The sequence below is a fragment of the Cnephaeus nilssonii genome, assembly GCF_951640355.1.
Source record: "Cnephaeus nilssonii genome assembly, chromosome: 11".
NCBI lineage: Eukaryota > Metazoa > Chordata > Mammalia > Chiroptera > Vespertilionidae > Cnephaeus > Cnephaeus nilssonii.
Window position 1 is genome coordinate 17,495,032 of NC_137082.1, and position 276,416 is coordinate 17,771,447.

Here is a 276,416-nt window from a genome sequence, read left to right on the forward strand (position 1 = left end):
ATCATACACAAATGAGAAGACAGACAAAGTAGCAGTCATAGAATTCAGGAGTGAGTTGCAGCCATACCCGCAGTCTGGCATATTAGTTAAAACCAGGACACAGGCTGAGTCTGACATTTTACAATAAGGACACTGTGCAGCCCCATGGGGTGCTGTTTTTTATGGTTTCTTGTTAGTAGGAGAAGAGATTCCCTCTACTGAGACTTTACAGCAAATTTCCTATTTCTAGAAGCCTCAAAAGTGAAGCACAAGATAATGAATGCAATTCTTATTTATGTAAGAGGCAGAGAGCATGAGATGCTTCCACAAGAGAAGTTCAGCAAGGGCTGCCCTGCTCCAGCCACCAGAACCCATAATCAGAACTAAGAAGGGAAGAAAAGGCACCAGGAAATGTTGAAATTGTGGACTGTCCAGGAGTAATTTATTTGGTTCTTTGGAATGAATGAACTCACCACCCTCTGCGTCCCAACCTACCTTACTCTCTGCCTCTCCCCGGCCCCACCACACACACGCACCAACCAGAGAACATAACACAACATTGACCCTCGTCTCTTTGAAAAAGATGCTAATAATGATACCCAATGGTTCTCTGGATGTCCAAGATCATGTGCTGAGAACATTGTCTTGGAAAAGGAAACAATAAAATTTCCTGTAGATGAAAAACTCAAGTCGGGGTCCTGAAGTCAGATTCCAGCCCAAACAAGGTTTGCGTTTTGGCTGGTGTGTAGGTGGAAATCCTCATCTAGTTCTGCAACAGACGGGGAGTCGGGGAGGAAGCTTGAGGAATGGGTGGGGACAACAGAGCACAGCTTATTAACAGAGGGAGCTGGCAATGATTTCAAATTATTATCTCCCAAAAGAGAAAATAAAATAAAATTATTATCTCCTGAATTGATAAGAATTTCATCAAGGCCATTAATTAGCTGCTAACCATATGCCTCTTGTCTTTGAATGTGCCTCCTAATTTAACATGAAAATGATGACTAAATTACTGGTCCTGGAACTAAACTTCCATTTTATTCATAGTCGCCTCTCCCATTCATAGGACATTGAGGGATGTGAAGAAACTTGTCTTGGACCAATGATGAGATAACTCTGTCCACAGTCCATTCACCCACACGAGGAAAAGACAGAATAATTAGGGAAGCTACATCTATAAATTTGGAGAGATTTTTCTAGTTTAAATCAAACAATACTTTGAAGACGTCCCTAAATTTTTCATCTGTGACTATATAGGTCAACAAAAGTGAGGAGTTGAACTCAAAAGACCTAGCCAGGGTTAATAAGAAACATTTATTTCTTTACTGTAATAAAGGTTTTTAGATGTATATAACATGTGTTAATATATTGCCCTCTATCCAAAGTCATATTTTGATACTGAAATATTATTTAAAATTGCATTGTTTCTTTCCACAACATCCAGAAAGTGCTTATAAAACCAGGTGCCTACAAGAAGACAAAGCAGTTGGACGCCTCATACTACCCATGGAAGTGCAAAATGATTCAGGGCTCATGTTTTGTGGGGGATAAAGAGCGTATGGCTCACAATTGACACTACAGCACTGGGGAAGCTCATGTTTCTATCAGGCAGGGTTCTGAGCTGCAGACAACAGAATCCACTCTTAACTAGTTTAAGTAGAAAAGGTTCATTCCACTAGGTATCTCACAAAATTCCCAGTCATAGGAACTAAGCCTGAAGGGGGTTGGGGGGTGCTACATGCCCAAGAGTAATGCAGCCAGGAGATATGTCCAACTTCCTCACAGGAATGCTCTATCAGAACCCCACTGCGGCCACCACCCACAGCCTATGACTTCAGAAGATGGGACAGTAGAAGGTCCCATGCTGCCCCAGAAAAAGCATGTACCTCTGACACAACGTGCAGCTTCCACATGGCCACCCACACAACTCCCATAGAGCCCCATCACCTTACCTGGTTCACTTCTGCCTCTCCTGCCTCACGTGGGCGTCTGCCTGGTGGAAGTCAATCCAGTGTGGCTCCCAGGCTGCACAGGAGTTTTAAAATGTTACTTTTATCTTTCCAGACTCGATTGAGCCCCTATGTGGCAGCTACCATAGTATATTTTGGGAGTGAGAGCAGGTTGAGTCCAGTGGATTTGGGTGAAGGATCCGGCAGGAAACTGGAAATGGTCAATACCAAAGACTGAGACGACAGACTCTTTGGGAACACTTGCATTTAAGAAGTTAGGTCCAGCGGGACAAAAGTTCATCTAAGAATACATTTTCATGAATGAAGGGAAAAAGGGTTTTTAATGATTGTTTTAATTCTTGGGGGTGGGGGGCGGGCGCGGGGAAGCAGAGGCATTGAGATAGAATGATTTGTCCATACATAAGTCACTGTCAGGTGTGTCCCCTCCACCCCCATTTCAAAGAAGTTCCCACAGGAAGTGGTTAGAAATCAGTAGACAACTGACATTTTTGCCTACCTAGCACCTCTCCCTCTTTCTGCACATTTCTTCTGGAATACTATTCCATCCCCACTCCACGTGGCCCAATCCATCAAGGTGCCCCCACTACCCACTTGCGCACTGGGAACATGCTCCAAATCAGCTCCCCAAGGGAACTGAATCATGAGACACACACACACACACACACACACACACACACACACACACACACACACACACATGCATCAACTGGAACCGAGTCATTCCAGTGGTTAGTTCCTTACAAAGGGTGTCCAGCAATTCCTGCTTCAGAGATGCCTTTTCCTATCACTTTTGAGGTCTCATTGTAAAATGCTTCCATCAAGTCTGAGCTTTTTGTTGCCCTTCTAATATATGACTGTTCTGTTTAAGTTAACTAGAGTCTGTTTCTGTTGTTGGCCACCAAAGATCACTAGCTGATATGCAAGTGCTATCACAGAGAGGCTTACTTTGTCCTATTAGGGGCATGGCTTGGTCAATCCTTGTTCACCAGATCACGGGGTGTGGTAGATCATTATAATAACGGCCCCAGTGAGAACATTCCCCTTTGCAATGGGATATTGCTGTCCCTGCCTTCAAAGCTCCATCCATGGAGTCTATTTCTGCACTTCCCTGGAATCCGGGCTGGCTTTCCGACTTATTTTGACCAATAGAATATGGTGGATGTGATGCTGTGTGGTTTCATGAGTTTAGGCTTGCAGCTTCCACCTTCACCTTCTTGGACCCTGAGACTGCCATCCTGGGCTGGCCTACAGGCAGGTTAGCGGCCACTGGAGAAGAACCAAGGTGTCTCATCAACCTCCAGACATGAGAGTGGGGGCATCTTGGGTTCTTCAACCCCAGGCTAGTCATCAGATGATCACCACCACATGTGTGATCCCAAGCAAGACTCCCAAAATTACTGCCCAGATTTCTGATCCATAAAATTGTGAGAAATAATAAGTGATTATTATTTTAAGCCATTAAGGCTTTGTGTGGGGTTTTGTGCTTTTAAAAAATAGTTTATTTTTGTACATTTTAAAATTGCAGTTTTGTGACACATAAGAAAAATATTTTTCTAATATCAAAATACACATCTCTTTGGTACAGGAACATACCATATGTATTATCTTTAACTTTAAATAATTAATCAAGAACTATGACCTAATGTGCTAAACAAAACTATTCTTTCACTATTCATTTGTCCCCTTTCATAGGCCCATAGTGGAGCTTTTGAATATAGTTCTATACACATCTCCATATCTACAAAGAATTAAGATGCCATATCAAAAGATGTCCAGAATTAAATAGTAGAAAATTAGTTGGCTTGACACAAACCAGAGAGAGGTTGGAGAAATATAAGATGCAAGACAAGGAAAAAAAGAATAGTATCAATAAGGTCAAATAATATGAAAACAATCCCATCATATAAATTTGATACATTAAAAACAAAGTAACTTCTTTAGAATTATTATATATAGAATTTAGAATTGTTACTTACAAAGCTCCAAAAGTAGTAGTGCAGAGCCATAACTGTGATAAGGCACTTCAAAGGGAGAAGTCAAATATACAACGACATCTAATGCAAGAAGCATTTTCTGTAGAATCAGTTAACCTTCTAAATAAATAGGGGGAAATATGCATTCTTTCCAGACATGCTTTCATTTTCTGAAAAGCCTTTTTAAAAAGTGCCATAGAAAGGCAAAACATATTTATCATCTGTTTTAAGAAGCTTTCATCAGTTAAAGTTCAAATCTCCATTTTAAAAATAAGGATGTTTCCCTTCAAGTCAATGAGGTTGACTCAAATATTTTTTAGAGAAACAATTTTAACCTTCATGCTAAAAACGGGAAGAAAAAATAGATTTAAATTATGTTGTCAACTATTCTATCTAATGAACTTTTAGTGATTGTGCAACACTGTTTTAGGTGCTGGGAATATGGAAGTAGATAGGTATAATGGTTGGTTGGTTGGTTTTAGGGAACTTAGCCTAATGGAACACGATCTAACATTGCTAACCTGCAAGTTATTTTCTGTGGTCTATAAAATGAAGCTCAACTTCAAACTCTGCCATGCTTGGCATCTTCTTGCAAATTAAATAGAATGATGTTCTACCTAGTTTGCTACTGGTAACTCCGTGATATTATTATCTACTGCTAAAATTAACTTTCAAAAAAGATTCTATGAAAGTTTAGACAGGAAGTATTTAAGATAAACAAATACTGGCCAGCATCAAAAAATAACATCAGGCCTGGCCCGTGTGGCTCAGTGATTGAGCGTCGACCTATGAACCAGGAGGTCAGGATTCGATTATCTGGCCAGGGCACATGCCTGGGTTGTGAGCTCATCTCCAGTGGGGGGCATGCAGGAAGCAGCCGATCGATGATTCTCTCTCATCATTGATGTTTCTATCTCTCCCTCTCCCTTTCTCTCTGAAATCAATAGAAAAGAAAAACATTTTAAAAAAATAACATCAGTATTCTGCTTTCACAAAAAGAAAAAGAAAAACAAGAAGATTTTCATTTTGAGTACACAGAACTACTGGAGATTATCCAATACATAGGGCACATGTGCAAATATCATAAGTGAAGAAGTATGAGTTATTCCACAGTTAAAACAGTAGTCGGGCTTCAAAGAATCATAGCCTTCTTTCAGGAGGCCCCAACCATGTTTTAAGAAAACATGCATGTTCTGTACTTATAAAGGCAAACTCTTCCTCTTAAGCTGATACTGCAGGTGTAGCTTCAAGAAATTTGGTTAATGAAAGTGCTGGGTCTCCGATCTGCAGCTGCACTTTCTCCAGCGGGTCCACCATTTGACCACTGCTGCTGCTTGGAAGTGGCCAGTACAAACTCTGTGGGACGCTGGGGGAAGAGGCCTCTGAAGTCGAGGGAGGCAGCAGAGCTGGGAAGAAACCCTGACGTCCTCAGGGTCTGCCAGGGAGAACGAGCCACTAGGTTTTCAGTGGGTTTTTTCCAATGCAATAGACAACTGATCAATAAGAGAGGACAGGACCCTGCAACCACTGAAGCTCTGGCACGATAACAGGAACATCATGTGGGGCTGGGCGTGGGAGTGTGCATGGAAGGAAGACTCATGGTGACATGGACTCCAGCTGCAAGAAGCAGTCCATTTCCTTCTGGCATCTGCCACTGAAATAGGAGCACCCCTGAGCTCCTGCCTCAGCCTGGGGGGCAGCAGAGCAGAAACCAGAGGCCTTGGCAATACTGGGAAGCATAAGGCTTGAATTCCAGTCCTGTCTCTGCAGCTGCCTGGGTTGGAGAAGCCACTTAACCTCCCCAATTCCAGTTTCCTCATCCACAAAATGGGCACGATAATATACTGTCTGCCTACTTCACAAGTTTGTGAGTGTGAATGAGATAATGAGTGCACAAGCTCTAAATACACTTACGGGCCCACTTGCTCTAGCCAGCTAGGCATGCAACATCCAGAAACCACTGGGTCCTAATTAATTCTTAGAGTGTTAGTCGCCCTGGGGACAATAGCCAACCACACCATTAGAGGTCTTCTGTTAATGTGTGGGAGGCCAATTCCATCTCTTGGAGATGATCCATGGCAAAATCACGACATTGTTGATATATATTTATAACCAGACTCCTCCCTTCCAATGTCTGAAAATTGTTTAATGTCCATGTTGGTCTCACAGTCAACCTTGAAATTTCTTCCTATTTCTCCCAAAACCAGGAGCAATGCTCTAGCCTATTGTTCATGAGATATTACTAAGGGTCACAAAATCTCTTCACTTAATTGCTAGCTGTGGCCTCTGTTATTTTAATTCCTCTCTCTCCACCCCCTCTATGACCTCTTGCTAGCTATTGACAGATATTTTCCTTTTCAATCCATTCTAAGATCTCTTCAGCTTCCTTTGAATATTGTCTTTTCCTGCTCCTGGCCTCATGGTTTCATTAACCTGATGGTAGCCCGAACTCCTTTAAGAACCAGCAAATGACCATACCATATTCACATCTTTGTCCTTCCTTCTCAGCTTTTCTTTCTGCCCTACCCCAACAGGATGTAGGGTACAAGCATCTAAAATTTTCAAAGTATTCTGATGTGGTATCCAGCTTGAGCACCTCTAGCTCACAGATCCCTTTCAGTGAGGCTGGGTACACACCAGATGTTTCGGCAGCCATATCACATTTGCAGCTTATTTGCAGCTTGAGGTGTGCTAAACCCCAAGTTCATTTTTGAAGAAACCCCTCTTTACCTAGGTCCTGTCTTGCTTAAATTTTGCACGTTTTGTTTTACCCAAATAATCTTGTTTAACTGGATTGTATTGAAAGTGGTCTCTAGATCCTGGCATCACTCAGGGCTCTCTTGCCTTTCCACTTTACAAATCAGTCCACTTGATCAGCGTGACTTTAACCAAGACATTGATGAATGAGCTGTCTGGAGCACAGACCTGTGGCATTCCCCTAGCAAATTCCTGTGCAGAATTTATCTTCCACAAGCCTCCTGGCAGCATGCCTATCCTCTATAATTTCTCAAACTTTAACAACAGCTCATAAGGTCAAAAAAGCATCTTTATTTCTGGCATACCCTGTAATGGCATCTTAGGTCCCCCCGCCTATCCTTTACATATTCCTGGTCTTCATAAATTTTTCTAGACACTGTTCTTCTGGAGAACAGGAATTGAATGGTTCTGCCTCTTCTAGAGCCAGATGGCCTCATTCAAACCCTGGTTCCTTCCCTTAATAGCTGTATACCCTTGAACAAGAGACCTAATGGCTCTGTGTCTCAGTGGCTCCTCTGTGAAATGGGGATTCTAACAGTACTTTCCTCAGAGGGCTATTTTAAGTATTAAATGCATAAGTACATGAGAACTGCTTAGAACAGCACTATGGAGGTATCACACATCAGCAGCATCACCATTGTTATCATCATCATCACTGTCAATCATTACCGTCATCACCACCAAATTGTTGTTGATGTCACTGTTACTATTATTTCACAATTATCTCTCCAAGCAGTGGAGCTACCTCCTGCTTGTACTTTTTATGTGTGGGGAGGGGGAGGAGGTGTGAATATATTTTAATTTTAACTCTTTCTTCTATTCTAATATATGCACATAATGCTATAAATTTCCCTCTAAGCACTGCTTTTACTTCCTCCCATAAATTTTAATAAGCTGCATGTTTATTTTCACTTAGTTCAAAATATTTTAAAATTCCTATCAAGACTTTGTTGATCCATGAATTATTTAAAAGTGTGTTGTTTCCTCTCTAATTATTTGAGAGATTTCCCAAGTATTATTATTATTGATTCCTAGTTTAATTCCACTGTGGTCTGAGAACTAACTTTATACAATTGCTAGTCTTTTAAATTTGTTAAGGTGTGTTTCATGAGGCAGAATGTGGTCTATCTTGGTAAATGTTCCATGTGAGCTTGAGAAAACTGTGTATTCTGCTTTTGGTAGATGGAGTGTTCAGTAAATGTCAATTAGATCAAGTTGATTAATAGTGCTATTCAGGTCAACTTTATCCTTATTGATTTTCTGCCTGCTTGACCTATCAATTACTGACTGGGAGACGTTGAAGTCTCCAGCTACTATAGTGGATTTGTCTGTTTCTCTTTTTAGCTCTATCAGTTTTGCCTCATTTTGATGATCTGTTGTTACATGCATCTAATGTTATGTATTCTTAGAGAACTGACACATTTATCATTATACAGTGGCCCTCTTTATCCATATAATTCTCCTTGTTCTGATGTCTGCTTTGTTTGAAATTAATATAGCCACTTTGGCTTTCTTTGGATTAATGTTAGCAAGGTTCATCTTTCTCTATCCCTTGACTTTTAACTCTTCAGAATATTTATATTTAAAGCAGATTCCTTGTAGAAAACATGTAGTAATCTCCCTAGATTTTTAAACTAATCTAAGTCCACCTTCAAATAACACTATACCACTTCACATGTAGTTAAAGTAATATACGGTACAACAAAATATTTTCAATTCCTCCCTCCCAAGCCTTATGAATTACTGACATTCATTTCACTTATCCATGTGCTACAATCACCAAATGCATGGTTACTATTACTACTATTATCTCTTAGAGACCTGGACAGAGTCTTTATATTTGTTTCTAATGCCAGAAGTCCTATTTTAGAGAGGATGGTGAGGCGTAAACTCCCTCAAATAGCAAATTATTCCTAATCCTCTGAAAAGCATGCCTTAAACATCTTAAGAGCACTTAGGATGTAAAGCACTTTGCTGGGCTCCCTGGGCCATCAGATAATCACAGAACTCTGACCCCCACATCTTACAGAAAGGAAACTGGCCCATGATGGGGAAGTGTTTGCTAATGGGCTGTTCTGGAGAAAAAGGAAGCTACAGAAAGGCAGCCTGCTCTTAGACGGAGTCCTGTACTAAAGGATAAAAATGTAATGAGAAAGGACATTATTATTCCAACAAAAATAAAATAAGGACAGTAACTTGCAGAAAAGAGCAATAAACTAACTGAGGAGACAGTGAGTTTGTGGAACTGTGTTCCTTATGATCAAATCAATGAAATATCACATTCTCTATCTACCAGTTGGCGCCCATCCAGTGAGGATGCAGCTTGATAGAGAAGATGCCTTCCTGAGGACCACCAACCATGTAGCAATCTATGCAGTGTCCACCCCAGAAGGTGTCTTTATTTGGCCTAGGTTTTGCGTCTCTTTGCAGAAGAGCTTGGTCTCCTGTAAAGTAAACCACGAAAGGCAAGATTAAACGTAGCCTCGTACCCAGTGTTATCAGACAGAGTTCTGTTTAAAGTACTGGCCTGCAGTCTGCCAAGAAAAGCTATGCATGGTACGCTTCTTCTCTCCCACCCTCATTCAAACAATATTTCAATGAACAATACACAGAAAGCTTTATAAACAAGCAGAAAGAAGAGTTGGAGATGTTTGGAGGGGTGTAAAGACTGAGATTTTTCTATTATGCAAGTAAAAATATACCTCAAATCCAATTTAGCCATTGGTCCCACAGGAAGAGTTAGAAATGACCTTCAGAAAGCTAGTGAAGGGGCATGAGGGAGGGAAGAAATTAGCTGTCTGTTTAATGCAGCTGTGGATGTCATGGGCTATCGCCTGGAACTTTCATTTTTTTCTTTATTACCTTGCCCAGTGGTTAGATCTGATGCTCTTGAGGCCGTCATTAGCGTGCACACTGCTGCTTCTCTGTTCCTAGGTGTTGAAAGTGACCTTCAGGATGATGGAAAACCTTCCTTCAATCCAATGTTATGAAAGTAGCAAACATTTTCCAACATTTATCATGTTCCCTGCATGCTGTGAGGGAGGACATTTTTTTAATTAATTAAAATTTTAAAAAATCTCCCCACACATAAGAAGACTCAGAACTTCTGCTCAAACACCATTAGCTCCCAACATCACCATCCACTTCTGAATGGTGTTGTTAGAAAGCTTTACCTTCTATCAAGCCAGCATCTATGTTGTTGTAGTTGTTTTTTGGTGGGTGGGGGAGGTAGGGGTTGAAATTAACTTTATTATCAGTGATTGTCAGCTTTCAACCAGCAGCAATTACCCATCTGGAGTTTCAAGGGTGGACTTGCCCCCTACTCAGTGCTGTCTTCTTCAAGAGTACACATTGTCTTGTCCTTCCTGTTGACTGTCTGACCCTTAGCTGAGCGGGAAGGAGGACTACAGGATCTAACGAGGGTGGAGGAAGCAGCAGCAGGCTAGCAGGAATGAGAACTCAGCCATAATTCAGCAGAGGGGAGAGACCATCACTCTGTTTTCTTCTTGTATCAGTGAGAGCTTTGTCAAGATACTGGTGCCTTCAGCTCCTGCCCGGGGACTCTAAGAGCACCCACAGCACTGGGTCAGTGACAGATAGGGCCTGAAAACAGTAAGAAAAGCTGAGGAGATAGCTCAGGAGGCGGAACAGCCCCAAAGGGGAGAGGACACTGCCCCCAATGCTAGGCGGAACCTGTGAGTGTGGCCTTATTTGAAAAGGGGGTCTTTGCAGATATAATCAGGTTAAGAATCTCAAGATGTGATCATCCTGTATTTAGGGTGGGCCCTATATCCAATGACAGGTGTCATAAGAAAAGACAGGGGGAGATTTGTAACAGACACAAGGGAGGCCATGTGAAGATGGAGGCAGAGATTGAAGTGATGTGGTCACAAGCCAAGGAACACCAGGAGCCACCAGAAGCTGGGAGAGGCAAGGATCCTCCCTAGAGCCTTGGTAGGGAGCACAGCCCTGCAACACCATGATTTTGGACTGATCAAGCCAGCATCTATATTAATCAACGTATACGTAGTGCTCCTAGTTTTGTTCCTGACCCAGTGTCTTGTCCATGTCTTTCAACTATTCAGAGTTTGGTGTTTTTCCCCTTCAGCTCTTCTTCCTTTCTGGTTTTCAGATCCTTCCACAAGTTGACACATGGCACTACTCACACTCCAATTTGTCTGAGCCCCTTTGAAATGAGATCCAGGAACTAGACTCTGGGCTATGAGAGACTTTATCATATTACCACCATCCGAACGTCAAGCACATTAGCTCTTCTCTCTATGTCATCTTCATTACCCATTACCACAAGGACAGGCTGCAGCTGTGAACAGCATTAATTGGTGTTGATAAAGTGTAGTGGCAGGGAAATGTATGACAAGTCTGTTCAGCAATTCTACAACCTTACAGCTGAGTTTTTTCAAAACTGTAGATTCAAGTAACTTGAAGGTGAATTCACTCTGTAAAAGCCTCGATAACTGAAACAGAAGAGCTGTCCATAGAGCTGGAAGAGCTGGCCGGGGTTTGCATCTGGGATGTAATGATTTCAAATCCAGATTTAAACTATCATGAATTATCCTGGACCATCTGTATCAATTCAGAATAAAGCAATCTGCCAAACCCCTTTCCAACTCCATATTCTAAGTACTTGAATGTTCATTAGAGATGTGATTTGAGCTTATTTTTTCCCCACATTTTCTGTGTTTTTATTTGAAGTAGACAATTGGATCAGACTACAGGGACACAGATTTGTTGTTATAAAGGTTACAGAGTTTCCGCATTATAACAACGTCAAGAAGGTCTCTTCTATAGTCAGGCAAAGATTATTTCAAGAAAGGATAACTGTTTAATATAATCATTAATATATTATAAATATATATTACTATTGACATCAAATAATGTCTAAAAATTATCACTATAGCTGTGGCACTAGCAGATTAAAATGAACTGAGAAACTCTTTGGCAGAAGGCGGTTCTGTCTTCATATAACTGTGGAGATACTGGCTTGGATATATGGACAACGAAGCAATTCCAGGAGAAAGGGCATCTGTATGGTCTAACACGCTGAGGCCTTCCTCCGGCCTCCCAAAGGCGGATAAACCAGATATGGCAGCCACGCTTGGCCTCAGTCATCTGGCCTTTCTGAAACTGGATTTCTTTCCCACATACACTCCCCTTTCCTGCCATCTCATGCCCAAGTAAAATGTCATCAACTACAAGTTGCCATAGACAAGCTCTCACTGTGGAACCAGAGGCCTATGTGGGCCACTACGGGAAGGCCTTGTATAAAAGGGTTATTTGAAAAAATAACCTGTTGAGGTTTATCGTTTTATTATTTATTTTTAGAAAAAAGAGAAAATTTACAAGATGCAAAGGTCTCACACAATACATTATCATTGGTGACAATTCTCTTTACACCTTAACACAGGCCCTGGCTTGGCCAGTGTTGGGAAGAACATGGACAGCATGAATGCATTTGAGACCCATGGTGGACAAGCAGAAATGAACCACAGTGTGAAAGGAGAACTCGATGACAAATGATGTTGAGCCAACTTGTTCCAAAAGTAAGCCAAGACATCATAGGAGCTAACAAAACCTTCTTGTGAGGGAGGTGCAGGTGTATGCCCTGCAGTGCACAATCCCTGCGCGGGCAGCATGCACTTCCTCCCTTCGACCACAGCAACAACAGAAAACAGTAATGTTCCTTTGGTGTGTGTTTCTTTTGCAGGGCTCTTCAGGTTCCCAATTTCTTATTTCTGTCTTCCTTTTCACAATTCAGTTCCAAATTCTTAAAGCAGTATAGGTGCTTAGCATCTTTCATGGACTTTTCAGGATCCAGTTCTGCCAATGATAACGCACTAAAAAGAACAAAATAAGACACATAACTCAGAAAGGTCCCAATACTTGCCTTCAAATCCTATTAAAAGTACTACTAAGCATAATAAAAGAACTGAAGATATCCTTTTTTCAAGTTCATACAATGAAAATAGCATGACAGGTTTCACTTTACTGTGAAACATCTGCCATGTTGTCATGTATAAATTCAAATGCCTTCTCACCAGAGTTTCAACTTATTAGAACTTCATTCTTAGAGTTCAAAAAGATACCAAACCAAATATCTGGGAATTAAACAACACACTTCTAAGTAGCCTCTGTAGCAAAGAGAAGTCACAAGGCAAATTAGAAAGCATTTTAAAGTGAATGAAAATGAAAATATAACACAGCAAAATTGAGATACTCACCTAAGGCAGTGCTTGGAGGGAAATTCATAGCATTAAATGTTTATACCTCGGTTCTCAAACTTAATTCATTCTGGAAGGCTGTTCAAGAAGCGATTTGTTCAAAAACCGATTCATTTTTTCCCCATTAGAAATAATGTAAATTGAATTAATCCATACTACTGGTAGATTCCCCAAATGATTCCCTGTTTTAACCTTTCTTATAGATAGTACATGTCTAATATACTGTTTAATCTATAAATAAACACTTCTTTTCTTAAATTTATTGAACCACCCCCTACTAGCCTTACACCAATCACTTTTAGCACTCAGTCCAGGGAGTATTTCAGATTAATATGCAGCATCTTCACTTGTTCATATATCATTGCCTCCAAAATGCTGTCACTGGCTAACTGCTTTTTGTTTATCCAAATCAACAACAGTTTTTCTACCTCTTCATTAGGCTGTGACCATTATTTCTTTCACACCCTTAGCAACATTAGTACTCTTGATGGCCTCTTTATGTTTTAAAATTGAACTAATGGTTGATTTTGCCAGCAACAAAAGCATTCTCTCTTTTTTGTTGTTGTTGCCTGAGAGACTGCAGTTTGGTTTGACAACCAAGACATTTTTTCTGTGAACAACTTGGTGGAGAACCAAATTGTTGGAGATGGGAGAAACAAGGTTTGACTGCATTAGGAAAAAAGAAAGCTGTCAAGCCAATAATCTGAGTTTCTACCTTAAGGAACTAAAAGAATAAAAGCAAAGTAAACTGAGAACAAGCAGAAGTAGGGGAATAATAAAGACAACAAAAGCAAATGAAATTTCAAACATAAAAACAAAAGAGAAAATAAAAAGATCAATAAAATCGAACAACCTCTTGCCAGACTTACCAAGAAAAAAGAAGACACACATTACAAAGTTCAGGAATCAAAGAGGCAACATCAGTACAGATTTTATAGATGTTTAAAGGATAAAAAGGATGTATCTCAAACAACTTTATGTCCACAAATTAGAAAACATAGATAAAATGGACACATTCCTTGAAAAAAAATACAAAGCCTCATTTCCAAGTCCTTTTAACAATTAGGGAGGCAGAGAGGTGCCAGACTAAAGCATGGGGACAGGGAATAAACTAATCACTTGTTCTTGGGATATTTTCAATACTTCCATGCCTGAGGTATGGAAGGTTCTTTGGTATAAAATATCCAAGTGTCCTGAGTTTCCCTCTGCAATTCTGAGGTTACAAAAAAAAAAAAAAAAAAAAAAAAAACCAGCTGGTCTTGCCAAGATTTGTGAGGCAGGTGTTTGTCACCCAAGAGTTCAACTAAATCCCAAACCTAACAGAGCAGTTTCTATTCCCTCATATCTAAATCCTAAGAAACCTGAAACACCAATCAGAAAGAATATACGCACCGCTATGCTCAAAGCAGCACAATTTACAATAGCTAAGATCTGGAAACAGCGCAAGTGCCCATCAGTAGATGAGTGGATAAAAAAGCTGTGGAATACTACCCAGCTATAAAAAAAAAAAAAAAGGATCTCTTACCCTTTGAGACGGCATGGAGAGACCTAGAAAGTATTATGCTAAACAAAATTAGTCAATCAGAGAAAGACAAGTATCACATGATCTCACTCATATGTAGAATCTAATGAACAAAATAAACTGATGAACAAAATAGATCCAGAGACATGGAACAGATTGATGAATCTTAGAAGGCAGGGGTGGGTAGGTGGGGAGTGATTAACTGCGGAACTTATATGCATATGTGCATAACCCATAGACACAGACAATAGTGTGGTGAAGGCCTGGAAGGGGCGGGGGGCAGGGTGGAAAGGGTCATTGGGAACAAAAGGGGGGACATTTGTAATACTTTCAACAATAAAGATAAATTTAAAAATAAATAAATAAAAAGTAGATCATCCTGTCAAAAATAAAAATAAATTCTAATTGAATGAACTTCAGTAAAAGCAAAAGATTCTGATAATGGGGTTGCAGGTGATGGTGCCATGTCTGTGAAAATGCTTCCGACTGCACTCAACACAGGACACATTCTTAAGAAATTAATTATGAGCAGATGCCTCAATGGAATTAACAGCCTTCTAGTCTGAGTCCAGCCTGATACTGAGGTCCATGGGCACACACAAGAGAGGCTAACTGCGACTGCAGCTAGTCCATGTTCTTTGGTTCTGTCTGAACCCACACAAGGGACTAAAATGTCCCCCAAGGCCTGCTCTCACGCTCTGAAACCCACCCCTCAAAGTCCTGCATTACTTCCTAAGAGATGTCTAGAAGACCACCAGGGGGTAGAAAAGATACAACGTAATTCCTGGAAACCATCTTACATCCATTTTTAAGTCAAAAAAAGCAAACCACTTTTTCCTATATTTTAATCAAGATGCAAATACAAACCTAAGAACCTAAGGCCTATTATTACCTCTCTCCTCACCTGCAATACTAATAACTGAAATCCTGAAATCGATTCTGACACTGACCTTTGGAGAACTCCATCCTCTTGGTATAAATTAAAACTTGTGTTTTTTAACTCAAAATGAGCTTTGGAATCCTGCTTAGATTAAATATTCTACATGTTTTAATGCTTTGGGATAATCAATGTATGCTTCAAGTGTTTGATGTGCAGGTGGAAAAATAAGGTTTTACTATAGGAGAATAAATGATCTAAAAAATGTTCATGATATTCCATTACATTGTAAAAGCAGGTAACATTAAATAAACATTATGCCAATGGACACAGACAATAGGGGGATAAGGGCATGAATGGCAGAGGGGTTTGGGGGGGGTAATGAGGGAATAAGGACACAGATGTAATACCTTAATCAATAAAGAAATTAAAAAAATAAACAGTATGCTGCTAACTTTGAAAAGAGATATAGAATTAGCTGCTTAGAGAAAATGTTATAAAGGCATTATGTTAATAATTGTTATCTTAGTATAATGAGATGGCAGATGACTTTCATTTTCTTCTTTGAGCATTCTGGCATTTTTAAAATTTTCTATCATAAATGAGCAATATTTTGTAATAAAAATAGCTTTTAAAAGAAAATTTGTAAGAGAAAGGTGATTTAGGAATTCTAATTCCCTCCTAAAGAATCAAAGAATTGGAAGGAATTCTGAGAGACTTCAGCCAAGGCATTCTCAAGCTTTTAGGTAAACCATTCAGGCATGGAAACTTTATAAAGCATTTAACCTGGGCTTTACCACTAAATATGTCTTCAGAACTAACTGTGCTACCTCATGGGCAGACCTAATCATGATGTCAACATTAATATTATGAGTGATTAGTTTCCAAACTACATTCAAGAGCCTTTTGGCCAGCAATAGACACTGTTGCACCTGAAAGCCACAGCCCCATGATACATGGATTGGTCAGTAGATGGCTTTGATTTCCAACCTCACTTTTCTTTTTTCTTTATTGATTAAGGTATTACATGTGTGTCCTTATCCCCCCATTGTCCCTCCACCTCTCCCCCACTCATGCCCTCACCCCCCTGGTATGTATGTCCATCAGTTAGGCTTATATGCATGCATACAAATCCTTTGGTTGATCTCTCCCTCTTACCCTACCTTCCCTCTGAGGTTTGATGGTCTGATCGATGCTTCTCTGTCTCTGGATCTGTTTTTGTTCATCAGTTTATGTTGTTCATTATATTCCATAAATGAGTGAGATCATGTGATATTTATCTTTCTCTGACTGGCTTATTTCACTTAGCATAATGCTCTCCAGTTCCATCCATGCTCCAACCTCACTTTTAACAAAGGTTCCTTCTCATTTTCTTAAACATAACTATAAAAAACCTAGGGGCCAGGGTGCTGGCTGTCAACTGGAAGCATGAACTGGGAGGTGGGAGTGAGCTACATGTGAGGTCCACTTGCTAAATGAGAAGTTCAAGCTGATACACATGATTCTCTTGAAAAATGGACCACTGACACAAAATCTGGAAACCCCAAAAAACAGGTAATCTGAGAGGCTGATGTCTATTTCCAAATGCTTTTTTTTTTTTCATGTTCCTGTGATCCAGGTGAGCTATATGAGGGCTAGACATGGCCTGCAGGTTGGGGGCACCTGACAGGCAGTAGTTAAAAAGTGTCTGATAACTTAACAGCACAACTTTCTAGCCTTTCAAAAGAAGCTGCTGGAGTGGTTCTTTTTACTGCCTGGAAACACCAGGAACCATGGGGAATGGTCCGAACCAGGAGCGAGGAATCCCTCAACAGTTTGTTGAAATACTGAGTCTCTCAAAGATGCTGACTTCCAGTGGATCTGCTTCTGCTTCAGGCCCTTAGAGCAACCAGAAGATGTACTAGTAAGTGCTGGAGTTAGGGTACACACACACCACAGACCTGCTCTCCCAACCACTGTCCAAAGGCCCAAGCTTTTACTTACTTCAGGTCCTGGTTGGGGATCGAATCTGAATTTATTTACCTAGAAAAGGAAGGCTACTCTATGAAAAATGTGAAAGCTACTGGGAATTCAATGTTATCAATGAAGGATTCACTTGAGCCTTCTACATTGTTAGAGATTCCAGTGAGCTCTCCACTGAATTGTCAAAATAGAGAATCTCTTCCTTTGCTTGAGTGCTGATGGTGCCGCCTGGGGATGAGAACATGGGGACAGAGATTCAATTTCCTAATTAGTAAAGTAAAGCTTGGAGATTTAAAATGGCTGCTGCAAAGACATGCTCCCAGGAACAAACTGGAATTACAACTAAAATACAAAAAAACTTCCTGAATAATCAATGGAAGACTCACTGGAGAGAATCCTGGTACCCGAGGACCGAAAGTGGAGACTACATAGACACTAGTAGACGGGGCAGAGGTGCAAAAGGGCTGGCCAGGCTCCCACAAACAGCAAATGAGGTTCCAGAGAGATATCTCAGCCATGGTGGGGGTGCCACTGAGAACTCTGGGATCTAATCCCAAAGCTGGGCTCCCCAGCAGAGAGCACCACAACTGAGAAGGGTACCCACATGGCATCTGGCTGTGAAAAGCAGCAGGGTTGCAGTCTGCAGGGGAGCCACGGCTGGAAATTCAGGCACCCTCTTAAAGGACCAAAGCACAAAATTTCCTGTGGAGCCACCCACCCTGTGCTCCAGCAGAGGGAGGGCAGAGTGGACTAGAGCTGTGTGAGCAGAAGCCAGGGTTGGGGTCAGGGGGTCAGAAGGCAGACACCCCAAGTTTCCTGGGCTGAGTCATTCCCTCACCCAGCGGAGGACATCTTTCCCACACAGACATTTGCCTTGCTTGGCGGGAAGACAGTTGACCCACCCTATTGGAAAACACCTTGCCCTGAGGCCACTTAAAAGACTAAAAATCACAATTAGCCTCCAGGCAGAAGCTGCCCAACTGAACTTTTTAAAATGATAGAATTGTTCTATATCAGTGTTATCCAATATGGCCACGACTAGCCATATGTGGCTATTAAGCACCTGAAATGTGGCTATTTTGACTGAGGAAATAAAGTTAAATTTAATCAATTTTAATTAGTTAACATTTTTAAAGAAAAAAAAATCTGTTTATTTTATTTTTCCCCCAATAAGCATATATATATATATATATATATATATATATATATATACACACACACACACACACACACACACACACACATACACATACACATACACACACACACACATACTGAGTGGCCAAATTATTATGATCTCTGAAAGCATAATAATCTGGCCACTCAGTGTGTGTGTGTGTGTGTGTGTGTGTATTTATATAATAAAAGCATAATATGCAAATCTACCAAACAGCAGAATGACCTCCGGATGTCCATGCTATGTCACAAACTGGCGCCAGGCCAGCCAAGGCGGGTGCGATGTGATTGGTTGGGGGGCCCGGCCACAGTCCTGCGTTCATCCCACAGAGGGAGGCCCAGACCATCCTCTGCAGGGTGATCCATGGGGGGGGAGGGGAGGGGGCGTGCTCTGGGGATGTGTGGCGGTGGACATGGGCAGCACCAGGCCAAGGCGGGTGCAGACAGGGGGCTAAGGCCTACCTTGCACAAATTTCGTGTATCATGCCTCTAGTGTGAATGTGTGTGTGTGTATATATATATATATACTAGAGGCCCGATGCATGAAGATTCATGCAAGAATGGGCCTACCTTCCCCTGGCTGCCGGCACCGCCTTGGCTCTGGCTGGAGCTGCCTTTTCACTCCGGCCAGAGCCGCTGCCTTTCTGCCTTTCCGCCTTTCCGCCTTTCCACCTTTCCACGCTGCCCATAGGTCCGGAGCAGCTGGGGCGGTGCAGAACGCCTGCATTGTCGCCATGACGACGACGCAAGCGTCCCGCCCTGCCCCCGGCCGCTCGGGGCTTGCGTATGCAAATTAACCCGCCATCTTTGTTGGGTTAATTTGCATATTCACTCCTGATTGGCTGGTGGGCGTCACGAAGGTACAGTCAATTTGCATCTTACTCTTTTATTAGTGTAGATATATATATATATATATATATATATATATATATATATATATATATATGTGTGTGTGTGTATATATGTGTATATTACACATACACACACACACACACACACACACACACACACACACACACTAGAGGTCTGGTGCATGAATTCGCGCATGGGTGGGGTCCGGCCAGCCTGGCCAGGGGGAGGGGACATGGGCAGTTGGCTGGCCTGCCTGCTGGTCGAACTCCTGGTCGAGGGGACAATTTGCATATTAGCCTTTTATTATATAGGATATACACTGAGTGGCCAGATTATTATGTGTTCAGAGGTCATAATAATCTGGACACTCAGTGTATATTATATAACAATATATATAGCTATTACAACATTATTGACTATATTCCCTATGCTATACTTTACATCCCTGTGACTATTTTGTAACTATCAATCTGTACTTCTTAATCCCTTCACCTTTTTTACACAGCTCCCCAACCCTCCTCCCATCTGGCAACCATCAGTCTGTTCTCTGTATCTGAGCCTGTTTCAATTTTGTTTGTTTGTTTATTTTGTACTTTCAATTCCACAAACTAGTGAAATCATATGGTATTTCTCTTTCTCTGACTGACGTACTTCACTCGGCATAATACTCTCTAGGTCCATCCATGCTGTCAAAATGGTAGTATTTCTTTCTTTTTAAGGCCGAGTAATATTCCATTGTCTATATATAACACATCTAGTTTAGCCATTGTCTTTTGATTAATCCATTTATATTTAAAGTAATTATTGATAGGTATGTAGTTATTACCATTTCATTACTTGTTTTTCGATTATTTTTGTAGTTCTTCTCTGTTCCTTTCTTATTCTCTTGCTGTCTTTTCTTATATGTTGATGACTCTCCTCTAGTGTGCTGTTTCAATTCGTTTCTCTTTATTCCTTGTAGAGCTCTTGTAGATTTTTTTGTTTGTTACCATGTGCTTCATACATACCAAGCTATGTTTATAGCAGTGTATTTTAAATTGATGATCTTAAGTTTGAACATATTCTATAATTACTACCATTTTTTCTCACCCCCTCCATGTGTTTTTGTCATTATTTTTTACTTCTTGTGTGTGTGTGTGTGTGTGTGTGTGTGTGTGTGTGTGTATCCCTTAGTCTACTGTTGTAATTACACATGACCTTCCTACTTTTCCCTATTAACCTTTATACTAGCTACTAGTAGCCCATTTGCAGGAAGAATCCTGCAAATGGCCACTGCGGCCGCATGCGCTGCCGCTGCCGCCGCCATTGCAGCTGCCACGCCTGCACCCGCGCGCCGCTGCCACCCGCCCCGCTCTGCCCCGCCCCACCCCGCCCGGGCTTTCCCTCTGGCAGCCACCTTGCTTTCCACTTTTCCTCCCTCTTCCTTCTAAGTTGTCTTCAGTCTTCACTCCTCCCTCCCTCAGCGTATGCAAATTAACTGCCATCTTTGTTGGGTAATTTGCATACTCGCCCTGATTGGCTGGTGGGCGTGGCTTGGGCATAGCGAAGGTGTGGTCAATTTGCATATTACTATTTTATTAGATAGGATAGTTTTGGTTGATCCACTGCTTTTATTACATGTTTGTCTTTGTTAATGAGAATTTTTTCTTTGTGATATTTTCTTACTCATATTTTTTTATTTTTCTTCTCCTTCTCCTTCTTCTTAAAGAAGTCCCTTTAACATTTCTTATAATACTGGTTTAGTGGTGATGAACTCCTTTTAGCTTTCTCTTATTGGGGAAGTTCCTTATCTGTACTTAGATTCTAAATGCTAGCCTTCTGGATAGACTAATCTTGATTGTAGGTCCTTCCTTTTCATCACTTTGAATATTTTGTGCCAATCCCTTCTGGCCTGCAAAGTTTCTGATAAGAAATCGGCTGACAGTCTTCTTTTTCTTTTTTTTTTCCCAATATCTTTTATTGATTTTTTACAAAGAGGAAGGGAGAGGGATAGAGAGCTAGAAACATCAATGAGAGAGAAACATCGATCAGCTGCCTCCTGCACACCCCCCACCGGAGATGTGCCCGCAACCAAGGTACATGCCCCCGACCGGAATCGAACCCGGGACCCCTCAATCCACAGACCAATGCTCTATCCACTGAGCCAAACCGGTTTCTGCTCGGCTGACAGTCTTATGGGAGTTCCCTTGTAGGTAACTTACTGATTTTCTCTTGCTGCTTTTAAGATCCTCTTTGTCTTTAACCTTTGGCATTTTAATTATGGTGTGAGCCCCTTTGGGCTCCTCTTTTCTGGGACTCTTTGCACTTCCTAAACTTGTATGTGTATTTCCTTTGCCAGGTTAGGGGATTCTTAAGTCATTATTTCTACAAATAGATTTTCAATCCCTTACTTTCTCTCTTTTCCTTCTGGTACCCCTATAATGTGAATGTTGATCCCTTAAACTATGCTCATTTTTTTAAAACTGTTTCTTTCTGCTATTCTGATTGGTTCTTTCCCACTTATCTCCAGATAAGAAGAGAGAGAATGGGGCATAAAATAATATTTGAAGAAATATTGCTTAAAGTTTCCCAAATGTACTGAAAACATACATCTACAGATTCCAGAAACTCAGAAAACTCAAAACAATCATCAGAATGAGACTTAGATATTATACAGATGTTGAAATTATCAGGCAAAGAAAAAGTAACTATAGTTAATATGTTAAAAGCTCGAATGGGGAAAGTAGACAATATGTAAGAACAAATGAGTAATGTAATAAGAGAAATGGAAATTCCAAGAAAGAATTAAAAGGAAATGCTAGAAATAAAAAGAGCACTGTAATAGAAATGAAGAATGCTTTGGTGGACACCATCAAGGGATGAATCAATGGGCTTGAAGAGAGGTCAATACAAACTTTCCAAACTGAAAAGCAGAGAGAAAAGAATGGGGGGAGGGGGAGAGAAAAGGAACAGATCATCAAAACCTGTAGGGCAACTGCAACCGGTTTAATATACACATAACTAGAATACCAGGAGGAGAAGGAAGAGAACACAGAGAAGAAATATTTCAAGTAATAATGGCCAAGAACATTCAAAAATTAATAACAGAAGACATCAAGGAAGCTTAGAGAACACTAAGCAGGAACCATACCTAGGTAAATCATATACAAGCTACAAAAAAATGAAGAGGAAGAAGAGGAGGAAGAGGAGGTGGAGGAAAAAGGAGGAGGAGGAGGAGGAAGAGGAGAAATCTTGAAAGAAGCCTGGGGTTGGTCTGAGAGGAGGAAGGCAGGAAGGTGCTCACATGGGACAGAAATGAACCTACCTTACCTATAGAGGATCAAGGATCAGAATTACAGAGGATTTCTCAGAAGAAACTATGCAAGCAAGATAACAGAATAAAATATTTAAAATTCTGAAAGAAAAAAACCAATGATCTAGAATTCTATACCATCAAATTTATCTTTCAAAAGTGAAGGAAAAATAAAGACTTTCTTAGATCTGCACCATGAGAAATACTAAAAGAAGGCCTTCAGGCAGAAGGAACACAATACAGGTCCGAAACTTGGATTCACATAATGAAAGGAAGAGCGTTAGAGAAGAAATTAAAGTAAAATATGATCTATTTTTATCTATAATTCATCTAAGAATATTAATAAATTAATAATAGTAACAATGTATTGGTTTATATAGCATCAGTGAAATGAATGACAATGGTGTCAAGGGATGAGAGGCAGGATGTGGGAAATGCTTATATAAGGTACCTGTAATACATGTGGTAGTATAATTTGAAGGTAGACTTAGGTTAGTTTAAAATGCGTATTGCCAACTCTATGGCAATCACTAACAAAACTGTTTTGAGTAAAAAAACAACAAAAACACCACCTCAGAGGCACAGCTAGTTTCATACCATGAAATACCCACACATGGATGGGGCACAAGTATGAAAGTTAACACAGGGAGGCAAAGTGAAGGTCTAGGAATGAAAGAGATTCTACCTTCTACAGGGTGGGGAAAGTGAAAAGTGATGGAATTTCCTTTTAACAGAACACTCAACACACACACACACACACACACACACACACACACACACACACACACGTTAACACACACAAACTGCTCTAGCTTATTGAAAAGAAATGTGCTCAGCTAAGACATGTCTTACTATTCAGATAAAGGTCAAGTTGAAAAAGCAAACAGATGGCAGCTTCCAAAACAATTTCCTTGTTTGTTCTCAAGTGTGTTGACATTTGAGGACAGAAATGTGAAGCGCTGCTCAGGAGTATGGTCCTCTCACACCCTAATGACAGCAGTTAAGTAAATACTCAAAATAAGCATTACCTGCAATCAAAAATAGAAACCACATTCTTTCAGTGAAAAGTTGCCCAGTACCTTTAGCTGTGGGCCAGAAAGGGGAAAAACTGAGTTGCAGCCTCATAGAAAACCTTGAATCCTCCCAGTGATGTGAGGGAGCATGAAAAGAATGAGACAGAGGACAAAATTAGAGGTTAATTATAGCAGTTCCATGTCCATTTAATAAATAAGAACCAACATTTGTAGTGTGACAGAGAACTGTTGACACCCTGGGTATGTCCTCTGAACCATTCAGGTTTTTGTCTCATTTTCAAGAAAAACATGCCCAAGGTCATACATAAGTTTCTCATTGCATTTTCTTTTGCCTTTTCTTTCTCTTTCATGCTTTGGAAACTCAGAGCTGCTCCCCTTAGGACCTGTGAGGCTCCCCCTAGGGCTCTTTCTGTTTTTAAAGAGAAGCAAATGAAAACTACAGCTCCCTTCTTTGAGGTTGGGGCGGGGGGGGGGGGGGGGGAGGGGGGGCGCGAGGAGGCTGCTGTTTTTCTGTGGAACACAGCAAATACCAAGGTCACTTTCTGTTTGTCACTACATATTTACTAGTAATTCAGCTCTTAGAGAAATCAACATTGAGTGGTTTTGTGGGTCTATTGGGATGACAAATTTTATCAGAGGAGCAACCAAAGCCCATGGGCAACATAAACCCCAGAAATATAATTGGAGTAAAAGCTGTCCTTTAGTTTAACCACCTTCAGGGTCTACAATCTGGGAACATGACTAAAATCCCTGAAGTGGAGGTAGCACAGCTCCCCACTGGTCCTCAACTGGCTGTAGGTGTCTCAGAGGCAGCCAGCATGAAGGCTCAGAAGTCTCTGCCGCGCCTGGATGTTAGCACCAGCCACCAATTGCTGCCCAATCTCTGGCTTGAATAATTGCAAGTGAACACCTAACTGTCAATAAATGAATGATTTTCCTCCTGAAATTAGTCAAAAACTCTATCCGTACTACATAATTGTACACACACACACACAAAAAAAAAATGTGGCTCCTGCATTTCCATGGGCCCATTCAAACTTCCTCACAAGCCTCCATCTGCTGAGTAGCAGCTGGGTAAATCTTGAATGCAGAGTCACACTGTCTTATCTTGGTGTTAAAACAGCTGAGTCCTCAGTGGCCTCTGAGGTCAGGTGGCTGGTGTGAATGAGCCACCTGGGCCCTGGTGCACACCAGTGAGGGCACTCTGTTGCTCACCGGCCAAAGTCCCTCCCTGGCTGACTTGGCCATACCTCAGCTCTCACTAGCACTACAGAACTCTTATGTCGCATCTAGGAAGCCAGAAGGAGATGATTTCTAAGATCTGCAGGGACTGTCCGTACTGTTAAGAGATGAGGTCATGACCCCTCTGCCCTCCTGGTTGAAGCTGTTCCCTTATAACCTCTAGGGCAGGCTCATATCACCTCTTCTACCAAGACCCATGGTCAGCCCAATGGACACCCACACAGCTCTCTTCTTCACCCTTCCCATGGTAGGCGACACCTTACATTAACTCCTTCCATGTCCTGATGCTTAATTGTCTGGTTGGCCCATCTACTCGGCTGCAGCACGTTCGTGGAGACCTGGACCCATTCTGCATAGCAGTCTCCTTCCAGAATTCCCACCAAAGACCAGAACATAGGCCCACGTGGCTTCTGCTTTTACATCAACTTAACTCCCACCCCAAGAATTATGGCTTGCAGTAGGGAACCAGAACATCAAGTGTGGCCTCTGCTGTCCCTCCTTCTGTCCCCTTCTCTCTCCCACCTACTCTTCTAACCTGAGGGCTTTCCTTCACCTCCCTTCCTGCCGGCAAGGGCTTCTCCCTACATCATTCCTTTTGACTCATCTTCTCCCCACATCTTCCCCAGGGCCATAATGATAATATATATGGCTGCAGTGAACTTGATTTACAGGGAAAAGGAAGGAAAACACATCTGTCTACTCTTCAAAACACTGTATCCCTTGAGTTTGCTTCTCCCAATGATGTGTTCTCTCTCTGGCTAGTTCTTTTTGGGTGTTTTGATGGTACAATAGTACAATTTACCCCAGGTTCTATGCTACCCAATCTTTACTATTTTGAAAATAAATACAATTAAAGATTTAAATTTTTTTCATAAACTTTAGAGAAGCAAAAAATAGATACCTACAAGTCTATGAGAAATTTTGCCTCTTAAACTTGGGAGATGTTAGAAAGAAATGTCCACTTTCACCTCTTGCCCTTCTTTCTCTGTGCTCGGTTTTCTTATTGTGAATGTGTCTTCTGGGAAATGCTGTGGCACGCAGTTACTGTACTTCTTCAATGCATGGAGCCCTCACATGTTTTTCATGCCCATAGAAATAGCTAAATGACTTCCAGGCTGCCCAGTGGCCACAGGATACCGATGTCTATGGTACACTCTCTACTGGAATTATTCTGAAGCCAAATTCTTACACATATGGAAAGCTATGTGTTACACTAATTTTTTAAAAATTCTATACTCCTCAATAAATAAAAGATTTTTAAAGTATTGATCAGATGTAGTTAAAGCAAAAACTCAACATATTAAATTTATAAAATATATTAGCAAGTTGATAAACACAATCAAGAAAGAAATCAACTAAAACTAGAAAGACACATGAAAAAAAAATGAAACTAGACCACTCTCTTACACCATATGTAAAAATAAACTCAAAATGAATTAAACACTTAAATATAAGACCTGAACCATAAAATTCATGGAAGAAAACACAGACAGTAACCTCTTTGACATTAGTCTTAGCAATATTTTTTTAATATACTTTTCTTTGTTTCAGAGAGGAAGGCAGCAGGAGAGAGAGATAGAAACATCAATGAAGAGAGAGAATCATTGATCGGCTGCCTCCTGCATGCCCCCACCAGGGCTAGAGCCCACAATCCAGGCATGTGCCCTGACTGGGAATCGAACTGTGACCACCTGGTTCATAGGTTGACACTCAACCACTGAACCACGCCAGCCGGGTGGTCTTAGCAATATTTTTTTAGATATGTCTCCTCAAGCAAAGGTAACAATAACCAAAATAAACAAATGGACTACATCAAACTAAAAAGCTTTTGCACAGCAGAGAAAATGATCAACAAGACAAAAAGGCAACCTACTAAATGGGAGGACATATTTTCAAATGATATATCCAACAATGAGCTAATAACCAAAATATATAAAGGACTTATACAACTCAGTATCAAAAAATAAGCAATCCAATTAAAAAATGGGTAGAGGACTGAATAGACACTTCTCCAACAAGGACATACAGATGGCCAATAGACACATGAAAAGATTCACAACATCATTAATCATCAGGGAAATGCAAATCAAAACCACAATGAGATATCACCTCAGACTTGTCAGAATGGCTATTATCAAAAAGTCAACAGATAGTAAGTGTTGGCGAGGATGTGGAGAAAAGGGGGACCTTCATGCACTGTTGGCAGGATTGTAACTTGGTGTTGTCACTATGGAAAATAGGATGAAGATTCCTCAAAAAAATAAAAAAATAGAGCAACCTAGGTGTCCATCAATAGATAAAGAAGATGTGGTACATGTATACAATGGAATATTACTCAGCCACAAAAAGAATAAAATCTTGCCATTTGCAACAACATGGATGGGTCCAGAGAATATTATGCTTCGTGAAACAAGTTGGACAGAGAAAGACAAATACTATATGCTTTTACTTATATGTGGAATCTAAAAAACCAAACAAATGAACAAAGCAGAAATGGACTCATGGATACAGAGAACAACTGATGGTTGCCAGAGAGGTGTAGGTGAAGTGAATGGGCAAAAAGGGTGAAGGGAAGTAAGAGGTGGAAATTTCCAATTATAAAATAAATAAATCACAGGAATGTAATGTACAGCATAAGGAATATAGTCAGTAATATTGTAATAATTTTGTATGGTGACAAATGGTTACTAGGCTTCTTGTGGTGATCACTTTGTAAGGCATATAAATGTCAAATCATGCTGTACAACTGAAACTAATGTAATATTGATTTCAACTATAATTTTTAAATCAATAAATTTAAAATAATAAATAAAAATATAAGCTATATAAAATCAAATATTTTTTAAAGGAAAGGAATCAGCCCAGCCGGTGTGGCTCAGTGGTTGAGCATTGACCTACGAACCAGGAGGTCCCAGGTTTGATTCCAGGTCAGGGCACATGCCCAGGTTGCAGGCTCGATCCCCAGTAGGGGGCATGAAGGAGGAGACGATCTCTGATTCTCTCTCATCATTGATGTTTCTATCTCTCACACCCTCTCTGAAATCAATTAAAAAAAATAAATAATTAATGAAAATGAATAAAGGAATCAACTAGGTGGCATTCGAATTTTTAAAGCTATTTTAAAAATACAAAGTTTGAAGGAACATTTGAATCTGTGTGTGTCTCTCCTCGTGTGTGTGTGTGTGTGTGTGTGTGTGTGTGTGTGTGTGTGTGTGTGTGTGTGTTTAGGTAGATAAACTGGGTTTGATTATTGGAAGATGAGTATTTATATGTTTGTTTCTTTAAGTTCATCATGGGAGTCTAAAATTTTTTTTTTTACTTGTTGTAAGGTCCCAGCTCACTAGGGAAGGGGCTATAATTTATGATCTTTACACTGAAGGTGAAAGACCTGGTGCTATGCCTAAGAGAGTAAAAAAGCATGAAGGCTGGGCAGCTGGCCTCAGCCCAAGAAGGACACTCAGAAGGGAGTTTTCTCCTGAACCAAGGAACTACCCACTATGAAAATCTGGCCTAATAGATAGCTCCCCTGGCATCATATTAGCCAGTCCTTTATCCTTCATTCGGGGAGGAGAAGCAGGTGCTGGATGTTCTCTCCAACATGCTCCCCAAAGGGGAGGGGAAGTGTGAGAAGCAGTTCCAGAAAAACTCCCCTCCGATCCTTCCCCTCCCACCCCAGCCTGCTGGACTATCCATGAACTGACAACCCATTCTTTCTGAGCTCTCCATTCTGTTCCTGTGGTTGTTTATGTTTGCAAGCTGGTTCTATTGTACCCAATTATCACTATGGGTTCTGTAATATACCTCAGTGTCTGGTGGTATGTGTCCTAAAGGACATTTCATAGATAGACTCTAACTTCTCCCCTTCCTAAGGGAAAGAGATGGCAGAAAAACACCTTGTGAATGTTCTCTCTCACAATCTGGCATCTTCAGGACAAACCTGTATGCTGACTTGGTTTGAGGCACAGCCTATAAGCTGAAGGCTCCAAAATGTATGTCCAGACCTTGATCCCCTCTTGGTTTCTGCAACTGCCTCCACACTGGCCTATCTGCCTCCAGCCTCACTCCCCAAGGCTGCTTAGAGTGACCTTTCAAAACTTGGTATCTGCACATGTCACCTGTACACTTCAAACCTTAGCACCAAAAGATGAAACCCAAATTTCTGAGTTGAACAACAGACCTCTGTGACCCAGAACCCTGCTCTCTAACTTCAGAGGAGCTCCCTAGACAACCCCCACCACTTGTACCCAACACTCAGCCATTCTTCATTACCTCTGTTCTAAAATTCATCTGTCCTTGTCCCTCCCTCCCAACGTTTGCACCTGCTACTTCCCTTGGCTTACGCAGCTCTCTACTCTCATCCCTCATTTCCCCATTTCTACATTCCAGTCCCAGAGTTCTCCCCTCCATGGAGCCTCCCGACTCCCCTCTCTACCCCACCCCACATCCCACCACCACCACAATGCACCATGCTGCAGTGTAATTACTTCTGTGATTCTCCCTGGACTTGAGAACTCGGGAAAGAAAGAGGCTCTCGATAAAGTGTTCACTGGGGAATGAACTTAAGCAAAGGACCAGCAGATGGCTGGATAAATTTTTAGAGGCCTCTGATCTTCAAACAGGGAAGTAGAGTTCATGCCAAATCACTGTGTGGACTGAGACGCATTCCTGGGCATGGAAGTGATGAGAATAAACACCTGTTTTAGTAAAAGTAAACTAGCAATGCCATGCGGGATGGAGTGGAGGATGGCGCAACATTGGGCTGGAAATTATAGGAGGAGGCTGCTGCATATGACAATGGAAGAATGGAAAAGCTGCCAAGAGCAAGAATGGAAAAGAGGAGCCAATGTTGAGAGCTCGTGTGAAGCTCTAGCTGCTGGATCTGCGAACATTCTAGAAATGATAATAGTAGCAGCAGTTGTCAACTGTCATAGGCAACTGAGGAAGGTGACACACACACAACTTCCTCGGTGAACACCCCAGGCCATGGGTACCTGACAATCCTGCATTTCGATTTTTATCTCCATCCTCAAAGCCAGTGGATTTAAGAGAGCTATAGTTAAATGTCCATGAAATGAATTTGACCTCGAGTCATTCTGTTCTCTATTCATTGTTGTTTGTCCAAAATGTGGTAGGATGGTGGCCTGCTGGGAGGAGACCCTCCTACCTGAGCTCCATCCGGCAGCCTATGGTTCCCGCTCAGAGGACACGTCTCCCTCGGCCCCACTGCTGGCACTGCGGTCTTCTTTGCGAGGAGCGTTTCGTTCTTTGCTTGATTCAGAAGGCCCTTTGGCTCTGGTCTTTTCTTTCCTCTGCTGTTGTTTTTCAAGCTTTGACAGCTGATTATCAAAAGTAAAAAAAAAAAAAATTATTTTACAGATGTAAACATATGCCTAAATATCCAAAACACCAATTACTGCACAAACAGCAACCACTGAAAATACTTTTATCGGATAACCTGGTGACCACAGAGGTTCCCATGTACCAAATTATACACAAAATGTTTATCAGTCAGGTACCTGCATCATTAACACAGATTAGCCATACATGTGATCTCTCTCAGACTTCCCCTATAACTCAACTTGTCATGAGAAAAGTCAACCAACAGGCTTCTTTGGCAGCTGAGTAGAGCCCTACAAATGGAAAGACTCTTAGTCGTATTTTTTTCTTTGATGTTGCTATAGTTTTTTCTTACCAAGTTGTCTTCCATTTACTGTTTTTTAAAGAGTGATCAAAACACTCCACTATTTTCTAAAGATAAGAGAGAGGCTATGAATAAAGTACATTATTCAGACATCGTTTTTGTTCTTCGAGACTGCACTTAACTTGTCCACAGCCAAAACTCCACGTGCTCCTACCAGGCTGGTGGTGGCTACACAGGGACACTGGCCACAGGAACCCTCTCAGATGTCCTCCAGACCATCTGGGGACATGCCTGAAACATCCAATCCCAAAGGATCCTGAGTCTACTTCTCCCCTGGATATCTCCCCAAACTGTCCAAAGAAACCACAGACTAGATGATCAAAAGAAACTTAGATCATCTGACAGTCTGAGCAACAGCACAGCCACTCCAGAAAGGCCTGCTGAGACACGTGCCGAGAAGACTGGCCAAGTTTTGATCCGTGGGATTTTCTTGGACCAAAAAAGTCATCTGTAACAGTCCAAGGGACAGCAACACCCAGTTCCATCTGCCTCCCAGACCACGACTGCAAACGTTTTCTGGTTCACATGGAAAGGAGGAAACAATACAGGACAGGCTTTTCTCAACTGGTTCCTGCTCCTTCTCCAAAGATGAAGAAAAGTCACTGTGAGCAAACCACCAGATCATCTCTATATTACAGACAGACTTTGAGCTAAATCATTAGGTAGATCAACAATCAGAAGCTCTCAATTTGGTCCATAAAACCAATTTTATGGATAGCTGACTTAGAATGTTATCTTTCCCATTCCTAGTTTACCTGAAAGGCTGGGTACTAAACAACTAGGTTGGTTAACATGCTAACTAGATTTTGTGAATGAAGACATCACTTCACCTTTGACCCACTGACTCTCCTCCCAGGTAACTCCCCTAGATAAATTCACACTCATGTGGGCAGGAAAGGCTCATAGGAATGTACACTGCAGTGTGTCTGTATTAGCAAAAAACTAGAAATAACCCAAATGTCCACTGACAGGAGGATAGGTAAATATAATGTGGTGCAGTCACAAGAAGCAATAGTGTAAAGCAGTTCTACATGTGTCAGAATAGGTAAGTCTTTAAAAACTTAAAAACATGTTATGAACTAAATTAAATTTCAGAAAGCTGTATAAAGCAGGATTCCATTTACACAAAACAACACTATGTATTCTAATGGGCTCATGAAGATCCAGTATGGACTGAAGAATACAAACCAACTTCAGTACATTAGTTAACTTTGGAGAGAAAGAGAAGAGAATGGGATCATAGTGATCACATCCAAGCTGTGCACAGAGGCTTTTGCATAACAATATATATGGGCTTCAACTGTTAACTTGCACTTCTATAAAAACACAACCAGATCTAGGACAGGGCTGCTGACCAGAGCCACTACATGAAGTGCTTGCTATTGGCACTTGGACCACTGATGATAAAATACTCGTGCCAGGATGTAAACCAACACACAGCTTCCTTCCTCGATAAAAACTTGCTATGGAAAATGTATCAGCTACCGGACTGTGTGCTTAGTGGTGTGGCTCATTTCATTCTAGTGAAAGCTCTTGTCTCGCCACAGCCTGGTAACAAACAGTTCATGTGCAGTCACTTCAAGCAGGAAAGACCTGGAGCAAGGACGACAGACCGTTAGCCATTTTAAAAACCAGAGTAATGGTTGTACAGAATTCCTGGCTATGTTGTTCCCTATACTATTTCTTTTCCCTGGATGATTATTTTTCTTGATACTATTCTACCACAGGTTAGGGAGGAATTTCTTGCAGCTAAGATGACAGCCTTCCTTCCTTGTTTCCCTTTTGATGTTAAAATGCTCTTTCTTTTATGAAATGACTAGAGGCCCAGTGCACAAAATTCATGCATGGGTAGGGTGCCTAAGCCTGGCCGATTTGTGGGGCGACAGGCGGGGCGATCAGGAGGGGGTCCCCACTGGCACCCACCTTAGCTGGCCTGAGGCCTGTGGGCTGGGGGCAACTCCTGCGTTGAGCTGCCCCCAGCCCACATCATTAGAGACCAGTCGTTCCACCATTCAGTCAATTTGCATATTAGGCTTTTATTATATAGGATGAGGATAGTAGATGGGAGTCTCTCTTTCTCTCTTGCAAAATGATCCTGGACTGCACAATGTGTATGTACTTAACATTGTTCAACTGTAAAACTTAAAAATGATTATTAGGAGGGGAAACCAAGATGGCAGCATAGGTAAACACCTAAACTGCTGCTTCGCACAACAATTTCAAAACTACAACTAAAAGACAAAACGGACATCATCCAGAACCACAGGAAGGCTGGCTGAGTGGAAATTCTAAAACTAGAAGGAAAGAGAAAAGCACACTGAGACTCACAGGAGCTGCGGAAGGCAGAGGTACAGAGGCGCGCACGTGGAGAGGGCTGGCAACTTAGTATGTGGCTGGCTTTCTCAATAGGGAGAGAGACAAAAGCTCCCAACTGCTCTGAACTCCAGTCCCAGGCAAGACTCTGGGGACCCAGACTCATACGAGGAGAAACTGGACTGTCTGGCAGCGGGCGAAACTCAAGGGCGGCATTCTCTCAGAGGTGCTTGCACCAATTACCGCAGGACAATGAGACCCCAGGGCCTCTTAGGGCAGGGCTGACGGGAAGCCATTGGTGTCTGCTCTGCCCTGAGACTCCGCCCCATCCAAGCTGTGCACAGAGGCTTTTGCATATGAATGGACTGGTCCTCTGAATTCTAAACTTACCTAACAAACTGCAGCTGAGTCAGTGAGACCCAGAACATCCAAAAGAAGGCCCAAGGCCCTGCAGCCGTTTGCATTGCTTCACAGCGGGCCTCATCTAGGCACCTCCAAAACCCAAACAAAGAAGAGAAATCTGCAGATCTCTCCGTAGCACCTGCTGGGTGGCCTCAGGCAGAGGCTAAATTAGCACCTCCTTGGAGATCCAAGAGCCAGTGTACCCAGAGGTCAGAGTGGGACCATCCAGATTACAACTCCTCAGATCCATAAGGGACACACTCAAGGGGCAGACTCAGTGAGCACCAAAGCCCCACTGGTGCAAGTCTTGTCTCATAAGGGTGTCTCCAGCACAGAAGTTCTCCCATCATAGACACAGCTGATCCTCACAGCCAATTGGCCTGGAGGTCAATTTCTCCCAGTGATACCAACAACAATCAAGACTTAACTACAATAAGACTGTGCACACAGCCCACAAAGGGGTGCACCAAGAGTGTCCACCTCAGGTAACTGGGGAGGCTGAGCCACTGGGCCCTATAGGACACCTAGCACACAAAGCCACTCTATCAACTCAGGGAAGTGGCCAAAATGTGGAGACAAAGAAACAGGTCACAAATGAAAGAAATGGAGGAAAGCAAACAACTAGATATAGAGTTCAAAACCACGGTTATAAGGTTTTTCAAGAATTTTCTAGAAAAGGCCGATAAATTTAGCGAGACCCTTGAGGATATGAAAAAGGACCAACTAGAAATTAAGCATACACTGACTTAAATTGAAAATAATATACAGAGATCCAACAGCAGACTAGAGGATCACAAGAATCAAGTCAAAGATTTGAAATACAAACAAGCAAAAAACACCCACCGGAAAAGCAAAAAGAAAAAAGAATCCAAAAATATGAAGATAGTGTAAGTTGCCTCTGGGACAACTTCAAGTGTACCAACATCAGAATTATGGGGGTGCCAGAAGAAGAGAGAGAGCAAGATATTGAAAACCTATTTGAAGAAATAAAGACAGAAAACTTCCCCCACCTGGTGAAAGAAATAGACTTACAAGTCCAGGAAGCACACAGAACCCCAAACAAGAGGAATCCAAAGGGGACCACACCAAGACACATCATAATTAAAATGCCAAGAGCAAAAGACAAAGAGAGAATATTAAAAGCAGCAAAAGAAAAACAGTTAGTTACCTACAAGAGAGTACCCATACGATTGTCAGCTGATTTCTCAACAGAAACTATGCAGGCCAGATGGGAGTGGCAAGAAATATTCAAAGTGATGAATAGCAAGAACCTACAACCAAGATTACTCTACCCAGCAAAGCTATCATTCAGAATTGAAGGGCATATAAAGAGCTTCACAGATAAGAAAAAGCTAAAGGAGTTCATCACCACCAAACCAGTATTATATGAAATGCTGAAAGGTATTCTTTAAGAAGAGGAAGAAGAAGAAAAAGGTAAAGATAAAAATTATGAACAACAAATACATATCTATCAACAAGTGAATCTAAAAATCAAGTGAATAAAAAAATCTGAAAAACAGAATAAACTGGTGAATATAATAGAATCAGGGGCATAGAAAGGGAGTGGACTGACAATTCTCGGGGGAAAAGGTGTGTGGGGAGTGCGGGAAGAGACTGGACAAAAATCACACACCTATGGATGAGGACAGTGGGGGGGGCGGGGGGGTAAGGGCAGAGGGTGGGGTGGGAACCGGGTAGAGGGGAGCTATGGGGGTAAAAAAAGAGGAACAATTGTAATAATCTGAACAATAAAGATTTATTAAAAAATTAAATAAAAATAAATGATTATTAGGGCCCAGCCAGTGTTGCTCAGTGGTTGAGCGTTGACCTATGAATCAGGATATCTCGGTTAGATTCCAGTCAGGGCACATGCCTAGATTGCAGGCTCAATCCCTAGTAAAAAAGCATGCAAGAGGCAGCCAATCAATGATTCTCTCTCATCATTGATGTTTCTATCTCTCCCTCTCCCTTCATCTCTGAAATCAATAAAAATATATTTTTAAATAAATAAATAAATGATTATTCGGATGGTAAATTTTATGTTATGTGCTTTTTACATAAAATAAAAATTTCATTTAAAATTTTAATTAAGATATAATTGACATGTAACATTAGTTTCAGGTATACAAAATAATGATTCAGTATTTGTATCACAGTTGACCTTTGGACAATGCAGGGATTAGGGGCCCTGACACCCACATACACACCCTCACTGTGCAATCAAAAATCCATGTACAACTTGACTCCCCAAAATTTAATTACTAATAGCCTTACTGATAACATAAACCAGCAATTAACACATATTTTGTATGTAATGTGTATTATATACTATATTCTTACAATAAAGTATGCTAGAGAAAAGAAAATGTTATGAAAAAATCATAAGGAAGAGAACATACATTTATAGTATGTATTGAAAAAAAATCTACATATGTTTGACCAATGCAGTTCAAACCTGTGTTGTTCAGGGGTCAACTGTTTTGTGAAATGATCACCACAATAAGTCTAGTTAACATCCAGCACCCAAAAAAAATGTTTTAATGATCTTGGAAAACATGAAATTGGCAAGCCATGCTCGACCCTTCCATTTCTTTTTCTTTTTTTTTTTTTTAATTCCTAGTTCATGAAATCCAAACATCTGGAAATCAATGTTCTGCAGTGAACTGTGATACACTGCCTTCTGTCGCCAGCAGTTTACATTTACATCAGTGTCTGTATACGTGTTTATACATGTGTTTATTATGTGTGTTTGTAGCTACAGATTTTGCATATATATACACAATATATATAATCATAAATGTACCCAAGTTAGACACTGAAAAAGCATGATTTTTCTTTTTAAAATGTTTTGTTTCCCTCTTTAGAGTAAATATAGAAAATGTAAATATAACCAGCGATATAACCAAACCAAGCCTCCCCTCACTGCTAAGAGTCAACCTCATGCAAAGGTCTGTTTGTGTTTCAACCTGTTAGTCACTTTCTACTCTTTAATGTTGTTGAGAAGCCAGATCCTGGGGGGGTGATGGGGAACACTTCCCAATCATAGCCAGTTCCTCAGCCCTCCCAGCGCCCCTCTGATTCCACACTGACTCAGAGGCGCCAGGAAAGCCACTTTGACCTTCCACCCCATCCTGGACCATGCTTGTAAATCAGGTGCGATAATTATTTAAGCAACAGGCACAACCCAAGTTTCTGTAAAAGTGTAATGTTGATCCTCTTACAGTCTTTTTTTTAAAATATATTTTATTGATTTTTTACAGAGAGGAAGGGAGAGAGATAGAGAGTTAGAAACATCGATGAGAGAGAAACATCGATCAGCCGCCTCCTGCACTTCCCCCACTGGGGATGTGCCCGCAACCAAGGTACGTGCCCCTGACCAGAACCAAACCCGGGACCCTTCAGTCCGCAGGCCGACGCTCTATCCACTGAGCCAAACTGGTTTCGGCCTATTACAGTCTTTATCTTAAAGCAATCCTAAACACATATGGCTCCATGCCTCAAAGTAAAGTTATCTATGAGAACACTGTGAACCCACCTAATAAACTTAAGCCTTTTCTCAGAAAACTGAACTCCAATGCACCCACAATGTGGAATTTACATCTCAAGGCAAGAAAGCAGTTGATTTTTTTTTTAAGAAACAAATAGAAAAGAAAAAATAAGAGAAAGGAAAGAAATTGGTAGTGCATATAGAATCATGTATAATGTCAGCAGCTTTCAAATGAGCAGCTAGCGGAATGTCAAGGAGAACAGAAACCACAGCAGGCCCTGAGAACACGTGGTCTACAGGCACTGAAGTGGGGTACCTTTGGTTTCTTGTTTGCCTGTTTTTTTATTAGATGATGAGAGTGTCCAAACCATACTGGCTCTAGTGCCTCAGAGAGAAATCCAACCTTTCGAGGCAGCTCTGGGCACACAGAAACTGCCGCAAACAGGTCACCATCTTATAGCCAGCCGGCACCTCTCATGGTGGATCTCAGAAAAGGGGGACCAAAGCAGGGGAGACTGAGATATCTAGAGCCAAACTGTCCCAACTCGTGATTAAATCCACTGAGAAAAGACGGGATTTTCATTGTAATTAAGATATTCCTGCTCTAATTGTATAACAGAAGGATAAACTCGTTGATTACAGGGTTTGGAGTTTCAGTCTTTGCACTTTGAGATGTAAAGTGCAAAACAAAAACAAAACCCCAAATATCTCACTATTATTTGTTTTAAATGACTTTAGCTTAACACTTTGGAGCTTAATTTTTTGGGTTTGAGTTGATCACTAAAACAACACCCACTGAGAATGTTAGTACAAACTTTAGATAAAAGCTTTAAGAGACCAAAAAAAAAAAAAGAATAAACTAGTTGAACATGGATATTACAATGTTTTACCACAGGGCCTACAAACTTAAATGCCTGGAAGAACCAAGCAGGTAGCAAAATGAGTCAAGTAACTAAGTATGAGACAATAGGGCATAGTGGAGACTGTGGCCACACAGAAGAGAACAGACTCCACCTTAGGGCATTCACATTTTATTTTTTAACAAGTATCAAATGTAATGTCCATGGGATAGATATGGGTCACCTGTTATGGACGCTGCACTTCCACCATGTGATCCTGCTTGCTCCTAACAACCCAATCACAGGTATGTTATCATCAACGTCCCCTGGAGAAGCCACCGCCAGCTGCCTGCACCACACATACAGTACTCCTCCACACTCCTTCCTCCCTCCCTGCTGGCACAGCAGCCTTCCACTTCAGACATGGCAGTGCCTGGCCCTGCTACCACCCGGACATGTGAGAGAAATCACAGCCAACAGGGCCTGAGGGGCTGCAGGGAGGCTTCAGGGAAAGGCATCCTCCCTTCTAAATACAGGTGCAAGGAGACAGGAGAAAATGGAGCTTTGGAATGATGGCAGGCCACACTGTCAGAACGAGGAGGGGACGTCCAGGGTACACAGACGTCCAGGACCACAGTGAGGGAATCAGTTGTCCTACCGGGGGAGGTTACATCAAGCTCCATACTGTGTAAGTCACACTCAGGTAGGTTTGCCCAAAGCAAAATATAACATGCCCACTGAAATGAATGAGAAAATGGATGTTCTGCAGGTTATAGGACTTATTTAAGGATTTTCAGCATATGAGTGGCTGAGATGGGACCAAACTCCAGGCCTCTAGACACCAAACTCCATATTCTTCCCAAGGAGCCACAGGCCCTCTCTTGTTTAACCTAGGAACTTCATTTAACAGATCTTTATTGAGCACCAGCTACAAGGCATGCCCTATTCTAGATTCTAGGGAGGCAGAGGGGAACCAGGCAGAGGCCTGGCTTCCTGGAGCTGACCGTCTACCAGGTGAATAACTGGATGTCCCCACTTAAGACGAGCCAGGCCCTGTTCTAAGCATCTGGCAGGTCTGAAGGCACTATTTTAAGCCCATTTTAAAGTAGAGAAAGCTGGGGATGCTGGCAACCCCGCCAGTCTACCTGCAGCTTACAGTCGGCCAAGCTGTCGTTCTTCTTGGCACCTGTCTTCATTGGTAGAAATGTGCAGGGAGGGATCTCAGGGCCATCTCTATTTGTCTAATTTAAAGAAAAACCGGCCCTAGCACAGTTCAGCTCCTTGGTGATTTAACCACAAGCTTCTGCAGGACCTCAGTTCGCCTATCTGTTTTGCCCTGATCGCTGAAGAAGTAGCATGGATCAAATACAACAATCATTCGGCTTTAATCAACTGGGAACAAGGCGACACAAGGAAGTGCGGTAGGGAAGCCACAAAATAAACACGGGCCTAGAGACAGACTTCTAGAGTGCCTGGTACTTGTCCTGTGTGGCCTGTGAATGGCAGTGGAAGAGGCACACCTGAGTAAGGGAGAGGAGGCTGGCCCCAAGCTCAACCACTGACTCAGGGCAGTCACGGAACAGGGCATAGCCCAGCTGCTAGCATCAGGGGAAAGTGCAGCCCAGCAGACAGGGCAGGGACTCCCAGAGCCCAGCCACAGAACAGGGGGCAGCCAAAGAAAGCAATCAGCATCAGAGCATGGCGGCGAGCAGCGCAGGGTGGCCAGAGAGTGGTGGGCCTCAAGAAGGGGGTGAGCCCTAGCTGGTTTGGCTCAGTGGATAGAGCGTCGACCTGCGGACTCAAAGGTCCGGGTTCAATTCCAGTCAAGGGCACATGCCCGGGTTTCGGGCTCAGTCCCCAGTGGGGGGGAGGGGGTGCAGGAGGCAGCCAATCAATGATTCTCTTTCATCATTGATGTTTCTATCTCTCTCCCTCTCCCTTCCTCTCTGAAATCAATTTTAAAAAAATTTTTTTTAAAAGAAGGGGGTGAGCCCCAGGTTCAGGGAGGTTGAGGTATACCTAAGCAGGTGAGGGAGGGCAAAGGACACTGGGGCTGAGGATGGGATGGGAGTCAAGGTCTGATGGAGGGCTAAGAAGGCATGCAAATTCCAGAGATCAGCATCATCCTCTGTGTATTCACTCTTCACTGTCAGCACATTAAAGCGGGAGTATAAGGAAGTGCAGGTCATCTGATCAGAAACAGACAGACAGATGACTGAAGACAGGAAAGTCAAGGGCTGCACAAGGAGCCTGAAGAGCAAAGGCCAAGGTGAGGGTGGGACCACTGAGGAAAAGCCGGAAAGAGCAAAGGTGAATTATGGTCAGGGTGCACCATCGGCAGTAACTGGAGTTGCCCCATCTCGGGGTGGCAGGTGAGTCAGGGTACTACTGGTGGTCACAGTCACCAAACACTTGGAGGACAGACCAGACAAGGCACAGCATGCTGCACAGAAGGCTGGGGAGTCTGGGAACACATTTTTCACAAGTTCCCCATCAGTAAGAGAGCCACAGTGGTGTGGCTTGCACAGTGTAGCACACACAGAGCACTGGACGAATGAGTGCAGAAATTAATGAATAGGACCTGATTTGTTTGAAGAATGACCAGGTGATGGCCCTGGAAGAAGGGAAGTACCAAATTTTGCTTATGTCAGCTATGTGACTATACAGCACTTCACCAGCATTTGAGAGTAGGAGACAGCACGGGGCCCACACAGCAGTGTGCACCACAGGTGAGTCCATTCTCTCAGGAGAGAGAAAAGCAAAGACTCCTTTACTCCGCCCTGCCTCCACCTCTCTTCAATAAATGACAGGCTGCCACCTCCCAGGCTGACTGCCCAGGGCACTGCGAACAGACTGCAGCATGTGCCCATGCTCTGAGACGTGTGAAATACCAAGTAAACAGGGAATCGTTCTTACCTGTCCTGTTCTTTCACACCCAAAACAGCACCTCTGAAGCATTTTTCACACCGCAGGATGGCCCGGTGTGACAAGGACATCAAACAAAGTGAGTAACTTCAGGCTTCCATGGACACTAATGAGCTGCAAGGAACACCTTGACAAGTAAATGTGAGCACTCAGTGGACAGCCAGACTCCAGGACAGCCAGACTCCAGGCCTCCCAAAGATGCCACTTGCTCCAGGAGAAGCTCAGGCAGGTGGGCTGCCCTGCAGCTGGTGACACCCGCCCAGGCTGGGAGGGTTTACACAGAGCTTCAGAGACGATCTGCGTCTGCTGTCGCCAACACCCCTGCCTGGCTCCCGGGAGCATCATCCTACCCGGCTGTTAGGCACTAGATACAGTCTTGAAGGGGCTCTAGAAAACCGATTTCTTTGCAAAACAGGTGCCCAGGACTCCTGATAGAAGGGGCCCGCAGAATGAGACGGTGCCTGAAAATGGCTTCCAACAGGATTTGGGGAACTGACGGTGAGAAGTTACAGCTTCTCTCTGATGTCTTCATATTTCCTCAGAACTCCATGAACACCATTGCAGATCTCACTCTTCCTCTTTTTTGAGCCTACTGTTGACCAAAAAAAAAGAGCGCCTCCTTCCTCAACGGCCCATGGGCATAACCTGAAATGTTCATTTTAGCTCTTTAAAGCCTGTCTTCACACTTGGGAAATAAATGGCCCCTTACATTCTGACAATCTGTCACCTTTGGCATTCCAAGAAGTCAAGGGCAGACATTCTTGTTATTCTCCTCAGATTGCTTCTGAGTGCAGTGGAGGTGCGGTCAGTTGAGAGAGAGCACGCCCAAGGCCACATCCAGCAGCAACCAGGCTGGGAAGAGTGCCAGGTCTCTGAACTCCTTGCCAAGTGCCCGGGTGACCTGGCCTCCTTTCGGAGCCAATGCTCACCTGGACAGGGGCTTCTGGGGTGGGCAACGGGTCCAGGGCAGCAAACCCTATCTCTACTCTTGCTAGGGCCATGCCAGGCACAGCCCTGCCTTTGAGTAATTTTAATACTGAATGCTTCCTGCCAGACTGTTCTGTCCTGCATATGAGCAAAACCTAATTAGAGAGTGAAGAAAATAACAAAAGAAAAACTCAAACCTCGTGAAGTCAGTTGCTATGATTTTTATAGACCATAGTGTAGATGGAAAAGTTCTGTTCCAACCAACCCCTTGCAAAGATTCCAAGAAAGCCTCATGGTGCAAGTCATAAAGATCAAATGTCTCCTCTGCAATTACGCTTTAAAATGCTGCAAGGTGCTATTACTCTGAGGGTGCTGGCCCACACCTGCGGCCCTGCTGATGTCAGGAGGCACAACTGGACAATCACAGGAAGCTGCCAAGGAAGGACATGCCAACCCGGTTCCCTTCCACAAAATGCCCCAAACCTATTAGCCCGTTAACTCATGTCAATAGCTTTCAAACTCCCATCAGTGCTCACTGTCTTTCCTATCAACTCCCACCACCAGTACAAAATGTCCTGACTGTCAAATCACTTAAACTGCCCTGTGGGATCATTCCCTCACCCTGCAGCTATTTGATATCTGAAATGAACTGATATTTGTCTTGTTGAATAACTTAAAATTTCAAGGCAATGTAAAGCTTGCTGTAGAATACATCTATAATAATAAAAGCGTAATATGCTAATTAGACTGGATGTCCTTCCGGATGTCCTTCTTTCTGGACAAAGCCACAGTGGGTAGGGGCTGCGGCAGAGGCGGCAGAGGCTCCCGGCTGTCATGGCGGCGGGCAGGGACCGGGGCCAAGGCCCTTGCACGAATTTCGTGCATCGGGCCTCTAGTACATACATAATTGATCAGCAATGAACCTCCTGATTACTGGGCTTCCCTGTGCCTCAGGGGTGCACTCTGCTAGACCCCATCAACAGGGAGGTAACCGTCAGCACTATCCTGCAGATAATAAACCCCAAAGGCACCAGCCCAGCACCTAGAGCAGCCAGCTACCCTTCCATCATGGACTGGGACACCACCAAGAGTGGTTTCTTTAGGGAATGACAGAGGCTTACACTCAAACTCTAGAAGAGGACACCTCCACCTGCTGGCCCAATGCCCATGTGTCAACTTCGTAGAGACTCGTTTTGCCTTCAAAACCAGGACATCCCTTGAGCTATTGGAAACCTGTGGGTCGATGACCCTTTGTTTCTCCCTGTATCTTTCTGCTACTTACAAGCCAGAGTGGCAGAGGGTGCAAAGGGGAAAGAAGAGAAGACAAATTCCAATCAGCAAATGCTATTGGCAAAAATTTGAGACAACAGAAATATGAATCTTCTGTGGAGTTTTAGATAATCAATAGAAAACTACTTCCATAGTTATCTCTAGTTGGCTAAGCTATTTTTTTTATTCTTCAGTCGAGGATATGTTTATTGATTTTAGAGAGAGAGGAAGAGGGAGAGAGAAACATCAATGTGAGAGAGAAACATCGATTGGTTACCTCTTGTACGTGCCCCAACCAGGGACCAAACCCGCAATCAGGGTATGTGTCCTGACAGAAATGAGCCTGAGACCTTCCAGTGTACAGGATGACGCTCCAAACACACTGGCCAGGGCTGGCTAAGCCATATTTTAAAAAGCAATTATAATTTGTATTGGGGCAGTTTGTTTTATTGAATTGTAAATTGATATAATTTCATAGTATATGATAATTCTGAAAGCTTTTTATAAATGTACTTGTGTAATGGAAAACCTGATAGAACATTCAAAGCGAATGTTTCCGTACACACCACAGAGTCTGCCATTATGTCAATTGTCACATTGTGTTATTTTTAAATCAACTTGCTGCTTAATAAGAACATTATGAAGCAAAGTGCACACATGGTACCTAATTTTCATACATTATTAACTCTGCTTGAGGTTTTTGTGGGGATTTTTTTAAAAATCAAGCAAGCAGGCATCTGTTCCCATCTGAAATCATGCAAGCTAATTTTATTTTCTAATTCCCCATTGTTTACGAAAACCCTCTTAGGCGTGCAAAAATAACTGGGGTGGGAGTGGGGTGTTCAGTTGCCTTTCCCATTTTTCTTGCTTAGCTAAGTCTCCTTTGGTCTACACCAGGCGTCCTCAAACTACGGCCCGCGGGCCACATGCGGGTGTTTTTGCCGTTTTGTTTTTTTACTTCAAAATAAGCTATGTGCATAGGAATTTGTTCATAGTTTTTTTTTAAATATAGTCCGGCCCTCTGAGGGACAGTGAACTGGCCCCCTGTTTAAAAAGTCTGAGGACCCCTGGTCTACACACTGCACAGCACATGCTGGCACAGCTCCAGCCTTCAGGCCCCAGAGGGAGTTTTAGGCCATGGAAGGTCATGCTGAGGGGTCTGAGGTCAGCTCGCATGTGTGTTTATCTGTCAGTGCAGCTGCCCTAAAATTTCCCAGGTTAGCCCCCTGCAGCAGATGCTGTCAGAGCCTGATGTGTCCCCCAGCCCAGAAGTCACCTGCAGTGTCAGTGGACAACAGCTGACAAGCCCAAGACTTCTGAGCTGGAGCCTGAAAACCCCACCAGGCTCTGGGAGGGTGCTGGGCCTGAGGCAGGGCCGGCCAGAAGTTATCAGGAAGTTACTGCCTCTAGAAGTGATCTCAGTCACTGAAAAATGACAGTTCTGGGGTTCAAACTCCCAGCCTCCTCACCTTCATTGGGCCAACTCTGGGACATGTGCTATACAGTCCCCCAGAGGATCCCCAGGGATCATCAACCCACACTTTGCAGGCTTTTGCCCTTCCTGTCTCACCTCTACCCCTCACTGTGCTTCCTGAGAAGACCTCCTAAAATAACTACCTACAGCTAAATTATGTTACTTTGAGGGAACCAAAACCAGAAGCATTTTAATGATTTGAAGTAAGCCATGTTTTGTTAGTTTTTGTTTTTGTTTTTTATTGTTTAAAATATTACGTATGTCTCCTTTTTCTCCCATCGATCCCTCCCTGGCCACTCCCATCCCCCAGGACAAGCCCCCACAGCTGCAGTGTCTATGTCCATTGGCTATGCTAATACCAGGGTCCCTCAGCCTGGCCTGTGGGGATCAGGCTGAACTGTCAGTCCAACATCCCCCAAAGGGTCCCAGAGTGCGAGAGGGCACTCTGCAAGGGTGCTGTCACTTGGCAGTTCCTGTGTTGATCGTCTGCCCCCTGGTGGTCACTGCGCGTCATAGCTAATGGATGGTCAGACAGTCGGACAGTCGGATAGTTGCTTAGGCTTTTATATATAGACTAGAGGCCTGGTGCACGAAATTTGTGCATGGGAGGTGGGTGGTCCCTCAGCCCGGCCTGCACCCTCTTCAATCTGGGACCCCTCGGACATCTCTCTTCCAATCCGGGACTGCTGGCTCTCTGGTTTCGGGATGCATCACCCGAGAACCACCTCTGCCAAGTCACTGCAGCTTGGCAGCTCCTGTGTTGAGAATCTGCCTCTTGGTGGTCAGTGCGCATCATAGTTATCGGTCGTTCAGACATTTAGCATATTAGCCTTTTATATATATATATAGATTCTGTGAAAACTAGTCACTTCTATCCATGGCAAACTACCATTCTAGTAGCCAGGATTTTTGTTATGTTGCACTCCATTTTCTAACCCTATTGGAAAGCAAGGTATTGACTGAATTTCTCACATTTCCCAACTTTTCATCACACCTATGGCCTGGGCTTTTTCTCTGATGGGGGCTAATTCCAAAATTTCAAGATTTACAGGAGCGAAGTAATCATTTCCCCTCCACTAACAAAGAAGCAATGGCCCATGGCATTTGAAAGGCCAGAGACTAGCCTTCTTCCACTCCACACACCAAGTAAACTGCTTCTCCTCTCCTCCATGCCTGTGTGCATTTATTGCTCCATAGGCCCTAAGCTATCTGAAGACAGAAATAACAAGCAACTATCTAGTCAACAGCTACGTTAGACTTAAGTCAACATCTATCACACTGCTGGCACATGTGTGGTTAATAATGGTGATGTGAACTGTAGCAAAGTTTAAGGAGATACTAAAACATTTCAGTTTTGGTATTCCAATGCATAATTGGTAACAGAAAACTGTTCATGGGCATTTTAAACTAATAGTGTTCTTTAAATGATTCAAAATGTTCCTTCAATTTGCAAGTCTTAAAAAGGAGGGGTGGGGTTCTTTTCTCTGCCCCCCTTGGTCTATATGCTGTACAAGTGCCAATAAGCACATTTGAACACTGAAGAATTATTGTGCAAAACCACGATAATCCAGAAAATAAAGGAAGACCTGGGACTCAGAAAAACAGTGGACATGACCTGGAAGAGAAATCAAGGCTAGGCTTAGGCAAGATGCTTGGCAGCCAGGGGAGCAACCCGTCCACAAAGGGGCCTGGTGAGACCCTAGATGCTGGGCTCCCACAAAAATGCCTCTAGAGAGAATGCCTAAGACACACAGGTTTGGGAGCAAGAGGTATAAATACAATACTTTCAGCAAGATTTCAAGAAGAAAAGAAAGACAAGTACACATTCCCAGGAAAGCAAAAGGCTGAACAACAAAAACAAAAACAAGCATAGGATACAACTTGGCTTGTGGTAACTAACAGTTATAGAGTCACAACAATATAAATAATTTTTATTGATTCAATTAAAATAATGATGTCATAATACTGGAAACATGGAGGGGTTTGGGGAGTGAATAGTGCTAAGACCCCATCTATAGTAGCATGAAATAAATAATGTCAGAATTGAATACATCAAGAAATAGTAAATATTTATTATTTAGGCGTAGAAAAGGAAGTACACAAAGAAATAGCTTTAAAAATGTCAAAGGTGCTTGTTTGTGGGGGAAAGGACAGGAACAGGGAAAAACAGGCAGAAGGAGTTCTTTCACATGACAAGCCTTTAGATATTATATAACTTTAATTGTGTAGTTACTTTAATAAATAATCTAACATTTGTTTTAAGAAAGAAACCATACAGTAAATGTAGTTAGTAACAGATCCAATACTACAGAAAAAAATTAATGATTCAGAAAAATCAGCTCATGCAATTTTTCTAATACTTGAAGTAAAAGACAATAAGTAAAAAGGGCAGAGACTTAGAAGTCACCTGTAGAACAGGAATTGCAATATATATATCAAAGCAGATAGAGAAAAGGCAATAAGCAAAGACATTATTCAGGAGGACATCGCATGGATAACCAAAAGGCTCAAGGATATCCTGGAAGGGCCAACCACCAGGAAAATTTAAGAAAAGAAGTCCACACAGAGGGCACCATCTTCTCTTCCATCCCACTAAACGCCAGCAGAGAACAAGGACACAGTCCCACGCTGCCCAGCTGTGTGTTGGATGAATGAATGAGTGACGACAGACAGAAGGGCAGACAGAAGGAAGGAAGGAAGAAAGCCAACCAACCACCAGGACGATACTGCCATCTGAAAGTGAAAGATAGAGACTCCAACAGTCCATATCAACCAGGACATTCTCAAAAATGCAAGTATTCAGAAAGAATTGTGGCCATTCCCATCCTTAAAAATAAATGTGTAAATAAATTACTCATAGAACTCCAGCCTCTTGAGAGAATAATAAAGGAAATTATGCTAAGTAATGTACGCAATAAAATGAGTTATACAAGTTCCAAAACTAATTGGTGAGTAAGAAAATACAAAATGCAAACAAGATTATTAAACAAACTTATTGAGATCAAATCCAGATTCACAAACAAAGTGAAGAAATGCAAATGCCTAATAAGCTTATGAAAGAAGAGTTCAACTTCATTAGCAATTAAATTGATGCAAACATAAATAATGATATAATTCATGATTCATCAAGTTGACATGGATTAAACAAAGATAATAGTTTTGCAAGGATTTGAGGAAAGAATCATTATATGTTGGTAATGAAGGGTGTACCTACTAAATTTGGACTTTGGGGACACAATTAGGCAATGCACATTTCAAAGCACTAAATATATATATATATATTTTACATCCCCAATTTTACCTTTTGGAATTGATCTTGTGGAAAATAAATGGCTTAGTGCACAAGGATACATGCAAAGAATGTTCATAGCATTGGCTTTTACAATAGTAAAAACCGTGCGGCAATCTAACTGTACATAAAAAGGGATTTCTTTATGAGACATCCTGGATAAATTGATTTATCATTTGAGTTGTTGCTATGGAAAATTTATGGATGCAGTAATCAAAAACTAGAATTCCCATTTCTTCACCGTTAAAAAGAGAAGGCGTTCTCTCTCTCTCTCTCTCTCTCTCTCTCTCTCTCTCTCTCGAACGGGGGTCGCCACTGGTGGTCCAAAGGTTGGCGACCGCTGCTCTAGAGCACACCCGAGGCTTCTTTCTTCAGGTGTGCATCTTTGGTTTTTCCTCCTAAGCTCTAAGGTTCCTCACGAGACTTGAAAACAGGAGAGCAGCAAGCAAACCCCTGAAACTTGTCTCCAAGGGCCCTTCTTCTGCCTCTATTGCTTGTTCCTCAGCCCACACAGCCCAGCTGTCTCACTTGTTCGGTCTCTGTGCTTTTCTAAAAGGCCAAGGCAGATTCTTCTCTTCAAGTATACTTTCACTTTGCTTGCTAAATAAACTTCCCCTTGCACTAGGGGGGGAAAAAAGAGGAAATTTTGGGGAACAGTATAAATTCAGCTCTGAGGGCCTGTCTGGTAGTGGAGGATGCTGAAACATCACAGCACAAACAGCAAGGCCGAGCCTAACAGAAAGAAGTGCGGTGCAGCCCAGCCGGCGTGGCTCAGTGGTTGAGTGTCGACTATGAACCAGGAGGTCACAGTTCGATTCCTCCTCGGGGCACATGCCTGGGTTGTGGGCTCGATCCCCAGTGTAAGGCATGCAGGAGACAGCAGATCAACGATTTTCTCTCATCATTAATGTTTCTATCTCTCCTTTTTCCTTCCTCTTTGAAATTAATAAAGATTTTTTTTAAGTGAGGTGCAGAAAGATAGCATTTGACAAGGCCCTCAAACAAGGAAGCCAGACACTGCTGCTTGGTGACACACATGAGCTAGGAGCCACTTTGAGAGAGAGGAACGAGATGATCAACACAGAAGGCAGGACAGTGGTGGTCTCGGGGCTGGTGGGGCAGGGGTTGCTTGTGAAGACAGGAAACAGGAAGCCTCTGGGACAGCTGATGCTCTAATCTAAATTGAGAGGCACATCCTTGGGCATTCATCTTATCGTTATGCTTTTTATATATATACTAGAGGTCCGGTGCATGAATTCATGCACAGGTGGGGTCCCTTGGCCTGGCTGGCAATCAGGCCAATCGGGGCCATCTCGCCCAGTCCCGATTGGGGCTGATGAAGGCCAGCCAGCCGGGGAGGGGCTGTGGGAGGGCTCCAGAGCATGTCCGGCCCATCTTGCCCAGTCCCAACCAGCTGGACCCCAGCAGCAAGCTAACCTACCAGTCAGAGAGTCTGCCCCCTGGTGGTCAGTGTGCGTCATAGCAATTGTTCGAGCGGTCGACCAAACGGTCAGACACTTAACATATTAGGCTTTTATATATATATAGACTAGAGGCCCAGTGCACGACATTCATGCACTGGGGAGGGAGGGGGGTCCCTCACCCCAGCCTGCACCCTCTCACAGTCCAAGACCCCTCAGGCAATGTCCACCTGCTGCAAAGGCAGGAGAGGCTCCCACCACCACCACTGTGCTCGCGAGCCATGAGCCCAGCTTCTGGCTGAGCAGCACTCCCCCCGTTAGAGCGCACTGACCACCAGGGGGCAGCTCCTGCATTGAGCATCTGCTCCCTAGTGGTCAGTGCATATCATAGCGACTGGTTGTTCCACCTTTCGGGCAATTTGCATATTAGGATTTTATTATATAGGACTAGGGGCCCAGTGCAAGAATTCGTGTACCTTAAAAGGAACTGTGGGCTACGAGGCTGCGGTAGGCACAGGGGTGGATCTCGGCCCATCCTACGTGACCCCGCCTGGCCCCTCCCACCACGCCCCCCAGTCCCCTGTCTGCTGGCAGCCCTGCTCCCGCTGCCACTGCTCCCACACACTGACAGTGCCAGCCCCGCTCACACCTGCTGACGGTGTGGAGTGACTGGGGCCAGGGCCAGTAGCAGGTGCAAGGGGGGCCAGCACTGTCAGTGGGTGCGAGCAGCGGCTGCTGCCCCAATTGCCCCTCAGGAGCAGGGGGAGGTGGAGAAGCCCTCAGGGGTGATCAGGGCCAGCAGCCGCCACTCGCACCCGCTGATGGCACCGAGTGATCAGGATCGGCACCAGGCACTGGCAGCAGGTACAAGCAGTGGCCCTGGTGCCGGCTGCGAATGCAAGCAGGGCCGGCACTGGCAGTGGGTGCAAGCAGCGGCTCCGGCACCAGCAGTGGGTGTGAGCACCGGGCTGGACCGCAGTGAGTGGGACCAAAGAATTTTCAGTAACCACCAGAGGCTCGCCCCAATGACAGCAACCAGTGCCCAGCCTTGGTCTGGCAGCCCCGCTCACCTATTCCACCATCCCACCGCGGCCAACGCCCGCCATGTGCCACACGCGCCCCCTGGTGGTCAGCGCACATCATAGCAACCAATTGTTTGGTTGTTCGGTTGTTCAGTTGTTCCGGTTGTTACGCCATTCAGTCTATTTGCATATTAGCCTTTTATTATATAGGATGTGTGCTGCAGAATTCTTCAGCTATCAAATATTATACAATAAAATATTCTCAAAACACGTGAGTGATGACACTTCATTTTCAGTCATACCTTTGCCCAAACAGCTCCAACAATCTGACTTGCCTCCAAACAGAAATCTGAAGAGAACAAAAGTCTACTATTGATTACAAACTTACAGTTCTCAAGTATGCAGCCTGTCAGAGAAGAGAAAGTGCTCTTCAATAGTGTTATTATGACACGTGTGTGAATTTCATAGAAACCTCAGTTCTGAGTGCCCTTGTTTAATCTCAGGATCCATATGTACATAACCCACTGGGAGCCAGAGATATAGCAGGCAACTTTATTAGAAATATAATGTTAGTTATTATTGCCACTTATCTCTAAAAAGAAATGTTAGCACACCACCACAAAACTCTCATGAATTCCATTTCTGTGGGAGAAAATGTATTCATAAAAACATCAGCTTTTTGGTACAAACAAAAGCTGCTCTAACCCACTCCAAGATATCTTTATCATCAGCCCAATTCATTTTCAGAATGCCATCAGGAATTATCTCCTGACACAAGGTTTGCTCACAATGAAATTCAAGGATAGATGCAATGCTCACAGCCATCTTACTATTTTGATTCTCCTGCTTCAACTGTACCTGAGGGTATAGTTTAGGTGCTTTTCCTAACATGTCAGCCCTGCTCTGAGCTATGAGAAAAACCTGTCACATCCTAAACAGGTTTGCTATCAAGTTTCTTATGCAAATAAGGCCTCCAAAACAGTTGACATCATAAGGCCAAATCACTTGGATATTCTGCTTCCCTCTACTTTCCAGATTCCCACATCCAGACACCAAAACAGAGGGGCTGAGCAGCAACAACTTGTTTGGAAATGGGGCTGGTCTCTAGCTGTTCCAAGATGCTCCAAGCATGTCCTGGGAGCTGGTTGGAAAGGCAGACTCTCAGGCCCACTGGACCTGCAGGATCAGAATCTTCACTGAAACAAACCCCTCCCAAGGGGTTCATGTGCACCTTAACCTTTGAGAAGCACTGGACTAGATGGCTCACTGTAAACTGAGGACACAGAGGGAGCACGGTTCTCCATTACACTGCAGCAAGTGGCTTTGGAGAGGGGCTGATGAAGGGTTGTTGGGAGAGGAACTCCCATCCCACAGCCATGCCATGCTGCTGTCACAGACCAAGAAGCCAACTCATTGTGACTGTCTTCCATCTTCCCACCCGCCAGTGGAACCGTTAGCCAGCTCATCCCACCAGCCTGGCCTCAGGGCCCTCCTGGTGCCCTGATGGGTTTCTACAGTCCAGCAAGTGGTCTAAGCAGACAGGGAGGCTGAGGGGCCAAGAGAGAGTTGTCACACTCCAAGTCAAGGAGGGGCCAAATACGAACCCCTCTGGCTGGGCCTCTACTCATGGTCTCCCTACACACACACACACACACACACACACAACAATAGTCCAAGCTCTTGCTCTCTTTCCTACAGTTCCCTTTCGGTAAACACCCCTCTTCTACATTAACCCACCACTTGCCCTACCTTCGGCCACCTCTCCCATATGGATACTGTTCCTCCGACAGCCCCCAGTGCAGGACTTTCACTCCACCATGCCCTCCTGCACACCACCCAAAATGAGCCTGCCTCCTCCTATTTCCCTCCCTCCGTTGTCCCAAGCCATATCACCCCACTGAGGAAAGTCTTTTTGGCGTTCATAGCCTGGGTCCACACAACCTTCTAACCCCCTTCTCTGGCTTCCACAGAGCCCCTATCACAGTCTCTGTCCCAGGCCTTGCTGTCACCCTGAGCAACACTGTTTCCAATCAGGTCCTATCCCTCCAAGTTCTTGGGCCTCTTCACTTCAGCACCATCCCCACCTCCCAGAAGTGCTCACCTTCAGAAAAGTTAGAACCCAATATTCCACTCTCTTAGCCATCAGCTGCCACTCTTTGGTTCTCTCAAGCTCTCCATTTCAACGCTCACTCACTCCTGGCCTCCTCCTCCAGCCAGCCACACTGCCCATGGGAAACCTCTCTTTGACCACTGTGGCTAACTTCTGGCCATTTTCAAAAAAAGCAAAATCTCCATGGAAAGGAGATTCTAGACCCTTCACACTACTGTCAAGGGTAGTTCCATTTTATCTGGGCTCTGCATGGGATTTTGGCTAAAACACAAGATTCCACACCTTAAGAAGTCTGAAAAAAATTTTACAGAAATTATTATAACTACCCACAATACTCCTAGCCCCTTCTTGTACCCTTCAATCTATCCTGCCCTCAGCCCAAGTGATGTAGTCAAAATGCTATTTAATGGCCTATAAGCATCACTCCTTAGCAGCATTATTAATAATAAGCAAAAAGTGGAAACACAAATTTCCATCAACTGATGAATGGATAAATTAAATGTGGTATAGCCTTACAATGGAATAGTATTTGGAAAAGAAAAACCATAGTGAAATACTGACACATCCTACAACGTGGATGAACACTGAAGACATTATGCTAGGTGAAAGAAGCCAGACACAAAGGTCACACACCGCATGATTCCATCCGTCTGAAGTGTCCAAAACAGGCAAATGTATTGAGATGGAAAAGAGATCAGCTGTTGCCTGGAGCTGGGGAAGGTGTGGGAATGCGGAGTGATAGATAAGGGTGAAGGGCTTCTTTCTACCGTGCTGGAGATGTTCTAAAATCCACTGTGGTGATGGCTGCACAACTCAGAATACACTAAAAGTCACTGAGTTGTACCCTGTAGGTGGGTAAAGTGTATGGTATGTGAATGATATCTCAATGAAACTGTTTAAAAAATAAAGTCACTCCCCATTTAGAGCTCAAGAGCTTCCCATTTCCTAGAAGACCAAGCCAACAGTCCTCTGCAGGTTACAGAAACGTCTCCATGAACTGGCCTCAGACTGCTTCACTGGTTTTATTTCCCGCCTACCCTCACCTTGCCTCTTGTGCTGTAGGAATTCCAGACTATGCCCACCCCACTCCACCATCCTGTTCCTGCCCAGGTCTACTAGTACATTCAAGCTTGGACTCTCCTGTCACCCCATCCTCATCATCTTCAAAGTTTCAGCTCCAGCATCCTGGTTTTCTCTCAGAGCTGAGCTGAGGGCTCCTCTTTCCAGGTTCTCAGCTGCACCCGCACCCCAAGAGCTCAGGGAGCAACCACAGTCTGGCGCGTAGTTCCAGAGCTCACTCTTAGGAGCTTCTACCTCGGGCTCTGACCAGGACTACATACACGAGTCCTGGGCCCTATACTCCACCTTGCCACCACACACCTGTGACGGACCACACCATCACTCTGCTCATTACCACCGCCACAGGCCCCAGCACACAGGACTCCACGCACTATCCTCACCGGATGGCCAAGGCCACCAGAAATGCAAAGATGGTCACTCTTCCGCCTCAGTCTCCAGCATTTCATTTCCTTTTCTGGGAAAGATGAAGTCAACTTCAAGTCCCTTCTGGCTCCCACTGCAATTAACATCTCAGGAAAACATTTTGTTCCCATCTCCTTTGTCTGTACTGGGAGCAAAAGTTCTACAAATGGCGTTAGTTACCACCTAAAAGGTCATCTGTCCCCCATGAAAGAGGACAGGAGGAAGAAAGAGAAGATGGAAAAGCCCCTGAAACTAAACCTGGATCTTCTCAGAGGTCAAAGGAGTGATTGTACTGAGCCTAACTTCCTGACAACAAAGAGCAGAGTTCCCCGTCATTCCAACTCACCTACCTCTGAAACATCTCCAAGATGGAACCTCTTACATACAGAAGGCCGAGAGACATATGAAAACATGCTCAAAGTCATCCGAGAGACGCAAATCAAAACAACAATGAGGTACCACTTCACACCTGTCAGAATGGCTATCATCAACAAATTAACAAATGACAAGTGCTGGCGAGGATGTGGAGAAAAAGGAACCCTCGTGCACTGCTGGTAGGAACGCAGACTGGTGCAGCCATTGTGGAAAACAGTATGGAGTCTCCTCAAAAAGTTAAAAATGGAACTCCCATTTGACCCAGTAATCCCACTTCTAGGAATATATCCCAAGAAACCGGAAACACCAATCAGAAAGGATATATGCAACTCTATGTTCATAGCAGCACAATTTACAATAGCTAAGATTTGGAAACAGCCTAAGTGCCCATCAGCAGATGAGTGGATTAGAAAACTGTGGTACACCTACACAATGGAATACTACACTGCTGTAAAAAAGAAGGAATTCTTACCATTTGCAACAGCATGGATGGAATTGGAGAGTATTATGCTAAGCGAAATAAGCCAGTTGGAGAAAGATAAATATCACATGATCTCACTCATATATGGGATATAATGATCAACATAAACTGATGAACAAAAATAGATCCAGAGACAAATGGCGGGGGATGGGGGGAGAAGGGTGTTAGAGATCAACCAAAGGATTTGTATGCATGCATATTAGCATAACCAATGGACACAGACACTGGGGCAGTGGGGGCATGCCCTCAGGGGTGGGAGTGGTGGGAGGGGGAAAAAGGAGACATATGTAATACTTCAAACAATAAAAAAATTTAAAAGAATATATAAAATATAATTTTTTTTAAAAAAGATGGAACCTCTTCAGCGTCCATGCACAAGGCATCTACATTTTGGTGACAGCAGCTGACTTTTAAACTGATGATTAACTGACTGAACTAATGTCAGCAACCTGGTAAGGAAAAAAAACCTGGATTGGCAACCTCCTGCCCCTGCGTCACTGCTGCATTTATGGTGGCAGAGTGATTGAACCATGCAATTTCATGATGAGAATTAACGTAAATATGGGGCTGACAAATAAATTGCATGATTTTCAATTATTAAATCAAGACTGAGAACATTTCTGGACTAATACATGAAGAGTGAGTTTGACAAATGATGAATAGAAAATGCCTCCACTGCCACTAAAAGGGTCAGACTGGCAAGATAAATGTCTATATTTCAGGTTCAATCAATTATTTATAGACCATCTATGCCAGAGGCCTTCCCACTCCACTCCTGTAGATTCAGAAATATCCCTGAACCTCTGAAGACCCCGAACAAGTGAACTTGAGGACACTCCAATGTTTTGGCACAAATCTAAAACAAAATAATCCAGATGGTGGGAGCAGCGCACACAGCTGCTAGTCTTTAGAACCAACCCCAGCACCCATCTGCCTGGGAACAGCCAGAGAATAGAGCGAAGGGAGGGGGGACTCCAGCACTGCTCAGCATCTGCCTCTGACCACCTCGAAAGGTCTGTCTGAATTTTAAGGGATAAAATGCCACAGCAGACACAGACCAGGATGCGGGAATGAAAGAAAACGCTGAAAACATGATGGAAGTTGCTTGCTTAGGTATCAGCTGAAACACAGTTAAAACAAGGGGGTCGGGTCTGAGGAAACACTAGTGTGCTACGGTATGAGGATAACATTGACTGTTGCCACTAGAGAGAGATGTGAGTCATCTGGAAACCAAGTGTGCTTGGAATTGGGCCCCAAGAGCAAGCCAATCAGGAAACACCTTAAAGAGTTCAAAGTGAAACTGGCATGGCATCTTACTCAAGATGACTAGAACAACTTGCAAAGAGAATGTCATCAAAAACTGGGAAGCAGTCCAAGTGTCCATCAGTAGATGAGTGGATAAAAAAGCTGTGGTACATTTACATAGTAGAATACTACTCTGCCGTAAAAAGGAAGAAAAGTTTACCCTTTGCAACAGCATGGATGGACCTGGAGATCATTATACTAAGTGAAATAAGATAGTGAGAGAAAGATAAGTACCATATGATTTCACTCACATGTGAATTTTAATGAACAAACTGATATACCAAGCAAAATAGAGACAGACTCATAGATGGAGAGCAGGCAGACAGCTTCCTGGAGAAAAGAAAGGAGGCCTTTTGCTCCACCTACTCATCTCTAAGCAGAAACCATCTGAATGAAGTCAGGATGCTTGAAGCTGGACCATCCTATAGCTGCCTCCTATTTGGGCTAGAAGTGTGCATAGGGAAGAAAAATGTGCACCCGTCTGCCGGCCTCTCTCCCCACCTCCTTCCCTTGCTTCTCCCCCAGAGGAAGGATTCTGACTGACCAGAATTCCAGGCCATTGCTGGGCCCCGTTTCCTAGCAGGAAGAGTCACTGGGCATTAAAAAGTCACACACATGCACAGGCCTCTGTTCCTCTCATCCACTTCCTTTCCCTATGGGTGGGTGCTCAAGGCTGATCTTCCCCATTACAACATAAACCTTTTATTGACATAAGCCAACTTGTGTAGACCAAGAACCTCAACAGCCTGATGTTACCTTCCACATAGTAACTGCTCTACCTGTGCTAATATGGATAATACGGGATATGCTTAACCCTCCATGAACACTTGCAACCACTGTTTCATCACTTCCCATCTTGGCTACTTTGCTGCTGCCATCTTGTCCTCATTCTTGGGATTCTCCACGCTGTACCTAAAAATGGAATTTATACCCTTGTGTGTGCTTAATGTTTGTAATCAAGAGCTCATACAAAAACAGAAAAACTCCACTCTGTTTATTAAGGCAAGGAAGAACATGGCTCTATGTACAACAGAAACTCAGCACACCTAGTGCATTTTGTGAACTACGATGCTGCTCTCAGAGGTATCACTGCTGGCACCCGCAGTGGGAGACCCACCCCTGTCCTGCCCACCAACTCCACCCCACCTTCTCCCTTGTTAGCAGAACTACTGAATGTACCATCCTTCGACCAGCCAGGTCCTTCACAGGGCCCCACTTTAACCCATCATGGTGTGTGCACACCATGTATGTTGCCAGGTACTGAGACTGAGACAAAAGTATGCAATACAGTTCTGGCCATGAACACAAGGGGAAGTTTGCTAGAGGCTTCTGGGGAGGTCGTAAAAGAGGACATGAGCTGGGGGCATGTTATCCTAACCCTAACCCTAGTACACTGCTGGTGGGAATGCAGACTGGTGTAGGCACTGTGGAAAACAGTATGGAATTTCCTTCAAAAAATTAAAAGAAGGTGAAGAGAGTAACCAAAGTGCACATACACGCAGCCCGTGGACAGAGACAACAGAGTGGTGGCAGGGGCTGCATGAAGGTGGGCAAAGGGAGGAGAGCATAAGGAGACGTCTATAATAGTGCAAACAATAAAAAAATTTTAATTTAATTTTTAATGTATTTTTTAAAGTCTTTGCTGATTATATTTTGTTTAAGCTCTAAGTTTTCTATGGGGATAGACAGAAAGATTAAAGGAAAAAGAACTTTTACTATCACAAAAGAAGATAAACTGGTTTTATTACAGAAGATAAATTCTTTTACCTAAATCCAAATGAATAAAACCTTAAGTTGGTCTGTTGCATTATTTTTAAAAGACTGAAAAATCTCCTTTCAAAACACCTTTCAGACGTAAGAAAGCCCCAAATGTCTCTGACAGGTTAGATCCACGCCTTGGAGGAATCAGAAAGCAGACCTAGTTGTGTCACCCTGAGAGTCCGGCCTCTGCATGGAGGACCCAGGAGGATGTCACGCTGCTCCAACCAGTCGGACTCCACATGTCAGAATCCAGACGCATTTGCAATTCAAGTGCTTTCCTTAGTCTTTTTTTGAAATACATTTTTAATGATTTCAGAGAGGAAGGGAGAGGGAGAAAGAGATAGAAACATCAATGATAAGAGAGAATCATTGACCGGCTGCCTCCTGCATGCCCCCTCATTGGGAATCAAGCCCCCAACCCGGGCATGTGCCCTGACCGGAATTGAACTGTGACTGACCTCCTGGTTCAGAGGGAGATGCTCAATCACTGAGCCATGACAGCTGGGCGCCCTCCTCAGTCTTAAAATGTTATTTCTCCTTGCTGGGAAGTGGAGAATCATTATAACCTTTTCTTTTTAAGGAAGGAATCCAAATGCTTCTGGGATATCAAAGAGTTCAAATCCTTAACCAACATTTAGATGAACTGAGTAAAAAGAACCACATGGATTACATTTGCTCAAAATAGCACGTGGCTTTAAAAATGAATGGAAAAGGTGTCATAGAAATGTGCTGGGTTTTATTGAATGCCAAAAGCCTAAAGTAGTTTGAAAATTCTAGTAAACCAGGATTATGGCAGTGTTGGCCTTTCTTTAGCAGAAACTTTTAAAGTATTGTAGGTAGGTAGGTCCAACCTCAAATTACTCAAATTGTGGGTCAAACGTGACATAAACTATACCAAACAATAGTCAGTGCCAATGACAGACTCCAAATACACCTGGGATATCTGTGTACCAGCGATTTAACACCGAAGTCCTCCAAGAAAAAGCAGAACCTCCACTGTTCCCACAGAACAGAAAGCCTATGAATTAGAACCTGATACACTAATCTTTAAAACTTTGGGAAACTTTTCAGAGTCCAAAGAATTTGTAACTAGAGGATGAAGCAAAAACAGCTTTGCCAACTTGATTAGCCATCACTTTACAGATTCTATCCACAGACAATCCCAGATTCTCATTTTAAACAATAAGTTTCAACCTCTTCTTCCACCACAATAGAAGCTCCAGAATGTCTGCTTTACTTGGTGACTTGGTTTGGTTTAGCCTTTTCTTCTGACGTTTCTCAGCTATAGCCCAGCGCAGGGCCAGGCACAGTGGTGGGAACACCACAGGAGAGGCACCCTGGGAAGAGGCACACCAGAGAGAAGGAAAATGCGCAGAGCAGCCCCCCAGCGTCTGCGGTGGTGGGAAGGCCAGCTCAGCATGCGCTGTGGCCAAGCAGGGCCCAGGGAAAGGAGCAGTCCGGGCGGTGGGAGCGGCATTCTCCCACAAGGAGGTTCCCTGGGTTTGAGCCCAGGGACAGGCTTTGCTGCCTTCACACTCCAGGGGGGAATGGAGAAGGGGAGAGAAAGGTGTGTGGCAGGACTCAGGTAATACACAGGACCCAAGGCCAACACCCACTATCAGAGCTGAGCAATGGCAGATATGGTGAAGGCAGAGCCCTAGTTGGCCCACCCTAGGGTCCAAGTCAGGACTGGCCTTCAGGCTCTGACTGAGCATGAAACTGGGGACAGTAAGACCTGCAGAGGCTGGGATCTAGGATGGGCCTGGGTACTGGAACCAGAGGTATCTTGTTAAAAGCCCCAGACAATAGACATTGGTATATATCACTCCCAGGGATTTGGCCGAATGGCCAGGAGTATCAGCAGCCCAGTCCCTCTTTGAGGCACTGAAGGTACTGCCTGTTTAAACAAATCTTCTAATTGAAGTAAGAAACAAGTTTGTTCTGAGGGAAAATTTTTAAAACTTTTCCAGGACTTAGGTATTAATTCAAATTAATACTCTCAACTGCTCTCAGCTGTGCAAGACAATGAGAGAAGGGGTCTGAGTTCTTCTAAAGAGCACCCTCACTGGGCCCAACCTAGAGGATGGCCAGTAACCGGCTGCCTCCAGCTTAGTTAATGCAGCACTAAAGGAAGCAGAACCGATTAAACCCATCACCCAGGATCTGCTCTTAATCAGCCCATTTATATGCCAGGAATCACTGAATTAACTAAGGGGGAAAAAACATTTTTCCTAATTAGTCTACTTGTGAATAGTACAGGCAAGGAGAAGTTCTAAAATTAGGTCCAACCAGAAGAGAACTTTAAAGTAAAAATCATTATCCCTGCAGCAAGAAGTGATGGCACAGAATATGGAGATTCATGCCAATGAGAACAGCTTCAACATGAGTCACACAGTGATGCATTAGAACATGAGGCCTAATGACATGGTATCTCAGGTTAAAGGTGAATATATAAATAAACCCACAGCTTAGAAATGGGAAAATCGAAAAGATTATTTGGTCCAAAAATACACATCTAGTACAGATTTCTGATTTCACAGGCTAGGAAACTGGAACCAAAGAGGTTAAGTTATTTGACACAAAAACTCTCTATGCTCACCTGCTAGCCCCCTTTCGCATCCTTTCTTTCATTTGAGTCTTACAATGATCTGGGAGGGCAGGTAGGACTCACCATGATCTCATTTGATAGACGGGTAAACTGAAGTTGAGAGAGCTCCTCACCGTCCCAGTTTCACAATTCTAGGTAGAGTAGAGGTTTGAGGTCAAGGTCCCTTGGTCTAGACCAGGACTCTAGATGAGAACCCAGACCATGATGAGGTCTTGACAGATCACCCACATCAAGACAATGAAAACATCCAATAATGACCCAAACTATAAATAACCATGGCAGGTCCAGAAGGGGATGCAACCAAGGAAGACAGAACCTGCCCTGAGGAAGACAAGGATTCCATGGTCTTAGGTAGAGCCCGTAAGAATGGGTTATAGCCCATATTAGCAAGATAATATCTCAGTCTAGAGAAAGAGCATGTTCAGTGGACCAGAGATAAGTGAAAGTAAAAAACTGTCCGGAGATGACACAATGCTTGAACTGAGGAGTAAGGAGAGCTGGGGTCAGATGCTGAAGACGAAGACCCCCCAAATCCTTAGTCCTGCTCCAAGAACCTGTCTAGTCTGTCTGGACTAGAAACACCAGGGCAGCTCAACCAACCACCCTTGTGGCCACTGTGACCCATTCCCCAGATCTTAAACACAGAGTGCAATGTTCCCAAAGGCAGTGTGACATGCTGCTGGGCTAATTCATCCAAGAAAACTGGAGAGTTGAGTCCTCACCCACACATAGGGACCCTGGGAAGACTTCGACAAGAGGATGTTTCTGAAGGAGAAAGAAGGCTTTGGGGGAAAATGGCTGTCTAGAATTTTTGTATTGTCAGTAGGAACTTACAAAGTCAGACACTTCACGAAACAGCTCTCAAAATGCCAAGAAGACAAGCACTAGGAAGAAAGACCATTTGGAAGAAGCTCACAAAAAGGCATCTTTCAAAGAGTGACCTCTGTAAAGGATGCCCTGTGTGCCAGCCTCGGCAGGAGGCCACCAAGGGGCAGCAAAGGCTGCAATGAGCTCTGAGAACAGCTCCCCTGCAGCCAAGGCCCAAGGAATACAAGAAACACTGGGGAAATGGAAATCCTGGGGCGGGGAGGGAAAGGGAACGCATTAAAATGGTAATCCCATTACAGGGAGATCTAGTGACAGTTAAACCACGAGAGCGCTGCCAGACCCCTCTGCTGAAATTGGTACCTTATGTGGTGTGGCGAGGAGGGAGGTCTGTACGGGAAGGAACTTCAGATGGACTGAAGAAAGAAAAGACTCCAGCATCAGCACAGCTATTGGTGAAATGGGTTCCATGTGAGTCAGTGGAAGATCTTGGCCTCTTTAAACTAAGAGAGAGAGAGTCACAGTAGACACATATCGAAAAAGCCTGCAGATCTCGAATGTGTGCATTTGAGGGCTTTCTTTCCATTGAGTACCTCTGCAGATGCAGTGAATGCTCTGCTGCTTTATCAAAAAGTCTATATGAGAGGAGAATGGCCTTATTTTAGGGTGTTTATCTCAATTGTTAAGGTTTAGTTTTATGTGATATCTCAGGTCAAGTTCCAATTTCACGGTGAATAAAAGCCACCTGAAACACAGACTGAGGGAGACTGTTAGAGCAGCAGAACAGTCTTGCTCACATCTGATCGTAGGTGAGAATCACTACTTCAACCTTACTCTATCACATGTACTGTACACACACACACACACACACACACACACACACACACACACACAGTAATTCTCAATATGATATCCCCTTGGCATCCTTTGGCAAAAAAAAAAAAAAGTGAATATTCCCAACAACAATTATTTGGTGATGTTCTATGGGCTTATTTCTGTGCTAATCACTATGAAAGGCACAAAAAGTATAAACAAGACCCCTGGCTCAAGAAGTTTACAAAGACAAGCCTTAATCGCTGTAAAACAAAGATGGAACACTGAAGGATGGCACACTTCTGACTGCCACCATTTCTAAGTACTCTAGAAAGGAAAGTCCCATGCACATGGGAGTCAGTGAAGAATGGTTTGTGGAAGAAGTAAGACAAGCTGGTTCTTAAAGAAGGTCTGGACCTAAGTAAGCAACACGAAGAAGAAAAAACTTCAAGGCAACCCAGATACCACCCTTGGTCTAAAGAGAGGACTGTGAGCCAGAACAGCCCATAGGAGAAAAAAGGTTATACTGAATCAAGATTTTAAAAAGCAACACTTCTGTCCTGAGACTTCTGTTTCTGTCCAAGATGGAACACAAGGAACCAGATTTACCCTTCCAACTCAAACCAAAAAAGAAAAGACAAATATAAAAAAGTTTTCAAACCCTAGCCGGCTTGGCTCAGTGGATAGAGCATCAGCCTGCGGACTGAGAGGTCCCAGGTTCGATTCTGGCCAAGGGCACATGCCTGGGTTGTGGGCTCGATCCCCAGTGGGTGGCGTGCAGGAGGCAGCCGATGATTCTCTCTCATCATTGATGTTTCTGTCTCTCTCTCCTTCTCCCTCCCTCTAGGAAATCAATAAAGAAATATAAAAAAAAGTAAAAAGTTTTCAAGACACTAGACATAAAGCAACAAAGACTAGTGATCTCTGAGACAGGAAACCAACAAGGTGAGACTTCCGCAGCCCCTGCTGACCATCTTGAGAGAGTTTCCAGGACTCAGTATAGACAGGGGAACTGAGGCAGAGCTGGGAGGACCCCTGGGTGGATAAGATGAAATTGGGAGTCCTGGATGCCAAGGCAGCTAAAGTGCTCAGGACAGAATCCTGGAGAGGAAAGCGATACACATCGTGCCTGAGGGTGAGGAAACTACTCAAGGAGGGAAAGAGCCACTCGAAAGGATTAGAAGTTACAGTGCCTGGTGCTGGTGCAGGGCTGGGAGCAGTGCCTGCTCCCACCAGCCAGAATGTAGAACCTCGTAATCCAAGGCGCAGTGGGTAGGGTGCTCAGAAAGGGAACAATAAGCCCTAGACTGAACAATGCTCTGGCCTCCGTAAATCATAAAAGCAAGACCCATAAGAATCAAACTGATTCCAAGTAACTTAATTAAAATCTCAAGAATATTTATAGGAATACAAAAATAGCCAGTATCCAACTAGGTAAAAACTGTTTGAAATCTCTCCAACCTTCTTAACCCACAAATGGCCAAAGGAGAAAACACAGGCTGGTACTCTGAACTAACCCAGCACAGGAAGACCCGGCTTCAGTGGTACTGTCGTCTATGGCCAGAGGCACATCCATATGCAATCCGATCTGTAACATCCACCACCTCCATAAGGGCTATTGTTTCAAAAATAGTGCCATGAATTTTTTTCCACAGCGTTCTAAGCTACAGGCTAGTCTTAAGTATTCAGTTGTTTCTAGGGATGAAACAATTTAAAATAACTGAGGTACTAATTTTTCCTTTATGCTTTTATAAAGCTTATCTTATTAGATAAAACTGTAGGTCATGGGATATAATTTTATTAGAAATGCCAATCTTATAAAAATAAACTGACTGATTATTAAAGATATGAGTGAGATTTATAAATCTTTTTAGTAATTTTAAATAAGCAGCTTATTTTGTATGTGAATCCTTAAAAAAAATAAACATTGTCACTGTTTATCTTCAAACTGTCCATAAAAAAAGTTCTCAGAATATTTTAATAAGGTTGTGAAAGTATAATGCCATTCATTTTGTCAAAAGCTCTATTTTTTGTAAAAGAACCTTGATATAGATTTACTTTATAAAACTAAATTTATATAGTTTTGCACAGCTGGTGTGGCTCAGTGGTTGAGCATTGACCCATGCACCAAAAGATCACTGGTTCAATTCCAGGTCAGGACACATGCCTGGGACTGCAGGCTCAATCCATGGAAGGGGGCGTGCAGGAGGCAGCCATTCAGTGTTGATGTTTCTCTCTCACTGATGTTCCTATCTCTCCCTCTCCCTTCCTCTCTCCCTAAAATCAATAAAATATTTAATTAAATTTATATTGTTTTAATAGAAAATTTTCTATTTTATTATTCCTACTAGTAGCCCAGTGCACGAAATTCGTGCATGGGGGTGGGGGTTGTTCTTCAGCCTGGACTGTACCCTCTCCAATCTGGGACCCCTTGAAGGATGTCCTATTGCCGGTTTATAGGGATACGGCCTAAACCAGCAGTCGGACATCCCTCTCGCAATCTGGGACTGCTGGCTCCTAACCGCTCACCTGCCTGCCTGCCTGTCTGATTGCCCCTAACTCCTCTGCCTGCCAGCCTGCTCACCCCCAAATGCCCCCACTCCCGCCAGCCTGCTCACCCCCAACTACCCCCCGTGCCAGTGTGCTCGCCCCCAACTGCCTCCCCTGCCAGCCTGCTCACCCCCAACTTCCCCCCCTGCCGGTCTGCTCGCCCCCACCTTCCCTCCCCCCACTGGCCTGCTTGCCCCCAACTGCCCCCCTGCTGGCCTGCTCACTCCGAACTTCCCCCCTGCTATCCTGATCACCTCCAACTGACCCCCACTGATGGCCTGCTCACCCCCAACAGGCCCCCCTGCTGGTCTGCTTACCCCGAACGGCCCTGCCCCCACCAGCCTGATCACCCACAACTGCTGTCCCATCCTGGCCTGATCACCCACAACTGCTCTCCCCTCTTGGTCTCTAACCACCTCTACCTCAGCCCCGCCACTATGGTTTTGTCCAGAAGAACGTCCGGAAGGTCTCTTAGAAGGTCTCCCAGTCTAATTAGCATATTACCCTTTTATTAGTATAGATAGAGGTCTGATGCACGGGTGGAGGCCAGCTTGTTTGCCCTGAAGGGTGTCCCAGATCAGGATGGGGGTCCCCACTGGGGTGCCTGGCCAGCCTGGGTGAGGGGCTGATGGCTGTTTGCAGGCTGGCCACGCCCCCGGCGACCCAAGCTCCCAGCCCCTCCTTTTTTTCTTTTTTCCAGTACCTCCTTGAGCGGAGGCCAGGGCTGGCTGGAAGCAGGTATCTGGGATTTATTTATCTTCTATAATTAAAACTTTGTAGCCTTGAGCGGAGGCCAGGGCCAGCCAGGGCGGGTGGGAAGCTTGGCTTCCTCCATTGCCGGAGGCAACCCAAGCCTCCTGCTCGCTCCAGCTCCGTGGCTGCTGCCATCTTTGTTGGGGTTAATTTGCATACTCGCTCTGATTGGTTGGTGGGCATAGCGGAGGTACGGTCAATTTGCATGTTTCTATTTTATTATATAGGATTATATATTTCTATAATAAATATTATTTCTATTGTAATTATTTTCTTTTATTTCTATTATAGGTAGAATATAAGACATGGTACCTGATTTCTCAGTTCTATACAAATTTCTGATTTTAGGATGAATAACCCAAACTGATATTCTTAAAGAGGGTGACCATATGTTGTGCAGTACCAGGACAATCAAAGTTTACAGCTGCACTCTCAGAAGTGCCCCAAGTTTGGACAATATACCACAGGGTTGCTCTATTCATAATGGAAGTGAGCACACTGTATTTCAAAAGTGATCAAACCCTCAAATACATGCAGAATAAGTGATTTACCCTAATATATCCTAGCATCAAAAATAAGACTAAGCCCAGCTGGCATGGCTTAGTGGTTGAGCATTGACCTATGAACCAAGAGTTAACCGTTCCATTCCCCATCAGGGCATAAGCGTGGGTTTCAGTCTCGATCCCCAAAAGGGGGTGTGCGGGTGCAAGCCTATCAATGATTCTCTTTCATCATTGATGTTTCTACCTCTCTCTTCCTCTCTGAAATCAGTAAAAGTATATTTTTTTAAAAAAATAAGATTAGGACGAAGGCTCAAAGTTTCCCAGTTGCCCACTTCTATATGATTTCCTATGGATTTTAAAAAAACAACACACACACACAGTCACAGATGCTCACAAATGAAAATGTCCCACCCCTTCCCAGCCTAGTGTAAGGTGGCTTATTAAGTCTTTACCAGCTGCTTCCATTCCCTTTGTTCAACTGTAAAGTTCTCCAGAGAAACTTTTAAGATTTTTATACCAAGTATTATAAATTATACTACATGTACATTTAATTTATAAGAATTCAACTACTGGGCACTCAGAAATAAAGAGATGATGATTCCCATTGGCCTGGATATTCTGCCTACCAGTGCCCTTGGTAAGCTTCTGCCACAGGCAATGGAGAGGGGAGCGCTGTCCAACCATCTGGGGAGACCTGTGGATACAACCCGCAGGTCTCAGGCATAGCCATGACCTGAGACTTCAGGATCCAGATAGATGGGCTGAGGCTCCTTCAACACTTCCCAAGAAGAAACAGAAGAAGGGATGGAGAGTCACAGAGAAAAAATAACCACAGGAGAGTGGAATGATAACTTGTTTATCCAAACACGAGGATGACAAGGAAGAAGAAGAACGGTGGCTCACAAGAGTCGCCATCAATGACCTTTTATGGATTTCCTCATGCACACTGGGACACAGAACAAAGATTTATATAAATATGGACCTTACTGTCTGTGCAAAACCACAGGCTCCTCAAGGGATTTTTCTGGATCATTGGGGCCATATCCAATTTCCACCTTACATGATGACTTTGGAAACTGACCCATGCTCAGAGGAGAGTTGGCCACTACTTTGCATCCCCACATTTACCACCAAGGTCATGTGAAATCAAGGGACTCAAAACTAATGCCTGCAGATCAGGAAGGTACAGCTGATGCGAAGAGTCCAAGTGTGAGAAGTGCCACCTGCAAAGGAGGCAGCTGAGACGTAGAGGCAACAACTGCCGCCATCATTCTATGTAGGCCCAGAATGGCCAGATTCTTGGATTTAGAGAGAAAAGTAAAAAACTGAACTTTTAAAAATGATGCTCCCTGTTTGTAAGTTTTGTTCTCTAATATTCAGGTCACCATGCTTATTCAGTTAATATGACTGTACTGCCCATGGTCAATGAGCTAACGGGGATTTTATTTTTTATGTACATTTCTTTTCAAAATGCCTTATTCTGTAACAAAGGCTGGGAAATAATATACTCTGCACATTGCTAAGTCTTCTTTGCAACGTGTGTGAAGACCAAGAGTGAACCAGTGGTCTAACAGAAAGTCCTTTCTTCCTAGGGGCGGCCAGCCGGATGGCTGCAGAGTTTCCATAGAGAAGGGCCTTTGCAGTGGCAATTCGGCTAGGGAGCAAGAGCAGGGGAGGACCCTTGTTTTGAAGCTGTATCTGCACTGCAAACCCATCCCTCTGACTTACGTCATACATGTATTTTGAGCAGCTTACAGGACTGGTGGAGACCTAAGGAGGTGGGGCTCACTACCCCACAGCCGCTCTAGTGCACCACAGGGGCAGGTGAGGGGACAGCATCTTGCTCAAAGCGAGGGCAACAGACTACTGTGTGCCCCAAACTGTCTGTGAAGTCTGTGAGGAGGGTAAGTACGCATAGACCCACAGGTTGAGAACCGCTGCTGTAGAGCCTAAGACCATCGGAAAACACAGATATTTACATTACGATTCATAACAGTAGTAAAATTACAGTTATGAAGTAGCAACGAAAATAATTTTATGGTTGGGGTCACCACAAGATGAGGAACTGTATTTATTAAAGGGTCGCAGCATTAGAAAGGTTGAGAACCACTGGACTAGAGTCATCTGAACTCTGAGTCTCTCTCATGAAGATATTAACTGCATAAAGGAGATAAACATCAGGAGAAATATGGCAAGCTACACAGGAACAACAAAATGTCCAGGAGGCCGCCCCAGAGCAGGTACTTTCTACCCACATTGCCCTCAGGACTCGGCTCACACTGCAGTGTAGCCCCTTCAGTACGCTGGCTCTCCTGGCCCGTGGTGGGGCACACCTGATGGATATGATGCCAACATTCAAAAGTGCTTCACCTTGGGAATCCTGAAACACTCAATTAAAATATGTAAATGTACCACTAAAGAGATTAAAAAGAACTCAATTACAAAGGCAGCACTTCCTTTCAGAGGCTTAAATACCAGGACAGGGCTAATTACAGAGCACTGAGTCACACTGCTTCCTTGGGTATAATTCACACAAAATGTTTTTCTACCTTGAAATGCACTCCACTTGTTCTGCCTCAGAGAGCAGGAGTAAAAGGTCATTTTGTGTTATTTTTTCCTGAGATTAGCTATTAGTCTAGCTCCTTGCAGGCAACTTCCTACATTATTGTCGAAGCATCAAATCTCATTTTTTAAAGGTAGTGGGTCCTCTCCCTGTAAAGAAGGCTCAACACTCCTTTTCCAAAGTCAACCACGACACCCTCAACTGCCCAAACCCAGGAGCAATCCCACCCATTTGGCCAGTTACCAATTTGATTGGAAATCAAAGCAAGAAGATTCTATTCCAAAAGACATTACCATAAGGAGAAAATCTAAAGCAGTAACAAGGGATTTTTATCTTCGATTTTTTTTTTTTATTTTTTTTTTGCCTTCTAATTGCAATTATGCTCTTCATAAAGAGATCCGTCCAGGTACTAAAGAGGTGAAACACCCCCAAATAAACCTCAGTGCAGGAGGACAAATCTGCTCCCATAAACAAAGAATGTGGCTGGCAATTGCTTCCTCTACAAGCACAATTGCCAAGTATTAACCCTTGACCTAGGGAAAGAGTTCCAAACTCTATGGTTGGTAATGACCCTATTATTTCCCCACTCAGAGTCAACAACTGTTAAATCTCTAGCATCAAACCACAACTGAGAGCAGCTCACTTAGCGTTTATCCTCTAGAAAAAAGAGAATCAGGAAAGCCACACACATTAAGCCAGTCCCCTTTTCCAGTCCGGTCTCAGCTAAAGGCTTAATCAGTCATGGCTCCATCGGCACAGACTATCAAGGAGACAACAGGGTGCATGAGAAGGGTTCCAATGGCTCAAACACCAGCAAATGAGCAGGACACAGGCTCAACACCAGGACACACACTCAAATACCAGCAAATGGACTTAGAATACTAGTACACTGGGCTACAGAAACAAACTTCCATTTTTAGAACATATTTAAGATTCTAATAATGCTTCTGTCCTTTGGCATGTTGTCACTTACAGCTCCATGCTACATTCTTTTAAGTTCTTTTTAAGGAATATAAAGGAGCTCAGTGTCACTATCTTCTCCAGGAAGGAAAAGTACACCTAAGGCAGACATACACGTTTGTAGCCAGGTGAAGGAAGGTGGGGCTTATCAAGTTCCCTTGTCTTCAATTCAGTCATTCTCACACAAAACAGATCTCCTAGCACACGGCGCCCACCATGATTAAGCTAAATCACTTCTGTCCACTTCCTCCTTCCCACTGAGACATCTGCTTGAGCTCATTAGCATGTTATGAAAGTATTCAGATTCTTTGGATCCTTTGGGAAAGACTGAAACTCTCACCTTTCACTACAAGCTGTCATGATCCGGCTCACCCATTCTCATGCATATTCCCCAGTTAAATAGCACTCAGAATAAGTGTATTATTACTGGTGATAGTTAATTTCCTCCAATATCACTGGTTAGTTACTGGTGGTTCCACAAGGCCTTGAGTACACTTCCTCTGTCTGGGTGCTAACTCTGACCCAAAATCTGACATTCTACTGGCTCCTGAATGTCTTATGACATATTCTAAAGAGCCAGCACTACCTCACATGCCCACAGCCCAGTAAAAGACTTCTGAATGTGACATCAGACCCTTACCACTGCTCCATAAGACAGATACTAAAACCCCACTATTAAAAAGGAAGAAAATAAGGCTCAGAGAGGGCAATGCACACTAACCACAAGGCAAGCATTAGGCTAAATTTCTTTGCACTAATCATCCTTCTCTTTTGTAAAATAAGCTGCTTAGTTACCTTTCTTCCCTGCCAAGGAGAGAGTGGGACAATATCCCCAGTGTCACCCGTGTCCTCTGAGAGTGGCGGGCACAGAGGTGCTGACCTGTATTACATGGGAATTTCTGGTTGAGCTTCTTGCACCTTGTTCCTCACCAACATGGTAGCTCTGTGAGTGCCCAGCTTTGTCTTTCTTATTCCTCACAGTGTCCCTGTGGTCAGAACAGGGCCTGAAAAGGAGAAGATACTGAGCAATATCGGTTGACTGGATAAACAAAGCTCCAAAAATGCCTACCACAGCACTGTCCAACATAACTTCCTGTGGCTACTGAGCACTTGAAATGTGGCTAAGTGGAACTAAGAAGAATGTTTCATTTTGTTTAATTTTCATGAATTTAAATTTCCATGGCTACCTGGAAATTGGTTGGTAACTTCCCTGTTGGTCAGCATAGGCGTAACCTGTCCTAATTTCTAACACAAGACCATGCCTGGGCTGATGACTCCCCAGACCTCTGCTCCAGGCATTACTCCTGCACAACTCCTCCACCTCCAGGTGGGAACCACTCTGGCACTGAATACAGGGTGGGTGTTATGGTTGCTAATTTCAAGGTGCTTAGCTAAAAAGTAAGAGGGAAAACTAAATGAATAAAATAAGCATGATTCATGCTGAAGGTTACTTTTCTTCATTGATATGTGACTCATGAGAACAATGCCCCTTCCTTCCTACCTACCACCAACCATCACCAGAAAGAGTAATAAAAGGTCAAGAGAAAAGCAAACAATAATTTAGTTACCAAATGCACGAGTTATCAAAAAAAAAATGAGTCATGATTACTCAGGTGCCAATTAAAAGCAGAAAATATAAATATTTCCAGAAAATGTCCAAATGTACAAGCAACATACATCACATTAAAAGAGTTCAATGTAGGAGTTATTTTCAGAATTTGGTTAATGCATGTGCAGCTCTATCCTGTTAGGCAGGAAGACAGTCAGGGGTGGGGGGGGTTTTGTTTGTTTGCTTTTTAAATATATTTTTATTGATTTCAGAGAGGAAGAGAGAGATAGAAACATCAATGATGTGAGGGAATCATTGATTGGCTTCCTCCTGTACGTTGGACCGAGCCTGCAACCCAGGCATGTGCCCTTGACCAGAATTGAACCTGGGACCCTTGAGTCCACAGGCCGACGCTCTATCCACTGAGCCAAACTGGCTAGGGCTCAGGGGTGGTTTTATAAAAGTATACATAACTTCTAGGCCTATGGTGCCAATTGCTAATTGCTCTTCTAGGAATGCAATTGGGCCCCTCCGGATTCCAACCTGGCCAACCCTGTCTCCAGCATACCCCTTTGATTTTTTGTTTTTTTTTGTTTTTTGTTTTTTTTTACAGAGAGGAAGGGAGAGGGATAGAGAGTCGGAAACATCGATGCGAGAGAAACATCGATCAGCTGCCTCCCGCACACCCCCCACTGGGGATGCGCCCGCAACCAAGGTACATGCCCTTGACCGGAATCGAACCCGGGACCTTTCAGTCCACAGGCCGACGCTCTATCCATTGAGCCAAACCGACCAGGGCCCCCTTTGAGCTATGAACTCAGAGACAACCAGATCAATGGTTGGCAGACTATGTGACCTCTTCTCTATATGACCCCTTCCACCAGTGGGGGTTTTTTCTAGTCCTGGCAAAACCAGTTGACTCTGTGATAAAGGCAGGGGAGAGGACCTCTTCGTCTTCTAATAGCCTGCCCCAAATGAAAGACACTTCCACTTGGAAATGGCCAAAGGAAGCAAGGATACAAAGAGTCTTTCCTCTAAGAAGTTAGAAACCAGAGGCTTTGCTCTAAGAAGTTAGAAACTATTTCATTATCTCCATCACTTACAAAGCATATAATCTGCAAACATTAAAGTCCTATCTTAGGTATCATGTTAATATTGAATTACACATGAAAGAGGGAAATCTCCATCCAATCCTTGCATTGGCCAGTATGTACACTAACTGAAGAATAAACTGTGGAGAAGAGCACAGTTTGGGTATAGCTCACACATCTTTATTATACAGTAAGCACTCAATAAAAGAATACTCTTTTATACATTCATCACTACACTTAAGTTGTAAGCAAAGTGGTCTCCTGCCTCTATTCATAGCACTAATATCAAAAGGTGAGCTGGCTCAACGTTTCAGGTGTGAGATCCTCCAAGCGATAGGGGCCAAGGAGTAATCCACCCCAGGTGCAGCAATAAGGTGGGGTGCTGTATAGCCCTACCCTGTCCAATACAGTAACCTCTGGCTACGTGCAGCTATTGAAATTTAAACTTAACACAATGAAATTTAAGTTCCACAATCATGCTAGCCACAATGAAAGTATTCATTAGTCACAAGCAGCAAGTGGCTAAGGTATTACATGGTGCAGACATAGAATACTTCCAACATTGCCGAAAATTCTACTGGACAGTGCTGGTCTAGATAGTTTTAAAACAATAATAAAACTGACTAAAAGTCATTTTGGTTTCTATTGTCAACAAACATCGGCAATGCTAAACAATATTAGTTATAAAATACTCTCCCAATTACCTCTGTCCAAGTAAATCTGCCTAGTGATAGAGGATAACTCTAATCCACAAGCAAACTAAAATCTCAGTTGCATTACTGCTCAAATAAATGCTAAAAATAAAAAAAGACATGCCCGGCCAGTACGGCTCAGTGGTTGAGTGTGGACCCATGAAGGAGATCACGGTTCTATTCCCGATCAGGGCATATGCCCAGGTTATGGGCTGGATCCCCAGTGTGAAGTGTGCAGGAGGCAGCTGATCAATGATTCTCTCTCATCATTGATGTTTCTATCTTTCCCTCTCCTTTTCTCTCTCTGAAATCAATAAAAAACTTATTTTGTTAAAAAAGACTAATGTGTATTCCACTCTCTTTTTCTGTCCCAAACAGATCTACTCTAAAGAAAGTCTACAGCTGATTCTATGAAAATCTGGAGATAAAACTGGTAAAAATATTTAAATTACCAAACTGTATAACCTCCAAAAATTACACATAACACATATACAAGGGAAGTGTCAGGGCAAATAACACACAACAAACCATTTTTCTTCTACCAAATGTATCTGTTCATAGCAGAGAAAAGGCAACTCGGCCCTCAGGGTCTCATTCCACAGGAGAATGCAGTTCCCAAACTCAGGCCTAAAATAGAACCCAACTTCTTTCTTCTAGACAAGACTGGAACTAACTGGACCATGGAGAGCTGTTCCGCTATTACAGTCCATCCATGCATTAAACATTAAAGTGGCTACAGTCTCTTTCCTAGCAGAATATTAAAAATGCACACAATGTTTCTAATTTCAAGTCCCATAATGGTCTGTAATGCTTTCGGAGAGCTCTGAATTTTTTATTTTCATTCAGTCATCCCCTCCTGGCTGGTGCTGGCTCCAACTGCTATGTGTTATGCCTCCTCCCTTCCACACCCCCAGTCAAGGGCAAATAAGGGCCAGATTTCTGAGCTCTCGAACACATGCTCTGCTGGCATTTCCTCCCAGGTACATGTGTTACCCAATTAAGCGCCACTTCCCTAAGAAGGAGATCTTTGCTCAGGTAATTTCTGTGAATGCATCACAGGAAAGACCAAACACTAGAAAAACAGACAACAAAAATAACATTTAGCTACCTATAGGTGCTCCTCAACTCACAATGGGGTTGCATAAGTTGAAAATATCGTAACTAGAAAACACATTTAATGCCAAACATCATAGCTTTACCTAACCTATCTTAAACGTGCTCAGAACACCGACATTAGCCCACAGTTAGAAAAAATCATCAAACACAATGAATACACTGTAGATCATAGGTAGTTTTACCCTCCTGATCGTGTAGCTGACCAGAAGCTGCATCTAGATGTCGCTTCCTGACATGACCAGAGAGTATCCTACCACTATCATTAGACAGGGAAAAATCAAAATTCGCTTTCCCACCATTGTAAAGTTGAAAAATCCTAAGTCAAACCATTGTAAGTCAGGGGCCACCTATTATAGTCAAGTAGATTGTTCCAGACAGGGAACCTTCCACATGCTTAAAGGGTAAATGTTTATGACTCAAAATATATATAACTTTGTCTAAGTTCAGCACATCATAAGAAGGCAGGGTTCTTTGGAAAGGATAATAATGCTGGGGAAAACAGAAGGCAGCAGGAAAAAAGAAAGACCAAATATGAACTAGCTTGACTCCATAAAGAAAAGCCATAGGCATGAGTCTACAGGAGCTGAGCAGAGCTGTGGAGAACAGGACATTGTGGACATCACTCATTCATAGGGTTGCCAGGAGTCAGAGTGGACTCAATTGCACATAACACATACAAATACTATGATACATTTTCCAGCCATTATATAAGAATACCCCCGAGTTACCCTGTTCTGTCTTTCCTCAGAGCCTTTGCACATGCAGCTCCTGCTCCCTGGAATGTTCTTCCCACACCACTTCACCTCATTGTCACTCCTCATTCTTTAGCTCAACTTCACTTCCTCAGGGAAGCTTTCCTGATACCCCAGATGAGTCCAGGTTCCCCTGATCCATATTCTCATGACACCTTCTATGTACGTGTCTTGGTACTTATTACAGTTTATAATTAATACTTATTCATAGGATTAGTTGGAGAATGTCTGCCTACCCCCACAAGTCTGAACAATCAGTGAGAAGTGGCTCCGTGTCAGCTCTGTTCATCATTATACTCCCAATGCTCAGTACTGTGCGTGGTTTAGCGGGTAATCAATAATATACAATGGATAAACAAATTGATTACTAAATGAAAAAAACATCTTTTGACAATCATGGAAATATGTTCTTGTACTGAGATGTAGCTTCAAATATAGATAGCTGGGTGCATGGGTTCTACTAATGCAAAAAAGCAAAGAGGTATTCTGTTTTGCTCTCTTTGAAACCAGACTCTGGTATCAGTTGTTCTTTTGGGAAATGACCTACTGCCTAAATGTAGAAATCACTCACTGAACAACCTCAGAGGTGGACTACGATGACATGATGAGGCAGAAGTCCAAACAGCCTTCTGCAAACAAGTTTTCTCAAATTCTAGAAAACTGCCTTCTTCATTATTGTCATAGGACTGTGGACCCATAATCCAAAACACTGCATTCATGTATTACAAATCTAATGCATCTCCTCTTTCTCTTATATTTCACTAGCTCTGGCCTGGGCTACCAGAGTTGGGAAGCACTTGCTCCTTTACCAGAAGATAATTCTACAATCTACATCCCTTTTATTTCTAAAGCAGTTCCGATTTGGGGCTTTACATCCCTTGGCCCTGCTTCCCCTCACCTCCTTCCTACCAGCATTACCACCCTTACACCCTACTTGCAGGCCACAAGTTTCTTTGGCTATTTCTAAAATTCAGCCAGCACTGCCCCTTTCTGGGACCCATGCTGGGCATGCCCTCCACCTGGAATGTCTTTCCAAGACTCTGCAGGACTCCTCCCTCCCTCGGGTCTTGGTGCAAATGGCTTCTCTAAAAATTCCTACCAGGAATTCGCTGTCCTTCCCTGACTTACTTCCACCATCACATTCCTCATCATCTGACACATTTGACTATTCTGGTATTGTTTCTCAGAGCTCCACACACCCAACACACCAGAATGCAAGATACATGTGTATCTTTTTTTGTTCACTGCTATATCCCAAGTGTCTAGAAAGTGCCTGGCATGAAAAAGATGCTGAATAAATATTTGTAAAACTGAGTGAGTATGCATTGTGGTGACTCAACCTCTCATGAAATCTCTTCCACAAGACTTTCTGCTCTAACCTGGTCTCTGAGTAGGCCCAAGAAGCAGCCAATTGCAAGGAAGAACATGCTGTAGAAAAGACAAGATTTCAATTAATAAGAAAAAGAGGAAAAAATGGCAAATAACAGGCACAGCAATTTGTACACACACAAAATTCAGATAGCTATTAAATGTATTTATAAAGAGTCAGCCTTACTTTTAAGAAAAGATACGTAAATTACAGATAGAACACTTTTATCTACTAAATTAACAAAGATTGTAAAAGCATATACAATTTGGCAAGAACACAACTGCTGTGAGCAAGGAACTGAAAACCTATTTGACAAAATAATGATGGAAAACTTCCCTAACCTGGTGAAGGAAATAGACATACAAGTCCAGGAAGCAAAGAGAGTCCCAAAACAGGATGAACCCAAAGAGGCCCACACAAACATTCATCATAATTAAAATCCAAAGGTTAAAGACAATCTTTAAAGAGAATCTTAAAAATTATGAGAGAAAAGCTATTAATTACCTACATAAGACTGTTAGTTACCCATAAGATTGTCAGCTGATTTCTCAACAGAAATTTTGCAGGTCAGAAGGAATTGGCAGAAAATATTCAAAGTGATGAAAAGCAAGGACCTACAACCAAGATTACTCTACCCAGCAAAGCTATCATTTAGAACCCAAAAACAGATAAGAAGCTTCCCAGGCAAGAAAAAAACTAAAGGAGTTCATCACCACCAAACCAGTATTATAAGAAATGGTAAAGGGTCTTCTTTTAGAAGACAAAGAAAATTTAAAAATGAAAAATATGAATAATAAAATGGCAATAAGTACATATTTACCAACAATTACTTTGAATGCAAATGGATTAAATGCTCCAATCAAAAGACATACAGTGGCTGAATGGATAACAAAATAAGACCCTTACATATGCTGTCTATAAGAGACTCACTTCAGATCAAAAGACATACACAGACTGAAGTAAAGGGATGGAAAAAATATTTTGTGAAAATATAAACAAAAAAAAAGAAAAAGCTGCGGTAGCAAAACTTACACTAGGTAAAACAGACTTTAAAACAAAGGTGATAGCAAAAGACAAAGAAGAACCCAGAAATCCACTTCTGAGTATTTATCTGAAGAAACCCAAAACTCCAAATCGAAAAGACATTTACAACCACATGTTCACTTCAACATTATTTACAACTAGAGGCCCGGTGCACAAAATTCTTGCACGGGTAGGTTCCCTAGGCCTGGCCAGCGATCAGGGCCGATCAGGGCCTTCCTTCCCCCCAGCTGCCAGCTGCAGCCTCCCTTCCCCAGCTGTCGGCTGCCAGCCAGGGCCTTCCTTCATTCCACACCGCCCCCTGGTGGTCATCGCACATCCTAGCAAGCGGTCGAACTCCCAGGTGGTCAAACTCCAGAGGGGACAATTTGCATATTAGCCTTTTATTATATAGGATAGCCAAGATATGGAAGTAACCTAAGTGCCCATCAGTAGATTAATGGATCAGAAGATGTGGTGCATATATACTATGGAATATGACTTAGCCGTATAAAAGAATGAGCCCTGGCCAGTTTGGCGTAGATAGAGTGTCGGCTTATGGACTAAAGGGTTCCAGGTTCGATTTCGGTCAAGGGCACATAACTCAGTTGCAGGCTCCTTCCTGGCCCGGGCCCTGGTAGGGACTCATGCAGAAGGTAACCAATCGATGTGTCTCTCTCACATCAATATTTCTCTGTCTTTTTCTCTCTATTCCATTCTCACTAAAAAGCAATGAAACAATATCCTCAGGTGAGGATTAAAAAAAAGACTGAAATCTTGTTATCTGCAACAACATGGATGGACCTAAACGGTATTGTAATGAGTGAAATAAGTCCCCCCAAAAAAAGATAAATGCCAGATGATTTCATGTGGAACTTAAAAAAACAAAATAAATGAACAAGCAGAACAGAAAGAGACTCATAGATACAGAGAAGATTTTGACAGTTACCAGATGGGCGGGGGGTAGAGGGAAATGAGTGTAAAAGGTGCAGGGATTAAATACAAATTGGTAGTTACAGAATAGTCATGGGAATATAAAGTATAGCATAGAGAATATAGTCAATAATATAAAATAACTATATATAGTACTAGATTTATCAGTGTGGTCACTTCGTAAGTCATATAAATGTCTAATCATAGGATTATACATCTGGAACTAATACAATGTACATCAACTGTAATTGGAAAATAAAAATTATTTTTTTATTTAAAAAAATAGAATTCTATGAAGCAAAAAAGAATTAAAATTTATTTCATTTTAATTTATTATTTCTCTTATACTGTTTCTTTCTTTATGGAGATGCAGGTTTCTTACCTATATCGTTTTACTTCTGCCCAAAGAACTTCTTTTAACATTTCTTGCAAGATATGTCTGCTGGTGATGAATTCTCTTGTTTTTATTTATCTGAGAAAGTATTTCTCCTTCATTTTTGAAGGGTAATTTCACTGAATATATAATTCTAAATTGGTGGGTTTTTCTTTCAAAACCTGAAATATTTTCTTCTCTCTCCTTCCTTGCATGGTTTCTAACAAGTTGCCCACTCTAATTCTCATCATTGTTCCTTTCTAATGATGATTTGTTGCCATATTGAAAACCTCCCGGTAAAACACCTTCATCCAAAAACAAGACACTCTTTAAAGACCCCATAAAATTTCCAATGAGATAAACCTGAATGATACATGCAATCCAGGCAAATTAATGTGGCTCAAGTAGATGATATCTTGTTATTAAAGTGTCTGTGAAGGGCCTCACCTGATATTTGCATTGTAATGCTTAAAATAATTCCACATCTTGCAAGCCAGCCAGACTGCAAATAAATCTGATCTGATTTCTCATAAGATGCCCCAAATTGACAGGCAGCTCAGCATGCCCAGCTGGTGTTTGACCTAGAGGTAATAAACTCCCATCTTCCCAGGCAGGAGGCTCCTGCACAAGGGAACATCCACTTCTGACATTCATAGTGTTATAACATGGCCCGTTCCAAAGTGTGGATAATTAAGCCCCTGGTGTCGCTATCTCCAGAGTGTGGTCCAGATTAGAATACAAGCCACCCACTCCTGCTGTGTCGGTTCCTGACAGGCCCTGTGGCCAAGGTCTCAGTGTCTCAGCCCAAGGGGAGATAGCAAAGCAACCACTCAGCTGTTTTTCACAAGGTGACCTTGAGCAAGTAGGGAGCACATACTTAGGGAGTCAAAGTACAAAGTGAATCCAGTTCAGAATGGAAGCTGAATTAAACTTTAGTAATGTCATCTTAAATTATTCCCTGCATTAGTGAGGTTACCTATATATCACAGGGACAAATTTTCAACACTATAAAAGTCTTTCTTTTTGTTCCTTATTCCTAAAGCCACCATAGACAGGCTTCCGTTTTGAATGTGTATCAATAGTTTATTTGGCTCACAGTTTTTAACCAGTCTTCCCACAATGCTGACAAATAATCAGCTGTCAGAAGTAAGCATTCTCTATTCTTTATCCCAGTGGGTCTTTTGTAAGGCCTGGTAAGTGATTCGTGGTCCTGAGGACAGAGCCACACACCCTCTAAGTCTAGAAGATACAGCATCTGCTTGAGCGCTGGGGTTTTAGCAAGCGAACAGAAGAGTTTGTAGGGCTGTTTTGTGCCTGCTTGTTAATGCATGTCTCTTTCATAAATCCTGTACAGCAGAATTAGGTCTCACACTTACTTGTTCCATCACATCTGGCAGGAAGGTTGTGGCAGCATTAATTAACCCTCACCCACCTCAAACATTCTGGTGGTGATTGTTACCTAACCAAAAAGAATCCAAGAGTCGTCACAGCCAGGTTAGTAGGTCTGTTCCCAACAGCAGTTTATCTATTTTTCCTCCTGTCAGACATGTCAGTGTTACATATAAATCAGACCAGAGGATAATTATTTAAAACATCATTTTTAATATCTATCCTTCAAAAACAAATACCTCAAATTCCAGACTCCTTAGAAAAGTAAAGACAGCAGTGGAAAATTATAATGACTACCACAGTTGGAATATATGTCATGAAGATCCCCAGACTATATTCAGGAGAAAACAAGGTTAGGGTGAGTCACTTTCATGTGCTTTATAGCAGAATCTGTTCCAAACCTTGAATAAAGAAGCACCTTATGCTTTCTGGTGATTGCCCACAGCACTAACCATAAGTATCATCTCCATAGCAACTGTTGTCAGGCCAACAGGCCTTTTCAGATGCAATCAAAGAAAATGTAAATCAAGAAATGCTTTCACAACTCAAAAGTATGGTCTCAGGAAAACTAGAGATAAGGCCCTGGCTCACTCAGGGACTTGGAGAAGGATGTGGCTCTTTATGGATTTAACTGTGATAGCAGATTTGATATTTCTTTAGTAGTCAAAGGGTACTCAGGACATAAAGTCTGGGATCTGGGCAGCTTTTCCTCCCACTCCTCATAAGCCATCCTATGGATGACAAGGCCAAACATGGAGAAAAGAGCTCTCATAACAGCCCAGGGACAGGACGGCAAGGAGAAGCCTGTGTCTGGGACAGTTTCCTGATTCCAAGTCCAAAATATATTGAAAAGAAATAAAATCAATTATCTATAGGCACTGGAGTGAGCAGGGGAGAGAAGGGGTGATGCAGGTGAAGGGGATGGGGTGGTGACATGGGGCAGGACAGAGACAGGCATGGGAGGTAGAGACAGAAAATGAATACGAGACCAAAGATATAATATGTTATCTTCCTGGAGGGTAAACAGTTCAGCTGGACAACTTCAACTCAACATCAAGCATTCAGATAAAATGCATATTAGATCAGAAAGGTTTCGTTATGATATGCTTTTCAGATCTCTTCTTTCAGAAAAATATCACAATTACAATATGGCCTCGCCTGTATTCAAATTTCAAAATATAAATTCATTGAAGTTATTATAATGAGTTTTCAGAAAATGACAAGTATCAGAACTCGAAAGATAGTATATCTCCAGTGAGATGTGGGGAAAGTCAGCAGTGGGTTAACCTAGAAATAACAATTTCCAAAGAAATAACAATTTCCCGACAGTGAAATTGAATTAACAGCCCATCCCTCCTAGAAACCTCTTAAAAGCAGCTCTATTTCCTCCCATCAGGTGACCCAGGCGTGGTGCACCCGGAGAGATGGCTCTAAGGCTCTCAAGGCCCCCTTCAGCCCAGGCTGCCGACATCAGAGGCCCACACCCAGCAGTTTCACTTCCCTCTCTCCTGTGCTATCCCGGCTGGCCCCGCCAGCATTGAGAGCGCCTTTAGGTTTCAAATTCTTTTCTAAGCCTTTCTTTTATATTTCCACTCATATATCATCTCCAAAATCTCGAGAAAACCTGCCTTTACCGTTTGTTCCACAGAGACCAGCGCTTCCAGGAGGCGTGTTGTAGAAGCAGGCCCTTCTCCTTCACCAGCACATTTTAAGATCACATCTGTGTGTCCAGTAAGGAGAAGCAACTCCATTTCTCAGACTTTGGTAGAGGAGGTGCTCCTGAATTTTGCCTTTTTTTTTTTTTTTTGAAGATGTATTTGGAGAAAAATTTGGTAAAGACAAGCAAATAGAGGAAAATAAGAGGGAGTTTGGGGGCTAGTTCTCACGGGACTCGGCCTCCTAGTTCTCTGCCCTTCTCATCCGTAAAATCAACACAGGCCTCCTTGGAGACAAGGTGACAACGTACCAAAACAGTACCTGGAAGGTTCTGCACACATGGGAAAGTGAAAAGGTGTTCTTTAAGCAGCGTTTGCTGCACACCTAAGGCACAGGCACCGAAGGCTGGCCTCCTGAGAAGCATGCCCTGGGCAGGTTTCCACCGCAGGAGACAGCACTGGGTGCACAGCTGAGGCCTGTCAGCCAGTTTCAACCACCTTCCCCACCCCCTGTGCCCAGTCTTCTTAAATGACAGAAAACAGCTCCAAGAAGAAAAACAACAGTAAAATAAGCTAGGAACAACTCTTCACTTGAAATGATCCCTAGGTAAATCCGAACCACACAGAGAAACATGGATTCTTCAGTAACAGGTCCAAAACTCAGGCTCCAGCTCACAAAAGAATGCAACATGTTATCACCCCCCAATGGAAAAAGGTCTGTGTTTTCTTTAGGTGTATAGAAACAGCATACTGAAACCTCAGCCATTTAAATGTGCCTGGGCTGTTGCGGGTTGTAAAGCTCTTGAGTCCAAGCAAAGAAAACAAAACCACAAATGAGAAAATATTTACTTGCTCATAAAGTTCACACGTAAGAGAAATTTTTCAGCTGCACATTATTTATGATGGTGATTAGCTACTTTGTCACCTGAATAAAATAATGTCGATGAAATGCATGTTTCTTTTCCTTTTTTGGAGAGAGGAAAGGCAGTCAGTAAGAATAAAAACAAGAGTCATGTCTGGCAAGTAGGAGCTAGGAGTTGAGTAAAATGGTAGTTCTCTTCTCCTTCCCACTCCTGCCCTTTTGGGGCCTGAGACAGAATTATTCCAAGGGCCAAAAAGTAGCTGTCAGTACACACAAGCATCAGACACTAGGCTGGGCTCCAAAGGTCTGTCCATCACTGAGCCCTCGGCTAACCAGCGCAGAAGCTGAGAACAGATATGACCAAAATGCCATCCTAATAACCATCGGCAGCCCACAAAGGTCGTGGCCGCCTTCAGTGCTCTGAAGATAAACTGATCTTGCCGGGGACGAGTACCCCAGTGCTTCTACTCTCTGCCCCTGTCTGTTCTGCGGCTCGGCAGGACCTTCAGTTTTGGGGTGGGCAGAAACGAGGGCTGAAACACAAAACAGTCCATTTTCTAATTTACTGCCTGCAGCACAGGTGGAGAAAACAGCTTCTTGCAGGGGAGGCTGCTTGGGTTTCTGCTTGAATTGGCTGGCAGGTCATTCCACGTGGCCAGGCTACTCCCCACCTCCTCCCACTACCTCCATGCAATTTCCACAGGCAATTAGGAGTTAACTGACTTTTCATTAAGTGAGGCATACTCCAGATAAACAAACTTTCTATCTTTTTCTATCTTTTAATCTATCAAGTTAGCAGACTCACATTGATGTGCTCAGCCCTTGGGAAGGGTCACCTGCAAACTCTGCCACGTGAAGATTAACTCTAAAGGCATCAAGGAGAGGCGGCTCCTGATAAAAAGAATCAAAACCCTGAACGAATCTGTGTTCATTGCCCCAGAAGTTACAGGTCTGGGGATGTATGCCCAGAAATGACCCAGGCTACAGAGCAAGATTTAGGACACAATGCACTTCACCATAGCACTGCTCCTAAGAGGAAAAGCTGGGACGTCACTTAAATGTACAATAGTGAGTAGCTAAATAAACTATGATACATCTTATGGCAGAATAGTAGGCTCCCATTAAAAGTGAGGTTGAAGCCCTAGCTGGTTTTGCTCAGTGGATAGAACTGCAGACTGAAGGGCCACAGGTTCGATTCCAGTCAAGGGCACATGCCCAGGTTGCGGGCTCAATCCCCAGTAGAGGGTGTGCATTGATGTTTCTATCTCACTCTCCCTCTCCCTTCCTCTCTGAAATCAATAAAAATATTTTTTTAAACTGAGATTGAAAAATATTATTTAATGATATGCAAAAATGTCCATGATGTTTTAATTGGAAAAATAAGGTTACAAAACAGTACAGTATGGTCCCATTTTATAAATACATACATACTAGAGGCCCAATGCATGAAATTCATGCAAGAGTAGGCCTTCCTTCCCCTGGCTGCCAGCACCAGCTTCCCTCTGGCACCCAGGACCCGGGCTTCCCTTCGGCCACCAGCAGGCACCCAGGACCTGGGATTCCCTTGCAGCCCCGGCTTTGTCCGGAAGGTTGTCCGGTCTAATTAGCATATTACACTTTTATTACTATAGAATATATAGAGGGATGTATCTGCTCTATAGAGGCACAAAGAAAAAAAGCACTACATAGAAAGAAGAAAAAAAGCACTTTGGTACCATGCAAGTTAGAATTAAAGGTGATTTTATTTTCTTCTTTGTAAAAGCAAGATTGTTATCACTGATATAAAAAGAGAAATGTTTGAATACTTCCACCACACACTCAGCAAGAATAAAGCTTTTCTCTGTTGTGTCTAGGCAGCCACCTCTGCAAACTTCCCAGAATACGGCTCATTCAATAAGTACCTGTACTCAGTAAGCATCTTGTTCATCTTTATGCTAATGATGAGATGGCAGGAGGGATTTTACCAATTGGAAAGTGTGTTTGGGATGGTGTGGCAATCCCCCGTGAGTCCCGTCTCCTGGTGTCAGTGACCTTGTGTAGTCACAATGGCTAGGGCTGACCTGTGTAGCTGACAGGATGCTGCAGAAATGACAGCATTTGATTTCAGAGGCTGTGTCTCTGGGGGAAACTAGCTGTCATGTTGTGAGGACATCTGAGTGACCCTGTGCAACGCCATGTGGCAAGAACCCGAGGCCCCCTGCCAACAGCCACACCAGCTGGCCAGCCTCCTGGGAGCCACAGAGGAAGCAGGCCCCCCGACCGTCCTGCTAACACGGTGACTGTAACCCCTGGCCAAAACCACCCAGCTAGACAGTCCAAATTTCTGACCCACAGAAACTGTATGAAACAAATGTTTGTTGTTGTGCTGAGCCACTGAGTTTGCAGGCAATTTGCTACACAGCACTCAATAACTAACACACATGGTCTGACTTACAGACGACCCACGAGATCCACACAGAATTCACTGTGCAGCGGCTGGGCTGGGGTCTTCAGCAGCACAGCTCCAGGCAGTGAGCAGGTCTCTGACAGGCACACACGCTGCTCTGCCCGAGCTCCCCTGGGAGCAGAGGCAGGCGCACATGTCTGTCAGCAGGGTCCATGGCTCCTGCAGGGACAGCTGGGAGGCCAACTAACTTCTGGGTGAACACTCTCATTGGGGCCGTCAAGGAGGGGCCCAACTCCCTCAGAAGAGAAAGCATCTGACCTTGTCAATAGAGAGCACTCTAAAGCAATCTGGGGTTCACAAGATCACTATGGGACCCCAAATTGTAGGCAAACCCACAGAATGAACAACTGTCCATAAAGTAACACTTGAAATTGTGCACACAGTCCTACAATCGCACTTTATGCTTATTTGGACTTTTTGATATTTGCTCCTGAGGTCCTCTTCAAGTAAAATTATTTTTAACTCTCAATATTATGACTACTAGAGGCCCGGTGCATGAAAATTCATGCACTAGAGGGGAGGGTCCCTCAGCCCGGCCTGCCCCCTCTCACAGTCCGGGAGCCCTCAGGGGCGGGAGGCGAACCAGCGATCAGGGGAAGGCGATGCCCCCATCACACCTCTGATGCTGCCACTGCTGGCAGCGCAAGCCTCAGCCAGCCCTGGTTACCTGAGCCTCGGCCAGCCCTGGGAGGCTGGGCAGCCGCCATCCAAGGCTTGCCTGCACCTCAGGCCTGCCCTGGGCGGCTGGGCAGCCGCCATCCAAGGCTTACCTGCACCTCAGGCCGGCCCTGGGCAGCTCGGGGGCTGAGGGGACTGGGGGACTCTGGAGGCAGGTGTGCAGAGCAGCCGGACCCACCTGGGGGCAGGCCCGGCCATGCTGCATGCCTGCCACCCCAGCAGGACTGAGGGCGCCACCATCTTTGAAGGCATGGCAGTCAATTAGCATATTCCCTCCTTATTGGCTGTGGGCACTGCCATCTTTGTGAGGGTGTGATGGTCAATTAGCATATTCCCTCTTTATTAGATAGTATTTTAAGTTATTTGGGTTATCCCCCTCTTTTGTAACTGCTATAAGCAGTTTTAATATAAACAGCATTTTTTTTCCATTCCCTACACTACCCCTTCCTTTTTTTTTTAAATCATAAACTTTTGGTAGTGATCTCAAGGTTATCAGTTGCTTTAAACACACACACACACACACACAAAAAAAAAACACCTGAAAATCAAGACAACCCAGGCATTCAAGTCAAAAATATTATTATTGCTCAGAATGTTTCTATTGCAATAGTTTCCATGTATATTTATATCATCAAATCAAGTTAGTAAACTGGAAAAATATCATCAAAGTAGGAGAGAAGTACCTTTGGTATAAATCTACATGGAAAAAAAACTAGAAATTTAGCAATACAAGTACAGGAAAACTGAAAATCGAGAAATTTAATTTGGTACTATAAGAAGAGAAATTAGGCATTTTCGCCCTTTAAAAGTGATTCTGAAATGGTTGATATCAGAATAGAATAAATACAATAAAAAATTTAATTGTGAATTCTAAACAGAAAGATATCTCAATGTAGGGTTTATTTCATTTTGAATACATTTTTAATGGAGAAAACATAATTAGATAAATATTGCCAGGGTGGGTTAGCTGTTCACTTTGCTGAAAAATACTCTAGTCCCACTCAGCTACCAAACTAGTTCTATAATCACTGGAAGACTTTTGTGCTTATTTCCCCAGGAATAAACTAGAAATACCATTTCTCCTATCCTGTAACAGTGAGGTTTTTAGATGTGACATATACTTTAAAGCAGGGGTCCTCAAACTTTTTAAACAGGGGGCCAGTTCACTGTCCCTCAGACCATTGGAGGGCCGGACTATAGTTTTAAAAAAACTATGAACAAATTCCTATGCACACTGCACATATCTTATTTTGAAGTAAAAAAACAAAACGGCAAAAACACCCACATGTGGCCCGTGGGCCGTAGTTTGAGGACGCCTGCTTTAAAGAGTTAAAGCTCTTTTGAAGATGATGAGTGATGTTATTTCAAAGAAAATGCACTTTTATTTTTTTAATCAACTGGGATAGACATTATAAAGGTCAAGAATCATAAACTTAATAAATAATTTAAATTTTAAAAAATCATAAACTTGACAGGAATAATTTTCATCACTCTAGACCTTTCTCTTTATGTTATATAACAGTAGGAACCTGCTAAGGATTGAGTTCCTTCCATCCCTTCCCAATATCATACTGTTATAATATTAATTATTTTAAAAACATTGTTATGAAGTAGCAATTTAGGAAGTAAAAATAAATAATGATCACACAAAAGAAATTATTCATAGATACTTCTACCATGTGCTCTGATTTGTAGCATTTTTCACACCAGAAAAGATTTAACATTTTATTAACTGTAAGGTGCTTAAGTGGGTAAAAAATAAAAATAAATAAATAAATAAAAGATTGATCAATTGGTCTCAAATTGTTTAAGACATCACATGAAAATGAAAGTCACATGACCCAAGAAAACCACAGTATTTCAATTAGGACTTAAATATACTAGACAGATTAAACAGCTTGGCTATCAATTAACACTCACAGATAATAATAGCACCATGGAAACAGGTGGCATTCCACCAATAAGCTACTCCCTATATACAAATGACATCTGGTCACTTGTAAACTCTTTTGCCAATTCATTAATTAGACAGTTACTGAGTGTTTGCTCTGCACCAAATGAGCATCATGCTTAGCGCTTGCAATAATGAGAATGTTCCGCAAAACCCAGCTGAACGAAAGAACATACTAACTTACTTAGGAGGCTCAGTTGGTTGGAGCATCATCCCATACAACAAAGGATTGAGGGTTCGATGTCCAGCCGGGGCGTACTAGAGGCAACTAATAGATGTTTCTCTTTCACATCGATGTGTCTCTCTCTTTCTCTCTCTCTCTCTCTCTCTCTCTCTCTCTCTCTCTAAAAATCAATAAAAACACATCCTCAGGTGAGGATTTTTAAAAAAGATGTCTACACCTAGGAAGCCTTATTGTGAGCTCAGCAGCATCTCTCTGCCTTACTGTAACACACATTTTCTGTACAGTCCTAATGGCACAGCCCCAAACCTGATAAAGTATCAATCAACCAGAAGGAAATTTGCTAGACTACAGGGTTCATCATGACCACTTGCACTGACAATGTTAATTGATTTATTAAGTGTCTGCTTTAAGTTTAACCAAGGAGTTCCCCCTTCTAGCCAAATTTTTTAAAAGGCAGAGACAACGATTTAAATAGTATAAAAGAATAAAAAGGCCTTAAAATAATCCTTTTATCCTTAGAGACTTTCTCTGAAACTAAAATTCTTCAAAATACTGTTATAATATTAATTATTTTACAAACATTGTTATGAAGTAGCAATTTAGGAAGTATATCTTGGCCCAAACATGGAAGAAAGAAATGTTTGAGAGTTGATATTGATAAGCTTTTCTATCATTGCCCACATTCTAAGAACCAAAAATAATCACTGGACTATTAAGCCATGGCATATGAACCATGCTCATGTCCAAGTTTGAGGTCAGTTCACTACTGGAAAAGGTATCAAAGTTGCAAAGACCTTAACTGATTCATAAGCTCTGTCTAAACAGGTTGACAATTTTCTTTTTAATCTTGTTTACCTTAAAACAAGGGTAACTTGGCTTTTGCATTCTTAAAAGGCATCTTTGGAGGTGGTCTGACATTTGGTTTGCTATTGAACGTCCTGCTGACTGTAAACGGGGAGCTTTCTGCATGCTGCCCCTAGATTTTCAAGTTTATGAGGCCTCCCTCAACCTCTTCACCCCGTACAGCTCGCCCAGCAGCCTCGTTACCCCTCCCGAGGACGGGTCGGGAAAGGGCTCAGGGGCTGCTCTGCTCCCATGGCCCACAGTTCTTTTTTAAAAAACATGTAGATATAAATGTCCTGTAAATCATCAGAAATTAAATAAACAAATACACTCATGCCAAAATACTCCTTTTAAAACATCTGCTCTAACAACCAATTAAAGTGATGACAGAGCCTATAAAAAGTAAAACAGATGACTGTATCGGTACTGTTTTTAATGCCTCATGCAATAAATAGCATAGGAATAAGTTTTCCAGCTTACTCTGGCTTCAGCCTCCTGGTTAAGAAGTCAAAGCTTTAAAAGTAGCATAAGTCAGAGTGCAATTGGCCAAAAACATTAAGCTCTTCTGTGCTGACGGAGATGGAATAAAGGCCTTGAGAGATAATGAAAATAAGGCCCTTCACAGGGGAGTTCTATTCATTCATTCATCACAAGGATCAATGAAAACCTCTGCATGACCCCAGATTCTTTGCAACTGCAGTGTTTTAAACATTTTTGTCATTGACATGTTCTCAATTAAATAAGCCACTAAAGCAAGAGAACAAAATGTAAACTGTAATGAGACGACCATGGTCTCAGAATAAAATAAATATCAGAGCGTGAGGAAGGAGCCCCTCAGTCTAAGAATGCCTTGTGAAGGCGCGGCTTCTCCCCTCCTGCCTTGCTTCATTCTAGTAAGCAACAGAGGCCCAGATGTTCTGCAGATCCCCTCCTGTTTCTAAGGATGCTGACTAAGGAGCGGCACCGCCACTCGCAGTTCCCATTTCCGTGAGGCTGTCAGCCACAGCCAACCAAGAATCTGCGGAGTAGGCCCACATCATATAGGTGAGAAGAGATGATGCAAAACAGTTCATTGTGCATGCCCTCAGAATTCCATGCTTACATTTTGTACTAATCCTATCTAATAATAGACAAATATGCAAATTGACCATACCTTCAACACACCCACAAGCCATGCCCACAAGCCACACCCACCATCCTATCAGAGCGAGTATGCAAATTAACCCAAACCAAGATGGCTACAGCCACAGAGAGCAAGGTTTCCTAGGTAACAGAGGAAGCCAAGCTTTCTGCCTGCCCTTGCCAGGCCTAAGCCTCCACTCAAGCTACAAAGTTTCAATTATAGAAGGTAAACAAATTCAAACAAATGGCGGCAGAATGGAGCTTGAGAGAGCAGGCCAGGGTTGCCGCCGGCAACAGGGGAAGCAAAGCTTTCCGCACACCCTGGCGGGCTCACCCACTTAAGGCAACAAAGTTTCAATTATAACCCCAACACAAATGGCTGCCAGCCTGGAGAGAGCCCCAGGCTTGGCTCTGCTCCAGGCTACAAAGTTTCAATTGTAGAAGGAAAATAAATTCCAGATACCAGGGCCTCCGCTTGGGTTGCCAGGGGGCGTGGCCAGCCTGCAAACCACCACAGGCCCCTCGCTCAGGCCGCCCCACACCCCAGGGGAACCCCCACCTGATCCAGGACGCCCTTCAGGGCAAACCAGCTGGCCCCCACCCCTGCACCAGGCCTCTATCCTATCTAATAAAAGAGTAATATGCAGATTGATCATCACTGCAACACACAATATAGCTGCCCCCATGTGGTCAAAGATCCTGCCCCCATGTGGACACAAGATGGCCACCACAAGATGGCCAGCAGGAGAGGGCAGTTGGGAGGCACCCGGCCTGCAAGGGAGGGCAGTTGAGAGGGACCAAGCCTGCAAGGAAGGGCAGTTGGAGGTGATCAACCCTGCAGGAGAGGGCAGTTAGGGGTGACCAGGCCGGCAGAGGAGGGAAGTTGGGGGCAAACAGGCTGGCAGCAGAGTGGTTAGGGGGTGATCAGGCTGGCAGGAAGAAGCGGTTAGGGGCAATCAGGAAGGCAGGCAGGCAAGCAGTTGGGAGCCAGCAGTCCTGGATTGTGAGAGGGATGTCTGACTGCCCGTTTAGGGATCCGACTGCCCACCGGGATCAGGCCTAAACGGGCAGTCGGACATCCCTCGAGGGGTCCCATATTGGAGAGGGTACAGGCTGGGCTGAGGGACAAACCCCCTCCATGCACGAATTTCGTGCACTGGGCCTCTAGTAGATTATGATTATGCCAGTGTTTTCGCTGGCCTGTTATACAGCAACCTTAGGAAGTTTCATTCCACTGGCTTCTTTGTTTCACTTGTTGGCTCTGAGTGAACCTCTCATGAACCAATGCAGGACAAGATTGGAGGATGAAGAGCAAGAAGGTTGGCAAAAATGGAATACCATGTTCTCATACAGCGACATGAAGCTTCTTTACCTTCTTTAGAACTCTCATCAAAAGCAAGTATTTGTCCACTGCCTACTCTGTGCACTGTGATGGGTGTTGTGGGGGAATTTTTTTTAAATATATTTTATTGATTTTTTTCAGAGAGGAAGAGAGAGGGATAGAGAGTTAGAAACATCGATGAGAGAGAAACATCGATCAGCTGCCTCCTGCACACGCCCTACTGGGGATGCGCCAGCAACCAAGGCACATGCCCCTGACCGGAATCGAACCTGGGACCCTTGAGTCCGCAGGCCGACGCTCTATCCACTGAGCCAAACCGGTTCCGGCATGTGGGGGAATTTTTAAGTTCTGATTCTCCCTTAAAGAGTTTACAATTTGGCCCTAACCAGTTTGGCTCAGTGGATAGAGCGTTGGCCTTCGGACTAAAAAAAAAAAAAGGTCCCAGGTTCGATTCCAGTCAAGAGCATGTACCTTGGTTTCGGGTACATCCCCAATGGGGAGTATGCAGGAGGCAGCTGGTCGATGTTTCTCTCTCATCGATGTTTCTAACTCTCTATCCCTCACCCTTCCTCTCTGTAAAAAATCAATAAAATTTATTTTTTTAAAAAGAGATTACCATTTAGCTCGGCTGGCATGGCGCAGTAACTGAGTGTTGACCTATGAACCAGGAGGTCACAGTTTGATTCCTGGTCAGGGCACATGCCCCAGTTGTGGGCTCAATCCCCAGTGTGGGGTGTGCAGGAGGCAGCCAATCAATGATTCTCTTATGATCTCTCTCTCTCTCTCTCTCTCTCTCTCTCTCTCTCTTACTTCCTCCCTAAAATCAATAACAATATTTTTTAAAGTGTTTACAATTTAATTGTAGAAAAGGGATGAGCTCTAGAGAAGTGAGATGGAAATTACTGAATTACATTTCAAGACAATGAGAATGCTAACAAATTACACGTGGCAGTACACAAACAGACAGCCATGCCTGCTGCTCAAATGCAAAAGTGGGGACACACTCCTGCTGGGAAGGAAAGAGGTGCACTGATGTGCAGCCACAGAGGTGAAAAGGATTTGAGCACAGCCTTGGAAAAGAAAACAAGTGCGTGCTTTCACTGACGATTCCTGCAGGGACAGAGGGGAGACAGGCCTGAGACAGGGGCCTGTGCTGGGCTGAAGTCTGATCTTAACCCTAAGGGAAGTGGAGCCAGCAAAGACTTCAGGAGGAGCTGCAAAGATTAAAGGGTTTGAGAAATATTAAGCAAACCCTGGTATGCAAGACACAGTACAGAAACCCTTGGCATGCAGCCCCATCGGGGGCTATTAGAGTAATTCCAATTTGAGTTCAGCACTGATATAAGAAATGGAAATTCTGGGTCATCCGTACCTAACACGGAAAGGCTGGGGTAAGGGGTGAGTGAGGCAAGACAGCAAAGCACTGACAGCAGGCCCAGCACAGCGAGAGCTCCACCAACGTTGGCACCTAATGTGGCTTCAATTCTTACCAAGACATTGACAAACAGGCCCTGGCTACAGGTGAGAGACAGGAGACCAAGGAAGAGGGGCCGGTCCCCAGAGCCCGAGCCAATGACAGATCCTGAACGTGACAGGGGAAAGAGGAAATGCTGGCACTGACTTACTGTACTTTCAGGCAGAGCTATCTGGCCTGAGGGAGAGGGCAGCACCAAGGACAGATCTCGACCAGAGTGAGACGACCTGCCTACAAATGCCCAACTCATCAGAAGTAGCTCCAGAGACACGCCTTCCCACCACCACCTACAGAGACAGCTCTAAGCCCTCTATCACCTACCTCCCCATCACCCAGTCCCAAGTCACACAGCAGCTCCTTTTGGTATTCTATTGTGTTTGGGATATAATTTTATGTCTACAAAAGGGTCCCCTGCTAATAAAGTTTGAAAACAAGTGCTCTAGGAGTATCCCTCGCTGACTGTTAGAGGATGGAGCTGAGCCATCCCGGGTGAGCTGTGCCTCTCAAAGACACTGCCTGGTCTACAGGGAGACTCCCTGCCTCTGAGATGCTCCTTAGCCAAAACTCAGGGAAACACATTTCTGAAAATAAGGAGCCACAGCTGCAAAAATGTTCAATTTGATAACATTAAAGCTGAAAAGGAAACCTTCTGGTGACCTCATACTCAACTATAAAAAGGAAAAGCAGAAAAATCTGGAAAAGGGCAAATAAAGCTATTTCAGTTTCCTCATAAAAAAACAAAAATAAAAAAAAACCGTGAGCAGTTCAGAAAAGATTGTGGTCTGTGTAAAAATGAGAATTCCGTAGCTCATTTCACTCAGCAATTCCACTGTGGCTCCAGACACAGAAGGGCAGCGACCCAGAGAGTCACATCTCAGGAGATTTGCTGCAGGGCTCCATTTCTATGCCACTGACCACTGACCATCAGAGCGGTGGCTGCCATGAGCTCTCTGTTGGGCCACAGTCAGGACAGGGCTTTGCCAACAAGTGTGGGTCAAGTTGACTTTACCTGACAAGGGGGGACCACTAATGGTGCCACTGTCCCAGTGCCCAGCCCTGGCTTCCTCGCCTCTAAACAATGCAGATTTGGCTGTCATTCTTTGGGGCTTTTGCTTTCACTCCAAAATTCTCACCAAAAATATAACTGCCTGCTCTTTTTTAGAGCTGTTAAGAACTGACCTCACTGTTTACCATCTATGTATTTAATACACTGGCATCCCATAAACAGAAATTCAAGAAAATTCAAAACTCAAAGCAGCTTGGCAAAACATATCCTACAGTCAGTCAGGTAGCACTCAGCACTTACACCTATAGCAGTATTCCGAAATGTGTTTTTAAGTTTTAAAACATAAATTCAAAAATAGATAATAAAAACTTGTACTACAGACATCTGGTATCTTAAAAAATATAAGCACATGGACAAACATATGTTGTTCTCTTCAACAGGATACAAGAACCAAACACAGACATTTGTAACACCTTCAGGAAGCTATGTTAAAAGCAATGCTTTTTATTTTCTTAGGGAAAAAAAGTTGGCAGCCTCAGACCAAATGTATTAACTGTACACATGTGCAGATATTTTAATGAATTGCCCTGGACATCTTTGTACCTGTAAGCATTTCTTATTTGGGATGTACAAAGAATTCCAGGTGGAGATAGGTATTTATCCACGCCCCACGTATCCAACAAGGGCTTTCTGAGGGCCCAAGACTGTGCCAGGTGCCACAGGCGAAGCAGCCAAGAAAGATCCTTCCAGAAGCAGAGGCACGGGCAGCCCCATCCTGGTAGGGAAAGAATTGGGCACTCAGATCAAAGGGCACCAGAGCCCTGGGAGTGCTGGAGGCTTTCTGTGGAGACCTGGCAGGAGTCAGACCCCAGAGCTCAAGAAAATTAATTTAGATAAGCAATGGCAAGTGAAGTGACTGGCATTGTTAACAAGGAAGACAGGGTTCAGTTTAGGTAAGGTCAATGGATCCATGTCACAATTGCTGAGGATTACCTGAACATGTGGCAGGACAAAGAATGAATGCCCTCATTCAACTGACAAACGTTTAATAAATCACCTACTATGTGCCAGGCACATCCTTTCAAAAGAACTGATAAGAAGGCAACTATCAGCAAGGCATAGCCACATCCAATTCACCAAGCTCCAAAACCTCCTCTCTGCCTGGCCATCAGCCGTCCTTCCGCCCTGGTAAGGCTTGTTGGGGCCATGGGAGAGCAGAGTCTCTTACCTAAGGGAGCTGAGCCCTCTGTAAACTCCGAGGTCTCTGGCCATTTCCTAGAACACCTGTGCTGATGAGAAGCAGGCCCTGATTTGATGGGTATCAGCTGCTGAGAGCAAGACACCCAAGGTGATCTTGCTGCAGACCTGTTGCTTTAACAAAATGCAACACATCTGATGGGCTAGGTGCACCGCATGGAAACAAGAGGTCTGGCTTTCTTTTAAAAGGACAATTATAGGATCTCTCTGGCATTCCCACCACCCCAGCCATCCTTCCTTTCCATATCCACTTAATTAGCATTCTCTCACACCTGCTAGAAGTTGGGGAGCTTAAGCAATGACAAGTGCCTCACAGTGCCAAGTTCAGGCAGAATCCACAGGCCTATTGCTACGTTAGCCGTTAGCCACCTGGGGCTGCTTAAAAGAGCGTCCTTCTTCCCAGCCCCTCCCACAATCCACACTTGGAAATTCAGCACAAATCTCGTTTCCTTCAACTCTGGGTTTCATTTATAGGGGTTGGAAACGAATGTACTTTTTGGCTCATGTAATGAAAAGAATCCTTTGATTAAACACACACCCCAAAAAATTTTTCATTTTTTGAGGCAAACAAAACTATTTTCCATGTTGTTTTAAAAGAAAATTAAGAAGACAAAGTACAATCACTGAAGTATATCAAACTCTGCTAAAGGATGACAGAAAGTGGGAAGAAAACTGTAACAAGAAGATAGTGGAATCAAACTAAAAATCAAATGAAAGAGGAAATAAACCAATTTTTCTTAAAGAAGAATTCCAAAGAATTAGGGTTGCCAGATTTAACAAATTACAGGACAACCAGTTAAATTTGAAGTTCTGATATCTCAAAGGACAGACTTACATTAAAAAGTTTTCATTGCTTATCTGAAAATCAAAGAGATCTGGGTGTCCTACAAGCCTACAAATAATGCATGTAGATACTTCTACCTCCAGGAGATTGAACTTAATCTTCGCTGAACCCCTTCCAGGGCTGTGCTTAGGGATTCACTTCCAAGAACAGAGTGAGGAAAAGGAAAAACAGTAACTCTGTGTGGAGAGACCTGCTCAACACAACATTAACCAGGTGATCAAGGTGCCCATCACCGAGAAGTCACATGGGTGTCAAATATCCCCTGAGATGATGAGAAAGAAAGGACACTTCACCTCTGCGTGCTCTTTCTAAAAAGTCATAACCCACTCTAGCCAGTTTGGCACAGTGGATAGAGCGTTGGCCTGCAGACTGAAGGGTCCTGGGTTCAATTCCAGTCAAGGACACATGCCCGGGTTGTGGGCTCAATCCCCAGTAGGGGGTGTGTAGGAGGCAGCCAATCAATAATTCTCTCTCACCATTGATGTTTCTATATCTCTCTCTCTTCATCTCCCTTCCTCTCTTAAATCAATAAAAATATTTTTTTTAAGCCATAACCCCAACCTAATCACAAAACAGATGAGACAAACCCATATTTGGGGATTCTACAGGGTACCTGGCCAGTACTCCTCAAGACTGTTAAGGTCATGAAAAATGCTTCTTTTTTTTTCTCTGTTAACTGTGAAAGACTGAGAAACTGTCACAGATAATGAAATTCAATGTGCTGCCCTGGATTGGATCCTGGAACAGAAAAAGGATATAAATGGAAAACCTGGTGAAATCCAAATAAAGTTTGGAATTTGGTTAATGGTAATGTACTAATGTCAGTTTCTAATTTTGACCAATGTGCCATGGAAACGTTTAAGATGATAACAATAGGATGTGCTGGGTAGGGGTTATTCAGGAACTCTGTCCACTCTTGGCAACATTCTGTAAATCTAAAATTACTCCCAAATAAAAGTTTACTTTAAAAAAATAAAACGTAAAGAAATGAGAGGATATCAGGGAAGTGCTTCAAAATTCTCCAGCAAAATATAAGGAGAGAGTAGATAGAACAATAATAAAGTGTTGGTAATCATGATTTAAATAAAGATTTATTTTATTTTTTTTAAATATATTTTATTGATTTTTTACAGAGAGGAAGAGAGAGGGATAGAGAGTTAGAAACATCGATGAGAGAGAAACATCGATCAGCTGCCTCTTGCACACCCCCTACTGGGGATATGCCCGCAACCAAGGTACATGCCCTTGACCGGAATCGAACCTGGGACCCTTGAGTCCGCAGGCCGACGCTCTATCCACTGAGCCAAACCGGTTTTGGCAAAGATTTATTTTAAAAGGGACATGAACAAATGGCAAAAGATGAAAACTAGAAACTTCACACTGGGTATCTTTGAGGTCTCCCCAACCCACACCACTTTCTGTCCCATGTAGGTCCTTCAGAGGCTGACTAGCCATCCTAGTTTGCCTGGGCCTGGCCCGGTTTTAGCAGTGAAAGTCCCACATCCCAGAGAATCCCTTAGTCCTGGGCAAACCCGGTCCTCTCAATCTCTGTCTCTCCGTATGTGTTTGTATGTGACTATCTGCTTCATAAACACACACACACACACACACACACACACACACACACACAGAGTGGGGCTTTTTTTTTTAATTTCAGAGAGGAAGGGAGAGGGAAAGAGAGACAGAAACATCAATGAAAATCATTGATTGTCTGCCTCCTGCACACCCCCCACTGGAGATTGAGCCCACAAGCCAGGCATATGCCCTTGACCAGAATCAAACCCGGGACCCTTCAGTCCACAGGACAATGCTCTATCCACTGAGCCAAAGTAGCTAGGGCTACAGTGGGATTCTTGAGTTAAATAAAAAGTTAGGTACAACTTCAGAGTCCAGGTAATTATCACTTTTATAAAAAAAAAAAAAAAAAACTCTAAAATAAAACAACCTTCCCTCCTCTCTGCCATCCACCTACCACCACGATATATTTATGCCCAATATCAAGCCCAGAAGGAAAGAAATGAATTGCTATAGTCTGTAAACACCAAATGCCACCTTTGCACATATCCTTCCACAGCCTTTCATGTGTTTCGAGAGCACCCCAAGAGTTTTGGGAAGGTCACTCTATAAGAAGCCCAGCTACACAGAGGAAGTGTTATTTACTGTGCACAAACTTAAACAGTGAGATCTGGGCTTTTTCAGGCTTGACATGGATTTGCATGAGCACCAAGCATCTGTAAGAGAGAACACCAGGCCAGCCCCTGCTACTGCACCAGACGTGCTGAGACTGAAAACAGCTGCGCCTGGCACTTTCCTATCTCACACCTGCATTTAGAAATCTACATTTGAGTGAACTGAAAGCATTTCCCCCACAGATGCCATGTAAGGAGTCCAATGATGAGCTCTTCCATAAGTAAGTAAAGATTACTGGTGGCATTACCGATGACCATGCCTCACTTATGATCAAAACCATAGCAGCTACCATCTACTGAGCAACTATTATGTGCCAAGCACATTACTGGCTGTGACTCAGCAGAAGAAGCCAGGTCATAGCTGACGGCAACAGGGACTGAGAAGAAAACAAAATTATGTCCAAAGGATTTGTACACACTTAGATTTACACATTTTAAAATAGATAACATGAAGACCAAGGCACTGTGCCAGATTGGAGGGAACCGAAGAGACATGACAAGAGCAATGTGGGATCCTGGATTGGATCCTGGAAAAGAAAAGGCACATTTTTAGAAAGAGTAGGAAAATTCAAATAAGGGTTGAAGATTAGTTAATGGTGGTTACCCAGGCTCATATCTTACTTTTGATAATTGTGCTATTCTCATGTGAGATGTTAACATGAGGGTAAGCCAGATGAAGAACATACGGATACTTGTTAGTACTATTTTTGTAATTTTCTCTGTCTAAAATTATTTCAAAATGAACATTTTAAAAAGATACATTTTTTAGCAACATGCAAAGGGTTATAAAAATAAACCTGGTAGACCAGATGCATTCTTTTGTAAAGATATTTCAAAGTTATTGAAAAGACTGTGAAAACTGACTTTTTAAAAATTTCAGACTACAAAGTAACCCTTGCACACAATGGCTACAAAGGATGGGTACTTCATCGAACACTGGACTGCTACCCTTCAGAAACAGGGGTCCCAAATGCTAAGGACATTCACATTCTTATCAAAGCTACTTGTCATGGTTTTAACTCAGGGGCATCATTCAAACAGAATGTGTGTAACCAAGTTGGATAAGCCAGGATCTACCTAAAATTCAATTTGTTATTGAGTCCCCCCTCAACCCTGGCCCCAGGCCTAAATGAGGGGATAATGGTAGCCCCCTGGAGTCCTCGCTTTGGACACTATCAAGGCAGAGTTAGTTTGCATTGACCCACTGTATGAAAAATGGGGTACAGGAAGGCAAAAGAATATTGTGTGAGGCCCTTCCATTGAAGCACCCTGCACAGGGGGACCACCCTTATTTTATAAACCAAGAGGGGCCCTCAGAGAAATTGAATGATCTACCCAGAGCAAAACCACAAGCACTTTCTGAGCCGGATGTGAATGCAGGTCTGACTCCAGCCAACAGTGTCACTCACAACAGGCAATGCCTGAGGGTGTCTTCCCAAAAGTGATCTGGGTCAAGAGGGGCAGTCACTGAATGATGGCCGGGCAGGGCAGCCACCACCAGAGAGCTAAGCAGGCACCCTGCCAACACAGGTCTTCTGAGGACACTGCTGCAGGCAATGCCAGGGCCTCTATTAAAGTGACCAGTCATGGAAGGGGACATTAGGCATAACTGCCCACTCCCCTCAACTCCGCCACCCCACATCACCAGCCTCTCTCTTAGCAGCGGTCTCCAAACTCATTAATCATGCATGCCATTGGTAAAAAGACATGGGGCATGTACCCCCAGTAAAGAACATCACTTACTTATAAATTACATACATCTTCTATTATATTCACACCACACACTAATGACATGATAACACAGCCCTAAGAGTAGAAATGTTTAAAAATGAGATACATATAAATAAGAGTGGTAAGATTTACATCCCATATAGGCTTTTTTTTTCTGGATACCACTAGTTTACTAAGTCTCTAGCCCCTCCAGCCTGTGTTCCCGAGGTCTCCCTTATGGAAGAAGAGGTAGGGGGAAGTGAAACTTGAGGCAACTGGGGACTCTAAATCAGTTCCAGGTGCCCTGGGAAGGGTGAGGGGCAGGACCTATAAACAGACCACCACTAGCAGCCCCAAATCATACCACACCTCTACCAGAGTTGTAGATTGAAAAGACAAATTTCCCTCTTCAATATTCTTAAAGGGAAGACTTTGAAGAAAAAATAGGAAGTGCTTAAAAGAGTGTCCAAAGCCTGTATCAAGCTCCTCAGCCAAATCCACTCCCCGAGTCAACTGGCCCCCATCATACAGACCAGCTTACAGACGTTGGGCCATATTATGGTAGCAATCTCCAATAGAATCCCAATAATCCTTGCCTCCTGGTATTCATGCCTTTATGTAGTCCCCACCCCCTCACAGTGGATAGGGCTGGCCTGTGTGGCCAATAGGACACTGAAATGGGGCTTGCGAAGCTATGTCATAGAAGATGTTGCAGCTTCCACCCCGCCTTCTCTTGGATCACTTGCCCTGGGGAAGCTGGCAGCTTGTTGTGAGGACATGCAAGCAGCCCTAGGATAGCTGGTATCAACTTCTTGGCCACGTGAGTTAGATACTTGGGAAGCGGATCCTCCAGCCCCAGCTGAGCTTTCAGATGATGGTGGTGTCCATGAGCTGAAATCTGGTTGCAACCTCATGAGAGACCCTCAGCCAGAACCACACTGTTCCTGACTTTATAAAATTAAATTTATTGGGGTGAAATTGGTTAATAAAATTTTATAGGCTTCAGGTGTTCAATTCCATAATATATCAACTGTATATTATATTGTGTGTTCATCACCCCAAGTCAAGCTTCCTTCCATGCGAGACAATTATATTATTACTAGAGGCCCAGTGCATGAATTTATGCAGGGGTGGGTCCCTCCAGCCCAACCCCAATCGGGGCCAATCGGGGCCAATCAGGCCAGCTTGGGGGAGGGGCCGAAGGCAATTGGCTGATGGGCCCCACCCCCATTGGGGTGGAGGACCAATTGGGGGCAGGGCTGACCAGCCATAGGGAGGGGCTGTGGATGGTGGGCCAGCCAGCCCTACCCCCTAATGGGGTGTGGGGGCCAATCAGGGGTCAGTGGCCAGGGAGGGTCTGTGTAAGGTTGGCTGACCCAATTGGTGTGGGTGGGGTGGTTGGGGGTGGAACTGGCTGGGGGGAGGGGCTGTGGCCGATCAGGGTGGTGGAAGCCCATCAGGGGCAGGGCTGGCCGGGGGGAGGGGCTACAGGAGGTTGGCCGCTGGCCCCACCTCCTATTGGGGTGGGGGGGGGTGATGAGGGGCAGGGCCATCTGGGGGGAGGGGCTGCAAGTCGATCAGGGGTGGGTCAGCCTGGGGGAAGGGCTGCCGGGGGGGGGGGGGTGTTGGCTGGCTGCCCAGCCCTCGATTGGGGTGGAATAGGCCTATCAGCGGTGGGCTGGCTGGGGGGAGGGGCCACAGGAGGTTGGCCAGCCAGCCCCACCCTCGACTGGGTGGTTTGCTGGCCACAGTGGGCATCATAGCAACCCGTCATTCTGGACGTTATGGCATTCCAGCTGCTGGCTTTTTATATATATAGGTTTTAAGCCACTAAGTTTTGAGGTATTTTATCACCCAACAATAAATACCTAATATGCTATGCTCTCTCTCCCTCCATGTCTTTGCAAAAGCTTGTCCCTCAGCTTAGAATGTCCTGTCCTATATCCTTCTTCTCACTTACCAACACATATATGCTCTCTCCCTCTTTCTCTGTCTCTCTCTCTGGCTTTGTCTCTCTCTGTGTGTCTCCTCTGTGTGTCTGTCTCTCTCTCTCTCAAACATACACATATGCATACACATACACAAATGTGTGCTGCCATAGCACCCTTGATACTCCTCTCTTAGATAAACTCTTAAATGGGCTGCAATTACCTATTTCTCTCTCCTGGACACTGGAAGCAACTTGTGGGTAGAGGTGGTCTACAAGAACACCTTTATCCAGACCAAGTTGCTTAGAAAAGCACATGCTCTCTCACCCACTACCTCTAGCTCCTGAGGTCAACCTGTAGCACATTCACCACCCTGAGGCCTTCGCCAGCAAGAACACACTGCTCATCCACATCCACCAAGCCCACACCAACCAGAAACATAAGTGGCCCATATGCCTGAGCAGTTCTCCTTGGTGGAGGGCATCTATGGCCACCTAGACAGCCCCTGGCAGCCCGACTCCAACAACCAAAGCATCAGTCTCAACCCTGTGCTGGAGAGCATGGCCTCCATGAGCAGCGCCATGCCAGACTCCAGCACCTCTGTGTAGCGTGGCTCTACCCCAGACTCCACCTTGAAGCCACTGCAGGGCCACAAGATAGGCAGGGCTGGTCCAAGGTAGTCTATAGCTACTTTTATGGCTCTACGTAGGACTTTAACAGCCTGGCCATGTTAAACACACGGCCGTAGCACAGTAGATGCTCATAGCATATTGACTCAATGAAGGGCTGCCAGGATGGGTGGGTGGGTGGATGGATGGATGGATGGATGGATGGATGGATGGATGGATGGATGGACAGATGGGTGGGAAAATAGGGAAGCAGATGAGGAAACAGACCAGCTATGGTGTCCTGTACTGCAAATGAATTAAGAGCCTCACCAGCTCACCTAAGGGTACCAATATTGCAATAGTGTTAGCAAGAGCAGGGAACAGCTTCCTATAAACTTTATATTAAACTGGAGGCCCGGTGCATAAAATTCATGCACTGGGGGGTGTCCCTCAGCCCAGCCTGCATCCTCTCTAATCTGGGACCCCTCGGGGGATGTCCTAAACCGGCAATCGGACATCCCTCTCATAATCCGGGACTGCTGGGTCCTAACCACTCGCCTGCCTGCCTGCCTGATTTCCCCTAACTGCTTCTGCCTGCCAGCCTGATCACCCCCTAACCACGCCCCTGCTGGCCTGATTAACACCTAACTGCTCCCCTGCTGGCCTGACCACCCCCAACTGCCCTCCCCTGCCGGCCCAATGGCTCCCAACTGCCCTCCCCTGCCAACCTGGTTCCCCCCAACTGCCCTCCCCTGCAGGTCTGTTCACTCTCAACTGCCCTCCCCTGCCAACCTGGTCACCCCTAACTGCCCTCCTCTGCAAGCCTGATCCCCCCTAACTGCCCTCCCCTGCAGGCCTGGTCGCCCCCAACTGCCCTCCCCTGCACGCTCAATCACCCCCAATTGCCCTCCCCTGCCGGCCATCTTGTGGTAGCCATCTTGTGGCAGCCATATTGTGACGATGTGGGGGGCAGCCATCTAGTGATGACGTGGGGGTGGCCATCTTGTGGTGGCCATCTTGTGACGACATGGGGGGCGGCCATCTTGTGATGACGTGAGGGCGCAAGGGCCACCTAGGCTTTTATTAGTATAGATACTAAAGTTCATCTACATAGGATTCAAAAAAGCCATTTTCTCAGCCTAGTCTCTTTCCCAGCACTGAGCCCTGCTATAGATGTGGGCAAGCAGGGGACACTACAAGAAATGGTAAACCATTGAACCCCAGATACCAGTAATCAATCACTAGCACAGGGGCATTAAAGCACTAGCACAGGAGCATTAAAATGGCCAGTCCTTCCTCTTCAGGAAGCTACAAGTGAAAAGAACACTTTCTTATGCTGAGAGGTGGGTGCACCAGTGTTTACTATCTTATTCCTTCTTATTTATTTGTCTTAAGTAATTCACAATAAAATGTTTTTAACTGGACAAGAACATACAGAAAATGAGCTCTGCTGAAATTTTTAAAAATATACTTTGATTTATTAAATATAATGAAGAATTCATTTTGATGGGAATATAATGAAATTTAATCAACTATTATATGGATACTTTTTATGAAACTATTCTCCCGAACTGGATCATGAAAATAAGACTTCTTCAAATGCCAACCCTAGTAAAGGAAAAGCCATTCCTCAGAGAGGTTAGCAATGCCCTTCTAACCCAAATAAGATAACAAAAGGCCAGGGAACTGAGAGGACGAGACCACTAGGAAGAGCCAGACACACTGTTCCTGCCTGAGGCATGACCCCTCCCCCAGTCCTGGACATTTATTCTCTATTGCTGGTACACAATGAAAGCAATAAAAATGACTTCAAGATAAGAGCCATAAAAAGAAAGTTAATTTATCAGTAACTTAGCATCCCTGAGCCTTAAGAGAATTATCTGAAGCAGCTGTTCAGTTCAATAATGTGACAAGAAAGTCAGAGTTGACCAGATGGCTGTTTTATATCTGTTTAAAAGGAAAGTAGAACCAGAGGGGGGAGGGAGTGTAATTGGACTTCTCTCCTATTCTTATCTGATTCGAAATCTCAGCACATATAGGTCACCCTCATTCTTTTTAACTGGTGCACAGTATTTTACATATGGATAAGACATAATTTGTCTAACCCTTCCTCTACTGTTTAGCATTTTGGTTGTTTCCCCGAATGCAGTACTGAGCACCCTTGTACCAATATCTTTGTGCATATGAGCACAGACTTTTGTATGAAAGATTCAAAGAATTGGAACTGCTCAGTCAAGTTATGTCCAGTTCTAATGTTGATCAATATTGCTAAATGCCTTCAAAAAAGGCTTCACCAGCTTGCTCCCACCATGTGTATCACAGTGTCCATTTCCTTGCACTCTCATTAATTGATAATATTTTCAATTTTTTATTTTGCCAATCTAAACAGGCAAAACCCTGGGATCTTATCATTTGAATTTCCTGCAATATCAGTGAGATTGAGCATCTTTTCAAACTTGAGTGGCCATTTGTATTTCTTTTCCCAGTTTTCTGTGTTTTTGGCCATTTTTGTTACTGATTTATAGATGCTGTTTATAGATTCCAAGTATTAGTTCCTTATTTGCATGAAAGAAAATGTTTCATAAATGGAGAGACATACCATATTTATGGATTAGAAGATTCAACATAGAAAAGAAGCAAATTCCCTGTAAACTGATGTATATAGGTCTTTAATGTAATTCCTATCAAAATCCCAGCCTAGTTTTTTGAAAATATGGACAAGCTTCTTCTAAAATTTATATGGAAAGGCACAGGCTCTTCTAATAACTAAAAGGAGTCTGACAAAAGAGAAAAAAGTGGGAGGAATCCCTGTAGCCAATACTAAGGCTTACTCTATAGCTACAGTAATAAAAACTGTGGGTTTAAAAATGGCAGCGGAATAGACAGACGGGTCCCGAGCCTTGTCCCGGAGCAGAAAGAAGGAACAGCTGAGGGTCGCACGGGGAGTATTTGTTGGCGAGTTAAAGGACAGCTACACTCCAGAAGAAGGTGGGGGACTGCTGCACGGGGTTCCATTCACTGGGCAGCTCCCACTGCGGCTGGGTTCCCTCTCAGAGAGACCGGCTCGGACACGGAAACCGCGCCATCTTGAAGGGGAAAGTGGATCTTATCGGAAGCTTGAAAAGTTGCAACTGCAGCGACCACCGAACAGCTGCGAGCCCAGAACACCGATCCCCAATTGGCGCAAACACGCGGTTTCATAGGAGGTCTACACTCCACCACGTAAAGGTCAGATTTCGCCTGGGATAAGGTGAGGTCTCTGGTCCCTGCGGGAGAGAGAAATGCGCGCACTGTGGGAGCTGGAGGACCCGGGAAGGTCTGTGCCTAGAAAAGTCCATGGCTGTTGGGGTTGGCGTGATCCGTGAATGTGAAAAGGGGTCCTCAGAGCTGCTAACAGAAGGGATCTCTAAAAAGCAACCCATTATGTTCCGACATAAAAGAAAACCCTAAGGATCTTAAAAGTGTGCCGGCTGCTTGGACCCAAGGGGAAAAAGGGGATACGCAGACTTGCCTGCAGCCCTGTTGTTCGCACACTTGGGCTTTTTCCTCTTCAAATCCTTGCTTCTGATTACTAAGCCCAATACATAGGATCACCCAGTTGGGGACACCCTGGGAGACTGCAGGGGAAAGTTGTTTTTCTGGAACCTGGGGATTAGAATGGGAAGTGACTTTTGGAGAGCTGGCTCTGAGGCAGCCCACTCCCACAAACCAGTATTGAGTGCCACAGGGAAAGAAGGCTATAGAGGCCATATAGAACCGGAAGTCAATCCAGAAACACTGCCACCCAGGGGCTGAATCACAAATTGACCCTTGTGTAATCAAAAATAAAGGAATACGAGAAATTAAGACAGTCCTGATTTTTTTTGCTTAAAAATCAGGACTGGCTTACAACACAGAGGAGCAGTGGAACGCAGGGATCTGCAACACTGTCCTGACTGGGAAAGAGGCATGCCAAACAGAACAATAGAGGAAGTGAATGACCTTCACTACTGCACATTTTTATTTTTTTACTTTTTTTTATTGTTTTTTATTTTTATTTTCTTCATCTTTTACTTAAGAAATTTTTTCTTTTTTCCTCACTTGATTTTACATTTTTAATTATTACATTCATTTTTATTTTCAATCAGTATTATTACTACTACTATTTTACCTTTTTTTTTTAAGTGTCATTTTATTTTCACTTTATTTTAGTTTGGGATTAGTTTTCTACATTCTATTTTCATCTTTCCTTTTGCATCGTTTTACTCTATCTCAACTCTACCTTTATGCCATCACTCTCTTCCTAACCTTTCCCCTTTTGATGACCTGTTTCTCTTACCCTTTTCCTGCTTTAGATTTTCCCTATTCTTTCTGTTTACCCCCTGTTAAAATTTCACCCTACTTATATATCTAATTTCCAATCCCCTGCTCCAAGTCCATACACACCTCTCTCTTCTCTGTCTTAACTAACCAAAAAATTGTTTTTCTCTCTGTCCTTAACCTGTTGTTTGCTTGAATGTTGACTATATCGATTCTTTATGCTTTTTTGTGAGATTGTTTTGCTTATTCTTTTTTTGTTTGTTTTGTTTTTGTTTGTTTGTTGCTTCTGTTTTCCCTCAGCTCGCTTGATATTAGTTGTTGTTTGTAGTTTGTATTAATCTCCAGGTACTTGTTTCTGGCATTTGCTGGGATTAGTGGCTGTTCTTTTGGAGTTTTCTCCCCATATATATAGTTTGTTCCCCTTTTCTTTCTTCCTCTCTTTCTTTTCTCTCTTACTTTTTTTTTTCTTTTTCCTTTTCCCAATTTCATTCTGACACTTCTTTTTTTCTTGGTTTTTTTTTCTCTTTCCCCTTCTTCTTTCTCTCCTATTCCCTAATTTGCATTTCTCTGGTGGTCACCTTTATTGGGGGTTATCAATAGCGTGAATACATTTCTGTTCAGTGCCTTGTGTTTTGTACCTGGTTGTGTTGTGTTTTGTGCCTTTAAATCAACACAGGAGAGAGAGAACTACATAACCAGACATCCAGAGAAGAGAGACTATGGGGAGACAAAGAAACGGCCACATATGAAAGAAAAGCAGGCATCACCAGAAAAGGAAGTAAATAAAATAGAGGCTAATAACATGTCAGAGAAAGAATTCAGAGAAATGTTCATAAGGTGGCTGAAAAGAATGGAAGACAAATTCGACAATATGTGTAAGGACCAAGAGGAAATGAAGAAGAACCAAGAAGAAATGAAAAATGGCATTGCTGCTGTAAAGAACTCAATAGAAAGCATCAAGAGTAGACTAGAAGAAGCAGAGGACCGCATCAGTAAGCTAGAAGACAAGGTGGGGGAAAATACCCAATTAGAGCAGCTTCTAGAAAAAAATTTAAAAAGCAGGAGGAGAGCCTAAGTGAACTGTGGGACAACACGAAACAAAACAAAATCCGAATAATAGGGGTTCCAGAAGGAGAGGAAACTGAGCAAGGAATAGAAAACCTGTTTGAAGAAATAATGACAGAAAACTTTCCCGATATAGGGAAGAAAAAACCCACACAAATCCAAGAAGCTCACAGAGTCCCAAGCAAAATGAACCCCAAAAGACCAATGCCAAGGCACACTATAATTAAATTGGCAAACACCAACGACAAAGTAAGAATCTTAAAAGCGGCCAGAGAGAGACAGAAAGTTACATACAAAGGAACCCCCATCAGACTAGCAACTGATTTCTCAACAGAAACTCATCAGGCCAGAAGGGAATGGAATGAAATATACAAAGTCATGCAAAGGAAGGGTCTGAATCCAAGAATACTGTACCCAGCAAGGCTATCAATCAAAATTGAAGGTGAAATCAGGAGCTTCACAGACAAAAGAGGACTAAGGGAATTTATCACCACTAAACAAACCAGCAATGCAAGAAATGTTAAAGGGTCTGCTGTAAAAAAGAATATAGGAAGCGAAGAAGTAACACAGGGGTAAAGAATAAGAATGGCGACAAATAAGTACCTATCAATAATAACTTTAAATGTAAATGGATTAAATGCCCCAATCAAAAGACACAGGGTAACGGATTGGATAAGAAAACAAGACCCATATATCTGCTCTCTACAAGAAACTCACCTCAGAAAAAAAGACGCACACAGACTGAGGGCGAAGGGATGGAAAAAGGTCTTCCAGGTGAATGGAAATGTTATATCTGACAAATTAGATCTCAAAATGAAGGACATAACAAGAGATAAGGAAGGCCACTTCATAATACTAAAGGGAGCAATCCATCAAGAAGAAATAACTCTGGTAAACATATATGCACCCAATACAGGAGCACCCAAATACATAAAAAAAAAAACTCCTGGAGGATATCAAGGGAGAGATTGACAGCAATACACTCATAGTAGGAGACTTTAATACCCCACTATCACCATTGGACAAATCCTCTAAACAAAAAATAAGCAAAGAAACATCAATCCTAAATGACTCATTAGACCAGATGGAATTAATTGACATCTTCACAACATTTCACCCCAAAGCCACAGAATATACATTCTTCTCAAGTGCACATGGGACATTTTCAAAGATAGACCATATGCTGGGACATAGGCAAAGTCTCTTCAAATTCAAGAAGATAGAAATCATACCAAGCATCTTCTCAGATCACAGTGGCATAAAACTGGAAATCAACTACAATAAAAACAATCCAAAAAAGTCTAACACATGGAGACTAAACAGCATGCTATTAAACAATGACTGGGTTACCAGAGACATCAAGGAAGAAATAAAAAACATCATGGCAACAAATGACAATGAAAACACAACAATCCAAAATCTATGGGACACAGCGAAAGCAGTCTTGAGAGTGAAGTTCATAGCTCTACAAGCCTACTTCAAAAAAGAAGAAACAATGGTAATAAATTACCTAACCCTACAACTCAAAAAGTTAGAAAGAGAGCAACAAGAAAGTCCCCATGTAAGCAGAAGGAAGGAAATAATAAAGATCAGAGTGGAGATAAACAACATAGAAACCAAAGAAACAATACAAAAGATCAACAAAATCAAGAGCTGGTTCTTTGAAAGGATAAACAAGATTGATGAACCTCTAGTCAGGCTCACCAAGAAGCAAAGAGAGAGGACCCAAATAAAATCAGAAATGAAAGAGGTGAAATAACAACAGACCCCACAGAAATACAAAGGATTGTTACAAAATACTACAAACAACTTTATTCCAACAAACTGGACAACCTGGAGGAAATGGACATATTCCTAGAAAAATATAACCTTCCAAAAATCAATCAGGAAGAATCTAAACAGCTCAATAGACCAATAACTATGGAAGAACTTGAAGCAGTCATCAAAAAGCTTCCAGCAAACAAAAGCCCGGGGCCAGATGGCTTCACAGGGGAGTTTTACCAAACATTCAAGGAAGAACTAAAACCTATCCTCCTCAGACTATTCCAAAAAATTAAAGAGGAAGGAATACTTCCAAGCTCCTTCCATGAAGCCAGCATCACCCTAATACCAAAACCAGATAAAGACAACACAATGAAATCGAATTACAGGCCAATATCCCTCATGAACATAGATGCCAAAATCCTCAACAAAATTCTAGCAAATTGGATCCAGCAGTACATCAGAAAGATCATACACCATGACCAAGTAGGATTTATCCCAGGAATGCAAGGATGGTACAATATCCGCAAATCAATAAACGTGATTCATCACATAAACAAATTGAGAGATAAAAATCACATAGTCATATCAATTGATGCAGAAAAAAGCATTTGACAAAATCCAACACCCTTTCTTGATAAAAACTCTCAACAAGGTGGGAAGAGAAGGATCATACCTCAACATAATAAAAGCTATATATGATAAACTACACAATGGAATACTATGCTGCCATAAAAAAGAAGGAATTCTTACCATTTGCAGCAACCTGGATGGAACTGGAGAACATTATGCTAAGTGAAATAAGCCAGTCAATGAAAGAAAAATACCACATGATCTCACTCATTTATGGATAATAAAGAACATTATAAACTGATGAACAAAAAGATAGATACAGAGACAGTAAAGCATCAAACAGACTGTCAAATTATAGCGGGAAGATTAGGGAGAGGTGGGAGAGATAAGAGATCAACCAAAGGACTTGTATGCATGCATATAAGCATAACCAATGGACACAAAATACTGGGGGGTGAGGGCATGTATGGAAGTGGGGGGGGGGCAATGGTAAGATATGTACACATATAATACCTTAATTAAAAAATGGGGAAAAAAACTGTTTCATAAAAATATTAACTTTAAAAAATATGTCTGGCTGGTGTGACTCAATGATTGAGCATCGACCCATGAACCAGGAGGTCACGGTTCGGTTCCCAGTCAGGGCACATGCCCAGGTTGCGGGCTCGACTCCCAGTAGGGGGTGCACAGGAGGCAGCTGGTCGATTATTCTCATCATTGATGTTTCTACCTTTCTCCCTTCCTCTCTGAAATCAATAAAAATATATTAAAAATAAATAAATAAAAATAAATAAATAAATAAAAACTGTGGTGATGGTGGGGGAGAGGCACATAGGTCAATGGAACAAAATAGAGAACCCAGAAATAATGAAATTTAATCAACTATTATATGGATACTATATAATATAATCAACTATTATATGTCAAAAGCATAAAAATTGAGGAAAGACAACCTTCCAACATATTATGCTAGATCAATTCGACATCCATAGGCTAAAGAAATAAACTCTGACCTAAAGATAGTGGAACTGGTTCATGTCAATGTCCTGGTTATGATATTGTGCTATACTTTTACAAGATGTTGCCATGAGGGGAAATAGCGTGAAGGGTACACAGTACCTCACTGTGTTATTTCTTACAATTAATTCCATATGAACTATAATTACCTCAATTAAAAATTCAATTAAATAATGCTGAAAATATTTTCTCCTAGTCTATCTTTTATCTTCTGAATTTCTTTAAAGTATGGGAAGGTTAATTTTATCTAGTTAAATTTACTTTTCTCTTTATGTCTGGATTAAGTTTTCTTATACTCTGCAATTTTCTTGAGGTTACTAAAAAGAGCAGATAATACATCTTTTTAAAAAGGTTTTTATACTAAATAAATAAATCTTTTTATAGTAAAATGTATTTTAATTAGCCACAAGAAACCTTATTAAAGATAACATAAGAAAATTAAATAAACCTGGGCATAACCTTAAAAAGTGATTTATAAGTGCTTTTAATTTCAGGCTTAGATATAGCAAGAAAAGAGAAATTCAACATCATGAATAGAATTTAAAAAGCACATATATATGTAGGTGCTTATGAAGGGAGGCAGAAAAGATTCTGTAAAGCAGATAAATGTTAGAGCACCCCCATTCTGCCCACCTCCATGTCAGCCTGGACAGTCACTGTGGGAGCAACAGAGCCAAAGGTGCAAACCAGCTTGTGACCAAATTCTTTGCATCTAACTCAAATGACTCATCAGACTATATCCCAGAGAGATATCTGTTCTGCTTTTCTAAAATTTTCTTTCAGGATATTCAAAAAGATATTACATTGAGGTTGTAATTTCTTCTTAAGAGAGGATCCATGCACATTTGACTTTTCTGTACTTAATGAAAAAGTATATTTTTCATATTTTAAAGACAATAATCATTCAGACATCTTAAACAAAACTACAAATAATATAGTTCCATTTTCATTGCCTATAATGTGCCAGATGCCAGTCCAAGCACTTTACCTACTTTCTACACAGAGGTAAGTAACCTGTCCAAAGCCACACAACTAAGACGGTGTTGAGTCAGATCCTATGCCAACACCAGAGGCCTCAGAGTCTGCTTGTCAAAGTGCAGACTCATGGTGCACCGCACAGTCACATATTCTACTGCTAACCAGTATCCCGGCCTCATATAGGTGGGAAAGCTGCCTGCACCAATACTTCTTTTGATGCTTCCATGGCCTGCGTTAATAAGTATTATCTCAGAGAAACAGAAACAGAAATATTTTTAACTCAATCATGTTTCACCAGTGGGATAGGAAAAGCAAATAGTATCAACAAAATGAAAGGGCAACCTATGAAATGGGAGAAAATATTTGCAAGCCACATATTAGATAAGGGTGTTAATATTCAAAATAAATAAGGAACTCATACAACTCAATAGCAAAAAAAAAAAAAACACTCCAATAATCCAATTTTTTAAATGGACAGAAGACCTGAATAGACATTTTTCCAAAGAAGACATACAAATGGCCAACAGATACATGGAAAGATGCTCAACATCACTAGTCATCAGGGAGATGCAAATAAAAATCACAATGAGATTTCACCTCCCAGCTCACAGAATGGCTGTCATCAAAAAGACAAGAGATAACAAATTCTGGTGAGAATGTGAAGAAGAGGTAACACTTGTGCACTGTTGGTGGGAATGAAAATTAGTGCAGCCATTATGGAAAACAATATGGAGGTTCCTCAAAAAGTGAAAAACAGAACTACCAGCTGATCCAACAATTCCATTTCTGAGTATATATCCAAAGGAAAGGAAATCACTATCTCAAATATTTGTACCCCCACATTCATTACAACATTATTCACAATAGCAAAGACATGGAAACAACTAAGTATCCATCAAAAGATGAATGGATAAAAATATGTGATACACACACACACATATACACATATACAATGGAATATTATTCAACCATAAAAAAGAAACAAATCCTGCCATTTGCAACATGAATGGACATTGAGGGTATTATGCTAAATAAGTCATACTGAGAAAGACAAATACTGTATGATTTCACTTATATGTGGAATCTTTTTTAAAAATATATATTTTATTGCTTTTTTACAGAGAGGAAGGGAGAGGGATAGAGAGTTAGAAACATCAATAAGAGAGAAACATCGATCAGCTGCCTCCTGCACACCTCCCACTGGGGATGTGCCCACAACCAAAGTACATGCCCTTGACCGGAATCGAACCTGGGACCTTTCAGTCCGCAAGCCGACGCTCTATCCACTGAGCCAAACCGGTTAGGGCTATATGTGGAATCTTTAAAAAGCCAACTTCATAGAAACATAGAGTAGAATGGAAAGTTTCCAGAGGCTGGGGAGTAGGGGAAAAGGCAAAGACGTTGGTCAAAGGATATAAAACTTAAGGTTATAAGATAAGTTCTGGGGATATAACGTACAGCATGGTGACAATATTAACAATACTGTATTGTACACTTGAAATTTGTTAAGAGAGTAATCTTAAATGTTCTCACCACACGCACACAAAAAAAACTTACAATTATGTGAGGTGATGGAGGTGTTAACTTTAATGCGGTAATCATTTAACAATATATATGTGTATTAAATTGTCACACTATATACCTTAAACTTATACAATGTTATAGGTCAGTTATATCTCAATACAGGTAGAAGAAAAACATTTAAAAGAAAAACAAATAGTAAAGTCATGAATCTTCCTCTTTTTGTACTCACAGTAACCATATTACCTGTGTGTTTATCTGGGGTGGTTGAACACAAATTACAAATCTTTAGTGGCCAATGAGAAATGAAACAATTCCTTCATTCTAGAAAAGATAGTCAAATTTCATATCTATAGCAAAGATATAAAGCAAAAGACACAAGCACTTAATTATTAGAAATCTATATTATAAAAGGCCATTGGCCATAATGCCGAACGCTGGAACCACCAAACGACCGGCACCTCTCAGGCCCTCCCCCCACCCCCACCCCCGGGGTGCCAGCAGCATCAGTGGAGCGTCGCAGGACACCAGCAATGTCCCCAGAGCGTTGTGGGGCGCTGGCAGCGTCTGTGGAGCATCACGGGGCAGCGGACATGGCCCTGATGGCAGGCTAGGCCTAGGGACCCTACATGCATACGATTTAATCGTGCGCTGGGCCTCTAGTTAAGTATAATAGAAGAAAGACTGGCTACAGTTTGATATTTAGACCTATAGTTAAGTCCTTTAAGAAAATACACTCTCAGCCCAGACCTTTATGCTCTCCCTGGAATGTTCTTCCCCAAGATATTTCTGGAAAGGTTTAACAAATAATAGCTTTGTGTATATAGACATAATACAAATGAAGAAACCTTATTTTAAAACACTGGGCACCAAATATTTATGATAATTCAAGCTTTTCCTACCTATAATATGGATTTTCGGAAAAGTTTGCCTGACGCTGAGTTTACTTTCTAGCCATTTTTCCGAGATATGTTGTTCAGATCTCAGGGATTATACACCCACACATTCAGCCACAGACCTCAGAAACCACAGGTAGGATAAGGCCTCTGAGTGAGTTCTCGCTTCCCCCACAATGAAAGAGACAGAGGGAACCCTTAATTTTGAAACACTGGTCTATGAAAGTAAGTCAGAAGCAAAAACTCATGACTTACCAAGTAGAGATGACAAACAGGGCAAAGGCCCAGCCTCAGTGGAAAGGCTCTGAGGAAATTCAGATGAAGGTGTCACCTGGATTTAAACTTCCTTACAGAACTGCGCAGGCACCTCCTGGCAACCCCATGGCTCTGACATTACAGCCCCTCATAATAAAGGCACTTGTAGTCACCAGCTTCTTTATCCAGCACAAAAAATATAAAGCTCAATCCTAAAATATTTGTTCTGAAAAATATTCTCAGTTGCTTCCAGGTTGGGTTTTTTTTGTTTTGTTTTGTTTTGTTTTTTAATATATTTCATTGATTTTCACAGAGAGGAAGGGAGAGGGATAGAGAGCCAGAAACATCGATGAGAGAGAAACATCGATCAGCTGCCTCCTGCACACCCCCCGCTGGGGATGTGCCCACAACCAAGGTACATGCCCCTGACCGGAATCGAACCTGGGACCCTTTGGTCGGCAGGCCAACGCTCCATCCACTGAGCCACACCGGCCAGGGCTGCTTCCAGGTTTCATTGAACAAATCTCACTGCATTTTAAAACTCTCCCTTATTATCATAATTAACATTCCCATAATACACTGCACAACTCATGCATCCCCTCCCATGTGGCTTCACCCTTCAAAATAGCCTGTGAGGTTCACAATGCAGGGTCATCATCCTCTTTGTCTGAGGAGACACAGACTCCCCCATGACCACCTTGCAGGGGGCAGAGGGCAGTACTGGAATTCAAGCCTTCTGACTCAAAAATTTCTACTTCTGCCCACCAAACCTCCATGCAGATAAGGCCCACTTTCTTTTTATGTTTCTTGGGTTTGTTTTTCATTAAAATACAAAACACCAGAATGGCCACAAGAACCAAATCTCCGGTATGTAATTGTAATTAATGCTCTTTTCAATAAATGACAAATTCAGTGCCACTTGTCACTTCTCTATCTCCCACTGTAGTAGCCAGCCTCCACAGTGACCCCCAAGGATCCTCACCTGCTGGTATTCAGGCCTTGTGTACTCACCTCCCACACTGAATAGAACTGACCTGATAACCAACAGAATATCATGGAAATGATGGTGCGTGACTAGGTCCTAAAGGACATTATGGCTTCCACCTTGCTCTCTCTTGAACTGCTCGCCGTGGAGAAACCAGTCACCATGTCATAAGCGATGTCAAGCAGTTCCATGGGGAGACCCATGAGGAGAGGAACTGAGGCCTTCTGCGAATAGCCAGCCCCAAATTGCCTAGTGACTGAAGCCCTGGCTGATCTCTTAACTACAACCTCACAAAAGAATCTATAAAAAGAGAAAGTTCCTGAGCCAGACCCACCTAGCTAAGCTTCTCCTGAATTCCTGATTCACAGAAACTGTATGAAATAATACGTATCTTATTGTTGTTTTAAGCCACTATGTTTTATACAGCATTAGATGACTAATAACCCTTATTTCTCTACAAGATTCCAGGCACTCAGTAAACTCCAATTAAGTCATTAGTGAGACTGATTTTCTGATTGACCTAGACTCCCTCACTCTGACCCTGCTGTGTCCAAGCCCATTCTTGGGTAACCCAATTAAACAAGGTTAGGGGGGCTATCTGTGGCCACAGATAGGATTATGAAAAAAATTATGATCAGAGTAGAGTTTTAGGTCATATTTATCTTAAAAGTCTCCAAGACTATTGGAGATTCTTAACCTATTGCCTACTAAATAAGAAAGGCTTGCCTTCTCCTTGTTTTTTTTTCCGGCATATTGCCAACAGAGCAGTATTGTATTGTATTGTATTGTATTGTATTGTATTGTATTGTATTGTATTGTATTGTAGACAAAATTCTAGGATACATATTACTTCGCAGTGAGACCCAGACCTGAGTGCTTTTGGGGATTCTCAGTTCATCATGCTCATTTATAAAGTAAGGGCTACCTGTGAGCAAAGAGAGACCACCCATGGACGATGCACATCCATGGGGGATGTGCAAACAGGAACCTGAGAACAATTCTGCTTTAATTTAAGAGTATTGCTTTTGACAAAATTCAAATAAGATTTGTAGATAAGTACTGTATGTGTGCTAATTTTCTGTTTTAGATCATTACACTATGGTTATAAAAGATGTTAATATTAGGGGAAGCTAAGTGAAGGTATACAGGTACCCTGTGCACTATTTTTGCAACTTTTTATATGTCTAAAAAATTTTTAAATAATAAAGCAACAACAACAAAAATAATATTGTCATTAAAACTGAAATGATACTAAATCCATTCTTTGCAGGCTCTGATGCTAGTGTTCTAGAGCATGCGTGGAAAAGCCATTCTAACACGGCCCTAGTTGAGGAGGGTGCTAAGACACAAGGAGAGTCTAAACTTGATTGAAAACCTCCTATTCCTTGGTGGGCAAAGACTTCAAGTGTTTTGGATGTGTGTTATGTGGGACTGGAGAGTGAGGGCAGTCAAATATACAATGGCCTCTTCCTTAACGGCTGCAGGATAGGAGCAGACAGTGCTCACTCAGAATCCAAATGCTCCCACAGCGTTCTCAGCCTGCCAGGAAGTGAGTGGTTGAGATGGGAACATGAACAGAGGGGATGCATAAGAGCTGGTGAGGTGCCTCCATCCCTCTATTCCCCTGCCCAGGAGGCCAGTATTACAAGAAGGAGGGAGCCTAGATCCGCCAACCCAAAATGCACTTTGGTGAGAATAACTGTTATTGTGGTAAGTCACAGAGACTTCTAAGTGTTTGCTGTGGCAGCTAGCATTTCTTAAAATAATCCCAATAAGGTTATTTCCATTGAGGATACTAAACCTAGAACTTCTTCTTTTTTTTTTAATATATTTTATTGATTTTTTACAGAGAGGAAGAGAGAGGGATAGAGAGTTAGAAACATCAATCAGCTGCCTCTTGCACAACCCCCTACTGGGGATGTGCCCGCAACCAAGGTACATGCCCTTGACCGGAATCGAACCTGGGACCCTTGAGTCCGAAGGCCGACGCTCTATCCACTGAGCCAAACCAGTTTCAGCTCAACCTAGAACTTCTAAGAAAAAAAGCAAAAGGGCAATATCTTCATAAGGGGAAATGAAAATATCCAAGCCCCCTTCATATTTAGATGTTTCTTCCATTATCCTACAGAAATACACAAATGGACAAAGATTTACATACAAGCATGTTTACTGCCACGCTGCCTATTTGTGTTAGAAAAAAAATGAAAACCAGCTAAATGACCATCAAATAGGGAAAGCATATAGGCATTCAATGAACTATTCTCTGTCATCCCCACACATTCCCTCTGATGTGTGCTCTGCCCACACCCTCTCTAGCTGGACTCCCAGCCAGCGGTGCCCACAGTTATGCTATGCATTGGGACACCCAAAAATGTGCATTTTCTGTGATAGATAATAGCACTGATACAGGATGATGGATACATGGTAGTTTTTTGTACTACCCTCTTTATGCGAGTTTGATGTTCTCTCTAATACCAAGTTTTAAAAATGTATACTTCAGAAAAATTGCCATAATTAAAACTGAATAACCCTTGCTATAAACAGAAATGATTACACTCACTAAAAAAGGCAAGAAAACTAACCCAGGTGGATAAAGCAATTGGTCTAGTATATTGGTGGTTAGAATGGGCTGCTAACTGATTAACTCATTAGTCTACTATAATCATTAGCATAAATCCAGTGGTAATCGAAGCTATTTTTTTTTTTTTTGCTATTTTTGTCTAGATTAATTTAAAAAGGCCCATAGCCTTGCTTGAAAAACAAAAATGTTGAATAAGAAGCATTCCTAGTGGATTCTCATTTCCTAGGCTGTGTTGTTGACACTAAAATTCAAGATTCTTATTTTGTTGTTACTGAAATTAACTTTAAATGGAATATCATAACATAGCTAAACATAATAACCAAAAACACTCTTGAAAATAACTTTATGTTTTAAATTACAGATTAAAATAATACAGAAATATAATCCATAAACATTTATTTTATGTCATGATTACTTTTTAAAATAATAATGTAATCTTACTGTTAATAGTAATGCTCAAAAAGGAGGTTCTCTTAACATTATAAGATACTTTATTTGCATATGTATAAAACTGAAGTTTCCTTTATTAACTTAGCCTCTTACTCAAAATTTCTTTTACAACTATTTTTTATCCTCACCCAAGGATATGTTTTATTGATTTTAGAGAGAGAAGAAGGGGGGGGAGAGAAACATCAATGTGAGAAACACAGATCGATTGCCTCCCGTATGTGCCCCAACCAGGAATTGAACCCACAACCTAGGTATGTGCCCTGATCAGGATCAAACCTGCAACCTTTTTGGTGTATGGGACAATGCTTCAACTAACTGAGCCACCAGCCATGGCTCAATTTTTTTTTCAGCCTGTCAAACATAGACAATGCTTCTAATTGTAAGATACACAGGTTCTGGAGACAGCAGGCCAGGCTTATTCCCAGAGCCTTGGCCTGGAGAAACATAACCAAATGGGTAAACTTTGCAAGCAGGCGCTCTCATCAATACCATCCAACCTTTAAGGAGAAAAGGAACACGCAGACCCATAAATCTCAGTGCAACTCCAGAGTGAACTTCCAAGATTAACTGTGTGCTTCCAAGGTCAAATGGCAAGAACATGAATACATTTCTAGAACAGCTGACTCCCGGAGGACCAAGTGCCAAATCTTGAGGCTTTATTTGTTTCAAAAGACCATATTACAAATCAGAAAGATGGTACTTAAAGAAGTTCAGTCAGGAGAAATCTTGATCTGCAAGACTGTCTTCTGTTGGAATTTAATTCTCTTACAAGGCCATGTCATGTGACCTTGAACAAGTCCTTTAAGGAGAGAACTGAGTTTCTCTCCTCTCAAGGGAGTTGTGAGGGTTACACCCATGAGTGTGAAACTAAGAAAACTGTTAATTCTCAAATTTGTTTTTATTAACAATGAAAGTTTGCTATTATTATAATCCTCATTCATGTATAGTAATTTCTTTTTCAAATTCAAAATTTACTTTTTTTTTTAATATATTTTATTGATTTTTTACAGAGAGGAAGAGAGAGGGATAGAGAGTTAGAAACATCGATGAGAGAGAAACATCGATCAGCTGCCTCCTGCACACCCCCTACTGGGGATGTGCCCGCAACCAAGGTACATGCCCTTGACCGGAATCGAACCTGGGACCCTTGAGTCCGCAGGCCGACGCTCTATCCACTGAGCCAAACCGGTTTCGGCCAAAATTTACTTTTAAAGTTATACTTTTCCAAAAAGTTTCTCAACATTTCACATAAAAAGTAAAAGAATGTTTTGAAAAGATCACCAGACCTACTATATAAAGAGAGAAGGCAGATTAGAAGTTATGAATTAGCATCTGTCTAACTTTTTAAAAAGTAGGCTGTATATCTGTTTAGATGACTTCAAGCCACTAATAAATAAAATTATTTAGATTTCATAAGCTGCTTTAATTTTTTAAGAGTATTTTTATTTCACACTCAAAAACAAAACTCAGCCCTAGCTGGTTTGGCTCAGTGGATAGAGCGTCGACCTGCGGACTCAAGAGTCCCAGGTTCGATTCCAGTCAGGGGCACATGCCCTGGTTACGGGCTCGATCCCCAGTGTGGGGAGTGCAGGAGGCAGCCAATCAATGATTCTCTTTCATCATTGATGTTTCTATCTCTCTATCCCTCTCCCTTACTCTCTGAAATCAATAAAAATATTTTTTTAAAAAACTCAACTAATATTTTCATATATTTGTGTGCTTTAGATCAATAATTAAGTTCAAACAAAGATACTTTATGAATCTAGTCATTATTCTTTAATTAATATTAGGCAACATGATATTTGACCACAATACCCTTGTTGAAAGCCACATTCCAAACTATATGACACTTTTTTTGCTTCAGGTAGCCTCACACACATTGGCAAAATTATACAAGGGTAGGCAAAAGTAGGTTAATAATAATAATACTATATAATAAAAGCATAATATGCAAATCGACCAAACGGTGGAATAACCAGTCAGTGGGGGGAAGGGCAGGGGGTGGGGCCAGACAGCAGGCGGCGCCAGGCCAGCCAAGGCACGTTCCAGTGGGCAGAGGGAGAGGATGGCGATTGGGGGGGAGGCAGCAGTGACCAGCAGCGGTGGAGGGGTGATGGCAAGGGCAGGCTGTGCCAGCCAGTGCCATCCCCTGATCGCCCACCCAGTCACCTCCCGCAGAGGGAGGCCAGACTGTGGGCCTAAGCCATCAGTAAGACATCCCCTGAGAGCTCCCAGACTGTGAGAGGGCACAGGCCAGGCCGAGGGACCCCCGCAAGTGCACAAATTTTTGTGCACTGGGCCTCTAGTAATACAATAATTAATCCTATCCAATAAAAGAGTAATATGCAAATTGACCATCATTCCAACACACAAGATGGCTGCCCCCATGTGGTCAAAGATGGCTGCCAGCATGTGGACACAAGTTGGCCGCCACAAGATGACCATCAGGGGAGGGCAGTTGGGAGGGACCAGGCCTGCAGGAGAGGGCAGTTGGGGGGTACCAGGCCTGCAGAGGAGGGCAGTTAGGGATGACCAGGCCTGCAGGGGAGGGCAGTTAGGGGCAATCAGGCTGGCAGGGGAGTGGTTAGGGGGTGATCAGGTTGGCAGGCAGAAGTGGTTAGGGGTAATCAGGAAGGCAGGCAGGCAAGCAGTTGGGAGCCAGCAGTCCTGGATTGTGAAAGGGATGTCCGAATGCCCGTTTAGGCCCGATCCTACCAGATTGGAAAGGGTGCAGGCTGGGCTGAGGGACACACCCGTCCCGTGCACAAATTTCGTGCACCGGGCCTCTAGTTAATTAATAATACAGGAATAAACTCTGTCTCGCATACTCAGCCAACACCTGCTCCTGAGCACCTGTCCTCTGACCCCCAATGCCATTCTGTCCCTTACACCTAAGGGATGCCTACACAGGAAGGTGAGAGTGCTCTTTCGGAAGTGAGATGCAGGTCCCCACATAGGTTGGACCTGGCAGGGATCCTTTTCGCGGGCATCCCTGACCCATGTCCGTCAAAACTACACACAAGACAAGATAGCAGCACCGGGACCACTTCACAAAACTGGAACCAGAAGGTTAGCACACGTGTCCGTGGAAGGATGCTCCCCCTTGTCCCTCACCGATGCCTCCTGGCTGCACCTGGCTTGCTTCAAAAGCTGCATGGGCCTCGCTAGGCTCAGCCTGCCATTCCCAAATCAGAGCTAAGTGTTGCCTAAGGATCTGGTTGACTTTCAATCCTCCTAGGAGCTACTCTACCAAACTGAAAACATAAAACAGAAATAGGACTTTTCTCTCACTGCTTCAAAGAATATTTTATTCTTACAACTATTATTTTTCAGGTAATATTTATTGGGAAGCCCCCAAAATGCCTAGAAGTGCACTTAACTTTAAAGATGGGGTACATGAGGATATGCCAAGACTTAAATGCAGACCCTTTTGAGTGCCCGCATGCCACCCCCTTGGCCCACCTCTAATGTCAGCCCCAGCTGCTGCAGACAGTACCATGCACGCTTCCAACTCAGCTGACAACCTGGACCCCCCAAGAAAGCACTGAGGGTCTTTTTCCTCAGGGCCATCTCGGAAGCCATGGGAGCCTGCTTGCCTTCCTGCACATCCAGTGGAGGCAGGAACCAGTGGCTAAAAGCCCCACCTCCCATCCCCTAGAGAGCAAACCCTGGAAGGCATTCTGAACACTTTAATAAATGGGCCGGTTAGAAATGCTGCCGATGCATCTCCATCCCTATACAACTATACGAATCTAGTGAGCCCTGTGCCCTGTCCCTTTGGAGGGGCATTCTTAGCCGAGATCCTGTGTTATGCCCCAAAGGAGGAATTCTTACCAGATCAAACTAGAACAGTTGGTTCTCAGCATTAGCTGAATGTTGGAATCATCTGGGGAACTTTGAGAAGTCTCAATGCTCAGTTCACCCTTTAGAAAAAAATTACACCGGCCTGTCTCAGAGTGGAGCTGGCTGCCCAGGGCTCTGCCTAAAACTGGGACCCAGGAGTTCCAGCGCTGGCCAGGAGCACAGTCAGCTGAGCCCCACCAACAGGGCCAAAGACGCAGTGAGGCAACTCTCAAGGGGACCAGTCATGAGGGGTCTAAGATGAATCCTCTCTTTTCCGAAAGTTACTAAGAGGCAGAGGATCCATATGAAGTGGTAAGCAGATAAACAGATTATACATCAACAGATAGTCTTTGTTTTTCTATAACTGGAATCATACCACAGGTATGCTTTGGAGATGACTTATTTCATCTAATAATACAGCTACTATGTTTTTCCACATAAGTGCATATATCTCTATTGTATTCAATTTTTAAAACTAACTAACCAGTTATTGTAACTTCTTTGTTGAAAATCTGCCTCTCTCCCATTGATCTAAAATGCTATCTTTATTATATATCAAACTTCTTATAAATAATCGGGTTTTCTTTCAGGTCTCTCATCTAGTCTACCAATAGGATGGTTTCTCTCTTGCTCTGCCAGCACCATCGGTTTTCATTACTGTCGTGTTGTAATGCACTTTGATTTCTAGGAAGGCCAGTCCCTCCAGGAGATTTTTTAGAATTACATTTATCTCTTTAATTCCATTGGAATTTACTTTAAGTGTGGTATAAAGTAAGGATCTAAAGTGATTAATTTTCTATAATTGACAACCAGTTACCCAATTACTGCTTACTGAGAAACCCTTTCATCTGCCATTAATGTGTAATGCCTACTTTATAACATGATATTCTTAGACAGCAAATATCACATATTCAATTCTGAACTGCTTACAGCCTTCCTTTCATTGGTCTAAGATCCTGCCTTTGGGGAACTTATATCCTAGCAGGGAAATAGACAATTTTTAAAAGGAAATAACCAATACATACAGTTGTAATGTCTTACAAAAGTAGTAAGAAGTGTAGCAAGGTAGGGGCCCAGAAGTACTGGTACACAGCAGAGATGGAGTGATTTAGGGTGATCGGGATAGGAAGGTCAGAAGTACAGGGAGGGAGGACAGGCTCTGTTATGAAGAAAGGTGGCCAGGATAGGCGGCTGGGAGTGTGGGATGTTGGGAAGAGGTGGAAGAGGAACAGGCTGCAATATGACAGAGGATGACAGAGCTGACCTCATGGGCAGGTGACCTGAGCAGGTACACAAGGCCTCTGGATCAAAGGGTCTGCACTTGGTTTAATGTTCTGCTACCGTCATCTTGAAATTCTTAGTAAGTTTATTTTCGAGTATGTGTTTTGTGGGTGAAGTCCTATAATGAAGCATGCACATAGCAGAGGATACATATACAATATGTATATCCATTGCCGTTCCTACTGCCCCATTCACAGACAGCATTCCAAGAGCACAATTCACAGACGACCTTCTGAGAGCACAGAATTCACAGACCGCCTTCTGAGAGCACAGAATTCACAGACGGCATTCTCAGAGCACAGATTCACAGACGGCCTTCTGAGAGCACAGAATTCACAGACGGCATTCTCAGAGCACAGATTCACAGACGGCATTCTCAGAGCACAGATTCACAGACGGCATTCTCAGAGCACAGATTCGCAGACGGCATTCTCAGAGCACAGATTCGCAGACGGCATTCTCAGAGCACAGATTCGCAGACGGCATTCTCAGAGCACAGATTCGCAGACGGCATTCTCAGAGCACAGAATTCACAGACGGCATTCTCAGAGCACAGATTCGCAGACGGCATTCTCAGAGCACAGATTCGCAGACGGCATTCTCAGAGCACAGATTCACAGATGGCATTCTCAGAGCACAGACTTTACAGACGGCATTCTCAGAGCAGATTCACAGACAGCATTCTCAGAGCACAGATTCACAGACGGCCTTCTGAGAGCACAGAATTCACAGACGGCATTCTCAGAGCACAGATTCACAGACGGCATTCTCAGAGCACAGATTCACAGACGGCCTTCTGAGAGCACAGAATTCACAGACGGCATTCTCAGAGCACAGATTCACAGACGGCATTCTCAGAGCACAGATTCGCAGACGGCATTCTCAGAGCACAGATTCGCAGACGGCATTCTCAGAGCACAGATTCGCAGACGGCATTCTCAGAGCACAGATTCACAGACGGCATTCTCAGAGCACAGATTCACAGATGGCATTCTCAGAGCACAGAATTCACAGACGGCATTCTCAGAGCACAGATTCGCAGACAACATTCTCAGAGCACAGATTCACAGACGGCATTCTCAGAGCACAGATTCACAGACGGCATTCTCAGAGCACAGACTTTACAGACGGCATTCTCAGAGCACAGATTCACAGACAGCATTCTCAGAGCACAGATTCACAGACGGCATTCTCAGAGCACAGATTCACAGACGGCATTCTCAGAGCACAGATTCGCAGACAACATTCTCAGAGCACAGATTCACAGACGGCATTCCAGAGCACAGAATTCACAGACGGCATTCTCAGAGCACAGAATTCACAGACAGCATTCTCAGAGCACAGATTCGCAGACGGCATTCTCAGAGCACAGATTCGCAGACGGCATTCTCAGAGCACAGAATTCACAGACAGCATTCTCAGAGCACAGATTCGCAGACGGCATTCTCAGAGCACAGATTCGCAGACAACATTCTCAGAGCACAGATTCACAGACGGCATTCCAGAGCACAGAATTCACAGACGGCATTCTCAGAGCACAGAATTCACAGACGGCATTCTCAGAGCACAGATTCGCAGACGGCATTCTCAGAGCACAGATTCACAGACGGCATTCTCAGAGCACAGACTTTACAGACGGCATTCTCAGAGCAGATTCACAGACAGCATTCTCAGAGCACAGATTCACAGACGGCATTCTCAGAGCACAGATTCAGAGACGGCATTCTCAGAGCACAGATTCACAGACGGCATTCTCAGAGCACAGATTCGCAGACGGCATTCTCAGAGCACAGAATTCACAGACGGCATTCTCAGAGCACAGAATTCACAGACAGCATTCTCAGAGCACAGATTCGCAGACGGCATTCTCAGAGCATAGATTCACAGACGGCATTCTCAGAGCACAGAATTCACAGACGGCATTCTCAGAGCACAGATTCGCAGACAACATTCTCAGAGCACAGATTCACAGACGGCATTCTCAGAGCACAGATTCACAGACGGCATTCTCAGAGCACAGATTCACAGACGGCATTCTCAGAGCACAGATTCACAGACGGCATTCTCAGAGCACAGAATTCACACAGCATTCTGAGAACTCTGAATTCCGTGGACCACAGTGTGTAGGAGTTCAGAGCACTCAAAGGAAGCATAAAATAAGTGTGTTTATGTCTAGGACTGAGCAAGCAAGGATGCTGACAGCCCCAAGCGGTCACACTTTGCATTGAACCAGAACTTGCTTTGAATGCAGAAAGAGCAAAAACTATCTTTTTCCTTTCCTATCAGTCCTTCTTTATTCATTTGTAAACCAAAGGTAGAGTGCTGCCAGAACGTACCTTTATCAATAAGCAAAACAAAAATAGGTAAATTAGTTTTGTTCAACATTTCCACTGTCCTGGTAAGAACAAAATATGCATGTACAAGCCACAAAATACTAATTGTGTAATTTTAGTGACTCTACATATAAATTAAATTTGTTAAAACTGGCTCTGGACAATTTAAAGATAACCATAAATTTCATAATTAAAATTTTACTTTTGTCCTTGGTTAGAATGACTTTAAATAGTAAATAAAAAGTATCCTCACCAGTCCAGAGACGGACCCCAGAAGAAAGAAAATAATTTTACGTTGTAATACCTTTAAAGGAATTTTTTCCTTCTTTTTGAATAGGGTTTGGCATTTCATTTTGCACTGAGCCCTGAAAATTATCTAGCCAGACCTGTAGATGCCCTAGGTAAAAGACTCCCACCCCGGCAATGGGCCAGAACAATGGCCTGTCCTCCTGGTCAATCCACCTGCAGTCCCAATCTTGGCTACAGACTGGAACAACCTCTGATCCCACCCTCAGAGAATCTGGTATCACGGGTCTAGGGTAGAACCTAGGCATGGGGAGTTTTTATAGGTGATTCTAATGTGCATCCAAGGTGGAGAAATAGCGGCCTAGATTGAGGCTACAAGGTATAAGGCACACACCAAAAGACAGTTACAGATCCTGCAGTTGCACTTTCAGCAAAGCCTGACATGGTGTCAGATGAGAAAACTGCACCACCTTCCTATAGTAAACAAAGTGGTCATCAACTACCAAGGTCCACTGGGCCTGAGGAAAATTGACAGCACCAGAGAGATGAGATAAGATGTACAAATAGAGCAACTTGTAAGACGCACAGTAATTCAAGAAACAAAAAAGACCTTTTAAAAGCCATGTCCCTGATGTGGACTCCATCTAGGATAATGATACCACCAACCCTTAGTCCAGATATTATCAACCCACGTGCTGCAAGAATTTTTAAAACATGCATACCTGACTATTTAGTCAGGGGCACTGACCTCTTTTCCCTTAGACTGTCAGACTTAAAAAAATAGCAACAGCCAACACAACAATAACCATCTGGTGTGAATGAATCAAAATTATACCTATTTTTTGTCAGATTGGCAAAAAATATATAATTTTGAGTGTGCCTCGAAATTTTAGTAATTAGTTTATGTGTGCCATGAGATGAAAATGGTTGCAAATCACCACCCTGGTCCTCCACCAGAAATCCAAGCCACATTCTTGACCATCCTCATCCTCTACAATTGATCAATCCCTTCTCCATGGCTCCCTGTCACCCCTTGTCCATCTGGTCCACACTGTGCTCCTCTCTAGTCTGGCCCAGTGCAGGGCTGACCTCTCAGGTCTGTGCCCCTGCCTCTCTTGTCTTCCCCAGTCCAATCTATCTGCCATCCTGCTACAAGAGGGTCATAGCTAACGAGCAAACCTAACCTTCTCATCCTGCTGAACTCGCTACAGTGGCTGGCCATTGCCAAAGGACCAAGCCCCAAGCTCCTTAGCAGGACACTGAACACTGCCATCATCTGCATGCCTTTCCAGGCTCATCGTCCTCCTCTCCACTGGCACCTTCTAGCCCCTCCAGACTCAACTGCTTGTTATCCCACCAGGCAGGTTCAAGCCTCCCACCCCTTGTTTACACTCTTCCAGGAATGTGCCAGCTGCTGTCCTAAGCTTTCAGACCCAGCAATTTTTCCTCATTCTTCAAGACTCAACTCAAATGTTTGGACACCTGTTCTGATGACCATCCCCCCACCCAAGACTCTATGCATTCCACTCGCTCCCTCAGCAGCAGGTCAATAATGTCCCCTCAGAACCCTCCCAGTGTGATTTCCATATCATTGAAGTACAAGCCTTTTGAAGAAAACATGCCTTATTTCTCTTCTTGTATGCATGACTAACACAAAATCTGGCACATGAAAAGTGGTCAACAAATACTTGTGAAAAGAAAACAAAGGGAGGTAACTGATTCAATTTTTAAATATACAGTTATGGATCAAGTATAGAAATTAGCCTACTCAAAGCCAATAAAAACACCAATACATCTGGAAGATAAAGATTTTTAATACAAATGTTAAGTTATCTGCATTTGTTATTTCTGAAATACTTGGCCTTTGAGACTTTTAAGTTGATTGATTAGAGGAGCAAAGGAATTCCTTTTCCCCACTCTTAGGGCTTTACTTTGTTCTGCAGAGCTGAAGTTAAAGCCAAATGTAACTGATTCGCGGCAGAAGGTCAGGACTGAAAAGCCTGAAGCACAACGGGCCCATATGGCTCATTAACATGCCCTCCTCTGCTGCCATCTGATTTCCATCAAGGTACACAGAGATCGCTGCCTGCACGGTTCCTAATAGTCTCCAGTGGAGCTTTAAAAACTACCTGGGGTTGTGGATTTCTTCTGGAGAATAAATTCCTAAGGAAAAACAGTGTCAACAGAGAGAACCAATGAGGACAGATGAGGAAGGAGGTCCTACACATGGCCAACCATCAACACTACAGAATCACAGATTTCTAGAGCTAGAAAGGCCCCAAAGGATCATTTGGCCCAACCCTCTAACACCAAGACCAAGGGGTTCTCAATGTGGCAAAGTCACCTAGTAGCAGGCAAGCCAGAGGTCCCAGGCACCCAGCTCCCAGCCCTGCTCTGGACCACTCCTCTTCTCCGTCCTTCACACTCCTCAAGGGCTTTCAGGAAGGAAAATCAAGAAGGGAAAAGCTATACTCTGCATTTTATGTATCCCCCAGCCTTTAACAAAGAGGCAGATGGGGTGAATGGTAGACACGAGGCTCCAAGGAGGCCTGGGAACAACCCTGCCCCCCATGCTGAGATGCTGACCACAAGCTCACCAGTGTGCACCTGCAGCACGAGCTCATACAACATTCTTCTTCTACAATGGGTACTTAAGCCGCTTGTAGAAAAAATGCTGCCAGCTTATCACGGGTCTTGATGGCCATAAAAAAGGTACACGGTGAAGGTCTGATGTGGCTGTCCTGCTCTCACCCTTGTCCAGAGAGGGCTCATTTCTGCTTTGGTCTCTCTCAGAGCCTTGAAACTCATTACAGTGACACCTACAGGCCTCCAAGACCTACAGCAACAATCTGAGGCCCAAGACGGCATCACATCCAATGCCAAATACTCTGCATCCTAGAAAGGAAGTAGAAAAAACCCTCAGAATTACTATCTATGCCAGAATCCTAAACGGATGACTGAAACAAGTTACATCCACTCTGCTGTATGCTAAAATACAGATATTCCATTTTTATAGCCATAAAATATATAGTACTTCAAACACTGTGGACAGTGAATCCATAAAAGACCCAAACTAGCTCCTGGGTGTGGTCACTGTTATTGCTGTTGTCTTTCAGGCAGGAGGCCACAGACTTTTTCTCCTTAGCCCTGATACAGGCAGCATAATTCAAAAACTGAAAGATGCCATATCAGCCAGGAACAGGATCCTAGTGCAGTGAATATTAAGAAACCTCTGTGGTACCTTTTATTCGACTATCAATAGACAAGCCAAGAGGAATTCTCCTGAGGTGCTATTAAGCATTAAAAGCAAAATCGATGAAACACCCAGCATCAGGAACATGGAGACTTCACTTCTAGGTATTGAGACTATGTCTCCAAAGCTAAAAATGGTTAACATTTTCCTGGACTGGAGAGAAGACAAACTGGCCACGTTCCTTTGCTTCTGGCAGAGACCTCCAAGCGGTCTGAAGACCCTGTAATCCAGAGACACACTGATCTCTCCCTGCAGGCATGTGAATTAGGATCCTCCTCTGTAGCTTCATTTCCTCAGGTTAAAAAATGAGCAGCTCCAATAAAATTCCTGATGCCACCTATTCCTATCAATTCCCTCTAAGTCCTGAATTTATATATTTATTTATCTTTAGAGAATTCTGTTTCCCATGGCTTGGTGAAATAAGCTGGGCTCTGCCCTGTCTCCTTTCCTTCTTCTTCCCTTGATTGGCCTAATATCACATATGGGTACAGAACTGATTTATCAAAAGTCTACCCTGGGGCCCAGCTAGTGTGGCTCAGTGGTTGAGCATCAACCTATGAACCAGAAGGTAAAGGTTCAATTCCAGGTCAGGGCACATGCCTGGGTTGTGGGCTCGATCCCAGAGTTCCAGGGGCATGCAGGAGGCAGCCAATTAATGATTCTCTTTCATCACTGATGTTTCTATCTCTCCCTCTCCCTTCTTTACTCTGAAGTCAATTTTTTTTTTAAGTTTTAAAAAAAATCTATCCTGGGTTCTGAAATAGTCTTGGAAGGAATTCCTGAACATACTTCTCATCTCACCTCACACCAGAGCCAAGGAATGGATCCATGATGAGAAATGAGTCTACACCAGTTTTCTGAGCAGGGCTTCCAGGTCTATTATTCTTAACCTTTTGTGATTCCTCTCCCTGTCTCATTTTATTAAATTGTATTAAGAAAGGCATGAGGAAAGACTAAAATAAAAGTTGGATGAGTCTACCTGGTATTTTATTCACTGTTCACATCTGAGTGATAAGCCTAATGTTTTCTGTTCTTTAAATCTGATGGTTTTCCCAAAATATCTCTCTCTCTTGAATAAAGTTACACACTTTTGAGGCAATTTCATCAACAATAATTCTAACTCAGTAAGACATTAACTTTCAACAAGCCGCAGTAAAACTCCCATTTATTTTATGGGACAACAAATTTACCAAATTAAAAAATTCTATAGCCAATATTAACATTTACTAAAGGTGGGTTTGTTATATTATTCTCTATACTTTTAGCATATTTGAAATATTTCAAATTTTTAAAATAATAATAAAAGTCTATTGCCTAGAAAATCTACATCCACAGAAAGAAATATAAACAAGGGTGATTTTGGCACCATTGTTAGTAACAGCAAAAAACTTACAACAACTCCATAAATCCATTTAAAAAAACAACTACTAAACAAAATTTAGTATATTCATATGACAGAACCTTATCTTGCAGGTAAAATGAATAAACTAGCTATAGACGTAACAAAACAAATGACATTGTTAGGTAGTGGGGAAAAAAATGTTTCAAAACGGCATATGGTACTAGCCAGCTTGGCTCAGTGGATAGAGCGCTGACCTGCGGACTGAAAGGTCCCGGGTTCGATTCTGCTCAAAGGCACATGCCTGGGTTGGGGCTCGATCCCCAGTGTGAGGAGTGCAGGAGGCAGCCAATCAATGATTCTCTCTCATCATTGATGTTTCTATCTCTCTCTCCTTCTCCCTTCTCTCTGAAATCAATAAAAACATACTTTTAAAAAAAAAGAATGGCATATGCAATACAGTACCATTTAGGTCAAGAACATGTGCACACATACACATATGTATGTGTACACACACACACACACACACACACACACACACGCACACACTCAATCTAATGGCTAAGAAAACCCAAATTGGGGAACATTTTTTCAAAATAACTGGCCTGTACTCTTCCATAGGTCCATGGTCAGGAAAGTCAAGGAAATTCTGAGGAACTTATCTAGAATGAAGGAAACTAAAGACAATTAAATGTAACACGTGATTCTAAACCACTATAAAAGACTAGTTACTGGGGAAACTGCTAAAACATGAATAGGGCCTGAAGACTGGATGGTACTAAAATGCCAATGATATTTTCAGCTTTTAATACGTATTTTGTTCTTTGTAAAAAATGCATTTGTGCCCTAGCTGGTTTGGCTCAGCACATAGAGCATCGGCCTGAGGACTAAAGGGTCCCAGGTTCGATTCCAGTCAAGGGCACATGCAGGGTTGCAGGCTCAATCCCCAGTAGGGGCATGCAGGAGGCAGCCAATCAATGATTCTCTCTCATCATTGATGTTTCTATTTCTTTCTCCCCTCTCCCTTCCTCTCTGAAATCAATAAAAATATATTTCAAAAAAAGAAATGCATTTGTTTACAGGAAATATGCATTAATGTTTTTAGGTGTGGTGAGGCATCAGGTATGCAACTTTTTCTCAACTGGTTCAGGAAAAAAGTCCATTGGGATGGCTATTATAAAAAACAGAAAAGTTAAGTGTTGGCAAGGATGTTGGGAAATGAGAACCCTGTGCATTGATGGTAGGAATGCAAATGATGTGGCCTTAGTGGAAAATAATAGGGCAATTAGTCAAAAATTTAAACAAAGAATTATGAATATGATCCAGCAATTCCACAAAATAACTGAAGGCAGGGACTTGGAGAGATATCTGTACACCAATGTTCACAGCAGCATTATTCACAACAGCCAAAACTGGAAACTACCCAAAGGTCCATCAACAGATGAACGGTTAAACAAAATGTGGTTTATGCATACAATGAAATATTATTCAGACTTAAAAATGAATGAAATTCTGATACATTCTACAACACAGATGAACTCTGAAGACATTATGCTAAGTGAAATAAGCCAGATACAAAAGGACAAATAGTATATGAAACATCGAATGGCTGCCTCGTTTAGGTATTTGAGATACCTAAAGTAATCAAATTCACAGAGACAGGCTGGAAGGAGGGGAATAGGCAGTTAGTGTTTAATGAATAGAATATCAATTTAGAAAAATGAGAAAGTTCTGGACATGGATGGTGGTGATAGCTACACAACAACATGTCCTTAATGCCACTGAATTATAAACTTAAAAATTGCAAAATGGTTAACCCAGCTGGTGTGGCTCAGTGGTTGAGCATCAATTCATGAACCAAGAGGTCACTGACTCGATTCCCAGTCAGGGCACATGCCCAGGTTGCAGGCTTGATCCCCAGTAGCGGGTGTGCAGGAGGCAGCCAATTGATGTTTCTCTGTCATTATCAATTTTTCTATCTATCTCTCTCCCTTCCTCTCTAAAATAGATAAAAACATATTTTAATGGTTAAAATGGTAAGTTTTATTTAATGTATATTTTACTACAATTTTTTTAAATGTTATTATATACATACTCCCAGAGATACCATGTATTTTCTATGAGTATGTGTAAATGTGAGTAAACATTTTTTTAATAAGTCTGGAAGATAATACATAGAACTTATTAATGGTGTTGCCTCTGAGAATGAGAGATTATAGTTAAAAGCATCTTTAGTATATCTTAAATTTCTAATTTTTAAAGGATATTGATTTTACCTATTATATATAACAAGAAATTGATATAAAAATGTTATTTTATGTACTCATGAGAAAAATAAAAGACAGTAAAAGAACTGTCTCTATAAAAATACCTTTCTACCCAGGACTACTATAAAAAACTTATGAATAAAAAAGATTTCTAAACTAGCACTTCCAAGTTAACACATTACTTGCATGACTCTTCCCAGGAGAAAGTGAAGGAGGCAAAGGGACAACATGAAACAGACAGACAAAAAAGAATACACAGAGCATAAAGCCAGATCTAGTCTGGATTTTGAAATGAAACTTTATAGAAAATGTACTTATCTGCTCAAGATTCCATAACCCAACAGCGACACCAGGAGTTAATAACAGCCTGTGCCCTCCCTCTGCAGTCCAACTGTGCAGCGACTCAGAGTAGAGCCACTGCTGGGCATATTCTGTGGGCAGCATGTTCCCAACTGAGCAGGAGGAGTGGAAAATGGAAACAAGGCCACAAACTCCAATCTTTCCATTCCACAGAAATTGAGGCTTCCGGGATTCGCTTTCACGATTAAAAATAGAAAAAGAAATTACCTTCACATTTTATGGAAAATAGTCAAAGTAAAACACTCTATGTAAAGAATCTTCATGGGAGTGCTATTCTGCATTTCAGATTGACAAAAATGACTAAGGTGATGGAATAAGGCCGGTAGCGATTGTGAGACCCTTGGCCTGCCACCGGCCAAAGGCACACGGCGTCCAGGCACAGCCACCTCCTCCAGCCCTGGATTTCTGCTCTGCTCAGGAGCTAATACCGCCCTTCTGACAATTACTTCCCAAAGTTTCCAAGTTCAATGAGCACCAGGAAACATATTCTTCCAAAAAGAAATCCATTTTTCCCTCTGACAAGCTCCAAACACTTAGATTTAGAAACGAACAATAAAATATGAACCCTTAACAATGTCCCATGTGTGTTTAAATGTAAATGCTTAGCCAGCTGCCCATGAAGCCTTGACATTTGTACATTTCAATAAATTGCAATTCTCCAAACAAAACTTAAGTGTTGATCATCCTGAGTTTTTATTCTAATCCCATCAATAAATCGACCGATGAGTAGGGTATTCCATCCATGTCTGGTACCCAAAAAAACTAAGAGATTTATAAATAGCTTTTCAACTAAAAATCTTAAAAGGCTATACCACTGCAATCTCACCCCGCCACTGGGGAACCCACTCAGTGGGTTCATCTCTCTTAAGAAACACGTTATTCCACTAGCACATGCCTCACTGTCACTCAGCACAGAGACCCATCATCAGTCACTAACGTATTGAGCTGTTGTTGCTCTACCAGCTTTCCCCTGACACATCTGTAATTGTATCAGGAAGGCTTTGGGAATACTTTCATCGCTGCTGTGTGTACAGGGGGTGGGGTGGTTAAGGGGCCAAGGGGCATTGATGAATAAGAACAGCCTCACATATGACCTCAATAATCAAGCCTAGACATCTTGCTTCCTGGCAGCTGCAGTAATACAAATTATAAGGTATAAAGTATTTTTAGACATTTCAGCTGAGGGTGGGGGGAGCAGAGGACAGGGTGGTCCAGAGGAGACCAACACCTAGAGCAGATAAACATGGCGATCTCCAATTTCCTCAGGTCCAATGGTTCTCAAACATCAGTGTACTTGACGAGCTCGAGAAGAACCAGTTAAAAACATAAATCGGCTACTCTTCTGCCTTCCACATCCAGACATGCCAGGAACTGTGGTTCAGAAAACCCGGGGGGAGGGGACTAAAGCCAACACTCTACATTTTCATATGCATCCTCAGTGGCTTGAAGCCAGTGGTCGTCAAACAGCCCTCTGAGGACCTCGAACACTTCCTGAGTGAATCTGGTGGAGAGTGAGTACGAAATCCCTGCACACAACAGTCCCAAACTACCAGCACCTTCACTTTTGGGGGGCCTTCCAAGAATCAGATGCGAGTCCTAAACCCTCCTAGAAAAGGGCACTCACACACAGATACACAAAAACTTGGAGGACAAGCCCACAGCTGTTCGTGATCCCCTAAAAGTCCACTTACCAAATTCATACCCCAATTACCCATCCTTCCCTTCTCTTAGATACCAACTTATTTAAAAAGATAAAGCCCTTTCAGTCAGACTGCACCTAAACTAGGGTATGTTGGCAAAACACTTCTGTGCAGTTGAGTGTTTTATCTATTGGCAGTCCTTTTGAAAAAATTATAGGAAGAGCTTCATTTTTTATTTCTATCACTTCGGATCATTCTTCCCTCTCCATGTTAGTAAAGCAAATGTTTGGACAAGGCTTCCTACAAAACACCACTGACCTATCCAACATTTTTTTACATTTGCCTGAGGCTAGAAAGCGCCTACTAAAATTAGCTAAAAAGCTGAGAATCCCAAATTTAAACCTTGAGTCTAATTAAATTATTGCTGTGTTCAATGTACAAATCCACAGAGGATAAACTTTACCCCCCTCCTCTGGGAATAAAATAAGATGCTAGTTAGCAGGTCAAGTCAGTAAGGTAAGAAGTTTCCTTACCTTAGAGACCAACTTTTTTAACATATCCACCAATGAAATTAGAAGATTAAAATAACTTAGAATCTTCCCAAAACACATACACAGGAACAAATAAATAAAGCCCTTTAAATGCATTGACCCATTAGTGCCCTGGGAGGTATGTTAAAAGCAAAACAGGTGTTTTCCTCTAGTTGGAGATTAGAAATGCTTTAGGTGTCAAAGGTAGAAGAGGAGATCATAGTTTTTAATTTATCAGCCATATTCCAATAGCAGGGAACAAACTTCAACGTTTGCAATTTTGGTAACATATGCTATGGATTTAAGAAGGTCAGATGAAGGTCAATCGAGTGGTCAATCCATCAGGCAGAGAGGCACAGGCACGTATCTCGTGGAAAGGCTTCTTTTTAATTCTATGGTGTACCAGCTGGGACAACTGTCTATATGGAAACAAATTAAAATGCTGAAATAAAAGCGATCCCTTGCACCTCCCCAACTAGGAAAAGCCAGCCTGCTCAGAAACATCTACATACATCTACAAGGATCCCAATTTTCCTGCCAGCCAGATATGCATGCCCCGGGCAGGGTACCCCCACTAGCAGGATACACATTCTGGCTGCTAGTGGGCAGAGGTCAGGGCTGAGGGAGGTCAGGAGCCAACCTGCCTGCACACCCAATCCTCTCTGAAGTGGGCTGTGCTGTTTCCTAACCCAGGAAAGTGGGTGTTCACACTGAAGACAAACCAGGGGTGATTCCCACAGCCCAAGAGGCCTGGCAGGTGCTAGCCCCGACATGCTGGGAAGCCCTCCGTGCAGCAGGTGAGGACCCAGGACTCAGGGTCACCGCCATGCCCAGCATGACACTGTGACGAAGATGAACAAGAGCAGTAACAAAAACTCTGCCACCAAGAAGCTCTTGCTAAGTGCCCACTTTTGTTTCAGTGACACTGCAGTACAAACAAACTGGACCCTCAACCAATGTGTGTTCAATAAATCAATGCAACAAAATGAACTAATCATCAGAATAAAGGACAGGGTCTCAGTATCATTTTGGCAACCAGACTCAGAAGCACACACTCGTGGGAGGTTGGCTCAGGCCACGCAAAAACTGAGTTGAAACCAACAGAAACTGAGGAACTAGCATCTGGAGTTCAACTCTAAAAACAAAATTTAAAAAGAGAAAACCTACATTAAATAAAGGTTCTTCTATGAAGAAATGTAGCCTGGCGGCATGACTCAGTAGTTGAGCCTCAACCTATGAAGTAGGAGGTCATGGTTCAATCCCTGGTCAGGGCATATGCCTGGGGTTGTGAGCTTGATCCCCAGCAGATCAGTGATTCTCTCTCATCATTGATGTTTCTCTCTCTCTCTCCTTCTCCTTTCCTCTCTGAAATCAATAAAAATATATTTTTAAAGTTTTTTTTAAAAAGAAATGCAAACTTATGGGCATCAACATAATTCTTACTTATATGCAGAATACTGCTCATTAGATTTGTCCCTCAAACTGAAATGTATAGGAATTGTGAGCCCATCTGCACCCGCGATGGAACTGCCACCTGTGTCCTAGTCTGGAATCCACAGCAAGTATCACTGAGAAGGCTGCCCCTGTCACTGGAAGAACAAATAAATGAAATCAAAACGAGTTCTTTTCCCACTTCACTATCTACCCTACTTCTTTCTTCCCAATCCTACAGAAATCATGAATGTCTCGATCTGGACATTCCACCGTTTCCAGGCATAATGATGAATGCTGATGATAAGACAAGTGTACAGAGAGGAGTATAAGAGTGACGGCGATATTCAGAGAATCATAAAATTAGAAACCAGGTACCATTTTTCACTGGTCAGCCTACCCCAGTGATTTATCAACAACCACATGAGCTAATTCAAAGAGTATCTGGAAGTTTATTTCTTCCAGCATTTCAATTTAGGGAGTCTTTCAATTCCATTAAATAAATGATAATATAAATTATTAATGGCAACACTATAAACTAGGTGGGGTCTGGGCTCCAGGAAGAACCCTTCACTTATAAATGCCCCTCCTGCCCAGGAAAACACCCATCTGTTCTCCTACACATGCAACCTCACTCATGTGAGACCCAGGCAACTCCCCACCCCCAACTAAAGAAAAAGCATTTAAGATTAAAACAAGAGCAAGAAAAAGTTTCTACTGTCAGGAATGGCTGACCAGGGTATTGAAATCTCCCAATATCTAGTCACCCACAGAAGAATTCACATTCAGCAATCTTTTCTAAGTAATAATCAGGATGTGCCTACCAGGATCACGTTCTTCCATAAAAATGCAGCTCTAGCTGGTTTGGCTTAGTGGATAGAGTATCAGCCTGCAGACTGAAGGGTCCCGGGTTCTATTCCGGTCAGGGGCTTGATGCCCAGTAAGGGACATGCAGGAGGCAGCCAATCGATGATTCTCTCTCATCGTTGATGTTTCTATCTCTCTCTTCCTCTCTGAAATCAATAAAAACTTTTTTTTTTAAATGCAACAGGGAGAACAGCTTCTGTCTGGTGGTTCTGCTACCGCTTCTACTCCCTATTCCCTTTAGAAGTACGTCCTTCAGAGCAAGAATGTAATCTCTTCCTCTGACTTCTCACTGTCAGGGCACATGATAGGACCACACAGCAGCCTGTAAGTGCTGTGGACAGTGTGATGCAGCCATGGCAAAACGGCAGAGGCTTCAGCGGCCAGCTCCGAAAGCAGATCTGGCTAAGGCAGGCAAACAACGAGTCACCTTCACCAGTCCGGTCTTCACAACAGGCGCTGCCTCACCCAGAATAGAGCTCTGGGACTCTTACAAACAAGGGCCTACCCCTATGTGCAGCACAAGCTTGGAAACAGCAACTGAGATGCCTCCTCTCCTCTGCACCCTTCAAGATCAGCTAACACCTCCAGTCCCCGGGGGGCCTCTCCAGCTCGGTGGTGACAGCAATGGCAGCAGCCTTCTCAGAACTCAGGGCCTTCACAGATGTCACAGTTCACAGGCCCATGACACATGATTCCAAAACCAACTACACCGGGCTCACCTCCTGGGGCAGGCACAGCCGCGGACAAGACTCGGGAAGCTTAAATGTTAGGAGGGTGTGGGCAGATGAGGAGCGTGGAAACAAGCAGATAACAGATGGTGCTAAGTGCTATGACATACATCATCAGAGCAGCGTGACAGAGTAGCCGGCAGGGGCTCGCTGGAATCAAGGGGGTCAGAGGACCTCCTCTGCAGAGGAGACACTGACATTGAGCCCAGAGCCCAGAGGTAGAAAAGAGCTCAACCTGTTCTTGGAGAAAAGATTAGGTAAAGCATAAGAGAGTGAGGAGCCCTGACTGGTTTGGCTCAGTGGATAGAGCGTCGGCCTTCAGACTCAAGGGTCCCAGGTTCGATTCCGGTCAAGGGCATGTACCTTGGTTGCGGGCACATCCCCAGTAGGGGGTGTGCGGGGGGCAGCTGATTGATGTTTCTCTCTCATCGATGTTTCTAACTCTCTATCCCTCTCTCTTCCTCTCTGTAAAAAATCAATAAAATATATTTTTTTAAAAAGAGAGAGAGAGAGAGAGGAACTGCGGGCTGTAAAGCAGGTAACAGAGAATCACGGAAGGCTGGGCACTCAGGCCTCAGCTGTAAGAAAAGCCTGACGTGATGGGCTGTGGCATGTCCTCAGTTGACATATACCATTCTTTACCTCTTTCACTGTTACTAACCTTCCAAGCTTATGTTGCCCTAAACCCATCCCTGAGAGCAGGGACTATGTGGCCTCAGGTCTCTCTCTGCCTCACAGTGCCCACCACACTGTTGTATACAAAAAAGACACTCGATACACACACACACACACACACACACACACACACACACACACACTGCTATTTGTTCAGATGGTTTAAAGAACCTACATTTAAAAACTTGCCAAAGGAATCATTCCTTTGTAATGTATGCAGTTTTCACTACTACAGTGGCTGAATCATAATGGGAAAATAAAACACTTAGAATTAAAAGCTCAGTGGATATAAATGCTTGTCTACCTATCACTAAAAAGAATTTGGCTGCAGTCTTCCTACCAACATAGAAATAAACAAATTAGCTTTCTGCCCAAAGGGAGTCCCTTCTTACTGAGAATGGAAAGGCAGGGAAAGGCCATAGGTAAGGCCGGCAGCCACCATCACATGGGCCCCTTCCATGCCTACTCGTCGCCACCTACTGGACAGCCGGAGGACAGAAATCTGCGCAGTTTTCCAGGGTCTGAGACTTCAGGGTCAGCTAACTTGTATAAATAATTGAAACGGACACCGGACAATTGAGAAAAAGGCTTCTAAAAGATTTAGAAATAACTAATAAAAGACTTTCTTATCCTAATAAGTTATGTTAGCATGCTTCATTAGAAGTTTAAAAATTTTGTGCCTATTTGCTTTGTTTTAAAGAAGAAAAGAGACCTGACTGCTTTGGCTCAGTGGATGGAGCGTCGACCTGCGGACTCAAGGGTCCCGGGTTCGATTCCAGTCAAGGGCATGTACCTTGGTTGCGGGCACATCCCCGGTGGGGGGTGTGCAGGAGGCAGCTGATTGGTGTTTCTCTCTCATCGATGTTTCTGACTCTATCCCTCTCCCTTCCTCTCTGTAAAAAAATCAATAAAATATATTTTAAAGAAGAAGAAGAAGGAGGAGGAGGAGGAGGAGGAGGAGGAGGAGGAGGAGGAGAAGGAGGAGGAAAGAGAGCCCTAGTTGGGCGGCTCAGTTGGTTGGAGCACTGTCCAGTACACCAAAAGGTTACGGGTCTCATTCCCAGGCAGGGCACATACCTAGGTTGCAGGTTCAATACCGGGTCGGGATGCATGAGGGAGGCAACCAATAGATGTTTCTCTTTCATCCTCTCCCTCTAAAATCAATTAAAAAAATCCTCTGGAGAGGATTAATAAAGGGGAGGGGAGAGGATGAAAAGAGGAGGCACTAGTTGAAAGAAGGTTGAAGATCCTAAAGATATGAAGTATTACCATACTCTACCACTTCTAGAAAAATATTTAGAATGAACAAAAACTTGACTACATTTTTTATTCAAATACAATTAAAGCAGAACAATCAATCAAAACTACAGAATAATGAAAAAATAAAACCAGAGGGAGCCACCAGAGGCAAGAGGAAAACTGGGAGAGAGCAGTATCCTGGAAAACAAGGTCCAAGACAGTTTCCAGGGGCAAGAGGGCAACGGTGACAAGAGCTGCTGAGCGGTCAAGTCAGGTGGGTCTTCAAGTCCACAGTCATGACACAAAGCAACATGGAGGTCGCTGGGGAACTCAGTGAGAGTCTCTGCAAATGAGAGTAGTACACTGAAGAGGCAGCAAGAAGGAAGAAAATGGAGGTACTTCTCAATTGGAGATTCCTGGGAATATTTAAAAGCCAACGGGCCCTAGCGGGTTTGGCTCAATGTATAGTGTTGGCCTGCGGACTGAAAGGTCCCAGGTTCGATTCTGGTCAAGGTCCGGGTTGTGGCTTGATCCCCAGTGTGGGGCTAGCAGGAGGCAGCCGATCAATGATTCTCCCATGAACCAGGAGGTCATGGTTCGATTCCCAGTCAGGGCACATGCCTGGGTTGTGGGCTCGATCCCCAGTTGGGGGCATGCAGGAGGCAGCCGATCAATGATTCTCTCTCATCATTGATGTTTCTCTCTCTCCCTCTCCCTTCCTCTCTGAAATAAATAAAAACATATTTAAAAAAAAAAAAACAACAGCCGAAACCGGTTTGGCTCAGTGGATAGAGCATCGGCCTGGGGACTGAAAGGTCCCAGGTTCAATTCCGGTCAAGGGCATGTACATTGGTTGCGGGCACATCCCTGGTGGGGGGTGTGCAGGAGGCAGCTGGTCGATGTTTCTCTCTCATCGATGTTTCTAGCTCTCTATCCCTCTCCCTTCCTCTCTGTAAAAAATCAATAAAATATATTTAAACACACACACACACACACACACACACACACACACACAAATGAGTGAAAGAAACAAACTGACTTAACAAGAGGACAAAGGGCTTAGTGGAGGCTGCTGAGAAAGGGGAGGGTGGGAAGGGTGAGAAGAGCTCCATAGCCCTCGTTAATCTGGCTCCACAGGTGCACAACCTGTGCAATCACACAGGCAGGGCCCCCATTCAGAAGGGCACCACCCTTGTTTAATGTTCTGCTGTTACCATCTTCAGATTCCTTAAAATTTTTTAACAAGGGGCTGCCTCAGTTTCATTTTGCCCTGAGCCTCACAAATTACGCACCAGTCGCCGGGCGGGGAGGGGGGGGGGAAGAGGGCGGGGGGGGGGGGGGCGCGGGATGCTGGCCTCAGCACCAGAAAAGACAGTTCAGCTGCCAGGGCAGGAAGAGGGAATGGAGAGGCAGGGTCAGTGCCAGCCATAGCTTCTTTCTCTGTGAAACAGAAAAAGTCAACTGCTATGAACGAGCAAGAGGGCAGACAAAGGGAGAGAGGTTGAAATTCATTGTAGAGTGGAAAATCTGGCAGACTCCACCTTAACCAAGGAATCAAGGTTCATATCACCTGTAATAAGACAATTCAATATCATGCACCTCCTATGATACACTAAAAAGGGCACAAGATCACATCTGTGCTATTTGCTATTCCTGTCAAAGTACAACATCTCAATGCAATCGCAGAAAACCCAAACTGAGGAACATGACTCAAAACAGCAGACCAGTAGTCTTGAAAAGTGTCAAGGCCATGAAAGAAAAGGAAAGACAGAGGGACTGTCACAGACTGGAGAAGACTACTTGGATACAATGTGCGATTATCCTGAAACAGAAAAAGGACAGTGGGGAAAACTAGTGAAATTTAATAAGATTGTCGTGTAGTTAAGAGTATTGTATTAATTTCAATGTTTTGATCAGTGTACTATGACCATGAAAGACAGCAAAATTCAAGGAATCTGGGTAAAGGATTTATGAGAACTCTGAATCCTTTTTCAATTTTCTGTCTCAAATTATTTCAGTATAAAAAGTTTAAATTTTCATGTGGATGTTTTGTGATTTCGTTAAAGTTATCGGTAATTCCAGGGACCTCAATTATCACCTCTGAAGTCTAGCAATGCTGCATCAGACATGTTCCTGCTTCTCTGTCAAGCCAAGAATCAGTAACAAAAGAGAAAGGTGATGTTCCCTGTGAAAATTATAACTTTGAACAGGTCATAGAGCTTTAAGTTTATATAATGCTTCCCCGCATCTATTGCATCATTCTGCTTCCCAGCCTCTTAGCAAGGAGGGAGGCAAGAACAGGAATGTCCCTTCAGTTCTCACTCCTCTTCCTGCCCGCTCCCCTGTCTGGAAGGCTATTAAGTGTTTGTGTTAATTAAAGCCTTTAGAAGTGTTGAGCATCTATGAGAGAACCATGGGTTACAAGGACGATCAACAGAGCTCCTTTCTCAAGTTTAATTTTAATATTTTCTGAAAGCTTACAGAGTTGGCAGCAAATCCAGGTCAGATATTGCTTTAGAAAAATTAGATTTTACAAAGAACCTCAGCTGACCCATCTGCTTACACCTGGGATAAAACCCACTCCAGGTAGCCATTCTGAATGGGCGAACCTGCCAATCCAGAGCCAAGGGGAGTTGTGCCGCTACTCTGCTGCCACCCAGTGGCGTGTGGGTGAAAAAGCACCTGGCCAGAGAACAGAAAGAACTGGGCTCTCTGTAAAGGGCATTTTCTATGGATTCCAAAGTCAGGAGGAGACAAGGCAGAAGTGCTGTCCCTGCCTGCCACAGCACTACGGGGGCAGGTGTAAGCAGATGAGAAGGGATGTATTAAAATAAATTCTTCAATGAAGTATTGTGTCCACCAGATTGAGAACTGCTCCAGGGACTAAGTTGAAGCCAAAAGATGTTACAGGCACCCAGGGAACAAATCCCAAAGCCAGATTTACCTGCTTTGGGTCGGAGGTAGCAGCGCCAGGAGCTGGAGATTCCAGTTCTATGGTCACAGGCCCATCGTTCTGAATGTGGACTTGCATGTAGGCACCAAACTTGCCATCTGAAAGAGCAATTCAAACAGTTATAAGAGATGGAGACCCCAGATTACCCATCAATAAAGCACACCTATCTCAGTATAATCAGAAGCCTGGGGTGTAGCAATAGTCCACCCCCCAGTGGTGAGGTAAATACAAAATTAAACAGCAGAGGTACCACACACTCTACAGATTTGGCAAGAATTAAAAGACCTGGTAACATGAAGGGTGGGGGAAATGTGAGTTAGAGGACTGAAAAATGGCAGGAGAGTAAACTGGTATAAGTACTTGGAGGGCATTTTGGTGCTGTACCCAGTAAAGTTCAAGTTGAATGAAGCCTACAACCTTGGAATTCTTTGATGAGACTACCCTAGAAACTCTTAAACAAATGGAAACACTCAAAGGTTCATTTTGGCAGTGTTTATAAAAGAAAGAAATGGACCAATCTGACTGTCCCCTCAGTGGGGGAATGAATGCATAAACACTACCTCAGTTCCTCAATGGAATACTGTAAGGCAGCCACATCTGTCAACATGGCAAATCTCAAAAACATAATACAATCTTTATAAAAGGAACTTGTAAGGAGGATGCATCATTATATCATTTGATACTTTTAAACATCAAAACAAGTTATATTATTTATGGATGTATATATCTGTGTGTGTGTGTGTGTGTGTGTGTGTGTGTGTGTGTGTGTCAAAAAAACATGGGCAGGAAAGACAAATGCAAATTCAGGATAGTAACAGCATTCATACTGAAGAGAAGGTAGAAGGTGATGGGATTTGAGAGAGATCTGAAATAAATATGACCAACTGGGTAGTGAGTACACAGGTATCCATTTTCTGTATGTTTCATATTTTTTAAACAATTTAAATGTAAAGGAAAAGAAAGCTTAGGATGATCCCTCAAAACAATCTCATAAACATCCCTGTAACTGGCCCACAGGCCCACATGGTATAAGGTAGAAAGAAGGTCCTGCTCCCTCACTGTGGGGTCAAAAGGCCAGTCAACCTACAGACGGCTCCTCAGGGCAGAGAACTAAGGAGACACCTCACTCTTCACAGGATGGGACTGCCCAGAGCTGGGGGCCACCCATCTCCCCCTACCCTACGTTCCCTCCACACCCCACTGAGGCAGCAGAATGATCCTGTTTCCAGAAAATGCAGTCAAACTGACCACAGGCTGCCCCAAAAAGAGCGCCTCTCTGTGTTCTATTCCCAATTTTCTGTTTTAACACCCAAACCCATTCAACTGTGTCTGATTAATCCTCAAAGGCTGACTTACATTTATAAAGAAAACCAAGAATACGCTTTGAGAGATGTTGTCATAGATTAATCAGAACGTCAACTCCATCCAACCAAGGACCTCTGTTAAGCGCTGGGCCTAAACACTGCTGATGATTCTTAGAAAAGGGAAAACACTGTTTTTGACATGTAGGGAGGGTTACTTGCATACCACCTCTGATAAATCGAAAATTAAGAAAAAAGTTGGGTCCACAGAGTAAAGTTAGTGAGTCCTCAGAAACCGAGAACTGCCAAGAACTCTTGGTCCCACCCACCATTACGGAGCAAAGAGAGTGTATGAGATCAAGTCCACGTTTAAGAATCACTCACCACTTTTCACTCACAGCAACTGTGCCAGCCCCTGTGCTAGAGACTGAAGACCCAGCTCAAAGGCACAGGCAGCCTGCCACTCATGAACCCTGTGGTCTAATGTGAAGAACGAATGGGCACATCATGATGGTGACGTAGTACTGCATGCAAACCATGCGAGGTTCTGGCCCTGAGACCAGGGAAGGGTCAGAGTTCCTGTCTTGGGGGATAGGAAGGGAATCAGAAAGGCTTCTCAGATGAGCCTATACAGGGTCCAACACTTAAAGGTCAACCAAGACTCAGGCTGGAAAATAGAACAGGCCCAGCCCCTTGAGCAAGGTGCTTAGCCTCCCAATAGATAAGTTTCTCGCCTGCATCACAGGGATAGTAACAAGAGGAAATGTCAGTGAGACCATGCATGGAAGTGCTTGGGACTGGGGCTAGGACACGAAGTGTGAAAAATCAGTGTTTGCCTTTATTATGAAAAGTCGTGCTCAAGAGGCTCCATACAACCAGAGTGACGCTTCCCCAACTGTGGCCTGCCAGGTGTTCCTTGAATAAAGAATGACATGATCATGCCCTGGCTGGTTTGGCTTAGTGGATAGAGCGTCAGCCCGAGAACTTAAGGGTCCCAGGTTCGATTCCAGTCAAGGGCACATGCCTGGGTTGCGGGATCGATCCCCAGTGGGGGGCGTGCAGGAGGCAGCCAATCAATGATTCTTTCTCATCAATGATGTTTCTATCTCTCTCTCCCTCTCTCTGCCTCTCTCAATAAATAAATAAATAAATAAATAAATAAATAAATAAATAAAGCAAGCCATGGTCATATACTTCTCAAAACCACGCTTGTTGAACTCTTCCTTCTAGGTACAGCAGCATGTGACAGGCTCTTAAGACACCCTTAAGTAGAAAAACCTATTTAGTTTCTTTGCTCTGTTAGTTACCAAACTCTCTGGGCAGGGAGCCCTGTTTCACAGGGAGCATCCTTTACAGTGCCAATGACCCTCTTGGAGGGGCCAAGGAAGAGAAAAGCAGTGAATGATACGCCAGCCCAGGACGGATCAGCCTGAACCTGGAGTGGCTCTGCTCTCGGGTCCTAGGGTCCCTCAGACACCAGACCCGCCATAGCGTGAGGTGGCCTCTATGAGTCTCTGCTACCACCACCACAACCGCCGTCTCTACCTCTGATTCCTCCCCACCTAGTATCACTCCCACAAACGATCCTTAACCTCATGGAAGGCCTTAGGAAAATGGACATGGCAACTGTTGGCTTCTTCAGAAATACTGAAAACTGTGTTAAAAGCACCCATGCTGTTCTCCATTGCTATAAGGCAGGATTACTCCAGTTCCTACCTCCTAGCGGGTTAAAATGGCCGTTCAAATCTACCGAGCTTTTGTTTTATCCATGTCAGAGAGCTAAAAAGACATCAACTGGGAAGGAAACATGTGTTTAATTGCATGCTAAAATTATGGCTACAATTAGTAGCAAATTTCAGCCTCTGCACCCCTCAGGGAAGCTGACGCAGACTCAGGAGGAAAGGAATTATTTCCGACCTTGAATTCCTGTTGCCAGGATATACGGCATATGCATCACTGTGTTTATCATTCCAAAGCAAGAAATTTATTTTCTTTTCCTGTTTATCTCCCATTAAGAACAGAGCTATTATCCGAATCTCCATTTGTACAGACAATAAATCTAAAGACAGGTTTTAAGAGGTCTTAAAATGGTAACATTTTTTCCAGTCCAGATCAAAGAGTAAAGCCCCCACGAAAAATTATATTGGCCAGGGAAAATAAAAATATTTGTTTAAAATAATCTTAGAAGACATTCATAGCTACAAAACTACCTCTGGGCTCTCATGTGACACAATCAAGTTGTTCTACAACAACAGGTCCTGGGGTTGAGTGCAGAGCTGGGGGAGGAGCACATGTCAGATACGTTTGTGCCACCTTCCGAGCAGGAGACCCCACTGGAGCCAAACCTGCTGCATCCTGGTCTCCAGCACAGCTGCCCGAGGCCGCGACCCCAAGCCAGGGCACCCCTTTTACTTACAAAGGCTGACGTCCCATCACTTTGAACAATGCTTTGAACAGTGACCACCCTCAGAAGCCCTGCCCTGCTTCTCATGCCCAGTTTGATCTGGGATGATAGGACAGTCATCTTGGGAGGGGTATAGCCAGGACAGTACACGACCATCACTCCTACTACTGTCCATGGTAGTAGATGGGCAAATAAGAGAAGGGGGGACAAAAAGCGCACTGAAAAAGCATGCCACTGGAGAAAAATTGGGAGAAAAAAGGGCCATGTTCTCGATCTTCAGAGCCTGCCCTGCACGGCTGTGAGCAGGTTGGGGCTCACCTATCTTTGGGGATCATACCTAGACACCAGTACTAGACACTGAGCCTCAGGCCAGCCCATCTGAGCACACCCCAAAGCGGCTCCCTCTGCCACCCAGGCTTCCCCTTTGTTCTACTTTCAACCTATCCAGAGCCTGGGCAGGCGAGAAGACAGTGTTACTAACAGAGACCGCAACATCGGTATACAGGCTGGTAACCAAGAAATCAAGCAAATGTGTGGAACTTGGGGCCTCAAAATAAGCGTATGGTGAGGTGAGGGCCATGCAGCTGGAGGAGTTTGGTCTATACACACAGGCCTGCATCATGCCTGGAGCCCTGAAGTCTGATAAGCACAGAGCTGCCTCAACAGAGGCAGAGTGCTCCTTGAGGGCTGAGCCAATGCAGGGTGCCACCCCTCGGGTAAGGAGTCCAAGACAGCAGCCGACACAGCTCCAGGGGGCCTTAGAAGCAGGGGCAAGGGCTCTGGGAATCAGCAGAGACCAGCAGCCCAAGTAATGGCATTTTCTAAGTGACTTGGCTGGGGAAATATTCGGTCATTGGATAAAAGGTATACTTTAAGCCCTTTAGACCCCTAACAGCCAAATTTCTCAGAGAGCGAGGGCCAGGCCCAGGTGGGCAGCATTAGAACCACTGTCCAATTCCATCCACATTCAGGGCCATGGAGGGAACTGGAAAGGTGGTCCCAGGACCCTTGTGGCTTCGTCCCAGGCTTGTCACCCTTATGGGTGGTCTCTGCTTGGCTCTGCAGCGGTCCAGTTCAGTCCTCTTAAGGGAGGTGCCTCCTCTGGGCAGCAAGCATCTCAGGCATGGGACTCTGTGGCCAGAAGCACCAGGGGATAAGCTGAGGACAGAGAGTGCCTACTCACAGGAGAGTGAGGCACCTGTCACCAAATGGGGCCACCTACTTCCCAACCAGAGAGGGAAAATGAACATTAACATGGTAATGAAGTTAAATTCTCCTGTGAGCTGAAATTCTGAGCATGGATTTGGTGCATCCCTTTATGCACAACAAAGAGGCTCAAGGCATGGTTTTCTCTGACTGTCAGCTTTGCTCAGATGTCTTGGCTCTGTCCTTGCCGTCGTTCTGCCTGAGATAACTGCACCAGAGGCTACCTGGTCCCCTCACTGAGGTGCAAGTGAGCATGTGCAGGGACAATACAGTGTCTGAGGTCCCAAAGGACCTATATGGACTCCTATGTGAAACAGCCGGGACACAGCTAACTCCATCGGGCATGGACACCCCTTTCCCAAGAGCAGCAGAATAAGAAACCAAGGAGGGCAATTTCTGAACTCATCAAGATTTGATTTCAGACTTTAATTCTTTGGACTTGAACACCTCTGTACTTGAATATGATACAGAATTTAAACTTGACCTATAATTTTTCCTTGGGACTGTGCTAATAGAAGAGGGTTTGCATTCAAATTCCATGCCTCTCCAAGCTGATGGCATTTTATTATGAGTTTCTTATGTATTTTACTAGGGGCCCAGTGCACAAATTCATGTACCCTGAAAGGAACTGTGGGCCGCGAGGCTGCAGTGGGCACAGAGGCGGGTCTCAGCCCATCCTCCGCGCCCTGGCCCGGCCCCTCCCACCATGACCCCCGGTCCCCGGTGCAAGCAGTGGCTGCTGCCCCAATCCCCCGTCAGGAGCAGAGGGAGGTGGAGAAGCCCTGAGGGGCGATAGGGGTGTGAGCACCCAGCAGGACCACAGTGCGTGGGAGCAAAGAATTTTCAGTAATCACCAGAGGCTCGCCCCGAAGACAGCAACTGGCACCCCGCCTTGGTCTGGCACCCCTGCTCACCTGCTCCACCATCCTACCGCTGCCAACGCCCGCCATATTCCATGCTCTGCCACCTGCTGCCAACGCCTGGCATGTTCCGCACACGCCCCCTGGTGGTCAGCGCACATCATAGAGACCAGTTGTTTGGTTGTTTGGTTGTTCCGCTGTTCGGTCTATTTGCATATTAGGGTTTTATATATATTGATTAGTGGAGATATTAATGTCATCACTTAACCTTGCAGAGCCTCTGGTGTGCTGAGCTGGGCAATGTCCTTGGACACAATTTGGGACACAGACTAGGGAATAAGTCTTCACTTTGAGAGTACAGTGACCTTGGAGGTGCTTCTCCAGCAGGGTTATGACCTAGTTCAGAGCCTCTGGGGACAAAAGACAGATGGCAGGAGCAACTTCAAAGGTGGGGTGATAGAAGATGGTGGCAGAGCAGCTGGAATTTTTACTCACCTCCTCCCAGCCTCGAACTGTAATTACAACTAAAATGTTGAACAATCAACAGCCATAGTAGCCCTTCCAAGAACCAGCCCGGAGTGCCCACTGGAGCAGCCACAGTAGCCGCTCTGAGAACCAGCCTGGAGCACTGTGCACCTGACAGCTATAGTAGCCCCTCCAAGAACCAGCCCGGAGAGCCCACTGAAGCAGCCACAGTGGCCCCTCTGAGAACCAGCCTGGAGTGACCATTGGAACAGCCACAGTAGCCCCTCTGAGAACCAGCCCGGAGTGCCCATTGGAACAGCCTTAATAGCCCCTCCATGTGCCACCCAGAGCACCCCTGCAGACACCTGATGGTGCTGGAAAACCTAACCAGCACCATGACCAAGAAAGGCCACCCAAAGAGCTGTACTGATATGTTCTATTGAAACAGATAACTCATGTATTTAAATTAGTACAGACCATAGAAAACAATTAAAAGTTTTCCACTTTATTCTGTAAGGCTATTATTACTCTACTAGAGGCCCAGTGCACAAAATTTGTGCACTGGGAGAGGGGGGTCCCTCAGCCCAGCCTGCACCCTCTCCAATCTGGGACCCCTAAGGGGATGTCCGACTGCTGGCTTAGGCTCAATCTCTTGGGATAGGGCCTAAACCGGCAGTCGGACATCCCTCTCACAATCCGGGATGGCTGGCTCCCAACTGCTCGCCTGCCTGCCAGCCTGATCCCCTAACCACTCCCCTGCCAGCCTGATCAATGCCTAACTGCTCCCCTGCCAGCCTGATCACCCCCAACTGCCCTCCCCTGCTGGCCCGGTAACCCACAACTGCCCTCCCTTGCTGGCCCGGTAACCCCGAATTGCCCTCCCCTGCTGGCCCAGTTGCCCCTAACTGCCCTCCCCTCCTGGCCTGGTCACCCCCAACTGCCCTCCCCTCCTGGCCTGGTCACCCCTAACTGCCCTCCCCTGCTGGCCTGATCGCCCACAACTACCCTCCCCTGCCAGCCATCTTGTAGCGGTGATCTTTGACCACATGGGGGTGGCCATCTTTTACCACATGGGGGCAGCCATCTTGTGCAAGGGCATGAGGGTCAATTTGCATATTACCTCTTTATTATATAGGATTATTAAAATAGAACATGAATATTTAAAAAAGTATAGGCCAAATTTTCCTTTGAATTCAGATGCAAAAATTCTACAGGAACACTTGGAAAATTCTTGTAGTTATACATTAGAAGAACACTATGTGGTAATCAGTGAAGGTTGAATTAGCATAGCTCATGATTAGGAAATGTATTCACTAGGTTAATACTTAGAGAAAATAACACTAGAGAAAGTCAACTTTCCTTCCTGTTTAAAAATTACAGTAATATTGTGCCCTAGTCAGTTGGCTCAGTGGATAGAGCGTCAGCCTGCAGACTGAAGGATCCTGGGTTTGATTTCTGGTCAGGGCACATGCCCAGGTTGCAGGCTTGGTCCCCAGTAGGGGGCGTGCAGGATGCAGCTGATCAATGATTCTCTCCATCATTGATGTTTCTATCTCCCTCTCCCTTCCTCTCTGAAGTCAATAAAAATATTTTTTTACAGGACATTGAAAAAAGAAATAAAGGAAGACATAAACAAATGGAAGAACATACCATGTTCATGGATTTGGTAGAATCAACATCATTAAAATGTCCATACTACCCAAAGCAATCTACAGATTCAATGCAATCCCCATTAAAATACCAACAGCATATTTCAAAGATCTAGAACAAACTCTCCCAAAATTCACCTGTAATTTAAAAAAAAGACCCCAAATAGCCACAGCAATCCTGAGAAAGAGGAACAAAGTTAGAGGGATCACAATACCAGATATCAAACTATATTACCAAGCCATGGTTCTCAAAACTGCCTGGTACTGGCACAAGAACAGACATATAGACCAATGGAACAGAACAGAGAACCCAGAAATAGACCCAAGCCAGTATGCTCAATTAATATTTGACAAAAGAGGCAAGAAGATACAATGGAGTCAAGACAGTATCTTCAATAAATGGTGCTGGGAAATTTGGTCAGATACATGCAAAAAAATGAAACTAGACCACCAACTTACACCATACACAAAAATAAACTCAAAATGGCTAAAGGACTTAAACAGAAACCATAAAAATCCTACAAGACTCCATAGGCAGCAAAATAGCAGACATATGTTGTAGCAATATCTTTACCGACACAGCTCCTAGGGCAATGGAGACTAAGGAGAAAATAAACAAATGGGAATACATCAAAATAAAAAGCTTCTGGCCGAAACCGGTTTGGCTCAGTGGATAGAGCGTTGGCCTGCGGACTCAAGGGTCCCGGGTTCGATTCCGGTCAAGGGCATGTACCTTGGTTGCAGGCATATCCCCAGTAGGGAGTGTGCAAGAGGCAGCTGGTCGATGTTTCTCTCTCATCGATGTTTCTAGCTCTCTATTCCTCTCTGTAAAAAATCAATAAAATATTTTTTTTAAAAAAAATTAAATAAATAAATAAAAAGCTTCTGCACAGCAAAAGAAACCATCAACAAAACAACAAGACAGCCCACTGCATGGGAGAACATATTTGCCAATGCCATTTCAGATAAGGGTTTAATCTCCAAAATTTACAGAGAACTCACACAACTTAACAAAAGGAAGATAAACGATCCAATCAAAAAATGGGCAAAGGACCTAAGTAGACACTTTTCGAAAGAGGACATACAGAAGGCCAAGAGACATATGAAAACATGCTCAAAGTCACTAATCATCCGAGAAATGCAAATCAAAACAACAATGAGATACCATCTCACACCTGTCAGAATGGCTATCATCAACAAATCAACAAATGACAAGTGCTGGCGAGGTTGGGGAGAAAAAGGAACCCTTGTGCACTGCTGGTGGGAATGAAGACTAGTGCAGCCACTGTGGAGAACAGTATGGAGTTTCCTCAAAAACTTAAAAATGGAACTCCCATTTGATCCAGTAATCCCACTCCTAGGAATATATTCCAAGAAACCAGAAACACCAATCAGAAAGGATATGTGCACCCCTATGTTCATAGCAGCACAATTTACAATAGCTAAGATTTGGAAACAACCTAAGTACCCATCAGCAGATGAGTGGATTAAAAAACTGTGGTACATCTACACAATGGAATACTATGCCGCTATAAAAAAGAAGGAACTTTTACCATTTGCAACAGCATGGATGGAACTGGAGAGCATTATGCTAAGCAAAATAAGCCAGTCGGAGAAAGATAAATATCACATGATCTCACTCATATGTGGGATACAATGATCAACATAATTTGATGAACAAGAATAGATCCAGAGACAAATGGCAGGGGAGGGGGTGGTTAGAGAGCAACCAAAGGACTTGTATGCATGCATATTAACGTAACCAATGGACACAGATGTTGGGGCGGTGGGGGCTTGCCCAGGGTGGGAATGACTGGGGGGAGGGGGTGTCAATCGAGGAAAAAGGAGACATATGTAAAACTTTAGAGAATAAATAAAAAAATAAAAAATAACTCATTACAAGAAAAAAAATGACAGTAATATTGTAATAACTATGCATGTTGTCATTTGGATACTAGACTTACCAAGGTGATCGCTTTGTAGGTTATATAAATGTCTAATCACTATGTTGTACACCTGAAACTAATATTATATTGTATGTCAATTATAATTGAAAAATAAAATAAAAATGAAATACTTACTTGGCTATCAAGGAAAGCTCACTTTTTTTAACTTTGAAAAGGCCATGCAGTTGAACTGAGGATGAGAACTGATTTAGTAAAGTGGAGGACATGGAGCCCTCACCAAGGACAGCTATGGTGGAGGACAAAAGCTGATTGCAGTGCATTTAGGAAAGAATAAGAGGAAGGGAATTAGAGACAGACAGTGAATACAAACTCTCTTTTAGAGAGTCTTTAGTAATGTGAAAGAGAGAAAAGGGGTGGTAACTGGAAGGGGGGATAATCAAAGACTGTCTCTGAGATGGGAGAACTAACAACATGCTTGCAAGCTGGTGGGAATGGTCCAGGAGAGAAGGAAAATAACTTAGGAGACGAAGAGGATGGCAGGAAGAATGTCCCTGAATAGGTACCAGCACAAGGAATTTGGTGTGACAAGAAGGAAAGCCAAGTCCTGGTGCAGATGCTGGCAGATAGAGTGGAGTTCTCTTCTGAGTGCTTCAATGTGACATAAGGTCAATAGCTAAGGTAAGGATGGAGGCTCGGCAGAGAGAACAGTCACATAGGAGAATAGAAGAATGAATGAACAGCTCTATTTTTCACAATTTCTGGGCCCACTGCAGGTCAATGTCATGAACAAGAGATCAGTCAACATGGTGGATGTTTTCTCCAGCAACATTCAGCTACACAGGCACATGGTAGTCCAAGGGCTGGCATTAACCAGAGCTGGACTTTTGCCAAGCAACGTCAACACACCAAAAACTGGTCAAGGGATATGAGGGAATATAGGAATATGCTAGAGGGTGATTATCTTCATGGACCACAGCATTTAGGATTTATAAATTTCATGCAATGCAAATAAAAGTAACAGATTATTTTCTGGAGTTAGACAAGCTGATTCTAAAATTCATATAAAAAATAATAATTAAGCCCTAGCTGGTTTAGCTCAGTGAATAGAGCATCAGCCTGAGGACTGAAGGGTCCCAGATTCTATTCTGGTCAAGAGCATATGCCGGAAGCCAGTTCCAGCATGTCATAATTGCAAGTTTCATCAAAAGGTTGATGGAACTTGGGGACTCAACAAAGGCTGAGTCACATATGTTATTGCCTGTTGGAAATGGCTAAAGGCATTTCCCCAAACCTGAAAGGATGCATTAAATTGATTGTTTGCTGCAAGACAGCTCAGGGCATCTTAGTCTACATGTTATTGCCTCCTACTGGCCAAACACCTGAACAGCCATAGGCTATTCCCCATTCTGACAATGCTTCTGTACGAAACCCTACCCTTTGAAGTATATATCTCCACCTTGCCTTAGGATAATTTGTGTTAATAAAAAGCAAGGGGTCCTGAGACAAAGAGAACTTGGTTTCTTTAGCCAGGCTCCTCTGACCCCCAATGCCTTTCAAAATTCTCTTTCATCTGGGGACTCTTACTTAAGTTACATGCAGCCTTTCTCCAGATTGCTGAGCCCTTCTTAATGCCAGAACAAGAACCCCAGCAGGCATATGCCCCAGTTGCGGGCTCGATCCCCAGTAGGGGGTGTGCAGAAGGCAGCCGACCAATGATTCTCTCTCATCATTGATGTTTCTATCTCTCTCTCTCCCTCTCCCTTCCTCTCTGAAATCAATAAAAACATATTTTTAAAAAAATAAAAATAATAATAATAATTAAGAATAACTAGAAGGATGCCTGGCTGGCATGGCTCAGTGGTTGAGCGTCAACCTATGAACCAAGAGGTCACAGTTCGATTCCCAGTCAGGGCACATGCCAGGGTTGCAAGCTTGATTCCTAGTATGGGGCATACAGGAGGCAGCCAATCAATGATTCTCTCTCATCATTGATGTTTCTATCTCTCTCTCCCTCTCCCTTCCTCTCTGAAATCAATATATATTTTATAGAATAGCTAGGAGGAGATTCCAAGATGGTGGTGGATTAAGTGGAAGGAAGCTACACTGACATTCTCCCAGGACCAAACTAGAATTACAACTAAAATGTAGAAAAATCATCCTGAATAACCAATTGAAGACTAACTGGAGAAACTCTTAAAACCAAGAACATAAAGAAGATGCCACATCAAGACTGGCAGGAAGTGCAGAGGCGCGAGAGGGCTGGCTGGGCTCCCACTGTCAGCAGCTGAAGTTCCAGGGGCATATCTCAGCTGCAGGGCAGTTCCCACTGAGAAGTGTGGGGTCTAAACCTCAAACCAGGCTCCCCAGGCCAGAGCACCAGAACTGGGAAAGGTGCTCACATAACATCTGGCTGTGAAAAGCAGTGGGGTTTCTGTCTGGCAAGGAGAGATAGCTAGAAATGCAGGCATCCTTTTAATAAAGGGGCCAACACACAAAATTTCGTGTGCAGCCACTCACCTTGGGCTCTGGCAGAGGGAGGCAGAGTGGATGAGAGCTGTGTGAGGAGAATCTGAGGTTGGTGGCTCTGGGGAGAGAGCTGAGAGGAGAGAAGCCTAGATCCCTGTGCTGAGACATTCCCCCATACTGCAGAGGCCATCTTCCTCACGCAGATGTTTACCATCCAGGCAGCACTGGGTTGGGGGGAAGGGGGGATCGCCCTGCCCATTGGAAACCCTCTCACCCCACCCTGTGGTGTTTTTGCCCTGCAGAGGTCTACAGCCAGAGGCTCATTAAGTGACTGAGACTAATAATCAGCCTGCAAGCAGAGGTGGAACTCTGGGTGCTTTGAGTTTGTCTGATCCGCTTCCTACCCGGGGCTAGGAGAAACAGATATTGGTGTGCAGCTTGGTCCTTTCCAAACACACACAGCTCCAGCAGAGGGAGCCACAAGCTGTGGATTGCTGATAGATCCAAACAGGGTTCAGAGAGCCAGTCAAAAGCAGCATCTGACATTGGCCTGCACCAGCAACCCCCTGAAGGGGCCCAAATAAACCCAGTGGCCACCATCAGAAAACAACAGAGCACTATCAAAAAACTTCACAAGCAGTATATCCACAGGGAGATAGTGGCAGGCTCCAAACCCTGCTGGGGTGAGTTCTGCTTCCTGTGAGAAGCACAGAAGCCTGCACACTGTGTTAGGGGTTGAGCCTCACCGTGAGCCAGCCTGAGGGTCCAGTCCACGCACAAGTGAACCAATAGCAAATAAACTTACACTGTTTCTAAAGTGACCATAGGGGCAATGGTAAGATATGTACACATATAATACCTTAATAAAAAAAAATTGGAAAAATAAATAAATAAATAAAGTGACCATAGACACCTACTTAGGTGGGAAAGGAGAACTGGTAAAATTCGGTTTATCTTGAAAAATCAACTATAGAAATCATGAAAAGCTGGAATTTAAAAACAAAAATATAGTTTGCCATTTAGGCAGAGGGAAGGTATAAATTGTAGCCACAGAGATAACGTAGTTTAAGTGAAAGACCAAAAACACATATGCAGAAATAGAAAAGGAAGTTGATAAGCAAATTACTGAAGAGACTAAAAGGACAGAAAATATTCGTTGATTTCACCAAATCAGTCACATATGTGCATCAAACTTGTGCACGACAACATCAGCGTGTGCCGCAGTCAGCCAGCCTTGCCATCTATCAGCAATGCAGATGTGATCCCACATTGTGATTTCCTAAATTTACATTAACCACAGCCCTTGCCAAAGCATATAAAACAGGCTTCCACGGAAAGCTCACTCACGCTGCTAAAACGTTTTAAGTAGTGAAAAGAGTAGAAAATTAAACAAATCCACAAAAAATTAACACTAACCATGAAGCAAACACTAGGTGTTGTCTCCCCCCTTCTGGCGCCTTCTCTCTGCATTATGAACCTGTAGGGGACATGGACATAATGGACACCCCACAAAGTGAACAGAGCTGAACAATCACAAAGCTGCTGCGCTCCTTAAATGTCTTTGCACATTTCTTAAGCTCATGATAGATCAGAACCCACAGAGAATAGCAGGCAGCGCTTTTTAATCCCATGACAGCTTCTGATTTGCTGAACAAAGCCTACAGGTGAATGCTTCCTGGGCGCACTACAAATAGCTCAGGGCTGGAACAAGCAGCTTGAGAGCAGAAACCCTTCCTTTTAACTATTCCATTTTGGTATAATATTGTTTATAGCTATAAAAGCAATGCATGCTCTCCAATCAAATTTGAGAGTGTTTAAGGCCTCCCACTGAACACAGCATTTTTAGCATTTTCCTGAAGAATGAAGATTCCTCGGGGGCTGCAAAGGCCCACATCTGAACAGTTTCGTGGACCCACTCAGTCAGTCTGGGGGTCCAATAAAGCACCCTCAACCTCTGGCTCATTCTGCAGTAGAGGGGAAAAACTGATGACTTTGTACGCTAGATTATTTCCCCCCTGGAGCAATTATTTGAAGAAGAGCCAGAGAATGAGAACAATCCTTGACAGCACCAAGTTATGAGCTGTAGAGGATTAAAGATGGCCCCACACTCTTTGACTTTCTTTCATCTCAAGGTGGCTCTACATCCCTCCCTTTGAATCTGGGAGGGCTGCGAGACTGCTCTGCCCAATAGCCTGTGGTAGGAGAGATGCTGCTCTACTTTCCAGGCCCAGCCCAGGGCTTGCACTTCCTTCTCTGGTCTCTTGGAACACCCGCTCTTGGAATGCTCACTCTGGAAGAAGCCATTCACCATGTTAGAGATCCCACTACCCTGAGGCCCTAGAGGATAAGATAAGGAGGAGAGAGGAGGAATAAGATACACAGGCGCCAACCTAGAAGCAGATCCTCCAGCGCAGCCAACACCACATGGATCAGAGACAAGCCCTTCCTAGTTTCCTGACCCACAAAATTGTGAGGAAGACACTAGAGTTATTTTTAAGCCACTAAGTTCTGGGGTAGTGTGTTACATAGCAATAAATAACCAGAGCACAAGGCAAGGGAGGCAAGTTCTCACAAAGAGGAGATGCCCTAACAAAGCCAAAGGGTTGGGGGCTGGCAGAACCAGACTAGAGTGGGGAGGGGTGCAAGGGCAGACACAAAAGCAGGAGATTCCCAACAATCTGCATCCAAACAGGCAAAGGGCGCTGAGGTTCCTGGTCATGGGGATGTAGTGGGCCGGTTTGGTTTAAAGTACTAAGTCAAGGCTAATTGGGGCAGAATAGGCCCCAGTGTGCCTCTCAGGGTAAGTATGCCATTTGTCTCTGCTGAAAAGTAACACCCTCATTAATTACACACACATCTAGGACGGTCCCTTCCCCACCTCCGTCCCAGGAAGACACAGTACCCAGGACTGTCTACTGTCTTTGCCCACCTTCCGGCAGCCCACCAATAAAGCAAGTAAAGGTCACAGAGTGGAACTTTCCAGTAGCCCTCCCAGAATGCATTTACCCCGTCCTCCTCCCCAACAGACCCAGACCCCCACTGTGGCTCCAGGTGGTCCCAGGAGGCTGACTCCACACGCCATGAAGCACATGACCTCGGCTGAGCCAGGCAGTCCATCCTGCATACGTTCAAGGATGGACATGTGACCCAGGCTATCAAGTGACCTTAAGGACCTCTGCTTAGAATGCAGAGACAAAGGCTTGTTCTCTTTACGGAGATGGTGAATTGTGAAGAGAGTAACCACAGTTGCCATCCTGAGGAAGGCCAGCCTGAGGACAAAGCTGATCCCTGCAGGGGAAAGCAGGGCTCAGGGAATCCCGAGGAAACAGTGACAGAGGAATCTCCAGCTCCAGCTGAATCTGAACTCCCCGCACCTCTGCATGTTTCAGTCATACAGCAGTAAGCCCTCTATTATTTAAGACGTCTGGATGGGGCTGTTTCTTATACTCAGAAGCATTCTACCCATTTCAGAAGCTTCAGCTACTTTTGCAGTAAGCAGCTGGGACCCCACCTCACTTCAGTTCCATCCCAATTCTGACCCCTTAACTCTGTGGTCCAGCACAGGCCCCCCAGTTACTCTGTAGACTCCCCACATGGACACAATGCTCCCTGCTCCATCGGGGACTGGCTCACACACACCCCTAATCTGTTCTGCTCCTGACTGCCTAAGTGACCTAGATGAGTGTCCTCCTTCTCTAGAAAGATATGGGGTTCCTCCCTTCAAACTGCATGTGCCTTGGATGTTCATTTTTAACCCATTGTCACCTGTATAAAAATGCTGGTGGATGGGCACTCAAGAGAATCTGCAGTTTATCCTTCAGGAGGGTGACTGGCCACCCTGAAAATCCCAGCTCTACCCTTGATCCAAAAGTGTGCAGTACTTTATAGACACAGAAAACAGATCAGTAGTTTCCAGGGGCTGGAGAGGAGGGAAAAGATGACTACAAAAGGCAGCAAGTGTAGGGGGGATGTTGGAGTTGTTCTGTGCCTTGATTGTGGTGGTGATTACAGAACTGTAGGTATCTGTCTAGTAGCCACAGGGTCTATTAACCAGGCTGAGAGCACAGGTCCAGTACACAAAGAGGAGATGCCCCATGTCGTCACAAGATGGTCACAGGGATTGGGCCTAAACTGGCAGTCAGACATCCCCCGAGGGGTCCCAGATTGGAGAGGGTGCAGGCTGGGCTGAGGGACACCCCTCTCCAGTGCACGAATTTCGTGCACCAGGCCTCTAGTATTTTATGAAAGTGAAAAACAAGTGCCTTCTTCCTTTTGGCCCAACCACAGTTCTTTAGGGGTTTGCCCATGAGCCTGATAGTTTTAGTGGTGGTTTTGCAGAATGTGAGCTCTTCAGGAACATGTTTCTTGCTATAGCAACTGTGTTTGCTCACTCTCTCTCTTCCCCACTAGACTGTGAGCTTTACAGTAGAGACAGCATCTCTCCTGCTCAACACTATATACCCAGAGCCTAGTACAAGGGCCGACAGATAAACAGTGTCTTATTATACAGGAGACACAATTATGAGTAGAAGCAATAATATCTCCCCCAATAGAAAAAGGACTAAAATTCTAGGTTAACATCCCTGTTCTGAGATAAAGGACCCCAGGCCTCAGGCTATACTGCTCCCCTCTTACTAGACCTACTTGAGGTCCAAAAACCTGCCGACTGATTTCCCTGAACACAGCAGAGAAGACATAAAAGTTCCAAAAGAGTGCTGAATTCAGAAGGATAAGGAAAGGCCAACAAGTAAAGAGAATGTGACTTTTACAGTGAAGCAAAGCTGTCAGCGAAGCTCAGACCCTAGAGATGGCTGCTGGGGCCATCCCAGGCTCTGCCACTTGTATGCTGAGTGACCTTCTGCACCTCAGTTTCCTCATCTGCAGAATGAGGGGTAATCCGAGTGCCTCCCTGAAGGGTTCTGTGAGGATGTAATTAGATAAGAATAGAGAATGTTTACTCTTTCACAGGGCCTGGCACACAATAAGCCCCTAACAGATGTACTTTGGCATGCTTTTCAACAATAATAATAATTTTTAAAATATATGAGGACCAAACCATAAATAAGCTTGCCTTCTAGGGTTCCCATTCTAGGGTTCCCATTCCACACCAAACTCAGGGAAATTACTTGAGATCACATCAGCAAGCAGACTGGAAACCAAAATCAGGGACTTCCCTGTCCAGCACATGAGCTATGATTGGGTCTGTGCAGAAGAGCTGCACCTAGCCTGGGAAATGCCTGAAAGCACATGGGCACTGGATGGAGCAATGAACAAAGAGAGAGAAGGAATAAAGCAGAGAACAATCTTCCCTCTATTCAATCCTCAACAACAAATAAGAGAAATACATTAAACATAAGTTAAAATAGTTTCATTCATTCCAGAGAAAGGAAGTAAAATAAATGTTCAATCTAATTAAACCAAGAGCCAAGACATGGAAGCAACTTGAATCAATAGATCAATAGATGAGTGGATAAAAAAAGCAGTGGTGTATATATATACAATGGAATACTACTCAGCCTTTAAAAATAGTGAAATCTAAAATAAATAAATAAATGAAATCTTACCACTTGCAAAAGCACAAATGGACCTAGGAGGTATTATGCTAAGTAAAATAAGCCAGACAGTGAAAGAAAACTACCATATGATATCACTTATATGTAGAATCTAAAAAGCAAAGTTAAAGAGCAAACAAAATATAAGCTGACAGTGGATACACAGAACAGACTAATGGATGCCAGAGGGGAAGGTTGCTAGGGGGCAGAGTGAGAAAAGGTGATGGGATTAAGAACTAACTGGTAGTTGCAAAATAGGTATAAGCATATAAGGAAAAGCATAGGGAATATAGCCAACAATATTGTGGTAACTATCTATGGTGCCAGGTAGGCACTTGAATTATCGGAGGGAACACTTTGTAATCTATATGTCTACCTGTTGTGTTGTACACCTGAAACTAATACAAAATACCTTTGAATGCAAACTGTAATTGAAAAATAAAATTAAAAAAAAAAAAAAGGTCCTGGCAGGTATGGCTCAGTTGGTTGGGCATCATCCCACGCACCAAAAGTTTGGTGGTTTTATTCCCGGTTAGGGCACATGTCTGAGTTGCAGGATCAATCCCTGGAGAGTGGCGTGCAGGAGGCAGCCAATTGATGTTTCACTCTCACATCAATGTTTCTCTCTCTCCTCTCCCTTCCTCTATCTTTTAAAATCAATTTTAAGAAATCTCTTTTAAAAAGAAAAAATATTCAGCAGTTTATTTGTATCCCAAAATCCCTTCAACTAACAGAGAACTTTCCATGTTGCAGATGGAAGCCAAAATCTCATATTCAACCAAAAGACAGCAAGCCCTAGCTGGTTTGACTCAGTGGATAGAGCATCAGCCTGTGGACTTGGTGTCCCGGGTTCGATTCTGGTCAAGGGCAGATGCCCAGGTTGTGGGCTCGATCCCCAGTAGGGGGCATGCAGGAGGCAGCCAATCAATGATTCTCTCATCACTAATGTTTCTCTCTCTCTCCCTCTCTGAAATCAATAAAAATGTATTTTAAAATAAATAAATAACAATAAATAAAACATGCTCTACACCAGCGGCCGCCAACCTTTCAGACCTCACGGACCACCAGTGATCCGCGGACCACCGGTTGGTGACCACTGCTCTACACATTGTGTTCCACTGAAGACCATAAAAGAGATAAAAAGCTGAAAGAGCAAGTTGAAATCACTGTAGTGCTTCTGAAAGTCTAAAGCGTTTTGAAATAAATTGTAATTAAAATTATTTGTATAATGCATGTCGACTTTTTATCAAAATAATCAGATGTATCACATCCCATGAGCTTAAATTCTGATCCACTATAAAATTATATTGTCTACAGTACATTGTTTCAGGCATTTCATATAACTACCTGGATAAAATACACATCATTTCAAGCAATAAAAGGCATTTTTAGGAACACAAAGCACCCAATAATGCACACAACACTCTACTTTAAGGACTTAGATGAATGCTATTTTGTTTTCACTGCATCATTCCTTACAATCATCAATGTTCTCCCATTTAAAGTGCCTTCACTTATGCTTTTATGCTGTTGCTGGTGCTCACCCTTTCAAGAGCCTGCAGTGCATTCTAAAATACATCTGACATTACTCAGACATGGGAAGATTCTACACACATCAAGCAGAGAAGACAATGCTAGTGGCATTTAATCCTTGGCTCAGCAAAGAAAAATAATTATTCAGAGGATCTGCCTTAACTCCTAATTCTGGGACGAAACAATTTGCAGCAAAGCCATGTCAGAGGATCTCAGTGGACACAGGGTGGGAAAAAGAGACTGAAGGTATCCATGACTAAACTTGTGAATAGAGTTCTGAACTTGGATATTTCCAGAAAAGGCAAGTATATTCTGTCCTACCAGGACCCAGGTAAAGACTGGAATTTGATTTAAGGCAGAAGTGTGCTGATCATATAGAATCCATTTGTCCTTAGGGCAAGTGGACACTTTACACAAGTAAAAGGAGAATTAAAATAAAAGGAAATTCCAAAGGGGGTAGGAATATCACTCTTCTAAACATGAGCAAGTCTGATGAGCTGGCAAACTTCAATGTGGAGCTTTGCTACAGAGCTTCAAAATCAGGTAACAACTTTTATTACTTACAGTTGAAAATAGATCGAATAGCCCAGCTGGTGTGGCTCAGTGGTTGAGCATCATCCTATGAACCTGGAATCATGGTTCGATTCCCAGTCAGGGCACATGCCCAAGTTGTGGGCTCGATCCCCAGTGTCGGGTGTGCAGGATGCCGCTGATCAATGATTCTCTGTCATCATTGATGTTTCTATCTCTCCCTCCTTCTCCCTTCCTCTCAATAAAAAATATATTTTTAAAAATAGATCAAATAAAGAAGGAATCTAGATTTGTTTAATCCAGAGAAAGTTAAAGTATAGGAAATACTACAGAGTTAACTATTAACAACTACTAGATGTCTACAAAAGGATATGATGGCAGCAAAAGAAACAATCTACTTCGAAAGGTCTCTTATTGAGGTACATTACCAAAAAAGGCTAAACATGCTTTTCTAATAACCAACTGAAGAAAAAAAGGCAAAACATAACAAACGACAAGTGCTGGCGAGGGTGCGGAGAAAAAGGAACCCTCATGCACTGCTGGTGGGAATGCAGACTGGTGCAGCCACTGTGGGAAACAGTATGGAGTTTCCTCAAAAAATTAAAAATGGAACTCCCATTTGACCCAGAAATCAGAAACACCAATTAGAAAGGATATATGCACCTCTATGTTCATAGCAGCATGATTTACAATAGCTAAGATTTGGAAACAGCCTAAGTGCCCAAAAGCAGATGAATGGATTAAAAACCTGTGGTACATCTACATAATGGAATACTATGCTGCTGTAAAAAAAAAGAAGAAGAAGAAGAAGGAACTCATCATTTGCAACAGCATGGATGGACCTGGAGAGCATTATGCTAAGCGAAATAAGCCAGTTGGAGAAAGATAAATACCACACGATCTCACTCATTTGTGGAATATAATGAACAACATAAACTGATTAACAAAAATAGATCCAGAGACACAGAAGCATGGCAGACCATCCAACCTCAGAGGGAAGGCAGGGGCGGGGGTAAGAAATCAACCAAAGTACTTGTATGCATGCATATAAGCATAACCCATGGACACAAACAGTAGTGGGTTGAGGGCATATGCTGGGGAGTGGGAACAGCCAGGGAGAGGTCAATGGGGGAAAAGGAGACATATGTAATACTTTAAACAATAAAGAATTTATTTTTTTAAAAAAAAAGGCAAAACATGATGATCTTAAATGCAATTTAACCCCATGAAAACAGACTAGAAATGAATGGCCTTCTTAAAAAGATTCATAATTCACCCTAGTCAGTTTGGCTCAGTGGATAAAGCGTCAGCCTGTGGACTGAAGGGATCCAAGTTGGATTCCAGTCCAGGGCACATGCCCGGGTTGTGGGCTGAATCCCCAGTAGGGGGCGTGCAGGAGGGCAGCCAATCAATGATTCTCTTTCATCGTTGATGTTTCTATTTCTCTCTCCTTCTCCCTTCCTCTCTGAAATCATAAAAATATATTTTTTAAAAAAACATTCATAATTCTCCCACAAACCAGCACCACTATTCCACCAAGCCATTTTCTAGACTAAATCTTGGTTAGTCAAATGAGGTTAGCATTCCTGACAATAAGCAGGTAGGCAAAAACCTAAACCTTTATGTCCAATATTCCAGCCATTGGACTCTCACCGCTTTTGGGCACTTGAAATGTGGCTGGTCCAAATTGAGATGTGCTGTAAGTATAAACTACACACCAGATTTAGAAGACTTGAGTACACAAAGTATATATGTTATCTCATTTTAACTTTTTATATTAATTACATGGTGAAATCATAATATTTTAGACATAGTAATAGCTAAATAAAATACAGTTTTAAAATTAATTTCACTTGTTTCTTTTTACTTTTTTAAATATGAAATTTTAAATGACATGTGGCTCACATTTGTAGCTTGCACTGTATTTCTGTCAGGTAGAGTAAGTGACCAAAATAAAACACCACTACATCAAACACACTTCTGGGCTGCTAAGCATTTTCAAATGTGACTAAAAGAATGAAGAAGGGTAAACGGTATCGGGGGCATTCAGAGGACATGAATAGCAACAAGCGGTGGCAGCAGCCATCATGTTGTTTTAAGTCAGTGACAAAGGAAAGATTGCCGTTGCAGATTCTCTTTGCCCCTGTTCCAAAGTGTCCCCGGGCCCCTCCTGCCTACCTTTGATGAGCTCCGGCCGGTACGTCTTGCGCAGCTGCTCCAGGAAGCTGTTATAGAAGCTCTCTGCCTGCTCCGAGGGCATTGCCAGGTGGAAGTCGGGCTTGTTGCCCTTGAGGACACACTGGAGGGTGAACTGGCTGACACAGAGCACCTCGTACTGTTTGTCCATCACACTCTTCGACCAGTGCTTTCCACTCTCATCCTCAAACACACGTAGGTTTAAAATCTTTCGGACCCTAAGGGGAAAAATAGCAGTGAGAGCTAGCTAAAGAATCACAAGCCCCCCAATACATTTCATACCCCCCAAATGTCACCAGCATCCTGCCAAACAAGAACATAATGCTGACCCCATCACTTACAGAAAATGTGACCTTGAGCAAGTTACTTTTCTTCTCTGTGCCTCAGTTTCCTCATACAGGGTAATAGTGGTCCTGTCTCACAGGGTAGTTTGGGGATTTCCTTTTTTTTTTTTTTTTTTTTTTTTTTTGGTGGGTCCCTCTAGCAACCAGTGCCAGAACTGGAGCCAAGATGACAACCACCCATTATCAAAGCATGGGTCTAATTCTAATTATTTATAGAAGAATTCAATCTTTACACTGGAGTAAATGGTACCCCATTTGTACACCCCTTCTTGGAGCTACTCAAAATGGACAATTCAGCAAATACCCGGGAGAGAACTTAGGGTTACTACAAATGTATGAAAATATCTGAAAGGGAAAAAAAAAGAAACAAAAAGATCTGGAGAAAAATACTTTAATAACTATGTCACATGCTCCTTAAGTCCTATACATGTGGATGACAAAGGACAGCCACCTTGGCAAGGAAGAGGACGAGGTAACATTTCTAAGATCAGATTTCAAGAGCAGGACAAAGAACATCCTGCATGGAAGTTGAAATTCCACCAATGGAAAGCCACCTTTTTGGATGTTGTTGAAGGTATGTTCAAGGGCTCTACAAATAGTAATTCACTGACTCTTCAGATGGGTCCCCTCTGTAGTAGGCACTTTTCACCACCTCCTCTCCACAGCCAAGGTTTGTCTTCTGTTGAGTTAAATCTCTTAACCACCAAGGTAAGTAGTATTAACCCTCTTTGTCAGAGACATAAAGAGATTCAGACCCAGAGCCGCAGTTTGTAACCACTACACCACTCTACTGTTTCAAGTATCTGGAGGAGAGCTGTTAAAATACCAACATCCCTGAAGTGGTAATGAACTATCCCTACTAGTCATCAACACCTTAGCAGGACTTGGATTTGCAACCTAAACAAAAGGGACAATTGGGTGGGGTTATACCCAGGCTCTGGGCACCAAAGGGCAGAATAAACAGATCCGAGCATCTGAGTAAATGTGTCAAGTGGTGCTGGAGTAAACAGGGGGAGGGGAAAGCTGCTGTACCATGACAGCCATTCGGGCAACAGCAATAACGAACTCCCTATGTTAGTAAAAGGAGCACTGGCTTCCAGGTCAGGTAGCCTAGATTCTAATTCGGATTTGGGCTTTTTGCTAATTATGTGTATGTGACTTTGGGCAAGTAATTTAACCTCCCCGAGATCCAGATCCTTATTGCACAATGAACAGCTGGGCATTTTAAAAATGCATTAACAGGGCCACATCATATTTCTCAAATTACAAAACAGAAATCATTCATAACAAAAGAGGCTCAGCCCTAGCCGATTTGGCTCGGCCACATCATATTTCTCAAATTACAAAACAGAAACCATTCATAAGAAGAGGCTCAGCCATAGCTGATTTGGCTCAGTGGATAGAGCGACGGCCTGTGGACTGAAGGGTCCCGGGTTCGATTCCGGTCAAGGGCACATGCCTGGTTTGTGGGCTCAATCCCCAATGAGGGGTGTGCAGGAGGCAGCCAATCCATGATTCTCTCTCATCATTGATGTTTCTATCTTTCTCTCAGTCTCCTCTCCTCTCTGAAATCAATAAAAATACATTTTTAAAAAAGAAAAGAGATTCAGTTTTTAATTAAGAGACTAGTTCACAGAAGTAGCAGCAAATAGGGATGGAAGCTAAGTGGTACTCCTGCTCTGCTGCTCACTTAGTGGGTGACATTTGACAGGTTACTCTTCCTCGTCTCATCTGAAACATGAAGATAACCATACTACATCGAATGTCAAACTGATAAAAGAACAGGGGCTCACTTTATAAGAACAAAATACTATAGAAGTTCCTAGTATGTGTATGTGTGTGCACATATATCCTATATATAATCCTATATAATAAAAGTGTAATATGCTAAGTGTCCGACCAATGGGTCACCATTCAGTCGACTGCCCTGGAGCTCTCCCGCAGTCCCTCCCTGGCTGGCCAGCCCAGATCCGCCCCAACTGTGACTGGGCGAGAGAGCCCCGATTGGCCCCCCGATCGCCGGCCAGGCAGAGGGACCTCACCCATGCACGAATTTGTGCACCGGGCCTCTAGTAGGACACAACTACCACATATTCAATTCAAAGAGCAATGACTTAGCCCTAGCCAGTTTGGCTCAGTGGATAGAGCATCGGCCTGTGGACTGAAGGGTCCTGGGTTCGATTCCCGTCGAGAGCATGTACCTCTGTTGCAGGCTCCTTCCCAGGCCCGGCCCCTGGTCAGGGCTCGTGCAGGAGGCAACCAATAGATGTGTTTCTCTCACATAGATATTTCTCTCTGTCTTTCCCTTTGTCATCCACTCTCTCTAAAAATCAATGGAAAAAATATCCTCAAGTGAGGATTTAAAAAAAACAACAAAGAGAAATTCATATCTTACATGTGCTCCAGTTCCTTCTGTGTATCTTCCAGAGAAATACCCAGCAACACACAGATGCCCCGTCCAATGGCACTTATCTGCTCTTCTCCAACTAGAAAGGAAACAAGAGATAAAAAAAGACTCAGAACCATATAGGTGCCATGAAACACTTTTAAATAACCACAGGAATGTTCAAATATCACACATACTTCTTATAACTTCTTTGGAAAAGTCAGCAGGTATTCAAAAATGAAAGGAGTTATGTAAATGCAGTAAGACAATCCTAATTTATGTCCATTCTGATTTTATATCTGGAATGAATGTGTTCTAAAGTGAACAACCACTAAGCAGGATTTGAGGGCCACATTTTCATCTGTGTGACCTTGGGTAAGACACCTGAAACTTTCTATGGTGGAGTTTGCCAATCTATAAAAACAGAAGTTTTCCTGCCCAGAGAATCCAGCTCAGCTATATTACTTCTCAGGAGTTGCCTGCTTGTCTTGGAATCAGCACAAATCTGGTAACACAATACATAGCACAAAATGAAAAACACATGTCATAAAATAAAGAAATAATTTTTCTACTTACTCCAGAAAAGAGAAATATATTATACACAAAACCATGCTTTAAAAGTTTCAAGTCAGCAAACTATTATTTCCCAGTTTAGTACTAAAGTTGCATTCTAAGCCAATGATTTCCAGATCTTTTTAAATCATGCAACTCATTCATAAAAATAATCTCTGAACATACATTCCTAGTCCAAACATTTGTGTATGTATTTATAGTTAAATGTATGCTCTACTACCAATAGTGTTGGCACAGGACTTAGGCCAAGATGCATCATTATGATGGAAAATCGAATCCTTCCTTCCAATACTGATCTTCATAATTTTCTAATCTTTTTGGTCAACTTTTTGCCAAATCTCATGAGATTATTGCTGTTTTTTTACTTTATCATGTACTGACCTAATGTTCCAATTAGAAGAGGGGCAACTCTGCCATTTCCTTGTTTGCTTCTATTGGATAATAATATCTATAAATATACCTGACAAAGCCAGGCCAGCATGGCTCAGTGGTTAAGCATCGACCTATGAACCAGAAGGTCACACCGTTTGATTTCTTGACAGGGCATATGCCTGGTTTCAGGTTTAATCCCCAGTAGGGGACATGCAGGAGGCAGCTAATCAATGATTCTCTCTCATCATTGACCTTTCTATCTCTCTCTCCCTCTCCTTTCCTCTCTGAAATCAATGAAAATATATTTTTAAAAATAAATAAATAGTATTTTCTTTTTTTCTATTTCAATAATTTTTTATTTTTCAATTACGGTTGACATACAATATTACATTAGTTTCAGGTGTATAACCTTGTGATTAGACATTTATATAACTTACAAAGTGATCACCCTGATAAATCTAGTACCTATCTGACACCATACATAGTTATTACAATATTATTGACTATATTCCTTACATTGTACTTTACATCCCCATGATTATTTTGTAACTACAATTTTGTACTTCTTAATCCCTTCACCTTTTTCATCCATTCCTCCAACCCCTATCCCTCTGGCCACCATCAAAATGTTCTTTATATCTATGAGTCTGTTTCTGGTCTGCCTGTTTGTTTTGTTTTTTAGATTCCATATGTAAGTGAAATCATATGGCATTGTTTTTCTCTGAATGACTTATTTTACTCAGCACAGTACCCTAGGTCCATCCATGATGTTGCAGATAGCAATATTTCATTCTTTTTATGAATAATAAAATGACAATAAATATATATGTATCAATAATTATTTTAAATGTAAATGGATTAAATGTTCCAATCAAAAGACACAGGGTGGCTAAATGGATAAGAAAATAAGACCCTTCGCCGAAACCGGTTTGGCTCAATGGATAGAGCATCGGTCTGCGGACTGAAAGGTCCCAGGTTCGATTCCGGTCAAGGGCGTGTACATTGGCTGCAGGCACATCCCTGGTAGGGGGTGTGCAGGAGGCAGCTGGTCGATGATTCTCTCTCATCGATGTTTCTAGCTCTCTATCCCTCTCCCTTCCCCTCTGTAAAAAATCAATAAAATAATAATAAAATAATAATTAAAAAAAGAACAAACACTTTAGAAACTTTTCAAGTGTGTGTATACATATGTGTTGGATTTCTCCATTTAAAAAAAAAAAAAGAAAGAAAGAAAATAAGACCCTTAGATATGCTGCCTACAAGAGACTCCTTTCAGATCGAAAGACACACACAGACTGAAAGTAAAGGAATGAAAAAAGATATTTCAGCCCTAGCCGGTTTGGCTCAGTGGATAGAGCGTCGGCCTGTGGACTGAAAGGTCCCAGGTTCGATTCCAGTCAAGGGCACATGCCTGTATTGCAGGCTCGATCCCCAGTGGGGGACGTGCAGGAGGCAGCCAATCAATGATTCTCTCTCATCATTGATGTTTCTATCTCTCTCTCCCTCTCCCTTCCTCTCTGAAATCAATTTAAAAATGTATTTTAAAAAAGATATTTCATAAAAATGGAAGTGAAAAAATAAAGCTAGGTTAGCAATACTGACACCAGACAAAATAGACTTTAAAAAAAGACTATATAACAAGAGACAACGAAGGACCAGCAATTCCACTTCTGGGTATTTATGTGAAGAAACCCAAAACACTAAATCAAAAAGACATAGGCATCCATATGTTCAATGAAGCATTATTTATAATAGCCAAGATATGAAGCAACCTGACTGTCCATCAATAGGTGAATGGAGCCCTAGCCAGTTTGGTTCAGTGGATAGAGCATCGGCCTGAGGACTGAAGGGTCCCAGGTTCAATTCCTGGTCAGGGCAAATGCTTGGGTTGCAGGCTCAATCCCCAGTTGGGGACCTGCAGAAGGCAACCCATCAATGATTCTCTCTCATCATTGATGTTTCAATCTCTTTCTCCCTCTCCCTTCCCCTTTGAAATCAATAAAAAAATATTTTTAAAAAATAGGTGAATGGCCCTGACAGGTTTGGCCCATTGGATAGAGCGTCGGCCTGCGGACTCAAGGGTCCCGGGTTCGATTCCGGTCAAGGGCATGTGCCTTGGTTTCGGGCACATGCCCAGTGGGGAGTGTGCAGGAGGCAGCTGATCAATGTTTCTCTCTCATCGATGTTTCTAACTCTCTATCCCTTTCCCTTCCTCTCTGTAAAAAATCAATAAAATATATTTTTAAAAAATAGGTGAATGGATAAAGAAGTGGTGCATATATATAATGAACTATTAGTCATAAAAAAAAGTATTACTTTTTTATAATGTCAATATATCTTCTAAATTTTCCCCAAAGTATGTTTTAAAAGCTTAAAAAATAATTACTATTGAGCTATATCCACCATTAAAGTAAATATGCATTATAGAAAATTTGAAAAATATAAGAAAAAGGAAGAAAAAATATTATTGTAATATTATTGTAAATATTGTATATAAATTGTGTCCCATCTTTTCTCTTAACATTGCATTAGGATTTTTCCATGTTATAAGCTTTTCCTAAACATCTTTTAACAGTTGCATCCCATCCAGTAGAACAGTTGCATTCCATCCAATGATCTGACTAACCACGACAGGGATACATTCGTTATAACTGATAAGCCTACAATGACACACCATGATCATCCAATGTCCGTAGTTGACATTGGAGTTCACTCCTGGTGCTTTGGATTTAGACAAAGACATATATAATGACATGTATCCACCATTATAGTATCTCAATGGGTCATTTCACTGTCCTAAAAGTCCTCTGTATTCTGCCTTCTTATCCCTTTAAAGTGTTTTCTATAATTAGGATTATCTTCTAGAGTAGATTTTAAAAAGTAGAATCATTAGTTGAAGTGATTCAAATCACTATTTGAAGCTTCAACATTTTTACAATGTAGTATTGTCTCCATAAGAAACAAATTATGTCCCAAAGCCTATAGATGACACAGTTTGCTCTCTTATTTTAGACCAGTTTTGCCCCTCTTCCTGGAACAAATAGAAGAATTAGGAGATTCAAAGGGGTCTTTTATTATAGACAAAGGAATTTCCAAATTTAAAAACATGAGAATTTTAGACAAAAGGTTACCAGGCTAGAAAAGAGCTGAGATATTTGGTCCGTTTCTCCATGTACAAGAGGCATCACCCATGAACCTCTTCTTTGAGGTTCATCACCCCAATTAACACATTAAAGCCCATCGATTTTAGATCCTCTTCCCAATGCTCTATGATTCTGTTCAGATTTTAGCTGCTAAAGCTGAGTGACAGGACATGGGGATTACGTACTATTCACCTGTTTAACCAAATGAATATGCTTGAAATGTTTCAAAATCAAGCTTTTTAAATTAGATTACCACAAAATTTGCCTGCCAATCTCATAAAGTGAGTCTTTCACATAATAAGATATGACTCCTAATAGTGTACTCTGTCCCAACCATAATATTGGAAGTGACATTTTAGACTCCTGAAATAAAATGTCATTAACTTACAGCCACGTTTCAGTGGAGCCAGTCACATTGTTAAGGAATCAAAAAAATCTCTTTCCATTACAATTCAACCAGAAGGCCTGGCTAACCCCAATGTCCCTCTAGCACTCAGAGAATTCCATTTTATTAACACCTTCCCACAATTCACACTTACCTTTTAATAGCAGGTAGGTTTATTTGCTTGTTTTTAACTAAAAACATATAATTTAAATAGTCAACTAAAATCACTCAAACTATTCAGCAAATCTCACAGAATACATCTTTTCAATATTCCAGAATGGAGAATTCAGAGAGAAAATATCAAAACTGAAATTCTCCAAAGATCTGTCATTGTTGATGATGACCACATAAAGCAAAAAAAGTTTTCTTCTACAAATTATCCTAGTTTAGTGACTTTGAATATTAACTGAAATCTTTAAAAATTGTTTTAGCTGAAACCGGTTTGGCTCAGTGGATAGAGCATCGGCCTGCGGACTGAAAGGTCCTGGGTTGGATTCCAGTCAAGGGCATGTACCTTGGTTGTGGGCACATCCCCAGTGGGGGCTGTGCAGGAGGCAGCTGATCGATGTATCTCTCTCATCGATGTTTCTAACTCTCTATCTCTCTCCCTTTCTCTCTGTAAAAATTCAATAAAATATATTTTAAAAAATTGTTTTAAAATTCCATAAATCCCTGTGTTGTTCTATTCCCTATTACTCCAGGGCCATATGTAAAACCAGTTACCAGAAGAGCTTAAAAATCATTAGGCAGAGTTGAAAAATTGAATCTCAGATCTAAACACCTGTATGTAGTTTTGCTGGATTTGGTTGTTTCTTTAGGGAATTTTGCTGTTTTGTTTTGAGATTTATATTTTTGCAGACACAAGAACACATATTTGGTATATAGACTGGCTTGAAGAATACCTGGAATTAGCTGGACGGAAATAATATTATAATCCTGCCAATAAAAGTAGAAAAGGCTATAAGAAATCTAAAATTATTCATTAAATTTAAAAAAAATATCTGTATTATCTTGGTTTGAGTTTTTAAAACGCCTGCGTTATCTACATGAGTCATCTGGACCCGGTTAACGGTGATTAACGTTAATCACTGTACAAATTAGACTTCAGCGATCAAGTGATGATTAATGGTTGGGTGAGGTGGCCCACAAGAAATCGTTGGGAAAGAGAAACATTTCACCCTGAATTCCTTAGATTCTGACCCCATTCCTGCAGGGTCCTGCGGGGGAGCAAGGGGATGTCCTGCGGCAGGAAACGCTCTGAAGCTGGTCTGGGGCTGGTCACGTGGGTGTACGCCACTGTCAGAACTCCTCCACAGGAACAAACGGCTCCCCGCATCTGTGCGAGTCAGCTCCATAAAAATCAGGCATGTAGAAACCGGGGGAAATGGGGGCTTTAAAACAGAATGTTGGAAAGGAGGATGTTCTTGCTCCGGAAATCCTCCCTACGTGTTCGTGCAATACTCCACTGAAGAGCGGGCCATGGGGATTCCCGGAGGTTCTGCCTCTCTGTACTCAGGACCAAAATAAAAAGAATAGTAAGGCGTGTTTATCCTGAACCCAAAGAGGAGCTCCTACAGCCAGGGACGCGCTGGGCCCCCCAGGCACAAGGACAGCGATCTGGGGCCGAAGCGGTGACCCGAGCCCGGCCGGGGTGCGAGCTCGCGGGCACAGGGGACAGATCGGCCCGGGGACCGCGCGGGGAATCAGTGGCGGGGCGGCCGGGACTGCCGGCGCGGGGTCAGGGGCGGCTCCTCCCGGCCCGGCCCCGCCCGACTGACCTGTGACGCTGGCCCGGGTGACGCGCTGCACCACGGCTCTCATGGCGGCGGCTGGGGCGAGTGGGGTCGCACCCGCTCCTCCTGGCTTCACGGCTCTGCGAGCGGCTCCGCGGCCTGCGCCCTCTACCGGTGACACTAGGAAGTGCGCCCCGCGGCCCTGGAAGGCCAGGTTGGGGACAGCCGGCGGATGTCGGCCACGCCCTCCCCCAGGTTGGTCCCGCCCATGCCGGTCACGCCCACCTGTGGCCTCCCTGTAACCCGGCTGATCCAGGGATAGGACCCGCCCCGTTCTCGGTCGGGCTCCACTCACAGCTGGGCCCCGCCCAACCAAAACCCAGACCCAACTCTGCCCAGACCAGTGTCTGCCCCTGTTTCCTCTCACTTCCCCAGGCTTAAGAGACATCATTCCTAAATCCCAACTGTGTCCAGAATCCTAATTCTAATTGTGTTCCCTCTTCCTCTTCGCCATCCCTCCGCACAAGTATCCTCCCAAATTGTTTTTCCCCCGTCTTCCTGACTCAGTGGCTTCTCAGAAAGCAGACAGGAGTTGCTGCCTAAAAGAGCCATTTAACTATTTAAGTATTCTTTTGACTTAACCCTATCATGGCAATACAGAGATGTATACTGTAATTCTAATTCTTCCTCTAATTCAAACACTAGCCCACCCACCCCACCCCACCCCCAGAGGGTTATTAGGACATTTAAATAAAATAGACTATGCAAAAGTGCTTAGAAAGCTGCAAAGGACTATACAAGGTATCACCCTAACAAATTACTATCACAGATGAAAATAAGTTCCTCTCAATGTGTCTTCTTCTTACAGTCCTCTAATAGCGTTGGTGGGTGTAGAATGATGAGCTTCAGGACAAGCTACCCCAAAACATAGCACCTTGGCATATTGAATATTTAAAGCTGGAATCTGAGAAAACAGAAGCGGGAAAGTCACTCAGACCTTCCCCTGAACCTTCTCTCCTGGAACAGATCATAAACACCTCCTGTGAGAGGTGCCAAACCTATACTTGGAGGAAGAACAAACAGGCCTTGCTAGGTCTCCCCCAATTTATGACAGTTACCTTATATTACTTATTCCTCCACAACTGCCCACTCTTCATCAAACTTAGCATAAAAATACTCAGGTCTAACTGTCTCTTCAGGTCACCGTTTCCTTATGAAGACTCCCATGTCATGTATTGATTGATTCAGTCACATGTAAAACAAATAAATGTATATGCTTTTCTCCTTTTCATCTGTCTTTATCAGTTTAATTTTCAGACCCACCCAGGGACCCTATGAATGTTGAGGGAAACTTTTTCTCCTCCTCTAAGAGAAAGCATTCAAATAAAGAACAAGGAAAGTCATTTGGCCAGAAAAGAATACAAATTAGTATGCTTGAATGTTTACACTACACACTAAATTATCTTAATGAAGTGGCCAAAGTTAATCTCATCAGTAATGAGAAAACCATCATATGCTCCCTGATATTGCACTGAGAAAGACACAACATCAGTTTTGTGGCATTTCTGCCAAAAATTTGTAATCTGTGTGGGAAGGGAGAAACTTTCCTTTACCCTCAAGGTTCTTTCAGCTGGTCCCGTGGTCAGCAAACTGCGGCTCGAGAGCCACATGCGGCTCTTTGGCCCCTTGAGTGTGGCTCTTCCACAAAACACCACGGCCTGGGCGAGTCTATTTTGAAGAAGTGGCATTAGAAGAACTTTAAGTTTAGCCGGGACCCGTTTGGCTCAGTCAGTGGATAGAGCAGCGGCCTGCGGACTGAAGGATTCCGGTCAAGGGCATGTACCTTGGTTGCGGGCACTTCCCCAGTGGGGAGTGTGCAGGAGGCAGCTGATCAATGTTTCTAACTCTCTATCCCTCTCTGTAAAAATCAGTAAAATATACATTTTTTTAAAAAAAGTTTAAGTTTAAAAAATTTGGCTCTCAAAAGAAATTTCAATCATTGTACTGTTGATATTTGGCTCTGTTGACTAATGAGTTTGCCAACCACTGAGCTGGTCAATTAATAACCAAATAGACATGATTTAATTCATATATATTTATGGGAACCATGCATACATATAAGAAGAGCCAGAGACCCTGCATGCATGACAGGTTCGAAGACAGAAAGGGAGAATAGGTATATAAGACATTCTGAGGTAGCAATGAGGTAAGGTGCCTTGGGGCTTCAAAGGGTCATTGCAGGGAGAGCACGTTTAGTAACTAATTAGTAGTTTGCCCTGCCCTATAGATAATAGCCTCTTACTATGGGTAAAACCCCCAATCCAAGTTCTTCTAAGTCAGTGGTCGGCAAACTGCGGCTCTCGAGCCACATGTGGCTCTTTGGCCCCTTGAGTTTTTAGCAAAGGCCAGCTTAGGAGTACCCTGATTAAGTTAATAACAATGTACCTACCTATATAGTTTAAGTTTAAAAAATTTGGCTCTCAAAAGAAATTTCAATCGTTGTACTGTTGATATTTGGCTCTGTTAACTAATGAGTTTGCCGACCACTGTTCTAAATATTTGCAGGGCAGAAGTTTCTCATGAGCCCACAGCTAAAAGTTGACTTTAGCTCAAAAACAATCCACATACCACAGATACATGTTGGGATGGCTCTTTCTGACGCCCCACAGTTCCTTCCTGAAACTTCCCTGGAAGTTTCACATTCCAGAAATGGTGTTGATTTTATATATATATATATATATATATATATATATATTTTATTGACTTCAGAGAGGAAGTAAGAAGGAGAGAGAGAAACATTAATGATGAGAGAGAATAATTGATCGGCTGCCTCCTGCATGCCCCCCACCGGGGATTGAGCTCGAAACTTGGGCATGTGCCCTTGACTGGAATCAAACCGGGACCTTTCCGTCTGCAGGCCGCTCCATCCACTGAGCCCAACCAGCTCGGGCGATGGTCTCAGTGTTGAGACGGTTCCGTTCAGTTAACAGTTGTATCTCATTTCCGGAGGCAGTGATGCCAGTGGGCTCCTAAAATTAAGCCTATGGTGCAAGGACAGAGCAGGTATTTAATAAAAAGCATCCCTATGGAAACCAAAAAAAAAAAAAGCAGTCTGTAATCTGTTTCTGAGTTCTGAAGCCAGGCAGTTGAGAAGATGTCTAATTATGTCTGCAATCATCTTCAGATTGAGTGAGGACAGGTAGTTCCAGCCTGATAGCTTCTCCTGGTCTGCAGTATGAATGTCTCTGGTGATCTTTTTGTGATAGGCAGAATGACTGTCTATATACGAGCTGTGGTGATTTCTCTGAACTCTATTACCAAGTTCTCCATCTTCAGCTTACATGGCCCTGGGAAAAGGGCAGTTTCAGTCCTCAGTGATTCCAAGTCAAAGGATGAAAGAAAAATTGGAAACATTCGTTTGGAGAGTCATAGGCAGTTGTTGGAGGGACCTAGGATAATTGAAGATCCAGTCCATTTACAAGAAGGAAACAAAAAAACTCAAAAAATAATGAACAGCATCAGAATGTAACATCCACAAACGTATATGGTAATTTCTATTGAAACATAATTTTTTCCTCTAAGATCATTATTTTTACCAAAGATAGCCAAGTTAAGTCTAATTTATTTGCAAAATAAGTCATTTCAGTAAACTTGGCCTGATTATTTGTATAAGTCCAGCAAGAATAGTAATTAACCAGAAAGGCTCTTTTAAATCTGCTGTGCTGGAATTTTCCATAAGAAATCTTCAGATTGAACTTAAAAAGGCCTCTTCAGGCCAGAAAAGCCATGGCAAGAACTTGCCATCAGACCTTGCCTGCAATACGTATAGATTTGGGTGAGTTCCTCTTTTCTCAAACTCCTCAAAATATCCTGAAGCTTCTGTACCTGCCAAGAAATGACATTCTTTACTCACCTCCTAAGGCTGCTGCTGACTTCCGTAAGCAAGGTACTATGCCAATAAAATAAAGGGTTTTTGTTGGCTTCTGTCAGTCAATATTAAAGCTGTCTGGTCGTATCTGAGTCTATGCATGTCTCCCTCAAATATGACATTCCAGTCAAATCCTTGATATATAACTAGTTTTCAACTGTCTTCTGTTATAAGGAGAAGAGATTTTTATTGAACTTATGCAAATAACAATATTGCCATGAAAATTAGAACACTCGCTGAGAATTTCTGAATTCTGGGGGAATCAAGTAAAGAGAAAAGGACAAACGTTTCTATTCTGTTTACAAAGGTATAGTTTACCAAATTGCTCTAAGTCATGGCTAGCTTTAGGAAATTGTTTTCTTATATCTGAAAAAAACAATCCAGCAATATTTCAAACAAAAAGTTATATTGTAACCATTCTCATCAGTTCATTCAGCTCCATGTAATTAAAATTTCTGCTTGAATCAATTTTTCCATTAGTTCTCTCAATCTTGCCTGGTAATTGAGTGATAGGGTCAGTGATAATTCCAAGTGTTCGAGTCTGTCCATCAACGTTCATTATGATTTATGCTCTGCTGGTGTCGACCCATGAAGGAAGAGGTCCCCGGTTTGTTTTGGGTCAGAGCACATGCCTGAGTTGTGAGCTCAGTTCCCAGTAGGGGGCTTGCAGGGGGCAGCCGATCCGTCTCTTTCTCATCATGGATGTTTCTATCTCTCTCCCTTCCTCTCTCTCTAAAATCAATAATTTTTTTTAAAAAATTCATATGATTTTCTCAGAAATTGTTGAAGGCATACACTAAGTGGGAAATACATTTTCAAACACTGTCTTTGCTACTGTGAAGGTATCAGCCTTTCAGTAGGGGAAGGCTTTAACCCATCTGGGAAACATACACCAGGAGCATATTGGTAACCCATACTAAATAGCAGTTGAATAAAGTCCAGTTTAAAAGTACTATGGTGGTCCTAGCTGGTTTGGCTCAGTGGAAAGAGCGTTGGCCGGTGGACTGTCAGCCTGATTCCAGTCAAGGGCAGTACCTCGGTGGCAAGTTCAGTCCCCGCCAGGTCAGGGCGAGTGCAGGAGGCAACCAATCCATGTGTGTCTCTCACATCAATGTGTCTCTGTCACATAGATGTTTCTCTCGCTCTGTCTCTCCCTCTCCCTTCCACTCTCTCTAAAAATCGATGGGAAAATATCCTTGAGTGAGGGTTAACAACAACAGAAAAGTACTATGGTAATGAAGAAATGCAGTAAGAGAAAAGGGGGAAAAAATGGGGTTTGACAGGAGCCTGAAAGAATCAAGTGGCCCATCTTGGGTTTCCCATAGACTATTCACTTAATTTACAGCCATTGTTTACCTTTATAATAGACCCTGAAAGTTTATCAGCACTTATTTTATAACTAGTAAAACGCCACAGTAAAATTTGCATATATGTAAATGACATTAGACGGAAAAAATGATATTCAATAGTAAATTCAAGCTGAAAAAGGAGTAACTTAAAATTTTCTTCCACTTATATGTTCTGAAAATGAGACTGCTATTTATAGAATAAGCTGGAAATTTTTATTCAAACACTGAAACTAGCCACCGTCAGTGTAATAGAAGTTGCTTTTATGAGAGGCATGCACTACAAGGGTATTGGGTATCTCTCTCTCTCCCAATTTTTTTTTTTGGGAGGCAACCAAAATTTTTGTGTAGCCTTGTTCCTACAAGGCTTACTTATAACACTGGTTAAAAGAAGAAAAACAGCTGTTCAAAGGTGCCTCACGTGTTGGGTACTGGACCAGTCAGTCACTGGGTTCAGTGCTTGTGGGTAGTGTGGGGACTGCAGGCTCAACTGCTAGGTGATCAATGACTCTCACCATTGATGTTTCTTCTTTCTCCTCCTTTATCTCTGGATTATAGTATGTGTTTTTTCTATTTCTTTTTTAACAAGAGTATTTCTTATAATATATGCATAGTTCGTGGACAGGGCCAGTAGGTTAGTGAAAACCTAAAGGAGGGAGTGGGGAGGGGCTGGGAAGAGGAGAATGGAGGGGTGTAAAAGGGAGGGGGAGAGTAAGTGGGAGATACATGTGATACTATCAACAATAAAAAGAGAACATAAACTGATGAACAAAAACAGATCCAGAGACAGAGAAGCATCGATCAGACCATCAAACCTCAGAGGGAAGGTAGGGGAGGGGGAGGGGGAGGGTGGGGGTAAGAGGGAGAGATCAACCAAAGGACTTGTATGCATGCGTATAAGCCTAACCAATAGACGCAGACACCAGGGGGGTAAGGGCACAAGTTGGGGAGGTAGGGGGGAGTAATGGAGGGATAAGGACACATATGTAATACCTTAATCATAAAAAGAATATGTATTTTTATTTTTCGAATTTGTGCACCAGTGGGGGTCCCTCAGCCTGGCCTGTGGGATCGGGCCAAAACCAGCTCTCCGACACCCCCAAATTCAGTACCTTACTTAATTTTTAACAAAACTTAGTTCTTTCACAGGGACAACAGTGTGGTGAGTGGGGGGGTGGGGAGATGGGAAACAGAAGAGGGTATAGGGGGGTAAATGGTGATGGACGGAGACTTGACTTGGGGTGGTACACATATAATAGAGTACAGATGATGTGCTGTGGAATTGTGCACCTGAAGCCTGTATAGTTGTTAACCTGTGTCACCCCAATAAATGCAAGTTTTTTTTTTAAAGCGTAGTTCCTGCCTGGCGGATGTGGCTCAGTGGTTGAGCGTCAACCTATGAACAGGTCATAGTTCGATTCTCGATTGGCGGTCAGAGCACATGCCCAGGTTGTGGGCTCAATCCCCAATAGGGGGCATGCAGGAGGCGGATGATCAGTGATTCTCTCTCATCATTGATGTTTCTGTCTCTCTCTCCCTCTCCCTTCCTCTCTGAAATCAATAAAAAAAAAATTTTTTTTTTAAAGAAAAAAGAAGCAAAAAGTAGGCAAACCTACATTCAGTAAGAAATGTTTCAGTACTTTATCTTATTTGGAAATGATCCAGACATTCAATGAATATCCATAACTTAATTTAGCTAGCAAACCTTTAAAGTTACCAAATTACTAGACTTAGGAAACCATTTTTAAGTAAACCTATGTTGACATAAAAATGTCCAAATTTGTAGAAAACGTTTATAAGTTTATTAGATGCCCTGGCCAGGTAGCTCAGTTGTTTAGAGCGTCATCCCAATACAAAAAAGTTGGAGGTTTAATACCCAGTCAGGGAATATACAAGAATCAACCAATGAGTGCATAAAGAAGTGAAACAAATCAATGTGTGTTTTTTTTTTTCTTTCTCTCCTTTCCTCTCTCTAAAATCAAAACAAAACGAATTTATTAGAATTTATTTTAGCCAGAGGCAGGCAGGTTCAATGAGTGGCTGGCTGCATTTCAGTTCATGGTGCCAGGCCTTCCTAGGCCTATAACATAACTTGCTTTAATTCTGAGGTATCCAAACACAATTTTTTTTTATAGTAAAAGATGGAAATTTATTGAGAAACAAGCACAGACTCCCATGTGGGGATGGGGAGAGAGTCCCCCAAACACAATTTTTGATAAATACCCTTTGAGTTAAGCCCACTTGTTACTTGCAACCAAGAGACCAGTGCAGCACTCTAGGACAGGAACCATGTTGTCCCAACTTTGTACTCCGTGTCTAGAATATTGGTAGTCACAGTTGGGATTTAATCCATACCTGTTCTGGTCCTAAAGAACAGATGGAGTATATTTAATTCATAACATTCTTACCAAGTACCCAATAGTATCCAAAGAGTGACTATAAATTCCATACTGTACATGGAGATTTGCTGAACCTAACCTTAAATGGACCACTAAAGCCGTGTCCAACAACATCCTATATAATAAAGAGGTAATATGCAAATTGACCCTCACACCCTCGCAAGATGGCTGCCTACAACCAGGCCGGCAGGCAGAGGGGTGAGGGACAACCAAACAACTGAACAGGCTGAGTGCGGCAACCAGGCTGGCGTGGGGGCCGTGAGGGGCAACCAGGCTGGCGGGGGGGGGGGGGAGCAGTTAGGGGCGATCAGGCTGGCAGAAGGGGGCAGTTGGGGGTGACCAGGCAGGCAGGCAGGCGAGCGATTAGGAGCCAGCGGTCCAGGATTGTGAGAGGGTGCAGGCTGGGCTGAGGGGGAACCCGCCCCCCCATTCACGAATTTCATGCACCAGGCCTCTAGTAAAATAAAGGTCATGAACTAGTTTCAGAAAGCAAGCATATGGAAGCTCAATGTAAAATTTCACTTCAACCCTTCACTCATGTAAGTATAGAGGAACACTTCTTGAATATGCCAGTTTACTTTTCCTCAAGGAAATATTTACTGCATATTATTAGTGATCATATTTTACATAAAAGATTAAAGGTTATACACTTTCAAAAACATAAAATTGAAATCAAGGCATCTATCACATTTACATGCTGAAACAAAGTCCTGGTTTTCGGAATCCAGCAGTCAATCATGATTCTGGTCCAGGGCCACCAGTCCATGATTTCCAATAGTTGAGGATCTTGTCAGTAATTGGAACAAAATCTTCTTTATATGTGACAATTGTTTCCACATAAAACCCTTTTGGGGGCTCAGTTATTTCATTCCTTAGGTCTAATTCATCACCTTTGAAAAATATGGAACACCTGAATTATTAACTTTTAACTTAAGGAACAGTCATTAAAATTATTTAGTCAAGGCTTAGAAATAAAATAAGAATTACTTGACTCAGGGCTTTCATATGTTGAGACATCTTTTTGTTCTACTTTATCACCTTAAAAAAAAAACAAACATCTGAATTATTAACTTAAATAGCAGTCATGTAAACTATTAGTAAAGTCTTATAAAGAATTACCCCCTACCCCCATCAGATTCCTGACACCATTTTCTTTCTGTAAAAAAGAAAAATAAATAAAACATGACCACTATAGACAATGAAATGGTTACACTCAATACTTGGGTGGACATGTGTACTTTCAGGCCACTGATAATCTTCATCACCAAATATAATCTTCAGCAGAATTTACACATCACAACTTTACCAAGATGTACTTAATTACTCCTTTAAAATGTAACACTGCCCTGGCCAGTGTTGTTCAGTGGTTAGAGCCGTGGTCAGCAAACTGAAGCTCACGAGCCACATGCGGCTCTTTGGCCCCTTGAGTGTGGGTCTCTTCCACAAAATACCACGGCCTGGGCGAGTCTATTTTGAAGAAGTGGCGTTAGAAGTTTAAGTTTAAAAAATTTGGCTCTCAAAAGAAATTTTAATCGTTGTACTGTTGACATTTGGCTCTGTTGACTGAGTTTGCCGACCACTGGGTTAGAGCATCTGCCCAGCACCAAAGGGTCTGGGTTCAATTGCCAGTCAAGGGCATCTACCTAGGTTGCAGGTTTGATCCCAGCCCTGGTGGCCCAGGAGGCAACCAATTGATCTGGTTTTCTCTCTCTCTCCTCCCTCCCTCCCTTCTACTCTAAAAACCAATGGAAGAAATATCCTCGGGTGAGGATTAAAAAATAATAATAATGCTACCCGGTTTGGCTCAGTGGATAGAGCATCAGCCTGTGGACTGAAGGGTCCCGGGTTCGATTCCAGTCAAGGACACATACCTTGGTTGCAGGTTCCCTGGCTGCAGGAGGCAACCAATGAAAGTGTCTCTCTCACATCCATGTTTCTTTCTGTCTCTCCCTCTCCCTTCCACTCTTTCTAAAAATCAGTGAAAAGCCCAACTGGTGTGGCTCATTGATTGAGCATTGACCAATGAACCAGGAGGTCACAGTTGGATTCCAAGTCAGGGCATATGCCCTGGTTGCAGGCTCCATCCCCAATGGAGGGTGTAAAGGGAGGCAGCCAATCAATGATTCTTATCACTAATGTTTCTCTCCCTCTCTCTTCCTCTCTGAAATCAATAAAATATATATTATTAAATAAATTAAAAATCAGTGGAAAAATATCCTTGGGTGAGGATTAACAAAAAAATTAAGTTAAAATAATAATACAGTAAAATAAAATGTAACATTAAATGGTTTTCAGTACATTCAGATCTGTGGAACCTACACAACAATCAATTTTACAATATCTTCATCCACAAAAATAAACCCCATACTCTGCTATCACTCCTCCCATTCAGCTGCAAGCAACCAGGTATCTATTAGCAGTACAAATTTCCAAGCACGTTTTTAAAGCTAAGGGATTCCCTTTCTGATAAGGGTTTTTTTAAAATATAGTTTTTATTGATTTCAGAGAGAAAGGGAGATTTAGAAACATCAATGATGAGAATCATCGATAGGCTGCCCCCTACTGGGGATCGAGCCTGAAACCCGGCATGAATCCCTGACCCGAATCGAACCCGGACCTTCAGTCCGCAGGCCTTTGCTCTACCCATGAAGCCAAACCAGCTAGGGCTCTGGTAAGGTTTTAATATTCCTTAGCTGGTGTGAGTGCTGAAATCGTTTGCTCGCCAAATGCGACAAAGGGCTAATGTTTCAGAACACCAGTGTCCAGCGTCTGAAAACTCCATCCCTAACGTTACACTGATTCTTCAAATTCTTAGTATCAGGCACGGCCTCATTCAAAAATATAAGATTTGGTCATTTAAAATGTAGTTCCTGGCACATTCCATTAAACCGAATGGCTCTAAACAACCGTTCCCACGTTTTGTAGACTATTTAGGGCTGGCGCACAGCGAGGCCGCTCCTCTGACCCCTGCGTGAGCTCCGCGGAAGGCTGCATCTCCGGCGGAAGGTCTCGCGGGAGAGCCGTACCTCCTGACTTGCTCTTTTTGCGGCGGCCGGTGAAAATCAAGGCGCCCAACACGCTCCAGGTGCCCAAAGCGTAAACCGCGGACATGCGCCGGTACCAAGCTGAGGCCTGGTCCGGACGCATGGCGCCACCGGAGGAAGGAAAGTCTTCTCCAAGGCTCGGGGGCGTAGGCGGTTCTTCCGGTCGGCGCGCCGCCGCCGCCGCTTCCTCCAATGGGGAGCTGGCCCCGATGCATCCTGGGGCGTGTAGTCCGGCGAGCCTCGCCCGGGATGGGGCTCAGGTCCAGGAGCTTTGGTGCCGGTTCCTTGCTGTGAACGCACGACCTTGCCTGCCAAGTGACCTACTAAATGAGTACGAGCAAACTTCTCACTTGCAAATTTGTAACGTTTGCTTTAACAGGCTTCAGAAGGTATTTTCAAAAGGTTAGTTCCATTCCTCCTCCAGCTCGGATTTGCGAGGATAGCGCCAGTGGGCCCCCCCACCTCCCCCCCACACCCGCAAACTCATCTCTTTTCTTTTTTAAAAAATATATTTTATTGATTTTTTTACAGAGAGGAAGGGAGAGGGATAAAGAGTTAGAAACATCAATCAGCTGCCTCCTGCACACACCTCCTTAACTGGGAATGTGCCCGCAACCAAGGTACATGCCCTTGATCGGAATCGAACCTGGGACCCTTCAGTCCGCCGCTCTATCCACTGAGCCAAACCAATTAGGGCTCATCTTCTCTGTTTTCCTTTCTGGAACCCTCTCTGGGTGAGCGTTGGGTTCCCCCACGTCAAAGCTAATCCCTCCACTAGACTCTGGGCCTATTCTTTACTCCTTTCTCTGGGGCCTTTCCCATAAATTACACCCTAATGCTCCACCACCTCCTACACGTTTTCATTTAATTTTTGCCCTTCCTCATACAAATCAGCCCCTATCTCAAAAGCAAATTATCTGCCCTGGCTGGGGTGGCTCTCGTGCGCGGAAGGAAAGGTTGCCAGCTCCATTCCCTGTGGGTTCCCGGCGGACACCTGCCCGGTTTGTGGGGATTCCCCGGTGGAGAGAGTGTAGGAGGCAGTGGATGGATGTTTCTCCCTCTCCCTTCCTCCCTCTCTCTCTCTAAAAATAAATAAAAATCTCTCTTTTTAAAAAATCCCCTTCGACTGTTCACCTTCGGCTTTTCTCTTATCCATGCTTGTCTTCAAAGCATCACCTACCCCTGCTCCAACAAACCAGACAACTTGAGAGCAAACGTTCTGTGCTTGCCAGAGTGGACACTCAATAAATTGCCATACGCCTTTACAGCCATGATCAATCCATTTCCGAAGCATCTGGTACCACGGACCTCACCTGCTCCTTTTATGGCTTCAAAAACGTCTTCTTCGGTACCTCCGAATCCTTCGGGGCTCTTTCTACTTTGCCCATCCTAGAAATTGATATTTTGACGCACCCCCCAAATCTAACTCTGAATGGATCATAGGCTGAAATTTAAAGCTAAAACTAAACGCAAAAAAGAAAAAATAGAGAAGAAAAATATTTACCACCTTGGGATAGTTTTTATGTCTCTTAGCATAAAACATAAAACATGGGGAGGAGGGAGGAAGCTGGCGGCCGGCGAATTTGGAGTGCCAGGAAGGGAGCGAGAGGGCGAGAGGGTGGGGGGGACAGTGCGACGGCGCGGGAGCCTGCGGGGGGGGGGGGGGGGCAGGCGTTCGGGCTCTCGGGGCGAAAAAAACCTGTGCAACCGCCCGAGGTACCCCCTCCTCCCCGCCGCCCGCCCTGGTTCGCAGGCCGCCGCCATCCTGAAGGGCTTGCAAGGTCCTCCTTGGGAGGAGCCTGCCCAGCCTCGCCACCTACCGGATTCACGGAGGCTTGAGCCCCCGGGCACCCCCGCCCCGGAATCCGGACACCCCCGCCCCGAAATCCGCTGGCCCCAAGGACAAAATATACCAAAAGAAAAAAAAAGAAAATATTTCCTAGACAGAATTTTATGAGCAACTTGTTCTAGTAAAAGCCACAGTAAAATTTGCATATACGTAAGTACAAGTGCAGGACGGGAAAAATGATATTCAAGAGTAAATCCAAGCTGAAAAAGGAGTAACTTAAAAATTTATTTCAACTATATGTTGTGAATATGAAACTGCTATTGACAGAATAAGCTGGAAATTTTTATTCAAGCACTGAAACTAGCCACTGTCAGTGAAATAGGGGTTGCTTTGACCCGAGAGGTGCGTTACGTGGTTGACAGGTACCTCTCTCTCTCCCAATTTTTTTTTTGGGAGGCAACCAAAATTTTTGGTGGCCTTGTTTCGACAAGGCTTGCTTACATGTGGTTAAAGGAAAGAAAAGGTTTTCTTAAGCTGGTTGAGTGGATAACATTCTGTCTTGTTGAAGGGTCCCATTTCTCTTGTGATTTTAGCACCCACTAGAGGAGATGTAGGAGGTAGCCAGTCAATGATACTCAGTCATCATTGATGTTTTTACGTAGACTAGAAGTATATTTTTTTAAAAAAGAAACACTTTTGAGAATGTCTTAGTTGTCTTTAGTTGCAGATTGTGGAAGTAGGAAGTTCCGGAGATTCATGATGCATTCAAGAACTAAGGATATTTGTTGAAATATGTTGCTTGCCTTTTTTATATAGTTGGGTTGTCTCTGTAATTTGAGTTGTAAGGCTTCTTAAATATTGTATATACAAATTATTCGTCACCTATTTTGAATATTGTTTCATTTTTTCTTAAACGTCACTTTTGATTCTGCAAATGTCCTATTTCCCAATGCTTTTTCAAAATATGCATTTTTTTTTCTTAAGGTATATTATTAAGGTATTATCCCTCCATTGGCCCCCTAACCCCTACCCCCCCACACTCATGCCCTCACCCCCCTGGTGTCTGTGTCCATTGGTTAGGCTTATATGCATGCATACAAGTCCTTTGGTTGATCTCTTCCTCCTTACCCCCACCCTCCCCTACCTTCCCTCTGAGGTTTGACGGTCTGATGGATGATTCTCTGTCTCTAGATCTGTTTTTGTTCATCAGTTTATGTTGTTCTGTTTTTCTTGTTGATAGTATCACATGTATCTCCCTCTTTCCCCCCCCCCCTTGTACACCCCTCCACTCTCCTCTTCCCAGCCCCTCCCCACTCCCTCCTTTAGAGGTCTTCACTAACCTACTGGCCCTGTCCATGAACTATGCATATATTATAAGGAATACTCGTTAAAAAAAGAAAATAGGAAAATACATATACTATAATCTAGAGATAAAGGGGAAGAATGAAGAAACATCAATTGTGAGATTGTCATTGATCATGTAGCGGTGGAGCCCGCTCGCAGTCCCTGTACAATGTCCACTACGTTTGAAACTGAAAGGAGCAGGAGTTAGGAAATACTTCCCTACGTTTAATAGGAAGTTTCCTAATTCCTCGCTACCAATACCTAGAAGAAAGCTTTGAAACTTAATTCAAGATCTGTCCAGGTCATTTCTTCTTCCGTTTAACCAGCGTCATTTATAAACGAGCCTTGCCGAAACAAGGCCACCAAAAATTTTGGTTGCCTCCCAAAAAAAAAATTGGGAGAGAGAGAGATGCCCAGTGCCCCTGTAACGCACACTTCGAGTAACAGAAAATCCTATTTCACTAACGGTGACTAGTTTCAGTGCTTGAATAAAAATTTTCAGTTCATTCAGTAAATAGCAGTCTCATTTTCAGAACATAAACGTGGAAGAAATTTTAAGCTACTTCTTTTTCAGCTTTAATTTACTCTTGAATATCCCTTTTTCTGTCTAACGTATTTACATATATGCAAATTTACTGTGGATTTTACTTGTTCATTTATATATGTAAAAAAGAATATCTCCTACACAAGATTTTATGAGCAATATATTTTTTGTCCTTGGAGCTAGCGGGTTCGGGGGCGGGGGTGCCGGTGGGCTCAGGCCCGCTGAGTCCGGTAGGGGGCGGGGCGGGGCGGGGCGCAGCCGCTGCCCCTCCCGCAGGCTCCGCGCCTGGAGGACCTGGCTGACCCTTTAAGATGGCGCGGGCTCCGCCGCAGGGCAGCCGGGGCGGGCATTGGGCGGTAGCAGAGGCTCTGGGCCCTGAGAGCCCGAACCACCTGCCCCCAAGGCTCCCAGCAATCCTACCGCCCCTCACACACCCTCTGGCCCTCCCACTCCCTCACTCACTCTCTGCCTCACTCCGGACCTGCCGGCCGCCATGCCTATAAGTGGCCCATAAGCACAGGGACAGAAATGTAAGTTAAAACCACAACTAGCCATCATTCCACACCTGTCAGAATCACTGAAAGTTACACTGAGAACGCCCAGGAGCAATCAGACCTCTTAGGGGTGGGAACATCAAATGTCACAACCTCTGCAATACTGTCAGTTTTTCTCTTTTTAATTGATCTTAGAGTGGGGTGACCAGATTTTAACATTGGTAAAGCGGGACACCATTGACGGGGGGTGGGGGGTGGGGGGGTTCTTGATTAAAAATTTGGTCTATATGGAGCAACAAAAATTTTCATAGAACGCAAAAATAGTATTGTAATATATTTTTTTAAAATTTCAACATAAGTACAATTTACAAATATAATAAATAAAAAAGTATGTATAGTATTACTTTATTCTTTGGCATATTTCTCATTTGGGTGAATTTTTTTTAGTAGATTGCTGTCGTTGTTTAAAAGGTCATGAATTTGCCGTAACGTAAGTCGTAAGTGTCACTTTCAAGGCCGGCGCTAGACTTTTTGCCGCCACTATAAAATATAAATAATACGAGTACTGTCTGCTAAGTTCAAGAAAATTTATGTATTTATGAAATAAATAAATAAATTACCTAAATTAGCTGATTTGTAATGACATCACTTGTTTAACCAGCTTACTAGCACGCAGTATGATGTGTATCGTCTGAGAGACAGTTACAAAATGTTTTCGTCGTTGCCAATCCCAAAAAATGCCATTGTTCATTAAGTCCAAACAATGGTGGCCGAATTCTAACAACTGATCAGCAATGCGAACTTTGATAAGCAGTTCTCGATAATCAGTTCTCAACAATTATTTGTTATTATTAAAGTTTAACATTATAAAATTAACAAAAATAATATAAAACTCATATCCTGGCTAAAGAGCCACATGGCCGCCGAAAACCGTATATTCCCTTCCCGTTCTCCTGCCGTTCCCTAGCTTGTCGTGCATTCTTTCCAAAAATCGGGACTTTTTTAAAACGCCGCGGGACGCGGGACAAATTGTTAAAAATCGGGACTGTCCCGCCAAAAGCGGGACGTCTGGTCACCTTATCTTAGAGAAACACCAATGTGAGAGTGAACTATCCCGGTGCCCCGACATGTGTGCCTGACCAGGAGTCCGTGCCCTTTCAGTGTAAGGGACACCGCTCCAGGGCTTGTTTTTTAAAAAAATCTTTTATAGTTTTGTTGTGTGTGTGTGTGTGTGTGTGTGTGTGTGTGTGTGTGTGTGTGTGTGTGTGTTTGTTTTTTTAGATTTTTAATGGACTTTTAGAGAGAGAGGGAGAGGAAGAAACACCTCTTGGCTGCCTCGTACACACTCCCTACCCAGAACTGAGCCCACAACCCAGGCATGTGCCCTGACCAGGAATCGAACCGGCAACCTTTTGGTGCCTGTGATGTTGCCCAGCCAACTTGGTGGCACAGGCCAGGATAATAATGGCTGTTTCTGAAAAAGTTGAACTACACCTACCGTACACAACTCAGACATTCCATTCCTATCCCCCCCCCCTCGCTGCCCCCACCATAATGAAAACAGTACATTCACACAGCACATGGATACACACAGAGCTTTAGTCATAGGAGACAAAAATGAGAACCCAAATGCCCATCAAATAGTGAATGGATAAATGAAATGTAGTATACTACTCGCCAGTGAAAAGGAACTACTGCCCTGGCCGTTGGCTCAGTGGACAGAGCGCCGGCCTGCAACGGAAGGGTCCGGGATCCATGCCCAGGTTGCGGGTTTGTTCCCCAGTAAAGGGGAGGCAGCCAATCAATGATTCTCTCATCATTGATGTTTCTTTTTTTTAAATATATTTTTATTGATTTTTTACAGAGAGGGAGAGGGATAGTTAGAAACATGGATGAGAGAGAAACATCAATCAGCTGCCTCCTGCCCACCTCCTACTGAGGATGTGCCCGCTACCAAGGTACATGCCCTTGGACCGGAATCGAACCTGGGACCTTTCAGTCCGAAGGCCAACGCTCTATCCACTGAGCCAAACCGGTTTCGACTCATTGTTGATGTTTCTCTCTCTCTCTCCCTTCCTCTCTGAAATCAATTTTTAAGTCTTTAAAAAGGGAACTACTGTTACTTGAAACTTCTAGATGACTCTAAAATAGATTATGGCCCTGACTGATTTGGCTCAATGGATAGAGTGTCGGCCTGTGGACTCAGGGGTCCCAGGTTCGATTCCGGTGAAGGGCATGTACCTTGGATGCAGACACATCCCCAGTGGGGAGTGTGCAGGATGCAGCTGATCGATGTTTCTCTCTCATTGATGTTTCTAATTCTGTCCCTCTCCCTTCCTCTCTGTAAAAAAATCAATAAAAGCCCTAGCCGGTTTGGCTCAGTGTCGGCCTGTGGACTGAAGTGTCCCGGGTTCGATTCCGGCCAGGGGCACATGCCCGGGGTTGTGGGCTCGATCCCCAGTGGGGGGTGTGCGGGAGGCAGCCGATCAATGATTCTCTCTCATCATTGATGTTTCTATCTCTCTATCCCTCTCCCTTCCTCTCTGAAATCAATCAATAAATATATTTTTAAAAAAGTAAAATAGATTATGCCATGTGAAAGCCAGACACAAGAGGAACCAGACATACAATTCTGGAAGCAAATTAATCTGTAGTGAGAGAAAGCTGACCAGTGTTTCCTATGGCTGAATGTGGAGAAAGGACTAAAAATGGGGCCTGAGAAAACATGGAGACAATGGAAATGTTCTTGTATGTTGGTGGTGGCGGTTTCATGAGTGTACACAGTATTGACAAAACTTACCGAATTGTACACTTTATATGGGTGCAGTTTATTGCATGTAAATTATACCTCAATAAAGTTGTTAAAAACAAAACAGAAGAATCAATATTCTGTTCCAAGCTTCCTTCTCTCTTCATCCTGAACAACTTTACCCGACCCGAGTTATTTACTTCATGTTAATGACTCAAAGCCACTTAGTCCTCCTACAAGCAAATCCATATTAATTACTGCCATCCTGCTGTGCACTTTCAGTTATATCTCACAATGTCCAAGATTAAATGTACCAGTGCCACGCCCAACAGGAAAGACACCTTTCCTTCCTTTTCTGTAAGTCAGAGAATGATCACCCAAGCCAGGAACCTGAACTCATCCTCTTGCCTAAACATCCCATCTGTAACCTGTCTAAACACATACCTCTCTTCAGACCGCACTGGATTCCAGACTCCTCCCATCTATCCTGTCACTTTTCCAGAGTTTTAAAAACATGTAACTGATCATTTCATACTCTAAGCTAAATCAGAGGCTTTCTTTGCCTTGAGATGGAATTCAGAGTCCTCATGAGGCACACAAGTCTCCATGTCCCCCTCTTGGGATGGCTGCTCTCCACAGAACAGTAACCCCCACCCTCCACCTTCCACCTGGAAATAGTCACATCTTCTACTTTAGGTCACCCAGTAGTACCCCTTCTGCCCCCAGCACTGCAACTCATTTTCACTTGGAGTGAGCTGGGTCTATCACATTCTTCTATTAATTTGAAACAGAAAGGCCCAAGGAGGAAGTTTCTTTTTACAAAAAAAATATTTTTATTGACTTCAAAGAGGGAGAGGGAGAGATAGAAACATCAACGATGAAAGAGAACCATTAATTAGCTACCTCCTGCACACCCCCCACTGGGAACGTGCCCGAAACTAAGGTATATGCCCCCGACCGGAATTGAACCTGGGACCCTTCAGTCCACAGGCCGACGCTCCATCCACTGAGCCAAACCGGTCAGGGCAACACTTATTTTTTTTGTTCATTGTGACACTTGAGATTAGTGTTATCATGAATTTCATGCCTAAAATGGTAAACATGGTGTGCATTCTTTTTTTTTTTTTTTTTTACAGGTTTCGTCTTTGGAGCATCAACAAAATTTAGTGTTTTCGAGGCTTTTCGTGTTGGTTTATTTTTATTTCGTGCTGGCTTTTGTTGATATTTCTGTAGAACTGAAAATTATTATTTTATCATTGAATTTATCGTTGTAATATGTTATATTGTGCAAATAAAACTCAATACCCATAAATGGCATCAGATGAAGAAAGAATCGAACCAAGCACCTCACAAGAAGATGACATCCTTTATTCAACTCGAGTCAGGTGATTTTTAAAAATTAAATTCAAAATATCGTGGCGTGTGGGGATGGCTTCTGTTTTGGACGTGTGGCAGGTAACTGGTTAAAAACAGAACCTGTTCAAGTTATTTTACTTGTGCCCAAGATAAAGTGTTGTCACTCTATCAGAGCCACTCCTTATGTCTACCTAGGCTGGACTGTTTACATGGAATGTTGTGAGTTAGGGACAGTGCCACTCTAGACGAATCTACCTCCACAAAGTTTCCCTTATTTCAAACTTTTTCTTTGTCTGTTAACAGACAGTAAATGAGGATTAAGTATAGGAAATATCTTTTGGGCTGTCACTTAAAAAAAAATACACATACACACACAGACATCCGGAAATCAAATTTGTATTAGCATTATTTTAGCCAGTGCTTTCTTCATTCAAATTTATTTCCTTTCTGACCACCATTATGGTTTTCACCAAAACAGGTTGCCAAAATACATTACCTTTGATTTTATATAGACTGTAAAGTTAGAATACAAAAAGCATATAAACATTTATAAGTACCAAAACATGTATGAAGTTATAGTTTTTTAATGCAAGAGGCACAGATAAGAAATACAAATAAATTATAAAGAGTTACATACAACACTTCCTTTGATTATTTATTTAAATCCACAAGAAAAGTAAAAGGAATGCTATTAAGCTTTTATAAACAACAATGAACACAATTGACAGTGTTTTCTTTAATTTCCAGCTCATGTGCCCAGCTTAAGAGGCACTAGAGACAGCCAGCTTCTTCAAATGATCCATGAATACCTGCAAGCTAACGTCGTCAGTTAGGATGGGTGCTCCCGTTTCCTGAAATTTAATGATAAAGGTTAATTGGTAGGTATCTTGGAAACTATTTAGAATTCATGAATTATGGACTCAAAACATTCACAAAAGTTGTCCAACTCAGAACATTTATAAGTGCTGTCCCCTTTCCTATGTGAACTCCCGTCAAACCCCATCCTTTGCCTAATTCATTCAAATGAAGTATCAATTCCTCACAAAACCCTCCCCTGACCCACTAAGCTCAAGCCACCCTGCTAGTAGACAGTTCTGAGCTCTTCTACTTCCCCCCTCTCCACAGTCCTAATGACTCATCCAGAGTCTGGCTCCCCCCCAGGCATAGACTCCTAGAGGCCTGCACACCCTGCCTCTTACCTTCCCTACTACTCTGCCACAGCACCTGGCCCAATGCTCTTAAATGCCCTGCTTACAACAGAAGCTTGTTAATGGTATCTTCACAAATGAGTGAATCAGTAAGTATCTCCACTAAAAAGATGGATATTTGTACTATCAGAAAATGCTTACAATTTATTTAATGTGAAGGGAAAGAACTGAATAGAAATATCGGTTTCTAGTAAGACCCCCAATTTTTTTTTTTTTTTTTAAGTAAGAAAGAGCCCGGCGGGAGTGGCTCAATGGTTGAGCGTTGGCCTATGAACCAGGAGGTCACTGGTTCAATTCCCAGTCAGGGTGCATGCCCAGGTTGCGGGCTCAATCCCCAGTTGGGGGGGCGTGCAGGAGGCAGCCGATCAGTGATTCTCTCTCATTCTATCTCTCGCTCTCTCCTTTCCTCTCTGAAATCAATAAAAATATTTAAAAATAAATAAATAGCACATGTTAAAAACAAAAAGAGCCCTAGCTGGTTTGGCTCAGTGGATAGAGCATTGGCCTGTGGACTGAAGGGTCCCAGGTTCGATTCCAGTCAAGGGCACATACCTGGGTTGTGGGCTCAATCCCCATCATTGATGTTTCTCTCTCTCCCTCTCCCTTCCTCTCTATGAAATCAATAAAATATATTTAAAAAGAAAATTGTACTGCTATTATTTTTTAATGTATTTTTATTGATTTCAGAGAGGAAGGGAAAGGGAGAGTGAGATAGGAACATCGGTGATGAGAGAGAATCGATTGGCTGTCTCCTGCATGCCCCCTATGGGGGATCAAACCCACAACCTGGGCATGTGCCCTGACTTGTAATTGAACCATGACCTCCTGGTTCATAGGTCCATGCTCAACCACAGAGTGACCCCGGCTGGACTGTACTACTATTATAATTAGAAAAAAATTTTAAAGACTTCTAGGAAGAAGTAGATGTACTTTCCCTATTCCTTCCTCTAGATACAACTAAAAACCCTGGACATTTTATATAAAACAAACATAAGAAGACTCTGAAAGGTAGAGAAGATAGTAGACAAATTAGGGACCCTGGGATCCAAGGAGCAACACAGTGGTGAATTCCCTGGGTTTTCTGTTTGCCTCATACATCTCAGACTTGGGGCTGCAGAAGCTGGCAAATGGTCACTGAGCACCGACAAAAACAACAACAACAAAAGCCCACTTTCTCTATCCAAAGGACCAGGGCAGCCTAGGAAGATAGACAAATGTCACAAAACCACTGTACAACAGCCAAAGTTGACAGAAAAAACTGTGGCTCCATGCCACCAGGGCTGAATGGGCAGCTGAGACTTCCACTTTTACAAGACAGTAAGGAGGGCGGCCAAAAACCTCACCAAGGTGGTGCCACAGATGTCATCGCCAATGGCCAGCCTTAAGTCTCCTGCCCCCATGGTGTCAGTACAGACCACTGGGGGAGCCTGGGCTTCTACCCCCACATGGCAGTGATACATGTCCCTCCCACACCCACTGAAGTAGTGTCAGAGGAGGTCTAGTGGAGAGTCAGCACTTTCACCATCACCCAACAGTAATAAGGCCATCTCCACAGCAGGATCAACGCTAACTAGGGGGAGCTGGAGGTGTCAACAGAGGCCAATGGAACATCTGGACTTCTACCTGCACCTGGCAGTAATGAAATAATGTCTCTCCCTACTCCACTCCTTCCCTGGCAGACCAGCATGACCAAAAAACAGCTAAAACAGCAGGCTTAAACAGATACAGAGTCTCGCAGCAAATACGAAAATGTCCATGTTTCAATCAAAAATCACTTGGCATATCAAGTGCCAAGATCTCAAAATGAATGAAAAAGAAGAGAGTCAACAGGTGTTAACACCATGTTGACAACAATGTTAGAGTTATCTGACAAAGACTTTAAAGCAGCCATGATAACAGTGCTTCAATGAGCAATTACAAATACAACAGAAAACAAATGAAAAAACAAAGAAACACAAAGTCTCAGGAAAGAAGTGGAAAACATAAAGAACCAAATGGAAATTTTAAAACTAAAAAATAGCCCTAACCAGTTTGGCTCAGTGGATAGAGCATTGGCCTGTGGACTGAAAGGTCCCAGGTTCGATTCCGGTCAAGGGCATGTACCTTGGTTGCAGGCACATCCCCAGTGGGGAGTGTGCAGGAGGCAGCTGATCAATGTTTCTCATTGATGTTTCTAACTCTCTATCCCTCTCCCTTCCTCTCTGTAAAAATTAATTAAAAAATATATATATTTTAAATATATATATATATATTAAATATTAAATATATATATATATTTTTAAATATATATTTTTTTAAAAACTAAAAAATACAGCAACGAAAAGTTCAGTGAATAAACTCAAAGGGAACAGAGAAAATAATCAGTAAAATGGATATAAAAAAAAACCTAACATTCACGTCATTGGAGAAAGGAAAATGATGGCAGACTGAAAAAGTATTCGAAGAAATAATGGCTGAAAACCACTCAATTATGTCAAGAGACATAAATATACAGAATCAAGAAGATAAGCAAATTCCAAATAGGCTAAATCCAAATCCACCCCAAAGCACATGGTATTTTAACTTTTGAAAACTAACAAAAGAAAATCATGAAAGCAGCCAGATAAATATGACATCTTATCTACAAAAGAATAAGAATGACAATAAATTTCTCACCAGAAACCATAGAGGCCAGAGAGTGGCAAAATATTTTTTAAATGACCAACAAAAAGGAATGTCACCAGCATCCTATATCCAGAGAAAATATCCTTCATGAATGAAAGGGAAATCAAGAATCTCAAATGAAGAGAAACTAATATTCTATCACCAGCAGACCTACCTTAAAAGAATGGCTAAGGAAATCTCTAAACAGAAAGGAAATGATAAAAGAAGGAACTTTGGAGAATCAAGAAGGAATAAAGGACACAGTAAGCAAAAATATGGATAAATATAACAGGTTTTCCATCTTCTCTTGAGATTTATATATTATGTTTAATGGTTGAAGAAAAACTATCTGATATATGTAGAGGAAAATATTTAACATAATTTATTATAAATGAGGCAGGGTAGAGGGACATAAAGGGGTAGTAAGTTTTATATACCTCACTTGAATTGGTCAAAAGATAGTTGTGAAGAGCTATGCACTTTTAATGTGATACAGTGCTCTATTATCTAGAGGAACCAGGAGTAACCACTAAACAAAGCTACACAGAGACACACTCAAAAATATTATAAACAAGATGGAATTCTAAAAAATGTTCAAGTAATTCATAGGAAGGCAGAAAAAAACCCAGAGAAATGAAAAGCAGAGAAAACAAAAAATAAAATGGTAGACCTATGCCCTAATTAAATATAAATGGTCCAAATACATCAATTATAAGAGTTTAGCAGAATAGATTAAAAACAATGACACAAGTATGTCCTATCTATAAGAAATTCACTTCAAATGTAACAAGAATGAAAGTTAAAGGATGAAAAGAGATTTATCATGCAAACATTTTTTTGCATGAAAAAGAAAAGGAATAAAGGAGAGGGCCTTATCAACGCCAGTAAAATAGATATTAGTGTAAACAAAATTACCAGAGACAGAGGGAGACATAACAAAATAAATGATATAAGGTCAACCCACCAAGAAGATATAGCAGTCCTATGTGTATGCAACAAACAACAGAAGTACAAAATATGTGAACAAAAACTGATAGAACTCAAAAGAGTTCAAGAGTTGGAAACTCACAATTAAGAGTTGGAAACCTCAACACTCTCTCTCAACAATTGATAGAACAACTAGACAGATTACCAGCAGGAATATGTAAGAACTCAACACTATCAACTAACAGAATCTAACATTTATAGAACACTATCCAACAATAACAAGATACATGTTCAAGTTGACCATGGAACATACGTCAAGATAGTTCATATCCTTGGCCATAAAACCAACTTCAATAAATTTACAATTAAACCAAACAAAGTGTATTCTCCAGCAACAATGAAAATAGAAATCAACAACAGACAAATAAGAAAATCCCCAAATACTTGGAAATTAAGCAACACTTCTAAATGAGCCAAGAGTCAAAGAACTCTCAACGGAATTGAAAAAATATTTATCAAATTGAATCAAAATGAAAATACAACATATCAAAATCTGTGACACACAGCCAAAGCAGTGCTGAAAGGTAATTATTGGCACTAAATGGATTCAATGGAGAAGAGGAAAGTCTCAAGTCAATAATCTAAGCTCCAGCCCTGACTGGTTTGGCTCAGTGGATAGAGTGTCGGCCTGCAGACTGAAGGGTCCCAGGTTCGATTCCGGTCAAGGGCATGGACCTTGGTTGTGGGTACATACCCAGTAGGTGGGGTGCAGGAGGCAGCTGGTCGATGTTTCTCTCTCATCGATGTTTCTAACTCTCTATCCCTCTCCCTTCCTCTCTGTAAAAAATCAATAAAATGTATATATATATATATTTTAAATATATTTTATTGATTTTTTACAGAGAGGAAGGGAGAGGGATAGAGAGTTAGAAACATCGATGAGAGAGAAACATCGACCAGCTGCCTCCTGCACAACCCCCACCGGGGATGTGCCCGCAACCAATGTACATGCCCTTGACCGGAATCGAACCTGGGACCCTTCAGTACGCAGACCGACGCTCTATCCACTGAGCCAAACCAGTTTCGGCAATAAAATGTATATTAAAAAAAAAAAAAAAATCTAAGCTTCTACTTCAAGAACTTAGAAAATGAATAAAATAGAAAGCAAGCAGAAGGAAGAAAATAAAGATTAAAGTAGAAATCAATGAAATTGAAAATAGACAAAACAATAAGAAAAGATATTCTCCCCACTTGCAAATGGCATGATTGTCTATGCAGGAAATCCCAGAGAATTGCCCAGCCAGTGTTGCTCAGTGGTTGAGCGTTGGCCCATGAACCAGGAGGTCAAGGTCCAATTCCTGATTAGGGCACATGCCTGGGGTACAGGCTCAATCCCCAGTAGGGGGCATGTAGGAGGCAGCCAACTGATGATTCTCTCACATCCTTGATGTTTCTATCTCTCTCTTCCTCTTCCTTCCTCTCTCTGAAATAAAAAAACAAAACAAAAAAAACCCCCCCAGAGAATCTACAAAAAACTCCCAGAGAAGTAATAAGTGTCTTATTAAGGTCACAGGATCCTCTCTTATAAAATGGTAATATGCAAATCAACCATCACTCCGCTACATAAGCCACACCCACCAGCCAATCAGGGCGAGTATGCAAATTAACCCCAATCCAAGATGGCTACAGCCACAGAGAACAAGGTTTCCTAGGTAACAGAGGAAGCCAAGCTTTCCATAGCCGTTGCAGGCCTAAGCCTCCACTCAAGCTACAAAGTTTCAATTATAGAAGGTAAACAAATTCAAACAAATGGTGACAGAATGGAGCTTGAGAGAGCAGGCCAGGGTTGCCGGCGGCAACAGGGGAAGCAAAGCTTTCCGCACACCCTGGCCGGGCTCATCCGCTTAAGGCTACAAAGTTTCAATTGTAGAAGGTGAATTAACTGCCACAGAGATGGCTGTATCCACGGAGGGAGCCCCAGGCTTGGCTCTGCTCCAGGCTACAAAGTTTCAATTGTAGAAGGAAAATAAATTCCAGATACCAGGCCTCCACTTGGGTCACCGGGGGGCATGGCCGGCCTGCAAACCACCACAGACCCCTCGCTCAGGCCGCCCCACGCCCCAAGGGAACCCCACCCTTATCTGTGACACCCTTCAGGGCAAACCAGCTGGCCCCCACCCGTGCACCAGGCCTCTATCCTATTTAATAAAAGAGTAATATACAGATTGATCATCACTGCAACACACAATATAGCTGCCCCCATGTGGTCAAAGATCCTGCCCCCATGTGGACACAAGATGGCCACTACAAGATGGCCAGCAGGGGAGGGCAGTTGGGAGGCACCCAGCCTGCAAGGGAGGGCAGTTGTGAGGGACCAGGCCTGCAAGGGAGGGCAGTTGAGAGGGACCAGGCTTGCAAAGGAGGGCAGTTGGAGGTGATCAACCCTGCAGGAGAGGGCAGTTAGGGGTGACCAGGCTGGCAGAGGAGGGAAGTTGGGGGCAAACAGGCTGGCAGGGGAGCAGTAAAGCATCAACCAGGCTGGCAGCAGAGTGGTTAGGGGGTGATCAGGCTGGCAGGCAGAAGCGGTTAGGGGCAATCAGGAAGGCAGGCAGGCAAGCAGTTGGGAGCCAGCAGTCCTGGATTGTGAGAGGGATGTCCGACTGCCCGTTTAGGCCCGATCCTGGTGGGGATCGGGCCTAAACGGGCAGTCGGACATCCCTCCAGGAGTCCCAGATTGGAGAGGGTACAGGCTGGGCTGAGGGACAACCCCCTGCCGTGCACGAATTTCGTGCACCGGGCTTCTAGTACAAAATAAACATATAAATATCAATTGTATTTCTATATACCAGAAATGAACACTTGGACACTGAAATAATTAAAATAACAATACCAGCCCCTGCCGGTTTGGCTCAGCGGATAGAGCATTGTCAGCCCGTGGATTGAAGGGTACTTGGTTCAACTCCGGCCTAGGGCACACGCCCAGGTTGCAGGCTTGATCCCCGTAGGGGGCTTGCAGGAGGCAGCTGATCAATGACCTCTCATCATTCATGTTTCAATCTCTATCTCCCTCTCCCTTCCTCTATGAAATCAATAAAAAAATATTAAAAAAAAAATCACAATATCATTAACAATCACTAAAACAAAACAAAAAAGTGAAAATATACAACACTGAATAAAGAAATCAAAAACAGATTTAATAAAGCGCTGGCCGGTTTGGTTCAGTGGATAGAACGTCGACCTGGGGACTGAAGAGTCCCAGGTTCCATTCTGGTCAAGGGCACATGCCCGGGTTGTAGGCTCGATCCTCAGTAGGGGGCATGCAGGAAGCAGCCAATCAATGATTCTCTCTCATCGTTGATGTTTCTGTATCTCTCTCCCTCTCCCTTCCTCTCTGAAATCAATAAAAATATATTTAAAAAAAAGATTTAATAAGTGGAGAGACACACTGAGTTCATGGATTAGAAGGCTCAATATAGTAAAGATGTCAATTCTTTCCAATTGATGTAGAAGTTTAATGAAATTATATCAAAACCCCAACAAGATTTTTTACAAACATAGACAAGATAATTCTAAACTTCATATGTAAAAGCAAAGAAACTAGAATAGCTAAGACAATTTTGAAAAAGAACAAAGTAGGGGGGAAAATCAGTCTACCTGATTTCAAGACAGATACAATCAAGATTGTATGGTGCTAGTAGAGGGAGAGAAATATAGATCAATAGTGTTTTTTGCAATAAAGCAAAAAACCCAGAAATGAACTCACACAAATATGCCCAACTAATCTTTGACAAAGATATAAGCAATTCAGCGGAAGAAACTTAGCCTTTTCAACAAATGGTGTTTGGTCAATTAGACATTCATTTGCAAAAATTAAAGTTATACCTCATATCGTATACTAAAATCAATTCAAAATTGGTCATGGACTAAAATATAAACATAAAATTAGAAAAACAAACACAGAAGATCTTCGGGATCTAAGGCTAGGCAAAGAATGCTTAGACTTAATACTAAAAGCACAATCCATAAAAGGAAAAACTGATAAAGTGGATTTCTTAAAAATTAAACTGTGCTCTGTGAAAGACCCTGTGAAGAGGATGTACAGACAAGCCACAAGTGAGAGAAATATACACAGGTCACATATTCCAACAAAAGACTAGCACCTTTTAAAAAAAAATCTTCACCTGAGGACATGCTTTTATTGATTTCAGTGAGAGGAAGGGAGAGGTAGAGGAAGAGATGTTACCATTGGGGGAAATTGGGTAAAGGGTATAGGGAAACTCTGTATTATTTCTACAACTACATATAAATTTACAATTACCTCAAAAAAAGTTTAATTTAAAAAATGTTATAAGAAAACAGAATGAAAGAAAAGACTCAATTGAGAAAGACATAAATGATTGGGATAATTAGATAAAGAAGGAACCAGAGGCTGAAAAGTAAAGAGGACCAAGAACCAATGGTGAGCATTTGTAGATGCTTTTGCCCTGCCCTCTTAGAAAAGAGAAAGAAGAGAGGGAGGACTTGGGGCAATGCTGCTGAGAGCCAAATGGAGGCCACACTATGGTGTTCTGCCCTCGGGCCTGAACCTGTCATATTATGCTGTGTATTGCAGAAAGGGATCCACACTGGGTAGCCACCCCAAACCCCAATCTATGTTCAAAGTTCTCCCCCGCCCCCCAGCAAATTACCCAAGTTATTCTGTCTCTGTGCCAAAAATAATCCAATTTTTAACTTTTTTTTTTTTTAAAGTAGCCGGGCCACTTCCCCAAATACCTGACAATTTCTTACCTGTCCCCAAGCATATAGGTTATTGTGTGTCTGAGATGGGTTCACTTTGGACAAAAGGAAGCGAGCCTTAAAAAAAAAAAAAAAAAGATTTAAAGATTAAAGTGGCATTAATATTAGTATACTAGGGGGAAAATGTTTTACATTTCTTTTGTTAGATATTTTTTACTGCACAGGAGTCCAGTTCTTTAGCTTAAGGCCAGTAGCTGCTGATTTATTAGGGTTCCAAAAACACAAAATGTATTTTATTTTGGCAATCCCCTACTTTTACACTAACATATTCCGACCACTCCTTTAAAAAGAAGTCATTATTGGAAGTTTATCTGCATGCCAATTTATGTCACCACATAAAACATTAACCATGCTACTATTTGGATTTGCCATAAAAATGTATCATAAAAACAAATTATTAACCATGCTATTTGAATTTATAGCCATGAAAATATATCATAAAAATAACTGAATGCCAAAACCAACCTGACTGCCTCCATGCTCTGTGTTAATGTAACGTGGCATTGGGAAGCGCGCTTGCAGAATTTCTTGAGCATCATCTACTGGTGCCTGCAGAAGGTGCTTGAAGTTTTCATATTCAGGCATGTCCTGGTACCCAGCTTTACGCCACTGGGCTATGGTCTACACCAAAACAAACAAACCAAAACTACTGTGTAAACACTGAAACAACAGCCTTCTTTGACACTTATGACATTTTAATACCACCTCTCCACCCCCAAACTTGCTTCCAGTGAAGAAGCCTTACATCAAGAATGACAAGTTTTGCCCAGACAGCATAGCTCAGTGGTTAAGGAGGTCGTGGTTTGATCCCTGCTCAGGGCACATGCCCGGGTTGCAATCTTGGTCCCCAGTATGGGGTGTTCAGGAGGCAGCCAATCAATGAGTCTCCTCTCATCATTGATGCTTCTATCTCTCTCTCCCTCTCCCTTCCTCTCTGAAATCATTAAAATATATTTTTTTTGGGGGGGAGGAAAGGAATAACAAGTTTTTGCCCAGCGGGTGTGGCTCAGTGGTTAAGCACCGACCTAAGCCAGCAGGCGGACATCCCCCAAGGGGTCCTGGATGCGAGAGGGCGCAGGCTGGGGTGAGGGACACCCCCCCACACACACACCCCGCTCCCAGTGCACGAATGTCGTGCACCAGGCCTCTAGAATCTTTATAAATAAGCTGAAGTGCTTTCACATGTGAACTGTTAATTTAATATCAGAAAGAGGATTCTCTTTAGATGCTTCCTTCTGCAGCCTCTTTTCCCTTCTGAGAGTTTTCAGTACTATTTTCTAGGTCTTAATTTTTTGACTGACTGGTGGCATGGAGGAAATTACCATAAGCTAACTTGGGTCATAAGAACACCACCTACCAGCAGACTTAGAGCTTTGGAAGGTGAGAACGATGTCATATTGTCTTTGTCATTAGAACCAACCACTTGCAAACAAAAGGTGCTCAATAAATGTGTGAACCTTTTGTTTTTAAAGGAACCAGTGGGAAAGGCAGCTGGTCACAAACAGCCTTTGGTCTAGGACCGTGGTCGGCAAACTGCGGCTCGCGAGCCACATGCGGCTCTTTGGTCCCCTTGAGTGTGGCTCTTACACAAAATACCACGGCCTGGGCGAGTCTATTTTGAAGAAGTGGCGTTAGAAGAAGTTTAAGTTTAAAAAATTTGGCTCTCAAAAGAAATTTCTATCGTTGTACTGTTGATATTTGGCTCTGTTGTCTAATGAGTTTGCCGACCACTGGTCTAGGACCATTACTGATTGATGGCTTACCATCTGTGTGTAAGTGGCTGGCAAACTGGGGGTTAATATGCTGAAAAAGTTTAAAGTTATAAAATGCTCATTAGTATTAGAAAATGAATTCTAAGTTATTAACAGAATTCTAAAACACAATTTGTATCTTTTCAGGACATCTGAAATCACTTCTAATGTACAGACACTAAGTAGTCAAGTCAACCACCAAGGCAACTTACTGTAGGTAAAGAATGAACAATAGAAGAAAAAGAATATCTCCCTGAATATAATGCTCAGTTAAAGAATTTTCGTCAGAGGAACCATTCCCTTTCTTAGGGAATGAGCCACTTTCAGAAAGAAATGGACTCTGTCCTAAAAGCCATCCATAGTCCTCCTAGAGGTCCACAGGCCCAGCCTAAGGTTCACTGCGCCACGTTATCTCAAATAAAAACTTTAGTCCCAAACACGTGTTTACTACTAACTCTAACATAACTCTGAAAGGGTAATAGTGCATAGAAGTTTAATGAGGAAAAGTAACTGATCTTGCCTGACAACTCAGAAAGCAATAACTTATGGTGATTTGAAAGGACCACTTACAGCAAATGTTATTGAAATTACTAATATACAAATACCCCAGGGACCTGAAAAAAGATTTTATTCACTAGAATAAAAGCCACTGTACTCATTATAATAAACTGTGGGTTTCCTAAGCCCAGATTCTTGTTGCAAATGCATAAAAACCTAAATTAATAAGTAAAAACAACAGTAAGAAAATAAATGAAAGTATCATCTTACCTCACCAAGATAAATGACAATTTGGAAGAAAGTATCCATCAGCAAAATTCTGTCAGCTAGAATGCTGCTGCTGTCCAACAGTACCGGCTAAAGAAAAGGGGGAGAGATGACATTGGTCTTCCCTGTTCCCCGCACGGCCAAAACAGCAACCACGGGCACCAGGTGCGGTGGCTCATTCCCACTTTCTGCTCCTGACTTAGCAGTTCTCAGTTTCAACTTAGTGAAAGAAAGAAGCTCCAAACAACCCCTCATCAGTTGGGAAGGGAGATTAATGGCATCTTTTGCTCTAGGAACCAAAAGTTATTCCAAACATTCTGTTTCATGCTGAAAAAGGATTTTATCTATCAGAGACACATTCTCTCAAACCCACTACAACTGCAGATGACACTTAGGGATGGCTTTATGAAAAAGTACAGCTTTTAATACAAGTTTGAAAAGTTTACTGCAAAATGTATTTTTTTATGATTTTCATTTCAGTAATAAAAGTAACTTATACTTATTAAAGGAAATTTGAACCCAATGACAAAAAATATTGATAGTTTGGTTTATTTGCATGTAGTTTTTAAATCTTGCAGACTTTTTAGAAAACATAATTTAGAAAAGTTCCTATCTTAATTTTTTTCATGTAACATTTTTAACATAAGGATGTATCTATTTTATTATGTTACATAAACTGTGAATATTTCTTAGATTACTTTTTTCCCTACTACTGAGCATTTGGATTGTTTTTAAATTTTCTATTCTAATAGTTCATTTACTATTTATTTGAACAAAGCCTTTTCTGTATATAGGAATATATTCTTCAGACAGAATACAAGACATGGAATTACTGGGTCAAAGTATCTGAACACAATGAAAAAAGTAACTATCCATTTTTTAAGTTTTTCACTTGTAATCCTGCCTTCCACAGATAATAGCTTTACATGCCTGTGACTTTTTCCTATATATATATTTAAGACTCAGAAATAATGTTTAACTCCTATAAAGACTCAAAAGTTTTCTTTCTTTAGTTTTGCTCTATGAATAAATTTGCTAGAAAAAAAATACAGTAAAGGGGGTGTCCGTTAAAGCCAAAAGTCTGGCCCGCCCAGCGTGGTCGACCCAGGAACCAAGAGGTCGCTGGATTGATCCCCGGTCCGGGCACATGCCCGGTTTCAGGCTCGATCCCCAGTGGGGGGCATGCAGGAGGCAGCTGATCAATGATGTTCCTCTCTCGTTGATCTTCCTATCTCTCTATTCCTCTCCCTTCCTTTCTAAAAATCAATATTTTTTTAAAAAGCCAAAAGTCCATTATATAATAAAGTAGGTTTTCCAAATGTATATGTTTAAAAATGGACAAATTAGTTCGTGTACCTGTTTTTACTTATGTAGACATATTTGTGGAATTAAAACTAAGTATGTATGAAAAATTTAATTTCACAGAAGTTTTCTATATATATTACAGTAATTTTAAATTTATACTGAATAAGTCTAGTAAGTGCGTGCATTCACCAGTTACCAAGAGTAAGCAAAAACACACGGCTGGGGAATTACTTAGTGCAAGTACATCACTAGCACGTGTTAAAAGTGCTGTAGAAAGTCACACCATGTGCCAAAACCGGTTTGGCTCAGTGGATAGAGCATCAGCCTGCGGACTGAAAGGTCCCAGGTTCGATTCCGGTCAAGGGCATGTACCTTGGTTGCGGGCACATCCCCAGTAGGGGGTGTGCAAGAGGCAGCTGATCGATGATTCTCTCTCATCGATGTTTCTAACTCTCTATCCCTCTCTCTTCCTCTCTGTAAAAAAATCAATAAAATATATTAAAAAAAAAAAAAAGAAAGTCACACCATGTGACAAAAGAACCAATTACCATAAAACAATGCACTGTGGTCACATGCTAATCATTTCCTGAACGTGTTGTTTACGAGTGGTGACACCTGAATTTAAATATGTACGCTATAGCTTTAGATATGTAATATTTATGTTAGTGAAATTACTAGTGTCTATTCCAACATATGGCCTACTGCTAAAATTTGTTAAAAATAACAGTGAATGAATAACCAAAAAATAACGTGGTAATATAATTATAAGCAAATCTTATAGTTAAAAGCATTTTAAAATTAACTGGGAGAAAGACATTCATGTAAAGCCTTACCTCTGGTGGTCCATGGAACGAATAGGAGTAGAGAATGGGCTGGATCATGATGAGGGACTGGGTCAGATCCTGTCTGGCAAAATGGTGTCTGTAGTACGACGACTCATCAGGACTGTTGTTAAACACTTGAAGAAATGGAGATCTTCTAAGATGGAACATGAACTGCATTCACAAAGAAAAAAAGACAAACGCATATAGCTGTAACCTTAGATATCCAAAAGAGTAGACTTGCTTTAGGTCTCCGAAGCAGAAGAACCCAGACTTTAAGAAAAAGGCCACTGGGTTCATAAAACAGAGAAAAAAATGCTGATACCAGGGGCTGAGGGAAGAGGGAAATGGAAAGTTGTTGAATGGGTACAGCATTTTAGTTTTGCAAGATGGAAAGTCTATAGATTTGTTGCACAGCAATGTGAATATGCCTAATACTGAACAGTACATTTAAAATTGGTTAAGATGGTAAATTTTATGTGTTTTTTACAATTAGAAAATTTTTAAAAAGTATTTTTAAAGGGTAGGGGAAGCCTCTGGGTGTGTCGAAGGTTCCACATGAAATGGGCAAGATAAAGCATTTATTTCTGGAGTCACTGGGTTGGGTTGCAGAAGCAGAATGTTTGCTGTCAAAGGGGTCACAGCCCAGTGGGGAAAAGGCACATTTGAGCCCCTGTACAGGCAAGTACTGCTACAGTGGGATGGGGCTGGAGGGTCAGCAGGAGACTTCCCACAGCCACTGGGTCTGAGAGAGGTTCATGAGGAGGCCAGAGGGCTGGGGGAGAGGGGACTCCAGGCACAGTAACAGCAGATGAGAGGTTAGAGCTCAGACACAGGCTAGTATGTGCAGTGAGGTATATAAAGGAGAGAGGGACAAAATGATGTTGCTGGAGAGGTATGTGCTTTAGCCTGAGAATTAGAATGTGGAGGGCAGACTTTTAACTCACTCTGAAGAGTTACCAGAACATGGAAATCAGCTGCCTTGAGAAGTATAAAGCTTCCTGAGACTCCACATATTGAAGCATTGTTCCTAAATGATTATCATGGCTGACGTTCCATGCGTCCTATGTGCAAGGCATAAAGCACTTGACAAGAATTATCCAATCCTTCCAATAAGCACATGAGGTAGATTCTCTTACCATCCCTAGTTTACACATCAGGAAACCGAGGGGTAGGTAGGCAACTTGCCCAAGGCCACCGCTACTAAGTGGCAGAGCCAGACTCTAATTCAGACTGTTGGCTTCAGTGGTTGGGCTCTTGACCTCTATCCTAGATGCCCCAACAGAGGGGATCTTAAAACCAACTTATTCAGTGGTTTTCATACTGTGCTCCTGAGTTTTAGCAAAACCACAAGGCCCTGGGAGTGAGGTGGTGGAGTACTGTGGTGGGACCCAGTGGGTGGGGTGGTGCCTGGGCAAAACTAGAGCAGCACCCAAGTCTGTCTGCTTATGTACTGGCTTTTAAGAGAGTCCGCTGGAAGGAAGGGTTCCACAGCTGTACAAAGACTCCAGACCAACTCCTTCCCTTTAACACGTTAAGCGCCCTGTCAGTCACCGGTGACTGACACTGTACTTTCCGTCCGGAAGACAAAACAGGCTGGGCACTTAACGTGCTAAAGAGGAAACCAGCATTCACAGGGGTCCGGGACCTCATCCAAGATCAGCAGCAGCAGAGCCAGTGCTGGACCTTGGCCCTGATTCTGGCTCTTTCTACAACACTACTCAGCCTCAACTGCTCGGGCACAGGCCGGAGAAGAGGCACACATCAGGTACCACACAGCCCTACCCTGGGCCAGGGGTCGAGTGAGGTGACCTCTGAGCTCCCTTTTAACTCTTAAGAGTCAAAGCTATACAAGTTCATGATTGAAACCTTTGTCCACTTCCCAAAGCAAAAAGTATTTGCATATCTAGGTCCACTTTTTTCAAATTTATTCCTCATAAAGGTGTCTCTGAGGGAAGATGAAATAAAGCTGAGTTTGCTTCCAGTGCTGGAAAAGCTGCACCAGCCAGGAGCCCAACCTGAAAGGCCCAGGCCCCAGCTGTGGAGCCATGGGTTCATGTTTACAAAGCATTAAACACCAGACTGGCCTCAGCTCACGTAATCCTCACAGCCACCCACTGAACTAAGCTCTAGTTTCCTCATTTAAATATGAGGGTGAAGGTTCAGAAAAGGTAAATGTCCAGATCTCTGACAACAACTTCAGGCTTCCCCACTACCCCTCCTTTCCCTTGTCCAATGGCTCCCAAATGCTTAGTTTCTGCAAAAAGCAGTTATTTACAGAAGCTGATTACTGTTGTCCCTAGTCATGATGCAGCCTAATAACCATGGACTTATCATTAAACATCCGTCATATTAACATGGTCTCCTTTATTATATTCATCTTCCTATGTGCTTCGTTTTTTTGTCTGTTTGCTGCTGAGGTAGATGACTGTCCACCCAGAACTTCTACAAATTAGAGGTATTTGTTGGGGCCTCATAGAACGCTCCTGTTTTGCCTTTCCATGAAAGTTTATAGTTATTTTCTCTTCTCTGCGTGTCATCTCTGTCTTCTGTAGGGCTCAGGAACTGCCTCTCACAGAGACATAGTATTTGTCTTGAAGTGAGTAACCTCCATCTCCTGTTGCCTGAGTCGCAAAACATACCAAGTCTTCACTTTGCCCTGAGAACAGCGAGTTTTATTTCTATCACAATTTATTCTTCTATTGTTATTTTAGAAATGTGTATTTCTTACCTGAGGATACAGAGAGAAGGAATCTGATAACCTAAAAGAAGTGGGATCTTCCTTGTTATACTGTCCAAACTTCTGACACTGTTGAGAGAAAACAACAAAAAGCAGGAGGAAAACCCTAAGTTAGTGCCACCTGGAAAAATCCTTGGAGTAAGAGAGCTACATTTCAATTTCAACTCTGCCACTGACTGACTGAGTCCCAGACCAGCACTTCTCAGTCACAGACAGGCAGACATATCCCCTGGAGGGTTATTAAAATGCAAATTCTAGTTTGGCAGACTGGGGAGGGACTGGGGATCCTGCATTCTAACCAGCACCCAGGCCAGGCTGGCCAAACACCACTCTAACTAGTGAGGGGCTAGATGAGTTCTCGGGCACTTCTTCCATTAAAAACAAACAAGCAAGCCCTAGCCGGTTTAGCTCAGTGGATAGAGCATTGGCCTTCAGACTGAAGGGTCCCAGGTTCGATTCCAGTCATGGGCACATGCCTGGGTTTCAGGCTTGATACCCAGTAGGGGGCGTGCAGGAGGCAGCCGATCAATGATTCTCTTTCATCATTGATGTTTCTCTCCCTCCCTCTCTGAAATCATTAAGAAAATATATTAAAAAAAGAAAAGAAACAAAAAACCCTCCAAGACTGTGAAATATTACCAATTATATATCAGCCTTGATGTTCCACCACTCTGTAACTCAATTTTCTTCCTTTCAAAGGCAAATTTATGAACAATGTTGTCTCTTTCTGCCTTTATTTCCTTTTTATTTCACACATTTCCTCTGGCCATTCGAGAATCAGGCTGCCCCCCATTTAAAGAAAGCCCATCTCTGACATTCACCTTCTTTCCACCAAAGCTGATGTCTTTGCAGTTCTCCTTTTCTTGAACTCCCTAACACCTCAAGCCAAGTGACTCCCCACACTTCTGGAAACTTTCTCCTTCAGCAGTTTAAATAGCACTTTCCTATTTTTCCTTCAACCCTCCAACCAATCCTTCTCTGCCTTCTTCAACAGCTCCTAATCTTCCAACTCCTAACTGTGGGCTCCTTAGAGATTAGTTCTTGGGCCCCTGCTCCCATCCTCACTGCTTCAGCTACAAATGAACAATAGAGCCAGACCAATGTCATCCAAATTCCTCTTCCACGGCCAGTGCTGACCGCCACCTAACTACAGGATCACTCTCTGTGGACATACTTAGCAATTTCTCGTTCAGCCTATTAAAAATAAGTTAAACTATTACACTGAAAAAGACTCACCTTCCTCCACCCTAATGCTGCTCTCCTTTTCTATTTTTCTACCTCACCGTCATTCTTGCAGTTACCCAGCCTTAGAACCTGAGTCAATGCTGATTTTTCTGTTTGTTTGTTTTTAAAGTATATTTTACTGTTTTTTTAAAATTTTAAAAAATATATATTTTATTGATTTTTTACAGAGAGGAAGGAGAGGGATAGAGAGTTAGAAACATCGATGAGAGAGAAACATCGATCAGCTGCCTCCTGCACACCCCCCGCCCCCGGGGATGTGCTCACAACCAAGGTACATGCCAATGACTGCAATCGAACCTGGGACCCTTCAGTCCGCAGGCCGACGCTCTATCCACTGAGCCAGACCAGTTATGGCTGATTTTCCTGTTTTTTAATTTCACCAAATCTTTTTTTTTTTTTAATATATTTTATTGATTTTTTACAGAGAGGAAGAGAGAGGATAGAGAGTTAGAAACATCGATGAGAGAGGAACATCGATCAGCTGCCTCCTGCACACTCCCTACTGGGGATGTGCCCGCAACCAAGGTACATGCCCTTGACCGGAATCGAACCTGGGACCCTTCAGTCCACAGGCCAATGCTCTATCCACTGAGCCAAACCGGTTAGGGATCAATTCTTTCTTTAGAATTCATTCTGATTCCAAACCTTCTCCCACTTTAATTGTATTGCTGCCACGCTGGTCTCACCTACCTTGAGCCTGCAAACCCCTCCATCAGTCTCCTTAATAGTGTAGTCTTTTCTCTTTCCAAATTTACCTCATATGGCACTGGTGAATGTAAATACAAGAATCGTGCTGCTATCACACTCCTGCTTGGGAACCACACCTAAGTTCCCTTTCTCTCTAATGTTAAGGCAATGACAACTTTAAAATGAAGACATTTCCTAATTAAGCTGCACTTTCACTGCCTCTCTCCCCACTGCACGATCTGGCCTCTGTGACAGCCGTCTTGCCAATGTCCCCAGCATAAGCTGAAGTGCACAGCCACCTCCAACAGGCTTGGGCCCTCCACTTGGCAAGCCTTGCCTTGTTTTCTCCTACTACCCTAAGCATTTTTAAAAGACTTAATTCATGCCCTAACCGGTTTAGCTCAGTGGATAGAGCATCACCCTGTAGACTGAAGGGTCCTGGGTTCAAATCCGGTCAAGGGCATGTATCTTGATTTCGGGCATATCCCCAGTAGGGGGTGTGCAGGAGGCAGCTGATCTATGTTTCTCCCTCATCGATGTTTCTGACTCTCTATCCCTCTCCCTTCCTCTCTGTAAAAAATCAATAAAATATATATATATATTTTTAAAAAAGACTTCATCCATGGCTCACTTTCCACATAAAGCCAACCACTTGCTCAATTTTCAAATTGTGTTTGAAATGTTGATATTCCCTGGAAGAAAAAATGGTCCCTTTGGGCAAACACAGAGCTAAAACAAAGTTAAATGTTTCTCTACTGGGCTTTCAGTGCCTCTGATCATAAATACCTGTCGTGAATTTCCAAGACAGTAAAATCATGAGGTATGACAGTTATTGATTTATTGCCTCGTGGCTACAAACTCACCCTTTCTGCCTGGGCCTTTAAAAATGCTTCCTCTGCTAGCTGGCACAATGCTGAGCTTTGTCAGTAGAGGGTGCTGGAGGCAAGGGTTTGCTTCTGGGTTCCAGTGTGTTCAACCCAGCAGCAGCCTTATGGCTTTCCCAGGGCCCAGCTCCTGGAGCACATGGCAGCCGGCAGCTACCCCACACCTTTTCCTCAGCACTCCAGAGTGTGGATTTCCATCTAATTCTAGAGGGTGAATTTCTAGAGGGTGAATTTCATGGCACAACACCATGGCAACTTCTCTGCTTTAAGACCCAGTGAACCATGGCCATGCCCTCCCACCTAGGTCTAGACAAGCCTGGGGGGATGGGGGGAGAGGGGGAGACTCTTCCTTTGGTGATCTACCTCAGCCTAGAAGCAGTGGCAGTGCCTTTTACCTGCTATTCCTATATTATTTTGCATTCTCTTTACATCTTACTACGCAGCCCTCATTATTCCAATTCCAAGATAGTAATTCTTGATATAAACCTTTCCCCGTTGAAATTACTGTGTGGTTTTACTCTTCTGATTCAATCCAGATTGATACATTAGACATCTCCCAACACTCACTGGGCCATGGACCCCTATTTCAAAAAAAAAAAAAAAAAATCTCCAAGATCTGGATCAAAAATACAGAACACAGCATTCACAGTGACTCATCTAAATCAACTCTCAAATACACAGATTTGCATCATTCTCTAAATGTCCTGTGCGTGTTGTTTCTTCCCAAATGTAATGTAAGCCCTTGAGGAAAAATGCCTATTTAGTACTTAACACTCTCAGAATGTTCAGTGTTTGGTATTTATCAGGTAAGCAACTGATAAATTCTTGTTGATTTTGTTTGCTCAAAAGTAGAGCAGAGCAGAGCCCTGACTGGTATGGCTCAGCAGCTAGAGGACTGGAGGATCGAGGGTTCAATGCCCAGCCCCGGTTGGGGTGTGTGCGGGAAGCAACCAATCAATGTGTCTCTCTCACATCAATGTTTCTCCCTCTTTCTCTCTCTAACCTTCCCGCCTCCCTTCCATTTTTTCTTAAAATCAATGGAAAAATTATCCTCTGGTGAGGGTGAACAAAAAACAAAAAAAGAGAGAAGGGAAAAATTTTTTTTAAAAAGGTAGAGAGAGACCAAGATGGAACCTAGTGCCACACAGTTCCCAACTTACCAGTCGAATGAGTTGTCGGTCCAGCCACCGGAGTATATCAGGCCCCTCCTCTGACTCCGCTCGGAACACTCCTAGCCGGGCCATCAAGACTGCTGCGGCCTCCTGGTCAAATGCTGCTTCTATGTGTTTGAACTGACTCTGTGCATCTGCCCAACTGACAATTATAGAGTTAATACATGCATATTACTAAGGAGACCAGAAAGCCAGCTCTTCACTAAGATAAAGAAACATAAGTCCTGTTCCTTCATCTAAGACAACACAAATTCAAATTGCACTGTTGGTGAAGAATCACAGCAGTTTTCCACTCATTTTCATTTACCCTCGTGTGATTTCTGAAGGCTATAAGTACAAAATAGAATTATAGAGAACTTCCCTATATTCTACAAGACATCATGAAAATAGATACCCAAAAGGTACCAGTGTTCCTTCCTCTAAGTCAATCTTACAAAAATCTAAGTCTTTACAAATTCACAAAATGTCTTCATGGTAAAGAGAATGACCACACATACAAGTTTTCCATACGAATAAAAACATGAACAAAACTAAAAGACAAAAGATAGACCAGGGACAGGTAAAAGCAACAAACAAATATACAAAGAGTCCCTGCAAATGAATAAACAAGGAAAAATAAGGTTTTGTAAAATGGGCAAAGGCTATCACAGAAGAAATACATCTGCTCAATAAACATGTAAAGTGCTCAACTCATTGATAAATGAAATAATACATATAAAAGTGGCATATTGCTCTATATTTGCATGTTAAAGATTAATAATGTCATCATTAATAAGAAGCCAGGGTAGTCTCCTTACACTACTAAGAAAAACACAAATTAGCTTCTTAAGTAGTTTTGCAGTATCCAAAATTCCGCTTCTATGAAATGACTGGAACTATGAAGGCAGCACTGCTGGAAGGAAGGTAAGACCTGAAATGGCCTTCAGTAAAGGAGTGGTACATCCCATCCAAACCATGTAACAGCCATTAAAATGAATGAGATAGCACCTTATCATGCTATTGATATATTATTATTTTTTTTAAAGGAAGGTCCGTGAATTTTTTTTTTTTCGTGAAATTTTTTTAAATTAATTCTGGGGGTGGATAAGAGGGAGACAGAGAGAAACATTGATATGAGAGAGAAACATCGATTGGCTGCCTCCTGCATGCTCCCGACTGAGGATCGAGCCTGCAACCCAGGCATGTGCCCTGACCAGGAATCAAATTGGTGACCTTTTGGTGCATGGGTTGATGCTCATCTAATTGACCAATTATCTTTCATAGGGCAAAACATTGGTCAGTAGCTCAACAGAAAGGAAACTGGGTCTGCTCACTTTCGGGCAATGGTTGTCACACGGATGCGTCTCTGGGTGCTGGAGTGTTGATACTGCGTGACAAACTGGATGGCACCGCGGCCTCCTTGGGGGATTGGGGCGTTGTGCTGCAGGGTGAGAGACCATACAATGCGTTACTGTTACAGACATGACTCAAACACAACAGTCAGAGCCTATCGGGCTCTTTCTGAAATGACTGACATGGTGGTGACAGTAAGGTTCTTGAATTTTTAATGGTACACTTAAGATTTGTACATTTTACTCTTTATAATTTTTACTTCAATAAAAAAGAAAAGAACCAAATTCAAATAAATACTGACATCAAGTTAATATTATACATACTAAAATGTTTGGGGATGGAACCACTAATGATTCAATTTGCTTTGAAATGAATAAAAAATAAAGTGGATTGATGAATGTATAAATATGTGACAAAGCAAATACAGTAAATGTTAATTATGGGATCTAAGTTGTGGGTATATGAGTATTTGCTGTACAATTCTTCTAATTTTTGCGTTTTAGCTTTTTAAAAATAAAACAATGGGGAAAGAACACACCCAAAAATTCACTAATTAAAAAGAAAAAAAAGTTCACCAATACAACAATGGCTGATAAAAGCCATTACACTTTAAGACCTTATCAGTTCAACAATAAAGTGAGGAAAACAATTTGCTGCCTAACTCTGAACAAACCCTGGAGGGAATTTAAAGAGACTATGCCAGACTGGCAGCATCACTTTGTGCAGAAAGAAACCTGAGGCCACCAGTCTTGCAATGAATCAGAAAACACAACAATGAGACACAAATATTCATGAAGAAATCCAACTCACCTGATTGACTACTTCAAAGTAAATGCCGAGTGTAGATGTGGCATCTAGGGCACAGATTTTCCACTGACTCGTGCCACCGACACCAAGCTCCTAAGGGTGAGAAGAGGAATTAAAACAAAACGAAAAAAGCTATTCCTGTTATTAAATGCTGATGAAGAAGCAAAGACACTGAAAAGGATAGGGCACTTAGAATATCTCATTCCAAATGAAAATTTAACTAAAAAAAGTATAATTATGGATTATAATATGGTCTAACATTTATATTTACAGTCCTTTTTGTACTGGTATTCTGATCAATTTTCATTAATCACAAAATATATCTATATATTTACATGTACAAACACATATACATACACTATGGTACCTAACACTAAAGTCAAATGAAAGAATCAAATCTTGGCTGAGGAAAAATAGTAGGAAAGAAAAATAATTATCTTCTTAGCTTGAAAGTTTTATGCACTTCTTTCATCATTACTAGAATAAGAAATAGTTACAGAATGTTAGCTATTAAATATTAATTTTTAATCTAATTCCTTTGTGCAAAAGTTACATATAAGTTCTTGGTAAAAGAACTGAGATTTTAGTGGTATGAAGGCTTTGTTAAAAAATTAATTTCAGTGTTTTGGGCTGTAATTTCCTCCTTCATGCAATCCCATGTCCCTTTCAGGGTTCTTCTAGGATCCAGCAGCATTATTAAAATTCTCATCTCTTTCCTGTTATTTCTAGACCTCTAGGATGGACTAGAAGGCTTGTGCATATGATTAATCCACCATCTTTGATACCATCTTGACCCTTCTGCTTTCTACTTTCTAAAAAAAACTTTAAATGTTCTGATCCCTCGATAACATGCTCTCTCAATTTCCAACCTATTGATTTGCATGATACTTTAAATATATCTTTGCTGTCATTTCAGTAGGATCTTGAGTATACATTCACTCCATCGTTTCAAATGGAAGGTTTCTGAAGTGACCCTGGGCTCCAGCAGAGGGAGGGCACAGCGGACTAGAATTGCGTGAGGCGAGACTGGGGTTTATGGTTCTGAGGAGAGAGCTGAAGGGATAGCTGCCAGGATCCCTGTGCTGAGTCCCTCTCCCACACCTCAGAGGTCATCTTTCCTGGGTGGAGCACTCCACTCCATGATATTACTTCTGTGTTACTCTGAATCCACCCAAAGTGCACACTATCAGGTGAGTAGAGCTGATATCAGTGTGGTCTGGATATAAAGCCATGTTAGGAGCCTATGTACCTAGCCACAGAACCAGTAATCTCAGGGAAGTAATTGTCAGAGGGGAGAGGGAAGAGTCTGAAGTGAAATTACATAGCAGCTCTAAGGTGGAGAAAACAAACTCTGTTTCATCAGTGTCAGCAAAGCAAGACTGTAAATGGATGGATTCGTGGATATTAATCTTCCCTCTTAGTGGCATTTCTAAAAGCAGGTAACATCTGCTGAAAGAGCCACACCCAGGAAAAATGGTAAAGAAGAAAAAGAAGCCTGCGTGCTTTTCTTGCCTTGCTAACCCATTCTCCCGAATTTCTCTCCACATCTACCAGCTCAATTTATTTTATTTTATTTTATTATTTATTTATTTTTTTAAATTTCTTTATTGATTAAGGTGTCACATATTTGTCCTCATCCCCCTATTCCCATCCCACACCCCTCCCCACGGATGCCCCAACCCCCTGTTGAACTTAACCATTGGTTAGGCTCATATGCATGCACACAAGACCTTTGGTTGATCTCTCCCCCCTCCCCCCACCCTCCCTTATCCTCCCTCTGAGGCCCGATAGTCCGATCGATGCCTCCTTGTTTCTGGTTCTGTTCTTGTTCATCAGTCTATGTTGTTCATCATTTCCCCTAGATGAGCGAGATCATGTGTCACTAGAGATATACTTATAAGAACTGAATGTGAGACGAGCAATAATAGTTATGCTGACAGGCAAATGAATCAGTCTGTAGTGAGTTTCTTTCTGGACCAACAGTTCTTTTGAGACCCAATATCAATGTCCACCAGTTCCTTATGTATACATGTCGGCACTGACCCCTCAGCTCTGGATGGTGGACAAATGGTGGTAATGCAGGTCCGACTCCCTCTGGTTTGGTCTCGGCCGGACCCAGGGGCACGTGGCCTCACCCGGACCCAGGGGGCGCGTGGCCTCACCTGGACCCAGGTGCGCGCGGCCTCACCCAGACCCGGGACCCAGCTTCACCCGGATCCAGGGGCGCATGACCTCACCCGGGCCCAGGGGCGAGTGGCCTCTCCCAGACCCAGGGGTGCGTGGCCTCACCCGGGCCCGGGACCCAGCCTCACCCGGATCCAGGGGCACACGGCCTCACCCGGACCCGGGATCTAGCTTTACCCTGACCCAGGGGCGCGTGGCCTCTCCCAGACCCAGGGGCGCGTGGCCTCTCCCAGACCCAGGGGCGCGTGGCCTCACCCGGATCCAGGGGCGAGTGGCCTCTCCCAGACCCAGGGGTGCGTGGCCTCACCCGGGCCCGGGACCCAGCCTCACCCGGATCCAGGGGCACACAGCCTCACTCGGACCCGGGATGCAGCTTCACCCGGATCCAGGAGCGCGTGGTCTCACCTGGACCCAGGGGCGCGTGGCCTCTCCCAGACCCAGGGCCGCATGTCCTCACCCAGACCCGGGATCTAGCTTCACCTGGACCCAGGGGTGCGTGGCCTCACCCGGACCCAGGGGCGTGTAGCCTCACCCGGACCCGGGACCCAGCCTCACCCGGATCCAGGGGCACACGGCCTCACCCGGACCCGGGATCCAGCTTCACCCAGACCCAGGGGCGCGTGGCCTCACCCGGGCCCGGGACCCATCCTCACCCGGATCCAGGGGCACATGGCCTCACCCGGACCCGGGATCTAGCTTCACCTGGACCCAGGGGTGCGTGGCCTCACCCGGACCCAGGGGCGTGTAGCCTCACCCGGACCCGGGACCCAGCCTCACCCGGATCCAGGGGCACACGGCCTCACCCGAACCCAGGATTCAGCTTCACCTGGACCCAGGGGCGCATGGCCTCACCCGGACCCAGGGGCGTGTGACCACACCCGAGCCCAGGGGCGCGCAGCCTCGCCCGGACCCGGGACCCAGCCTCTCCCGGACCCAGGGGCGTATGGCCTCTCCCGGACCCGGGATCCAGCTTCATCCGGACCCAGGGGCACGTGGCCTCACCCGGACCCAGGGGCACGTGGCCTCACCCGGACCTAGGTGCGCGCGGCCTCACCCAGACCCGGGACCCAGCCTCACCTGGATCCAGGGGCACACGGCCTCACCCGGACCCGGGATCCAGCTTCACCCAGACCCAGGGGCGCGTGGCCTCACCCGGACCCGGGATCTAGCTTCACCCAGACCCAGGGGCGCGTGGCCTCACCCAGACCCAGGGGCGCGTGGCCTCTCCCAGACCCAGGGTCGCATGGCCTTACCCGGATCCAGGGGCGCACGGCCTCACCCGGACCCGGGACCCAGCCTCACCCGGATCCAGGGGCACACGGCCTCACCCGGACCCGGGATCCAGCTTCACCCAGACCCAGGGGCGCGTGGCCTCACCCGGACCCGGGATCTAGCTTCACCCAGACCCAGGGGCGCGTGGCCTCACCCGGACCCAGGGGCGCGTGGCCTCTCCCAGACCCAGGGGCGCGCGGTACCAGCTCAATTTTTAATATATGAAATTTCTCAAAGTTTCAAATGAGGAGATCAAGGGGTTAAGAATATACCACCCCAAAAGATACCACTCTCATACAAGGATTATTTTGAGCTGAAGAATTGAAAAAAGAGCAGACACAAGAAAAACTCTCTGCCTTCCCCTCTCTACCAGGAAGGGCAGAATGATTTTTTAAAAATATGTTACTTATTGATTTCAAAGAGGAAGGGAGAGAGAGATAGAAACATCAATGATAAGAGAGAATCATTGATCGGCTGCCTCCTGTATGCCCCACACTGGGGACAGAGCCTGCAACCTGGGCTTGCGTCCCAACCGGGAATTGAACCGTGACCTCCTGGTTCATAGGTCGATGCTCAACTGCTGAGCCACACCACAGTCAGGTAGCAGGATGATTTTTAATCACCAAAGACATCAGATGCTTATCAGCCTGGAGGAATCTACAGAACATTGCTGAAATAACCTTACCTTCCATTAGTTCCTCCCATATATCTACTTTTCCACAATTTGACACCCTAGAAGCTCAAAGTCCCTTTTCTCCGTCTTGTCACTTTTCTACAAATTTATTGTTCTTTTGTTAAGATGATACTTAACAAGCCCTTTGAGTTGTAGGGAGCGGTTATAGGGTTAAGCCTCGGACTGACCTGCTGGCAAAGCCGCAAACAAGTCCCAGGTTAGAGGGCACAGTCCTCTTAGCATAATTAAGCTTGATCTTGTGACTGCTCCCTAGATCTTTCCTGGGTAGCTAATGGGCTGTGGGAGGTGCAATAAGTGCTGCCAAAACAAGTGAAATTTACAAGAACATTGTAAATTACCTCTGACTATAAAATAAACCATCAGGTTGCAGTCTGGATCTGTTCTGTGACCTCAGCCATGCAAAGAAGATCCACCTAGACCCAGCTTATTCTCTTTGTCTGTCTTTTCTTCATCCTTCACCGGCCCTCCCTCAGGCTCGCCGAACCCTTGGCTGTGCTGGCGCGGCACACTGAGTTACTCAACACTGAGTATATATGTGTGATGTGTGGTACACATATTAATAAACTTGTTTGTTTTCCACTTGTTAATGGGTCTTTTGTCAGTCTAATTTGCAGAGCCCCAGTCAATGAAGCTAAGACACATAGAGGAAAAAACTTTTTTCTTCCTCTATAGCTCCAAGGCCCAACATTGCCACAAACCCTGCAGAGCTCCAAAGGTACATTTTTTCAAATTCCTTACTTGAGCATTTGCCCTGCTTTTATCAGAGGAACTATAAAGATAGAATTAAGAAATTAACATTTTATAATCTCTAATGAAATATACTGATTCAAGTAAGGATAATCAATGGACACTAAAAACATTAGGTGAAAAGCAAACAAGATTTTTCTTGCTAATGGCAAAGGGAAATGTGCCCTTATAATGGAAAGATGTAGGACAGTCATCACCTTCACCACACGATGAAATGCAGGCTCACTAACACAGGATGCCAGGACTGAGGTGCCTGTGATGAAACACAGCACAAAGTATACAGATCACTCACCATGTATGCTGGACAAAAGGTTCAGCATGAATCTAAGCACACTTTCACAGCTGACTTCCACTTTATAGGAACACAGGGAGGAAAGAAACATCTTAAACACCACCATAAGGAAACAATCAGATATATCGAGAATGTGAGATGCTCTATTATAGAAAACACCTGTTGCCTGGCTGGCATGGCTCAGTGGTTGAGTGTTGGACCTATGAACCAGGAGATCACGGCTCGATTCCCGGTCAGGGTCACATGCCCAGGTTGTGGGCTCAATCCCCAGTGGGGGGCATGTAGGAGGCAGCCGATCAATGATTCTTTCTCATCATTGATGTTTCTACCTCTCTCTCCCTTCCTCTTTGAAATCAATAACAAATATATTAAAAATCAAACAAACAAAAAACCCATCTGGCACTGCTTCTCCAAGGAATCAATAAAACAAAACAAAACAGCATAAACTAAATAATAGGAAGACCTTCTAGATTTACAAAGACTAAGGATAATAATGCCAAATGCAATGCTAATTAGAGGGGGAAAAACAGCTACAAAGGGCATTTGAGGGGAAATTAAGGAAAGAACATGGGTTAGATATTAGGAAATCGTTTTCTTAGGTTTGATAATAATGTGGTAGAGAACATCCTTATTTTTATAAGATACATATTGAAGCACCGAAAGACTAGGTGCCATGATGTCTGAAACTTGTTTTCAAAGGTTCTGAAAAACCAGATCAATTAGCAAATATGGAAAGGTGATAACTATAGAGATAAAGCACATGTGGCAAAACATGACAGAGCAATTATGACAAAAAGTTAATTACTGCCCTAGCTGGTTTGGCTCAGTGGATAGTGTCGGTCTGCAGACTGAAGGGTCCCAGGTTCGATTCCGAACAAGGGCATATGCCCGGGTTGTGGACTTGATCCCCAGTAGGGGGTGTGTAGGAGGCAGCCAATCAATGATTCTCTCTCATCATTGATGTTTCTATCTCTCTCTCCCTCTCCCTTCCTCTCTGAAATCAATAAAAATACATATATATATATTTTAAAAAAGTTAACAATTACTGATTCTGAATGGTGGGTATACAGGAGTTCATTATACTTTGCTTTACACTTCTCTGCAAGTTTGAAATTTTTACCCAAGGAACACAAATGTCTGCATATACAACTGCCCAATCAACTCAAAATGCTCTGAGAGAAGGGAGACAAAGGTATCATCTCTAAGAGCAACAAGCATAGGGGTTTATTACTGAAGGGTTTTGCTGAATGCTTACCTTGTGCTAACTATAATGCTTTGTGACTCATTGACCCAGTGACCCAAACATGGGTAGTGGGGTCAGAGGGACCTACACTCTAGCTCTTCCATATCAGCTCTAACCCTGAGCTAGATACTTAACCTCTCTGCGCCTCAATTTCCTCCTCTCTGACCCTTTAGACAGATGGACAAGTGGAAATAAAACCACCTCTCAGAGTTGGAGCACCTTTAGCCTTTCTCTCATCAGCAGACACATACAAACAGGGAACACAAGGCAAGGTCATCAAGCTCCGACATTTCTAATGGGCTAATCCCAGGGCACAGAAGGTAAGGGTAATGGAGAAAGTTTTCCTTACATTTTCTGACACACATGGTCCTTTCACATTCAGAGATACACAAGGACCAATGGCTCCTGCGATCTTCAGTTCCCGAGAGGTCTAAAACAGAATTAAATAAGAGTATAAAGTTAGAAATCATTGAGAACCACCCTGCTCTCACAAAGGCCACTACTAAAGTCTAGAGGAAAAACGTGGCAGCATTATCATTCCACCAAGAGGAAATCCCACATGGATCATGGCACAAATGCTCTTACAAGCTTTTCCAGGGCCACTGTGATCTGATTAAAGCTATGGTAAAAATCCTCCCTTAGAAACTGTATTATCTTTGTTCCAAAGTTGATGCAACATTTTCAACTTACTCAACATTGAAATCATTGTACACATTGTACAATTCTACTAACAATACTACATTCTTTTCTAATTCCACGTATTCAGTCATAATTATTTACTTCTAATCTGTGCATATACTGCTTTGCGTTGCTTTAAAAATAATTAATTCAGGTGCTCTCCCTCTCAGGAGCATGCTTACACCTCTCTTCCCTCTCAGGCTTGCATCTCCTAAACCAGTGATGGGCAACCTTTTGAGCTTGGTGTGTCAAACTTCGCCAAAAAACTGAGCATAACTCAGGTAGTGTGTCACTTTGAGGAAAAAACTAACTCCAAGACTCTAGTCGCAAATGTTTCATCCTCAGGAGCAGCAAATGTTTCATCCTCGGCATGCGGCCGCGTATCATCAGAAATGGCTACGAGTGTCAGTGCTGACACGCGTGTCATAGGTTCGCCATCACTGTCCTAAACTCTTTGAATCCCCAAGAGACTTGCAAACAGGGAAGCAATGGGCAGCAGCAACTTGTCCTGGGCTAACCCCCCTGAACCTGTCCCCTTTTCTCTGACTTTCTCGTTGGTCAAAAGCAGCCCCACCTGGGTTCATTTCTTTCCTGTAACATTTCGAGAGAGCCAAAGCAGCCCCACCTGTTGCTTCTTCTATTGCTAGCCCTTCCTTATTTCACTGTCCCCAGCTTTAATAAACACACTCTCAAAGTCAGTGGGGGGAAAAAGGAAAGAAAAACAACAACAACACACTTAATTCATGAACTCCAACATGATGACAAGACCAACAAACACACTTAAGACTTTTTAAATGAAATTCACTTTAGCAAAGTCCATTTTTCTTCATATTAAAAAAAAACACCTCAAACATTTGAGAATGTTGTTTGTAGTTTAACAAAGATGATTTAACAATCATTTCCAACTCTCAAAGTACTGATTCCAATTGTATGTTCCAACAGCCCCTTTTAATGTTTTTGCAATGATTTATAATCAAGTATATAGGACCTATCAGTCCTAATGGGAAAACAAAACCCAAACATAATCTGCACTATTTTAGAGTACTCTGGCTTCACTTCGGGCAGACACTAAACATAAACCAAGGTTCTGTGCATGCAGCGACCCACACCGACAGCTGGGAGAATGCTCCACTCTGTGTGGCTGCCTCTGTGCTCAACCCACCACCCCTTCTAAGCCTACTGTCCTGGAGCAGAGCCTACAGGGGAGCCAGACAACTCTTTGTTTAGAACATTAATATATAGGCCATCCTCAAGAAGCCAAGGGATAGGTAAAAAGGGGACATCTGTAATATTTTCAACAATAAAGATACATTTTTTAAAAAGGAAACAAAGGAATAGAATGAATACATGTTGACAACCTTTTAATTTACCCGTGTCTCACAGGTTGGGACTTCCACAAGTCTGACTACTAAATAAGTAAGAACACTATTCTTCCATTAAAGTTTTACCAATTTATTGTACCTTTACTTCTAAAGTAGCACCAAATGCCATTCGGAAATCTCCATTAAAGTCTTTACTAAAAATTCTTTGGAATGTCTGCTTGAAGAGAGATGTGTTGAAAGAATCTCCCATCACCATGTAGCCTCTAGAAAAGAAAAAAAGTTAGTACTTAGAATGCCTGAAAGCCATTCAGATGTTCCCTCAGTACTTACAAACAAGAAGTTAAAGAGGAAGGAAGAAAAAAGAAACCATGTTCATAAAAGCGCTAACTTAAATAGAAACAGAAAATTCAATTTGTACTTAGAAAAGACACTACTTTTAAAACATAAAGAACACTTTGATAGTTCTGTGTCTCGATCACTGTGGCAGTTATACAAATCTATAGGCATGGCAAAATCTCAGAATTATACACACACACACACATGCTTGTAAAAACTGGTGAAATCCGAAGTCTGTAATAGAGCTAACTGTATTGTGCCAATGTCAATTTCCTAGTCTGACATTGCACTCTATATTTATGTAAGATGGTACCACTGGGAGTAGACAGATGAACTACTTTGGCCTATTTTTTAACAATTTGTGAACCCACAATTATTTCGAAATAAAAAGTAAAAACAAAACAAAACCCAAACATCCAATCAATAAACCCAAGGGTGCAGGTTTTAATAGGTCATCTACTGAGAAAACATCCCCAACTTTTCTCAGACTTCTCTGGCATGGAAAAATACCCAGGCCTGTTGGAAATCCTTTTTTCAGTTTAATTCACTGCCTCAAAACAGTGAACCCCTGGCTTTACATAACTTACTTTTTCTAGTTTGCAAATAGCTACATTCATCTTTTTTTGAAGATACAGAAAAACGTTGTTCAAAATTTTGGTATTTCGCCCTAGCTGGTGTGGCTCAGTTGGATGAGCATTATTACATGCACCAAAAGGTCACTGGTTTGATTCCCAGTCAGGGCACATGTCAGGGTTGTGCACTGGATCAGGTGGCAGCAGAATGATGTTTTCCCCGTTCCCTCCCGCTTCCTTGCTCTCTAAAATCAATAAGAACATATAAGAAAAAAAAAAAGTCAGCATTTCATGGTATTTGGGCAAATGAGCACAGCTTGATGCAGGTTATGCCTCCTGCATTAAACAGGATCTCAAGCCCTAGCCAGTTTGGCTCGTGGGTAAAGTGTCAGCCCTCGGACTGAAAGGGTCCCGAGTTCGTTTCCCAGTCAAAGGCACATACCTTGGTTGCAGGCTCGATCCCCAGCACCCCAGCCCCAGCTGGGGTGTGTGTGGGAGGCAACCAACTGATGTGTCTCACATAGACGTTTCTCTCTCTGTGTCTCTCCCTCTCCCTCCCACCGTCTCTAAAATTCAATGGAAAAATGTTCTCGGGTGAGGATTAACAAGTCAAAAAATTTAAGGCCAATAAATATAAGCCTCCCCGCCCCCCCCCCCCAAAAACACACACACAGGATCTCAGAATAGGGAAGAATACAAGATAATCTGGTCCAGCTATTTCAGTGTCTAGCTCCTCCACTTATAGTGATTGCTATTTGGACCCAAATATCCACCCTCCCCACCTTCATTATCATGGGATCCATGGTTTCCTGGAATAAAGACTGTTTCCCAGACTGCTTTGCCTGTGGCTGTGTGACAGCTTTGCCTACCGAAGTGACCTTTGTGATTTAAGGAGGTGGGGATGTTCTTAGGAAGGGACGTGTGCTTCTTCAACCCCTCCTCCGTCCTGCTGTTATAACATGGCTAGAGCCCAGCAACTATGTTGAACCAGAGCTAGCACATTAAGGTAGTGGAGCAGCACAGGAGCCTTAGCCCCTGGTAATGATAAAATCAATATACCTGCCCTGCTGCCTACCTCCAGTGAGACAGAAAAATCTGTTTGGGATTTTGTGTCACAATCACACAAACCTAATACTGACTCACACCCACCCTCTACCAAAACACCTGCCAGGTTATCATCCAGATTAGACGCTTCCAGCATCGGGAGCTTACGCCCTCCAGAGGCAGTCCATTCCATGCTTAGACAGTGCTGACTGCTAAGAAAGGTCTTCCTTTACACGGAGTCAAATTGTTTCCCAGCAGCTTCCACCACTGGTTCAAGTTCTATCCTTTGGTCACATACAGATCTGATTTCTTCTCCACTGAGCAGGCCTGCAATTGTTGAATATAGCTCTCACACCCCATCTGTCTTCTAGCTCCTTCAATCATCCTCAATATGGCATAGTTTCAGGCTGTCTCCATCACTCTTACTGCTCCATTTTGAATATCTCCAGTTCCTCTACACACACCCTTTGAACTGAAATGCTCAGAATGGAAGATGATACAATGGAGATAAGGCGTGACAAGCACCAAGGAAATCAAGACGATGATCTTCTTTGAAGATAATCAACTCCTCTAGCACAGTGTAGGATCACCTTATCTCTGCTGGAAGTCATCCCAAACTGTTGGCTCATTTTAGGTGAGCTATCCACTAAAACCTCTAAATCTTTTTTTTTAAAATGTTACTGCTAACACACTTCCTGATACTATATCTGTACAAAAGATGTGAGCCCTAGCCAGTTTGGCTCAATGGATAGAGCATCGGCCAGCGGACTGAAGGGTCCCGGGCTTGATCCCCAGTAGGGGGCATGCAGGAGGCAGCCAATTAATGATTTTCTCTCATCATTGATGTTTCTATCTCTCTCTCCCTCTCCCTTCCTCTCTGAAATCAATAATAAATAAATAAATAAATAAGTGATGTGACCTAAATACTAAACTCATTCAGGAGTCAAAGGCCTTACTGAAAATCTGATGGAAGTGATGGTTCCTCTCCACAGAAGAAACATACATACATAAACTCTGGTGTACAAACTTAAGGATATTCACAAATACACTACAGCTTTTGTGTGGCTATTCCAAATCAGGAACTCCTGGTGGGCACTGTAGGAGTTCACCATATTAAATGTGGATCTCTGATATAGCTAGTGTCACTTAACACGTCTGCGGCTCTCCAAGACAACTTCAGGTGACTTGGGTTCCACTTCTTCCCTCGTGTCTTTACTCAGTGAGGACCAGCAGCATCATAGGCCCTCCACAGCTTTCCACCAGTGCTTCTCAAACTGTCCTGTGCATGCAAATCACCTGGGATCTTATTCAAATGCAGGGTTGAGTCAATAGGTCTAGGGCCGTGGTCGGCAAACTGTGGCTCACGAGCCACATGCGGCTCTTTGGCCCCTTGAGTGTGGCTCTTCCACAAAATACCACGGCCTGGGAGAGTCTATTTTGAAGAAGTGGTGTTAGAAGAAGTTTAAGTTTAAAATATTTGGCTCTCAAAAGAAATTTCGATCGTTGTACTTGTTGATATTTGGCTCTGTTGACTAATGAGTTTGCTGACCACTGGCCTAGGGTAAGGCTCAAGATGCTGCGTTCCTAACAAGCTTTCAGGTGAGCTGATGCTGCCTGTGCTCAGCCACATGAGTACTAAAGGTCCACACCAGTGGTTCTCAAATTCTGCTCTTCAGTAGAATCACTTGAGGGAACTTTAAAAATTCTGATGTCCAGGCCACACCCCACGCTAATTAAGTCAGATTCTCTGGAAACAAGATCCAAAGGGAAGAGTTTTTCAAGTTCTCAGATGATTCTGCAGCTTCAGATCAGTGCTGTGCATCAGTGATTTGCTCACTTTCACATGCACCAGAACTCCCGGGAGAGCTGGTTAAAACAGACTGCCAGCCCTGGCCAGTTTGGCTCAGTGGGTAAAGCGTTGGCATGCAGACTAAAGGATCCCAGGTGCGATTCAAGTCAAGGGCACATGCCGGGGTTGCAGGCTCGATCCCCAGTAGGGGGTGTGCAAGAGGCAGCCAATCAATGATTCTCTCTCATCATTGATGTTTCTATCTCTCTCCCTCTTCCTCTCTGAAATCAATCCTATCTAATAATAGTGTAACATGTAAATTACCATCACTCCGATACGCCCACGATTGGGCGGCGGGAGGCTGGGGGGCAGGACTCGGGGTAGCCTATCCGGCCATTGAGAGGCATGGATCTGCTGCCACTGAGGGGGGCTACCCTGCTGTTGAGAGGCGCAGGGGGCGGCCGCTGAGGGGGCCTGCCGTGGACACCCAGCTGCGCCTCTCAACGGCAGGGTAGCCAGGTGTCCGCGGCAGCCCCCCTCAGCGCCTCTCAATAGCAGGGTAGCCCCCCTCAGCGGCCACGGAACATCAAAAGAGGGGGAGCTGGGTGCTTGTCTGCTCTGGCTCCGCCGAGCCGGAGGCTTCTGAAAGGCCTGGTGCACCAGCGGACAGGCACCCAGCTCCACCACGAAAAGCGAAAGCGTGTAGGGGACCCTACACGTGCATGATTCAATCATGCACTGGGCCTCTAGTAAAAATATATTTTAAAAAAACCACCCGACTGCCGGGTTGCATCTCCACACTTCCTGATTCAGGTCTGGGTGAGGCCTGAGGACATACATTCCTAATCAGTCCCCAGGAGCCCTGAAGGTTGCTGGCCAGGCATCACTGCACTTTGAGAATCATGGCTCTACACTGTGACCTGTGAGCACATTATGGACTTAGGCTCTAAGTCAGTGCGCCCTGCGATGCACCCTCTAGGCTTAGCGTGTGCTCAGTGATAAGACATGAGGAAAGGTCACTAAGCCAGGTGAAGGGTCTCCTAATTGCTCTGGTATTCGGACACAATTTCCCTTCTCACAAGTAAGTGCTTTGCTGAAGGTCACATACTTCATGCTTGCTTTCTTTCCTGCTCTAGTATCTCTAACAACTCTAAGAAAGAAAGGAAGTTACTCTGATAAAGATTTGTTCATAGTGAACCCTTGAGACTTCCTTTTCACCACTGTTTCTTCATCCAAGCGGCCCACACACCTTCCCAGCCATGGAAGCCACAGCCTAGAGCTATCTGAATACTTAACTAAGTCAGCCTTGTCCTTTCCTATTGTTGCATCACACATTTCTTTTTCCTTAAAATAAACACTCTCACATTTCCAGGTGTTTGCTGTCATCATACCCAGTAAGATTTGCACAGCATTTCATCTCCAAAAGTCCGGTTTGATCAAGGGCACAAGCATAAATATCAATGCAGTGGCCATTTGTAGCAGTTCGATTAGCAAGCATTTCATAGTGCTGTGAAGAAAAGTAAATCAGCTTTAGGAAACAGTAAAATTATTCACCAGATATGCCTTACTAGACCAAAGGGATATAATCAAATATAGGCATATGGAGATACTTTTTTAAAAAAACATCCAAATAGCTCTAACTGGTTTAGCTCAGTGGACAGAGTGTCAGCCTACGGATTGAAGGGTCCCAGGTTCGATTCCGGTCAAGGGCACATGCCTGGGTTGCAGGTTTGATCCCCAGTAGGGGATGTGCAGGAGGCAGCCAATCAATGATTTTCTCTCATCATTGATGTTTCTATCTCTCTTTCCCTCTCCCTTCCTCTCCGTAATCAATAAAGATATATTTAAAAAAACAAACCAAAAAAATCCAAATAATTAAGTTTTCAATCTCAAAACATTTTTGGCAGTTTTAAAGCCACCGACTCTACGTTCTCAGTAATTTAACAGCAGCCAAGATTTGCAAGGTCATCCCAGTAAGAGCAACTTGCTGACCACGAAGCATGACCTCAGCAAAGTAGCTGCCACTCCAGAGGAGCATAAACCCAGCTCTGGGTTACCACACTCAACTACAGCCTGTATCCAGCAGCACCTACCTTGGTTGCTTTCTTCATGAAACGTGCATTATCTTTCTCAATATCATGCCAGGAACGAATAGGAACCTTTAATTCATCTCCAACCACCATTCCAGGTCCTTGGGTGGGGGGACCCCCTGTAAACAACATAATTCTGGCTCCGGTGTTTGGAAATGTGCCCTAAAACAGTAAATGGCAGCATTTTAGAAGCAGACAATTCCACCCCCAGTATGTTTCTGTTTCCCTAAAAATATACTATAAACATGAGTGCTCATCAGCTATACTGAATACTAATATTGCAGAATAACACAGATGACAATGCACAGAAGCAGCCATATCTCTTCCAACCTGAAGGTTGTGTACATTTTTATTAATTTACTGTGAGCACTTCCCATTGCCCTAATTGCTTTGTGTTTCTCATGAAAACTTGGTAAATTTTAAAACATGGAGGGCTTCTTCGAGGTGGATAATAATAACTGAAACACTTTCTGATAAATTAACAGTCAGCTGACTTAGGTTGCAACTGATTTTCAAGCACAGCTTGAAAGCGACTTCTGAGAGCGAGTATGCATGGTTTGAAGGGTCCAGTCAATTCTCAGTTACCTCCAACAAGCCAACAGCAATAGACAAAGCAACACCAGTGGATCGCAAAGGTCTCTTCCCCTGATTTACGGGCCATGGGTCCCTCTGCAGCTCCCCCAGAAGGTCAGTGAGGTTCATGTCAATCTTGTGAACAGGCTGTAGAAACCTGCATGATTTTGAATAGACACATCCATCCTGGTTTTAAAAACGTACTCTGGTCCTCAGCCCTAAGTAATACATAGTTACTGCTCTTCAAAATAATTACTCAGAATAAAAAAACTTATAACTTTTTTCTTCCAAGTTATCTCTAACTACAAAAACAACTCAAAGTAATTTTATTCAAAAATACATCTTAAAGCCTAATATGTAGCAATTTATTTATGTGTAACATGGAAAAAAATCAATTTAAATAGGTGCAAATCGTAAGGTTCATTATGTGGACAATCTTCATCATTCTGAAGATTCATAATTTGTGTTTCTCTTGAGCCTTGGGAGTAATAGAGAGTAACACTGGTTTCTTAACAGCATAAGAGAATGTCCCCAGAAGGTCAGACTATACATTTTATCACGTTTGCTGAATATTAACCCGGCCCAGGGCAGCCCCAGACACTCAAGGGGCTGAGTGAAGAAAGTGCCTGACTTCAGGTTTGAGGACGCCCAACAGAAGCCTTTTCAGTTTTCCCAGTTTTACTTAAGAATCAAAAAGGACAGCAGCCATGTGTTTAAGAGGAGGGGCACAATGGTCTCAAACCCTTTGTAATGATACAAGGTTAACAGGAAAAGCATTCTGAACAAACTTGCCACACATATTTGTAAAAACATTTATAATTCAGTTATACGTACATGATACACAGATACTGCTGTGTTAAATACATTATTAAACATTAAATATTGTTTAGACTTAATTTATTTTTCTCTAAAAATAAGAAACTAAAAATTTTAACATTTTTCTTCCCTTGAGTGGATTGCCTTGCATGCCAACTACTGTATGTGCAACACGCTACATCAGTACCTCACCTGCTTGAAACAAAAGGGTGCTCCTGTGGTTGAGCAGGTCTTGCTTGTTGCATGGGCATGGCAGGCTTGGTCAGGCCAAGCATATCCTAAAAAAGAACCAAAAGACTCATTTTCTCTAACACTGAAAGTAAAGGGGTAATTAATTTTTTAAAAATACCCTTGCACCCAGCCCATGTGGCTCAGTGGTTGAGCATTAACTCATGAACCAAGAGATCACCAGATCGATTCCAGTCAGGGCACATGCCCACAGGTTGTGGGCTCAATCCCCAGTAGGGGGCATGCAGGAGGCAGCCAATCAATCTCTCATTAATGTTTCTATCTCTCCCTCTCTCTCTAAAATCAATTAAAACTTATGTTTTTAAAAAATACTCTTGCTCCTGCTTGTGTACAAGTTAAAGCACAAACCTGTATTTGCTTTGCAGTTAAATCCTTGGTCCCTCGGAAGACATAACTTTTGGAGATTCCTTCACAGCTGAGTTCATGAACCTGCACCATTCTCCCAAACGTGATCAAACCCACCAGAGCATCTGGAGGAAGGAGACTCAGGGACATTTGTAGAGATTCTTTGAGTGCTTGAAGGTCCTCTTCTTCTAGGCATGTGTCGACCACATAGAGGAAGACTAGAGGAGACTGTGGACCTCGCTTTATGCAGAGAAAAACAGCATAGTAATCAATATACAAATAGACATATCCAGCTCTTTTAAATCAAATCAGGTATGTAAATAACAAGTCTTCAACTATATTTACTGTCCGGGGATAAGAACAGCTAAACAAACATCATTTAATAACAGGTTCTATTAAAACAAACTGGAAAAAAAACGAACTAAAAGAAAAAACTATTTGTATCTAACAAATTATTCCACGTTTTTGAAACCTTCTAAGTATCAGACATTGTTCCAGGTCCTGGGATACCTCAGTGAACCAAAACAGCAAAGATCCCTGCCAGCCTCAAGGAGCTAACTTTCTGGAATGGAGAAGGTAAGGGGGATTGCAAATGCCAGGAGTGTAGGTAAGGGGCAGGTTCTAGTATTAAATGGCAGGCCAGAGCAGCCTCATTAAAAAAGTAACATTTAAGTAAAAACCTGGAGGACAGGGAGGGAGGAGGATAGGAGTCCAGCTGAGCACAAGTGAGAGCAAGACCCACAGGCAGAGCATTGCAGGCATGCTTGTTCCTGGCATGCTTGAGGCAAGACAAGGAGGCCCATCTGGCTGAATGAGGAAACTAGCAAAAACAGAGGTCGGAGTGGTAACACAGAATTGGCTCACAAAGGGCTGTGAAACTATCTGTTACTCTGGACAACGGTAAAACATGGAAGGAGAGTTAAGAATGCCCCAGTAATTCAAGTGAGCGGTGGTGGCTGGCCTAGGATAGCAGTAGTGGGAGAAAAGTGGATGGATTCTGGATAAATTTTGAATATAGACCCAATGGGATTTCCTAACGGATTAGATATGGGATGAGGTGAATCTAAGGTTTTTAAGGGTGAATCTAAGGTTTTTAAGCTTAACAACTAGAACATGAAGTACCATCAACTGAAATGGAGAAGAATGTGAAGGACAGGGTTTGAATTTATTCAGTGCTACCTCTTTTTTATAGCCTTCTCCCAAGACCTGAAAATGCCAGAAAGTGTACACGAACCATAACTTAATGTTTAGAATCTTGCTGCCCTCACAGCTTTAAAGCCATATGGAAGATAAAGCATTTCAAGAGAATCTCACTATTTAACATTAAATGTGCAACAAACCTGTATCATGTACTCAATTGTAGAAAACTGGGGCATCAATTCAGCAGGCTGATTCACCTCAGATATGCCTGTGTAAGCTGGAGGAAACTGAAGAGATGAAAACAAAGCCATGTTTTATTAGGGCTGAAAATTTTGTATGTTATACCTTTTATTTCCCATTTATAATAATAGTTAATGATAACATATTAATTCTGAAAACACAAAATAAGCATATTACTAAAATACAGAAATCAGAATTTAAAGTCTATAACCATGCCTTATATTTACATTACATTATAACATTTTTTAACGCAGCTTTAGGTTAATTGTAACTTCTAAATGATTAAAAAATTCACTATTAAAAACCATTTTTAAGTGTTGTCCTGCAAACTAAAGGCAGTGATTTTAGCTGTCTCATCAAAATCTATGCGGAAGACCAAAGCTTTTATTTGGGTTTATTATTTCAGCTATTATCAATAAAGTAATAATGTTTGCTATAGAAAAATTGGAAAGTAGAGGAAAATATAAGAAAATAGAAAGAAAAAACCCCTCACAATCCTATCACTGTGAGGTAGTTACTGTCAGCATCTTAGCATTTTTACTTCCAGACTTTTCCTACTTATGCACAAGCTGAGGTTATCCTATATATACAATTTTGTGACCTGCTTTTTGTGCTTAACATGTCACAAGCATTTTCTTTTGTTTTTAAAACTCCCTCCAAACATTTTAAATTCATATTTTATAGGTTGAATTTTTCCCAAAAAATTTTTATTATAGTAAAATACATATAAATTTCACCATCTTTATCTTTTTTCAGTGTACAGTTCAGTGATCTTAAATACATTTATAATGTTGTACAACTGTCTTCACCATCCATCTCCAGAAGTCTTTTCATCTTGAAAAAGTGAGACTTGGAATCTATTAAACAACAATTCTCCATTTTACCCTCCCCCAGCCCCTGGAAACCACAGTTCTACTTTCTGACTATGAATTTGACTACTCCAAGTATCTCATCAAAATGGTATCATACAGTATTTGTCTTTTGTAACTAGCTTATTTCATTTAGCATGTCCTTAAGGTTCATCCAAGTTGTCGCATATATCAGAATTTCCATTTTAAGGCTAAATATTGCATTATACCACATTTTGTTTTTCCATTTACTTGGGTTGCTTCTATTCTTTAGCTATTGTGAAAACGCTGTTATGAACATGGATGTAAAAATATCTCTTCAAGACCTTGCTTTCAGTTATTTTGGGTATATATCCAGAAGTAGAAATGCTGCATCATTTGGTAAGCATCCTACCTAATAATAGAGTAATATGCAAATTGACCGTACCTTCGCTACACCCACAAGCCACGCCCACCAGCAAACCATTGCAGGGACGCTGGGGTGTGGCCAAGCCCAAGGCCGGGAAAGTCTCGGGTGGAGGCTTTCCCGGCCTTGGGCACCAGCGGGGAGCCTGCACGGATCGCAGGCAACCACTGGGGGTCGGCTCCTAAGTTCCGTAGCAGGGAGGCTAAGGTGCAGCCAAGCCCAAGGCCGCCACTTGGGGCCAAGCCCTGACCCTGAAAGAAGGCAGGAGGCGGTGGCCACAGCCAAGGCCTGGGTCCCTGGTGCTGGCAGAAAACTGGTGCAGGCAGCCAGGTGAACGAAAGTCTATTGCACGAATCTTCATGCAAACGGGCTGCTAGTCACTAATAATTAAGCATCTTTTCATGTGCTTATTGGCCACTTGTATATCTTCTTTGGAGAAATATGTATTCAAGTTCTTTACCCATTTTTGAATAGCGTTGATTGATAGTTTTTTGTTCTTGAGTATTAGGAGTTCTGGCTATTAATCTCTTCTTAGATATATGATTTGCAAGTATTTTCAGCCATTCTATGGGTCTCCTTTTTACTCTGTTGACATTGTCATTTGATACCTTAAAATTTTCACAATAAGTTATATTAAACACAGATATCAATTCAGAATGTACTAGGAGCCCTAGCTGGTTTGGCTCAATGGATAGAACGTCGGCCTACGGACTGAAGGGTCCCAGGTTCGATTCTGGTCAAGGGCACATGCCTGGATTGCAGGCTTGATCCCCAGTAGGGGGTGTGCAGAAGGCAGCCAATCAATGGTTCTCTCTCATCATTGATGTTTCTATCTCTTTCTCCCTCTCCCTTCATCTCTGAAATCAATAAAATATATTTTAAAAATATGTACTAGGAGGTAGAAATGTTTTCCATTTTTATATACTTCTGAATCTCTCATGGAGATAATTTGGGAATGGTATCTGCTTATAGTTTCCAAGCCTATATTTACTTATCAACTGTACATTATTCTTTTCATCCCTGGGCTTATTGTTGCTATATCTGAGAATGAGACTGCTAATTTTAATTATAATAAAATATATGAATAAATAAATGCATGTTTTTATACCTTAAGATCTACTAGAGCACTGTACATTATGTTGGTCACAATTTTTTTCTGACAGCTTTATTGTGGTATAGTTTACATATCAAGAAAAACCATCCATTTTAAATGTACAATTTATGTCCTAACCAGTTTGGCTCAGTGGATAGAGCGTCGGCCTGTGGACTCAAGGGTCCCAAGTTCGATTCCAGTCAAAGGCATGTACCTTGGTTGCGGGCACATCCCCAGTAGGAGGTGTGCAGGAGGCAGCTGGTTGATGTTTCTCTCTCATTGATGTTTCTAACTCTCTCTCTCCCTCTCCCTTCATCTCTTTAAAAAATCAATAAGATATATTTTTAAAAAATAAATGTACAATTTAGTGACTTTTAATAAATGTACAGCGTTGTGCAATGATCACAATCCAGTTTTAGAACATTTCCATCATAGGCACATTCATTTTAAAGAGTCTTTCTTGTGATTTGTGAGCTCCTTCTAGTTTTGTAGTTTAAAATTTTTTAAGCCAAAAGAAGCTCAACACTGATACTTGAACCCTAAAAGTTAGAAAGATCAGAAAATGGAAATTCAGTAATGTACACTATCCAATTAGAATAAACTGAAGTCAAATGAAACATAAACAACATATCTGTTCTCTTATGGTAACATATTCACTGCCTACAGAGAACTTATTAGAGCTATCACCTTGAGTTTAGCAGAAATTGCTACCTGCCAAGGCACAATTCAACATCACTTAATTTTTTTCAGAGTAGTACAATTCAAACAAAGAAAATACTTTTAAAAATATTCACATACCTGATTTCTTTGGAAACAGAAATTACAGGCCCAAAGTTTTGCCCGATAATCAACTTGACTGTAAAAAAAAAAAAAATCACAACTAGGTAACATGTTCATTTTTAAGGTAGAAAGCATTCAAATGTAAACTTCAAGTTTAGTAAATTGCATAGACGTGATTCTGTATGGGTGTATGGATAAAGGTATGTAAAACATTCACTGCAGTTAGAGTTCTGCCTGTTAAATACAACAAAGGTTTCCCTCAAACAGCAGTAATGAGAGATTAATAAGTCCTTTTTTTTCTTTCCCAATTTCCTAGATAATATTTAAAATGTTATACTTTATATGAATTATAGCTTATATCCTTTTGCCCCGTTATCTTAACATAATCTTTGTAACTTTTCTAACATCTTTATTGTTCAGATATGTGAAACTACTAAATTAGAATACTAAAAAGTGTATTTCACACGAGAAAAAACTTCCCAGACTTTCACCACACTTAGCTCACTTGAAGAAAAGTTGAGCAGGCATGCTTCTGAGTTGAAAACTGTCTAAGATTTTTGGTCTTTTTTTTAATGCTTTAAAGGGCAGCAAAAAAATCTAAAATTGACCTAAATACAAACTGAAAATCAGCCCCCAAAAAGTGAATTTCAAATCCTTTCCCTCTACTTCCACCTTATTCCCTCATAAATTCTAATTTTATCTGAAGTATTATGCCAGGGAGATCACTTTATTTTTAAATTTTTATTTGATTTTGAGAGAGGGAAGGAGGAAGGGAGGAATGGGAGAGAGAGAGAGAAACATTTGTTATTCTACTTTTTATGCATTCATTGACTAATTCTTGTTATGTGCCCTGACCGGAGATCAAACCTGCAACCTTGGCAGATCGGGACAATGCTCTAACCAACTGAGCTTCCTGGCCTGCGTATCAGGGAGATTTCTAAAAGCATTCATCAACTAAGAATCTCACCATCACCCGGCTAGTGTGGCTCAGTGGTTGAAGGTCCACCTATGAACCAGGAGGTCACAGTCAGGTGACATGCCTAGGTTTCGAGCTCGATCCTCAGTAAGGGGGTGTGCAGGAGACAACCAATCAATGATACTTTCTCATCATTGATGTTCTATCTCTCTCTACCTCTCCACTCCTCTCTGGAATCAATAAAAAACATATTTAAAACAAAAAAAGAATCTCATCATCTACTAATCTCAAATTTGATGCCTTGCCCAAATTCAATCACTTAAATGAGAATCACAGAAATGTCATAATTTACTGTACTGATCATTTACTAGTTTTTAAATGAATTCATACCAAAGTGGATTGAGAATGGCTTTGCAAGTTGGCCTGCTGCACAGCACAGGTTCATACTGTACAGGGGGCAGGTCTAGACGTTCTTTCAAAGGTGTAAGGAGACAAGCCAAAGGTACAACCATTCTCGTAGCCTCAAGACGGCTAGAAGGCCACACATTCCAACTGAAACGCACACCATCCCGTTCTTCATTCTGCTGAATGAACTCCAGATATGTTGCCATCGTCTAAAAAGAAACTGAAGATAAAGTTTTAATTGTATGTGAAATTGTCAACTAAACTTCAAAGACAAAAAATAAAAAAAGGTCCCTAGCACAATGTTTCTTAACACTAAGTCTGGAAGAACCTGTCACTGTAGGATGACATCTTGCTTCCCGATGACCCCCAAAAGCTGATTAACTTCACAGTTATCTTTGACTACTGTTCCTTTCTCAACCCTCCTCTCTAAAACTTAAAAAAGTAAAAGCAGAAGGCTTACAATCATTTGATCATTCTAAACTGCATTTAAACCTCCTCATATCATCTCATCATCTCAGCCAAGCTAATTTCAGCTCCTTGCCCAAGGGTTAATCTCAAACTTTGTTTCAGCATCCAGCTACCTTCCCCCTATTCCCTTTCCTTCCTTGCTCTACTAAAATAAACACTACTAAAATTTACATGCCAAGTGATCTTGTTTTTGTGCCCTTTTCCCTCGTCCCTTTGTTACCTGTGGAGGAAAGAACTGGATATTGATGTGGGAATCCAATTCATAATGGGAACAGCCACCAGTTCTGAGTGAATTTTTACTTGGAATCACCAAAATTACAAAGGAAAGTTTGCTATTATGTTGAGTGACTTCCTCACCAACACCTCTCTACTCACCATGGTTGCTTATGCCTGTGCCTTGCAAGATTCCAGTAATAAAATAGTCATTCAGACTAACCTTTTCAAACCCCAATAACACCAACTCCATCGAATGTTTTATACATCCTGTTTACATCCTAAAATCTAGGCTAACACACATCTCAGTTATTAGGGTTTAAGAGAACAAGCACCTCAAGAAAAATGGGGGCGGGGAGGAAGCAGATTAAAGAATCTACAATATTACTGGCCTCTAGTGCTCATTTCATACAGTGCTGAATAATAATTGTCTCCATGTTATTATCAGAAGCGCCTTACTGTAATGATTTGAACCAAGATAATATGGCTAGAAAAACAAATGAATGAATTAGTCTACTATACATAACCTATCCACAAAAATTCCAAATATTTGTTCCACATGAAACTGTATGGCATGTATTTATTTGCTTTTTTTCTGGCAAAAGCGGGAAATTGAAGCACTGTACACAGGAGGCAGCTTCCTGGATGGCAAATGGATCTAATTCTAAGATCACAGTTCTCAGCAAATACCTCAACAGGCTTCACTGGCTACTTCCCCTCTCAAAACAGTTCATTATTAAAAGGTACTAGCTCCATCCAATGTCCTCAAGCAACTACATATTAAAACCTACTCTCTCAGTTTCCCACTGTCTCTTCCCCTCATGCCTTCTTCTATAGCATGGATTATTTAACAAAAACCAAAAAAACATTTTTTATTTTTCAGTTACAGTTGACATACAATATTATTTGTTTCAGGCGTATAACCTTGTGATTAGACATTTAGGTAACTTACGAAGTGATCACCCTGATAAATCTAGTACCCATCTGACACGATATGTAGCTATTACAATATTATTGACTATATTTCCTATACTGTACTTTACATCCCCATGACTACTCTGTAACAACCAATTTGTACTTAACCCCTTTAACTTTTTCACCCATTCCCCCAACCCCCCTCCTATCTGGCAATGATATAAATGTTCTCTGTATCTATTAGTCTGTTTCTGTTTTGCTTGCTTGTTTATTGTTTTTTAGATTCAATTGTTTTAATAGATATTTACTGTCATTTTATTGTTCACATTTCTTATTTTTTCCTTCTTCTTTTTAAAGGAGAACCTTTAACATTTCATGTAATAATGATTCAATGGTAATGAACTCCATTAGCTTTTGGTTGTCTGGAAAGATCTTTATAGGTCCTTCAATTCTAAATGACAACTTTCCTGGGTAATCTTGGTTGTTGTAGGTCTTTGCTGTCCGTCACTTTAAATATTTCTTGCCACCCGCTTCTGGCCTGCAAAGTTTCTGTTGAGAAGTCAGCAGACAGCTTTATGTGATCTCCCTTGTAGATAACTCATTTTCTCGTGCTGCTTTTAAGAATCTGTCTTTTAACCTTTTGCATTGTAATTATGATGTGTCTCAGTGTGGGCCTCTTTGGGTTCATCTTGTTTGGGACTCTCTGGGCTTCCTGAACTTGTATATCTATTTCCTTCACCAGGTTAGGGAAGTTTTCTGTCATTTTTTCAAATGGGTTCTCAACTTTTTGCTCTTTCTTCTCCTTGCACACTCATGATGTGAATGTTGGAATGTTAGAAGTTATCCCAGAGGCTTCCTACACTATCTTCATTTTTTTAAAAATTCTTTTTCTTATTGCCGTTCTGATTGGGTGTTTTTTGCTTCCTTATGTTGTAAATCACTGATCTGATTCTCAGCTTCATCTACTCTACTGTTGATTGCCTATAAATTATTCTTCATTTCAGTTAGTGTATCCTTTAGGTCTGATCAAATAATTGAATTCTAAAGGTCAGTTCCCATGTGCATGAAATTCATGCACTGGGGGGGGGGGGGGCGGGATGCGGATATGATGTTCCTCAGCCCAGCCTGTGCCCTCTCGCAGTCCGGGACCCTTCAGGGGATGTCTGCCTGCCGGCTTAGGCCCAATCCCCTAAGCCGGCAGGCAGACATCCCTCTCACAATCCGGGATCCCTCACTCCTTACAGCTTGGCTCAAGCTGCTCCTCAGTGCTGCCATGGAGGCAGGAGAGGCTCCCGCCACTGCAACTGCGCTCGCCAGCCATGAGCCCGACTTCTGACTGAGCGGTGATCCCCCTGTGGGCGTGCACTGACCACCAGGGGGCATTGAGCATCTGCCCCTGGTGGTCAGTGTGCATCATAGCGACTGGTCATTCCGGTCGTTCCGCAGTAACAGTTGCTTAGGCTTTTATTATTTAGATATGGATTAGGTCATCTGGAAAACCAAAATGGTGCCAGCATCCAGGGACAAGAGGAGTCAAAGATTTTAAAGGACTATGAGTGGGCTTTTTCAGGTGGAGAATTCTCTGGGCAGGTCCAGAGGGGAAAGATAATTGTCTTAGTAAATGGAATGTAGTATAAGTGAAAGGGAATGTCGATTGTGAAGAGGTCTAAAGGTCAGTTCCCAGGAGAGGGACACCCCCCCCCTCCCAGTGCACCAGGCCTCTAGTTAACTCATAATTCTTTAGCCCTTTCAGCCTCGTGTGTTCCTTCTCCAGGGACCCTAAAAGTATCCTTCACACTACTGGCTAATTTTAATGGTTTCCATGTCCGCTTTTGTTTTGCTTATGTTTTTATTGATTTTAGAGAGAGGAAGGGAAAGGGATAGAGAGATAGAAACACCGATAAGAGAAAAACATCTATTGGCTGCCTCCTGTAAGCCCCCTACTGGGCAATGAGCCCACAACCCATGGGCATGTGGCCTTACCTAGAATCCATCTGGTGACCTCTTGGTTCATGGGTCCATGCTCAACCATTTAGCCATACCAGCAGGGCTCCATGTCTATTTTCATGCTGTTCAAGTTCTAAGTTCCTTCAGCATCCCTATAACCATTGTTTTGAACTCTGTATCTGGTTGCTTGCTTGCCTCCATTTCATTTAGTTTTTTTTGTTTGTTTGTTTGTTTTCTGGAAACGTCTCCTATCCTTTCATTTGGGGTTTGTTTCTTTGTCTCCAAATTTTGGCTGCTTCCCTACGCTTCTTTCTGTGTACTAGGTACAGCTGCTACATGCCCTGGACTTGGTAGAGTGGCCTTGTGTAGTAGGTATCCTGTAGGTTTCAGTGGCACAGCCTCCCAGTTCACCTGAGCTGGGTGCTCCAGGTGCGTCCATGTGGGCACTGTCCTGTTGTAATTGAGCCTTGATTGCTGTTGGCATCACTAGGAGGAACTGACCTCAGGCTGAACAACTGCCAGGACCTGTTGTGACTACAGCAGAGGTGCTGCTGTGCAGAAACTGACCTTCAAAGCAGGGCTTGCTTCGGTGGGCTTTGGTGCTCAGGGAGTCTGCCCTTTGAGTGTGTCAGTACAGCATGGATTCTTAACCATGGGCACATAACCCACCCAGAACTTGAGGCTCAAACAATCCTCTGAAACTTATGCGAAATTCTGTGCATTGATGAATTTGCATCTAGAACATCTAGGGAGCTGAAACCGGTTTGGCTCAGTGGATAGAGCGTTGGCCTTCGGACTCAAGGGTCCCAGGTTCGATTCCGGTCAAGGGCATGTACCTTGGTTGCAGGCACATCCCCAGTAGGGGGTGTGCAAGAGGCAGCTGATCGATGTTTCTCTCTCATCGATGTTTCTAACTCTATATCCCTCTCTCTTCCTTTCTGTAAAAAATCAATAAAATATATATTTTTAAAAAAACAACAACACAAATAGAACATCTAGGGAAATGGTTCTATGGCTTACACCAAATTCTCAGAGGGGAAGAATATCTGAAGAGATTAACAGCTGAATGAATGAATATATGAAAGGGCTGGAAAGATCTGATAGAAGTGTCGGACAAAAAAAAAAAATCAGAACCACTCTTACTCCATCCACCAAGGCATATTTTCAAGACACACAAACCAAATTTAACCAAAGGTTAAATCCAAGGCAGTCAGAAGTCCTGTATTCTAGTTTAAGCTCTTTCAAGAAGTAGAAGTCATTTCACGCGAAACGCGAGTTCAAAAACTGAGAAAGGGGTCTCGGTCCTTTCGCACCCCTCCTTTCTGAGACATCCCTAGTCAGAAGCCGGCCTGCCGCCTGGGGAAAGTCGGCCTGGCGGGGAAAGCGTCACTCTCAGAAGACCCCTGGATCACCAATTGCCCCCATTCCTCCGCCCACCGGTAAAAGGATTCACACCCGGAAGCAAACCCTTCGCCGCCTACACGCCCACGCCGGTGCCCTCAGACCTCGGGCCCCTCCGGCGTTCCCACTCACCTGGCCGTAGCCGTCCACCTGGCCCCAGCTGCCCGCACCTACAAGACACCGGCTGCAACTCCCACCGCCAAGTCCAGCTCAGCTCTAAGTCGATTGGTCAGCGTCTCTGTGCGTCACTCCCGGCGCCGTCCACGGGCCAATCAAAAAGCGCCTCCCCCGGCAGACAAGCGGAAGCAAGACATTCAAAGAAGCCGCGTCGCCATCTTGGAGAAGGGCAAGACACTCGTGCCTCGCTCTACAAAACCGCAGTTCCTCAGAACAGACTTTTCTCCACGTTCACCGCTAAACGTTTCCGCTTCAGAAAACCCCGGCGCCAGCCGGACTGTTTTCTAGACGCAGTCAGCACGCCTCAGGTGCACTCTCTGATCCAACAGGACGTCCGCTCGCCTCAGTGGGAAGTTCCTCTCATCACCTTAGTTACAGGGAAGCGAGAACGATGACGTATGGCCCCGGAAGAAGGGGCGGCCCTGCGCAGAGGAAACTGAAGCCGGCTGGAAAGAGGCGTCAGCGCGCGGGAAAGGGTGCGGCGGGGCGGAAGGAGTGTGGGGACGCCTGCGCTTGCACAGATGTGTGGAGGCAGGTCTCCGGGTCTAGTTAAGATTCATCGTGCCTTTTGCCTCGTTGCTGCAGAGAGAGAAAGATGGGTCACCAGCAACGCTACTGGAGCCATCCGAGGAAATTCGGCCACGGTTCTCGTTCTTGACTCCTCTGCTCAAACCGTCACGGTCTGATTCGGAAATGTGGCTTCAACATGTGCCGCCAGTGGTGTCAACGTTAGTACACGAAGGACGGAGGTTTCATTAAGTTGGACTAAGTGAACTTCCATGAATGGGTCATTCAAGACATATACCTTAAGACAGAATGCTATCTCTTTGTACGTAAAAAGCAATAAATAAATAAATAAATACTTCAAACATTAAAAAGAAAAGATTCATCGTAAATGCCACAAGTTTGGTTCTGCTTCGTCGCATCACAAGGTTTCCTCCTCTCGCTTTCCCTGATGGCTGACGCTCTCTGCAGAGACTGCACTAGAAGCACAGTTCCTCTCTGCTTTTCTATCCCTGTCGTCCTATGAGGCGGTGAATAATTGAGAATTGTCATAGTCAAGCACTTTATTTTATTTTTAAAAATATATATTTTATTGATTTTTTTACAGAGAGGAAGGGAGAGGGATAGAGAGTTAGAAACATCGATGAGAGAGAAACATCAATCAGCTGCCTCTTGCACACCCCCTACTGGGGATGTGCCCGCAACCAAGGTACATGCCCTTGACCGGAATCGAACCTGGGAACCTTCAGTCCGAAGGCCAATGCTCTATGCACTGAGCCAAACCGGTTAGTACTATAGTCAAGCACTTTAGAAGACTAAGTGAACCTCATAACTATGCAGAGTGCAACTTCTACAGGCACCGAAACTGTTTTACACCTTTTTGTAAGAGGCAAAAATGAGATTGTTTATTAATCTGACCCAGAGATATATAACCTCTCTGTAGCATATAAAACTAAGCAAAACTATATAAACTTAAAATTATGCTTAGAACGTATCTAGGCATCCAAGAATTACGATTAATTAGCTCGATTTGGTATTACAGAGCTTTAAAATTCATTTAAGTCGATGTACAATGAAAATTACTGTTAATATAAAAAGTTTGTCAGAATAATGATTCGTTTTTACATTTCCATGTTCCTAAAACATTATGTAAGAGTAATGTTAGTTCATTTGATCATTACACTTCTATAAATTTAGGAGATTCAAATTAATTACTCTCTCAGTAAGAAAATTAGCTCAAATAAAATACATGCATTATACTTTACATCGAGGAAAGACATAGGTGTGTTTTGTTAATCAAACATTAAGTATAACTTGGCAAAGATTTGCTTTGATTACTTGAACCTAGATTCTGTACTAGCAATTTCTGTAAGAAGGCTTTTTTAAAAAAAATCTAGCATATTAAAGTATTAGAAGTTTAACTGTCTTATTTTCTGGGAATTTAAGGAACAGGTAATTTATATAAGTGTATTTATCTTCATAAGCCAATCAGACAGAGCCCTTTTAAGAGATGTACTAACCTGATTTCATGTTCTTCAGCAACATGATTTCCCTGGTTTTATCAAGTGAATACATTGGGATGTTGGTGAAACCTCCAAAATTGTTAAAGTTTCAAAAAGGAAAAATTATGGCCCACATACAAATATAAGATGAGAACATGTCAAAGCTTCTACATAACTCATTCATTAAAAAGAGGACCAGTGAGATCAACCAAAGGACTTGTATGCATGCATATGGGCCTACCCAATGGACACAGACAACAGGGGGGTGAGGGCATGAGTAGGGGGGATGGGGGGTAATGGATAAGGACACATATGTAACACCTTAATCAATAAAGAAATTTAAAAAAAAAAGAGGACCAGTAGGAGATGGCGGCATAGGTAAACACCTGAAATTGCTGCCTCTCACAACCACTTCAGAACTACAACTAAAAGACAAAACAGACATCACCCAGAACCATAGGAAGGCTGGCTGAGTGGAAATTCTACAACTAGAAGGAAAGAGAAAAGCACACTTGAGACTCAGAGGAGCTGTGGAAGGCAGAGGTATGGAGGCGCAAGCACGGAAAGGGCTGGCAACTCAATACGTGACTGTCTTTCTCAATTGGGAGGGAGACACAAGCTCCCGACTGCTCTGAACTCCAGTTCCGGGCAAGACTCTGGGGACCCAGACTCATACAGGAAGAAACTGGACTGTCTGGCATTGGGCGGAACTCAAGGGTGGCTTTCTCTCAGAGATGCTTGCAGCGACTACCTTGGGACACTGAGATCCGGGGCTTCTTAGGGCAGGACTGAGGATCAGCCATAGTTGTTTGCTCCGCCCTGTTAATTCCCTGAGACCCTGCCCCACCCAAGCTGTGCTCAGAGGCTTTTGCATATGAATGGCCTGGCCCTTGCAATCTAAAATTACCTAACAAACTGCAGTTGGGTCAGAGAGACCCAGAGCCGCCAAAAGAAGGCCCAAGGCCCCACAGCAGCTTGCATTGCTTCACAGCTGGGCCTCATCTGGGCACCTCCAAACCCCAAACAAAGAAGAGGAATCTGCAGATCTCTCCTTAGCTCCTGCTGGGTGGCCTCAGGCAAAGGCTAAATTAGCACTTCCTTAGAGATTCAAGAGCCAGTGGTCAGAGTGGGACCATCCAGATTACAACTCCTCAGATCCATGAGGGACACACGCAGGGTGCAGACTCAGTGAGCACCAAAGCCCCACTGAAGCAAGTCTTGCCCCATAAGGGTGTCTCCAGCACAGAAGTTCTCACATCATAGACCCAGCTGATTCTCACAGCCATTTGGCCTGGAAGTCAATTCCTCCCAGTGATACCAACAACAATCAAGGCTTAACTACAAGACTGGCACACAGCCCACAAAGGGGTGCACCAAGAGTGTCCACCTCAAGTAACTGGGGAGGCTGAACTACTGGGCCCTATAGGACACCTAGCACACAAAGCCACTCTATCAACACAGGGAAGCAGCCAAAATGCAGAGACAAAGAAACAGGTCACAAATGACAGAAATGGAGGAAAGCAAACCTACTGGGGATGTGCCCACAACCAAGGTACATGCCCTTGACCGGAATCGAACCTGGGACCCTTCAGTCCGCAGGCCGACGCTCTATCCACTGAGCCAAACCGGTCAGGGCAATAACACTGACCTTTTAAAGAAAATCTGGAGTCTAAGATCCAAGAGGGAAAAGGATGTCTTGCTCTTCCTAGACATACTGGGGTAGTGTATCATTGATCATCTACTTGCACCTGCTCAAAATATAAACTGCTGGAGTGTTTCTCAATGTCAGATGCTAACACACATGTGATGTACACAGTGAGTAAGTCCATGGGAAGAGCAATGAATAAGTACTTTCCTCTTCATTCCCATTTATAGTACACTCTCTGTCCACCTCAATTCAATAAGCTTTGAATATATAAGATAGGACCAGTTCCTAAAATTTCAGGATTGCCATATTATAATAGGCAAACCATTTCATTGGTATCTCAGTTTCCCTAGTCTCTAAATCAGTTTAAGTTATTGTTACCCATATTCTCTACACAAACGGTGAAACCTTTTAAAGGACACGTTTAAAGTAATAAAAAATAACAACCAGGGCTGAAATCGACTATTATACTAAGAATTATTTTGAAATCAGAAGGAAAAATGATAAGGATTCCACGAATCCTCAACTAATAAATAGGCTGTGTTCTGTATGTTTAGAACTAAAAGCACACTTTCCTATGGATATACCAATAATTCTAGTAAAGAGATAACACATTCTGGGTATGTCACAACCTGTCTTAATTAAGGGAGGGAGGAGGGAATGAGAGTGCCAGTAAGAGGCAAGTTAAAGGTGATATCCATTGGGTGCCCTGTGGGGTAAGAAAGGCTAGAGTGAATGAACTACCCTATTGGCACCCTAGAACTACAATCCCCAGAATGCCGCAGTGCAGGCTCACTTTGGGCTCTAAGCACTGCAGGATCGGCTGCCGGGGTACTCTGGCTCACCTGCGTTCATGGCTTCTCCTTGCAAGGCGGTAATTGTTCCCGGGAACGGAGGCGTGGATGTGGCGGCCCATGGATGGTATTGCTGGGTGAAGAAGAGGCTGGATCAGGTAAGAGACGCCTCGCTGCGCTGGGAAATGAGCCTGGAGCTGGAGGGGACGGAAGGGATGGAGGACTGAAATTTGAACGTGTCTCCCCACTCCTCCTCAACCCCAAACCCTGTGTATTTTCATTTCTCCCCTTTGCTACACTTCTTAACTTTGATAAAACTCCCTGAGGGCTTAGTCGTTAGAGTACAAGGCACCACCTCTTGGAACTGCGGAGACCGAGTCCCCTCCCCCTCCCTGTATCTGCTGCCGGTTCAGATTTGGAAGTTCCCATAAAGTTTTACAGCTGTTCCCTTTGCTCCCTGGCTCAGATTCTTTAAAATTCAACATGTAATATTAGTGAATGTATACAAAGGATATATGTAATATGTAAATTGTGAATCATAATGTATAAGCCCGTGCTTCCTCTTGTTCTACCCGGAACTCTGTCCCTAGATACCTGCATGGTTTTTTCCTCCTGAGAATCCATCATCAAACTAAAATCTAGAACATTACCAATAGCCATCTGTGTGCTCCCATCCCATTTCCCTGCCATCCTTATTTTATTTTCATTTTCTCCTCTTTTTAAAGTTAAAGTACTTTTGCAACCTCTATATGTATCCTTTAAACACATATTGTTTAATTTGGCTTCTTTGTGAGCTTTGTAGAAATGGCATTCTACTGTAGGTTGTCTTGTACATCTTGGTTTTTGTTTTGTTTTTTAAACTCTCTTCCATAACCAGACAATAAGATTACTTGCTGGGTTGCTGACCTCTAGAGCACCAAAGTAAGTTGCTAGAATAAAATACCTGGGTTGTGGCTGAAAACCATGGCTGGAGCTGTCCAAGAGGATGGGATCTCCAACCTTCTGTACTACATTTTATCTACTCCCTGGCACATAGTCTGTTTGGCTCCAGGTCATTCTGCCTAGAACACATTCAGTCATACCATCTCTACAGATACAAGTATTTCTATATAGAGACCTACAGAGCTGGCTAGATATGGACTAACAGACACATGACATTTATGAGGATTGTATATTCATACATAATCCTATAGTGCTTTACCTAGTTCATTTCATAACCTAAGCAAACACTTATTGAATAACGATCACATTAGGTGTCTCATTTCTTATTAGCAAAGTATTAGTTGTAATGAAGCTGTTTATTATAGCTTTTTTTTCTCCCCTTCATATCATAGATACCTGGTTTCCAGTGTTTGGCTAAAAACATGCCTGACCCAAGTGAGTATTAAAAGTGTTTTTATTTTTTAATCTTTATTGTTCAGATTATTACAGATATCCCTCATTTTTCCCCCCATAGCTCCCCTCCACCCGGTTCCCACCCCACCCCAGGCCCTTGCCACCCCACTGTCTGCATCCCTATGTCCAATCTCTTCCTGCACCCCCCCTCTCCCTCCCCCTGAGAATTGTCAGTCCGCTCCATTTCCATGCCCCTGATTCTATTACATTCACCAGTTTATTTTGTTCATCAGATTTTTAAAAATATATATTTTATTGATTTTTTACAGAGAGGAAGGGAGAGGGATAGAGACTTAGAAACATCGATGAGAGAGAAACATCGATCAGCTGCCTCCTGCACACCTCCTACTGGGGATGTGCCCGCAACCAAGGTACATGCCCTTGACCGGAATAGAACCTTTCAGCCAGTCCGCAGGCCGATGCTCTATCCACTGAGCCAAACCGGTTAGGGATGTTCATCAGATTTTTTATTCATTTGATTTTTAGATTCACTTGTTGATAGATATCTATTTGTTGCACTTTGTTGTTCCCATAATTTTTTTATCTTTACCTTTTTCTTCTTCTTCCTCTTCTTAAAGAATACCCTTCAGCCGAAACCGGTTTGGCTCAGTGGATAGAGCGTCAGCCTGGGGACTGACGGGTCCCAGGTTCGATTCCGGTCAAGGGCATGTACCTTGGTTGCGGGCACATCCCCAGTGGGGGGTGTGCAGGAGGCAGCTGATCGATGTTTCTCTCTATCGATGTTTCTAACTCTCTATCCCTCTCCCTTCCTCTCTGTAAAAAATCAATAAAATATATTTAAAAAAAAAAAAGAATACCCTTCAGCATTTCATATAATACTGGTTTGGTTGTGATGAACTCCTTTAGCTTTTTCTGATCTGTGAAGCTCTTTATCTGACCTTCAATTCTAAATGATAGCTTTGTTGGGTAGAGTAATCTTGGTTGTAGGTTCTTGCTATTCATCACTTTGAATATTTCCTGCCAGTCCCTTCTGGCCTGCATAGTTTCTATTGAGAAATCAGCTGACAGTCGTATGGGTACTCCCTTGTAAGTAACTGTTTTTCTCTTGCTGCTTTTAATATTCTCTCTGTCTTTTGCTCTTGGCATTTTAATTATGATGTGTCTTGGTGTGGTCCTCTTTGGATTCCTCTTGTTTGGGGTTCTCTGCACTTTCTGGACTTGTAAGTCTATTTCTTTCACCAAGTAGGGGAAGTTTTCTGTCATTATTTCTTCAAATAGATTTTCAATATTTTGCTCTCTCTTCTTCTGGCACCCCCATAATTTGGATGTTGGTACGCTTGAAGTTGTCCCAGTGGCTCCTTACACTCTCTTCATCTTGGTTCTCCTCTTAAAAGTGTTTTTAAATAGCCTCATCTTGTTGGGTTTTGATCTTGCATTTTCCTGGTAGAGAACAAGAATATCATAGTAGAGAAGCTAAAGAGAATATGTATCTAAGAATGAATGATGGCAAGTAGTTTGGGGAGGAGGGTATATAAAAAAAACCCCACTAATAGACAACTCTAGTAAGGATCAAGAAAAGCACTTGGGCCCTGGCCAGGTGGCTCAGTTGACTGGAGCATCATCCTGTACACCAAAAAGGTTACAGGTTGGATTCCCAATCAGGGCACATATCTAGGTTGCGGGTTCAATCCCTGGTCAGGGCATGTATGGGAGGCTATTGATCGATGTTTCTCTTACCCCCCTTCTTCTCTCTCTAAAACCAATAAAAACATATCCTTGGGTGAGAATTTAAAAAAAGGGAAAAAAATAAAAGTAGTTGGACTTGGTAAAATTTAATTTTTAACTTTGCAAGCAACTTGACTTTCTCTTCTATAAATCAACAATTATTTCCAGGCAAAATTTATGGGTGTTCCACTTGAGGCAGAGATAGGATAAAACTTTACAGCATTTATGAGATACTAATATTTAAAAAATATCACAGTGACACTTTTGTTCTGAGTTTGGCTATGACTTGTCTCAGGAATTTCCGTTTTGAAAAGAAATAATGTACAAATTTGAAAGAGAACATTGTCCTTTATTTTAAGTTGGAAAGTTTAAAGCTTCAGAGTTATAATTTATTATCTCCTCAGTATTTTCTTACAATGGTAAAAAATAAAAACAAAACTACAGATTTGATTCTTTCTAACAGCAACATGCAACTGTCTCTATTAAAATGGCTCCATTGCCACTGTGATCCTGAAGTTTTAAAGTTGTGAACTGCTGAGTAGTCATCTATTAGAAAGGTGGGCAGCATTAGATGAAGGCTGTCCCTATCAAATGACAGACTCTTTCTTTACCCTGAACCTTAGTTACAGCTCGAGAGAGCATCTGGCTGCCCTTCATGGAGACAGAGCTGCATTGTGACGAGAGGACCATCATCATAGGCCACAGTTCCGGGGCCATCGCGGCCATGAGGTGCGATCCTTGTTGAATTATCACCCTGTGTGGGCTCCATCCGTCTTCTTGGGAAATACCTTGTGTATATCTGGTTTCCACTGTAGAGGAAATAGTGCTGACCTCAAAAGTGGCAACATAATTTATCGTAATGCTTCCTGGTTTGGTTAGTGGGTTAAGACCTTTTATTTTTCTTTTACTGGGACCCAGTGATCTTTTAAAAACGTTAGTGGCTCCATCCCTAGCTGCTGCCCTTCCCTTCAGAAAAACTCCTAGGCCTTCAAGGCTCTGAGTAGCTCCGATGTCATCTCTACCTTCACTGCCCCCAGCCTGGTTTACAGACTTCATTGTAGTTCCTTAACATGCTAAGTGTGCGCCTACCTTAGGCCTGTACTTGCTCTTGTTCTGCCTGGAACTCTGTCCCTAGATACCTGCATGGTTTTCTCCTCCTCTTTAGGCTCTGCTGGATCGAATATTCCCTCTCAGTGAGGCTTCTTCTAATCACTCCATTTCAAACAACCACCTCACTTCACTGGTTCCTATTCTGTTTATACCTTATCCCCCTTATTATCTATACCATTTTTCGCCATCTGATATCCTGTTTATTTCTTGTCTCCTGCCAATAGAATGTAAGATCAATGAGTGTGGACTTTGTTCTAAAACCCCAGTGTCTAGAAGAGTGTCTGGCATATGATCAGTGTTCAATAAGTATTTGTTAGTGGTTAGAGGCTGTTACTCCTTCTCTCCTTAAACCCCAGGTCCTTAGGATTCATGGGCATGTTCCTGATGATCACCAAAGAACATTACATCTCTCCCTTTAGGGTTGTGAGGCCTCGGGGTTAGGGACTTAGCTGGCTGAATAAGCCTGTTCAGTTTCTTCCGTATTTGCCAGGCTGGATGACAAAGGATTGTGGTTTTTATTCATCTAGCATCATCCCAAGCAGTCCTTCAGGATGTCACATGAATTGCATGTCAAAGAATCTTGCCCCATTCCATAACCTTTCAGCCACACTAATCTAAGTTACAAGAATAATAATGCTTTGCAATATGGAGTTACAGAATTATGGTACAGTCAGTGTTTATAAGCTGCCAGGGCTTGTTTGGAAAATGAAGAAATCCCTTTATGCTGAAATATGTACCAACTCAAGGCCAACCGAATATCTCTCAAGCCATTGGCTAATAAAGGTGTGCCTTCTTTCATTTATTTATTTTTTAAAATATATTTTATTGATTTTTTACAGAGAGGAAGGGAGAGAGATAGAGAGTTAGAAACATTGATGAGAGAGAAACATTGATCAGCTGCTTCCTGCACACCCCCTACTGGGGATGTGCCCGCTACCAAGGTACATGCCCTTGACCGGAATCAAACCTGGGACCTTTCAGTCTGCAGGCCGACGCTCTATCCACTGAGCCAAACCGGTTAGGGCCGGGGTTGGCAAACTGCGGCTTGCGAGCCACATGCGGCTCTTTGGCCCCTTGAGTGTGGCTCTTTCACAAAATACCACGGCCTGGGCGAGTCTCTTTTGAAGAAGTGGCGTTAGAAGAAGTTTAAGTTTAAAAAATTTGGCTCTCAAAAGAAATTTCAATCGTTGTACTGTTGATATTTGGCTCTGTTGACTAATGAGTTTGCCGACCACTGGGTTAGGGCAAGGTGTGCCTTCTTTTAAAGTTCCCTGCAACTGATTGCAGGGTTGTGAGCAACATTCTAACTAACTTCTAAAGTTAAGGTAGACAGAGAAAAATAGATACCAAAACCATGGGGGATTGTAGAGGATTGACAGAGTCCCAGAGGACCACCCCACAGGTTACTTGTTAATCACAAAGGGGAAATAATGTCTTTACAATGGAAGGATTTGATGGATATCACCCTTAAGCCAGCAATTACCAACTTGCATGCCACAGCAGGCACACTGGTGTGCCACAAGAATTTTTGAAACATGCAAATACCTGACTAGTTAGGAGCACCAATCTCTTTTTCCTGAGACTGTCAGATAAAAACAAAACAAAACACAAAACAGCCAACATAACCATCAGATGAGAATGGATCAAAATTACGCTTTTTTTTTTGTCAGACTGGCAAAGTATATCTTTTTTGTGTGCCACAGAATTTTAGTAATTAGTTTATGCATGCCATGAGATAAAAATGGTTGAAAATTGCTGCCTTAAGCAAGTAATCAAAGTTAATCTCAGCAATAATGGGACCAACTGGCTTCAGGTGCCTCTGATGGATGAACTGGGAGATTCACATCATCTGTGTAGTATCCTTGCCAAAAATGTCTAACCTCAGTCTAATCATGAGGAAATAGGCAAATTCAGGTTATGGGATAATGTACAAGACAACTGGCCTAAATTTTTAAAAACTGTTCATGTTATTTAAAACAAAAAAATTAGTGTTAGCTGGTTTGGCTCAGTGGCTAGAGCATTGGCCTGCGGACTGAAGGGTCCCAAGTTCGACTCTGGTCAAAGGCACATGCCCAGGGTTGTAGGCTCGATCCCGTGTGGGTCTTGTAGGAGGCAGCCAATCAATTATTATCTCTCATCATTGATGTTTCTCTCTCTCTCCCTTCCTCTCTGAAATCAATAAAAGTATATTTAAAAAAATTTTAAAAGTGACTAGAGTCATGAAAACCAAACGCACTGCATGATCTTTGACTGGATCTAGGATTGAAAAAGCAGTTTTAAAGAGCATTTTTGGTACAGTTGGGGGGGAAAATAGAGTTAATATGTTTCAATGTTAAATTATTTGGTGTAATAGTGGTACTGTTATATAAGAAGATATAAGGATACATGCTGAAGATTTAGGGTGAAAGGTAGCAAAATTAATGAATCTAGGTGCTTGTTATTCTAACTTTTCTGTAGGTTTGAACATTTTTCAAAACAAAAGGTTGGGGAAAGAAGTTTAGGCCCATGAACAAAATACCAACCCTAAATCTTTTCTGGCACCATGGCTCCTTGAAACTGTTATCATTCTATGTCTTACCTTCGCCTATTTTTTGAGGGAACTGTCTGCAAATAGTTAACTGTTTCCCAGGCACTATACTAGGCACCAGGGTCACAAAGATCAAGGTTCAGATGTGCCCTTAAGAAGCTGATGGTTTACATTGGGGAGATAGATATAATACTGCATAAGTAATAGAATGCAATGTGGAGTGTGTGGTAAAAGAGGTACATTTCTGCTATTGACAGAATTTCTTAAAATAGGGTTGGGAGAGGAGGCATGCCTTAAAATGCAGATTCCTGGGCCCCGTTCCCAATCTTTTAAAAAATTTTAGATATATTTTTATTGATTTCAGAGAGAAAGGGAGAGGGAGAGAGGAACATCACTGATGAGAGAGAATCATTGATTGGCTGCCTTTTGTACATCCCCCACTGGGGATCAAACCCGCAATCTGGGCATGTGCCCTGACCCGGATTTGAACCGTGACCTCCTGGTTCTTAGGCCAACCCTCAACCACTGAGCCATGCCTGCTAAGCTTCCCAACCTTTTGAATCATGCTTTGGGACTGAGCCTGGAAATGTATGTGTTAATCAAGTAATGCTGATGCATACTAATGGTAGATTGCACACACTGAAGAAAATGATTATACTTTTAAAAATATATATATTTTGTTGAGTTTTTACAGAGAGGAAGGGAGAGGGATAGAGAGTTAGAAACATCAATGAGAGAGAAACATCGATCAGCTGCCTCCTGCACACCTCCTACTCGGGATGTGCCCGCAACCAAGGTACATGCCCTTGACCGGAATTGAACCTGGGACCTTTCAGTCCGCAGACCGACGCTCTATCCACTGAGCCAAACCGGTTAGGACATGATTAAACTTTTATGTGTAGTATTGGGAAAGGGTTGCAGAAGAGGTTGGGACTACCTTGAAAAATGAGTAGAAACTCATCTAGTAACCATTGGGCTTATAATTCTGCAGTTTCATTACTATTTCTCATATTAACTCCAACAGCATATAGCACATACTTCTTGTAAGCTAAACCAAATGAGGTAAGTGGTTAACCGACTTTTTGGTGATCAGATTGAACATTAAATATTAGCTGACATCATTTCTCTTTCTTCAGGTATGCAGAAACACATCGAGTGTATGCGATTGTATTAGTGTCTGCATACACATCAGACTTAGGGGATGAAAATGAGCGTGCAAGTGGTAAGTTTGACGGCAGAAACCCCAGAAGAGCCCTTCCTCTCTAGTCACAGGGCTGCTTGTTCAGGTCATAAAACAGCGTTGTCGTTCGGACAGGCTAAAAAAAATCTAACAGCACAGGAAAAATATTTACCACCCATCTTTAGCTGTAAGTTTGGCACTTTGAGAGGTTGCAACCATTTCTAATCCATGGTCTAGAACTGAACCCTCGAGGCCTGACTGTATATGAGCCATACTTCCCTTTCACAAGTACCTATGATATCAAGCCCTATAGATCTGAAAACCATTTCGATTCTGATTCTTTGTGTGTCTGCTACAGTCTTCACTAGATATTTCAGAATGGCTAGAATAGAAATTATCCACTGGCACTGATAGGGTATATATATTTTTCTCCCTAGGCTACTTCAACCGCCCCTGGCAGTGGGAGAAGATCAAAGCCAACTGCCCTCACATTGTGCAGTTTGGCTCCACTGATGATCCTTTCCTGCCCTGGAAGGAACAACAAGAAGTGGCAGATAGTCTGGAAGCCAAATTTTACAAATTCACTGACCGTGGCCACTTTCAGAACACAGAGTTTCCTGAACTGATTGATGTGGTAAACTCTATGCTGAAAGTATCAGCACAAAAAGAATGATGTCTGCTATTTTGCATACCAGTATAGTAGAGCAATGATCAGATTATAGGTAATTCATCAGAAATGTCTAAAAAAACAAACACAAGTTTCAGTGTTCAAACTAAGTTACAAATAGCATTTCCATTTTCCATAGAATCTATATCTTTCCAAATTGCTATGAATTAAAGCAGTATTTTCCCTATGATAAGGGATATAAAGGACATGTTAACCATCCAAAGTGAATAAGACACAAATGGAAGCCAGGTTTCCTGATTTCCAGCCCAGATTAAAACGAAATTAATTTAATGTATGTTATAAGAGTTGTACTCCTCCTCTTTAAAGTAAAACTTATCTTTTGTTGGAGAAAGAAAACATGACTAAAGGTCTAGAGTGTTGGCTTAGAGCTCAAAACACTAGCTGCTGTTTTGAGCTGGCCCAAGATATTAATCCCAGACTGGGGCCTTCACCTTTGACACCTTGCCCTCTAACCCCTGGTCCTTCAAACAGGTTGAGAGACAATGAAACATAAGGATGCTATGAGGCAGGGTTCTGCAAGGGTCAGGCAGGGAGTATGAGAAGTCAACTTTGTGTAAGACCACAGTTGGGAGGATAAGGGCTATGTGGAGAACTCATGCCATGTGGGAATGTGGCAAAGGTGTGGCCAATTTTCTGATTTTTTGAGGAAAAAACTTTATAGAATGGTTTTTATATTTAGGGAATATATATGCATGTATTTATAATCCATATGTACATGAATTACGTGTAGTCCATGTACATATGGATTAGTTGGCAAGTACAGTGTAAATAAAAAATTTACAAACACTGCAACACACAAAATCCAAGCCATCCGTTTGTGGCCTCTGCCATAATTAACTTAGCCAGGTGCCTTAAAAGATTCCCTATAAAGCCTGAGAAATGAACATAATGTCAAAGGATAAAATCATGGAAACAATTTGGATTTTGTTACAGTCTTATTTTTTAAAATAATCTTTCCATTCCTCAAATTTTTGTTCTGTAGAGTTCTACTTTTTAACTTCCATGGTTCTTTAGATCTTTCATTTCCCATACTTTTTCTTCTGATCATGATATATTTTTAAAAAGCCCTTTTCATTTCTCAACAATTTTTGCCTATTTTTTAAAAAATAAATCTTTATAGTTCCGATTATTACAGGTGTTCCTTTTTTTTTCTTCCCCATAGCTCCCCTCCACCTGATTCCCCACCCGACCCCATGCCCTTATCCCCCGCCACTGTCTTCATAGGTGTAAGACTTTTGTCCAATCTCTTCCCACACCCCTCAGTCCCCCTTCCCCCTGAGAATTGTCAGTCCACTCCCTTTCTATGTCCCTAATTTCATTATATTCACCAGTCCATTCTGTTCTTCAGACTTTTTATTCACTTGATTTTTAGATTCACTTGTTGGTAGGTATGTATTTGATGTCTTTTTGTTGTTCATAATTTTTATCTTTACCTTTTTCTTCTTCTTCCTCTTCTTAAAGAATACCCTTCAGCATTTCATGTAATCCTGGTTTGGTGGTGATGAACTCCTTTAGCTTTTTCTTGTCTGTGAAGCTCTTCGTCTGACCTTCAATTCTGAATGATAGCTTTGCTGGGTAGAGTAATCTTGGTTGTAGGTTCTTGCTGTTCATCACTTTGAATATTTCTTGCCACTCCCACCTGGCCTGCATAGTTTCTGTTGAGAAATCAGCTGACAGTCGTATGGGTGCTCCCTTGTAGGTAACTAACTGTTTTTCTCTTGCTGCTTTCAAGATTCTCTCTTTGTCTTTTGCCCTTGGCATTTTAATTATGATGTGTCTTGGTGTGGTCCTCTTTGGATTCCTCTTGTTTGGGGTTCTGTGCGCTTCTTGAACTTGTAAGTCTATTTCTTTCACCAGGTGGGAAAGTTTTCTGTCATTATTTTTTCAAATAGGTTTTCAATATTTTGCTCTCTCTTCTTCTGGCACCCCAAAATTTCGGATGTTGGTATGCTTAAAGTTGTCCCAGAGGCTCCTTACATTATCTTCATATTTTTGGATCCTTTTTTCTTTTTGTTTTTCTGGTTGGGTGTTTTTTGTTTCCTCATATTTCAGATCTTTGGTTTGATTCTTGGGGTACATTGATCTACAGTTGAGTTTCTGTATATTCTTTATTTCAGACAGTGTATGTTTAATTTCTGACTGGTCCTTTTCCATAGTTTTGGCATTCTCATTAAGGTCCTTGAAGGTCTCATCAAGTTTCTCAGAGGTTTTTAGAAGATTCTTGAGTAACCTTATAAATGTGGTCCTGAACTCCATGTCGTCCCATAGTTTGCTTTCCTCCATTTCCCCCATTCACGACATGCCTGTGTCTCCGCATTTTGGCTGCTTCCCTGTGTTGATGGAGCGGCTTTGTGTGGTAGGTGACCCACAGGGGCCAGTAGTTCAGCCTCTCCAATCACCCGAGGTGGACGGTCTTGGTACACCCCTTTGTGGGCTGAGTGCAAAGTCTTGGTGTAGTGAAGCCTTGATTGCTGTTGGTACACTGGGAGGAATTGTCCTCCACGCCAATTGGCTGTGGGGACCAGCTGTGTTTATAATGGAAGAATTGCTGCGCTGGAGACACGCTTATGGTGCAGGACTTGTTTCAGTGGGGCTTTGGTGCTCACTGAGTCTGCCTCTTGAATGTGTCACTTATGGATGTGAGGAGTTGAAATCTGTGTCTCACACTGACCACTAGGTACACTGGCTTCTGGATCTCCAATGGGGTGCAGGTCAGCTACTGTCTGAGGTCACCCTGCAGGAGCTACAGCGAGAATTACAGTCCTCTCCTCCCTGCTTGGGATTTGTAGATTATGGAGCTGTCTGAACCGGTTTGCAAGTTTGCTAAGTTAAGTGGCGATAGTGAAGGCCATTCATATGCAAAAGCCGCTGCTTGGAGCTTGGGTGAGTTTGTAGGTTGTGCGGGGCGGAGTCTTAGGACGTCACCAGGCTAGGGCGTGACAAACAGCGATGGCTGGCAGCCAGCCGTCCCGCGCCTCCGACTGAGTCCCCGCATCTCGCGCCCCAGCGCAGCAAACAATTATTCCTCCGCGCAGCTCTGTAAGCAAGCCACCCTCACTTTCTGACCCGATGGCAGACAGTCCAGCTTCTCCCTGTAGGAGTTTGGGTCCCGCGCGTCTCCCCTTCAGGTTGAAGAAAACAACACCCACCGCCAGCCAGGATCCGCCCCCAGCCCGGATCGCATGCACCCCCGTACCTCAGCTTTTCAGCATTTGTGCACTGAATGCTCTTTTCTCTTTCCGTCTAGTTGTAGAACTTCCACTCAGCCAGCCCTCCCGTGGCTCTGGGTGATAGACATTTTGTCTTTTAGTTGTAGTTTTGAAATTGTTGTGCACGGCCACAGTTTAGGTGTTTACCTACGCCGCCATCTTGGGTTCTCTCCCTATTTTTGCCTATTAATATCCCTAAATATTGCCTTAAATAATCATCAGCCCATTATTATAGAAAGTTCAATTGGACAGCACTGGAATCTAGGGCATCCTAGTTAATAAGAGTAATATGCAAATTTACCATCACTCCAAGACACAAAATGGCCACCCCCATGTGGTCAAAGATGGATGCCCCCATGTGGACAAGATGGCCACCACAAGATGGCCTGCAGGGGAGGGCAGTTGTGGACAGTTAGGGGTGACCAGGCCTGCAGTGGGGGACAGTTGGGGGGGACCCAGGCCTGCAGGGGAGGGCAGTTGCAGGGGACCAGGCCTGCAGGGTAGGGCAGTTGTGGATAATCAGGCCAGCAGGGAGGGCAGTTAGGGGTGACCAGGCCAGCAGGGGAGGGCAGTTGTGGGTGATCAGGCCAGCAGGGAGGGCAGTTAGGGGTGACCAGGCCAGCAGAGGAGGGCAGTTGGGGAGACCAGGCCTGCAGGGGAGGGCAGTTGGGGGGGACCAGGACTGCAGGGGAGGACAGTTGGGGGGGGCACCCAGGCCTGAAGTGGGGGACAGTTGCGGGGGACCAGGCCTGCAGGGGGCGATCAGGCCAGCAGGGAGGGCAATTAGGGATGACCGGGCCAGCAGAGGGCAGTTGGGGGAGACCAGGCCAGCAGGTGAGGGCAGTTGCGGGGTGTGTGTGTGGGAAAGCAGGCCTGCAGGGGAGGGCAGTTGGGGGAGGACCAGGCCTGCAGGGGAGGACAGTTGTGGGGGGGAACCCAGTCCTGCAGAGGAGGGCAGTTGGGGGCGACCAGGCCTGCAGGGGAGGACAGTTAGGGGCGACCAGAGTGGCAGGGGAGGGCAGTTAGGGGCAATTGGGCCGGCTAGGGAGCAGTTAGGCGTCGATCAGGCTGGCAGGGGAGTAGTTAGTGGGTGATCAGGCTGGCAGGCAGAAGTGGTTAGGGGCAATTAGGCAGAGGCAGGCGAGCAGTTGGGAGCCAGCAGTCCTGGATTGTGAGAGGGATGTCCAACTTTAGTCCCACCGGGATCAGGCCTAAATGGGCGGTCAGACATCCCTCAAGGGATCCCAGATTGGAGAGGGTGCAGGCTGGGCTGAGGGACAACCCCCACTCCCCCCCCCCCCCCGTGCATGAATTTCGTGCAACGGGCCTCTAGTGTATTTTATATTCTTCCCTGACCCACCATCTAATATGACTCAACTTGAAATTACCTGACTAGTTTGCTTAGTTGGTTATCATAAAAATCATGGCTCTGTAAAACTTACTCATCACCCAACTAAGATCAGAGAAGCTTCATGGAAGAATCCCACATAAACTATTAGTATAAGTCCCCAACGTGGGCATGTGCCCTGACCAGGAATCAAACCGTGACCCCCTGGTTCATAGGTCGATGCTCAAACACTGAGTCAGGCATGCTGGGCAGAAGCTTACTTTATGTTTTTATTGATTTTAGAGAGGGAGAGGGAGAAACATCGATAAGAACCATTAATAAGCCATCAAATCATAAGATTCTCATGTTTGACTGTATATGGCTCATTATTAACCATAGCAAGGCCTTACCAGACTCCAGGGAATATCTATTCTCAGGTGAGCAAAATACCTTTATTAAATGAAAATCAACTGTAAGGATTAGGACTTCACTCACAACTTGATTTTTTGGTGTTGTCACGAGTCTAGAGCCCCACTATTTGTTTTGGTCAAAGTTTACTCCTGTACATAAATATACATTTGTCATCGAAGGTGCTGTATTTTTAAATTATTGTCTCTTTTCTCCTTCAGCTAATTTTCACAATTTAAAACATGCTATGAAAAAAAATGTTTAAAGAGAATCTTTATTCTAGTGAGGCAAAGGATACTTTTATGTTTTAGCCATTGATTGTAAGCTTTAAAAATAAATCCCTGAGAAAAAAATCAAGACATAATGCAGTCTTTATTTAAAACTGGTTCCTGCACTCCAATGCGAATTCTCCTCCAACTTCAGTTTGCTTATTAAATAAGACTATGCCTCTGTGATAGGCCAGGTCCCAGGAAGGACAGATATTATCATTCCAACTCTCACTGGGGGTAGAAGAGAAATCTGTAGTTTATAGGCTCCCAGATTCTCTATCTTATATATATCCAATACTTAAAGTGATATTTGTTTCAAAGAGCTAGTGTCATCAAATGTTAATTCTATATAGCTGGCCACAGAATTTGATTCTTAAAAATTGGTTATTGAACTGAATTTATTTTACTAATCCCATTTATTTCAAAATAACCCTTCTGGTTGTCCGCTTAGCAGGAGTGGGGAACCTTTTTTCTGCCAAGGGCCATATGGATATTTATAACATCATTCACTCAATATAAATTTATATTGATAAATTTACACTCCTAGATTTGTTGAATTTTGAGTCCCCTATATAATTGCCTTGGTAGGGCCAGACCAAATGGTATTATGGATCTATACAGCCCTCTTGCTGGATGTTCCCCACCCCTGACTTAAGAATATCTCCATACTGGTGTTTGAACTCAGGCCTCAGGAGTAGCTGAGCTTGAATTCCTTTCCTTTGGTATCACACTTTTGGCCTAGCCAAAGAAACTGTTTTATAAAATATATTTTTATTGATTTCAGAAAGGAAGGGAGAGAGAGAGAGAGAGAGAGAGAGAGAGAGAGAGAGAGAGAGAGAGAGAGAGATGGAAACATCCATGATGAGAATCAGTGATTGGCTCTCTCCAGCATGTCCCCCCACTGGGGACTGAACCCGCAACCCGGGCATGTGCCCTGACCGGGAATCAAACCGTGACCTCCTGGTTCATAGGTTGATGCTCAAACACTGAGTCATGCAGGCCAGGCACATTTATTTTATTTTATTGCTTTTAGAGAGGGAGAGGGAGAAACAGATGAGAACCATCAATCAGCTGCTCTTCCTCCCCCCCCCCCCCCCCCGGGATCAAGCCTGCAACCTGGGTGTGTGCCCTTACTGGAAATTGAACTGGTGACCTCTCTGTATATAGGGTGATGTTCAACCAACTGAGTTACACTGCACAGGGCAACACAGAAACTTTTAAATGGAGTTAAAAGGGAAAATACAATAACTGAGATCCTAAAAAGCCCTCCAGCTAACATATGTGCAACACTACATCAAACAAGCTAGTATTTTCTATATGTCTAACGAATGGAACTGAAAGTGGTATTAGAACTAAGGACAATGACAATGGCTTTCTGCTCAGTTTAGACATATTACACCATGAGTTTTACACCAGAATAAGGAAAAGAAGTAAGTCTAAAACAGGACAAGAACAGAAGACTGGTACCCCTTCCCAAAATAAAGTGTGAATAGAGGGCAATGGATTATTTTTAGTTTTAATGTTACTTAAATAATAAGAATATAGGAAAAATTCTATTAAATAATACAACTGAGCCACAGAGTGAACTTGTAAGACTTTAACAAAGAAGGTCTAAAGGAAAAAAAACCCTTTTGGATGAGAATAATAATTAATATTTATGGACTGAAAACATCCTTGACAATAGTTATAATTTAGGTTTGAGGTAAATGCAGTGGCATAATCCTCCAAAATATTTCTTTTAAAAAAATATTTTTATTGATTTCAGGGAGGAAGAGATAGAAACATCAATGATGAGAAAGAATCATTGATCAGCTACCTCCTGCACGCCCCTACTGGGGATTGAGCCTGTATCCCAGGCATGTGCCCTTGACCAGAAGTGAACCTAGGACCCTTCAGTCCGCAGGCCAACGCTCTATCCACTGAGCCAAACTGGCTAGGGCAAGAATATTTGACATAAAAAGGACAGAATGTGGAAAAGGATGTTCCAACTATCCTCTCCATTCACACCCCAATTTGTACAGACTGCTCTGCTATTCCTGCCTTTCCTGTTTTAATTTCTTCTCAGTGGAACCATTGAGAAAACAGAAATGGTGACAGTGAACCAGATATAAACAATTTCCAATGAAGACCTTAATAAATAGCTTTAAAACAAGCATTTTTAGGCTCCAGCCATTATCCATTGGTAAATACGCATTTGTTGACTTCTTTTTTCTTGGACAGTCAAATCTTGAAAGCTTCAGATGTTGTCCTCCAGAACTTCAAAGTATTTTATTTATTAAAGAAGGGATTTCACTTACCTGCTTTATATTCTGGTGGCTACTCTACCAATATAAATTTAGTCTTCATAGATTTAAAAATATATTTTCATAGCAGTAAGTCTGTATCCATTATTGTGAAGTTTGCTTTCAAGGGAATTTGATGTTCCATCATGAGTTAAATTATTTGCTCCCAAAGTAACTTCATTTGAAAGATGTCATAAAGTTCCTAGCTCTCTATTAAAATTCAAGCCATTCTGTCATGTAAATACAGTTAGATGGCGAAATCTCACCACCTTCATGGCAGTCGTCAAAAACCTTTAAAACAGAAAAATGTTTATATTCAAACTGAAGTTTTAAATTATTATACTAATTAAGTCAAATTAAATGTCTCAAATTTCTATTAACAAACTATCCAAGACCCAACCATTTACTTAAAGCACTATTGAAAACAAAACTTTCAAATCGAAAGAGATTAGGTCTGTATTTAAGGACATACTATAATTAGGTCTGCTCTGTGATCATAAATGGGAAATCTTTTACTATAGCATTAAGATGACCATGCTCACCTGCCCACTGGGGAAAAGGCTATTAGCAGGTAACACAGGAATACAAGGGAGATCTATACATAAGAATGACTTAGTTTTGACTAATGAAATGTTTCCTGTTTAGCTACTTTCCTTTTTGTGAAGAGTGCTGAATAGAATTTCCAATATGGTAGCCTTTTTTCTAGTAATTGAAACCATAGCATAGAATGCTTAGCTATATAGAAAAGGGCCAGTATCTATAATAATAAAAGCATAATATGCTAATTAGACTGGACATCCTTCTGGACGAAGCCAGGGCTGCAAGGGAAGCCCCGGTCCTGGGTACCAGAGGAAAGCCGGTGCCAACAGCTGGGGGAAGGAAGGCCTACTCTTGCACGAATTTCATGCATCAGGCCTCTAGTAATGAAATAAAATAGACTAGCAGCCCATGAATATAAATGTGATGAGGGCTGGGACAGTCCCTATAGCACACGGTTGGCATTCATAAACTATACGGAAATGAATGAATGAATGAAGAGTACTTGGGCATACTGCAGGGGAAAGAACATTACCTCTAAATTTGAATCCTGGTTGTTACTTCTAAGCTACATGCTCTTAGGTCTTTCTTGGCCTAAGTTCCCTCCTACTTAAGGGAAAATAACACCAATAGCTCAAAGGGACATTAGGAGGATTTAATGAAACCACATAAATCTTCAAAAACATGTCTCATTGGTATGTTCTCAACAAATCTCATTTCTCACACTACTTAGGTTAAATGATTAATAGTTGTCAAAATTTGTCCATTTTAGGGCCAAGAGCAGAAAACACAGATCTCTTATGTAAGGCAATGATTTGTTCATTAAATATCAAGATTACATGGAGGTTTGATTAATTCTTGGTCAACCCTGAGAGTCAGAAAACTGGGGTGTGCTTGCTGGTACATTACGTGGCATTTGCACTTGGAGGTAGTCAAGTGTAACGTGAAGTCTCTTGAACTCACCGGGCAGAGTCCACAGGGGGCCCGGACCAAGCCCGTAGGTGGGATGATTGGATTGACTGCTCTGTACAGTTTCATGTGTCCGTCTACACTGCCAACTGTGCCTTCCTTTGCAGCGATGATAGTCATCTCCACTTTCCCATCATATATGAGTGTATTCAAGATGGTTTCAATGTCCTCCATGGACAACTCTACCTGTAAAGGGGATATATTAAAAAGGAAAGAAAAAGGACAAAGACACATCCTTTTGGAGGGAGTTAAAAACAAGTCATCGAAAACACAGAGGCTGAACAATGATCCAAGTTAGCACAAACCACTCAAATGCTAGGGACAGAAATCTTACCTCAAAATGACTTTCATATCTTTGCTCTTTTACGTAAAACCTCGAAGTCTTGTAAAATCAAGTTTAGCAAGAATTGGATGGAGATTTATAAAATGCTTGAGCAGAAAGGTACTTTAGACATAAAACAGTCTTTAGTCAAAATCACTAGTTTTTTTATAAATGAAAAATCTGGGAAATGAAAAATGACTTGTCCAAATGTTCACTTCAGTTTCTCCTTTGATCATGAAAAGTACTCAGCACAATTTCCTTATGTATACAACCTTATGTAAAGGTCTTCAAAAAATATGCAGATACCACCATATATCTCATAAGAGGAAAATACCAATAAATGACAGCTGACGTGATAACCATTTGGCACATATATTAAAATGTGCCTGCCCTGGCTGGTTTGGCTCAGTGGATAGAGCGTCTGCTATCCACTGAGCCAAACCAGTGGACTGAGGGTCCCAGGTTCAATTCCAGTCAAGGGCACATGCCTGGGTTGTGGGCTTGGTCCTCAGCGTGGGGCATGCAGGAGACAACCAATCAATGATTCTATCTCATTGTTGATGTTTTTTTCTCTCTCTCTCCCTCTTCCTTCCTCTCTGAAATCAATAAAAATATATTAAAAAAGAAATGTGTCTGAGAAAGTCAGAATAAACTTCTGAAAGTGAAATGTACTACCACGCTCCGCTCTGCTGCTCTATCTCCCAAGCTCAAATACACACAGTTCCGACAATGCCAATGGCAATGACCAACTTTGCCTAACTGGCTCAGGATAGTACTTTTTCAAAGTGGGTTCTGCAGAATATTCACAGGTTATCACCTGAAAAAAGGGTCTGGGTCAAATATGTTTGGAATAAACTATGATATGTAAGTTTTTAAAAATAAGATTAAATTAGAAACTGAGTTCTGACCTTACTGATCCCCAATTCACAGATATATTTCCACACTTCGTGTGATGAAGCAAATGAACTATTTCTTTGTATCATTGGATTCTGTTTGCTTTCTCGGGCTGTTTCTGCCTATAAGGATAGACACATAAATCTCAGCAAGAACACTACTGTTTTCTGAATATAATTTATACAGTGAAATAAACAGAACATATTTTGTTTAGTAAAAATCACCAATTTAATATGTCTATAAAACAAGATCTACAAAATTAAACATTCTTTTTGAAGCAACTTAAAGAGAAATGATTGTTTACTCAATTATGCCTTACCTTGGTTTGTAGGAACTTAAAACACTGTTGGTTAAGCACCTCTACAAATTCAGATTCAAAATCCTGGTCACTGTACCAGGCTCCACCTGTCACAGACCGGTCAGGCTGCAGGTTATAGAGCATATACACCTTTTTTTTTGAGGCCTAGGAAAAAGCATGCACAGAAGACGTGCTTGTAAGCTAACAATATCCCAAAACTAAGATGTGAAAAAAGCTCAAAACATTATATTTTAGAGTTTTAGATTCACGGAATTATTGTGAAAATGGTATAGAATTCCATTTACCTTGTGATGTTTTCCCTATTATTAGCATCTTACATTAATAGGGTACATTTGTTACAATGATGAACCAATATTGATATATTATTATGAACTAAAATCTACACTTTGTTCATATTTCCTTAGTTTTTCCATAATGTCATTTTTTCTGGTCCATTTTTCTCCCCAAGATACCACATTAGACTTAGTTGTCATGTCTCCTGAGGCAGATTTTAGTTTGTGACAGTTTTTAAGTGTCGTTATTGATGAACTTGCCAGTTTTGAGAATTACTGGTCAGGTATTCTGTAGGATGCCCTTAATTGGGATTTGGTCTGATGTTTTTCTGATGATTAGACTGGAAGAAAGATCACAGAGATCAATGACCTTCTTATCACATCACTAGAGGCCCAGTGCACAAAATTCGTGCTCAGGGGGGCGGGGCGTCCCTCAGCCCGCAGTCTGGGACCCCTCAGGGGATGTCTGCCTGCCAGCTTAGGCCCAATCCCTGAGAAGCTGGGCTTGCTGCTTCTTAGTGCTACCTCAGAGGTGGGAGAGGCTCCTGCCACTGCTGCTGCACTTGCCATCCATGAGTCTGGCTTCTGGCTGAGCGGTACTTCCCCTGTGGGAGAGCATTGACCACCAGGGGGCAGCTCCTGCATTGAGCGTCTGCCCCCTGGTGGTCAGTGCACGTCACAGCGACCGGTCATTCTGGTCTTCCACCATAACGGTCACTGGGCTTTAATATAGATAGATATTAAGGGTATCTGACTGTCACCAATTGATGATTGTCATCAATATGACTTATCAGTGTTGACATTAACCTTAATCACCTGGCTAACAGTAGTGATTCACAATTTTCTTCACTGTAGTTACTTTTTCCCCTGCCCTTTCCTTGGAAGAAAGTTACCATGTACCGCCCACAATTAAGGATTAGGAATTATGCTCTACTTTCTTTAGGGTGGAGTGTCTACATAAATTTGAAATTCTTCTGCATGGACTTGTCTAATCTGTCCCATTTATTTATTCAAACATCTCCTGGTATGGACTTAAGAAAATTTATACTACTTGGTTTGCAACCTTGAAAATATGCTAAGTGAAAGAAGCCAGATCCGAAAAAAAAATACACATTATTCCATTTATAGAAAATGTCCAGAATAGGCAAATCTATAGAGATAGAACGTAGATTAGTGGTTGTCAGGGCCTTGGGACAAGGAGGCTGGGGAGTGACTGCTAGTGGGGTCACATGTTGGGGTGAGGAAAATGTTTTAAAATTAGAAGAGTGTGATGGCTGCACAATCCTTTGAGTACACTAAAACCCAACGAATCATACCCTTTAAGAGGATTAATTGTATAATTTTTAAATATCCAATAAAGCTATTAAAAATAAAGATGTAGGAGAATTGTAGAAATGAAGCTAGGAGATGGGTATGTGGGGATTCATTATATTATTTTCTTTACTTCTGTATATATTGGAACTTACCCATTAAAAATGTGAAACAGAAATAATATTCGAACTTAGGGAGTGGTATGACATAAAAATCATTGATAAATAAAATCAAATGAATATCAAAATTTTTTTTGGCAATTCACCTATGTTTTTTATTTAATTTAATTTTTCAATTACAGTTGACATTCAATATTATTTTATATTTGTTTCAGGTGTACAGCCTTGTGGTTAGATAATCATATACCCTACAAGTGATCCCCTGATATTTCAAGTACCCACCTGGCACCATACATAGTTATTACATTTTTGACCATATTCCCTATGCTACACTTTACATTCCTGTGATTATTTTGTAACTATCAATCTGTACTTCTTAATCCCTTTGTCTTTTCACCCATTCCTCCAAACCCCTTCCCCTCTAGCAACCATCAATTTGTTCTCTGTATCTATGAGTCCGTTTCAGTTTTATTTATTCATGTATTTTGTTCTTTATATTCCACATGTAAGTACAATCATATATTTGTCTTTCTCTGACTTCTTTCACTTAGTATAATACTCTCTAGGTCTGTCCATGCTGTCATAAATGGTAAGATTCTATTCTTTCTTATGGCTAATATTCCATTATATATATTACCACTGTTTTCTTTTATCCACTCGTCTACCTAGGTTGCTTCCATATCTTTGCTATTGTAAATAATGCAATGAGCATAGGGGTGCATATATTCTTTTGAATTGGTGTTTTGGGTTTCTTTGGATATATACCCAGAAGTAGAATTGCTGGGTCATAAGGCAGTTCCATTTTTTAATTTTTTGAGGAACCTCCATAGTGTTTTCCATAGTGGCTGCATCAATTTGCATGAATATTAAATTCTTATATGCTGAAATTTGTGTTCAAGCAAACTTTAATCTAAGGGAATTTTGGCTCCTCTGATACTAAAATCAGTGAGGTCAGCAGCAGATGTCCATGATGGACACAGCTCTGGAGCATGGAGCCCCTGAAGGATGTGATGGGTAGGGTGGGGTGAGGAGGAGAAACTATGTGCTGGAAGAGATGATCCACCAAGGCAGGGATCGTTCTCGGACTTATTCACTAATGTATTACAAGCACACAGTAGATATTTGTTCAATGAGTAATCTAATATACCAGGATGAAGTAAATTATCTTACACATCACAAAATCCAGGAAAAATGTTCATGATTCCAAAAATTCTTTCCTGAATAGAGTAAATTAGCTTTAGATTTTTGAGTGGGTAAGAAGTGACATATCTAAACAGCATCTCCAAACCAATTACGAGCTAAATTAAAAAAAATCTTTTTTGATCAGTTGTTTTAAATCACAGCACAGCTTAAAGAACAATAAAAACCTGAAATATAGTTGGAGTAATATATATAGTAAACATTTGGAAGAAAAGAGAAAACTACTCACTGCTACAGACTTAACAGCTTTGATAAGCTTTTTACTTTCCAAATTCTTTAAAATTTTGTTAATTTCTGTTAATGGCAAATTACTTTTATACCGGATGTCTCTGCTCCATATTCCTGTAAGAAAGTAAAGTAAAATAAGTTTAAAACTATAGGATTTGTGCTTATAATCCCATTGCTTATATCTCATTCCAAAACCAGCAAAATATATATCTATATATTGCTAGGGCATAGCTATTGGAAAAATTAAGTGACACAGAGGTAAGAATCTCACATAAAGTAACAAAAATATGCAAAAACAACATATGTTATGTGTTCTATTTTCTATAGAAATTTCTTAGAATCCTAGTGGGGAACCTTTTTAAAAACAAATGAAAAGGGTATTTTGTAATGGAAGAAAAATCTTGAATGCTATTAAATTTATGCAGTCATGTGCCACATACTGACATCTCAGTCAGTGATGGACCGCATGTATCCTGGTGGGTCCAAAAGATTATAATAGAGGTGAAAATTTCTATCATCTGGTGTCCTAATGTTGTAGCCCAACTCATTACTCATGTGTTTGTGGTAGTGCTGGTATAAACAAACCTACCAGTTGTATAAAAATACAGCACATACAAGTATGTACAGTACATAATACTTGATAAGTGACTATTTTACTGGTTTACGTATTTACTATACTATACCTTTAATCATGAATTTAGAGTGTACTCTTTCTACTTATAAAAAAAAAGTTTGCTGTAAAACTATGCTGCAGTAGCCTCACCTATCCCTAGTCTCATACATCTCGGGTTTACTGTGTCTCTTGATTGTATCCTTTTCTTTTGTGCTTGATTTAATCTTGTGTTGTTTTATACAGTAACATGCTGTATAGGCTTGTAGCTTAGGAGCAATAAGCCATACCATATAGCCTAGGTATGTAATAGGTTCATATCATCTATGTTTGTGTAAGTAAACTCTACGATATTTGCACAAGGACAATAAAATCACTTAACTATGCATTTTTCAGAACTTATCCTGTTGTTAAATGGTGCTTTACTGTCTCTTCCATTCCCTCCTGCATCCCAACCTCTGTTTTCTATAAATTTCACATCAGATTATATATGTAAAACACAGACTTAAGTTTGGGCTACAGTCAGCTGCAATCTTCAAGGGAGAGCAAAAAAACCCTTTATGTGATCACCTATGTCCATTATTTATACAACACTACATTCAGGAGATGGAAAACAGGAAGATAATAGTTCTTACAGCCACTAAACAGCCTGAACAGGAAGGTATAATTTTTCTTTCAAAAAAAGAAATAGTGTTATATGTGAAAAGGGAATATTATGTAAAAATATTTTGCCATATTTTCTTCCCAGTGCGGAGGCATAATGAGTTAAGAACTTTTTTCAACACAGAACGGCTTTTTCATGTCTATTTTTAGTTGTTTCAGATTACATTCTAAATGTTAAAGCTAATGGATCAAATAGATCCTAAATTGTAATAAACAGCAATTTATTTATTTATTTTTCTTTATTCTTTATAAGCAGCAATTTAGATATAGTTCTTCAATGAAGTTAGAGAAACTAAATAGCTGTTGAGGGACCTAGTCAGACACTGCCACACTGCCCTACACATCTCTCCGTTTGTTTTTTGAAAAACCAGAGAGATTTTATTAGCCACAATTTACATATGAAACTAAGGCTTTCCTAAGTATAAAGAGGATTAAAAAAAGGACCTTAAGTTTTATTTTGGATAATACATTCACATGATTCAATATTTGGAAGTTTCTTTCCATTCCTGCTCAGTTATCTAATCCCTGCCTCCTTTGAGGCAACAATGACATCACTTCACATGTCCTTCAAGCATATGTATAATACAGGGTGGGGCAAAAGTAGGTTTACAGTTGTTTGTATGGAAAATAATATAATAATTAATAAAGAATACACCGTTTCGCATACTCACAATTGTAAACCAACTTCCTCTCCCTCTCCACCCTTCACCCCCCACCCATGTAGAAGTATATTATTTTCCTCTCCTTTTTATATAAGTGGCAGCACAGACACTGATCCATTTCCCAGGAAGACAGAATCTCAGTCCCTATATCTGGTCCAAAAGTCAATATTTTTTCTGCTTCTTCCTTCACATGCTTACCTTTATTTCCTGCATCCTCTATGATCTGATACACTAGTTTTTCTTGGTTATCTGATCCCTTCATTTTACTGCAGGGGGATAAAATAGAATTAAAAAGGCAAAGAGGTACAGAATAATCTAATAATCTACATGACTACTCCAATAAATCAGCAGACAAGGTCATCACATTGACTTATTTACCAAAATAAGGACTTACCTTAAAAAGAATGAGACAGGGCTGTATGTACCAGAATGAAAAGATGTCCAAGACAGAATAAGTGAAAAAAACAAGTTGCAAGACAGTATGAATAGAATGATCCCATTTTATGTTAAAAAAAGAAAAAAAGAGAGATTATATATAAATATATAATCATCTATATGTATTTATATATCTAGAAGAAAAAATATATACCAAATTATTATAAGCAGTTATTTCCGGGAAATGGGAACTCATGATAGGAGGCAGGGATGATATACAAGGTTTACATTATGCAATTCTGTATCGGCTTTTTTCCAAAAACATATATTACTTTGGTAATAATCAAAGTTTTCTTAAAATGATGTGATTATGTACTTACCCAGCATTCTGAGAATCCTTTATTCTATACAGAAGGCCTGTATTGCTCCTTAAGAGATCCAACTGACCCTAAAATTTTTAAAGATAGAAAATAGCAATGAATTACTTTGGAGATACATCAAATCTAATGACAAATGTTAATGCATTCTTTAGTATTTTACACAGACTAAATATCCTACCTCCCATAGTTATTTGTCAGTTCTTAACTTGAGATTTAAGTTTCCCCCTATCACATACAGCGCATTTTTTAAAATTTAGCTCTTTATCTCATCATTTTCTAAAATATTAATATCTTTAACACTTATATGCTCGATCCTGGCTTGGTTATATAATCAATGTATAAAGAATTATAAACAAGCATCTTTAGAACATTTTAGCAGAAAGTTCACTTGTCCTCAATAAATTGTGATTCAAATTAAAACAAATTCAATAAATATAATACAAATAAAATATAACTTATATAATATATAGTTCAAATAAAAACATGTAAAAATATTTTTTAACACGATGATTAAACTTTACAAAGTTAATAGAGACATTTACTGATATGTGTGATTTCTATTTGTGTTAGATGGAAAATTAGGCAGAAGAGTCAACCAATGAATAAAAGACCCGCAGTTTTGCTTTTCTGTAACAAGTCAAAAGTAAAATAAAGCATGTCTTAACATACTTCTAAATTTCCTTGGGTCTGAACCACTGGGCTTCTGGCAGTTTGGGGTAGACGTGGCTAAGAGGCCCCATTTCCATGTTAAGACTGGGCAGACCCATGATTTGGAAATGGGTTTACATATGGCTGAACAGTAATGCCCTCCATCCCCAGACCCCATTAAGCAGCAAAACTGAACCACAAAGTTCAATTTAGAGGTTCCATTCAGTCATTTAACTCAACCTATGAACATTTAATGAACCAGTACTATGATTGTTGTTTGTAGGTACGAACATGAATTCTAAAAGCGAATCATACACCTAACTTCATCTGGTTGGCGTTAAGATAGAGGTAAGTAATGGGTGGGATGGGCTCTCAGAGAAGAAGCTATGGCCCAATCTGGGATTCAGGGAGGCTTCCTGGAGACAACAGCAGAGCTGAGTCTTAAAGGATAATGAGGAGTTCGTCTATTAAGATAAGCTTTTTACTTTAAAAGGAAGGGGAAGAAGGGCCTTCTAAGCAGGGAAGACATCATGAGCAAAGGACCTGAGACATGCAACAGCCTGATGTGGTCCCTCTGAAACCTAACTTATGAGACACAATGATGGCAAAAGAGGAGAGAGGTAAGGAAGGTACAGGCTCAATGTGGTCAACCCATGAGTTTTGACTTGAATCTCTAGCACTGAAAGAAGTATTTCTGGTGGGGAAGTGACTTAGTCAGATCTGTATTTAAGACACATCAGACTGTCTGCTCTGAGGCAGATCTGTATTTAAGGAGAGCCAGTTGGGATGCACTGTAATAGTCCAGGTAAAAGCCAAGAGCCAGAACACATGCAGGGGTCGTAGGAATGGAAATGGGGAGACAAATTTGAGATTTATTTAAGAGGCAAAATCAGTAATAACTTGTGATTTATTGATAATTACTCTTGCTTAAAACTCTTCAATAGCTCTACAACTGACTACAGCCTATAGCCAACAGGACTGGCAGTAGGTGGGGTCAGTCACAGAGATAGTAAGAGAGAGGGAGATACTGAGTATGATTTTCAGACAGAAAGGAAAGGGTTGAAAGAGTGGTCAAAGGACAAAAACACTTTCTATTGCCACAACCTCCCAGCATCCCTTCCTCTATCTTTCCTGGAGCTGAAGACCTTCATCATAATGAAATGACTAGAAATCATCAAGAGTCCTTTTTCCCCTGGTGCTAAAACAAGGTCAGCAATGTGGCTCACTGCTTGTTTTTATAAATAAAGTTTTATTGGGACACAGCCACACCCGTTTGTTTACGTATGGACCATAGCTACTTTCTTGAAGAGTTATTTCTTATAACAGAAACCAAATGGCCTGCAAAGCCTAAAACATATACTATCTGGCACTTTATACAAAAAGTTTGCCAACCTCTGAACTAGTAGATTGAAGGGAACATTTTAACAGGAAGTTCACTTGTCCTCAAACCTCCATATCCAGATCCCTTAGAAAGTCAACAAAGCTGGTAGATTTAAAAAAGCAAATCAGCCTTAGCCCTGGCCAGGTAGCTCAGTTATTTAGAGTGTTGTCCTGATAAACCAAGGCTGCAGGTTGGGACACATACAAGAAAAAACTAATGAATGCATCAATAAGCGGAACAACAAATTGATATTTCTCTCTCTCTCTTTCTCCCTCCCTCCCTCTAAAAAAAAATCAATAATTTAAAAAAAGCAAATCAGCCTTCAGATGATTCCTTATTATAGAAATATTTTACCTAATTGCTATTAAGACCAACTGAAACGCTCTCAGGACATGGGAATTTTGATGATAGGGGAAAGGAAGGAGAAACAGGTAGATTTAGAACATGGGGTACCACTAGGACAGGAGAGGAGAATGACATTAGGGCTCCAGGAAAACAGAAAAGGTAAGAATAGGTAGAAGGGCTTCACTTAAAAAAACCCACTGCTATCACTGGGGGCTGAGCCTGCACTTCCTCCCAGGGGCCCAGCACTGTTAACATTTAACTGGACTCATTCCTGCTTCTTGAAATGCTCAGGGTGAGATTGTGGAGTGATACCTTAATGAGGTGGCTCTGTGATGATTCACGGAAAAATCAGGGGGATGTGTTTCATAGGGAATGGCCAACACCAGGAGTAGGAAGCAAATAGAAGGTCAGAAGAAACTATGCCTATGTGCCTTTATGTATCTTAATGACAATTAGGTTAACAAATAAAGCAGTTTGAGCCGTTTCCTGGTTTAGAATCTTATCAGTCACAACCTAACACACCTTTCAATGTTTCTTTTTTTAATAACAGTGTTTTGTTTTATTTTTTAAATTTATTGATTTCAGAGAAGAAGGGAGAGAAAGAGAAAGAGAGAGAGAGAGAGAGAGAGAGAGAGAGAGAAACATCAATGATGGGAGGGATTCATCCATTGGCTGCCTCCTGCATGCCCCACACTGGAGATTGAGCCCACAACCCAGACATGTGCCCTGACTGGGAAATGAACCGTGACCTCCTAGTTCATAGGTTGATGCTCAACTACTAAGCCATGCCGGCCAGGCTCTTCCAATGTTTTTATGACTAATAATAGGAAGTAATGACAATGGTAATTTAAAAATGTAATTACATTAACTAGTTGGATTCACCTTACCATAGACAACAGTCTATTGATTGCCACTGCCCGCTGCTGAGCTTCTATATGAGGCATTTCATTTTGAATTACTTGATCTGTGATTCCATGAGGGAACTGATGACATAATTCTATAATCCTAGGAACAAAGGCATCAATGATATCATTCTTATTTCAAGTGGGGTTGGGAGGGGGAAAACTAGCAGAACAATTTGTAATTGTGTCTTCACATTTAGCAGACAGTCTGGGTTTCTATGATGGTTCTGAATCAAAGCTTTCAAAATACATGTTTACATTATTATTTAAGGAAAACATTTTTCTCACTAATATGAATTCTAAGTTAGAACAAAAGTCAAATGAAAACAGAAAAAAAATATTAACGCTGCAGCTTCAATTTTCTCAGATGCAAGTACACTAAGTTAGGATTCAGTGTATTGGGCAGCCATAAGTCTGCAAGCAGGAGCCAAATCAGATATTTCTGGTGGAAGCCAAAATTTATGACAATTCACAACTGGGTCCTGTTTTTGGAATTATCCCTACCAAACAGAAATAAGCCCAAATATTCACACTGTCATGGATCCTCATATGCTATTCATAATAGTTTGAGAAAATTGGTTTTTTTAAAAAACTATGTGGTAATCGAACAACAGTAGAGCACTGCTAGAAAATTACAAAATTGAGAGGCTTTAGGTGCCCTACAATATTGACTTAAATTCCGCACACCAAAAC

General features: G+C 42.7%; 5 protein-coding genes across 9 annotated transcripts; 1 reads left to right on the forward strand and 4 right to left on the reverse strand.

Moving 5' to 3' along the window:
- Positions 1–11,625: 11,625 nt before the first annotated feature.
- Positions 11,626–174,006, reverse strand: DTD1 (D-aminoacyl-tRNA deacylase 1). Its single transcript, XM_079784756.1, has 6 exons — positions 173,834–174,006; positions 167,592–167,682; positions 164,835–165,070; positions 142,774–142,880; positions 30,040–30,211; positions 11,626–12,534 (listed from the first exon to the last, which is right to left on the reverse strand). Exons 1-5 carry the CDS (start codon positions 173,874–173,876, stop codon positions 30,059–30,061), a joined length of 630 nt encoding a protein of 209 aa, XP_079640882.1. The 5' UTR covers positions 173,877–174,006; the 3' UTR covers positions 11,626–12,534; positions 30,040–30,058.
- Positions 174,007–180,906: 6,900 nt separating this feature from the next.
- On the reverse strand, positions 180,907–184,646 carry SMIM26 (small integral membrane protein 26). The gene is made up of 3 exons (XM_079784757.1): positions 184,488–184,646; positions 182,449–182,499; positions 180,907–182,351 (listed from the first exon to the last, which is right to left on the reverse strand). Exons 1-3 carry the CDS (start codon positions 184,606–184,608, stop codon positions 182,197–182,199), a joined length of 327 nt encoding a protein of 108 aa, XP_079640883.1. The 5' UTR covers positions 184,609–184,646; the 3' UTR covers positions 180,907–182,196.
- Positions 184,647–193,161: 8,515 nt separating this feature from the next.
- Positions 193,162–243,423, reverse strand: SEC23B (SEC23 homolog B, COPII coat complex component). 3 transcript variants are annotated; one of them, XM_079784744.1, is made up of 21 exons: positions 243,016–243,423; positions 238,583–238,627; positions 237,925–238,159; positions 236,637–236,694; positions 233,452–233,538; positions 232,115–232,351; positions 231,710–231,795; positions 230,714–230,858; positions 230,132–230,290; positions 229,430–229,545; positions 224,437–224,560; positions 222,647–222,727; positions 215,869–215,958; positions 215,040–215,146; positions 213,715–213,868; positions 209,730–209,807; positions 207,011–207,172; positions 204,876–204,962; positions 202,822–202,977; positions 202,348–202,413; positions 193,162–193,632 (listed from the first exon to the last, which is right to left on the reverse strand). In XM_079784744.1, the coding sequence occupies exons 3-21, from the start codon at positions 238,143–238,145 to the stop codon at positions 193,543–193,545; spliced, it is 2,304 nt and encodes a 767-aa protein (XP_079640870.1). In that variant the 5' UTR covers positions 238,146–238,159; positions 238,583–238,627; positions 243,016–243,423; the 3' UTR covers positions 193,162–193,542. The 3 variants fall into 3 exon arrangements, with proteins under 3 accessions (XP_079640870.1, XP_079640871.1, XP_079640869.1); XM_079784745.1 differs by lacking the exon at positions 238,583–238,627 and having other exon boundaries at positions 237,925–238,148; XM_079784743.1 differs by lacking the exon at positions 238,583–238,627 and having other exon boundaries at positions 243,016–243,422.
- A 4,085-nt stretch (positions 243,424–247,508) lies between these two features.
- RBBP9 (RB binding protein 9, serine hydrolase) lies at positions 247,509–259,963 on the forward strand. Its single transcript, XM_079783601.1, has 5 exons — positions 247,509–247,663; positions 248,840–248,882; positions 251,210–251,315; positions 255,360–255,445; positions 255,841–259,963. Exons 1-5 carry the CDS (start codon positions 247,565–247,567, stop codon positions 256,074–256,076), a joined length of 570 nt encoding a protein of 189 aa, XP_079639727.1. The 5' UTR covers positions 247,509–247,564; the 3' UTR covers positions 256,077–259,963.
- An 80-nt stretch (positions 259,964–260,043) lies between these two features.
- POLR3F (RNA polymerase III subunit F) lies at positions 260,044–276,402 on the reverse strand. 3 transcript variants are annotated; one of them, XM_079783598.1, is made up of 8 exons: positions 275,709–276,402; positions 272,448–272,515; positions 271,891–271,958; positions 269,759–269,871; positions 266,628–266,771; positions 266,323–266,430; positions 265,087–265,278; positions 260,044–263,877 (listed from the first exon to the last, which is right to left on the reverse strand). In XM_079783598.1, exons 1-8 carry the CDS (start codon positions 275,763–275,765, stop codon positions 263,800–263,802), a joined length of 828 nt encoding a protein of 275 aa, XP_079639724.1. In that variant the 5' UTR covers positions 275,766–276,402; the 3' UTR covers positions 260,044–263,799. The 3 variants fall into 3 exon arrangements, with proteins under 3 accessions (XP_079639724.1, XP_079639725.1, XP_079639726.1); XM_079783599.1 differs by lacking the exon at positions 266,323–266,430; XM_079783600.1 differs by lacking the exon at positions 260,044–263,877 and having other exon boundaries at positions 263,925–265,278; positions 275,709–275,822.
- Between the last annotated feature and the right edge of the window lie 14 nt (positions 276,403–276,416).

Coding starts and splice junctions, on each gene's coding strand:
- DTD1 (XM_079784756.1), bottom strand. CDS start 173,876: ATGAGAGCCGTGGTGCAGCGCGTCACCCGGGCCAGCGTCACAG. Junction 165,071..167,591: donor CAGAAGGAACTGGAGCACAT/GTAAGATATGAA, acceptor TTTTCCCCTTAG/GGTCCGAAAGATTTTAAACC. Junction 30,212..142,773: donor CTACCTCCGACCCAAAGCAG/GTAAATCTGGCT, acceptor TTTGATAATCAG/CTGTCAAAGCTTGAAAAACA.
- SMIM26 (XM_079784757.1), bottom strand. CDS start 184,608: ATGCGTCCGGACCAGGCCTCAGCTTGGTACCGGCGCATGTCCGCGGTT. Junction 182,500..184,487: donor CAAAAAGAGCAAGTCAGGAG/GTACGGCTCTCC, acceptor TTTTTTTTTAAG/GTGATAAAGTAGAACAAAAA. Junction 182,352..182,448: donor ATATGAAAGCCCTGAGTCAA/GTAATTCTTATT, acceptor TATTTTTCAAAG/GTGATGAATTAGACCTAAGG.
- SEC23B (XM_079784745.1), bottom strand. CDS start 238,145: ATGGCAACATATCTGGAGTTCATTCAGCAGAATGAAGAACGGGATGGT. Junction 213,869..215,039: donor GTGACAACCATTGCCCGAAA/GTGAGCAGACCC, acceptor TATAATTGTCAG/TTGGGCAGATGCACAGAGTC. Junction 202,414..202,821: donor CAGAGCATGGAGGCAGTCAG/GTTGGTTTTGGC, acceptor TTTTTTTTTAAG/GCTCGCTTCCTTTTGTCCAA.
- RBBP9 (XM_079783601.1), top strand. CDS start 247,565: ATGGCTTCTCCTTGCAAGGCGGTAATTGTTCCCGGGAACGGAGGCGTG. Junction 248,883..251,209: donor TAAAAACATGCCTGACCCAA/GTGAGTATTAAA, acceptor CCTGAACCTTAG/TTACAGCTCGAGAGAGCATC. Junction 251,316..255,359: donor GGGGCCATCGCGGCCATGAG/GTGCGATCCTTG, acceptor CTCTTTCTTCAG/GTATGCAGAAACACATCGAG.
- POLR3F (XM_079783600.1), bottom strand. CDS start 275,765: ATGCCTCATATAGAAGCTCAGCAGCGGGCAGTGGCAATCAATAGACTG. Junction 269,872..271,890: donor AGAGGATGCAGGAAATAAAG/GTAAGCATGTGA, acceptor ACTTTCTTACAG/GAATATGGAGCAGAGACATC. Junction 265,279..266,322: donor GTGAATTGGGGATCAGTAAG/GTCAGAACTCAG, acceptor TCCCCTTTACAG/GTAGAGTTGTCCATGGAGGA.